The sequence below is a fragment of the Pleurodeles waltl genome, chromosome 5 (genome assembly GCF_031143425.1).
Source record: "Pleurodeles waltl isolate 20211129_DDA chromosome 5, aPleWal1.hap1.20221129, whole genome shotgun sequence".
NCBI lineage: Eukaryota > Metazoa > Chordata > Amphibia > Caudata > Salamandridae > Pleurodeles > Pleurodeles waltl.
Genome location: NC_090444.1, coordinates 58,591,182 through 58,832,935, shown reverse-complemented (window position 1 = coordinate 58,832,935; position 241,754 = coordinate 58,591,182). Strand labels below are relative to the sequence as shown.

At 45.6% G+C, this 241,754-nt stretch overlaps 1 protein-coding gene across 1 annotated transcript; it reads right to left on the bottom strand.

Annotated features, from left to right (window-relative positions):
• Window positions 1-53,824: 53,824 nt before the first annotated feature.
• LOC138296983 (extracellular calcium-sensing receptor-like) lies at window positions 53,825-175,290 on the bottom strand. The gene is made up of 6 exons (XM_069236500.1): window positions 175,172-175,290; window positions 172,734-173,025; window positions 169,294-170,133; window positions 120,347-120,571; window positions 100,815-100,938; window positions 53,825-54,750 (listed from the first exon to the last, which is right to left on the bottom strand). Exons 1-6 carry the CDS (start codon window positions 175,288-175,290, stop codon window positions 53,825-53,827), a joined length of 2,526 nt encoding a protein of 841 aa, XP_069092601.1.
• Between the last annotated feature and the right edge of the window lie 66,464 nt (window positions 175,291-241,754).

The following is a 241,754-nucleotide window of genomic DNA, read 5'->3' as shown; positions in this document are numbered from 1 at the left end:
GACCAAGGGGTCTCTTCAGCGATGCAGGCAGGCAAGGGGGGGGGCTCCTTGGGGTAGCCACCACCTGGGCAAGGGAGAGGGCCTCCTGGGGGTCACTCCTGCACTGGAGTCCGGATCCTTCAGGTCCTGGGGGCTGCGGGTGCAGAGTCTTTTCCAGGCGTCGGGATCTGAGGAACAGGAAGTCGCGGTCAGGGGGAGCCTCGGGATTCCCTCTGCAGGCGTCACTGTGGGGACTCGGGGGGGGGGGGGGGGGCAACTCTGGCTACTCATGGTCTCGCTGTCGCTGGGGAGTCCTCCCTGAAGTGTTGTTTCTCCACAAGTCGAGCCGGGGGCGTCGGGTGCAGAGTAGCAAGTCTCACGCTTCCGGCGGGAGATGCAGTTGTTTTAAAGTTGCTCCTTTGGAAACAAAGTTGCAGTCTTGGGTGAACAGGGCCGCTGTCCTCTGGAGTTTCTTGGTCCTTCTAGAGCAGGGCAGTCCTCTGAGGATTCAGAGGTCGCTTGTCCCTGGGGAAAGCGTCGCTGGAGCAGTGTCTTTAGAAGTGGGGAGACAGGCCGGTAGAGCTGGGGCCAAAGCAGTTGGTGTCTCCGTCTTCTCTGCAGGGTTTTTCAGCTTAGCAGTCCTCTTCTTCTTAGGTTGCAGGAATCTGAGTTCCTAGGTTCTGGGGAGCCCTTAAATACTAAATTTAAGGGCGTGTTTAGGTCTGGGGGGTTAGTAGCCAATGGCTACTAGCCCTGAGGGGGGGTACACCCTCTTTGTGCCTCCTCCCAAGGGGAGGGGGTCACATTCCTATCCCTATTGGGGGAATCCTCCATCTGCAAAATTGAGGATTTCTAAAAGTCAGTCTCACCTCAGCTCAGGTTGCCTTACGGGCTGTCCTGACTGGCCAGTGACTCCTCCTTGTTTTTATCATTATCTCCTCCGGCCTTGCTGCCAAAAGTGGGTCCGTGGCCGGAGGGGGCGGGCAACTCCACTAGCTGGAATGCCCTGGGGTGCTGTAACAAAGGGGGTGAGCCTTTGAGGCTCACCGCCAGGTGTTACAGTTCCTGCAAGGGGGAGGTGATAAGCATCTCCACCCAGTACAGGCTTTGTTACTAGCCACAGAGTGACAAAGGCACTCTCCCCATGTGGCCAGCAACATGTCTCGAGTGTGGCAGGCTGCTAAAACCAGTCAGCCTACACAGGTAGTTGGTTAAGGTTTCAGGGGGCACCTCTAAGGTGCCCTCTGGGGTGTATGTTACAATACAATGTACACTGGCATCAGTGTGCATTTATTGTGCTGAGAAGTTTGATACCAAACTTCCCAGTTTTCAGTGTAGCCATTATGGTGCTGTGAAGTTCGTGTCTGACAGACTCCCAGACCATATACTCTTATGGCTACCCTGCACTTACAATGTCTAAGGTTTTGCTTAGACACTGTAGGGGCACAGTGCTCGTGCACTGGTGCCCTCACCTATGGTATAGTGCACCCTGCCTTAGGGCTGTAAGGCCTGCTAGAGGGGTGACTTATCTATACTGCATAGGCAGTGTGAGGTTGGCATGGCACCCTGAGGGGAGTGCCATGTCGACTTACTCGTTTTGTCCTCACCAGCACACACAAGCTGGCAAGCAGTGTGTCTGTGCTGAGTGAGGGGTCCCCAGGGTGGCATAAGATATGCTGCAGCCCTTAGAGACCTTCCCTGGCATCAGAGCCCTTGGTACCAGGGGTACTAGTTACAAGGGACTTACCTGGATGCCAGGGTGTGCCAATTGTGAAAACAAAAGTACAGGTTAGGGAAAGAGTACTGGTGCTGGGGCCTGGTTAGCAGGCCTCAGCACACTTTCAAATCAAAACTTAGCATCAGCAAAGGCAAAAAGTCAGGGGGGTAACCATTCCAAGGAGGCATTTCCTTACAGGGAGGGTTCCAGAACGTTGACCGAGGCACTTTGGGACATGGCAGGCTGGAGAATGGAGCCAATGGCAGGGCGCTTCCACCCTCATCCCTGCTATAGCTCTGACCCGGGCCCGGTCAGAGCTTCTTCACCCGTCCAAGCAGAAGAGGTCTCTCGAGCCTACAGACCATTTCCTTGGCTGGGGAAGGGATCCCAGGGGCAGGGGCTCCCAGTCCTGCCGGAGCTCTAACCTGGAATCTTTTCAGAGCTTCTTCATCCAAGCAGGCAGGAGTGGTGTTCCAAGGGCCTGCAGGACCCTGACCTCATCACTTTGCGACATGGCAGGCCCAGGAAGGGACCCCATGGACAGAGGCTTACGGTCCCTGGGACTGCCGGAGCTCTGCTTTGGACCTGGTCAGAGCTTCTGAACCTGGGCAAGCTGTGGTGGACTTCCCAGGCCTGCCGAAACCCATCCTGGGCACTTTTTAACATGGCAGGCTGGAGGATTGAGCCTAGCACCAGTGGCTTCCATCCCTGGACCTGTTGGAGTGCAGACGCAGGTCCCTTTCAGAGCTTCTTCTTCCAGGCAAGCAGGGGAGCCTTCCCCAGGCCTGAGGGACCCCCGTCCTGGAGTCTTTGTGACACAGCCAGCTGGCTGCCGTTTGGACCTCAGATCCCGGGGTCCTCACACTTCGCCCGCCAGAACACTACATTCTTGTAATCTGTTCACACTGAGGGAAATGTTCAAGACAATGTATACGGCCTCCTGGTGCCCCGAATGGGCTTGGAACTTAAAATTAGCCATCATTCGCCAGTGCAGCATGACATTTTGAACACAGTGACATTTTTTGTTTTAAGTACAAAACATCTACTTTGATGTTGGCATAACACATTTTGCACCACTCATTTCAGTGTCATAAATGACCCCTTGATTATAATTTCCCACAGTTCTAGAAAAAAATCCTGAAGCTCCCTATCGTAGGACAGGAAAGTCTACAAAGCAGGCATGTAACACATCTTGTGAACTTGTCAAAAACCAGAGTATCCAAATGATCATTTGTGCTTTCTCCTAGTCAAAAGCCTGTTTGCTTTTTCGTACTTAGTACATTTATATGAGACGACTCCTGTAATGACTGAATGTATCGTTTTACACTGGATTTTAATTGTATTTATACAGTGTCATACCCCATTGCAAAAGCAGGAGAGCTAAAGTGCATTATCTTACAAATTGCATGCTTCACTATGGGTTTACTGCTTGATTGGAAGGGTGTTGTACTTACATTAAGGTCTTTATGGGGAAGTATTTTGGAGTTGTAAGTGACTTCAGTGGTACTCTTGTCTTGGGTCTCAGTGCTAAACAGTTTGGAGTAAAGTAGAGAAAGAGTGAAAGCAATTTATATTAGTGGATGCTTCGCTTTTTGCTGCAGAGCTCCAATATACTTTTTAGTTCTGAGCCTTCAACACGTGTCCTTCATTTTTAGGTCTCGGCTCTGGACAGTACGAATTTGCTGTCTCGGACTGAGACCTGCTGTATCTACATTGTGGGGTCCAGCCCGCCCATAGGCTTGCATTTGGCTGGCTCCATCGTTGCTCTCCCACTGTTTCTCACCATTTGCCCCTGGCATGCTTTGGCCATGCCCTTTCCTGTCTTTACCCTTCCCCGAAAGCAGGGACCAAGTACATTATCCCTCCAATATCCCTCATGTTATGCCCAATTTAGGAACTTTTTTTCCTCGTTTCCATGTCCTCCTCAGGAGCGCTGGTGTTTTCATTCACTTCGAGGAACGAGCAGCATTTGTTTTATTTTACCTCGTGCCAATGCTGCTCTTCATTTCTAAGCTCTCCCCAAGGGTGCTGGTGTTTTCATGCGTTCGGAGGATGACCACAGTTTGTTTTTTTTAGTTTACCCAGTGCCCATGCTGCTGCCAGGCTCCTTTCCTTTTGCCCCAATGGTGGAACTGGGCTGGGCTGGACATGTAGGCACTGCAGCCCTAATGTTCAGGTGTTCTCATTGTGCTTCCTGTTAGACCCCAACCAGGTCAATGGGCAGCTGCCTCATTCTCCTGCAAGGGAAGTTTGCATGTAGGATAAGGCTCCCCACTCCCTCCCATAAGAGTAGCAAGCGGAGGGCTATCTTAGAATGGAGTAACTACCATTTAACTGGTCGACAAGCAAGTAAAGAATGCAATAAAATCACTTACAATGGCTGTAAAGTACACATTGACTCAAAACTGAACTCCTTCTGGATTTTCACGCTGATGACGTTAAATAAAAAGCATGATACAAGTACTAAATGTAACCAGTGTTTTACATTTTAAGACTTTCAGTGTTTGCTGTTTTTCTCCACTTGGTCCCGCTCTCCATACACGCCTCGCACATTTGAACCCTCACAGAACCTACTTCTTGGCCAGTCCTCCTCCAAGTTCTATCCGTGGTGCATTGCAAGACCCTCCCCCGCCTATAAACGCCGTCCTTATGGGCCCATTTCTGAGGTTTTATAACTTTCAAATGTTTGTATCTGTCTTTACCTCAGTTTAATTACATTTGCATTACCTTGTTTCCGATTTATTTTCTAACTTAAAGTGAGAACTCGTGGTATTTATGTAGCGGGCTCTGCAGCGCTCCTCAGGCCAGTGCGGCCGGGTCGGCACTCATACTCAAGTGCTTTGTTGATAATGGTAAGTGGGACTTGACTGAGCTAAGTAAAAGACATTTGTTTATAAATGAAGACATGAGCTGTGACTTTTTGAATACGGCTCCTCAGCCCTGGATGAGTACAGCGGACTATAATTTATGAAGATAGGCAGCTGAGAACCGTGTACAGGGGCCTCTCACATCCTGTTACTCTACCTGGGTGACCTGCGGTCCCAGGTGGGATGACGGCCTGGGGTTCAGTGATGCTCCTTTCACAGTACGATTAGGTTACAAGTGCTTTCGTTTGTTGCAGCAATTTTAAGATTTTAGGATTTTGCGTTGCTCAACTGGGTGTAATTTCTGATATTTATATGCTTTCCTCGTCTTCATCGCTTGATTTGGCTTGCGAGAAAGAGTCAGTCGTTGAAAGGTCACTCATAATTACACTGAAACTATGAAAATGTTGTACATAGCAATCTGCAACCTTGGCACCTATGCACATGCCACCTACATCTTTCTTCAATGTTGGTATTTTCTCTCCAAGTTTGGGACATGCGCTACTTTCCATGTCGGGTGTCACCTGCGTTTGTCTCCTCCATCCCTGGGTGACACTCTAGATGCCTGTAAATGCGTGTTTTGTACATTGCCGGAGTAGCTTGGAAATTGAAGCTTGGTAATTGCATATGTTTCTCACTTTATTATATTTCAGTTTCCTATGACGTTGCTGGCCTTACAAGCCCAAATAATTATTTGATTTTGTTTAAAAAATGTGTAATATTTATATTTTCCTTTTTGGTTTTCTGTTTTTTCTTTTTTCATTATACAGACTTGTACCTTTGAATAAACTCAGTAGTAAGAGTGAATAATCTGTTGCATTTTCCCTTGATTCTTCCAAATGCCAAATGGAAACAGCATACCCATAGATGTTTCTGATCCACTTGTGTCCAAAATTGGATTGAACACTGTCGTTTGCTATTAATATAATACGTTCCACAACATTGTATTAACACATTGTTTCATACAGTATGTCTCTTTATATACACTGGGCCTGGACCCAGTGTTTTATTCCAAATTGAGCGCCCTGGCCTCAGAGTCTGCTGATTAAATGGAGAGTTATCTGCCTTTTCACCTGCTGAAGCCGCAGCCATGCATCTGGCCTAAAAGCTAAAAATAAGGAAGTATGCATACATTAACATACCTAATGGATGGCCCTCTCGAATTAAAATGCAAATCCACTGCAATTATCCTTGGCCCCACTTAATGTATGTCTTTCGCATAAAGCCAGAAAGTCAAAAGTTCTCTGAAATCTGGGAGCTATAGGCATTCGCAATGTTAATGCATTTGTATATATTAATAAAAACAGCCCCATTGCCGTACACAAATACATTTACATTGCCAAGACCTGTTGGCTTTGCCAATGCTTGTTTGGTCATGTGACTGCCCCGGTGCTCACTGAGTAATGCTCAGACTTCAAGAAAGTGGAGCAACGGGTAAGATAGAGACAGAAGCTACAGGCATCTAAACGAGCAAAACACAAAAGGTGTGAGCGAAAACCTGGCCAGAGCAATCAAGCAAAAAAATATGTGAGAATCAGATAAAATCAACTTCCTTTCTTAGGGTCGAGCCTGCCTAGCATGCGCTTGCCCATGCGTATCGCTTGCGAGACGCTGTAGTAGTTAGAAAAGGGCTCGGAGCCCCCACCCATGTCACGTCAGTGTCTTTCATTGGTTCGTGGGCTTGCCTTTTAAAATCTTCTTGCTTTCATTAGTGGAAGGCATGCATACGTCATGCCTTTTCCAGTGGTTAGCCCTCCTCGAGTGCAGCGACCAAGTACTGAAAACATAAGACGCTCGCTGTTTTCCGTCTGGTTTGTGGACTACTTTTTCTCTTTGTTCGCAGCACGATCTCGCTTGTTTAGCAGCGCAATCGTTTTTTTTCCACTTAATGAGGCAAGAAAAGTCCAGTTGGGAGTTTACAACTGCTAATAGCTCTAACTCAGAGAAATGCGAGACCCGTTGCATTGCAAATGCTTGTTTTTAGGTGTCACTATAAACATCTTAAGCTTTCTGAAATGAACTTTTGTTACCACTATTCATCCCACTTCCTACACAAGACAGAACATACACATGCTGAAAGGGGCTTTCGGTCAGCCCCCTTCACCAATTAGCTTGTTTTGGCAATGCCCTTTCAGGAACTGATTTGCTAGGTTGCCCCACGTGATTTTTGACCAACTCACAGCATTTCACCAATGCTTATTTTTCTCTTTTACGGTTTCCATAAGCGAGGAGTTAAAGAAAGCTGATAATCAACATCCCTGCTTCTCTTGATATTTTGGGCCACATGTACAAAGCATTTTTCTTGTCGCAAACGGCCCGATTCGCAGAAGAAAGCATTTTGCGATGCACAAACCCAATTTTGCGATTCGTAATCTCTTTACCGAATCACAAAAAAGGGTTTGCGAGTCGCAATTAGGAAGGGGCATTCCCTTCCTAATTGCGAGTCGCAATATGATGTATGATTGTTTTGTGACCGTAAATGCGGTCGCAAAACAATAGCAGTTGGCCCTAATTTCAAATTGGTGCTAAACTATTCTCAAATGGGAAGGCGTCCCCACAGGACCCCTTCCCCTTTGTGAATGGATGCAAAATATTTTTTCAGAGCAGGCAGTTGTTCCCATGGAAAAATGAAAAGAGCATTTTTCATATATCTTTTTTTAATGCATCCCATTTTCCTTTAAGGATAACAGGCTGCATTTAAAAACAAATAAAAAATAAACTGCTTTATTTAAAAGCAGTCACCAACATGGTGGTCTGCTGTCCCCAGCAGGCCACCATCCCTGTGAGTGAGGCCATTCCCATTGGGGGGGTCGCAAATTGCGAACTACCTCATGTGTATTTATGAGGTAGGTCATTTGCAACCCCACTGGGAACCACAAACACTGTAGTTGACACTGTTGTACATCAGGTTTTGTGAGTCGCTGAGATTTGTAATTTTGCGAGTCGCAAAACCTGATATTTGTACGTGGCCCTTAGTCTCGTAAAGCACCCAAAGGCACACTAACTACTGATAAATATATTTAAAAAAATGTTGCAGTGTTATAAATAACTCAACAGACACTTCCAGGTTTGAAGTGTAACTTGTGTTTATCGCAGCCTCAGACACGTCAAAACAGCATGAAGCCCACAGACCAATGTCCTCCAGCAGCCACGCTTAGAGCCCCAAATAAACTCAAAATTCCATTCTGGAATCCATAGATCTTACATACCACGAGATAAGTCCTCTGTTGCATTATAACACATCTTCCCCCTTAAACATAAGGGAAATGAGAGCTAAATAAAATAACCACAGAACAAATTCTTTTTAAACAGGCCCTTCATACTAACTATAAAGAAACATAACCTTCGAGCCCTTTCATATCTTTCAGAAAAGTTCTAATGTTCACTATTCGGTTGACATTATCGACTGTTATCCATTGCAACTCCAGCTAGGAGTAAGTTATCCTTAACACCTCCCGGTACCAGCATTACCGTCTTCGTCATTGTCTGTCCAATCTTTGTTCTGATCATCCACTGTCCTCTCACCAGTCAAGCTTCTTCACTTAGATAACCTACTCATGTGCCACACTTTTCCATCACTCAACATCACAGAATTGCAGAATATTTTGCACATTTTCAAAGGTTCAGTAATTTTTTTTTATTCTTTATGTACTTTCTTTTCTTACTGTCACTCAATCACAAATCTCGAAAGATATAACTCTGGCTCTTAGCTTATTGTCATGTCAAGTTTTGTAAGCTTCCTCTGCTAATGTTCTTTCATCCTAACATAGACACTCCACTTGTTTAGTGGTGGGTATCCAACACAGGCCTTTACTGGTTCACAACCTCTCACCTCACCGGAATAAATAGAGTTTTATCAGTCACACTAGATGGAGTGATTCTATATGCCCAAATTAATTTCAAAATGTCACTTTCCATGGCAAACTGTGTAATGCCTTAAACAACTCTGTTAAAGCGTTCAACTAAACCATTACCTTTGGGATGGTAGATTGAAAAAGTTTTATTCACAATACCGTTTCCTTTAAAAACATTTTGAATCATCTCACAAACTGCAGTCTGTTGTTTGAAATAATGAGTCTTCCTGCATAAAAAGTCTGTCCAAACATATCATACAATTTTCTCACAATCAGCCTTCCTCACAATCTCTAGCACTGGCCTTTTAAAGAAATGATCTACTAAGACAATGACATAATACATTCTACATCCTCACAAGCCACAGGAGGACCTACAATATCAATAACGATTGTTTCCCAAGAACGTAGTGGGGCAAGCAATTGGAGACAACGGGGTAATGAAAGTTTTTTTTACCGTTATCTGAATGATTGCATTCTCAGCATTCTCCTATTTTAATCCCTAGCTCACCCTCCAGACTAGCTACCAACATACATTTTTTACTCTTTGTTTGGTTTTTGAAATAACTAAATGCCCCTCATGGCAAGGATCCAGAATTTTATGTCTTAAGGCTACAGGAGGTACAACCTTTGCACATCTAAACAACATATTTTCTTCACTTAACTTATTTCTCACTTCCCAGCTAAGTTACTCATTTGTATCCAAATCCCTTTGTTCTGGCTAACTCTTTCTTTTTTGTAGAGTCCTATCCTTGTTCACATACTCTGCCCACTCATTTGCCTCAATACATTTTTTTTCTTCAGCAAATAATCCAGCTACACATCCTTCATCAAATAACAATTCACCACTATTATTTATATGTAATAGCATTCTACTGAGAAAACCTGCAACTGTATTTTTCACCCCCAGGTAAACAACGCACTTCTTACTTCAAATCCAACAGTTTCACAGACATTCCTGCCAGTCTGGAGGACAGATTTTGTAAACCCACCGTTGTTAAAACCTTTGCGAAAGGTTTGTGATCTGACCTTAATTGTTTCGGAAATACCCACATAAACTGGCGAAAATGAATCAAAGCCCCTGCATAATAGAAATCCTCTTTCAATTACTGAATACTTTTCTTCAGCCGGGGGTAATGCATGTGATGCAAAAGCTACCACCCATTCATTACACTGTTCATCACTCTGAGATAGAACCGCATCCAGACCTTTGTTACTCACATCTGTTGTCACAATTTTACAATAAGGATCAAACCCTTTAAGAAAAGGTGCCTTGCTAATTTCATTCTTAAAATTTATAAACGTTTTTTGACCATCCTCAGACCAGGCAAATTTAGCAATTGAAGAATGATATGTTTTTTCAGACACATTTATTGCAAATGTTGAGTAGAATTCAGTTAAACCCATGAAAAGCTCTAACATCCTCCTTTCTTGAGGGGGGCGAAGCATTCTGAATGGCTTTTACCAACTCCTGCTTGAGTTTGATTCCCTTCTAACTAATGATGTGACCTAGATATGTGACTTCCTCTTTGGGAAATTCATATTTTCTGAATTCTACTATTAACCTCTTGTACTAATTTTTCCTATCACAAGGATATCATCCAAGAAGAACATCACCCCAGACATTCGTCTAAAAATGTTACTCATGAGTCTTTGAAAAATTGCCACAGGGGAAGCCAGACCAAACAAAACTCTTGTGAATTGGAAACATCAAAAAGGTATAATGAATGTTGTTAGAATTTTGCAATCAGGGTGTGATATTATCTAGTGGTATGCCGATTTTTGATCAACAGTGGAAAGCCAACATACATCCTTTGTGGAAGCAAACATTTAAATATTCCTAGGCAGGGAATACTAATCAATTGATTTTTTTTTTTTTTTCTCTAAGATCTACACATAACCTCACTTTACCATTGGGACGTTGTATCATCTCTAAAGGAGAAACACACTCAGGAGACTCTACGTGGTCAATTATCTTTCACCACTTTGAACAATTCTTGTGACACTTCCTCTTTAATGGTGATCAGAATGTGTCTAACTTTAAGCACACAGGGTTTAGCTGCAGACTTCAATTCAGTTTTATGGATAAAGTCATTAAGCAAAATGAAAATCCCTCAGGAAATTTTCTGAGTAGTTTCTCTCCAAAATCCTCATCTTCCTTTACTGTTAAAACAGGATCTGGACTATTGTGATTAAAAATTAATCCCAGGTCCTCCTGAAATGCCCATGCTAAAACAGAGGGTACCTTCTTTGACACATACAATTCACAATTAGTTTTTCTATCCTTAAACTGAAATTCTAATTCTCTAAAGCTGACACACTCAATATTGTCTCCAGTGTAGCTTTTTGCTACAACATTAGGTTGTTCTAAATGTGTTCCCAACTTTTCAATAAACAAATCTTTCCATACTTCCTCACTCACTATGGAAAATGGTGACCCAGAATATGCTACAACCTTTACCATTATACCACCAACTCTTAATTAACACATGGGCTTCTTTCTTTTGATTTGTTTCGCACCCAAAACATCAAATAATACAGAAAGCATAGTTCACATCAGCATTTTGTTGGTCAACAGAATCTGATGCCTCATCCTCTTGAATGCATCTGACATTTGATTTATCTTTTTTTCTACATACTCTCAGGAAGTGACCTACTATTCTACACATGGGACACTTTTGGTTTCTTGCAGAGCATTTTTTATAAAATGCCAAGTGACCCAAACTACCACACCTATAGCATCTTCTAACACCTGTGGTCACTTGTTAATTCTTCAAAACATCCTTAGTTTTTTCTCCCCTTATAATAATGTGTCATCTTTTTAAAATCTTCACCCTTCTTACTCGTAGAAGCTGAGACTTTATTAACTAATTTGACCACCTGCATTTCATCTATCACAGCTTTCCCACACACTCTTACTCTAGAGCCACAATCTCCTTCAGTGGTGCTTCATTAAACCACAACTTGTCTCGTAAATTAGTATTAATTGTATGCATAATTATTTGGTCACTTATTAGCTCATTGTGTAATGTACCAAATCAGCTTTCACATACACTACTGGTAAAAAATGCATATCAAGGTCTTCCAATGCATGTGAAAATACATCCCCCACGCTTTCCTGTCTTATTTTTTTCTCAGTTTGCTTGTATGTTTCACCAGGACAGCAGATTTTTCTTTTCAGGTGTCAAACGATGCAATATCATTTCATAAATACTTCTTTGTCTTGCCGTTGCATTGTAGGTTCACTATTAGCCAGTACAAATGCTTGAGGAGCTGACAAATGTAAAGAATTCTAGACACATTTTGTGAAAGTTAGTGTAACTCATACAGTTGCAATACGTGCCACTGCTGAACAATGAAAATATACAAATCAAAAAGGTACCCTGTTCCACTTTCGGGAATGCAGCCACGGGGTAGGTCACTGGGTTTGGACCATCGCTTCAAATAAAGCAACGATAGTCCATTGGTACTCATTTTCCCACGGAGCCCGTCCCTAACAGAGGAGGGCCCTCATCTGTCTAGATTGTTAGATGCACAGGTCTTTGAGTAAATTAGCTCTAAATTTCTTTCATAACCCCCCCTACACAATTTGGTATGTAGTGTAGCTTAGGAGTGGTTCATTTCTTTTGGTCCTGATGAAACGCCATTTGATCCGTAGGGGCTTCTTAGGCATGATATATGTTGACCTATCCTAGTGGTTGAAGGAAGACTTTTCTTTCACCTTTTTGTGTGTTGGTAGAGTGGCGGAACATTATCTCCATTCCACTCCCTACTGTCTTTAACCTTGACCGAGATCCTTTATGATCAATGAAATATACGTTTTTTAGGTTCTCGAGCCAATTCTAGCTTCTCTTCCTCCAGCTCCTCTCTGACTGTAGGTTTAAATTTACTTCTACACTATTTCACCATGGCACACACTATGAGTTAAGATATCCGGCAAAGAGCCCTCTTGTGGGGCCCGTCAGATATTGCAGCACCAGTCTGACAAGGATCAATGTCATGATGAATCATGACATCGAATGGATGTGTGAGGGCTGTTGCTTCTATTTTTAGAAGTGCTTAGTGGATCCTAGCCTTTTCGTGTGGAACAGTATACCTTTTTGATTTACATTACTAGTAGGGAGGCCGTACACTGGACCACATAATCTCCATGTCCCTCTTGTGGTTAGAGACAATGAAAATATACTACTGTGCCTACTAATGTGCGTGACAATGACATGTCGTAATAATCAAAACGAAGATTCACTCCGTTTGCAATGCCAAACTCATTTAACATTTGAATTAAAGCCAACCAGGGCAAATGGTCCCATATAAAAAGCTCACTTGTCCAAAACATCACTGTCTGCATTAAACGTTGAGTTACACACGTAACCATAGTATCACTGCACACTGTTGCTCGACAACTCCTCTGTACAATATGGCGGCCTGCTATGTGTCCTCGCGGTCAAATACGTGCAGTCAAGAGTTGCAGCGTTACCTCCTGCGCTTACTACACTGTGCAATGATGTCACTGACTCGCAAGTCAAGCAGTGTTAAAATGCAGAAAGGAGCGTGAGTATGTTGGGATTCCGGTGGCAGTTACCGGTAACGGACTAAATCTGAATCCAATTTCTTGCTCACCTGGTTCTGTAAAAATGCACCAAGGTGCGCAATGACTCAAATGTGCAGTGCATCCAACCCGCAGCCAACGGTTCAATCACAAAAAGCTCTCCTCGCTGAACTTCACCAGTATGGCGGTCAGCCAATAACGCGCAGTGGAATGTAACACTTCATTGTACGATTACGCATCTACGACTGCTCCTGCTGATCCTATCCTCGTCGCCAATTCTGTTGTAAATAATTCCAAAGACACTTCCAGGGTGAAGTGTAACTTGCATTTATTGCAGCTCCAGACACACCCAAAAAGCATGAAACCCACAGACCAATGTCCTCGAAATGCTACCCTTATAATCCCACATAAACCCTGAACTCCATTCTGGAATCCATAGATATTATTGATCCTGTGAGAGATATCCTGTGTTGCATTACAACACAGTGGTTGTGTCCTTGGCATTGCATTACTTTGCATTGCTTGATGTCTGTACTATTCTATTCCTTTTTGAGTGCATTCCGATGCTCAGCACAATGTGGAATCTGTAGTCGCCAAAACTCACACACATTACAAGAGTCTCCAGTTCCGTGGCACTTTGCTTTGGCTGTGTATGATGTGGAAGTGCATGTGGGCTTCAAGCAGAGGCTCCGAAGGACAGTCCTTGTCCGACACATGAAGCTATATGTTCGATGGCATCTGTCGCTGTAGATACGCATGTTTTGCAATAGCTCGCCATCTGGTGTTGGGCCGGAGTGTTACAAGTTGTTTTTCTTCTAAGAAGTCTTTCGAGTCACGGGACCGAGTGACTCCTCCTTTTGTCTCCATTGCGCATGGGCGTCGACTCCATCTTCGATTGTTTTTTTTCCGCCATCGGGTTCGGACGTGTTCCTGTCGCTACGAGTTTCGGAACGGAAAGATAGCTAATTTCGGAAGATTTTCGTTGGTATTGTTGCGTTCGGGATCGGCGTAGTTAGATTCAACACCGCGTCGAAGGATCGAAGAGCTCCGGTGCCCTTCGGGGGTAGTTTTTTCGATCCCCCGTCGGGGCCTGGTCGGCCCGACCGCGTGCTGAAGAACGCCGATGGAACGGACCCCGTTCCGTTTCTGCCCCAAATGCCACAATAAATACCCCTATACAGACCAACACTTGGTCTGTAACATGTGCCTGTCACCTGAGCACAGTGAAGACACCTGCGAGGCCTGTCGTGCGTTCCGGTCCCGAAAAACACTCCGAGACCGTCGAGCCAGAAGACTTCAGATGGCGTCCGCGCCGACAGCCCACCGAGAGTTCGAGGAACAAGAAGAGGAAGGTACCTTCTCGATCCAAGACTCAGACTCCGAAGGATTCGACGATACACAAACCGTGAGTAAGACGTCGAAAACCACTCAGAGGAAGATTTACAAGGCCCAGGGGACGCCACTGCCACCAGGCCATGGCTCCACCCATAAATTCGGTGACCGACCGTCGGCACCGAAAAAGGCCCAAACAGTGCCGAGATCGTCCGACTCCGGTCGAGACACCGGCACGCAGCCTTCTCGGGACCGAGAAAGTGCTGGAGACAAGCATCGACACCGAGATGCCGGTGTAGACACGGCTCGATGCCGAGACAGCGGCCCCGAAGAAGATCGGCGCCGACAGGTTTCGGCCCCGAAAATGAAAAAAGTCACCTCGGAGCCGAAAAAGGACGCAGACAGGGTTTCGGTCCCGAAACAAACTGCAACCGACCCAGCTTCAGGCTCTTATACAGAAGAGCACTCGCTAACCTCCCAAATGCAAAAGCATAGGTTTGAGGAAGAGCTACAATCAACTGATGTGGACCATACGCCAAAGTGTATTTTCATACAGCAGGGGACAGGAAAAATAAGCACCCTTCCCCCTATTAGAAGAAAGAGAAGGTTGGAGTTCCAAACTGAACAGACACCACAACCAAAAGTGGTGAAAAGAGTTACCCCACCACCCTCTCCTCCGCCCGTGATTAACGTCTCACCAGCACAAACTCCATCACACTCCCCAGCTCACACCACCATAAGCCAGGGTGACCAAGATCAAGACGCATGGGACCTATACGACGCCCCAGTGTCAGATAACAGTCTGGAGGCATACCCTACGAAGCCATCTCCACCAGAGGCCAGCACCGCGTATTCTCAAGTGGTGGCTAGAGCAGCACAATTTCACAACGTAAGCCTCCACTCAGAACAGGTCGAGGATGATTTTTTATTCAACACACTCTCCTCCACCCACAGCTCATACCAAAGCCTGCCTATGCTCCCTGGTATGCTCCGGCACGCAAAAAATCTTTAAGGAGCCGGTCAAAAGTAGGGCAATCACACCAAGGGTGGAAAAAAAGTATAAGGCGCCTCCTACAGACCCGGTTTTCATCACTACACAGCTGCCACCAGACTCTGTCGTTGTAGGAGCAGCTAGGAAAAGGGCCAACTCCCACACATCTGGAGATGCACCACCCCCAGATAAAGAAAGCCGCAAGTTCGATGCAGCTGGTAAGAGAGTCGCAGCACAAGCTGCAAACCAGTGGCGCATCGCGAACTCCCAGGCACTACTTGCGCGCTATGACAGAGCCCATTGGGACGAGATGCAACATCTCATTGAACATCTGCCCAAGGACTTACAAAATAGGGCAAAACAAGTGGTTGAGGAGGGACAGACCATTTCCAACAACCAGATCCGCTCCTCCATGGACGCTGCAGATACAGCTGCACGGACAATTAATACATCTGTAACTATCAGAAGGCATGCATGGCTCCGAACGTCTGGATTTAAACCAGAGATTCAACAAGCAGTTCTCAATATGCCTTTTAACGAAAAAGAACTGTTCGGTCCAGAAGTGGACACAGCGATTGAGAAACTCAAAAAAGATACGGACACTGCCAAAGCCATGGGCGCACTCTACTCCCCGCAGAGCAGAGGGAATTACAGCACATTCCGTAAAACACCCTTTAGAGGGGGGTTTCGGGGTCAGAGCACACAAGCCAGCACCTCACAAGCAACACCGTCCAGTTACCAGGGACTGTATAGAGGAGATTTTCGGGGACAATATAGAGGAGGGCAATTCCCTAGGAATAGAGGAAGATTTCAGAGCCCCAAAACCCCTACTACTAAACAGTGACTCACATGTCACTCACCCCCTCCACACAACACCAGTGGGGGGAAGAATAAGTCATTATTACAAAGCATGGGAGGAAATCACTACAGACACTTGGGTTCTAGCAATTATTCAACATGGTTATTGCATAGAATTTCTACAATTCCCTCCAAACATACCACCAAAAGCACAAAATTTGACAAAACATCATTCCAATCTCCTGGAGATAGAAGTGCAGGCACTATTGCAAAAGAATGCAATCGAATTAGTGCCAAACACACAAATAAACACAGGAGTTTACTCACTGTACTTTCTGATACCAAAGAAGGACAAAACGCTGAGACCAATCCTAGACCTCAGAGTAGTGAACACTTTCATCAAATCAGACCACTTTCACATGGTCACACTACAAGAAGTATTGCCATTGCTAAAACTACACGACTACATGGCAACTTTAGACCTCAAGGATGCTTATTTCCATATACCAATACACCCATCGCACAGGAAATACCTAAGGTTTGTATTCAAGGGAATACATTACCAATTCAAGGTACTGCCTTTCGGATTAACAACCGCACCAAGAGTCTTTACCAAATGTCTAGCGGTAGTCGCTGCACACATAAGAAGGCAGCAAATACATGTGTTCCCATATCTAGACGACTGGCTAATCAAGGCCCATTCGTTAATAGAGTGCTCAAATCACACAAATCATATCATACAAACCCTCTTCAAACTAGGGTTCACCGTCAACTTCACAAAATCCAAAATTCTGCCGCGCAAGGTACAACAATACCTAGGAGCCATAATAGACACATCAAAAGGAGTAGCCACTCCAAGTCCACAAAGAATTCAAAATTTCAACACCATCATACAACGCATGTATCCAACACAAAGGATACAAGCAAAGATGGTACTACAACTCCTAGGCATGATGTCTTCATGCATAGCCATTGTCCCAAACGCAAGACTGCACATGAGGCCCTTACAACAGTGCCTAGCATCACAATGGTCACAAGCACAGGGTCACCTTCTAGATCTGGTGTTAATAGACCGCCAAACTTACCTCTCGCTTCTGTGGTGGAACAACATAAATTTAAACAAAGGGCGGCCTTTCCAAGACCCTGTGCCACAATACGTAATAACAACAGATGCTTCCATGACAGGGTGGGGAGCACACCTCGATCAACACAGCATACAAGGACAATGGAACGTACATCAAACAAAACTGCATATAAATCACCTAGAACTTCTAGCAGTTTTTCAAGCACTAAAAGCTTTCCAACCAATAATAGTTCACAAATACATTGTTGTCATGTTGTCTGTTTTGACGAGAATGTATTATCTAAACAAGCAAGGGGGGACGCACTCCACGCAGTTAAGCCTGCTAGCACAAAAGATTTGGCGTTGGTCAATTCACAACCAATTTATACCAGGGATCCAAAATCAACTCGCAGACAATCTCTCTCGAGATCACCAACAGGTCCACGAATGGGAAATTCACCCCCAAATTCTGAACACTTATTTCAAACTCTGGGGAACACCTCAGATAGACTTGTTTGCGACAAAGGAGAACGCAAAATGCCAAAACTTCGCATCCAGATACCCACACAAACAGTCCCAAGGCAATGCCCTATGGATGAACTGGTCAGGGATATTTGCTTACGCTTTTCCTCCTCTCCCTCTCCTTCCTTACCTAGTAAACAAACTCAGTCAAAACAAACTCAAACTCATATTAATAGCACCAACTTGGGCAAGGCAACCCTGGTACACAACGCTGCTAGACCTATCAGTAGTACCCTGCATCAAATTGCCCAACAGGCCAGATCTGTTGACACAGCACAACCAAAAGATCAGACACCCAGATCCAGCATCGCTGAATCTAGCAATCTGGCTCCTGAAATCCTAGAATTCGGGCACTTACAACTTACCCAAGAATGTATGGAAGTCATAAAACAAGCCAGAAGGCCATCCACCAGGCACTGCTATGCAAGTAAATGGAAGAGGTTTGTTTGCTACTGCCATATTAATCAAATACAACCATTACACACAACTCCAGAACATGTAGTGGGTTACTTGCTTCACTTACAAAAATCTAACCTGGCTTTCTCTTCCATTAAAATACACCTTGCAGCAATATCTGCATACCTGCAGACTACCTATTCAACTTCCCTATATAAGATACCAGTCATTAAAGCATTCATGGAGGGCCTTAGGAGAATTATACCACTAAGAACACCACCTGTTCCTTCATGGAACCTAAATGTTGTCCTAACTAGACTTATGGGTCCACCTTTTGAACCCATGCACTCCTGCGAAATACAGTTCCTAACCTGGAAGGTGGCGTTTCTCATCGCCATTACTTCCCTAAGAAGAGTAAGCGAGATTCAGGCGTTTACAATACAGGAACCTTTTATACAACTACACAACAATAAGGTCGTCCTAAGGACCAATCCTAAATTTTTGCCAAAGGTTATTTCACCGTTCCATCTAAATCAAACAGTGGAACTTCCAGTGTTCTTTCCACAGCCAGATACCGTAGCTGAAAGGGCACTACATACATTAGATGTCAAAAGAGCATTGATGTATTACATTGACAGAACAAAGAACATCAGAAAGACTAAACAACTATTTATTGCATTTCAAAAACCTCATGCAGGAAACCCAATATCAAAACAAGGTATAGCCAGATGGATAGTTAAATGCATCCAAATCTGCTACCTTAAAGCTAAACGACAGCTGCCCATTACACCAAGGGCACACTCAACCAGAAAGAAAGGTGCTACCATGGCCTTTCTAGGAAACATCCCAATGCAAGAAATATGTAAGGCAGCCACATGGTCTACGCCTCACACATTCACCAAGCACTACTGTGTAGACGTGTTATCCGCACAACAAGCCACAGTAGGTCAAGCCGTATTAAGAACATTATTTCAAACTACTTCCACTCCTACAGGCTGAGCCACCGCTTTTGGGGAGATAACTGCTTACTAGTCTATGCAAAACATGCGTATCTACAGCGACAGATGCCATCGAACTGAAAATGTCACTTACCCAGTGTACATCTGTTCGTGGCATCAGTCGCTGTAGATTCGCATGTGCCCACCCGCCTCCCCGGGAGCCTGTAGCAGTTTGGAAGTTACCTTCAACTATTTGTATATGTATCATCTCAACCTTAAATAGGTACATACTTAGTCACTCCATTGCATGGGCACTATTACTACAATTCAACTCCTACCTCACCCTCTGCGGGGAAAAACAATCGAAGATGGAGTCGACGCCCATGCGCAATGGAGACAAAAGGAGGAGTCACTCGGTCCCGTGACTCGAAAGACTTCTTCGAAGAAAAACAACTTGTAACACTCCGGCCCAACACCAGATGGCGAGCTATTGCAAAACATGCGAATCTACTGCGACTGATGCCACGAACAGATGTACACTGGGTAAGTGACATTTTCATTATGGCGCTCTGCTCCACAGCGGCACCTAGGGTGCATTCCTGCACCGAGCTACATCCGGCCCATGCTGATGTCACAGTCAGCCCTCCACATTCAACATGGAGTCCCAGAGCCGCTCCAGTATGACTTTGATCACTCTTTAGCCCTTGCAAATGCACAGCAAACCCACATATGTAACACCACCTGTGAAGTCTTGGTGCACAGGCTAAATGTGATTGAGCTATTTCAGATCTTCAGGTGGAAGAAGGTCAGTGTCATGGTACAGAAGTTTCATCGATTAAAGGGCTTGGCCAAGTCCAGAGCTGACACAGACTAGAAGAAGCAATAGAACATACCACCTGGCATCCATGGTGTGGCTTTAGGTTTTTTGTGAGAGCGGGTGCAGCAGGTGCTGCCCTTAACACCGGTGTTCGGCATCATGGACGTACAGCATGCCCTTAGATGGCTGGTAGCAGCTGTCGCTGGTGATCCCCTCCCAATATAGAAGAACTTCATGGTTGCCCAAGTTCTCCATCGTCTATGCCAACTTCCAGCTACGCACTGCCTAGTACGACATGTAAGAAAGAAAGTTGCACTCACTGCTGTGGTCATCCTGCAGGCTGGGCTAGCCAGTACACACGCCTCCCTCTCTGGGGGCTTAGGGTATTGGGGAGGGCCAGCAGAGGCAGCAAATTTACTCTGCAATCGATGTGGGAAGTCCTGCTGAGTTCGAAGCTCGATTGGACAGATTGGATTAAAATTTTGAATAATTTGTAAAGAAAATTTAGGAATTGGGACATGTTTCAGATTTAGAGGATCATCAAAGTAAAATTCAAGAACAGACTTAATTTTGTTGATAACGATTTAATCCAGTTAAAAAAAATAAATAGGAAGAACTTGAAAATTATTCTCTTCATTGGAGTTCTTGATAATATGAAAAATAAGGAACCCTTTTCAAAAGTTATATTTTGCCAGAATATTTTCCCAATCGTGCTATTTTGCATGCCCTTCAACTCTTGTTTATCTTGTGTTTCAGTTTAATGTCCTACAACAATATCAGTTATTGCTTCAGATTACAGGATAAAAGAACAGAGACTAATCCAAGGTAGATAGATAGATAGATTCACCAGTAGGTAAAGTTAGGACATAGTTTCCATAGGAAGAGCGTTTTTTGCTGTGACAATAACTTTGGCGCCTCTTGACGAATCTTTATGAAATTTTCAAAACATACTTTAGTTGGTTCAACTGCTGTCTTGAAAGTTTTGGGGTGATCTGCTAAGCAGGGGCTGAGAACAGGCGGGGTCCCAAAACACGTTTCCCCATCTATCTTCCCATAGGGATTTTGAACATGACTGTAGCCGATCCGCTAGACAGAAATACACCAGATTTGGCACAAAGCTAGCTCTTGGTCCCAAAAACATACTTTTTATGATGGTGTAAATCCATTCAGTAGTTTTTGATATTTTAGAGTTTATAAAAATATAGACATCTAGGGACACAGATCCAACTGTTCCTGTGCTGTCTGATTGGCTGCCAACACTTCAACAATGAAGTGTTGGCAGCCATCTTGCGAATCAACTTCAGCCGAGTCCCACAAAATAAAGATACAAAAAAGAAAATGGGCCAGGGTAGGGTCACCATGAATCCCTAGCCTTGGTCTAGGGGTCCCCAGGGATCCCACCAGGGTTAAAAAAAAAAAAAAAAAATGGGGGGGGGGGGGGGGGGGGGGTAGCGTGCACCTCCACAACGCCAGGGACCACCACTTCACCAGGGCTGAAGTAAAATAATGAAGGGGGTCCATCGCCTCCCCGGGGCTAAGTTAAAGGTTGGAGGGGGGGAAGCCTCCCTCGTGAAGCCAATAATGGCCCTGGGAAGTACCAACCCCCAAAGGCTGGCTACTGCCATATCCTGGGGTGCCGACCCCTGGGACATAGCTGTTTGATCTGACTTGGCGGGAGCTTAGACAGCTTCTGCCAAGTCACAGCAAACACTCTTGTTCCAGCGGGTGAGAGCTGTCAAAGAGCTCTCACCAACTGCAAGCGGAGGTTTCATCTCTTTCCCTGTCCACGGAGATGCAGGCAGGCAAAGAGATTAAATGATTGCTATTGCGCACAGGGAGCTGCATGTTTATCAGTTCCCTGTGTGCAAGAGTAATGCTGGCTCCCGTAGGAGACAGAGAGCCTGCTGGGCCAGTGTGGGCCTTGAGGCTCCGCTGAAGTTCCATTACACACTGGGTGCCCTGGGGGGCACCCAGGAGACATGACTGGGCCCCCAGAGATGGGGTTTCCCGGATTCCAAAACTGACCTGTGGGGGGAGGGGGCGCGTGGCCCTCCTCCCCTATTGAATGAAGGCTGGGCCCCGGGGGATGGGGTCCCCGGACCAAAATCGGCCCAGGGAGGGGGGACTGCACGGCCCCCCTCCTCGATTTGTTTATGGCTGGGCCCCAGGGGATGGGGGCTGAAATCGGCCCTGGGAGAGGGGCCCTTTCGCCCCCCTCCCCTAAAGTCCATGGTTCTCCTTTTAAATTGCTATGACTATGCAAATGTGCAAATCACCTACAAGCTAGGCCCGCTTGGCTCTGCACTGTCCACCTTAGTATTATGAATGTCTTCCTGTCCTTTTGCCAGGATGATGGACAGCTTACCAAAGGACCCCCCCCCAAATGCGTTTTAAACTGATTTTAGTGACGCAGTCTTGATGCCGAGGAATTTGAGGACATTTCCACAAAACAAAGAAGCAATTACATCATATAGGGATGAGGAAGGACCCTAGTTTGATGGAGATTTAGGTCTTTGTAGATTTGTTGGCCTCTCTATAGGAAGATTCATGTTATCACAAAATTCTAGATAAAGACTGCGGAAGGGTCATTAAAAAAAAAAACTCCTCTTGGATAGATATTTTGTGGACTCTTGTTGGATAAAAGGGCAGGTGAGGTTCCTTTGAGGCCGAGTTACTCACACAGCTACTGACACACCCTCAGACACTCACATGCCCAGTCACAGATGCACTCAGACACTCATGCGCTCACTAACACACCCACTCAGACATGCATGGACCCAATCACAGACCCACTCAGACACTCAAGCACCCACTCACTGACCCACTCACATACCCTCTGAGACATTCATGTACCCACTCAGGTTCACACACCCACTCACAGACTGACTTAGAGACTCCGGCACTCATTCACAGGTCCACTCAGACATTCATGCACCCACTCACAGACCCTCTCAGACATCCATGCACCCACTCACAGACCCACACAGGCTCATGCACCGACTCACAGACACACTCACACACCCACCCAGACACTTATGCACCCACTCACAGTTCCACTCAGACATTCTGGCACCCACTGAGGTTCATACACCCACTCACAGACTGACTTAGAGACTCATGCACTCATTCACAGATCCACTCAGACATTCATGCACCCACTCAGAGACACTCCCATGACATTCATGCACCAACTCACCAGGCTCACAGATCCACTCAGAAACTCATGCACTCACTCACAAACGCACAGACCCAGGTTCCCACTCACAGACCTACTTCCTGATGCACCCACTCATAGTAGCACTTAGATACTCACACACCCACTCAAAGACTAACTCACAGACCCACTCAAAGACTAATGCACCTACTCAAAGACACACTCAGAGACTCATGCACTCATTCACTCAAAGATCCACTCATAGACTCACACACCCACTCAGACACTCACTCAAAATCCCACTCAGAGACTTACTTACTCACTTACAGACCTACTTAGACATTCATGCACCCACTCACAGACCCACTCAGACATTCACACAGCCACTCACAGACCCACTCAGACTCTCACATATACACTAACAGACCCCATCTCACACCCAGACAGACACTCTTACACCCACTCTCACTTCCACATAGACCCTCTCACTTCCACATGCAGACAGAATAAAAAAAACCCATAGGAATTCATTTAAAAAATCCAAAGGTTACAGGGATGTTATAGTTATGTTCTGAATTTACTCGCATAAAACCAGAGAAATTCAGCAGTTATATTTAGTTATTTCAAGTAACTATAACTCGTGCCCTCGCCATGCACTGCTAATTACCCCAGATATTACAGCACTTATGACAACTTTCATAACAGCAATAAAAATATCAATGAAACATTAGCAGTCAAATTATAGAAGATAAAACTGTGCATGACGGGCGCAAGTAAAAGCCTTTCTTCCCTCTATCACAGGAAAGATGGTGCAGGTATTCACGGACAACACCTCCACCATGTGGTACTGCAAGAAGCAGGGCCGGGTGGACCCTTTGTCAAGAGGCTCTTCCCACCTGAACATGGCTGAAACAGCAGGGGATACCCCAAGTGGCCCAACATCTGGTGGGCTCTCTGGACGCCAGACCGGACAAATTCAGCTAAAAATGCCTAGCGGATCACAAATGGCATTTCCATCCAGATGTGGTGCAAGGTCTGTTTTAGAGGTGAGGAGAGCCTTCGTTAGATTTGTTGCCTTTGCCGATAACACGCAATATCAGCAGTTTTGAGCACTGGAGTTTCCAATGCGGCACTCGCTTGGAGACACTTTCTGTCTTGAGTGAAACTCAGGCCTCCTGTACGCCTTTCCGCCCATACCACTCCTGTCCAGAGTTATCAAGAAGATCAGGATTGATGGGGCCCAAGTAACCAGTGTGGCTCTGAGCTGTGCATGCAGAGTCTGGTATCCTGAACTGCTGAGCATCTCCATTGATCCTCTGATCAGACTGCCCTTTCGGGGATGATCTTCTGTTGCAGCAGCATGGGAGGGTTCTTCACTCAACCTGTACACTCTCTGTCTTCTTGCGTGGAGATAGAGCAGTGACAGCTGACATCTTTGGACCTTCCTCCCAAAGTCATCTTGGCAGGCAAGCATCCTTCCACCAAGAGGGTAGTGTCCTGTCATTGGAAGAAATGTGTGGCATGGTGCACAGACAAGTCTGTTGACCCCCTTTCTGCCCCTCTTTCTGGGGTTCTGCTGTTCATTCTTTCTCTTGCCTAGGAGGGCACTCTTTATCTACCATTTCTGCCTTCTTACGGTTGTCTTTCAACCTTCTTTGTTCAAGTCCCCTATTGTACATAGGTTCCTGAAAGGTCTTACCCATCTCTTCCCTCCATCCTCATTCATTATGTCCCAGTGGGATCTTAATTTGGCTCTGACCTTTTTTGATGTGCGCTCCCTTTGAGCCTCTTCATAACTGTCTCCTCAGGCTTCTCACATTGAAAACATCCTTCCTGGTGGCAATGGCATCTGTCCGCAGAGTGAGCAAGCTGCAAGTCTTATCATCTAAGCCACCTTACCTCTCTATCCTGACAAAGTGGTGCTTATCACTAGGGACTCTTTTGTGCCGAAAGTGGTCACACCTTTTCATGTAGGCCAATCCATCACCTTGCCTACCTTTTACGCCCCCCCACATCCTTCTAAGGAAGAGGAGAAACTCCACTGCCTGGACCCAAAAAGAGCGCTGGTGTTCTACATTCATCAAACATTAAGAGTTCTGGGTGGATGACCAACTCTTTGTCAGGTATGTGGGTGCAAAGAAAATTCGGGCAGTGTAGAAGTTTACTATCTTCAGATGGGTTGCACTCTGCATTAAGATCTGATAATCGCTGGCCAAAAAGCAACCTCCTGAGGGTTTGACTGCCCATTCTACCAGAGCTAAAGTTGTGACCACTGTGTTAGCATGTGGAGTTCCAGGCCTGGACATCTGCCAGGCAGCAACGTGGGCAGCTCTGCACACGTTCACTAAACCCTACTGCCTGGGCAGTCAAGTCTGTAGGGACAGGCACTTTGCCCATTCAGTACTGCAAGAGTTTCTTGTTTGAAATTTGTTCGCAGAACCACCTTAAGGGATGGTATTGCTTGGGTTTCTATTCAAAGGTAAGGAATATGCAGTTACAAGTCTCTATCAGATGGACAGGTTACTTACCTCGGTAATGCCTTATCTGGTATAGACTATTTCTAGCTTTAGATTCCTTTCTAACCCACCCATCTTCCCTGCTGTGCAAACAGATTTCCAGGGGCCGGGACTTCCTTTCATTGCCCTAGTTTTGACGCACCAGTAGTTACTGTTCTTCATGTCTCCGCGCTTTCTGGCATGGAAAGTTGTGAAAAGAAACTGACATCAGTGCGCCTGGGTGGTGCCTATATAGGAACCCCAAGTCATTTCATGTGGAGCCAATCGGCACCTCCTACCTGTGTGCAAGGGTACTGCTCACGAAAATCTTCTGTATCCAGTCTGGCGCCTGCGGAGAATTTAAGGATAAGAAATCTGCAGCTAGATATAATCTCTGCCAGATACGATGTTTCCTAAGGCCCATTCATTGTGTTACACTCGCTGCACTTCAATGACAAATATCAAATGTCAGGCTAGAGGATGACATTTTTTCCTAACAAATGACAAAATGTAAATACCTGTAAAGAAACCGTACACATTCAACAGTTAGGAAAACAAAATGAAGCACGTTTCTTTGGTAATTCTGTAGTGTGATGGAAACAAAGATGTTAGTGGGATCAGAACTAATATTAACAATTCTCTGAAACGCGATCTGCACACAATATCATTTGTGTACACTATAGTTTTATATATAAAACTATGTCTGTGCAATTTTATTGAACATTTAATTGGAAAATGTGCTGTCTGCAAATAACAACGCCCTACCACAGAATGCGTCATTATATCAAAAAATCGCCCTCCTCATGTCTGTTAAAGCTAGTCAGGTCGCAAACGTTTGTCGCACTAAAAAGTGGGTCATGCTCCTAAACAGTTCGGGAAGCACCGCTTTGGATAGTTTAGAGAATGGGAAGGTGAGTAGTAATGGTGGTCTTCCTAGGTGGTCTTCCTATTAAACTTTATGTATTATTTTCCACAGAATTAAAATGTATCTTACTAACAATTTGTAATGAAATTGGGAAAGTTGTTGTTAGACCTGACAGCCTTAGGGTGGTCACCCCTAACTTTTGCCTGCCTCCCTCCACTTTTTGGACACTGTTTTGCTGGTTTTAAGACTCTGCACACTTTGCCACTGCTAACCAGTGCTAAAGTGCATATGCTCTCTCCCATTAAACATGATGACATTGGATCATACCTAATTGGATTATTTAATTTACCTATATGTCCCTAGTAAAGTGTGCCCAGGGCCTGTAGATTAAATGCTACTAGTGGGCCTGCAGCACTGATTGTGCCACCCACTTAAGTAGCCCCTTAACCATGTCTCAGGCCTGCCATTACAAGGCCTGTGTGTGCAGTTTCGCTGCCACTTCGACAAGGCATTTAAAAGTACTTGCCAAGCCTAAAACTCCAATTTTTCTACATATAAGTCACCCCTAAGGTAGGCCCTAGGTAACCCATAGGGCAGGGTGCTGTGTAGACAAAAGGCAGGACATGTACCTGTGTAGTTTACATGCCCTGGTAGTGTAAAACTTCTAAATTCGTTTTTGCACTGCTGTGAGGCCTGCTCCTTTTATAGACTAACATTAGGGCTACCCTCATATCCTGTTTGAGTGGTAGCTGCTGATCTGAAAGGAGTAGGAAGGTCATATTAAGTATGGCCAAAATGGTACTACAAAATCCTGCTGACTATGAAGTTGGATTTAATATTACTATTTTAGAAATGCCACTTTTAGAAAGTGAGCATTTCTCTGCACTTAAATCCTTCTCTGCCTTACAATCCACGTCGGGCTAGCTTCAGTTGACAGCTCCCTTGTGCATTCACTCAGACACACCCCAAACACAGGATGCTCAGCCTCACTTGCATACATCTGGATTTTGAATGGGTCTTCCTGGGATGGGAGGGTGGAGGGCCTGACACTTACATGTCAAAGGACAGTAGCCTGCCCTCACTCAAAGGACTGCCACACCCTCTACTGGGGCCCTGACAGACAGGATTGAACGGAAAGGGGACTTTGTGCACTTCTAAGCCACTCTTTAAAGTCTCCCCCACTTCACAGGCACCTGTGGGAATTTAAAAAGCGCCTCTGTCCCTACCAACTCAGACACTTCCTGGAGAAGAGAACCTGAACCAGAACCTGCAACCTGCCAAGAAGAACTGCCTGGCTGCCCAAAGGACTTACCTGACTGCTTTCTGTGAAGGACGGCTGCCTTGCTGTTGCCTGCTGCCTTGCTGCTCTCCGGTTGTGCTAAGAAGTGCTCTCCAAGGGCTTGGATACAGCTTGCCTCCTGTCAACTTTTTGACGCACCATCGGCGCAAACCCTGGCCCATATTTATACTTTGACGTCCGACCCCGCGGGCGTCAAAATTCCACCATGTGCGGCATTTTTTGGAAGGGGGAACCAGCCTTGCGTTAATTATATGCAAGGTAGGCGTTCCCTTCCAAAAAATGACTTTAAGGCCTGTGCCCCTTATTTATACTCTGGCGTCATTTTGACGTACAGGAGGGGGTGGGCCTTAAAAAACGGCGCACAGCCTGATGTGCGCTGTTTTTTAACGCCTGGGTCAGGGCAGGCGTTAAGGGACCTGTGGGCTCGGAAGGAGCCCAGAGGTGCCCTCCCCTGCCCCCAGGGACACCCCCTGCCACCCTTGCCCACCCCAGGAGGACACCCAAGGATGGAGGGACCCATCCCAGGGAAGTAAAGGTAAGTTCGGGTAAGTATTTTTTTCAGATTTTTTTTTGTGGCATAGGGGGGCCTGATTTGGGCCCCCCTACATGCCACTATGCCCAATGACCATGCCCAGGGGACATAAGTCCCCTGGGCATGGCCATTGGGCAAGGGGGCATGACTCCTGTCTTTGCTAAGACAGGAGTCATGTCAATGGAGGTTGGGCGTAAAAAAAAATGGCGCAAATCCGGTTTGAGGCCTGAATTTTGCCTCAGACCTGACATGCACCATTTTTTGACGCACAACCCCCATTTTCCCATACGCCGGCACTCCCTGGTGTGAGTCATTTTTTTTGACGCACACCAGTCCACAACGCCGGCTAACGTCATTCCATTAATAAGGCGCCCGCATGGTGCGTTGGAATGGCGTTAGCCGGCGGTAACATTTTTGACGCACAACTGCGTTGGCGCAATTGTGCGTCAAAAAGTATAAATATGGGCCTTCATCTCTACAAGAAATCCCTGTGTGGTGAAAATCGACGCACAGCCTGCATGGCGGTGAACAATTCACACCACGCCGAACTGGATTGATGCAGCCCAACTTCGCAGCGAGAAAATCAACGCAGCACCAATGTAGTGACCGCAAATTTGACGCACGGCCCACTGGATTGACGCACAGCTGAGCCGGAACAACGCAACCCGACTTCCTGAGAGGAATCGATGCAGTGCCTGCCGTGCAGTAAACATTTCCACGCAATGCCCACCGGATCGACGCAGACCCTGTGACTTCATCCTGTCAGCACCGGATTTCAACGCATCATCCTGAAGAGGATCCAAGACCAAGCACCGGAATTAGACGCAAAGCCTTCCCTGCGTGAAAAATAAATGACGCATTGCCATGTGCGGCCCGAGAAATCGACACACACCTCCCTGTTTTCCACGCATCTCCTCCTCTGCGGTTCTTTGCGGAGATTTTTAACGCAAACCAGGTACTTTGTGCTTGCAAGAGACATTTATTGCTTTTAAGAGACTAAAGACACTTTATATAATTTTACAGTGATATCTCAAAATATACTTATTGCATTTTTATTGTTTTGACCTTCATCTTTTCAGATAAATGTTATATATTTTTCTAAACTCTGTGCGGTGTATGTTTGTGGTGTTCTACTGTGTTATTGCATGATTTATTGCACAAATCCTTTACAGATTGCCTTCTAAATTAAGCCTGACTGCTCAGTGCCAAGCTACCAGAAGGATGGGCACAGGATAATTTGGATTGTGTGTGACTTACCCTGACTAGAGTGAGGGTCCTTGCTTGGACAGGGGGTAACCTGACTGCCAATCAAAGACCCCATTTCTAACAGTTGTCATAACCCCAGAGTCCTTTTTTGAAGTTGTAGTTAATAGCTTTCTTAGAATAGAGAAAAAACAGAAGTGCCTGGGTTGTATAGCCCGATAAATTGATTAGCGATAATATTAGTGAAAAATGTATAGTTTAATGTCTCTGCTACTGCGTTAGAAATAATAGACAAGGACCAGTGAGGCTTTTACCTGGCAAACAGATCACGGCTAATACTAATTTTGGAGTTGAAAACAGTTTATTTTCCTACAAAGTCAGATAAGGCAGCTTTTGTAATAGTCGATGCAGAAAAAGTATTTTAAATTTAATAAATTGGGACACGCTATAATAGATCTTGGAAAAATGTGGCTTTCCAGACCAGTTTACTCAGGTCTTAGAAACCTTTACCCTAGAGACACTGCCAGTCTTATAATTTATACTTAAGAGGCTGGTAAAGTTCAGATTACTAGAGGTACCAGTCAAGGGGGCCCCCTGTCTCTGTGCGCGCTTTAGAAAATCAGTTGTAATCCCCAGACTACAGAATCAAACCCCCAATTCCTCAAATGACCAAATTGAAACTTTGTACCACTTTTATCATTTGTATATTTGAAGACAGATTTAGACAGTATCACATAAACATTAAATAAAATCCCAAACTTCAGAAATATATGAGGTTATGAAATTAATCGTCATAAAACTGAAACAACCGCTCTGTTTGAGAGAGAGTTATGCCCCTAGCAATGCAATACGATAGCTAGGCAATGACACTACTATCGATCATGCCAATACTTTCGATTGAATTGTGCACCTTTAATCGTGAAAATTAAAATAGTATTTGAAAGGTGCCAATCTTTACCAATCTCAGACATTCAGGGACATCTTAAGGATTCTGGGGGCACTGTTGGACAATTTTGAATTTATGATCCAGTTTTAGCTTTTTTAAGCCCTCTTAGGGCAGGTCACTGACAGATCACAGACACACTCGTCGAAATTCTAAATGGGTTTACATGTAATATTTAGGGATAGTGGCATGTTTTTAATATTGTAACACAGCAGCAGCTCATTAATATTATTGTAATTAATCCCTGTGAGGTCCTGTTTTATCTAAAAGAAACTTATTTTATGGATGTTTTATAAAAGACACACAACATTTCTCTGCGAAATGTCTCTAATATGCTCTCACACATTAAAATAAATTCAAAGAAAATAGTATTTTTAACCAATCTGTTTAAGTATTATTCAAGGCAATCAGGGCAAGACTTTGCAGAACAGAACTGGCTCTTTCAGCCCCCCATCCCCTGAATAGCTGGATCCCTGGGCCTTAAAACGTCTCTGGAGTTATTGGCTGGATATCGATAATAAAAATAGTCTGTTCTTTCTCCTCAACTTTGTATTTAAGAATCTTCCATGTAAATTATAAGCAAAGTCTTTCACTAAAATAGAACAGTTACGTTAACATTTTATTTGAACTGTTTAGAGCCCACACATCAAATCATTAAGGCTACAAGATCTACAAAGATTAAGGACGATTAGCCTTACCCAATTTTTGGGTTTATTACATGGCCCCCTTTCCAAATATACTAACTTTTTGCGATAGTAAATATGGAACAGGATGTTATGATAATTCTGTAATTAAGTTTAATGCTCCGCGATCAGATCCTTGATTTGCCAGCATTCATAAAAAATTAGAGAAGTTTTAAAAAAATGACATGGAAGAAAACAGATTTTGTTTTAGATTTTTTAACATACCAGGGGTTCACGAATGTACTACTTTGAAAGACTCCATAAACTTCTGGCATGCTCTTGACTGAGGGACAACTTAAGAACAATGTGAAGAAATGGGATTCAAACTAGTGTTTGTTTTTGTTATTGATCAGAAATGTAAACTATGGGAGCAAATATAGGACAGGTGTGCTAAAAATGAGTTATGTCATTGGTTGTCTTTCAAGCAATCAATTTTTTAAAATGCCTATCAAAATTGTATTATACCTTACTCCAATGACGCTGTTACAGAGCTATTTGATATGTCTATTAAAGGTTTGGGCTGTTGATACAGAAGTCTTAAGCAGGACAGGCATGAAAAACGTTTTATTCAAATGATTGATAAAAGGAACATAGATTGCTGTAAAAGGTTGCATAAAATTTGACAAGAAATATTCCTTTTTAGTTATGAATCATCCATAGGTGCTAATTTTACGTGCATGGAGTTTTAAGCAATGCGGCTCTTGTACCATACCCCAAGCCTGAGATTTATTCAAGCTTATCACACATGTGCTTTCGGTCTCAAAATGGCACAATCTGCAATTGGTGGCACATGGTTGGGGTGCGTCCAAAACTTTCTGTTTTCTGGGACGATATTTGTCATTTTTGTCAAATAATCTGAATACACTGATGCTTTACATACTGGCAGGGCTTAATGTGGGCCGGTAGTATCGGGTGCAAGGCACCAGAATTTATTTTCGAGGGCTGGCAAATATTCTTTTGTCTCAAACATTTACTGCAATCTAAAGACACATATGGGAAAAACGGAGGAAAAGGAAAAAAAAGCGTCACAAAGGGAAAAAGCAGAAAGCTGCAAGAATGAGCAGAAGGGGCAGGGAGTGGCTGTAAATGGATTAAAGAGGCCCAAGATGGCTTCAGGATTCGGTGCTCGCACATTTAATTGCAGCAGCTGCGTGATTCAGCGAAGAGCTTTGGGCACCAGCACATTTTTATTTACAAATTAAGCACTGCATACTGGGGTAACTTTTACTGAACGTACATGTGGTTAATGGTGCTTGATGTAGTTGAGCACTGTGAACACTGGCACAGCTGTGATACTTTATACAATGGTGCAATGACTCGAAGAACCTCTAGTAATCCCTTAAGGCACTGCCGACTGCTTCAGGAAAGTTCCAAGTGAAGCTTTTCTAGGACATGTGAATGTCAATGACAGTCCTTCAGTAAAACAACCATTGGCAAAGCCAATAGGTTTTGACTTTGGAAAGAGTGAGGTGACTTTTTGGCTTGGCCAATGCTTGTTGTAGATTAGAGGTGAGTGAGATAAATAATTAATAGACAGTGCCAAACCGAGGGTCCTGCTTGGCTCCCTGAACCCATGCATGTGTCGAGCAATGAAAATATTTAGCATATAATCATACAACAAAAGTAAAAATATGATAAAGTCTCTAAATTTCTAAAAAATGTATTTCTCTAATATGCAGTGCTGTTTACCCTTGTTCATCAGATTATATCACTAAATTAAGTGGCATTTATTAAAAGTGATTGTTTTTAAACACAAACTTAGAAACATTCATGCCTCCCTCAGCCCTGATGACAAAGCCTTTAGTCAACCTTCAGTTAGACCCTATATGTGGCCTAGATTATTTTTATGAAACAATATCATGGTACATCCAGTGGAATGCAAAACAGGTGTTTGTATTGGTCACAACCTAAACTCACGTATATCACGGTATTCATAAACAACAATGAAGAAAAAAGAGGTTTGGTGAAATAAAATATTCGCCTTGGCCAAATTGGGAAGACAGAATTGCATCCAGGTTTTCTGGTTTCACAATATGCAATGCAGCCAACACACTGGTACCTCCACCCCCCTCCCATGTTACTTCAAAGGTTAATGCTCGGCCTTTACTTCTTGGAGCACAAGGTTAGAGTGGGGATGGCCGGAAGTAGCCGCAGGAAAGCTTGTCTTGTTTTGAGCTCAATGATCAAGGAAGACCTTGAGCTGAGCTGGAGCCAGGCATCTGTCTCAAGCATTCAGTGGCTCCCCCACCTCAATTGCAAACGCTAAACAGCCAGGGATTGGCCCCATCATGTAGCTGGATGCACCAAGGTGCCCCGGTTGCATTGACCCAAAATGGCAGATACTTGCGTGGAGCAGTGAACTAAAAAAACAGGAAAAAAGGGTGTGTGCATTATCTGGAAGTGGATGATCCAGTGGCAAACTGAGCTTCCAAGCCCTTCAAAAAAGGCAAAAGAGACAGTGGAGGGCAGGGGAGGGTGAAGCAAGGCAACAGTGCCAAGTGATGGTAAGAGCAGGAAGGGGGTGGATAGAGGAGCCGAGGGGGCGAACGACATGGACAAAGCGTGAGTGTTGCGATGGGGAAGCAGCACGTGGGCAAGAGAGAGACAACACATGCACTTGCATGGATGCTGGATGTCAGCCATGAAAGAATGAAGCTTTGAAAAGGTTTGAATATACTCCAAAGAGGGTCAAACTCAAGACGAGGATGGAAAGCTGTTAAAAAGCAAGTGTATGAGACTGACAAAAAGAAAAAAACAATGATGAGTGTTGGTTGCACCCAAAGCCCACTCTAAGTATTGGTATTGTACACACTATGTTTTCAGCAACGCCTGTTGAGTTTGCCAGTGTTTGTTGTACAGGGGTTTGACCGACAAGATGCAGACGTGCCCCCAGACTTCACAGTGTACGTCATCAGCCCTCGGCCTGTGCTCCAAATAAAGGACGAAACACGTAGGTTGGCCTTAAGGATGTACAAAAGAAGCAACAATAGATGGTTGGAAAAGATACCAGTCTGTGTTGGTGTTATAATGTCTGTTGTCTACCTTGGAGCAGAATGAATGTGTGCCAGTATGCCAGTTTCTAATTCTGGAGTGCTGCATTCAAAACTCCAGCCATGCCAAATCCTTTTCCATGGGTCAGTGGGTCCTGCTCACAATATAAATGCCATCATGCATCTCCCTAACCTCTGACCTTCTGGTCAGGTGAGTTGGAGTGGTTTATGGGTGGTAGGACCGGTCTCTTCTCACCAGAGGTGCCACAACTTGCCTGTACTAAGCACACTGGAGACAGCCTTTAATGCAGGGTCTGCAGGCTCCCACCTGTCATATTCTAATAACAGTTTCTGAATAATCACGTTTCTGGATTGTAGGAGGCTGGACTGGCTTGTAGTGAGTACCAAGGGGTACTTGCACCTTGCACCAGGCCCAGTTATCCCTTATTAGTGTATAGGGTGTCTAGCAGCTTAGGCTGATAGATAATGGTAGCTTAGCAGAGCAGCTTAGGCTGAACTAGGAGACGTGTGAAGCTACTACAGTACCACTTAGTGTCATATGCACAATATCATAAGAAAACACAATGCACAGTTATACTAAAAATAAAGGTACTTTATTTTTATGACAATATGCCAAAGTATCTTAGAGTGTACCCTCAGTGAGAGGATAGGAAATATACACAAGATATATATACACAATAGCAAAAATATGCAGTATAGTCTTAGAAAACAGTGCAAACAATGTATAGTTACAATAGGATGCAATGGGGAAACATAGGGATAGGGGCAACACAAACCATATACTCCAAAAGTGGAATGTGAACCACGAATGGACCCCAAACCTATGTGACCTTGTAGAGGGTCGCTGGGACTATTAGAAAATAGTGAGAGTTAGAAAAATAACCCTCCCCAAGACCCTGAAAAGTGAGTGCAAAGTGCACTAAAGTTCCCCTAAGGACAAAGAAGTCGTGTTAGAGGAATAATGCAGGAAAGACACAAACCAGCAATGCAACAACTGTGGATTTCCAATCTAGGGTACCTGTGGAACAAGGGGACCAAGTCCAAAAGTCACAAGCAAGTCGGAGATGGGCAGATGCCCAGGAAATGCCAGCTGCGGGTGCAAAGAAGCTTCGACTGGACAGAAGAAGCTGAGGTTTCTGCAGGAACGAAAAGGGCTAGAGACTTCCCCTTTGGTGGACGGATCCCTCTCGCCGTGGAGAGTCGTGCAGAAGTGTTTTCCCGCCGGAAGAACGCCAACAAGCCTTGCTACACGCAAATCGTGCGTTTGGCGTTTTTGGACGCTGCTGGGGCCCAGGAGGGACCAGGAGGTCGCAAATTGGACCTGCAGAGAGAGGGGACGTCGAGCAAGACAAAGAGCCCTCACTGAAGCAGGTAGCACCCGGAGAAGTGCCAGAAACAGGCACTACGAGGATGCGTGAAACGGTGCTCGCCGAAGTTGCACAAAGGAGTCCCACGTCGCCGGAGACCAACTTAGAAAGTCGTGCAATGCAGGTTAGAGTGCCGTGGACCCAGGCTTGGCTGTGCACGAAGGATTTCCGCCGGAAGTACACAGGGGCCGGAGTAGCTTGCAAAGTCGCGGTTCCCAGCAATGCAGCCCAGCGAGGTGAGGCAAGGACTTACCTCCACCAAACTTGGGCTGAAGAGTCACTGGACTGTGGGGTTCACTTGGACAGCATCGCTGGATTCGAGGGACCTCGCTCGTCATGCTGAGAGGAGACCCAAGGGACCGGTAATGCAGCTTTTTGGTGCCTGCGGTTGCAGGGGGAAGATTCCGTCGACCCACGGGAGATTTCTTCGGAGCTTCTGGTGCAGAGAGGAGGCAGACTACCCCCACAGCATGCACAAGCAGGAAAACAGTCGAGAAGGCGGCAGGATCAGCGTTACAGAGTTGCAGTAGTCGTCTTTGCTACTATGTTGCAGGTTTGCAGGCTTCCAGCGCGGTCAGCGGTCGATTCCTTATCAGAAGGTGAAGAGGGAGATGCAGAGGAACTCGGCTGAGCTCGTGCATTCGTTATCTAAAGTTTCCCCAGAGACAGAGACCCTAAATAGCCAGAAAAGAGGGTTTGGCTACCTAGGAGAGAGGAAAGGCTACTAACACCTGAAGGAGCCTATCAGCAGGAGTCTCTGACGTCACCTGGTGGCACTGGCCACTCAGAGCAGTCCAGTGTGCCAGCAGCACCTCTGTTTCCAAGATGGCAGAGGTCTGGAGCACACTGGAGGAGCTCTGGACACCTCCCAGGGGAGGTGCAGGTCAGGGGAGTGGTCACTCCCCTTTCCTTTGTCCAGTTTCGCGCCAGAGCAGGGGCTAAGGGGTCCCTGAACCGGTGTAGACTGGCTTATGCAGAATTGGGCACATCTGTGCCCAACAAAGCATTTCCAGAGGCTGGGGGAGGCTACTCCTCCCCTGCCTTCACACCATTTTCCAAAGGGAGAGGGTGTCACACCCTCTCTCAGAGGAAGTTCTTTGTTCTGCCATCCTGGGCCAGGCCTGGCTGGACCCCAGGAGGGCAGCTGCCTGTCTGAGGGGTTGGCAGCAGCAGCAGCTGCAGTGAAACCCCAGGAAGGGCAGTCTGGCAGTACCAGGGTCTGTGCTACAGACCACTGGGATCATGGAATTGTACCAACAATGCCAGGATGGCATAGAGGGGGCAATTCCATGATCATAGACATGTTACATGGCCATATTCGGAGTTACCATGGTGAAGCTACATATAGGTAGTGACCTATATGTAGTGCACGCGTGTAATGGTGTCCCCGCACTCACAAAGTTCAGTGAATTGGCTCTGAACAATGTGGGGGCACCTTGGCTAGTGCCAGGGTGCCCTCACACTAAGTAACTTTGCACCTAACCTTTACCAGGTAAAGGTTAGACATATAGGTGACTTATAAGTTACTTAAGTGCAGTGTAAAATGGCTGTGAAATAACGTGGACGTTATTTCACTCAGGCTGCAGTGGCAGGCCTGTGTAAGAATTGTCAGAGCTCCCTATGGGTGGCAAAAGAAATGCTGCAGCCCATAGGGATCTCCTGGAACCCCAATACCCTGGGTACCTCAGTACCATATACTAGGGAATTATAAGGGTGTTCCAGTAAGCCAATGTAAATTGGTAAAAATGGTCACTAGCCTGTCAGTGACAATTTGGAAGTAATGAGAGAGCATAACCACTGAGGTTCTGGTTAGCAGAGCCTCAGTGAGACAGTTAGGCACCACACAGGGAACATATACATGCACACCTATGAGCACTGGGGCCCTGTGTGACAGGGTCCCAGTGACACATACATATAGGCCACAAACTTATGAGCACTGGGGTCCTGACCAGCAGGATCCCAGTGACACATAACAAACATACTGAAAACATAGTGTTTTCACTATGAGCACTGAGGCCTGGCTATCAGGATCCCAGTGAGACAGTGAAAACAGTGACAAACACCCTGACATACACTCACAAACAGGCCAAAAGTGGGGGTAACAAGGCTAGAAAGAGGCTACCTTCTCACACAACCCCCCCCCAAACGAAGGACAATAAGGCTAACCTTGGCCAGTTGAGACTTTATTGTCTAAGTGGTGATAAGTAGAGAGTAGCTCTGCAATAGACTGGTTACTCCCTTTATCATCCACTATATGGTTACTTCCCTGTGGGGATGTAAACCACCCTGTTTGAAGTTTTTTAGCTAGGCAACAATGTGAAGATGTATTTTCAGAGTTTCTATCAGTAAGTTTTAGTTTAGAGCAGTGGGAATTGTCCACTGAACCTATTTGTAGTGATGGAAATGCCAGACAGGGATGCTGTCTCAGTAAAGCCATAGCTGGGCAAAAACTTTGTCCATATGGCTGGAAGAGAGAACAGGGATGCTGTTTCTCTTGGGTTGGAGCAGGGCAGGGATGCTGTCCTATCAGCTCCACACTAGGGCAGGGATGCTGTCCTAAGTGTTGTGTTATACTAAAAATAAAGGTACTTTATTTTTATGACAATATGCCAAAGTATCTTAGAGTGTACCCTCAGTGAGAGGATAGGAAATATACACAAGATATATATACACAATAGCAAAAATATGCAGTATAGTCTTAGAAAACAGTGCAAACAATGTATAGTTACAATAGGATGCAATGGGGAAACATAGGGATAGGGGCAACACAAACCATATACTCCAAAAGTGGAATGTGAACCACGAATGGACCCCAAACCTATGTGACCTTGTAGAGGGTCGCTGGGACTATTAGAAAATAGTGAGAGTTAGAAAAATAACCCTCCCCAAGACCCTGAAAAGTGAGTGCAAAGTGCACTAAAGTTCCCCTAAGGACAAAATAGTCGTGTTAGAGGGAAAATGCAAGGAAAACACAAATCAGCAATGCAACAACGATGGATTCCTGACTGAGGGTACCTGTGGAACAAGGGGACCAAGTCCAAAAGCCACAAGCAGCTCGGAGATGGGCAGATGCCCAAGAAATGCCAGCGGTTGGTGCAAAGAAGCTCTTACTAGGCTGAAGAACTGTGAATACTGCAGGAACGACAAGGGCTAGAGACTTCCCCTTTGGAGGATGGATCCCCCACGCCTTGGAGAGTCGTGCAGAAGTGTTTTCCCGACGGATGGACGCCAACAAGGCTTGCTACACGCAAATCGTGCGTTTGGCGTTTTTGGACGCTGCTGGGGCCCAGGAGGGACCAGGAGGTCGCAAATTGGACCTGCAGAGAGAGGGGACGTCGAGCAAGACAAAGAGCCCTCACTGAAGCAGGTAGCACCCGGAGAAGTGCCAGAAACAGGCACTACGAGGATGCGTGAAACGGTGCTCGCCGAAGTTGCACAAAGGAGTCCCACGTCGCCGGAGACCAACTTAGAAAGTCGTGCAATGCAGGTTAGAGTGCCGTGGACCCAGGCTTGGCTGTGCACGAAGGATTTCCGCCGGAAGTGCACAGGGGCCGGAGTAGCTTGCAAAGTCGCGGTTCCCAGCAATGCAGCCCAGCGAGGTGAGGCAAGGACTTACCTCCACCAAACTTGGGCTGAAGAGTCACTGGACTGTGGGGGTCACTTGGACGGTGTCGCTGGATTCGAGGGACCTCGCTCGTCGTGCTGAGAGGAGACCCAAGGGACCGGTAATGCAGCTTTTTGGTGCCTGCGGTTGCAGGGGGAAGATTCCGTCGACCCACGGGAGATTTCTTCGGAGCTTCTGGTGCAGAGAGGAGGCAGGCTACCCCCACAGCATGCACAAGCAGGAAAACAGTCGAGAAGGCGGCAGGATCAGCGTTACAGAGTTGCAGTAGTCGTCTTTGCTACTATGTTGCAGGTTTGCAGGCTTCCAGCGCGGTCAGCGGTCGATTCCTTATCAGAAGGTGAAGAGAGAGATGCAGAGGAACTCGGCTGAGCTCATGCATTCGTTATCTAAAGTTTCCCCAGAGACAGAGACCCTAAATAGCCAGAAAAGAGGGTTTGGCTACCTAGGAGAGAGGAAAGGCTACTAACACCTGAAGGAGCCTATCACAAGGAGTCTCTGACGTCACCTGGTGGCACTGGCCACTCAGAGCAGTCCAGTGTGCCAGCAGCACCTCTGTTTCCAAGATGGCAGAGGTCTGGAGCACACTGGAGGAGCTCTGGACACCTCCCAGGGGAGGTGCAGGTCAGGGGAGTGGTCACTCCCCTTTCCTTTGTCCAGTTTCGCGCCAGAGCAGGGGCTAAGGGGTCCCTGAACCGGTGTAGACTGGCTTATGCAGAATTGGGCACATCTGTGCCCAACAAAGCATTTCCAGAGGCTGGGGGAGGCTACTCCTCCCCTGCCTTCACACCATTTTCCAAAGGGAGAGGGTGTCACACCCTCTCTCAGAGGAAGTTCTTTGTTCTGCCATCCTGGGCCAGGCCTGGCTGGACCCCAGGAGGGCAGCTGCCTGTCTGAGGGGTTGGCAGCAGCAGCAGCTGCAGTGAAACCCCAGGAAGGGCAGTCTGGCAGTACCAGGGTCTGTGCTACAGACCACTGGGATCATGGAATTGTACCAACAATGCCAGGATGGCATAGAGGGGGCAATTCCATGATCATAGACATGTTACATGGCCATATTCGGAGTTACCATGGTGAAGCTACATATAGGTAGTGACCTATATGTAGTGCACGCATGTAATGGTGTCCCCGCACTCACAAAGTTCAGGGAATTGGCTCTGAACAATGTGGGGGCACCTTGGCTAGTGCCAGGGTGCCCTCACACTAAGTAACTTTGCACCTAACCTTTACCAGGTAAAGGTTAGACATATAGGTGACTTATAAGTTACTTAAGTGTAGTGTAAAATGGCTGTGAAATAACGTGGACGTTATTTCACTCAGGCTGCAGTGGCAGGCCTGTGTAAGAATTGTCAGAGCTCCCTATGGGTGGCAAAAGAAATGCTGCAGCCCATAGGGATCTCCTGGAACCCCAATACCCTGGGTACCTCAGTACCATATACTAGGGAATTATAAGGGTGTTCCAGTAAGCCAATGTAAATTGGTAAAATTGGTCACTAGCCTGTTAGTGACAATTTGAAAGTAATGAGAGAGCATAACCACTGAGGTTCTGGTTAGCAGAGCCTCAGTGAGACAGTTAGGCCCCACACAGGGAACATATACATGCACACCTATGAGCACTGGGGCCCTGTGTGACAGGGTCCCAGTGACACATACATATAGGCCACAAACTTATGAGCACTGGGGTCCTTACCAGCAGGATCCCAGTGACACATAACAAACATACTGAAAACATAGTGTTTTCACTATGAGCACTGAGGCCTGGCTATCAGGGTAGTGAGTACCAAGGGGTACTTGCACCTTGCACCAGGCCCAGTTATCCCTTATTAGTGTATAGGGTGTCTAGCAGCTTAGGCTGATAGATAATGGTAGCTTAGCAGAGCAGCTTAGGCTGAACTAGGAGACGTGTGAAGCTACTACAGTACCACTTAGTGTCATATGCACAATATCATAAGAAAACACAATACACAGTTATACTAAAAATAAAGGTACTTTATTTTTATGACAATATGCCAAAGTATCTTAGAGTGTACCCTCAGTGAGAGGATAGGAAATATACACAAGATATATATACACAATAGCAAAAATATGCAGTATAGTCTTAGAAAACAGTGCAAACAATGTATAGTTACAATAGGATGCAATGGGGAAACATAGGGATAGGGGCAACACAAACCATATACTCCAAAAGTGGAATGTGAACCACGAATGGACCCCAAACCTATGTGACCTTGTAGAGGGTCGCTGGGACTATTAGAAAATAGTGAGAGTTAGAAAAATAACCCTCCCCAAGACCCTGAAAAGTGAGTGCAAAGTGCACTAAAGTTCCCCTAAGGACAAAGAAGTCGTGTTAGAGGAATAATGCAGGAAAGACACAAACCAGCAATGCAACAACTGTGGATTTCCAATCTAGGGTACCTGTGGAACAAGGGGACCAAGTCCAAAAGTCACAAGCAAGTCGGAGATGGGCAGATGCCCAGGAAATGCCAGCTGCGGGTGCAAAGAAGCTTCGACTGGACAGAAGAAGCTGAGGTTTCTGCAGGAACGAAAAGGGCTAGAGACTTCCCCTTTGGTGGACGGATCCCTCTCGCCGTGGAGAGTCGTGCAGAAGTGTTTTCCCGCCGGAAGAACGCCAACAAGCCTTGCTACACGCAAATCGTGCGTTTGGCGTTTTTGGACGCTGCTGGGGCCCAGGAGGGACCAGGAGATCGCAAATTGGACCTGCAGAGAGAGGGGACGTCGAGCAAGACAAAGAGCCCTCACTGAAGCAGGTAGCACCCGGAGAAGTGCCAGAAACAGGCACTACGAGGATGCGTGAAACGGTGCTCGCCGAAGTTGCACAAAGGAGTCCCACGTCGCCGGAGACCAACTTAGAAAGTCGTGCAATGCAGGTTAGAGTGCCGTGGACCCAGGCTTGGCTGTGCACGAAGGATTTCCGCCGGAAGTACACAGGGGCCGGAGTAGCTTGCAAAGTCGCGGTTCCCAGCAATGCAGCCCAGCGAGGTGAGGCAAGGACTTACCTCCACCAAACTTGGGCTGAAGAGTCACTGGACTGTGGGGTTCACTTGGACAGCATCGCTGGATTCGAGGGACCTCGCTCGTCATGCTGAGAGGAGACCCAAGGGACCGGTAATGCAGCTTTTTGGTGCCTGCGGTTGCAGGGGGAAGATTCCGTCGACCCACGGGAGATTTCTTCGGAGCTTCTGGTGCAGAGAGGAGGCAGACTACCCCCACAGCATGCACAAGCAGGAAAACAGTCGAGAAGGCGGCAGGATCAGCGTTACAGAGTTGCAGTAGTCGTCTTTGCTACTATGTTGCAGGTTTGCAGGCTTCCAGCGCGGTCAGCGGTCGATTCCTTATCAGAAGGTGAAGAGGGAGATGCAGAGGAACTCGGCTGAGCTCGTGCATTCGTTATCTAAAGTTTCCCCAGAGACAGAGACCCTAAATAGCCAGAAAAGAGGGTTTGGCTACCTAGGAGAGAGGAAAGGCTACTAACACCTGAAGGAGCCTATCAGCAGGAGTCTCTGACGTCACCTGGTGGCACTGGCCACTCAGAGCAGTCCAGTGTGCCAGCAGCACCTCTGTTTCCAAGATGGCAGAGGTCTGGAGCACACTGGAGGAGCTCTGGACACCTCCCAGGGGAGGTGCAGGTCAGGGGAGTGGTCACTCCCCTTTCCTTTGTCCAGTTTCGCGCCAGAGCAGGGGCTAAGGGGTCCCTGAACCGGTGTAGACTGGCTTATGCAGAATTGGGCACATCTGTGCCCAACAAAGCATTTCCAGAGGCTGGGGGAGGCTACTCCTCCCCTGCCTTCACACCATTTTCCAAAGGGAGAGGGTGTCACACCCTCTCTCAGAGGAAGTTCTTTGTTCTGCCATCCTGGGCCAGGCCTGGCTGGACCCCAGGAGGGCAGCTGCCTGTCTGAGGGGTTGGCAGCAGCAGCAGCTGCAGTGAAACCCCAGGAAGGGCAGTCTGGCAGTACCAGGGTCTGTGCTACAGACCACTGGGATCATGGAATTGTACCAACAATGCCAGGATGGCATAGAGGGGGCAATTCCATGATCATAGACATGTTACATGGCCATATTCGGAGTTACCATGGTGAAGCTACATATAGGTAGTGACCTATATGTAGTGCACGCGTGTAATGGTGTCCCCGCACTCACAAAGTTCAGTGAATTGGCTCTGAACAATGTGGGGGCACCTTGGCTAGTGCCAGGGTGCCCTCACACTAAGTAACTTTGCACCTAACCTTTACCAGGTAAAGGTTAGACATATAGGTGACTTATAAGTTACTTAAGTGCAGTGTAAAATGGCTGTGAAATAACGTGGACGTTATTTCACTCAGGCTGCAGTGGCAGGCCTGTGTAAGAATTGTCAGAGCTCCCTATGGGTGGCAAAAGAAATGCTGCAGCCCATAGGGATCTCCTGGAACCCCAATACCCTGGGTACCTCAGTACCATATACTAGGGAATTATAAGGGTGTTCCAGTAAGCCAATGTAAATTGGTAAAAATGGTCACTAGCCTGTCAGTGACAATTTGGAAGTAATGAGAGAGCATAACCACTGAGGTTCTGGTTAGCAGAGCCTCAGTGAGACAGTTAGGCACCACACAGGGAACATATACATGCACACCTATGAGCACTGGGGCCCTGTGTGACAGGGTCCCAGTGACACATACATATAGGCCACAAACTTATGAGCACTGGGGTCCTGACCAGCAGGATCCCAGTGACACATAACAAACATACTGAAAACATAGTGTTTTCACTATGAGCACTGAGGCCTGGCTATCAGGATCCCAGTGAGACAGTGAAAACAGTGACAAACACCCTGACATACACTCACAAACAGGCCAAAAGTGGGGGTAACAAGGCTAGAAAGAGGCTACCTTCTCACACAACCCCCCCCCCAAACGAAGGACAATAAGGCTAACCTTGGCCAGTTGAGACTTTATTGTCTAAGTGGTGATAAGTAGAGAGTAGCTCTGCAATAGACTGGTTACTCCCTTTATCATCCACTATATGGTTACTTCCCTGTGGGGATGTAAACCACCCTGTTTGAAGTTTTTTAGCTAGGCAACAATGTGAAGATGTATTTTCAGAGTTTCTATCAGTAAGTTTTAGTTTAGAGCAGTGGGAATTGTCCACTGAACCTATTTGTAGTGATGGAAATGCCAGACAGGGATGCTGTCTCAGTAAAGCCATAGCTGGGCAAAAACTTTGTCCATATGGCTGGAAGAGAGAACAGGGATGCTGTTTCTCTTGGGTTGGAGCAGGGCAGGGATGCTGTCCTATCAGCTCCACACTAGGGCAGGGATGCTGTCCTAAGTGTTGTGTTATACTAAAAATAAAGGTACTTTATTTTTATGACAATATGCCAAAGTATCTTAGAGTGTACCCTCAGTGAGAGGATAGGAAATATACACAAGATATATATACACAATAGCAAAAATATGCAGTATAGTCTTAGAAAACAGTGCAAACAATGTATAGTTACAATAGGATGCAATGGGGAAACATAGGGATAGGGGCAACACAAACCATATACTCCAAAAGTGGAATGTGAACCACGAATGGACCCCAAACCTATGTGACCTTGTAGAGGGTCGCTGGGACTATTAGAAAATAGTGAGAGTTAGAAAAATAACCCTCCCCAAGACCCTGAAAAGTGAGTGCAAAGTGCACTAAAGTTCCCCTAAGGACAAAATAGTCGTGTTAGAGGGAAAATGCAAGGAAAACACAAATCAGCAATGCAACAACGATGGATTCCTGACTGAGGGTACCTGTGGAACAAGGGGACCAAGTCCAAAAGTCACAAGCAGCTCGGAGATGGGCAGATGCCCAAGAAATGCCAGCGGTTGGTGCAAAGAAGCTCTTACTAGGCTGAAGAACTGTGAATACTGCAGGAACAACAAGGGCTAGAGACTTCCCCTTTGGAGGATGGATCCCCCACGCCTTGGAGAGTCGTGCAGAAGTGTTTTTCCGCCGGATGGACGCCAACAAGCCTTGCTACACCCAAATCGTGCGTTTGGCGTTTTTGGACGCTGCTGGGGCCCAGGAGGGACCAGGAGGTCACAAATTGGACCTGCAGAGAGAGGGGACGTCGAGCAAGACAAAGAGCCCTCACTGAAGCAGGTAGCACCCGGAGAAGTGCCAGAAACAGGCACTACGAGGATGCGTGAAACGGTGCTCGCCGAAGTTGCACAAAGGAGTCCCACGTCGCCGGAGACCAACTTAGAAAGTCGTGCAATGCAGGTTAGAGTGCCGTGGACCCAGGCTTGGCTGTGCACAAAGGATTTCCGCCGGAAGTGCACAGGGGCCGGAGTAGCTTGCAAAGTCGCGGTTCCCAGCAATGCAGCCCAGCGAGGTGAGGCAAGGACTTACCTCCACCAAACTTGGGCTGAAGAGTCACTGGACTGTGGGGGTCACTTGGACGGTGTCGCTGGATTCGAGGGACCTCGCTCGTCGTGCTGAGAGGAGACCCAAGGGACCGGTAATGCAGCTTTTTGGTGCCTGCGGTTGCAGGGGGAAGATTCCGTCGACCCACGGGAGATTTCTTCGGAGCTTCTGGTGCAGAGAGGAGGCAGGCTACCCCCACAGCATGCACAAGCAGGAAAACAGTCGAGAAGGCGGCAGGATCAGCGTTACAGAGTTGCAGTAGTCGTCTTTGCTACTATGTTGCAGGTTTGCAGGCTTCCAGCGCGGTCAGCGGTCGATTCCTTATCAGAAGGTGAAGAGAGAGATGCAGAGGAACTCGGCTGAGCTCATGCATTCGTTATCTAAAGTTTCCCCAGAGACAGAGACCCTAAATAGCCAGAAAAGAGGGTTTGGCTACCTAGGAGAGAGGAAAGGCTACTAACACCTGAAGGAGCCTATCACAAGGAGTCTCTGACGTCACCTGGTGGCACTGGCCACTCAGAGCAGTCCAGTGTGCCAGCAGCACCTCTGTTTCCAAGATGGCAGAGGTCTGGAGCACACTGGAGGAGCTCTGGACACCTCCCAGGGGAGGTGCAGGTCAGGGGAGTGGTCACTCCCCTTTCCTTTGTCCAGTTTCGCGCTAGAGCAGGGGCTAAGGGGTCCCTGAACCGGTGTAGACTGGCTTATGCAGAATTGGGCAAATCTGTGCCCAACAAAGCATTTCCAGAGGCTGGGGGAGGCTACTCCTCCCCTGCCTTCACACCATTTTCCAAAGGGAGAGGGTGTCACACCCTCTCTCAGAGGAAGTTCTTTGTTCTGCCATCCTGGGCCAGGCCTGGCTGGACCCCAGGAGGGCAGCTGCCTGTCTGAGGGGTTGGCAGCAGCAGCAGCTGCAGTGAAACCCCAGGAAGGGCAGTCTGGCAGTACCAGGGTCTGTGCTACAGACCACTGGGATCATGGAATTGTACCAACAATGCCAGGATGGCATAGAGGGGGCAATTCCATGATCATAGACATGTTACATGGCCATATTCGGAGTTACCATGGTGAAGCTACATATAGGTAGTGACCTATATGTAGTGCACGCGTGTAATGGTGTCCCCGCACTCACAAAGTTCAGTGAATTGGCTCTGAACAATGTGGGGGCACCTTGGCTAGTGCCAGGGTGCCCTCACACTAAGTAACTTTGCACCTAACCTTTACCAGGTAAAGGTTAGACATATAGGTGACTTATAAGTTACTTAAGTGCAGTGTAAAATGGCTGTGAAATAACGTGGACGTTATTTCACTCAGGCTGCAGTGGCAGGCCTGTGTAAGAATTGTCAGAGCTCCCTATGGGTGGCAAAAGAAATGCTGCAGCCCATAGGGATCTCCTGGAACCCCAATACCCTGGGTACCTCAGTACCATATACTAGGGAATTATAAGGGTGTTCCAGTAAGCCAATGTAAATTGGTAAAAATGGTCACTAGCCTGTCAGTGACAATTTGGAAGTAATGAGAGAGCATAACCACTGAGGTTCTGGTTAGCAGAGCCTCAGTGAGACAGTTAGGCACCACACAGGGAACATATACATGCACACCTATGAGCACTGGGGCCCTGTGTGACAGGGTCCCAGTGACACATACATATAGGCCACAAACTTATGAGCACTGGGGTCCTGACCAGCAGGATCCCAGTGACACATAACAAACATACTGAAAACATAGTGTTTTCACTATGAGCACTGAGGCCTGGCTATCAGGATCCCAGTGAGACAGTGAAAACAGTGACAAACACCCTGACATACACTCACAAACAGGCCAAAAGTGGGGGTAACAAGGCTAGAAAGAGGCTACCTTCTCACACAACCCCCCCCCCAAACGAAGGACAATAAGGCTAACCTTGGCCAGTTGAGACTTTATTGTCTAAGTGGTGATAAGTAGAGAGTAGCTCTGCAATAGACTGGTTACTCCCTTTATCATCCACTATATGGTTACTTCCCTGTGGGGATGTAAACCACCCTGTTTGAAGTTTTTTAGCTAGGCAACAATGTGAAGATGTATTTTCAGAGTTTCTATCAGTAAGTTTTAGTTTAGAGCAGTGGGAATTGTCCACTGAACCTATTTGTAGTGATGGAAATGCCAGACAGGGATGCTGTCTCAGTAAAGCCATAGCTGGGCAAAAACTTTGTCCATATGGCTGGAAGAGAGAACAGGGATGCTGTTTCTCTTGGGTTGGAGCAGGGCAGGGATGCTGTCCTATCAGCTCCACACTAGGGCAGGGATGCTGTCCTAAGTGTTGTGTTATACTAAAAATAAAGGTACTTTATTTTTATGACAATATGCCAAAGTATCTTAGAGTGTACCCTCAGTGAGAGGATAGGAAATATACACAAGATATATATACACAATAGCAAAAATATGCAGTATAGTCTTAGAAAACAGTGCAAACAATGTATAGTTACAATAGGATGCAATGGGGAAACATAGGGATAGGGGCAACACAAACCATATACTCCAAAAGTGGAATGTGAACCACGAATGGACCCCAAACCTATGTGACCTTGTAGAGGGTCGCTGGGACTATTAGAAAATAGTGAGAGTTAGAAAAATAACCCTCCCCAAGACCCTGAAAAGTGAGTGCAAAGTGCACTAAAGTTCCCCTAAGGACAAAATAGTCGTGTTAGAGGGAAAATGCAAGGAAAACACAAATCAGCAATGCAACAACGATGGATTCCTGACTGAGGGTACCTGTGGAACAAGGGGACCAAGTCCAAAAGTCACAAGCAGCTCGGAGATGGGCAGATGCCCAAGAAATGCCAGCGGTTGGTGCAAAGAAGCTCTTACTAGGCTGAAGAACTGTGAATACTGCAGGAACAACAAGGGCTAGAGACTTCCCCTTTGGAGGATGGATCCCCCACGCCTTGGAGAGTCGTGCAGAAGTGTTTTTCCGCCGGATGGACGCCAACAAGCCTTGCTACACCCAAATCGTGCGTTTGGCGTTTTTGGACGCTGCTGGGGCCCAGGAGGGACCAGGAGGTCACAAATTGGACCTGCAGAGAGAGGGGACGTCGAGCAAGACAAAGAGCCCTCACTGAAGCAGGTAGCACCCGGAGAAGTGCCAGAAACAGGCACTACGAGGATGCGTGAAACGGTGCTCGCCGAAGTTGCACAAAGGAGTCCCACGTCGCCGGAGACCAACTTAGAAAGTCGTGCAATGCAGGTTAGAGTGCCGTGGACCCAGGCTTGGCTGTGCACAAAGGATTTCCGCCGGAAGTGCACAGGGGCCGGAGTAGCTTGCAAAGTCGCGGTTCCCAGCAATGCAGCCCAGCGAGGTGAGGCAAGGACTTACCTCCACCAAACTTGGGCTGAAGAGTCACTGGACTGTGGGGGTCACTTGGACGGTGTCGCTGGATTCGAGGGACCTCGCTCGTCGTGCTGAGAGGAGACCCAAGGGACCGGTAATGCAGCTTTTTGGTGCCTGCGGTTGCAGGGGGAAGATTCCGTCGACCCACGGGAGATTTCTTCGGAGCTTCTGGTGCAGAGAGGAGGCAGGCTACCCCCACAGCATGCACAAGCAGGAAAACAGTCGAGAAGGCGGCAGGATCAGCGTTACAGAGTTGCAGTAGTCGTCTTTGCTACTATGTTGCAGGTTTGCAGGCTTCCAGCGCGGTCAGCGGTCGATTCCTTATCAGAAGGTGAAGAGAGAGATGCAGAGGAACTCGGCTGAGCTCATGCATTCGTTATCTAAAGTTTCCCCAGAGACAGAGACCCTAAATAGCCAGAAAAGAGGGTTTGGCTACCTAGGAGAGAGGAAAGGCTACTAACACCTGAAGGAGCCTATCACAAGGAGTCTCTGACGTCACCTGGTGGCACTGGCCACTCAGAGCAGTCCAGTGTGCCAGCAGCACCTCTGTTTCCAAGATGGCAGAGGTCTGGAGCACACTGGAGGAGCTCTGGACACCTCCCAGGGGAGGTGCAGGTCAGGGGAGTGGTCACTCCCCTTTCCTTTGTCCAGTTTCGCGCTAGAGCAGGGGCTAAGGGGTCCCTGAACCGGTGTAGACTGGCTTATGCAGAATTGGGCAAATCTGTGCCCAACAAAGCATTTCCAGAGGCTGGGGGAGGCTACTCCTCCCCTGCCTTCACACCATTTTCCAAAGGGAGAGGGTGTCACACCCTCTCTCAGAGGAAGTTCTTTGTTCTGCCATCCTGGGCCAGGCCTGGCTGGACCCCAGGAGGGCAGCTGCCTGTCTGAGGGGTTGGCAGCAGCAGCAGCTGCAGTGAAACCCCAGGAAGGGCAGTCTGGCAGTACCAGGGTCTGTGCTACAGACCACTGGGATCATGGAATTGTACCAACAATGCCAGGATGGTATAGAGGGGGCAATTCCATGATCATAGACATGTTACATGGCCATATTCGGAGTTACCATGGTGAAGCTACATATAGGTAGTGACCTATATGTAGTGCACGCGTGTAATGGTGTCCCCGCACTCACAAAGTTCAGGGAATTGGCTCTGAACAATGTGGGGGCACCTTGGCTAGTGCCAGGGTGCCCTCACACTAAGTAACTTTGCACCTAACCTTTACCAGGTAAAGGTTAGACATATAGGTGACTTATAAGTTACTTAAGTGTAGTGTAAAATGGCTGTGAAATAACGTGGACGTTATTTCACTCAGGCTGCAGTGGCAGGCCTGTGTAAGAATTGTCAGAGCTCCCTATGGGTGGCAAAAGAAATGCTGCAGCCCATAGGGATCTCCTGGAACCCCAATACCCTGGGTACCTCAGTACCATATAGTAGGGAATTATAAGGGTGTTCCAGTAAGCCAATGTAAATTGGTAAAATTGGTCACTAGCCTGTTAGTGACAATTTGAAAGTAATGAGAGAGCATAACCACTGAGGTTCTGGTTAGCAGAGCCCCAGTGAGACAGTTAGGCCCCACACAGGGAACATATACATGCACACCTATGAGCACTGGGGCCCTGTGTGACAGGGTCCCAGTGACACATACATATAGGCCACAAACTTATGAGCACTGGGGTCCTGACCAGCAGGATCCCAGTGACACATAACAAACATACTGAAAACATAGTGTTTTCACTATGAGCACTGACGCCTGGCTATCAGGATCCCAGTGAGACAGTGAAAACAGTGACAAACACCCTGACATACACTCACAAACAGGCCAAAAGTGGGGGTAACAAGGCTAGAAAGAGGCTACCTTCTCACATGGATGAAATAAATCTTTGGTACCTTTGGAGAGTGATCAGAGAGGGGATGGGAGCTGTGAGAGGAGACACGTGTAGGCAGGATCAAACATCTGCCACTCTCCGAGTTTTGTCTGAAAACCGCATGCCTTACAATCATTTTATACAACCAGGCATCATTAAAATTAATTCTTTTAATTATTGTGAACAATCGTCAGTATTTCTCATGTAAGATCGTGTATTTTAAATATTATTTGTTTTATCGGATGTGGTTGTGGTTTGCAGGGATTTTATGACTGGAGCAGCAGGGTAAATTGTGAACCGTCTCCTGGAACCTGACATTGTGTTCTGTATTTTCCCTGCATTCAGCCCCACCTGTGTGACCACAAAGACGAAGTGAGGAATTCATGCAGGACTTGTGGATATACAGAGATAGAAACAGTAACAAAGATGTTTTACAGAACGGTGTTAATTAATTGGGGTTGTAGAGCTGTGTTAAATGCCAGTCATTTTGTAAATGCAACGCTGTTAAGGCGCTCGTGGCACTGAGATGCAAAATCACTACACACTGCAACGAATCTCAATCAATATGTATCATTTTGACAAAACTACTAAAATGGACATTTGTTTTTCAAGGTGTAACCAACTGCTTGTGAATACTTCTGCCAGTGTGTCGTTTCTCGAAGCATCCTTCCGACAGAAACAGCTGGATATTCAATGTAATCAGAAGTCCTTCCTTGCACTGCCTGGAAAGCAGCCACCCAGAGTTCATTTGCATACCCAGGATGCCCTGCAGGTGGCTCACACAATGGTGTTATTATCTTAATTCCATTGCAAACCTCACAAGTGCAGTATTTAATAATGTGGCTGGAGGGGACACAAGGCAGTCAGAGCAGCTCCTTTTTTTTTTTTCCTCCTCAATGCCACCCTCAGTTTTAAGTGCTTTGAGAATAGTGCTTTGAATTGTAGCGCGTCCAATTGCTGCCTAGCTTCAGTTTGAACTGTAGATGCAATGTTGGGTGTGAATTAGTTTTCCAGGTAAAACTGACAGACATGTTCTAATGATTTTCTGCGGGTGTTAGGTTGTTTCATTTCAAGGGAAATCCTTTCTTTTTACCTGCTGTACTTTGCAGGTGGTAAAGCTGCAGATGGTGAGGATAAGAAAACGCGGAGCTGGCACCCCTTCTGTGAGGCCAGGTGTACACCACGTGACTGTTGTCCTGAGCAGAAGCATGGCAACAGCGAGCCAATGAATAACTGGGAAGCGTGCCCCCAGCCAATCATAAGACACCTTACAATCTATGAGGCCCAACATCCAGGAACAATCGGAACCCCTCCAGCAAGACCCACCCAGCCAAAGGTGTCCTGCATCCCTACGAGATGTCTTCCCTTTTCAGATTGGCTGTGGGCACCTGTGAGCCCAATGGCTTGATCTCTTGCCGCAGTGATAGGACAGAAGACTTCTGTTAGTGAAGAATACAAATACAATTAAACCGAAATAAATAAAAACTTCATGGGAGTTCTGGGCAAAGTTGGTACCGTTGTGCACGACACACACAAAGCCATACCTTAAAGCAACGGAAGACCTCAAAGTATCAGAAAGCAGTATTGTAATCACTATTATAACCGTCTAGCCTTTTAAATAATTTTTTGTGTGTTTTATGTAGTGTTTTTCAAATTAAAAATAAATAATCCTACTGAAAATGATTACAAGAGAAATACTGTGATACATTTAGATACTTCTGTACACATCATGGCCCATATTTATACTTTTTGACGCTAAACTGCGCTAACGCATTTTAGCGTCAAAAAATTTAGCGCCGTCTAACGCCATTCTGAAGCGCCATGCGGGCGCCGTATTTATGGAATGGCGTTAGCCGGCGCTAGCAGACCGGCGCTGCCTGGTGTGCGTGGAAAAAAAACACGTAGACCAGGCAGCGCCGGCGTAGGGGGAAAATGGCGTTAGGGCGTCTTAAAATGGGGCAAGTCAGGTTGAGGCAAAAAAACCGCCTCAACCCGATTTGCGCCATTATTTTCGACGCCCAGACGCCATTTAAATGACTGCTGTCTTAGTAAAGACAGGAGTCATGCCCCCTTGCCCAATGGCCATGCCCAGGAGACTTATGTCCCCTGGGCATGGTCATTGGGCATAGTGGCATGTAGGGGGGCACAAATAAGGCCCCCCTATGCCACCCAAAAAAAATTAAAAAATATAAAAAATTATACTTACCTGAACTTACCTGAATGTCCCTGGGGTGGGTCCCTCCATCCTTGGGTGTCCTCCTGGGGTGGGCAGGGGTGGCAGGGGGGGTCCCTGGGGGCAGGGGAGGGCACCTGTGGGCTCATTTTGAGCCCACAGGCCCCTTAACGCCTACCCTGACCCAGGCGTTAAATAGTGGCGCAAATGCGGGTTTTTTTGACCCGCCACCTCCCGGGCGTGATTTTTGCCCGGGAGTATAAATACGACGCATTTGCGTCGCCGTCATTTTTTTAGACGGGAACGCCTTCCTTGCATCTCATTAACGCAAGGAAGGCGTTCACGCAAAGAAATGACGCTATTTGCCCATACTTTGGCGCTAGACGCGTCTAACGCCAAAGTATAAATATGGCGTTAGTTTTGCGCCGAATTTGCGTCGAAAAAAACGACGCTAATTCGGCGCAAACGGAGTATAAATACGGGCCCATATTTGCAGTAAGCATCTGGTTACCCTGCAGAATGAGTTGTTGTTAGTGTTGAAAGCCTTGGTTTCAAAATGGCTTCTTTGTTTGCCCAATACCTGCCAGATGCTGAAAACAGCTGGCCGTATGTACTGTAATTGAAACACTTTCTAGAAAGCTTATCAAGGAAGTAAGAGCCAATAGCATGGCTTGATTCACAATGTGATTGGCACTGCCTCAAAGCAATAGCTGACCCAAAGCTTTTTCTCTGTGTACTAGTTCAAAGGATAGGCCTTATGAAAGACCTAAAAACTGGACATTAACATTCTATCTATCTATCTATCTATCTATCTATCTATCTATCTATCTATCTATCTATCTATCTATCTATCTATCTATCTATCTATCTATATGTATATATACACTCCCTTAATACATGATACACAAATTGCATCTGAAGCTTTTATATTTAAAATATTTTCACTTTTATTCTGTTTGGTTACACAACCAAAACATTTGTGCAATGAATTAGCTCAGAAATTTTCAAGACTTCAAGGGAAATCCTGAATCTTTTTCAAGATTTTATCATTTTATTGCCATAATTAGCTTTCTCTATTAAATGTCTTCTAGTGTTGAACTTGGGTTTTAGCACGATAATGAAACATTTAGGAAAGAAAATGCAGCCCAGTAGCCCAGCACTGGAGGACTGGATGGTGAACACCTCCACGGCCACCATGTACTTGCCTTGGGTGCTGGTGTATGCTGGGATGAAGGACAACCACACACTGACAAACACAAGCATGCTAAAAGTAATTAGTTTTGTCTCGTTGAAACTGCCAGGCAAGGTCCTTGCTAGAAAGGCCACGATAAAGCTAACTGCGGCGAGAAACGCCATGTATCCCATCATGCAGTAGAAGAAAATCAGATGTCCTTCATTGCACTGGAAAATGATCTTCCCTTCTTTAGCATCCATGTTCATTTCTGGGAACGGAGGGGACTTCAGTATCCAAACAGTACATATGATGATCTGGAAGGCTGAGCAGAGACAGACAACTCTGTTTGCTGTGTTGGGCCCCAGCCACCGTCTCCAAGGGCTGTGGTGGCTGGTTGCCTTGAAGGCCATGATCACCAGGATGGTTTTGGCTAGGACAGAGGAGATACTGACGGAGAAAATGACTCCAAAGAACGTTTGTCGGACCATGCAGCTGAGGCTCGTGGGCCGGCCGATAAATACCAAGGAGCAAAGGAAGCATAGCATGAGGGCCAGGAGCAGGAGGTAGCTGAGCCCGAGGTTGTTGGCTCTGACGATGGGCGTCTCCCGGTACCAGAGGAAGATGCACAAAATAGCAGCAGCAAGGATTGTGAGGAAGGTGGCCGTAGTGGTCAACATCAGGCCCAGAGGCTCTTCGTAGGAGAGGAATTCGATTACTTTGGGGACACACATATCTCTCCTGTCGTTGGGCCATTGATCGTCCGGGCATCGCTGACACTCGGCTGCATCTGAACAAGCAAAAGACATGATATCCTTAGTCAGTTTGAAATGTGTGACTCTATAGTGTAGAATGAAAAGCTAACACATTGCTAAAACACTGTTCAGGTGCCTGAAATATTCTTCATCTTCCATATGACATGATCTCGTGTCCGGGATGAATCTTTGAGATTCAGATGTAGTGCTCCAAGCAGCTTTTTACAACTCTCCCAAGGGAGCAACACAGGCTTATTAAGGGGAAATGGGTAATCAGAAGGGAGGGTTGATAAGGAAATTGTTCCTTATTCCTCAGCAAAGATCACTTAAATCCTAAAGAGGACCTTGTACTTTGAAAAGAAGCCTGATCCACATAAAATGTATTTTGAGATGGGCAGCAGCCATGTTGCCTCTGGTGGCTAGGGTACCGCCCCCCCCTCATATCTAGTGCTGTCATTTGAGAGGGTGAAGACTCACCTATTTCATGTCTGGTATTTACATTAATTAACCTCTTTCATGTTAATGTTGATTGGTCTCTGTAAGAAATTGGACAAGCTGCAGCTCAAGAGGGCTTCACGAAGCTGGATACCACTATTCAGAAGTCCTGGTGAACATGGCTTGGCTGCTGCAGAGAATAATGTACCGCAAAGTTAGGCCAACCGATGATGCACCTTGGGTTGATCAGCTGTGTTGCTGGGCTGGAGAGAGCCTACTACGCATGTGTATTTGGCCGGCCTGAGACAGCCGGCCAAACATACATGTGCAGCGAGGGGGAGTGCATTGCTTGTCACCCCCGTGGCCCCACCCCTTTAACAAACAAAACAATAATAATAAAGGTTTTGCAGCTTCTGGTCCTTGGTAAACTCAAATTCTGCCAGCAGGTCTCCTATTAGCATCACTGTCGGCGGCTGTCACCTAGCAGCATCACTGTAGGCGGCTGTCACCTAGCAGCATCACTGTCTGTCACCTAGCAGCATCACTGTCAGCGGCTGTCACCTAGCAGCATCACTGTAAGCGGCTGTCACCTAGCAGCATCACTGTCTGTCACCTAGCAGCATCACTGTCAGCGGCTGTCACCTAGCAGCATCACTGTCTGTCACCTAGCAGCATCACTGTCGGCGGCTGCTTACAGTAATGTTAGGTTCCCAGGTTTTTACACTTTTGTTGTTCTCAGAGACATAAATGTAACAAAACATGTATTGTCAAAGCGTTTCTCGCCTTTGTGTGTGTGTGAGTGACAAGGTAATGGATGAATGTGTCAGTGGATGAATGGGTGAGGAAGGGTGTGAATGGATCAGTGAGAGAGATCTTGGATAGTTAAATGGATGAGGCTAAGTAAATGTGCGGACAAACGCAAATTAGTGGAAGGATGGATAGATGGATGGTTGCATGCATGGTTGGGTGGATGATTGAACGGATTGGTGGGTGGTTATTTGAATGTATGATTTTATAGTAAGATGGATGAATGAATGATCAAGTGTATGAATGAGTGAGTGAGTTTGTGGATGGATTAATGATTGAATGACTGCAGGTTCTTAGGAGTCCCAACTCCTGCTGCATTCCATAGTGTCACAGGATTCCCTGCTCCCTCAGCCTCCCACTCAAAGCACTGCCACAGGGAACCCTGCACTCTTAAACAAATGTTCCCTTCCCAGCACCAAAGCCTGGTCTAAAGCATGAACAAAACCCTTCAGCATCCGAGTGCAGTACATGGAGCCTGAAGGGCTGTAAACCATGGGCTCCACCATCTCACCTGTGCTCCTGTGCTGCCTGCCACAGGCTGGTGAAAGTAGACACCTCCCAACAGTATCATGATAGCTCGCAGGCTGCTGCTGGGCCCTTTACCCTAACTATGGCATAGAGGGGCTGCCCCACTATATCAGGCACCCACCTGACCCATCACAGTTATTATTATATCACGTGGGATTCTGTAATCCCAGTATGTGTGGCAGTAATTCATTTTTTTATAATCCTTGACTTGTGTCACATCAAGTAGCCGATTGTAAAGAAAAGATGCCAGAACTCGACTATTATAAGTTATTACAGTTGAGTTCTCAGGTCACAATGCCCACTTCCAGAGCCAGCAGCCGAGGCGAAAGGCAGGCAAATCATGGAGCACAAATGAAACAGCTGTTTAAAGCAACGAAAAACCAGTGCGTTGCTCTTCTTTCTGCTGCTCTCTGTTTTAGCTTACAATGTCAAGCAGAGAGAACATGCTTATTTTTGCACTCCTTAGAGAGAAAAAACCTAGAACCTTTCTGCATGTTTCTACACGTTCCAAGATACTGCAGCCTTTTTTTGCATTAAACTATTTCTAGTATCTGGTTGCAACAAAAATCGAACAGGTTTTTGATGTGTTTAGGTTTGTACTAGAGATTTTATTTGTATTCTTCATATTTGCAAGCATGCACGCCCTTTCATACGAAAGAACTATACTCCAGATTTGTACGTGGTATGTGGGAAAGGTGATGGTGTGACCATGTATTATATGGGATAAAGTACCTCCTGACGTACATTCTGAGGATATTGCAAGACAACAGGAGTTCCATAACTATATAGAAGAAAGAGGCCAAAGGCCGAGTTTCTTTATAAGGTTATGGAACTGTGAGATGACTTGCAATATTCTTACCATGTACAGGAGGGGGTACTTTATCCCATATACTACACGGTCACCCCGTCACCCTTCCCACAAACCACTTAAAACCTTGGTGTGTAACTCTTTCATATGAAAGAGAGAACATGTTGGAAACAAGAAGAATAAAAAAAACGTTTTTACTGCGATACTAAACACATCAAAAACCTGCTAGATATTTGTTGCGAAAATATATTAGAAACAGTTCAATACAAGTCAGTTTAAAAAAGAACAAAACTGCAGTTGCTCCAATTTGTAGAAAAATGCTAAAAAAAGTCTAGCTTTGACTTTTCTATAATTATCCAAGGAGCACAAAAATAAACATTTTCTTTTTGCTCGTCACTGAAATAGAGCAGAAGAAAGAAAAGCACCATTCTGGTTGTTGCTTTAAACAGCTGCTTTAATTATTGTTGTGACCTGACCTGCCTTTCACCCTGGCTGCTGGCAGCATGCATTGATGGACATTTTTGCAGCTGTCCCCCAACTTTTTGCCCCCCTTTGAACTGCTAGATGCTGGTTTTTGACTCTGACAGTGCACTGAAGCCTGCGAAACAGGGTCCACTGCCAGCGTTCTTACCCCTTAAAATGAAATACCCACCTGGCAATCACTTTAGCACCCCTATAAGTCCCTAGTAAATGGTAAACCTAGTTCCCAGGGAATAACCACTAGTAAAGGGGGTCGCTAACGGCTGTGGAATGTATTATGCCACCCTAAGTGACCCCGATACAACTTACATGCACACTGCCATTGCAGGCTGCGTCTCATGATGCTATCTGTGAACGAAAACACGACATGGCACACTCATTGTGTGTCATGCCAAAATAACTGAATATAATATATGTAAGTCACCCATTCAGAAGGCCTTGAAGCCCCAAGGTGGGGTGCATTATATTTTATGTGAGTACATATCTGCATGAGAAGATATGACCCTGTGATGTCTAATTCGATTACTAGATATTGCAGGTGAACAGGAAAGCCATCTTAAGGTAAGTAGTGGGCATTGGTCATTATGAGCTACCCAGTTACATAATGTCCCCACTTGCAGCCCGTTTCTTCCAGGTCCAATTTGTTTATTCTTTTCCTGTTCCGTCCTTTCTCCTTCTCTTTCTCTTCTTTCTTTCCTTTATTCCTCCTTTCAGCAGTACTTCCATTTGTTAATTCTTTCTGTTTTTTCCTTTCATTGCCCTTCCTTCTGTCCCTCATTTCTCCTTACCATTATTTTACTCTATTTTCCTGCGGCCCATATTTCTTCCCCTCCTTCCATTTCCCATTTGATTTATTTGTTCCTTCCATATTTTCTTCTTGCTGCCCTTTTTGACAGTCTTCATTTTATTTCTCTCCTCGTTTTTATTTATTTCCTCTGTCTTTCTTCTCTTATGCTTTTTCCATCCTCCATTCTTTTTGCTTTGGATCTTTTTCTCCTAAATTGCATTTTATTCTCCTTCCCTCCTTGTCACTCCATGTCCTTCTCGCTTATTTTTCTTTAGCATTTACATAATTTCTCTTTCTGTCGCTCATCTCTGTGGCCCCCTTCGGGATCCATCCCACAGCTTTGTCATGTATTATTGCTGCAGCCCTGTGAGCCCCAGATCAGCTGGGAAGGGCCCAGTGCTTAAATTGTAAATAAAAAGGTTCTGGTGCCCAAAGCCCTCATCTTAAACACGCTGCTGCTGCAATTAAATGTGCGAGCACGGAATACTGAGGCAGCGTAATCCTGAAGCCATCTCGGGCCTCTTCAATCCATTTACAGCCACTCCCTGCCCCTTCAGCTCACTCTTGCAGCTTTCTGCTTTCTCCCTTTGTGACGCTTTTTTGTTTTTCCCTTCCTCCGTCTTTCCCATATGTGTCTTTTGTGCGCAGTAAATGCTTGAGGCAGAAGAATAAGCCCCGACCCTCAAAAATAAGTGCCGGTGCTCAGCACCGGGAACAACAAGCACAAATTAAGCATAAGGGCCACAATTCCACCCTAGTAGCACCCCGCTTCAGCTGACAGAGCGGGGGCTTCACCACCCCTTCTTTGTCCACACGATCTTGAAGTTGTTTAGTTATAAGAGTTGAAATATATTTACAGCGCCTACTGTTCTGACGGAACGCGACGTAAATGTATTTTAAATGACAAACATGTAAACACATCGTACATGTCAAATTATACTGAGGAATAACATCACTTCCGCTTGAGTTCTTTTATTTCAATGCAAAATGGCGATCGATATTTATAAAAAATCAAGCTGTTTATAATATCAAAAATAACCTTATTGTTTTTTTTTAACAATTCATATTAATATTAAATTGAATAAATATCTACGGCAAATATTTAACTGTAGTTTGCCAATTCAAAAATGAAATTTTCTAACGTGAAAACGACTGTCGTTATTGTTAAAACCTTTAAAATACTAATTATTTATTTGCAACTTTAAATATTATTTGTTCTAAACTTAAAACTATCTAGAATCACAAATGGTTTCGTCATAAATTAACGTTTATGAACATTCTGAACTCTGTGGCTGCGTTCGGAAACAGCAGGCTCAGCGCTGTGGGCAGGTTTTTGAGCCAACACTGACCCCTGCTGTTCGTTCGTAATTTACAGAAAAGGAGGCAGGACCCGGAACGCGAGGGGGTGTAAAGCGGCGACACGCGGGGACCGCGCGGGTGAAGAGACCCTGCGGGGGTGGGATGGAGGGATGTGAAGTGCAAAGAGAAAAGGCAGAGAAGAGGAGGCAGCCTTGTTTGTTGTTGGAAATTCTAGGTTTCTAAGAAAAGCTTTGGGCACCGGCTCTTATGATTTCACAAAATAAGCACTGAAAATACCTAATTTAAATTGCTTCCCACTCTTTGCCCATAAAACTTTCAAAAGCCGTTCCTACTTCATGATCATCAGTTCACCAAAATGCCAGGGGTAGCGGAAGTGACATCACATGCCCTTTGACCTTTACTCTCACTCTCACACACACATGCTTAAACACACACTCTCACATAAACACACACTCACTCACAGGCATGCAAACAACATACATAAAAAAATATATTTTTTTTTACTTAGCAGCCAGGGTGAGTCACATTCCAGCTAATTGTACTCCGTTCGTATATATAGCATAACATAACATAACTTAGCATAGGACAGCATGACATGACATAACATAACATAGCATAGCACAGCATAACATGACATGACATAACACGACATAACACAAAATAACATAACTTTAGCATATCATAACATAACATGACAAAACACAACATGACACAACATAACATAACATAGCATAACATGACACGACATAGCATAACATAGCATAACACGACACAACATAACATAACATAAAACAACATAACATAACATGACATAACACGACATGACATAACATACCCATGACATAACATACTCATGACATTACATGACATAACATAACACGACATGACATATAACATAACATAGCATAGCATAACATGACATGACATGACATAACATAGCATAACATAACATGACATAACACAACACGACATAACATAACATAACATAACATAACATGACATGACATAACACAACACGACATAACATAACATGACATAACATAACATAACATGACATGACATAACACAACATAACATAACATAGGATTACATAACACAACATAACATAATATAATATAATATAATATGATATCATATAATTCGCTATTAGAGCAATAAAGAATTGCCAGATATCAAGGACACTGGAGCCCCAACCAACGTCCATAAGGACGAGTTTCCCCTGCCTTCCTGGCACTGATTTTGCCACCTCTGAGGCCAGGGGTCACAAAGGCAGTGCCAGGGGTCGCAAGGGGCCAGCCAGTGGTCACAGCTGCTAACCCTTATGACTCCTAAATAATGTCCATTTACTACTCTACATCTTGAGTTCTAGAGTAAACCAGTTGTTAGTGTGAGTCTCTCTTTACTCAGGATTAATCCAGTAAGCTTGTCGTACACGTGGTGGTTAGATCTCTCATCTGATTTTACAGTCTATGTTCTTAAGTTTGCAATTTGGTTCTAGCGCTACAACTATAGGGCCACCTGACAGCTTAGAGACTTCTGCAGCGCGCCTACTGTACCCTTTGTTACTTTAACGTCTGGTTGTCATATTTATAAAGTGCGCTATCTCCAAGGATGGTATTCTGGTGCCCAAACATGTGCAAATCTAGCCTGGCATATGGCTGGCAAATGGGTCTATTTGATGAACCAGGTGTTCAGCTTCTTGCAGAACTTAAGGATGGAAGAGGAGACGCTGATGTGTAGTGGCAGGTTGTTGCAGGCCAGTGGCAGCTGGTAATTTGAGCCAGACACACAGGCACACTCACTCACACCCATGCATTCACACCCATGCACACATACAAACACCCCATCCCCTCCCCACACATGCATTCACATTCCGGTCGAACGTATGTACCTGGTGGGTTTGTAGTAGGATATTTGGTTCTTGATGTAGGCTAGGGCCATGTTATGCAGGACTTTCAATGTGTTTGGGAAATTGAACTGGGTATGTTTGTGTTTTGGGAGAGTGGAGCTCTTTTAGGTACCGTGTGCAGCGTGGTAGGTTGAGTGTGACTCTCGCTACGGAGGTCTGACTGGTTTGAAGTCGACTGGTGATTTGTTTGCTGGTTGTGGCATAGAAGGTGGTCCTGTAGTCAAGCTTGCATGCGACAAGGGTGTAGGTGACGATTTTGCATGAGCTGGTAGGGAACAATTTGAAGGTTTTCCTCGACATGTTCAGGGTGTGGAAGCAGAAAGCAGCCATGTTCAGCTGGCTGTCGATGATGAGCCTGACGTCCTTGGTGTGCAGTAGCGTGGGTCGGAGTTTGTTCGGCCACCAGGTGTAGTCCCATAGTGTTGGATTCTTCCCCTCCATCACATTTTGTGTGTATGATGTAACACCCTAAGTGTATATCCAGACGTGGGTCCTGTGTTCACGGTGCCACCGTAACTTAAAGCTACACCTGACTGACAAGCCTCAATCAGGGCAAAATTGGTCTGGGGTTGTTGTGTTCCAGTTCAGGGCGGCCCTTCCAATTCAGACTGGGGCAAGGTCAAGACTGATTTGCGTATGGCTGGGTCCAAGCTGAGGTGGCATAGAGGGTAAAAGAATGATGGGTTGGGTTACTACCCCTAGTGATTGCCAACTTGTTGTAAGCATTCCTCCTATTGTAGTGAATCCTAGTTTATTTTATTAGGGTAACAGGAGTTAGCTTAGCCATAGGCTTGTAAACTCGTGCCCCCGTCACCCAGTGACTTTTAACCTACTTAGCTTGCTCCATTTAATTATTTATTTCTGTTAAAGATGGCGGCCTTGTTTATAGTTAGGCCACTTATTATGAGTTCCATTATCAGTGTCACTGCGCCAAGGCGTCAAAATCAAGTGCGAAAGACAAACAAACAGTAGATGTTCACACTTAGGGATTTTCCCTCTCTATACTTTCGAGGGATTGTTGATATTAATTGCCGTCCCAAGCATGCCTGTTATCTATTGTTATGAATAACACTTATGTCAGGGGACCTTGTAGATCTGTATAAATACATCACACTTTAGACAGATAATCAGAGGGATTCCGACCAGAGGGCATCGCCACCATCGCTGATACCGATGCTGCAGTCATCTTGACGCAGATCCAGTCTTCGTGTCCCTACGGAGTCTGAGATAGAGACCTCATTCCAAGGTAACGAGGGTTGGGGGCTCCTCTCATGGACACGGCTTTGGCAGATTAGGTTTAACGAACCCAGCTCTCCTTTTCTAGATAGGAGGTTAGACTTACTATAATCAGGGTATTAGGGCTTATTCCATTTTTATACATATACATATATTTCTTTCATACATTGCATAATGGTGGGGGTCTTTATAACAATGACTCTCCTCTTTACAATATTACTACTTGGTATATTCATTATCCTAATCATTGCAGTTCATGCAACTTATCGCAAATTGCAGTTATGTTGAATAAAAACTATTTTAACTTCACTGCATCTGTGTTTTCGCCTTTGTTTGTATGAGACATACTAAATCTGTGAGAAAAGGGTAATTCCCGTTTAACCACGACAACCCTGAGAGATCTTATTTGAGTCCATGCGTAAGCGACTGCTACATATCACCTTTTACTATTGTGTTTCTGGTGAGGTACTGCTAGTAAGCCGATAAGGTTTGGACAACAGTTACAACTAGTTGTAGGAAGAGACTTAGGCGGTCATTCGCCGTCCGCCAAGGTACCGCCGTCAGAACACCGCACCGCGGTCGAAAGACCGCGGCGGTGATTCTGACATTTGCCCTGGGCTGGCGGGCGGCCGCCAAAAGGCCGCCCGCCAGCCCAGGGCAAATCAACCTTCCCACTAGGATGCCGGCTCAGAATTGAGCCGGCGGAGTGGGAAGGTGCGACGGGTGCAGTTGCACCCGTCGCGTATTTCAGTGTCTGCTGAGCAGACACTGAAATACTTTTTGGGGCCCTCTTACGAGGGCCCCTGCCGTGCCCATGCCACTGGCATGGGCACGGCAGGGGCCCCCAGGGGCCCAGCAGCACCCCCTACCGCCATCCTGTTCATGGCGGGAGAGCCGCCATGAACAGGATGGCGGTAGGGGGTGTCTGAATCCCCATGCCATGGAGGATTCAGACGGGCAGCGGAAAGTCGGCGGTAGCCCGCCGGCTTTCCGCTTCTGGCCGCGGCTGTACCGCCGCGGTCAGAATGCCTGGCGGAGCACCGCCAGCCTGTTGGCGGTGCTACCGCCGACCTCCGCCCTGGCGGTAATTATCGCCAGGGTGAGAATGAGGCCCTTAGTCACCTACATACGAAAGTACTGTCATCCTGAGACCAGCAGTCTTGCTCAGAGCAAGAGTCCAAAACTACGACATGGCGCCACCAACGATGGTGTTTAGGCACTAATTTACGGGTACCCTGACTATCACAGTCTCACAGACAACAGGTACCCTCAGTACCGTTATACGGAGACGTCCGTGGTCTTTGGGAAAAATCCTCCTCAGCCGAACAGGTGACCCCTAATTAGGCTGTAGGTTGTTCGAGCTCGGACTTACAAAAGGAAAACTTCCCCTGTTTTGGTGTTCCGTTTCTCTGAACAAAATACGACATGGCTGATGCCATAGATATTCCTGCAAATGCTAGACATGCACTTACACAACATTTATTATCGCATGGTCTTACAGAAGAGGGCGGGGAGGTTACTTTAATTATTGAAGCAGCAGAAGCGTACCAAACAGAAACATTTTACTGTTGGGTTGCCTTTCCTGAGGCTGACCAACGGACGCACACATTTCACACATATGAGATTGCGGAAGCTCCGGTACGATACGAAGCATACCAGTATCATGAAATACCGCTCACGTATCAAGAGCATCAGAACTGGTTTGAAGGCGCCCTACCACATATACAACGACGGGTGAGGCTGGGACCTTTAAGTAATGAAGGGCCTACATGGCCCATGTTTGCCACATATACACCTCACCCGGGCATAATGAATATGCCCATCGCAGATTTAAGACTACTGTATAATGAATTAGTGGCATTATATAGACGATTGGTTCAGTTCGTAATGCGAACATTGAACACGACACCAGCGCGCCCAGCGCCACCAGTTGCTGGTGGATATCAATTGGCTACTGGCATTAATCCTCAAACAGTACATACTATTATGGGTAAAGTGCCACCGGAACGAGAAAAAATACCGTTCTGGATTGCTCAGAAAACGAATCAGCTGGAAGCTGTGTTCCCCCATACGGGGCCACAGGAAAAACATAGGCTGCTCACTATGTGCTTGCCATTCGGGATGGTTCCCTCGGTGGATGAATGTGCCACTTGGGGTACAGTCTTCGCTGCCGTATATACTACCACACATGGTACCCCTACACTTGCCAATTTACCGGAAGTGTTAAAACATATACAAAACGAACATGGGGCTGCACCAGCCCTAGATCTGGGGATGAAATTAATGCGTAATTTGACGCCGTCTCCTCGATAATACTAAGTAATATTAAAGGGGAAGCGGTGGCACTGGCAATACGCCAGCGTCTCCGAGAAACTCCAAATGGGGACCAAGAGAGACAGCTACCAAAAATAATATCAGATACCTATACCAGTATAGGACGGGATGGGCTGGGAGCCAAACCAAAAAAGTTGGACGTACCAAGTACCACCCATAAGGAAGGTACAAAGCAAGCACAAGAGGGCTCTAAAAAGCGCTGGGACAAACAAAAAGATTTCAAAGATAGGAGAAATAAAAGAGCAGATTCTCCACATCCAGAATACTTCGAAAGGAGATATAATCTCAGGAATAGGGATAACATTAGAACCCCAGACAGATATACTGATTCACGTCCTTCTCGTTCCTTTCAGGACGCACCGGATAGACGTAGCGAGAGAGGGGGCCGTCAAGATCGACGTCCGGAATACGTGAAAGAAAAAAAAGACTCGCCGCAGTCTACCATTAAAAAAGAAGAAAAGACTGCTCAGCAAAAGCCACAATTTAAAAAGAAGAAAGTGGCGGCACTGACCATTAAAAATGCCAATAGTATTGAGAACACTGTTGAGGAACAAGACGGGGGCAGTGACTCTGTTGGACAGCGCTGCAGAGGTCACGATATGTCGCCAGAGTCTGAAAGATCATCTGGTTGTGACAGCAACTAGCGATTACATCGCAGTTGAAACGGCGGATGGCCGCGTACTCCCACCCGATCGGGTTTATGATTTGACGATTCAGATTGAGGGAGACGTGGAACGTATTATTAGTGTAATATTCTGGGATGAACTCGCTAGTGATATCTTGTTGGCCGAGAGAGATTGGCCGCCTGAACATGTCCGCAAGCTCCCGCATGGGGAAGATGTCATTTTGCCTTCTTTCTCCAATCTTGTTCCAGACGCAGACAAACAAGCCTATGCTGCTGAATGGGCTTTAGCGCAGGCACCTGCACTATACCGTAATCATGTAGGTTGGGACAAGGACTCTCCTTGTCATATTATTCCCATATGATCTACGCCACAACCACAGCCACAATACCCTGTTAAACATGAGGCGAAAACTCCAGTGATGGAGATACTGTCACAACTTGAGTATCAGGGAGTAATAGAGCCCTGTACATCAGCAATGAATAATCCACTATTTCCCGTTGCCAAACCTGATCATTCATTTAGAATAGTGGTTGATTACAGACATTTGAATAGTCATACACGCACATATGCTATACAAAATTCACACAGCACAGCGCTGGTCAATAATATAGTGCGTAAAAAGTATAAAACTACATTGGATATATCTAATGGGTTTTTCTGCCAGAATTTAGCACATGAAAGTAGGGAAGTGCATTCTCTTTTGGCTCTCAAAAACGCTTTTGTCGTTTATCCCAAGGCTATAAAAACAGTCCAGGACTTTTCTCGGCACGTGTAACTTCGATCTTGCACGAGCTTGATTCCGATGCATTATCCTATGTGGATGACATTTATCTCACAGACGACACCCTTGACGTTCATCTTGCAAGGGTCGATCGAATAATATTGGGGTTTGCAGCTTTTGGTTATAAATTTAATTTTAAGAAAAGTAAGATAGCTTTTCTTAGTGTATTGTTCCTGGGATATGAGCTGTCAAACGAGGGAAAGAGCCTGGCCCCGCACTTCCTTGAAAAGTGTGCTCAACTACAGCCTCCAAATACACTTAAAAAGTTACAGTCATTACTGGGTTTCTTTAATTTTGGCAGAACATACATTCCGGATTATGCTGAACGCATAAAACCACTTTATGACTTAATTAGACCTAATTTTTCTGGCAGGCAATGGACAATTGAACACACACACATCCTTAGGGATTTACAACAAGACTTACTGGAAGCTAGACACTTATATACACGAGACAATAAAACAAATTTGGTCATCAGAATAATAGCTGGTGTCCTTGGATTTACCTATGTCACCTTTAATGAGGGTGACACGGTGCCAATAGCATACAAATCACATTTGTACTCCAATGCTGAAAAACGTTTTGCTCCTACTGAAAAAATTCTGACAGCAGTTCAGATGGCCGTCATAAAAGAGAGGTCACTTGCCCAGGGGAAGCGCATTATAGTTGTCTCCCCAGTACCGGCCTTAGAGGCTGTCACTAAAGCGAGCGTTCCAAACGCTAAAGCATTACATCCACGCTGGATTCAATTGGCAACATCTCTGACCGCCTCTGATGTTGACTATGTGTTTGACCCAAGACTTCAGACGCAAGAATTTCTCCAGTATGAGCAGGAGTACCCCACTCCCATACACATATTGCCAATAGACAGTTATGATTCCATCATATATACAGATGGCTCGGCACAACCGGCGGTAGGTACTAAACATCAATACTCGGCGGCTTGCGCAGCCGTATGTGGGGTCATGAAAGACGGAATTTTTCATCCTCATAATACCTATACGCAGACCTTAGGGGACTGCACAGCCCAGTTGGCCGAGCTTAAGGCTCTTCTTCTAGCGCTTGAACATTCAGACCCAGGAACACAGACTTTGATCGTCTGTGATTCGTACTACTGCGTCCAGTCATACAATGAATACCTCAATCATTGGAAGCTGAACGGGTTCAGAGATTCTAAAGGGAACACCATTAAACACAGAATATTGTGGGGAAGGGTGGCTGATCTTAAAGATAAGCTGCCTTGTGTCCATGTAATTCATACATTGGGACACCAACGTGTAGGAATACATGTTGCAGGTAATACATTGGCTGATGAAGCAGCCAAAGCATCAGTAGCTACGGCTACTGTGGCTGCGGTGACTCGTTCACGTACGAGATTGGATAATGAAATACTGATTGCAGTTAAAGCTTCGGCTGCGGGTAAAACTCTTCCGAAAGGATATCCTGTTAATTATACCTATCATATCAGTGCACAGAATGTTGCTTTTGCAACGATTCCTGATGTTGGTGATCGAGTGATCCCAAATGAAGATCAAAGATTAGGACTGATTACAGCAGCACATGAGGGGGTAGCTTCTGCACAGGTGTCTCTTCACGGTCTTTGCAATGCGGGGGTCGCAAATTTGGCCTGTTTTCTAAAGGGTACTCCCGTCCCTTTGATTCGTTCAGTGTTTCATGTACTTTCTAATGGAAGTTATGTTCTACTGAGCGATGACAGCTGTTGCGGCTTGCGACCTGGAATTGCCTACGCGATCTCAGTCACGAAGGTTGTTACGTGTTGTGGCCATGTTCTGTTTCCCCCCACACGAGAGATTCAAGTATCTGAAATGTGGCCCCACATAGATACTATTAATGTGAATTATGACAAGTTGAGCAGACTGAAGGTGCTATTGTTTCAAAAACAGGTCGCCTTGACATCCGCTAAAGAGACGTATGCTCTCCAGATAGCGAGATCATCAGCCGAGATACAATCCCTTTTAAATACCGATTTCCCCAAACATTTTGGAGAGTTGGTGTCCAGAATATTCAATGCTTCGAGCACTACTGGGATTGTTAATTTCTTTAAGGCTGTCGGGTCTGGTTTTGTGTCCATCTTCCAGACTGTCTTCGGAGTCATCCCATCAGCCATCCATTCTATCTTTTCAAGTGTGTTTGGTGGCTTTCCTATTATTTTGGCTTTAATTGGCGGACTTCTACTGCTATTTTTTCTGATTCGCGGTGGTTGTTTCTTTCCAGCAGTACAGAGCAATGGAGCCACTCCCGTCAACACTACTGTGCCGTGAACGCATGGTTCGGATCTTCGGTACACCTTTGCTGGTGGAACTGGAATATGATTGGTCATTGTCATTTCGACCTCTACTATGGTGTGTACGACCGGTGTTCCGCTGCATCTGGTGCCTCTTTGAACATCTTCCGATGGTCTGTCTTGCTGTTGCACCGACATCTCCTGTGGACCACGCACTGCTGATGTCCCCGATGAGGGTTCATACATGGTCATGCCCCTTGAGACTGAGGTTGCTCCGCGAGGCTACCTATGAGCCTTCTGTTATACAATCTAACATGGATGAGGACGCTGCAGCGAGTGTCGATACACCGATGAATGTGGCTCACTTCTGCTCTGTGGATCCGTTTGTCCGTCCAGCTCTCGATCTCACTTCGGACGATGTTAGTTCATTTTTGAGATCATTGAATGGTGACTTCGATGACATTCTTCAAGATCCCGCATATAGCACATAATTTGATGAATTTTATTGCGAGTTCCTGGTTCTAAAAAATGCCGATTATATTAAAAAGTTTGCTACACTTGTCATGATTGATATTGACATCTCTGATTTTTTATTATTAACGACTTGTTAGATTTTTTAGTAGTTTTTTTGCATTGTTTAGCTTAGTAGCAGCTTTTAGTGATTGGGTTTCTTTATCCTTATCTTTATCTTTATCATGCCTGTTACGGCAATGGGGAGGGTGTAGTGAATCCTAGTTTATTTTATTAGGGTAACAGGAGTTAGCTTAGCCATAGGCTTGTAAACTCGTGCCCCCGTCACCCAGTGACTTTTAACCTACTTAGCTTGCTCCATTTAATTATTTATTTCTGTTAAAGATGGCGGCCTTGTTTATAGTTAGGCCACTTATTATGAGTTCCATTATCAGTGTCACTGCGCCAAGGCGTCAAAATCAAGTGCGAAAGACAAACATACAGTAGGCATTCACACTTAGGGATTTTCCCTCTCTATACTTTCGAGGGAATTGTTGATATTAATTGCCGTCCCAAGCATGCCTGTTATCTATTGTTATGAATAACACTTATGTCAGGGGACCTTGTAGATCTGTATAAATACAACACACTTTTAGACAGATAATCAGAGGGATTCCGACCAGAGGGCATCGCCACCATCGCTGATACCGATGCTGCAGTCATCTTGACGCTGACCCAGTCTTCGTGTCCCTGCGGAGTCTGAGATAGAGACCTCATTCCAAGGTAACGAGGGTTGGGGGCTCCTCTCATGGACACGGTTTTGGCAGATGAGGTTTAACGAACCCAGCTCTCCTTTTATAGATAGGAGGTTAGACTTACTCTCCTTAGGGTATTAGGGCTTATTCCATCTTTTACATATATATATATATTTTTATCTTATATTGCATAATGGTGGGGGTCTTTATAACAATGACTCTCCTCTTCACAATACTGTTGCTTGGTATATTCATTATCCTAATCATTGCAGTTCATGCAACTTATCGCAAATTGCAGTTATGTTGAATAAAAACTATTTTAACTTCACTGCATCTGTGTTTTCGCCTTTGTTTGTATGAGACATACTAAATCTGTGAGAAAAGGGTAATTCCCGTTTAACCACGAAAACCCTGAGAGATCTTATTTGAGTCCATGCGTAAGCGACTGCTACAAATCACCTTTTACTATTGTGTTTCTGGTGAGGTACTGCTAGTAAGCCGATAAGGTTTGGACAACAGTTACAACTAGTTGTAGGAAGAGACTTAGTCACCTACATACGAAAGTACTGTCATCCTGAGACCAGCAGTCTTGCTCAGAGCAAGAGTCCAAAACTACGACACTATCACTTTTTGTGTGTTTGGTGTACTGCCCTAAGTTGCAAGGGTATGTCAAGAAATGGACCCAGTGCTCCCTGTGCCACTCTACCCAAGCTATACCCACCTGATGAGCTCCACTCAGGGCATAAGAGGTCTTGGGTTGCTTACGGTCCGGTTCAGGGAGGACCTGGCCTAGCAGTTTGACTGGGCTGTTCCTACTGACGCAGGGTCAAGACTGGTTTTCATATAGCTGGGTCCAAGCTGAGGTGGTGTGGTGGGTAAAAGATTGATGGGCTGGAATGCTACACTGAGCGATTGCTAGTGATTAGACTTATAGCAAGCATTCCTTCCATCACCTTTTGTGCATTGGATTCTTCCTAAAGATCATGACTTTTTTCTTTGTTTAGTTTGAGGCAGTCCATCCAGTAGCAAAACAGGTGGCAAACATGGTCCTGGTGCTGTGGGTCTTGTCCAAGAGGGAGAATATGAGCTGAATTTCACCAGTGTAGGAGAGGAAGTGAAAATCGTGGGAGTGGATGATGCTAGTGTGCAGGATCATGTATACATTGAAGAGGGTTGGGCTGAGGGTGGGTCTTTGTGGTACTTCACAGATGTGGTTGTGAGCATCCGAACAGGAGGGGGTCAGACTGGCTCCCTGAGTTCTTCCCATCGGGAAGGAGCATATCCTGCTGAGAGTGGGCTCTTGGATTCCAATCTCATGCAAGCATGAAGATGGGATGGGATACTCTATTGAATACAACGGAGATGTCCAGGAGGGTGATGGTTGCTGTGCCTCCTTTGTACAGGATCATACCAATGTCACCTGTGGCAGCAATGAGGGTTGTTTCTGTTTTGTGGTTGAGCATGGAGCCAGATTCAGTGACATCAAGTTGGTCTGTGTTGATATGGCTAATTAGGCTTTTACTGATTAGCTTCTCTAGGGCTTTGGCTGCATATGGAAGTAAGGAGATGGGTTTGTAGTTGGCAAGCATTGTTGGGTCTGCAGAAGGTTTCTGCACATACTGTGGCATGGTTCCTTGTATCCGGGCAGGTGACTGTAGAGATGGAGGCATTCCGGATCGGGGTGAGCACTCAGGTGATGAGTTGAAATCCATTGGTAACTATTTGGTGGGAGCAAGGATCCAGTCGGGCCCTGGAGTGGATGGACCGCATGGTGGAGGCGATTTTGCCTATGTCCATACAGTTAGTATAATTTCCTTGGATGGGATTGGTAGTTGTGAAGGGAGGTCTGTCGGGTCCAGTCGGGGTTGAAGTTGTCATATAAGTTGGTTGTCTTTCTGCTGAAGAACTGGCAGAGCTTGGTGCAGAGGTCTGTGAGGGTGATGATTCTAGTGAAATCTTTCACAGTAGCAAAGATCTTCTTGCTGATGTTGCTGATTAATGCCGTCGAGTGAGGAACATTTGATGGTCCAGACCTGCAGATGGTAGTGTGTGAGGGCAGATTTGAAGGTGATATTGTCCACGTTGTCTTGGCTCCTTCTCCATCTGCACTCCAGTTGTTTGCAGTGGAGCTTTGCCACCCTGAGTTCCTCAATGTACAAGTTGGCTTGCAGCCTGGATCTTGTGGGTTTGGGGGGAGATAGGGTATCACCGCAGGTGGTGATCCAGTTGTTGATGTTTGTGATGATGTTGTATTGGCTGCTTCTGTGTTTGGGCTGGTGTCCCATGAGTTCTCTTAAAAATTATCCCAAGACCTTTACTGACATACGAATGTATTCTTCTTACATGTGACTCACAGGTTGCTCCTTAGGGCTTGCTGGGACTCATGCCTTAAGCCTTACATTGACCCAACACATTCACAATTCTGCCTGAGGCCAGCTCATATGTTGCTGCTGAAACCCCTGCTGTCTTTCCCCGTTCACCTGCAGGAGGTGGTCCCATCGCATTGACTCTGCCACCTCCTGCAGGCTCGCAAGCTGCTGCTGAGGTCTTTTGTGATGTGCTCCCCCATCATGGCACTACGAGGTAGACATACTGGGGCATATTTCTTGTGCCCTTTACACGCCCTACCGCCACCACGTGTGCGCCGCATTTAAAAGACAGTGCACCATGGCGCAGGGTAGGAGGCAATAGCGTCATTTTTCATGACGCTATTGATGCACTCTGCAGGAGTGGTGCCAAAATATTGGCGCAACTCCTGCAGAGTACATAGGTGCCCATTATAAATAATGGAAGCCCCCTTTTAACGCCTGCTCTGAGCAGGCATTAAAAGTGCCGTAACAAATTATTCCTTGTGCTATTTTTTCAGCCCCCCACCTAACGGAGGAACGCCCCCTTTGCATACATTATGTCTGGGGCAGGCATAATGTAGCAGGAAGGGTTACAAAGTGGGGCAATGTATGCATTGCACCACTTTGTAAATGTGGCACGAGGATTTTGGCCTTAGTGGGCCACATTACCATAAAAAATAAATGAAGCTAATGTGGCACGTGGTGGCGCAAGAGGCTTATAAACATGCCCCACTGTTTCTTGAAAATGACTGCACTCTGTCCCCCTGCACTCACACTGAGAACCTAACATTAACCTGACTCTGAACCCTCTTTTCACTGCTTTTTTAACACAATCTTTATTGCATGTTCATGTGTTTACATGTAACAATGGATGTTGACATAAGAAGGTTGCAATCGATAATGTTTGGGTCCTTAATTCGAGGGCAATGACAACAAATAGTGTGCTGTTCTAAATATGTGCCTTGTCGTTTGCACGCAGCTTCTTGATCCTGGGTCACACCGCACAAAGCTATATGACAAGGATGTTAACTTGTGACCTGCAGGCAAAGCAATGATTTCTGCAACAAAGAGTAACTAACTGAGCTGTTTACATGAAAAACTCAAACCTGTGATCTGCATGCTGCATGTTGTGCTTTCTGGCAGGCACATTGATCCTCTCTGCAGTTTTATGGTGAGTTGAACCTCTGATTAGGATGCACACAGATGTTTCCAGCAACTGCATTAACCACCAGAATTATTAAAATGCCATAATACCCAGGAACCTGCTGGGCACACAACGACCTCTGTACAATGTAATATTTTGAAACACAGCCTGTGTAGCCGGAACAGTGTTACTATCAATGTTTCTTGTCATATTTTTTGTGGCAGAGTTTTAAAAAACATAAATGTCTGAGTTCAGACTTTGCTCTTTGTGATTGCATCCACTTTCTGCTGCTAACCCTTGGCAGTAGCCTTTCCCTTTCCCGATTAATAAAACTGAAGTTGAACTCATGGGTAACCATTTAAAACATATATTTGTCTCTACAAAGGTAAGCATGCTACATCATTTGTATATAAAACTGTTTTAAAGAAAGTGTCATCACAAAATTCCCAAACAGTCAATGTAATGTCCTCAGCCAGAGAATGGAACAGTGCTTCGTGCAGCCTGGCTCAAAGTTTCTGTAATCTGAAGTACTGAAGCATCTAGGGCCAGATGTAGCAAGGCATTAGCGCCTCGCAAACGACAAAAAACGCCGTTTGCGAGGCGCTAATGCCCGCACGCGATGCAGAAACACATTTTGCGAGTCGGAACCGACTCGCAAAAAGTGTTTCCGACTCGCAAATAGGAAGGGGTGCTCCCTTCCTATTTGCGACTCGCACCGCAATGTAAATTGATTTGCGACCGCAAAAGCAGTCGCAAATCAACTCACAGTTACTTGAAGTGGATGGTAACTCATTCCCAAACGGGAAGGGGTCCCCGTGGGACCCCGTCCCCTTTGTGAATGATCACAAAACTGTTTTTTCAGAGCAGGCAGTGGTCTTATGGCCCACTGTCTACTCTGAAGAAAAGCGAAACAAAAGGTTTTTAAGGAAAGCGGGCTGCAGATGGGAAAGAAAGTCTCCAGCAGGCACCATCCCCGCGAGTGCCCAGACTCAGTCGCAGACGGCGTCTGAGACGCCTTTATGCATAGCAAATTGCGAGTTGTAAATTGCGAGTCGGAAGGACTCGCAATTTGCTTTCTACCTCCATCTGGCCCCTGATGTGTAACCCTCACTGCGGAGGTAGGAGGCGCGGCCACGTCCAAGAACACATCCAGACTGTGACCTGGCTACTCTGTGAATGAAGGAGATGGACTCTTAACACATGCATACTCCACACACAAACACGTGTAAATGCATTGCCCCATGCACACACACATGCTCAAACACAGTCACACCCTCACACACTTAAACACCCGTTCCTCGCCTCTGAAACACAGAAACACACATGCACCACTTTTCATTCTAGCAGTCATTCCCACACTTGCAAGCTCACTCACTTTTTGCTTTTAATTTACATCTCTCACACAAACTCATACACCCACTACTAGATAGTGGCAGCTCCCAACCATTTTAACAGCTGCAATATCAAGGCTGGGGTGCATTTTCCAAGGCATGCATGTTGGCACTTGAAACATGTTTAGACCTTGGAGGGATGTGCCTCATTGGAGCTCAGTTACTTAGTTGGTGATTTGTCTGCTCCAAATCAGCCATTAGGTTTACAGTTGTAAAGAAGCATTTATTTCTAAATGACACACTAAGGAATCAATGCTAGACCTGCTGCTTATGAAATAATTCATGCATGGATGTAAGTGTAGATTCCTTGTTGATATTTGTTTCTATGCATGATGTGTGTATGGACCCCCATAACATGTATGTTCGGGGGCTTGGGAGCTCCCATGTGGCTCCATTCTATGAGACATGTTCAACCAGTCCATGATTTTTGCCATCAACGCTTTGTTTCCTGAAATTTTTAAAATCCCTTATAATGAGAAAAGGAAACTACAAGCCCCAAAATACAAAAGCATTGCCAGCTGAAATCCAGAACTGTATGAAAATGCCACACATTCCATGGAGTCCCTGTCACATTTGGTTTATGTTTGCTTTTCCATGCGAAACAAGAGGTTATGGGGATCAACGCAGTCGTCTCTGCCTAGTTTCACACACTTTGCATGTTATAAACTCATCAAATGGCTCCCCCTGAATACCAGACGTACCATTACTCATGCCCTAAGTACCAACGATTAGACTGTGGCAACACACTTTATGCTGGAATCACCACACACCTTCTGCAAAGACTCCAGACCATACAAAACTCCGCCGCCAGACTCATCCTCAACCTCCCCAGAAGGACCCACATCCCCCACCTCAGAAAACTCCACTGGCTCCCCACACAGAAGAGATGCCAATTCAAGCTGATGATCCACACCTACGAAGCACTGAGCAACCAAGGAGTAGTCTACATAAACCTCCGCTGGAACTTCACCATCCTACCAGACAACTACACTCCACCTCCCTCTCTCCTGCCCACACCCCCAGCATCTACCGAGCAACAACGGAGGGCGCTCCTTCTCCTACCTAGCGGCGAAAACCTGGAATGAGCTCCATCTGCAGCTATGGACCTCCACCTCTCTACTGGAACTCCAGACATCACTCAGCACCTTGTTGTTCACAGAGTCACCTGAACTCTCCTGACCCTCGAGCGTCTGGATACCCTCTCGGGTGATTAGTTGCGCTACATAAATCTGCCTGATTAACTGATTGGGGTTGAAATGCACCAAACCACTGTGTGAAAAGTAATAAAAAACACAAACATTTGTTTTACTTTGCATGTTTTTTTCCTGTGAGGTTAATCCGAAAATTGGTGGAGATGGTGGGGATTTGCTGCCAACCTCAGTAAATATGCTTAATTTACATTGCTAATTTGGGTACCAGCCCATTTAAAGCTGCCTTCAGCTTTTGGCTCGTCAGGCAAAGGTCTCTGGCTTGCCTCGCCTGCCCGACCCCACGCCACAGGCAATAGTGCAGCCCTTGGCACGACAAGCTCACAGATTGGGACACTGGTGGCTCGCCAGAGCTGCTAGCCCACCAGAGCACCTGGGTCCTCCCTTAGAGCTGACAGAAAGGATCTTTTGTGCATAGACTGGTGTGCTGCTGACCCATGTGAGGATGGCCAATCACTTCTTGGTCAGGCTGCAGCAGGGTGGGTGATATTGTTGGGTCACCTTCAGGGATAGACATCTATGGAACCGCTCACAGGGTTTAAGGCAGTGCTTAATTTGAGCTGGTGGTTTCTGGTGCAGGGCACCTGCACTTACTTTTGGGGGGCAGCACTTATTTGTTCTGCTTCAAGCATTTATTGCGAGCAAAAGACACATATGGAAAAAACAGAGGAAGGGAAAAACAAAAAAGTGTCACAGAGAGAGAAAGCTACAAGGGTGAGCTGAAGAAGCAGAAAGTCGCTGTAAATGGATTAAAGAGGCCCGAGATGGCTTCAGGATTATGATGCCTCAGTATTCCGAGCTCGCATACAGGAGCGGCTCGTGTGGAGAATGCTGGGTGGAGGTGAGGGGGGTGCGTGGGGGCGCGGAGGGCGGCGAAAAAAAATAATAAATAAATAAAAACGTACCTGCTTTGCTCCCGCGCTCCCCTCCCGTCGCTGATGCATGCACAGGCACCTAGCGTGCCCTGCCCCAATTCTGACGCTGCTCAGAGCAGCGTCAGGATTGGCTGGGAGCGCCCAGCCAGGGCGCTCCCTGGCAGACTGGGAGCCTGTGCAGGCTCTCTCCAGTCCAGCAACTGTGCTGCTGGACTGGAGAGAGCCCTGTGCGCATGTGTGTTTGGACAGCTCGAGACGGGCAACCAAACACACATGCGCTCTGAGGGGAGTGCACAGTGCACTCCCCCCAGCTCGTCCCCCCCAATGCCCCGCCCCGTTCAGAAGGAAATAATAATAAACAGAGTTTATTATCCTTTCCATGTGAAAGGATTTGCAGCGGTTGCTGCTGGCGGGGGCCGAGGCTCCTAATTTACAAACTAGGCGCTGGTTGAAGGGGCACGTGTGCAGCCGCCGAGCTCTTCCTAGCACCGCGCTTCAGCATGTCAGCATTGCATGGATCTTACAACTTCTTTCTCATGGAGCAGCGACGGTGTAAGTTCATTTCAGGCTGTGACCGAGCAGCGCCTAAGCTTCTGTGTCTGGGAACCACGGGGTGGCTGGGAGCCCCCTGCGTGCGAGGGGCAAGGCGCGGTCACCAATGTCCCACAAGGACTGATGAACAGATGAACACCTGAGGATTTGTTGCAGGTATTTACCATGGGGTGGGGGCGGAAATAAGGTGCTGACAGCGGAGCTCAACGTGTCCTCCTAAAATAATTTATTTACCCAAATAGGGTTTTAAGGTTTTTTTTTGGCCCCCGACTTCTTCATTTCTTATGGTATACTGACATCTAGTGGCGAAGTGCTATAATGAGCAGATGGGAGGCATAATCCCCGGTGATGCGCTTGCACTGTCATCACATGAGAATCTCGAACTCTGGACCACGGACCCGCTGGCTGGAGGAACACAAACCACGCAGGCTTATTTCCCACTTCCAGAACTGTGTTGTAAGTTTCCTGCTTTTTGATGTTGCCGACCTCGGGCTTTAACTCTGTAGCACACCCCTGTGTAAGATAAAGCTTCCGCTCAGGGACGTAACGAAACGCGAAGGACACCCCAGCCCCCCCTACAAAAAACATGAAGGGGCCCCCCCTTGCAGGGCCCGCAGTGGCGTCTGACCTCATTCTGTATGAATTCCCTCACTACACTCTCCAACAGTGTCCCCATCTCTCCACCGACCTCTCTGACACCCATTTCTTTTTAATTTTTGAAGCGCTACTCACAGTTCACTCACAGTTCTGTGATCTGCATGGCGCACGTTCTTTGCAGCAGGCACATTATCCCTCCGTGCTACTTTATAAAGAGTTTTCTTGACATTTTTATTGTAGCCTGAAAACTGCTGAGGCACAAACAAGTTCAGTGCTTCTAAATCCATCAGTTATATTTAAACACAGAGCCCACACCATACTCAGTGCACTGGTCGCCCTGTCCCTGTTCCATGCCAGGCCTGCCAAGTGTCACGCATGTCACGTTGGGCTAACACAATTTAAGTTCCCTCATTACCGCAGGATCTGTCACGCAAAGACGAAGAAGAGAAAGCTAAGAGGGATTTCTCCTATTCCCTGTCTTGCTGTGAATGGCTCTGCTCTTTTCAATTAGCTGCCAGACAGTGACACCTAGTGGCAGCCAGCTATGTTACTCAAAACAGCAGTTTGACACAAGTGCAAGCTTACAGAAGCACTTGAGAGGAGGCGCTCTTCTTAGCCGACCAGGTCTGAGCGTGTACCAGAACTATGTTCCAGCTGCTGGTAAGAGTTTTAGGGCCAATTAGGCGGAGCGGCGTAACACTTCCGTGCTGTAGTGCATGGGTGGCAAAATAAATCCAAGACCTTCTCCCTGCGCTGCTCGCTACAGACTAGTAAATGCCACTAGTACCTCTTACAATCCTTATTTAATTTACTTTTAGCATGTCATATTCATGGGCCTCCCACTTCTGGTGCTTTGCAGCCATTTTAAGATCTTCTTAGAGTTTCTCGTTGCTCGATTGGATGTAATTTCTGATATTTTAATGTTTCCTTCATCTTCATTGCTTGATTTTGCTTGTGAGAAAGTGTCACTCATAGCCATTGAATGTCACTCATACTTACAATTAAATTATGAAAATGTCACACATAAGCAATCTGAAACCCAGGATTTTCAGGCTCGCCTCCTTGGGTAGGTGAAGAAAGGACTATGGGAAGAGATCATTGCATTCTCCTTTGGTCTGAGGTTTACGCGTCCCTAAGATGCCTGATTTCCACATGGGATGGGCGACCTACTGTCTGACTGACTTTTGACGATTAGTCTACACATAGGAAGTGACCTTTTAGCACTTACTATATCTTTTTGTAGGAGAAGTTATCAATCACAGTCCTGATGAAGCGCCACTGGATCATTTTTTGACCACAAAGGCGCGAAACATGTCGACCCCTGAGTGTTAGGATAGAATATTTTTCTTCCTTATCCTTGATGTAGGAGTATCGGTGACCATTATGTCCTCCAAGTACTCCTCTTTGTTTTTAATCTTGGCCTGACCACTACTTTGAGTAATTAAATTCAGATACTGAGTGTCTTGAGCCAATTTTAACCCACTACTTACTCTCCTCTCTTTTCACTGTCAGCACGTACTGCAGATACCATTGGATCTGTGTTACCATCTTCGGCTTAGTGCCACCACCAGATGTGTGGTGACCTGTCAGATATTGCAGTGCCGTTCTGACGAGGAGTTAGCCCGATGATGATGCTTCGCGTCTCCATTGACGCTTGAGGGCACTCCTATCAAAAGACCGATGCTTGTCGTTTCTTTAGATAGAACTTTTTTGGAACAGTGTACTCTTTTCATTTACTAGTTCATGCTTAGGGAGAACGTATACTGGACCATTATTCTCCCAGTCCCTCCTTTTGTTTGATGATACTCTGGATCCAGTCAGGAGCTCTCAGGCCAGGGCCTGTCAACAATGGCTGGGGAGGGCCCCTCGAGCTCAGCCCCCCGCACAACAGGAACTGCGCGGACTTTTGTTATGCCACTGCTTCCGCTATACCAGGGACATCTTAAAGATTTTGGGGGCACTGGGCCAAACATATTTTTGTGGGCCCTGATCTGAACAGCTTTGAATTTATGATCCATTTTGAGCTCTTTCATGCCCTCTTTGACCAGGTCACTGACACTGCCCAGGCACACAAGTCCACATTTTAAATGTGTTTAGATAGTGATGTGTTTTCAATATTGTAACACAGCAGCAGCTCACTAATATCACTACAAATATTCTCTATAACACCCTCCAACTTCTCATATGTGAAGTCCTGTTTTAATCTAAAAGAAAAACAATGTATGGATCTTGTGTGAAACACAACATTTACCTGCAAAATGTCTGTAATTGACTCTCACACATTACTCACATAAAAGAAATACAGGTAAATTGTACTTAAAACAATCTGTTAAGAATTATTTAAGATCAGTAGGCCAAGACTCTCTGCAGGGCAGATATGGCTCTCTCAGGGGCCCTCTGAAAGGCTGGGGTCCTGGTCCTGAGCCCACTTTTCCCATGCCTTAAAACCTCTCTGTGCTATACACAGTCTAGACCGAAGTTCTTTTTCTTACTCACCCCTCTCCAACTTGTAGCAGTCTCATAGACTTTTCTATGTCCTTTCTGCTGATTCTTTGTCTCTATCCAAAGATGGAGAGTAGGGTTCCATTCCCAGCGTTGGCATTTTGGCAACTCGAGTGATTCAGATCAAATCATCTTACTGTGTAAGTATAGTGGTGTAAATATATACACCAACTGTACACTGTGTTGTCTAGAACTGTCCCAAGTACGTCAGTGGTTCACTTGTCCAATACGTCAATGTTAATGGTTGTTGTACCACGGCAGGGGGTTACAATAGGTGTCATTTTTTACTTATTTATTTTACATTTCTAGTGCAACTTCTCAGTTACATTATTTGTAATCTAATTCTGAAAGGGCATGCTCCTTAGACTACATTATTTTGGAGTCCCAACATGCTCTGCTGATCCACAATCTATATAGGGATATATTTCCCGATCTTTCATGCAGCTCAGCGCAGCAGACCACATTGCTGCGCTGTGTGAAAGGGAACGGGCAGGAGTACGCCATATTTAACATGATGCAACACATTCCTGTACATTCTCTGTGCTGGTGCACAATGCGCTGTCTTGCGCCAATGCAGACAAAAAGTGCATTACTTGATTATATTGTGGGTTCAATTTTAGGCCATAGATGAACCCTCTTAAGAGCCCTCCTGTCCTCACTGACTTCCAGTATTAGCCTAATTGTTAACCTTCTGTAATAGCCAAGGTAGCACATGTCTCTCTTACTAATGACATAAGACTTCTCTAGTCGAGCCTCTCTCCTTCTTTTTGGTTCTCAATATACAGAATTATGCCATATAAATGTTCATTTTACCCCAACTTCCTTGCTCCTGTTCTATTTTTATTTCAGCATAACTTGATACTGATGTTATTCGGTGTCTACCCTGTGCTTTGTGTCTTTGCTATTCGTGCTGTCCCACTGTTCTCTGACTGATCCTCCACCTTCTGTCTTCCACTTTACTCTGCCATTCTCTGCGTCTCTGTTTCTTTATTATTGCGCTTTCCCATTGATCCTGCACTTTCTGTCTCTCGCTTTATTCTGCTATTCTCTGCGTCTCTGTGCCTTTATTACTGCACTTTCCCATTGATCCTGTTTTTTCTGTCTCCCGCTTTACTCTGCTATTCTCTGCGCCTCTGTGTTGTTGTGACTGTGCCCTCCCACTGTCTCTGATCAGATCCTCTTACCTTCTATCTCCCGCTGTTCTCGACTACTCGGTGCAGTGTGCTCTCTGATAGTGCCTTCCCACTGTTTCTGACTTTATCCTTCTACCTTCCTGTATCCTTTTACCTTCCGTTGCTCTTTTGTGCATTGTTTTTGTACTTTTTGCCTCCCCGGAAGGATACAAACTCCAACCTAAAGACCGCCTCAACAAACCAGGAGGCGGCATCGCCATCCTTCACAGAGACACCATCAAGGTCATCACCAACACCCTCGACACCCTTAACAACGCAGAACACATGCACTTCCTCATCCACGTCAATAACACCACCACCCTCAGAGGCACACTCATATACAGACCCCCGGGACCACGCCCCCCATTCTGTGACACCATCGCTGACACAATCAGCACGCACGCTCTCACCTCGAGAGACTACATACTACTCGGAGACTTCAACTTCCACCTGGAAAACCCTCACGACCACAACTCCTCTTCCCTCCTAGACAACCTCTCCAACCTAGGACTCAAACAACTGGTCACAGCCCCCACCCACTCAGCTGGACACACACTCGACGCAATTTTCACCTCAAGCCAACACGTCACCTACACCCACACCACCAAACTCCAATGGACGGATCACCAATGCGTCCACTTCTCCTACAACAAACCTCCCACACACCACCACCATCACACCACCCCCTACCGCATGTGGGACAAGATCCCCAAGGAGCGCCTGATCTCTCAACTGACACAAACTCCCCCCCCAACATAACCGACCCCAACACCGCCACACACAACCTCAACGAATGGATCACCACCTGTGCCGACAATCTTGCGCCCCTCAGAAAAAACATCACCACCCGCAATATCAAGAACGCCCCATGGTTCACCACTGAACTCCACAAATCCAAACGCAAATGCCGCAAAGCAGAAAAAACCTGGAGACAAGAACCCACCACCACTAACTTCGCCACCCTCAAAACCACCACACGCATCCACCACCAACTCATACGCACCGCCAAAAGAGCACACTACAAGGAACGCATTGACAACAACTCCCAAAGTAGCAAGGAACCCTTTATCATCATCAAAGAGCTCTCCAAACCCAAGGCCAGCAACCAAGACCCCACGCACACACAAACCCTCTGCGACTCCCTCTCAGATCACTTCCACTGCAAAATCCTGGACATACCCAACAGCTTCACACCACACACATCCTCCACACACACCACGCACCCACCAAACACAAAACCACCACACACACACCCCCAACCTACTCACCACCTGGGCTCCCACCACTGACGAAGAAACTGGAACCACTATGAACTCCATTCACTCTGGCTCCCCCTCCGACCCAGGCCCCCACCGTATATACAACAGAGCCAGCCCCGCCATCACCCCCATACTCCGAGCCACAATCAACAGCTCATTCGAAACTGCCACCTTCCCAGACCTCTGGAAACATGCGGAAGTCACTGCGCTCCTAAAAAAAACCAAAGCCGACCCAGATGACCTCTCCAACTACCGCCCCATCTCCCTCCTCCCATTCCCAGCCAAGGTCACGGAAAAAATAGTCAACTCCCGCCTTTCCCACTTCGTCGAGACAAACCACACACTCGACCCTTCCCAATCAGGGTTCCGCAAGAACCACAGCACAGAAACCGCTCTCATAGCATGCACCGACGAAATCAGATCCAGAGTCGACATGGGCGAAACCGTAGCACTCATACTCCTGGATCTCTCCGCAGCCTTTGACACTGTCTGCCACCACACACTCAGCACACGCCTTCATGACGCCGGGATAAAACACAAAGCCCTGGACTGGCTCACCTCCTTCCTCACCGACAGAACCCAAAAAGTCTGTCCCCCCCCTTCCAGTCCCCTGCCACCAAAATCACCTGCAGAGTCCCCCAAGGCTCCTCCCTCAGCTCCACACTATTTAACATCTACATGACCCAACTAGCCAACATCTTCAAACCCCACGGAATCACCATCCTCTCATACGCTGATGACACTCAACTCATCCTCTCCCTCACCCGCAACCCCAACACCGCCAAATCCAACCTACACAATGCACTCCTCGACACCGCCACATGGATGACAGCCAATCACCTTAAACTCAACTCCAACAAAACCGAAATAATCCTCTTTGGCCCACACAAAAACACTTGGGACCCCTCATGGTGGCCCACCACGCTAGGCCCCGCACCCACCCCCGCAAACCACGCACGCAACCTCGGCATCATCCTGGACTCCTCCCTCTCGATGACTCAACAAATTTACGCCCTCGCCTCCTCATGTTTCAACACACTCCGCATACTGAAAAAACATTCACTTGGATTCCCACAGAGACCAGAAAGACTGTCACTTATGCACTCATCAGCAGCAAGCTTGACTACGGAAACGCCCTCTACGCCGGCACCACACTAAAACTCAAGCGCAAACTACAGCAAATCCAGAACTCAGCAGCACGACTCATCCTCGACCTCCCCCGACACGAACACATCTCACCACACCTCAGATCCCTCCACTGGCTCCCCATAGACAAAAGGATCACCTTTAAGATTCTCATCCTCGCACACAAATCGCTCCACAACACCGGCCCTGCCTACCTTAACGAACGAGTGAGCTTCCACACGCCCACATGCCACCTCCGCTCCGCTGACCTCTCTCTCGCCTCTGTCCCTCGCATCAAACACACCACCACCGGAGGCAGATCCTTCTCCTACCTAGCCCTCAAGGCCTGGAACTCCCTCCCCACCCACCTCCGCAAGACCCAGGACCTACTACATTTCAGGAAGAGCCTCAAGACCTGGCTTTTCGAACAGTGACCCCCCAGACCCCCTACTCCTTTCCCACCACCCCAGCGCCTTGAGACCCTCACGGGTGAGTAGCGCGCTCTATAAATCTCTTTGATTGATTAATTGATTGAAGGCTTTGCCCCACCGTCTTGATTTAGCTCAGTGGTATTTCGCTTGATTTACAACTGGTGATGGTGCAGGGTTCAATCCCTTACGTGGGACCACACATTTTCTCCAGGAAACGTTGCATTAATTGTTATTTAATTAAAATGTATCTCCCTTTTTCGTTTTTGTAAAATTCCCTATCGGCAGGAGTCCTGGGAACCATTGCAAATGTAAAGCGCGTCATCCGAGCGCTGGAAGCTTTTTCCTATCATTTATGTCTTCATCCAAATTGCCATCGGGAAAACGCGTCTATTTCGCTTTTCTAAACCAATAATTATTTATTTGCTAATTATTTCTTACCTTCTATCGATATGTTGTGAGGTTTTTATCAAAACGTAAAGCTCCATTCTAGCGCTGGAAGCTATCGTCCTCTCAGCTGTAATTGAATTGGAATTGCCCCCGGGCGAGCCCGATCCTTGCGCTCGCTCACGCTAGGATCTACTTACGGTGAGAGCCTCGAGCTCATTCCCCTTCATCCTCGGTGATGGGGAGACACTTTAGGCACAGCGTCCCTCACTGTGGGAACTGCTTCAAGTCACCTAAGCTGTAATTCCTATTAAAGGTCAACTCTGCTCTTCAGACAGCAACTTTTACTAAACTGGAGCATTGGCTTACATCTGGATTTTGGTCTTTGCAGGGTCTATAATCACCAATTTACTGGATATATTCATTCATCTATGGGTAAGCAGCACCCCAGTGGGGAATGATCTCTCTCTCTCTCTGCATATAGTATGTAGATACATTTATATTTCTTCTGAAACTAGCTAGTTTCATTGCAGAAATCTATGTATAAAGCCAAGATGCCGTTTTCACAACCAGTGCGTATTAATTTCTTTATGGTATCTAACACTTTTGTCACATTCATGGCATCTAATTAATAATAGTTCTTTCCTCATTAGTCCCCCAGGTTACTGCTTGTCCTGATGAGACCCGGGTATCCTTCTTTAGGGTCGAAACGTCGTTGACAGTTTAAAAGACAGATCTCTTTGGTTATGATTTGAATGAGAAATAAGCTATTGTATGGATAAATATATTTAAACTGTTTAGACTGTCTTCATGAGATACACCAAAAATTAGAAAAATACCAGTAATTTCTTGATTGTTTTTCATGTGTTTTTTTTTTGTCACTTGGGTGCACTTCTTTCACTATTTTGTTTTTTTATTGTGATCGTAAAACAAACATCTTATGCCATGATCATGGTTTTCAGCAGTAATAAATGTCTATGTTGTCATATAAATTTGGGTACTGGTTGTGGTGGACCAAAATAGGATGCTTATTATAGATGATTTACTGTCTATATTCAAAAAATGATTTTGGATGATTAAGTCAGTAGCAAAGGATTTTTCCTAAGTGAGCTTCACGTGAATGTGTGCTTTGTTATAATTGTACCCAGGTCCACGTGAACATTCTGGGCTTCTCTTGCAATTGTTGTTGCCCTTTGTTGTAAAGTCAAGGAGTTACTTTCCTGGCAGACCTGGTCAGAATCCTGGACAAGTCCCGAGAAGTGATGCCAGAGGCCTGGGCAGCGAGCACAGACCCTGCTCCCTCACATCCTCTATCAGTCCCTATTCATTCTGTCCATCCTCACTTTACTGCCACTAGAAGGAAACCCTAACATTTCTATTGGAGGTGGGCTGTAGAACAGGGCTTATTTTATGCATCTTGTCCGCTCTCCCCCCTTTGGGGAAGTGTTTCCACTGATCTGCATCAAGCCAGAGAGCACATTAGTGCAAGTGTGGAGCACTGATCCTGTTTATTCACAATGTTAATTAAGAAAAGATGGAAACCTTTGTTCATTCTCATTTGTAGAGAAAAAAATAAGCTTTCAAGGAGAGGAGTGACTGCTTATTTCAGGCGTTCTATCCCACTACACGGAAGTATTCAAGCAAATTACACCTGTTTTTGTGAAAGTAGAAAACAAACAGACAAAGTATGATTAATGCCCCCCTTACAAGGATGGCACAGTCACTTCCATTTTTGTGTACTCCTTCCTGAATGTTGCTGTGATGTCATGATTGCAGTGTTTGTATGAAGTCACACTCACTATTCTTTCCCAGTTTTCCTGTTTTTTTCACTTTTCAGTTAATTTCCAGATTTGCACTTGTGTTCTTTGGCAGGCGAGTCTAAGGTGCAGGCAGACATTCGTGGAAGGCAGGCGCGGTGTCAGAGACTGTCTGGCCTTTAGCAGGGCTAAAGCCTTATACACATGTGATTGGAATGGAAGAGAACTCTTGCATGCATTGCATTGATAGCTTTGGAAATGGAAGCACAGGGTGATGGCCTCTACCCAGGTAGGGTTCACTCTACTGAGCAGTGATAGTGAACGTGATGTCACACTCTCAGCAGTGGTACTGAGTGTGCAACTGGCCTTAAGACAAGCATGGGAAATGTGCTCCCCTACCCTCCCTCTGTTATCTCTGTTTCTATTTGTCTTCGTCAGTCATTTCCTCACAATCCTGGTTTGGTCCTGGGCTTCTTTACCCTCAGTTTTCTTCTCTTTCCACCCTCTAATTATCTTGCTTTCCCCAGATATTTTCTCTCTTTCTTGACACTGCACCCTCTCTTCTTTGTTCCACCAATTTACACATGTCCCTGATCTCTTTAATGCTCTTCTCACATCTGTGCTTCCTGGCTTTACTCCGCTCCCTCACCTTCCTTACACCTTATCTTCTCATTCTCCCCTTCTCGCCCTCCTCTCCTTGTATCATCTGATCCTCACTTCTATGTCCTACTCACTGCTTTTTACTCTATCAGCCGAGCACTGAATGTCTGCACTGCACACCCCTCCCTTGAGGCCACTGACACCCAAACTTCAAAAGAGTTTCCCTAACACTTGGTCATGAAACATAAATCAAACAAGGAAAAATAAACAGAGGCAAAGAGATCTTTGGGAGAATATATTCAATTTTCTAACCCTAACAAAAGTAAAAGGCACATAATAATGAATACTAAATCAAGCAAACATAAATTGGAGTACAAAGACAAGTAATATATTAATCGGGGTACAAATACAAACATTATTTACAGCCCTATCACAAGCAGCTCCAAGATGGGCAAGGCCTGGTTACCACGAGGAAGCACAAAAAACATCCTTACCCCTCCAGATAAGAACTCAGGGCCAAGATAGCCTCCCATGCCTTGTGTTCTGGTGATACTCCCTGGGAAATACACCCACATCCCTCAGTAACACCTTTCTGAGGAAGTTCCTACACCATAACACTGTGGTGGCCCAAGGGAATAGTGAGTGGGTTAAGAGCTGTGATTATGGTTCTGGGGGATCTGAGAAGGTAAAACACACCTTTTCTAGGTTCAGGGTTCTGGGCATGCTCAATGTAGAGATAATTCCTGGGCAGGAACTCACCTATCTAAGACTGAGCATGTCTGGACATGTCTGCGCATCCCCCTTCTACATGGAATACATTTTGTTACCTCAGTGGAGAAGGGATTTTGAAGATTTAAAATGGAACACAAAACAGCCTCAACTAACCCCAGTCATCATCAATTCATACATAATTGCTAAAGTGTTTCAAAAGTATGAAAAATTAATGCAATAGCATGCATAACTAATATTTCGGCCTTAGACAAAAAAGAATGTTTTACATTTGAAGAAATGTATTGGCCTGTCATATGTTTACATATTATTCTTGAATAGCTGAAGTATCCTTTTCTTACAAAGCTGACCTAGGTTATGAATGTGCAATGTTAATTCCAGACAAGCTGACATGCTGTGAAATCAATGACTTAATGTAAAAGAAGTTAGTTTTGACCTTCCCATAGGCATATTTAATATATAAAGTATAGTAACTATATTAGGATGTTTAGTTTAACTCTGCAAGATGTTTCTAATAACACACAGATTTAGTACATTACATGAATAAGTAATTGTATTTTAGTGGAGTGATGTAAAAGTTTAAACTTGATATTTCTGTTTTCTTAAGGAAAGGAAATGATGAGAACCCTCATTGATTTACACAAAGAAGTTAATAAAAAGGATTCACTTAAACATTGTTGCCTATGGTCTATTGTTCTTCTGGTGAGATGATGATGGAGTGTTCCTGTTCCCATGAAGACATCGAAAGCTGATTGGCTAACTGAAGAAAGAAGAATAAAGATATTGCAAAAACTTAAGTTGTATTTTCCATGTTAATGCTCGTTCCTAGAGTATGTTACTCTTTCATTGCCTCCTTGCTTTAGATGGCACATTCCCTGGCCGAATCTATGCTGCTCTTAGAATCTACGGAGTTTCTTGAACCTCTCTTTATAGGAAGTCTGCTTTTATTGATAATTGATACTTGACTCTCTATTCGAAGCTCTTTATGGGTTCTGACTGAGACCTTTTTCTTATTTTTCCAATCCTGGCCTTACTATTAGAATAGGGATTCTTTCCTTTATGGAAAGCAGTTAAAGCATTTATGCTGTTGTATATTGGTTACTTATGCTGATATATATTGATTAATAATTAATACTAATGACATCATATGCTGATTTCAATAAAGATGCAATATTAGAAAAAATGATAAATAAAGTTTTTAAAGTCACCTGAACTCTCATTATTGACTGAAAACAATACGTGAAATTGTGACAATTATTTAATTGATGTACAGCTCCTGGTTAATCTCATCACACGTCAGAAGTCCACTGACCTGAGACACGGGGATTCCTCCCTGACGACATGGTAAGTCTTTCCATGTAAACCAATATTTAACAGAGGTCCCCGCTCCCATAACCTACGCAATCCCATCACATACAATATCACAGAACACAGAACATCACATCCACAATAAAATTCACAATAACATTAATACCCAAAATCACCTTCACATCCATAATCAAATTCACACTCACCTCCAAAAGCCACAATCACGCTGCCATTCCCATTCATGTTCACATCCACAATCACATTCACATCCAAAATCCACAATCACACTCCAGTTCACATTCACATTGACATCCACAATCACATTCCCAGTCACACTTGCATCCACATCCATAAATAATCCATGTTCACAGTCACCTTGATAATGACATCCACATTCACATCCATATCCACAATCACACCCACCACCACATTCCAAATCACATTCACACAGTTGGATCTATCTCCACATTCACATCTTTTGAAAGATGACAAAGGCCCTGATGAACAATAGCACCAAGTGGCCCTACCCTGGGATGCTCAGTGGTACTGCTTATCTGTTCCACATTTATTTTTCCAAACTTCATTGACTGTTTTAAGGGGCTGGTCTCACTCACAAGGTGCACACCTGCCTGCGTTACTTGCATCTTGGAGTAAGGCCTGGGTCGCACACAATGACATTCGCTTATCAAGAAGCATTGCACAGCTTCTGTTAAAGGGTTTAGGACCTAAAGGTAGCTGTGACACACAGGGGGCTAGAGTGATGAAACACTCTGCAGACCACACAGAGGCATTCAAAATTCATCTTTTTCTCACTGGAAACTGTGGAGGACAACCAAGGGAGGTCTGATTAAACAACAGCAAGACTTATAGGAGAGTCTGTGCTGCAGAATGTTCCATGACCTCTAAACTTGAGATGAGGTAGAGCCAGTGGTGCAGTGCGGGTGGGGCCCGAGCTCCAGGACGGTCCCTTTGGCACCGCGCACGAGTGGTGGGCACCTGGCCTGAGAACTCCTGACTGGGCTCAGAGCGTTCCATGAATTTTACAGGGAGGCCCTCTCAGATTTCGTTACGCTACTGGGTAGAGCTGCATATGCAGCATTAGAACAACTTAATTTAGCAGTCACAATAACACATATTTTTCCGTCAAAAATGAGGAAAGAAGGCATTTAGAAGAAAATAGGGAAATGCTTCCTTAATGTCTTGCGGGTACAGTGAAGACAGCCATGAAGTATCTGACCATGCAACAGGGTGCACCCTGACTATCAACTCCTGAATATCGATGGGACACATACTCAGGGTTGATACTGAGGGCCATATTTACAAACTTTTGACGCAGGGCAGCGGCGCAAGCCTCTTGCTGCACTGCCCAGTATTAAATGAAAAGGGCAGGAATGCACTGTGTCTACAAGATACAGCTCATTCCTGTCATTTTCCCCTGCACTGGCATGCAATGGACTGCCATGTGCCAAAGCAGGCACCCTTGCACCATGGTGAAAGGGTGCCTGCATTGCAGGGATGATTGTCTTTGTGCAGGAAGAGACACCTTCCTGCACAAAAACAATTATGAGAGGCATTTTCCTCCTTCTATGTGTGCTGCAGAATACAGCACACATAGAAAGAGGAAAAACGAGAAGAAATAATGTTATTTCTCCTCGTTGAGCCCACCTTAAACCTTCTCTGGTGGGATGCAGGCTTTTGATGCATTCCCAGGTTTACAAAATCTTGTAAATCTGGGAATGCATCAAAATCCATGTGTCTTAAGTGGGAACACCCCCCGCAACACCCATGGAACACCTCTGTGATGCAAAGTAAGGCAACGCAGCATTGCCTTACTCCATATCTACAAGGCCATGTAAAGCCATGCAAAATGGCTGTGCATGGCCTTGTAGATATGGCCCGGCAGTCTGTGCTGCTGGTGTATCACAGGAAGTGATGCACCGGCAGTGCAGGACGCTTGTAAATACGGCCCAGATTTTGAGCTTGGTCAACAATAGAGGAACCATCAAGATGTAAAGAGAGCTCTGAGCTCACAGCTTTTCCAGAATTTTTGTAGTGATGGATAATAGCAATATTGGGAGATAGCTGCTAATAACTCAAGGGTTTTTTGCAAGCGGCATCATAAGCATATACTCCAGACAACTTGTGACAGTGGCAGGGAAGGAAGAGAGAATGAGGTAGTGATATATATTAGAGGGAGTAATAGGGGCTTTTTTTTTCAAGTTGAGGCACCGGGCAAGGGTAGAGCAGATGACCACATTTAATGGAGGACAGGCTCAAAATAAGAGCTTCACAGTGAGTCATGAAAGAGACTCAAGGGCATAGTTACAATGAATTTGCATAGGGCAGCGTCGCAAGCCTTTTTGCTGTGCTGCCCTACGCCCATTTGAAAGTGCAGAAATGCGCTGTATTTACAAGATACAGCATGTCTGCACTTTCCCCCTGCCCTTGTGCCCAATTTGCTGCCTCGGACCAAAGCAGGCACCCTTGCACCAAGGTACAAGGGTGCCTGCATTGCATGCAGGATTGTTTTTGTGCAGGAAGGGACACCTTCCTGCATTAAAATAATCCATGGAGGCTTTTTCCTCCGTTATGTATGCTACAGAACAAACAAGAAGAAATAAAGATACTTCTCTTTACGCCTCACTGTAGGTATTTGGTACATCTCCAGGTCTTCTACTTCTGGTAAATCTGGAAACGTGTCAAACTCCATGGACATTGCACGGAAACACCCATACAACACCTGTGGAATGCCTCCCTGGCACAGAGTAGCACAATGCAGCAATTTGCACTGCGTTGCCTTACTCCAGATTTATGAATCCACTCAGGGCCATGTAAGGTGTCCTTGCATGGCTTCATAAAACTCAATTTGGGCTTGCATCACTCTTGCACAATGCAACCTGGTGCAAGAGTGATGCAACCCCACTTGTAAATATGCTCCATGGCATTTTCACGAATTAAGGCCGGGGAGTTTGCACTATTTTGCCCGATGAGCTCTGTTGTACTTTAGTGTATGATTGGTCAGGGTGGAATGGGCTATTTTGAACACAGTGAAAGCTGACTTCTGTTTGAAAGGTGCAAGGAGCTCTATCGAATATGGTCTGTTGGAGGTCTTTGTGTTTGTTACACTTGCTCTGCAGAATTAATTACTGCTTGGTGGCAGGGGTTGTTCTTGTTAGATACTTCTAGGCATCTACACGATGTAGTCCTTGTGAGGGAGCATCACAGAGCTGTGTGTTTACAACAAAGGAGCATCATTGCTGCAGTCTCAGAAATCCAGATGGTGACATGAGGCAAAAGGCCCCTACTTCTGGATACTCACAGTAAATGGGTGCGATAGGAAGCAGCAGGTGGTCTCCAGGGTCTACCACCAGAGCCCTTGCAGTTGTACAGGGTATTTTTGTAGTTTTGTTTATTCAGACTTGTTGGAGGCTGGCCCTCTATGCAGTGTACCAAATCAAGAACACTCTGCAAAGGGTTCAAGCAACCACATGTTGGTTTCCAGAGGTAAAAATCAGACCACCTAATGCTCTCATTTTTAAGGTAGCTGGTCGAGCAGTTAGGCTAGTCCAGGAGATGTGCTAAGTATTTGCCGAACTCACAAATTCAATCATGCACCACACACACTCAATGAATAACTCGAGACCAGAATTTATAAAAATACTTCAGACTTTTATGTAATTTTTAAGACCAACATCTTTATAATACATTAGGTACTTTACTTGTTATGACTTTTTAAAGTTTTAGCACAGTTAGCATAAGTACGCACCATAGGAATCAATAGGCAGTCACTTTAAAAAATGCATTACCAGTCTCTTCTTTTTCAGGGTGGTCGCAGCAGTCAGCGGGCACACTGTGCCAGCTGGAGAGTCCCAGGCAGCTCCCGGTTCCGGCGGGAGTAGCGTGGGAGAGGTTCTTGGCACAGGCACAGGGCCACTTGGAGGCCACATGGGGAAGGAGCTGGTTTGCAGATATAAAGTCGGTGCCTGGGGGCCCCTTGGGCTGATGAGGTCACAAGGGGTTGGGTATCCCTTATGCTGTGCGTAATGGAGTCCGCTGGAGGTGAGGCTCTTTGTGGGTGACTTACAGGACGACGGGGGCACTCTGGTTGGAGGTCTGGGGTGTTCCTGAAGTCCCTCAACTGGGGCTTCCTCCTGATCCTTTTTCAGCTCTAGGGGAGCTGGTTTTCCACTGGCCTGATGTCAGCTGACCAGTACCAAGGGTATTGCTGTATCTTGGCCACTAGGGGGCACAGCACCACCAAACGTGGCACAGTTGTGGGGCACTTCCGGGCGGTCATCGGTGTGTCATTGAGTCCAGCTGTGACCTCTGGTTTGGAGATATTAGTGATTCAGTGAAGTGACCCTCACTTATTTGTTGGTCCTTTGCAGGTTTCTTGCTTTTTTTTAGTGGTGCCTTCAATCAGGAGGGTGATTCTTGAAGCCTGGAGGTCCCCTGGGTTTCTTGGGGTTGGTCCAGTGTTCAGCTCTTCCACAGTCACGATTGTCGGGACTCTGGTGCAGCAAGCAGGGGTCTTGGTACCTCGTCTGGTGCAGCAGGTCCTCTGTTCTCGTCCTGGTGGGTTCTTTGGGGCTGGTCTGCCTTTCTTCTTGGGATCCTTTTCAAATCTAAAATCTTGGTCTAGGGGAGCCCACTAAATACTGAATTTAGTGGGTGTTTTTAGGGGGAACCTGGTAGTGTTCAATGGGACTCTTACCCTTGGGTGGCTACACCCACTACAGTGACCACTTCCTGTGGGAAGGGTCACTTCCTTAATCCTCAGTGCTGTTTTTCTCCATTCCAAGATGGAGAAAACTGAATCAGTGAGGCCACTCCTCCTACCCTTTGTCTGGTTTCCCACCCAAAATGGGGGCTTGCAAGGGGGGAAGCCCTCTGCTGCTACCAGCAGGTCTGGGGGCTCGAGTTTCAGGGGCTGTAGCCCTTTGAAGCTCACCGCCAGGGTGTCGCACATTCCTGCGGGAGGGGGTGTTAGTTCCTCCACCCAGGAAGGGCATTGTCTTACAAACCAGAGAGCCATGGCTCTCCCAAAGGTTGTAGATTGGCTGTCTGGAGTGGCAGGCTGGATGAAACCGGTCAGCAATTCTGCCAGTTAGGGTTAGTTTTTGCAAGGGGCACCTCTAAGTTGACCCTTGGGTACATTTAGGGATAAATCCAATACTGGCACCAGTTTGGATTTATCATTCTGAGTTGTTTGATACCAAACAACCCAGGGTGCAGAGTAACCATCATGTAGTTGGATAAACACATGTTTGACCATTGTCCAGTAAATGCATTTAAAATATCTGTTCTGTTCACTCACTATGTCCTAGGTTTGACAAGGACACAGTGGGGGCATACTGCTCCTGCAGCTATGCCCCAACATACAGTATGGTGCACCCTGCCTTAGGGCTGGAAGGCCTGCCAGAGGGTTGTCTTACCCATAATAAATGCAGTGTAGGGTGGACAGGGCACACAGAGCGTGTGCCATGTCAAGTTTGTCGTTTTAGGTTTGCCCCAATACACTCAGCCTGCAATGGCAGTGCTGGGTGCATCTGGTTGCAGGATCCTTGAAGGTGGCACAATCATTGCTGCCGCCCTCAGGGGTCTATTCTTAATATCTCTTGCCCTGTGTACTGGGGTACCAATTTACTAGGGACTTATAGGGGTCTTTAAGAGTGTATCCAACTTTGCCAAGCATCACAAAGGATTTAATGAAAGAGCTCATGAAACCTGTTTACCAGGGTCCCTGGGCACTATCACCTTCTCGAACACATCAACATCAGGCAGAAAGTGGGGGCTAATCATGCAAAAAGAGGCCTCCTTTCACCTGGCTCTCAGTATTCAGTAAAAGAGATTCCTCTGTGTTTGCAGCATCTGATGTAGCTACAGTGCTTTGAGGCGCTCCAACATGCTGAAAACAGACTTGCATGCAATCACTTACTGTGTGCAAACAGTTTCTTATAGAAGGTGGAATGTAGTGTGATGAATGCATTCAACCAGTTATGCAGGGTGAAACTGTAGTGTCAAAGATGTGCATGCAATATATCATACAAGTTGGAATGTAGTGTCACAGGTGTCAATGGTATTTGCAATGCAGTGGAAGACCATACATGGAATCCCTTATGGAATGCTAAAGTGCAGTCTCAAGGCTATACATGTAACCTCCTATGCAAGATTACAATGTAATATCAAGGGTACGTGAAGTCTTGTCTGCACAATTGAATGGTAGTATCAAAGGAGGGTATGCATGTACGATGAAACTGTAGAGACAAGGTTATGCATGAAAGATGAAAATGTAGAGTCAAGGGTATGCATGTAAGATAAAACTCTACAGTCAAGGGTATGCATGCAAGATAAAACTCTACAGTCAAGGGTATGCATGCAAGATGAAACTGTACCATCAAGGATTTGCATGCAAGATAAAACTGTACAGTAAAGGGTATGCATGCAAGATAAAACCGTACAGTCAAGGGTATGCATGCAAGATGAAACTGCACAGTCAATGGTACGCATGCAAGATGAAACTGCACAGTCAATGGTACGCATGCAAGATGAAACTGTAGAATCAAGGGCATGCATGCAAGATGCAACCGTACAGTCAAGGGTATGCATGCAAGATGAAACTGTACAGTCAAGGGTACGCATGCAAGATTAAACTGTAGAGTCAAGGGTATGCATGCAAGATAAAACTGTACAGACAGGGGTACACATGCAAGTTGAAACTATAGAGTCAAGGGTATGCATCCAAGATGAAACTGTAGAGTCAAGGGTACACGTGCAAGATGAAACTGTAGAGTCAAGGTTATGCTTGCAAGAAGAAACTGTAGAGTCAAGGTACACAGGCAAGATGAAACTGTACAGTCAAGGGTATGTATGTAAGATGAAATTGTAGAGTCAAGGGTATGCATGTAAGATGAAATTGTAGAGTCAAGGGTATGCATGTAAGATTAAACTGTACAGTCAAGGATGTGAATGCAAGATGAAACTGTAGAGTCAAGGGATCTGCTAAAACATAGGTAAGGGTTCTTCAGAATAGACAATGTCTATGCACTTTATAAGGCTTGTGTGATTCTCAGCATTGATCTCCAAACAGATTTGTATCTGGATATCACTGAGGCACATCTTTAATTTGACCTGATGTGGCGAACAGCTTACATCAAGGGAAACAGTTAGATACTGAAGAGAAGTGAGCACAGCAGATCCACGATGGACTCTGCTGGAGGGGATGAACTTATATGTATTTGTGGAATGTGGTTGTGACAAAAGGGGTGAATTCAATCAAGTGTTACGCGTGAGACTCCCGCATACACCTTAAGCCTGCACAGTAGTATGATGTGGTCAGCCAGGTCATAAGCAGCTGAGAGGTGGAAGGTGATCAAAGCTGCTTGCTGCCACCATTAAGGGGAATGACAAGTTCTTCTCTAAAAGGTCTGAAACCAGAATGAAGATCGGTACAAATGTGGTGCTGTCCCACATACTCTTGCAATTGCGTGGTGACTTCTTTTTCCAAGATTCTGCTTATGTAAGAAATGTTTGTGATAAGGAAGTAGTAGGCAAGCACATATGGATCTTTTTTTAAGCTTTTTAAGGAAGTACAGAGATCATTGAATGTTTCAAAGAGTTAGGAACTGTAGCTCTTGGAGCTGGTACACTAGCTATGAGTAATGGGAGAAATATCTTCATGAAAGTAGCTGTCCACAATTCCACTTGGGGTTTAGAGGCTTTGGTTTACTTGGCCAGTAATGGGACTCCCTCTTTGGACATGGATTTAAAGCCTGGGTAGGGCAACTGGAGTTAGGGGTGAAATGTGGTTATAAGGAGATCAGGCAGAATTGTGAATGATGGCTTCCTAGACATTAGTGATATTGCCCCCCAAAGAAGTCCCTCAAATATATGTAATGCTACAAGGAGATTTTTCACACTGCACCTTTGGACATTTCTTCATTATTTTATTAGTGAAATTTATTTCCATATAATATTAAAAACATCATATTTAAAAGAAGATAATGTCAATACAGCACATCCTTTAAATTACCAAAAGCTAAAACAATTTCTAGATTTTCTACAGATATTATAAAAACTGTTGCCGTTTGTCATACATTAATGTCATACTTATTTAACAACAATGTTATACAAAATGTTAAATGTCTCTTGTGTTTGGTTCAGAGGCTTATTCATATGAATTGTGAGACAGGAACTATTTACTCACTTTATGGCATTGCAATAACCCCATCTCTGCAGGCAAGTTTCTCAGATTCAGAAAAAGTGGTTCACAATTTGGAGTCCAGGCGTTTTCCTTTCATCCAAGCGATTGGAATGTAGTTCAAATGGTAGACGTGCAATCTCTTATATACATTGGAGAGTCGTGAGACGTGTCAATGGTATAGTTTCAATTTGTAATGTAAGGTGAAACTGTTGCACTATTGAAATATGTTGTTAGCAGTACGCATGTTGTGGGCACTCTGTACCTGTTATATATTACACCTCAAAAGCACGCCCACAGGGTGGGTGGATCAGAGACAGTGTTAACCTCAATTTCATGAGAAAATATGTCCCACGATAAGGTACTACAAATCAGCTTATAAAAAACAACAGTCAATGAAAGGAGGACTGACTGAATAAGTGAGTTCTAGGATGGAATTAGAAAAATTATGAAGTTTTATTACAACAATCTCAAGGGTACAGTGCAGGAATAATAAACTGCAAATGCACAAAATCTCGAATAATATCTTTGCTGTGAAGGCTGTATGTAATAGAACAAATGAATATTTGGACATATCAATAATATGTTTTATCTCAAATGTGCAGCAAAATCAGTAAGAATTTGGACAGCATCCTTAGAGGATCAGGAAAGTCAGAAGTTCTCGATCACCCCCATATTAAAGGGTTTATATATAGTTTTCTTGCATCGAAAAGTAGAATTTCTGCAAAGACACTGGGGTATGATCACTGTTCAAAAAATCATTTCACTGCTGTACAAGATGGTACATAGCTCAGACTCTAACCCCACTGCACATCTATTGATTTGGAACTTCTGACCTAATGTCATCCGAGGTGTCAGAAAAAACTAGTTACAAAAACAACAATGAACCGCGCAAGCAGAAGATTCTCGGGAACCCAGTGAGCCCATGGTAGATACCCTTTCTTCGAGAAGAGTGTCATTTGGAATAAACAAACCTATGCGATTGGCTATGGGAAGTAGAGAAATACTGTTGTGTCTATGTGGAACACGATAGCTTCGAGGTCTAACTGAGCCTCGCTTAACCGAAGCTACAGGAATGCACTTTAAAACATCATAGCAAGCATGACAGCCTCATGTCAGTGTACACATGTGAAATCAAAAGTGGATGATCATTCTGCACACTCTTAATAAATGCACTTACTTATTAGACGCTCCCACAATGTGATCCTTCATGTAAAACTAAAATGTGGTATGAAGATCATGCATAGAGTCCTTTATGCAAGACTGAACTGTGGAGTCCAGGGGTTGATTGTAATTTGTACTGTAATATTGACATGTAGGGCCTGCGTATATCCAGGCAGAGGAAGTATTATCCATTGGTATAGTGGAGTACTTTACAGCCGCCATGCTGAGAGTACTAAGCCCCTCGTATTTAGGTATGTCAGTCTGGCTAGCAAACAGTCATTGTGGTTCCTGGAAATGCATTGAAGGTTTGACAGACAGCTCTGCAAACCAGACAGAGGCATCTGTCAAACTTTCAAGTTTTTCTTATTTTAAAAAACAAAACCCTAAAGTGGGATTTTGTTTTTGAAATTAAAAAAACAATGCCCCCCCCACCCCTGGGAGCTATTTTTCATGGTAAATGGAGGGTCATTTTTTAGTTTTTCACTGTCCCTTGCGGCCAGGGTTTGCCTGGTGGTGACGGGCAATAGAAAACGGCGATATGTCCACCCATCTAAATTAGGTAACGGACAAATGCCCACTTCTGAGACTACTGGTACTCTGTTTCACTGTCTGAGAAGTTTGGCCACAGCAGAGATGGAGTAGTCTTTGGTGTGGCTAAAATATACGCCACCGTATTTAAATCAGATTTAATTTGCGACGTAGTATCCCTTCCGCCAATATATAAATCAGTGTTCAGAGCATGCATTTAACCACTTATGCGTGATGGATTGAATGCATTGCAGAGGTATACTCGCAATACCTTATGCAAAAATGAAAAGTTACTTCAAGGCTGTGCATGCAATGTCTTATAAATATTTACACTGTACTAACAAAGAGATGCCTGCAATCTTCCATTCAATGTGCTAGACCGAAAATGAGTACCCAGGGTATACATACTATCACTAATGCTATGGTAAAAACGGTACTTCTAAGGGTATATGATGCAAGATTAATTGATGTGTAATGTCAGTGATATGAAATCAATCTCGTTTGCAATGTTGCTTCATAGGTGCACACCCTGTGCAAAAGTACACTGAAAAATAAATGGTGAGCATGCAATTTTTCCTACAAGACAGATATTTAGTGCAACTAGTACACATTAAATCAGTTCTACAAAATATAACTGGATTGTTAAATCCATGCATGCAAACTCTTAGGGAATACTGAAAAGTACTGCTAATAGTACCACACAACCTCTTATTCCTGGCTGAGAAGTAGCATCAAGACAGAAATGTAGTTTCTTTGGTCTTCATGCAGCATCTCATCCTGGGGTGAAATACAGAACCTTTCATATAATCTGAATATAATATCAAGAGAATCCATTCACATCATGTTAATAATATCAAAGGTTAGTGGCAGGGGATTGCATAAAACCACTTATGTCTAATCAGTATGTAGTGCCATGGAACACATTTACTCTCTTACGCAAGATACAAATGTGGTACCAATGATATGTATGCAATCACCTATGAAAGATCAAATTGTAGTGTTAAGTGTGTGAATGATGAGGGTATACATGTGGTCCTTTGTGCAGGACTTGGTCTGGTATTTCTGTCTTCATTGCTTTCCAGATGGTATTCATATGACATTACTTTGCAATAGCTTTTAAAGTCCTAGGGGTGAAACCCCAGTGACCCAAGAAACAGTTTTTATATGTTTTACACAATATACATTTATCTGGATTCAAGTTTACTTTTGCTATCACAGGGTGTGGGATCCCAATCTCCTCTCTGCCAAGGACACATAAGCTAATCAGAAACACTGGTCAGGTGGAGCCACACATCCTCAGTGCCACCTGCTCTGTGCCACCCACCAGTCTCATTGGCAATTTCCCCTGAGGAACATGGAAGACAGTCGTAGCAGCACACAGGCTGGCCCTCCCGAGGCGCTTTTCGGTACCCAGGCTGGCAGTGCTCACTGCAGACCGCTTGCGGGACCTGCATGCAAGTGGGACACAGAAGGCATAGTTAAATAATATGAAACTGCTGTATGGACCGTGAAATAGAACAAAGCGCTACTTTACGCATAAATGCCAACATCACCCAGAAGTGCAGTGTTATAATATCTGTCTGATGATTAATCCAGGTTGAGGTTAGAAGAATTGAACATCTCATAAGCTGATTGGCCACTTGATCTGAATTCTGAAGACATGGCTTTTCATTTGCACTTCCTTAATGCCTACTGGTTATGAAGTGTGCTGTACTTGCTTAGATATTAATTAACAACAGGGAAATTAATCTGTTACAAAGTTTCCATTTAATCAAGAGCTTAAAGACATCACTGGTTAAAGTGACCTTCGGGAAAAAGTTCTGTCTCACCGCCAAATTCGGGGGGTTATATGCAGTTTTCTTGCATAGGAATGTATAATTTCTGAAAAGTCACTGTAGTATTATCATTGTTCAACAAATCATTTTATTACATTATAGAACGTCACATGACCCAGATTCTAGTCCCACTACATGATTATTGATTTGGACCTTTTGACCTAGGGACCCGATTTAGATATTGGCGGATTAGTTATTGCATCACAACGGTGACGGATAACCCGCCCACCAAAAGATAAATCCTATTATATCCTATGGGATCTTGATTTCAGCAGATGGGAAATCCATCACAGTTGCGACGGCGTAACTCATCCGCCAATATCTAAACCAGGCCCCTAATGTCATCCGAGGTGTCAGAACAAACAATGACCCATAGACAAGCAGAAGGTCCTTGGGAAGATGTTACATTAGTGAACCCATCGCAGATATCCTTTCTTCGAGAACAGTGTCATTCAGAAATAAATATCTATGATTTTGTTGTCTTTCCTAAATCAGTTTCCACAATTTAGCTTGCACTATTGTTATCCAGAGTAAAAAACACAGTGCAGCAGTGGTGGGCGGTGACCCTCAATAGTGGAAGGTCATTGAGCCCAGTGTCAAACCCAGTCACAGGCACTGTAATAAATCACAACGACTTTAGGCTCACATTCCAAATCTCTCAATCATAGCTCGTTAACAGATTTTGTAACGGGCTGTGCCTTGGAATTAAGGCTGAAGGCAATGTGAGTTTCTCGCAGTGCCTGTCAGTGGGCCATAAAATAAAAAATAAAAATGAAAACATACTTACCCACACTTCCTCGCAGTGAGCTCGAATCCTCCTGGAGCCTCAGCCAACCCTTTCCAAATCCCGATGCTACTTTCATGCTGCAGATGAGCATCATGAGAGCAGCACCAGGATTGGCTGGAGCGGACTGCCTTGATGCTCCAGCAGGCACAGGAAGCCTGTGCCTGCTCTCCACTCAGCTGTCTGAGACAGCTAGGTGAAGAGGTTTACACTGCGCATGTCAGGCTGGCCGTTGCAACACAGCTGGGCAAACTGACATGCGCAGTGTAAACTGGTGGAGTGAACCACCACACCCCTGCTGCCAGTCAGCAGCAATGGCCTGCCCCCAAACACTGCTTGAACTGGGAGCAGAGAAAAATAAAATGGTAATTTATTTTATTACCATTTTATTTTTCACTTTTACTGCACTGTCACCAGAAGGGACAATGCTCCTCTGCCCTATTAGGGGGGCCTATTAGGTGGGTTCGCTGCTCAAGTGTAGAAAGGTAACAAATTGTCAGAAATAAAAATAGAGATTTCCAATTTGAGCCCAGAGTACAGATTTGTTTACAACAAATGCCTCAGCTCTAGTAAATTGGGTGTAGGGGATCGCAGGAAATATTGGGGCTGATTTAAGAAAAGTTCTTGCACCCCATAGTGCCCCCTAGCACCCCCATGTTTGCACTGTATTTAACATCCCGTGCACCATGGTGGAAGTTAGGAAACTAGAGTCAACATTTTTGATGCTAGTTTGATGCTTTGCAGGATTAGCATCAAAACCTTTGATGCTAATCCTGCAAAGTACATTGAGACCCATTAAAATTAATGGTGAGCCTCCTTTTAAAGCCTGCTCTGAGCAGGCATTAAAAGTGCAGAAACAAATGACGCAAAGGAATCTTTTAGATTTCTTTGTGCCATTTTTTCGGCCTCCCCTTATGGGGGAATGCCCCCTTTGCATACATTATGCCTGGCACAGGCATAATGAAGCGCAAAGGGTTACAAAGTGGTGCAATGCATGAATTGTGCCAATTTGTAAATATGACGTGGCGATTTTGGCCTTGTTGGGCCACATTAGCATAAAAAAAATGACGTTAATGTGGCGCAAGGTGCTCTTAAATCTGCCCCATTGTTGACAGAGTTTGAGCAGAAGAGGGTTGTTACTAAATTTTATATTTATCACAGTCCAGAGAGCTGTTATAGAGAAGGCCATATTAGTATGGTAATAGTACAAGCCACATGTTAAGGTGGTGTCAAAAAGGCCAAAACTGGTTTGAGGTTGCTTGTGTTTCTGTTCACAGGGGCCAAGTCCTAGCAATTTGGGCTGCACTGTGCCTTTTGGGGAGGGACCAAGGCTGTTTGCTTATATTGGTCCCTGTCTATAGGGGAAGTGTGAGCATAAAATACACTGGAATACAGTACAGAGCAATTACCTGTCACTAAGAATACAACTGTTTCAAACAATACATTTATTTTAGTTGTTCTCAGTGAAATGAGCTTAGTGCAACAAGTTTGCCCATACTTAGGTGCTGTACCTCACTGTGCCATACACCTCAACCTGCCTCGCATGAGGCCCATGAAGGAAGAAGCATGTCGGGGTGGGTGTGATCTCGTTCAGAGGAATTTGGCATAGGATTTCAGGCTGCACTTGAGCAAGAATAAGAGTGGTTTGTATAAGGCTGGTCCCTGCCTATAAACTCACTTGCAAAAAACAGTAGATTGGAATGTGGCCAAGAGTTACCAAGCTTCATTTTAAACACTTCACCTGTTGTGATTCCTTTGTCTAGGTCTAGTTCTTGTGTTGTGTGCAGCCAGGTACCCCAGGGGTGCTGGCTCAATCATGTTACATTAAATAATAAAGCGGTTAACTGCATTGAATTGCCATTACTGGGTTTAATCAAGGCTTGTTACTTGTTGCTGTTACTGTGCACAGTTGCCATTGGTTGTTTATTCTGCTTTATTTTGCTCCCAGGAGGCCTGTTTGTAAACACCTGACCCTCTGCACATTTCTAGACAGCTGCTGTCCTGGTTGCTAGGCAACAGCCTTCTGCTCTTCTGTGTGCCATGTGCTACACCTGACTTCCAAGGGAGACTATAAATAGCCTCACACAGGTCAGGCAGTGCTTGGCTTTGTTTCCTGTTTCTGCTGAGCTGAGGTCAAGAGGGTCAGCCAACTCTTCCAAGCTTCTTCACTGTTGCCAGGCAACCAGGGAAAGGACTAAGCTGAGTTTGAGAGCCAGCCCAGCAGAGAATTCCCCAAGGCTTTCTTACTGTTTCTTGGCAACCAGGATCCAGGACTTCTTCCAGTAAAGCTCAGTGGCAAAATAAAAGGCACTCACAGTAGTTTGAATGATTTTGAATGCTTCTGAACTAATCCTTTGTGCATTTAAAAAATACTTTGGTGACTTTCATTTCAGAAAGAGAGACATTCAAGGTAGTTAGCAAGAAAGTCTGAAAGACTGTTTAGCCATGATTATTTGTATTTTTACTTTTATCCAATCACTTGTTGTCTTTAACTTGTGACCTGTGAAAGAAAGCGACACACCTAAAACCGTGTTCTAAGAATATAACCCTCATTAATGTTTGTGTGCCGCCTGTTGCTAACAGAAGCACAAATTCCTACAAATCATTTTCAGCGTTGATCCATACTCAATGTCAGTGATTGTCACAAAAATGAACATGGGGCAATCATGTTATGAAAATCTTCTGAGCTTTATTGTTCAACCAGTGCTTATGCATATTTGCTTGTGGGAAGAAAATATTCCTGTTTTGTGTGTTTTAGTTAGGTTACATGTTTAGTGTGTGCAACAACGTCAAGAGTGATTACTTAACAAGGACAGAGAGAAGTCCCAGGCAATAGTTGCACATTCCTGCCAGCCCTATGGAGTGGAGAGAAAGTACAAGGAAGCAGGTTGAGTGACAGGTGATCATCTGGGGGTCTGAGTGAGTGCGTGAGCGTTAGTTGCTTAGTGGGCAGCACGTCACTCATACCTGTTCCTTTCCCGTATAGAACCTGACTCCTCAACAATGCAGTGACACTGACCACCTGCACCCTCAAGAGTAGGGGCCTGGCTGGACCAGGCAGCAGTGGCATTCTCTCTCTTTCTCTCTGTCATCCAAATCCCTCTCCCTTTGGGGACAACTACCTGGACTCCCGTGTTAAGATTGACGGTGCAAGAGGTGTCCTGGGAGGACGGGGAAACCGTAATCACCCCTGCAGATGACCTCCTTTTCAGGTGAGTAGTTGAGCTCTCACACCACCAACCAAATATTCTGTGTTTTCCTCAGTTCTTCCAGACACAACAATGTTATTGTAGCCAACATACCAGAAGCATTTTACTTGAAAACTTAAGGAGAAATGCAAGCAGTGAAATTAAGGGGTGTCAGTCTGTGAGTGTGACCGTTTCTGAGGGGAAACTATATGACCATAACTGGACTTTCCTATTGTGGCACTGATAGATTGCATCTTTGTACCTGAGGACCAGATTGCCTTCCTAACCTTGACATCAGGAAACCTGGTTGTGGTTATTGGTGCAGCCCTGCCAAGTGTCACACATCTTGCGTTAGAATAACGCATTTCCGGTCATTTTCCTGCATTACCGCAATGTCTGAGGTTGTCACGCAACCCCTGAAGTGCGGTAAAAACTTCTTGTTCCAAGTTCTCACTTTAATAGGTAAGCTCTGAGTAGTGTTTATCAGAGGCCACAAAGTGCCGCTGGTGTACAAGGGAAGGTATAGGCTCATGATATATTATGGTACTTATGTGGTTTCCTCATCTTCATCACTTGATTTTGCTTGCAAGAAAGTGTCTCTCATACTCATTGAATTGTCACTCATAATTACACTGAAATTATGAAAATGTCACATATAGCTATCTGAAACCTTGGCAGCTGTGTTGGTGCAGACCCCAGCATGCATCATTCCTCCCCCCAGCCAAGGCAGGGGTGAGTAGAGCTGAGTCATCTGCTCACTGTACTGATTAAGGTCTGTGCAGACGTTTCTGTTCTAGGACTGATACACAGAGGCCACAGAACCTCTATGGAAAGAGTAAATCACTGCATGGGAGATAGTTTTAAGAAAGGCCCTGGCTGCACGGAGGACACAAGATCAGCTAGGCCACCTCCTCTAGCTGTGCATGGACAGAGCGTTAAGACTGTCTGCTCAGACTGGCCTCTGGAGTCAGATGACCTAGAGTGGTTCCCAACCTTTGATTTCTGTGGACTCCCACTATTTCAGTACTGGAACCCGGGGACCCCCACTGAATCATTATTGGAATCTGGGGACCCTCCCAATGAGTCATTACTGAAAGGTGGGAATCTAGTCTGTTAATATTATTACATTTTCTAAGCAGTCACAGACAACCTGAGGAGGCTTCTCGGACCCCCAGGGGTCCCCGGACCACAGGTTGGAAACCACTGACCTAGATACTCACAGAATAGTCCCAGAATACAAGATAATCACCTCATCCAGGAGTTAGGGCATCTGTGTTCATCGCTATATTTTTAATGTAGCTAATTGGCTCATCTGGTAGTTTTAATGGAAAATATGTTTTAATCTGTTCGATTAATTGGATATGTATGTTTATGCTATCAACACGCCACCTTTTGAGATAGACTTCAATAGAAATTCAAACTAATCCATTCATATGCTTGTTAAAAACTCAGACTGTTGTTATTAGATCAAATATATATTATTCAGTCCGTTTGAAATAGAAATGTGCAAGGTGGGTGGCAAGGGCTCAGAAGTACTTGAGCACGAGGGACACAGAAAAAAGTCCTGTACAAGTGCTGAGACACATTTATATGTAGCTCCTATTGTTTTTAGAGTGTGTAGAGCACCTTCAATCTGCACACCTTGGAGATAAGTCACTATGTTTTCCGATTAGCTCCATTTCCCATTATGCTATTGTCACAGATATGCTGTAGCTGAACTCAGAAAGTTCCCAGGAGCTCCCTGTGAGCCAAGAAGGAAGAGGATGGTGTCACACTGCTGCACAGCATGCATCAGAGTGTCACGTCTGGTGGTGTCACACTGCTGTACAGCATGCATGAGAGTGTTGCATCAGGTGGCGTCACACTGATGCACAGCATGTATGAGATTGTTGTGTCTGGTGGCTTCACACTGTTGTACTGCATGCATGAGAGGGTTGCATCAGGTGACATCACACTGATGCGCAGCATGCATCAGAGTGCTGCGTTTGGTAGTGTCACGCTGCTGCATATCATGCATGAGAGTGTTGTGTCTGCTGGCATCACACTTCTGTACAGCATGCATGAGAGTGTTGTGCCTGGTGGCATCAAACTGATGTGCAGCATGTATGTGTAGGAGGCTGGCCTGGTATTTGTTGGTTACCTATGGTACTTACACCTTATACCAGGTCCAGTTATCCCTTACTAGTGTAGTGTAGTCAGTGTCTAGAAGCCAAGCTCTATATAGGTAGGTATAGATGAGCAGCAAAGGCTTATGTAGGAGACATGCAAAGCTCATGCAATACCACTGCAGTATCACAGTACTCACACACATGAAAGAAAACACTCAGTGTTACAAAAATAAAGGTACTTTATTTTGGTGACACAAATACCAAAAATACCATAGAGACTATACTCCCTTAGGAGGCAAGTAATACACAAGCTATATACACTAGTATGCAGAAATAGCCATAAAAACAGTTAGAAAACAGTGCAATTAGTGAAAATCACAATAGTTAGAAATGGGCCTGGGGGAGCACAAACCATATACTAAGAAGGTGGAATGCGAAAGTCAGTCCCCCACCTAGGCCAGTGTAGTGTGTAGAGGGAAGCTGGGAGCACTTATAAAGCCCAAAGGTAAGTACCACAACCCACCCCAGTGACCAGAAAAGCAAGAGTAAATCACAGTAAGTTTCCTAGAACACACACAAAGAAGAACAGAAGAATATTGCAAAACCCAGAAGAGACTGCAAGACACCAACAGTGGATTCCTGGGCCAAAGGACCAGTGGAAAGAGGGGACCAATTCCAAGAAGCACAGAAGAGTCCAGGAAGTGCAGGAGCCCCAACCCACCAGGAGGGAGGTGCAAGAAGTGAACCACTGGTGAGGAAGAAGAGTCAGCACTACACCCAAGAACACAGAGTCGGGTTCCTGGAGAGTGCAGGTGATGTCCCACTCCAGAAGGAGGATTGCACTTTGGTTTGCGTCGTCGGAGTCTGCCAACAAGCCTTGGCCCACGCAAAGCTCCCGGTTAGCGGAAAAGTGCACTGCCGGGGACCAGGAATGACCAGGTGGACTATACCCAGGAAGGGGAGTCAGAGGGGGCCCTCAGCAACACAGAGAGCCCACAGAAGACGTGGCAGCACCCACAGGAGTCTCACAGGACGGGGACAGGAGAGTCTTAGAAGAGGCCCACGCAGCACTACGAGAAAGGCTCCCACACCGCCGGAGAACCACTCCGGGAGCTGTGCGTCGGTGGTAGGAGTGCTGGGGGCTGGACCTGCAAGATGCACAAAGATCTTGGAGGAAGGATGCCAACAAGCCGTGGCAGCTGCGCGGAGGTACTGTTCTGCGTGGGCAGGCAAGGGCTTTACTTCACCCACATTAGACAGTTGGAAGAGAGGACGGTCGGGACCACTTCAGTCCACCACCTGTGATGCAGGATCCACACAGCTCATCAGGAGAGGGGATCCACGCAGCCAGTCATCATCGCAGTTGCTGCCTGCAGAAGCAGGGGAGTGACTCCTTCACCACAAGGGAGATTACTTCTTCCTTCTGATGCAGGTTGAAGACGGGCTGTCCTCAGAGGAAGCATGACCGGGGAAATGTTGCAGTTGCTGAAACGAGCCAGAATTCCAATGTTGCAGAAGGCGTCTTGCTTCTTTGTTGCAGCTTGTGGGGTCCTGAAGAGTCCAGATGCAGTTTCTGCAGTCGGAAGTCAAAGTGGAGGGTGCAAAATATACCTGCTGTAGTCTTGTAATCCGAATCTGAGGAACCACCCAAAGGAGAGACCCTAAATAGCCCTGAAAGGGGGATTGGTCACCTAGCTGGGTGACCACCTATCAGGAGGGGGCTCTGACATCACCTGCAGGCACTGGCCACTCAGATGCTCACAGAGTTCGCTGCCAACATGGAATCCAAGATGACAAAACCCAGGGACCCTCTGGAGGAGCTTTCAGCACAACCCCTGGGGTGGTGATGGACAAGGAAGTGGTCACTCCCCTTTCCTTTGTCCAGTTTCATGCCAGAGCAGGGACTGGGGGGCCCTGAGCAGGTGTAGACTGGTTTATGCAAGGAGGGCACCAGATGTGCCCTTCAAAGCATTGCCAGTAGCTTGGGGAGGCTACCCCTCCCCAGCCTGTTACACCTATTTCCAAATGGAGAGGAAATCCTTTGTTCTGCCTTCCTGGGCTTGAGCTTCTCAAGCAACAGGAGGGCAGAAACCTGTATGGGAGGTGGCAGCAGCTTGGGCTCCCTGGAAACCTTCAGAAGACTGAAATGGCAATACTGGTGGTCCTCTAAGGAGCCCCCAGAGGGCATGGAATCATACAGCCAATGCTTGCAAAAGCCTTGGGGTATGATTCCAACATGTTTGATACCAAACATGCCTATGTTCGGAGTTACCATTATGTAGCTGGACATAGGTAGACACCTATGTCCAGTGCACACGTAAAATGGCATCCCCGCACTCACGAAGTCTGGAAAAATGGGCCTGGAGTTTGTGGGGGCACCTCTGCTACTGCCCTCACACACAGGTACTTTGCACCCTGCCCTCTGGGCTAAAAGGCCTACCATAGGGGTGACTTATAAGTGCAAGAAAAACGAGTTCACAGTTCCACAAAAAATAAATGATGGATCTACCCCAGTCCAGGAGAGGTCAAAAACCGTCCATGTGGGTTTCCTGAATCAGGAAAAGGATGATGAAGCATATCTCATTTCCTGTTGGATGCCAGAAAACAGTGGTATGCGCATTAACTGACTTTGAGACTCCCGCACCCGTTTTCTACTTCTCAACATCATAAACATTTGCACTGGTTGATGGTGCAGAAGAGCATTCAGTTTAAAACTTGTCCAGGCACACAGATGATATAATGACACCGGACCAAAATATGTAAGAGAAGGATTTCAACATTATAAAGTAGGGAGCTATGACCTAGTATGGCCATGCTCTTTAAGCTGCCAAGTGGTAAACTGAAGAGAAAGGGAGGTAGATCCTTCTCTTTTTTAGCAGCAAAGACCAGGGCAATAGCCACAGGGGGAAAAAAAGGACTTGGCCAGCCTACATTAATTGTCGGTGCCCCCAAATGACCCAGGCTCAGGATTTATGGAAAACGTGATTTATCTAAACAAACTGCATTCACATTTGAGCACATACAATATAATTGAAAAATGATAGGCATTGGAACTCAAGGTGCAGCACCCTCAAAATAACCATGCTGAAGTTCAGAAGGTGAATGTGTAATAAACGTTCTTTAGATTTTGTTTTTAGTTTGTCACATTTGTGTATTCAAAGACAGGAGTCAAATGGCAGGCTTTGTCTTCTGACAAATTACTTATTCTTTTAACATGACAATTTCACTGGGGTACGGGAAATGCAAAAAGAAAGACGGTAAGATGGCATTTTTTTCTGATACACAACTAAATTTAAAGACCTGTAAACAACCCGTGCAAATATTGCAAAATATGTCAGCAGTTATGAAAGCACTTTAGAAGCACATTTTGTTTTGTTATTTTAAAGTGTAATGGAAACAAATATTTCAATAGGACCAAAACAAATCTTAGTGATTTAGAAGTTATAAATATTTGTTGTATTGTGTTTTATTCTATTCTATTGTATTGTATTGAAGCATTTATATAGCGCTACTATCCGTTTGAGGGGCACTGACGCGCTCACCTGCATGAGCAGTAAGCTATGCTATATCGAGTGTGGTTTGAAGGGTGTTGTGTTTGTTTTGTGATACTATGTTGGAAGTGTTTCATGTCATGAGTGATAACCACTGAGATGTGATTATCGTCTTATTGGACGGAGTGTGTAGCACTGTGGTGAATGATAAGGAGTGGCAGACACACAGTATATGGTTTTTCAGTACAACAGCAGTTTTTGTGGGTCCCTTTATAGTAATTGTTTAATGATTATAATCGCCCTACAAGGTTGCTCTGCTGGATTGTTCAATCAGAAAATGTGTGTATAGTTGTGGGCCCGAGTTGGCATGGGTGGAGTGAGGGAGAAGTGGAAAGATCTGCTTAGATGGTTATTGTTAGTATTGTCCCATATCCAAATGTCATTGTGAAATGTAAATAAGCAGCCAAACATATTTGGGACCTGCAGTTTTGGACTAGATTAAAGTCCTCTGATTCACCAGCAGTGTGTGACAAATCTCTTCAATTATTCCATGCCTGTTCATTTGGTGATGGCTGCTTTATAGGCTGCAAAATACTGGTGATGGACAACCCTCATAGCAGACAAGTCTTATGTGACTGTAAGATGTGTAAGTTACAGTGGGCTGCCAACCACTGAGTATTGTGGTATTAGTATTAGTGTGGGGACAAAATGTTATATTTGAAATTACATAACTATATTTTGGCCCAGTGAACTATAGGTCAGCCCTTCTTAACTTGCCTGCCTATCAAAGGTAGATTGCTGGTTGAGCTGTTTCTAATCTGTGGAGTGTTAACTGAGATTGAGTTTGAGGGTGCGACTGTCTTTCCGGGTTCTGTGATTGGGATGTGGAGTGGTGTAGTTGTCTTGGAAACAGTCATGATATCAACTGTCTTTTGAGGCGCATGTGCTGCCAAACCCTTCAAATGCCGGCTGGTAGTGGTTACCAGAGCTTTGCAGCTTGGACTGAGAAAACAGTGCCACCTACGGATTTCTTATGGCAAGGTGATATGATGATAAGTGGTGCAAGCCTAAAGGTAGTGTCCTTTTTTTTTGTATTGCTTGACTTTTGCCCTTATCTTTCAGAGGCTCTGTGGACAATTCAAAGTGCCTTGAACATTGCCCTTCTTGGTATAGCTAACCAAGGGAATGATTGCAAAGCTGAAGTCATGTTTTCCCTTTGATGAAGGCAGAGAAGAAGTCCTGCATCAGCATTTTGGGTGAGTTGCATTTTGTAAATTATGAATGACAGTGTTTGAAGGTATAGTCTGTTGACATAGTCAAGCTTGGATATTTTGAGTGTGAAGATGGTTTGCAGTTTCTGGTGGTATCCAAGGTATGGGAAGATGCAACACAGGCCCTCATTATGACTTTGGTGGTCTTTTTCTCAGACCGCCGAAGTAATGCCCACCACATGACCGCCAGAGTTGGCGGTCTTCAGACCGCTATATTATGGCTGCTGTCTGCTCTCCGCCACTATTTGGCAGGGACGCCACCAGCAGCCATACTGCTCCATTGCCACCGCCACATACCGCAACACCTCCCGCCGTATTACTACATTGTGGATGGCGTGGCACTGTTTTTTGGTGGGGCAATGGCGGCAGGGCAGGCTCCATGGACCCCGTTCCCTCCCGGATGACCACCGGGTAAGGTGATCAACCAACAGGGGAGAGGGGGGTGTTGAGTGGTGTATGCATGAATGGGGGTGTTTGTATGAATGGAGGGGGGTGGGGAGTGGATTGGTGTTGGGTGTGTGCCTGTGTGACTGCATGTATGCGGGTAGGAAGTGTTGTGGCCATGTGTTCATGTGTGTGTGAATGAGTGAGCATGGATGTGTGCGTGTATGTATGTGCGGTGTGTGCATATGTGAATGGGGGAAGAGTGGGTCCAGTACAGGGATGGATGAGGGGGGCGTCGCTGCTTGGGGGTGGGGGGCTTCTGATGGGGTCAGGGGTGGTGGGGGACCAGCATGGAGGGGGGGTGTTGGGGAGTCCTGTAGTGGCGACAGGACTGAGTATTCCTGTCGGCAGTAACCCTTGTCATAATTTACCGGTCCTGCACCGCCACGCTGTCGGCGGTCGGGCTGCCACCGCTGGTGTGGCGGGGCAGACCGCCAGGGTCATAATGACCACCATAGTCTTTTCTTTGTGTAGAAGGCACTCTGTGTGACGTTGTTAAAATGTGGTACCAAGTATAGGTCTGAATCCATAGGTACCCTTGTATTGCTGACCTCTCTTGATAGTGTTGAAGGGGCCTCAGTTTCCTTAGGCCATATGATGATAGTTTGGTACTTTTGCCATTTTGCACAGGCCATAATCTCTGTCATTGTGATATTGAGCTTTAGATTATTATTAATCATCAAATGTGTTTATGGCCTGAATGCAATCATCAAGATTTAAATAGTATGAGTCTTCCAGACCATCCATTTTTAAAATGATTTTGGTATCATTTGCATAATTGTAACAGGTGAGGTTGAATGCTTTAATCGTATTTGCTAAGGGAATTAGGTAGATGCTGGATGTTCACAGTCACAGCAGAGAGGCCAAGAATTCAATGGGCATTAGCTTAACTCCCTTCTTGCCTTTCACATACTGTAGGTCAGGCAAGACCTCGAGCAGGGTGAAAAGATTGCACACTTGTGGCAGACTTCGAGTCATGTTGTTCTTAAACCAGCAACTTTCATGACCTTTCCCATTCCTGATACATACGTGGTTGTCATTACATAAACCTGCCAACTATTCAGAAGGAATGTCTAATCAGGTAATCTCCAGTTTCCAGAATGGCCTAGTGCTTTGAAAAGTCTGTTGGGCTGGGGCAGGGTTACCACAAGACAGGTGCAACTTACATTTGAATGACAATGGTCCAGCCTACAGTTCTTCTAGGGGGCACTGTTGTGAAATATAGCCCAGTGAGAACTTAGATCTGCTCCAGAGATGCTTATTTTGTTTGCAGGAGCCAGATAGTTTGTTAGGTTAATGTGCCTGCTGCAGAATGCTGCAAATACCTTACTAGCAGTTGTGTGGATCTGAAATGACGCCACATAGCCTGCAATGTCACATAGGGCTGGTATAACGGACTATCAATCTTTGAAAAATGGTTTAATATCTAGATAACCCTCAAAGAGTCAATGCACTGAGGATTCATTTTCTTAAACCAAATATTGTGGAAACCATAATCAGGGCTTCAGAGACTGAAAATGTTGTATTATAATTGACCTCTCCAGACATTGCTTCTCAACATCCACTAACATTTTCTGATTTCTATATATTGTAATCTAAGATCTGTGTAGTATGAATTTGATTTTTTAAATACATTGACTCATTCAAAATTCTGCTTCATCTTTATGTAATGTTTGCTCATAGTGAAAAAACACTCCTTGTAGAAGTAAAAGTAGATTTATTAGGAAGATCTTCTGGAAGATGCAGAAGTAGAACAGTGCTTTACTCCAGCCGCCCCGTCTCCACTCCAGTAATAACATTCCAATGCAGAATTACTCCACCATATTCTACTGTTAAAGTGGCATTACTATTTAAAGAGAAATCAACACATCTTCCTTACATAAAAACATTATGAAATTGTATTTGGATATAACTCTACTGAAATGTAATGAGCATAATCCTTCAGCTAAGTAGGGCACCTTATTTCTCTTTGAGGATATATTTTTTAATTTCTTCACCAGTTGTATTAACATGGACATTGGCAAATTGAACTCTAGTACAACTGACACAATAACTACTTTCATTTACACTGTGATCATGAACAAGTCTTCTTGCATTCCATCTCTCCCCACCTTCTAATAACACACTGTTTCCCCAGCACCAGTGTACCCTCCCAGGTGATAATGTGCTGTACAAATCTGCATAACATACCTTACTTATTTTTTTTTATCAGAAAATTTAGACCCACCCTGAATGCACAACTTCACAGGCACCCGATCTCCCACATTAAATTGGCATATCTTTAATTCACTGTACTATTCTACATCTGCTCATACATAACCTGCTTGTCTTTGACTCTCTCACTCATCGTTTAAGCATCATATCCATTCCTTTATTACCTTCCTCACTCACCAAGGCCAAGCAATTGTTACAGGCTCTGTCTCACATTGAACCATAAAATGTGATTTATATGTAAATGAATGAGTGGATCTATAAATCCATAACATAGTCCTCAACTCTTGTTTCTGGTTCAAACTCTTCTAGTATTTACCTGCAAGCACTCTACCACGTCTCGGCCAAACTGATTTTTCTTTGGGTGATACAACATGATCTTATGATGTTGTATGTTGTAAAATCTGAAAAAATCAGACATCTTTTTTTAACCAAACTAGCGACCATTATCTGTAACCATCTCCTAAGGAAACCCTTCTCTCATGAACATATCTCTGCAAAAAAGCAATTTCTCACATATCTTTTTTATGTCCCTAACCAAAAATTCACATGTGCCTTACGTTTCACGTGTGACATGCCATCATGCCCTTCATGCAACATTTTATTCAATGGACTCTGGTACCGCCTGTTTCTTTTCTCTGCACAAAATCCCATCTACCATTGCCAGCTTTGAACAAACCAATTTGTGCTTTCCACGTCATTTTTCACTAGTTCATTCCTTTTGCCAGCTGCCTGCCAAATTTTGTTTTACCCTCAACAGACTTTCATCACTTCCCAAAGTTGCCTGCCTTTCGTGTGCAGCAATTGCACAACTCAATAACAGTTCTAAATTAACTACTATCCATTCATCAGTTTCACAATCATCCACCAAAGGTAACTGTAAATGTGATAGACTATCAGCTTTGATGTTTCCCATCCCTGGTACATATTTCATCTCAAAAGAATATTCCTGGATTCTAAACAACCAGGTAGCCAAACCGGAAGATGACTTCACTCCACCTTCAGTTGGGAAAATATCTAAATGACTTGTGCTTGGTTCTTAGTTGATGTCTTGTTCCCCATAAATAGGTTTTAAAATATTGCATCCCCCACCAACATGCCAACACCTATTTCTCAATCACAGAGTTCTGTTCTATTCTATTCACCAAGTTTGTAAAGCACTCAGCTACCTGACACTGGTTTTCCCAGCGCTAGTAGGGATGGCTAAGCGAGGAAAGGAACTAGCATTAGGGAAAAGTTTACTAAAGCTATTGAAGTTGTTTTCCCTTCTCAGGTTAACAGGCAAGGAGTTCCAGAGTTTGGGTGCAAGGTAGGTGAATGAATGGCCACCACTTCTAGGTCTGTGAATCCCAGTAACAGCCAAGAGTTCTAGGTTATTCAACCTGAGGGCCCTGTTGGATTGAAAGAGTGTGATCAGCTGATATAAAGCATTTGGGCCTATTTTAGTTTTGGCTGGTGTACATAATGGCTTGAATTGTACTCTGCAGCTTATAGGGAACCAGTGGAGGGTTTTTAATGTTGCCTGAGCTAATATGCGGGCAGCAGTATTCTGAATGGTTTGGACTTATTAGTGATTGAATTAGGACCGCCCAGTCCTCGGCTCACTATCCTCCAAAGCTATAGTAGGAGCTGTTTCAGATTTTTTCTAAGGACTCTCACGAGGTCAAGGCAGCTGCCGGCTGTCCTTTTGACTTGAAATACCATAGAAAGATGCTTGTCCAAGATGACTCCCAGGCTTTTCACTTCCAGCTTGGGGGTTGGACGTTCCCCTGAACAGAGGGCCTGCTGATCTGTTGCCAGGGGGATGGATTATTTCCCACTACGATATCCTCCGTTTTCTCCCCATTTAATTTAAGACACCTGGCTGCCTGTGGTGGCTGGTGACTGAAAACAGTGGTGGGGCACAAATACAAGACGGAATTGCACCTTGTGAGAGCCTCACTACCCATGTATTTCCATTCACCTACTCACCCACTGCCTTTGGTCACCTACCCATTTACTCATCCACATTGTCATCCACTGCCATTCACACCACTCTTATACACAGACACCCACATTTTCTCAGCCACTCTGTCAAGCCCTGCAAACACATTCAAACAAACACACATTGCCTCAACCATCCAGTATCCAGCAGTTTCAGTGATAAAAGGTACACATTTATTTGAGCTGCAGATTACATGTTTAATATGACATATCATGTCATTAGTCTGCAGAAGAAATAAAACAATAACTAGCCATGATAAATTACTGGAACCATTACTGCCTTTGAGAGACGAAATCACCTACAGAGGCAGTGAAAGGAGAGAAGAGCTGAGAGAACAGATTTTTTTCTTATTGTCTCTAAAAAAGATAGAGCTCCAACTTACTTGTGTGCAGGGTTGTCTTTGGCATATTTATGACTTGAGGTATTCAGGTCACACTCCTGTCTCCCAGAGAGCCCTGGATGGAGTTATTTATTGTATTTATTCAATTTCTCTGCCACAGACTGCTTGTAATGCAGGAAAAGGGGATTTTCTTTGCGCAATGCCACATTCTTTTAATAAAATGTGACCTCTGGTACGTAGACCCTTCTGATCACACCCCACCATTTGAGTAAATAGGAAAGGGTGGAGAATAAAATCGGAGTGACATGAAGTTTTCAGAAACCCGGGATGAAAAAAAAACGCTCCAGGCTGTTTACTATCAGGATTTCTGGTGGAGGAGGAGATAAGCCAGGGACGTCACTGCGTTCTGAGAAAACGTAAGGGCTTTGCGTGGGCAATCCCTGTCAGCCCTACTGTGCAGCTTTCAGCCACATACTGACGCAGGCGCAGTTGGGCTTTTCAAAGTGCACAACTTTCACTCGGAAAATGTTGTGCAGAAAATGTTTTACTTTCATCATGTAATTAAATATATGATTCACTAGAGAGGCCAGAAAAGGCTAGGGGCGCAGCCCCTTACCCCTTGAACACCAGCCGCCCCTGCTGGCTGCCATCCATTCAATCGCCTTGTGTAGGCAACTATTCAATCTCATGGAGGTGGTGTCGACTGACGGTGAGACAAATAGCTGTATATCATCAGCATACAACACCATCGTAAAGCCAAAGGAGCAGATGATTTCAGACAATGAACATATGTATATTTTGCAAAGTGTGGGACTCAGTGAGGAGCCCTGTGGGACCCCACATTTTAACTTATGACTTGTTAAGTGGAATCATCCCTCACTAAATAACTACTTTCAGCAACTCTCAATGTTCTCGATTCAAACACTATAAGTTGTTCTCTTCCCTCATCTATTTGCATCAAAACCACACCCAGACGATATCCACTTGCATCCTTCACAAAGCTGTGTTGTAACTCAGATTATACAGACTTACAATAGGAGCTTTAGCCATGCATTCTTTAACACAGGTGAAACACCTCTTGCATTCTTCATTCCACTCATATTTCTCACCCTTTCTCAGGTGTTATCTCATTGGTTTAGTAATGTCAGTGAAACGATTCACATACGCATCATAATATTGCATTTTTCCACACAAAATGTCAGTCTAGCATTTATCAATTTTTACAGAACTGATCTTAAAATAGTTAAAGTTCCATCTTATTCTTACCATAAATCAGTATGTCATCTTGGGATACAGTAACAACTTTTACACCAGATAACAAATTCAGCATCACCCTCTGAAAAATGGCAGAGGCTGATGCCAAGCCAAAGGGCAAATGTAGGTATCTAAATGCTCCTTGCAGTGTTTGCAAATAATGCCAAGTGTCTGCTATCAGGCTCTAACACAATCTTATGGGATGCTTTGGACAGGTCTAACATTGAAAAACATCTGCACTCTCCTAGAATACTTAGCATCTGGTTCATATCCTATAATGGGTGCTCGTCTAACCAAGTACAGCTGTTTAAATCATGTGAATCGGCACAAGTGCGGACATTTCCTTTTTTTCCTTCAAATTAAAACAACTGGTCTAAGCCATTTCTAGGCTTCGATAGGCTCGATGACACCCTCAACACAAAGTTTCTCCAGTTCAGATATCAGTGCTTCTCTCATGGACAAAATAATCGATCCCACATTATGGAGCGTAGGTCTAACTCTTTGCTTCAAGAATAATTCATTGTCAAAACCCTTTTAATTTTCCTAACATATTCTGGAATACTTCAGGGAATTCAACTCTCCAGATGTCAATTTCGTCTATACTCATAACCACAACCTGATCTGGGTGATTAGAATGTAAAGTAATACCAAACTTCTCTTGCTCTTTTCACCCCAACAATAGCTTATCCATTTCCACTACCTATAGTTTTCCAACAGTTGATTCCTGTGAACTTAGTGGGATTATTAAAACACAAAAAATAGGCGATGTGCAGCTAAAATATACCAATGGATTTCCAGTGGTGTTTTCCAAATTAATTCCTGAAAAACGCATGTAAGTATTCCAATTAGTGTATATAGGGAACAGGAATCCACCTACATAGCAACATCATATCCTGCTATGTTTACCTTGCACTTTGTATTAGACATAGCTATAATAAAATGGCTGAATGGAATGACACCAAATTGTGTGCTTTTTGTGATTTGGTGTAATTCTGTTTAGTAGTTTTCGAGCGATAAAGTTAAAAGAAATATAGAAAAATACAGAATTATATAGATAGATATTTCATGCCACACAGGATCCGATGAGTTGACAGCTCTAGAAATAAGACCTGATTGGCTGCCACCACTTCTACATTTTAGCCATTTTAGGCCTGAGTCCCCTGTCCTGGAAATAAGTTTAAAAAAAGATATGAAGGGGCAGAGTAGTGGTACCCTGCCGACTAAGGCCTGGTGGAGGGGTCCTACAGGGATGACCCGAGACAAAAATGTGTGAATCTTTCAGGGACCATTCTGAAATGAATCTATTAACTACTCTTTTGAAGGTGTTTTGGAATGGTGAGGGGCGAGATGGGAATAAGGATGCTGGGATGTTGCTGGTGGAAGGTGGTGGTTGTGTGTGGGCACAGCCAGTGTTCCAAGGGTGTGGGGAAGGTTGACGTAAATTTTTGAGGATGCGATTTTGGTGTAGGGGAGGAAAGATAGTAGGTGGTCGAGCTGTGATATTAAGGTGGCCTACACTATGATTTCTGACAAGCCATATACCCAACCATTGGAGTATGTCTTCTCACGAGGATGATATTGTGCTCTGCTTCTAGTCTCTGGCTTATACGACACTGAGTTTTTACTCTTATTACTCATGTTTACAAAATACTTTACATTTAAAGTTACATTACACTTACATATACATTAAGGTGACCAGAAGCCATGTACCAGGTCATCAGCCCACACAAACTGAGTCTCTTACTGAGTCCCCTCTGAGTATCCGCCTCTATACTATTGAGGTGCTTCATTTTATTGCATAGATCTGTCTATTACCATCATATCACCTGAAAACCCTTGTACCAGGGCTGTAAGTACCTCATCAGCAAGAACATTAAGATGCAGATGCGGCAAAAGACACAACAATACATTAACTATTAAAAATACATTTAATTTGTGGGTCACACCTGGGAGTCTCTTGTGTTCCACACAATGGCGCCAGCATTGATGACAACCTTTTGACTCTCTGGAGCGCTATGATCCAAGCTGCCCACGATCACAAAGCCGAAGGTGTCATTCTGCACCTGCACATTTATAATGCTATACGCAGCCGGGAGGTCACCATTCTCATCAAACAATATATTGTCACCAGTTGTAGTTGTAAAGTTGACGCGTTTCACGTAATGAAGAACCTGAATATGTGAAGAGCACAGAGACAGAAGTGCAATGGGAAAATATTACCATCAGCTTAATTCCCCAAGTCCATACTCTGCCCCAATGACAAATGACCTGGGAAATCAGTAGCAGAAAATAGGATCGATTTAAGGTTATCGGATTACTTCAGAGCATTGGTACACCTTTTTTTCACCTCACCCCCACCTTACCTATCTCCAAACACATTCCTCTTGTCTCTCTCTCTCTCTCTCTCTCTCTCTCTCTCCATCTCAACTCCTGTACATTTCTTTTTTCTGTTGGTCATACAAAAGATATCTAGGATGTAATTGGCCTGAAAATTCATTTTGGGATCCACTCTACATTTCCTAAATTACCTGGGTCTCGCGTTAAATACCTTGAGAATTCACCACATTATTCAATTGATTTGTTTCCCAATTTATGTTTTTGTTCATCACGTTCATCTATTCACATATGATTGTATCAACTTGTTTCATGACTTCTAGCTTGTTTCGTAGGGGCTCTAATCTTAATCAATGAATAGCCGCCATGTTATTTTTGACATTTTAGAAAGTAGTTTTTCTGTAAAGTTTAAGTTTAATAAAAAAAAATATCATCTGTAATAGTGGTGCACAATTCTAGAATTTCCATATACTAACGAAGGAAGTGACTTTTTTAATTGCCGCTGGTTGAGAAATGTATTATTTCTTTCACTGGGGTTTTTTGTAAATTGCTGCATGGCCTGGTGCTGTAGCATCAAGTGAGGGTGTTTGGCCAAAATATTGATTTTAAAATATCGGGAGACAGAAATATCTAAAATTGTATATCGTGACACACAAATATTGTGATGCAGAAAAATGTATCATTATTACGGGGCTGTCGGACTATAGCGGCTGTAGCGGTCCGACCACCACATTACGAGGTTGGCGAGCAGACCCGGCAACCTACCGTTGTCCCTGGGAGGATCACTGATCCCAACGGGTTGGTTGCGGTCCTGGTTCTAATCAGCCAGGGCAGCACTGAACTCAGCACCGCCTTGCTGAATACAGCCTTGTTCTCCGCCAGCCTTTTAGTGGCACAGAATGACTCCTCACCACGGAACTGGCAGTCGGCCAAACTCATAATCAGGCCCATTGTTAGCAAGAATTTTGTTTTTTGAGGCAGGTAGTGTTGTTGTAAATAATATTAATGTTTTTGATATAGTTTTCACTAATATAGTGGCTAAAGTATTGTTTTTTAATTGTGTGAATGTTTTAGTTTATATATTAAAAATATGTGTTTCTGTTGTATATTTTAAGGTTATTTATTGTTTTTAAAATATAGCTTGTAATTTGAAGCTATTTTGAAATTTTGATTCATTTTTAACAGTCATTTATAGCGTCATAATGGGGAGTTGGGTTTGAAGGGGGATAGGGCAGTAAGTTAATTGAGTATGAAATATTTAAGAATTATTTACAATGTATTTAATTGTATGATTGATAATTATTATTTAATTTATGTAATGCTTATTTATTTTTGTTATAAGTTATTTGTGGGCTATTAGGTATGTAGGGCTATAGGGTGATAAGTGAAGTAAGTAATTATTAATTAATAGTTACATATTAATTGTTAATTAATTATTTGATTGATTATTAGTTACGTAATTTATAGAATGCTTATTTATTTCACCCATATTTTAGTTGCAGGCTGCCAGGTTTGTAGGGATGTATGGTGGGAAGGTAATTAAGTAATAAGTCATTCATAATTTAATATTCATTTTAAATTATTTATTTAAGTGATTTTTAATTTGTAAATTTGAAATACTGATTTATTTTACAGGATGCTAAATTTGTAGGGGTATAGAGTGGGAAGTTAAGTTATATATAATTAACTGTTAATTATGACTGCTAAATTATTTATTTGAACTTTACAAATTTAACTTGTGGAATACTTATTCAATTTCATTTTAATTTAGTTGTGTGGTGTTAGGTTTGTAGAGGCTGGGGGAAGCTAATTAAATAATAATAAATTCACAATTAATCATTAGATGTGAATTCATTATTTAATTTATTGTAAATATGGAAGTTATGGTATCGTTTTATACAGCTAATAGGGGAAGAGGAAGTCAGCCCTCTTGGAGAGATGTGAAGTTAGTAGGCTCATTTTAACTTTGGAGAGTTCTGTATTGAGGATAAAGCTCATAATGTTAACCCTGGGAGGTAATAGCAAATGTCACTCCTCCGAAATCCATCGCTTTCCCTCCAGTTGCACACATTGGAGTGGGAACAGTACATTTTACACCTCCAAAATACAACACTTTCACTTCTTATGCTTTGCTTGGAGTTGGAATAGTAAATTTACCCCGTTAAAAGTCCAACACGTTCCCTACTGTTATGTATACTGGAGAGGGAATAATAAATGTCACCCTTCTGAAATCCAGTGCTTTCCCTACTGGTGCTTAGACTGGAGTAAAACTAGTACATTTAACTCCTCAGAAGTTCATTGCTTTCCCTACCCTTGCACTGGCTGGAGGAGAAATAGCAAATCTAACCCCTACAAAGTCAAACACTTTCCCTAATGTTGCATAAACTAGAGTGGAAATGGTATGTTTAATATTCTTAGACTCCAATATTTTTTAATATTGGTTAAATAGATCTTTGGCATTAATTGATTATTTTTTTATATTTTACATGAATTATTTTTATTTGTAAATTTGTTTTAATGTTTTTTTCATTTTTAATATTTTTTTTGCTGTCTACATTAATATTTTTCTTATTTAATTGTTTATATTTTTATGGTTTTATTGTGCATCTATCCTTTTTTATGTATAATATTTATACTTATTACATAATTGATAAAATAAATATTTTACATCATATATTAATTTTATCCATATTTTATATTCATTACTATATATGTATATATATATATATATATATATATATATATATATATATATATAAATATATATATATATATATCTCCAACAATTGCCAAACAATTGATTTGTTTGCACTCCAGAAGAGTTTTCTTGCCTCTGTTCAAGAAAAGTGTAAAAAGAAACCACCAACGCAATTCAACCTCTCGGTCTTGATCAAAACAAATCAATTGTTTGGCAATTGTTGGTGTTGGAGATTGTGGAGGAATGGTCCTTTCCTCACGTTTGCACCCGTGAAATCTGCGTGCCACAAGGTGGACCTTTGGATGGTGTAATATATATATATAGTCATAAAAACGTGATATGATATAAAATACATATTTTATTAATTATATTGTATATGTTCATAGTACTACATTTAAAATATATACAAATAATATAAAGTAAAGTAAATATTTGTATTGACTATATTACAAAATATATATGTGTATATAAAAACAAACACGCACACATATATAGATGTTTTTGTGTGTTTATTTGAGTATATATTTATATATAATATTAAATATTAGTGGAACATATTTACTTTTCTTAATGTTACATTTGTATTTTAAAATATTTAACATACTACTTTAAACTTTATTTATGTGAAAATAACAATATGTGTGTCTACTTTTAGATGATATTAGTGTCAGCAATATTTTGTATCTACTATTATAAGTATAGGAGAATAATATGATGGTAAATGATACATTTGACACAATACTTTTGTCAACAGTATTGTTTACCACAGTATTGTGTCAGTGATCCCAAATTACTTGGGATTAGGGTGTATTAAGAAAGGATAGTTTAAATAATCAGCCAGGGAAAGATGGCTTCTGCTGGTGCTAACTATAGTCTACGTAGGTTAAACTTCAATGGTACACCCGTAAATAATCAACAATGTCAAGAAGGATTGGCAGGAGTAAATGCATTAGCAGCTGCTACCTACATGTTTTTACTTCAACTACTTTTCTGTCTGTCTATTGGATTAATTCCCTTAATTTCATCCCATCCTTTGCTTCCTTTGTCTTCAGTTTACTTTCTAATACCTCCCTAGCTGCTAATCTTCTCCATACACTTCTCACTTTGACTTCCCTTCTGTACCCAGTCAGCTTTCATGTCCAGCTCCCTGTCTGATCAACACTGTTGACTCTACTAAGGCCCTCATCAGAAGTTCCCCACTACCTCTGAGGTGACATAACAGACTGGAGTAATTGACAATGACCGGTATCTCCCTGTGCGATAACAGGGGATATAAGTTTTTCCTCCCAGAATTAGAAATAACATGTTGACCAGGTAATACCAGGCCAAATTCCACCTGTTTTCCCCCTTCCAGGGGAGAAAATAGGCTCAAATCCCCTCCTGGCTGGAGGGCAGAGATCCTTCAGGTGGGGCAAGCTTTTCCTAAAGTAGGAGGGCCAGTTGAAGCAGCTGTTCCTCAAAGGTCTCCTAGAATAGTGTTTCACATTTTAGGAAACTGCCACCTTTTGTGTGGTGTGCCTCAGATTCTTGCTCTGTCTGTTCTTGCTGTTTGCTAGGGCCTGGAAGTTAAATGCCATTGGTAGACTGCAGCATCTATTGTACCATCCGCTACAGTGGCAGTGCACACATGGCCTCAGGCTCACCAGTGTACCCTTGTATGTAGGATGTATAGCCCACAAGGCAAGATGCATGATATTTAATAATAGGACATGGAGAAATGTAATAATAATGTTGGGATGGAAAAGTCCTCTGCATGGCACTAGATGGCCACCCCTGCCCTGAGTGCCCAACTGTACTGATGCCTGGATCCCTAATGCTGATTTTTGTTGTCAATAGCCAAACATGGATCATGCATGTACGCATGACATCGGCCTGTCTCATGGATTTGGTCTTGTTGGAAGGGGAGGGTTGCCCAATCTGCTATCCTCATAGTGGTGAAAGCCTACTGCCTTCATCAGAAGTTAAGCAACACATGCAAGTTGGTGGCAGCATACCACACAGTAATCAGTAGTACTGAACAGGTCCGTTTTAATCTGTGTCACTGGAGTGAGGCCTACTGGCTCACATGTTTTAAAGTTCTGATGCAGTGACCCTTGGTCAAAAAAATAAGTTTTTGCATGTAATGTTGTGCAGACAATGGGTGGTGGATCTGCGCTGGGTGTATGTGTGCCTGTGAGTGGCACAAAACAGGAAAAATGCAGTACTATGCAGCGGGTGCATGGTGGATGCATGTGCTGGGTGTATGTGTGCCTGTGAGGTGTACAATACATGAAGAATACAGTGCTGTGCAGTGTGTGCATGGTAAATGCATGTACTGGATGTATGTGTGCCTATGAGTTGTATAGTACACGGATGATACTGTGTTGTGCAGTGTATGTAGGTTATATATTTAAGTGCATGTGTGGATGGTACAATACATGGAGGGCCCTAAGTTCAATTTTGGGATACCCAAGTCTGCATGGTAAAACTTGGAGGGGAGATAGAAAAATCCACCTAGACAGGTTTGTGTATTGCTGCATTCCTGTGACCTGGGCGGGCCCTACACTAGAGAGGGGACAGCCAGGCTTTCCTTGCACATTTCAAAGGGTGTTCTTTTATTCAGTGAGAGGTCACAAAGAAGAGGCCTGGGCACATCTCAGGAAGGAGATGGGGCTGATAAGAGAATCATAAAGAGTGGCTGGGGCCCTGGACTAATCTTCTGATAGACATATCACTGTGGCTCACATCTAGGTCTACACTCTAGTCACTCCCATAAACTGTATTGTGTGACTATCAGCTTTAGAGTCACTCCTGCTGTGACAAACAGGAATGAACCATGTTTAACATTATAAGGCTCAATCCTGTCTTTTTCCAGAACTGGCACACAATGTGCTGCCTTGCACCAATGCAGGCACCCTTGCACCATTGTTACACCATCCTGCACAAAAACAATCCCCTGAGGAATTTTCTCTTTCCATGTATGCTGCAGAATGCAGCACACATAAAAAGAGGAAATAACGAGGAGAAATAAAGATATTTCTCCTCGTTATGCCTCACCTGGGAATGTGTAGCGGTTCTGGAGGATTTGCAGGTCTTCCTCTTAAGATAAACATGGGAATGTGTCAGAATCCATGGGTTTAACGTGGGAAGTCTCACAAACCACCCATGGAATTCCTCCCTGGGGCAAAGAAATGCAGTGCAGTGATTTACACTGCATTTATTCTGGATGTATCAAGCCACACTGGACCACACATGGTGGACCTGCGTGGCTCGATAAATCACATTTTAAGGATTGTGTAAATTGTTCACCCCATTGTGTGGCATAGAAGCGACACAACTGTTTGATAAATCTGCCTCCTCATTCATAAATGCTATAAAACACGTTGTTGAAGTAATCAAAGAGTAAGAGCAGAGAAAGAGCTGGGAAATTGTAGCAGTATTCCTGATTGAGAAGGTGGTACCACACCCGGCAACTACAATTTTTCCAGTATCTCTGGGACAGGAATCTTCAGATCCTTAAATTTTGGCCTGATCATTCGAGACTGGGTATAAGAAATTGGGTTTATAGCCAAGGTGGGTTACTAATCACCTTGAGAAATAATCACAATCCTTGGGAGGGTGAACCCTCAAAGTCTTTAAATTAACCTGAGCTCCATTCCTAGGTAGCTGTGGCACAGAGCAGGCAGGCTTCACTTCACATTTATGCAGTGCCAAAACAGTAATAAAGTCAAAATGCATCCCAATAAAAATCACAAACTGAATTACAAAAATAGAGGAAATTCCAATAAATAACATGACACCAAAACAACAAATATCCACTAAGGAGAATCGAAGATATGAATTTTGTACGTTTTAAATAAAAGTAGCACCAAAAAGCATTAAGCACCAACCACAGTCAACTAGTTGCAGTAGACTGGGACTTAGGTGTAGTTGGAGACTTACCATATTTGAGCATGGATTGGATACAGAAACCAGGTTTGACCCAGTCATGCAGCAGGACGTAGCCGAAGAGGGCTCCACGAGGTTGGATGGCCGTTGGACATGGTCCTACTGAAGCCATTGATTTTGGCTGGGAGAAATACAAATTTTGCACCCAGGCATTCCCTCTCATTGGCTGAAAACCTTTAGGCCCTGATTTATACTTTTTGGTGCAAAATTGCACTAACGACGTTTGGCACCAAAATGTTTAGCACCGGCTTGCACCATTTCTGTGCACCAGCCGGGCACCATATTTATGGAATGGTACAAGCCGGTGCAAAGGGTAGGCAAGCATAAAAAAAATGTTATTTGGGTGGGGTTGGTGGTCTGCAAGAAGGGGATTTTGCACCAAAAAATGACGTTAGGCAGGTTAGAGTAAAAAAAAAAGACTCTAACCTGCCTAGAGTCATTTTCTGATGCAAAAACATCCATACCATATGACTCCTGTCTTAGAAAAGACAGGAGACATGCCACCACCCCAATGGCCAGCATAGGGGACAAGGGTCCCCTGGGCATGGCCATTGCACCCAGTGCCATGTAGGGGGGCCCATTTCAGGGCCCCAATGGCACTTTAAAAATAAAATACTTACCTGTACTTACCTATGCTTACCTGGGATGGGGTTCCCCATCCTCCGCTGTCCCTCTGGTGTGGGAGGGGGCATCCCTGGGGAGGGCACCTGCGGGCTTATTCCATGGTGTTCCACCATAGAAATAGGCCCACAGGTCCCCTAACGCCTGCCCTTACCCAGGTGTTTTTTTACCCCCTCCTCCATAAAGATGGCGCTAAGGCCATAGTCATTTTTTGCACAGGAATGCCTACTTTGCATCTGATTGAAGCAAAGTAGGATTCCATGTCCAAAAAATGACTTTAACTCCATATATTTGGCGCTAGACAGGTCTAGCGCCAAAGTATAAATATGCAGTTACTTTTGCACTGAATTTGTATAAAACAAATGATGGAAATTCAGTGCAAAACAAGTATAAATATGCCCCTCAGTGTCTTCAAACAATCAAGATTTCTATGTTCGCATTTAGTCACATTTTTGTGCTCGAAATACTTCAGCAGGGCAAGGCTGCAAGCTGTAGCCAAAGAGAGTTCCACAAGGCCGGAGACCTTCTCGTGAGATCCCACTGAATTGGATTTGGTGATGTGGAGAAGCTTCAAGTGGGAGAAACCTGAATCTTAAACACATCTTGGGTGGGTCGGCATGGCCGGCTGGTCCTGATCCTCAGAAAGTTTTGAAGATTAAAAAGTTTCTAAGTCCCAGGTTTTCAGGGATGTTAGAATAAGTCCAGCCAGTCACAGCCAAGGATTCTAGGACCTCAGGAACAGCAATTAGGGTCAGGACTCACTCCAGCAGGGGCCAACAGCAGGTCCAGGGCAGGCCCAGTTAGAACTGGTCAGTGTGGCATTTGATGGGAAGGCCTCTTGTTTCTTGCTGTGTTCCAGTAGCTTGAAAAGGAAGTCAGCTTTATGACCCATGGAGCCCAATTCTTTGTCCTGGATTTAAGAGGGAGCAAGTGCAGTCCTTCAGGGCACCTCTCCGGCCATATACAGCAAGTTCAGTCGTCTTCTACCTCAGGTCCAGTAGCATTCTGAGAAGGGTGCAAGGGGATGCCTCATTTATACCTAGCAACAGCAGTTCCAGTCTGCCTTACTGCAAACAATCCAACAGTGCTCCTCACTCCTACAATGCAAAAAGGTGAACCCCTTCTCTCCTCTTGTGCAGAGCTTGTGGGTACATCCAAAGGTTTGGTCAGGGTAATGAGCAGCTCCTCCAATATGATAACTCAAACCTGTTCCGGGGTAACTCTCCCCCTACTAGTATTCATGCCCTACTGACTGGGAAGGCAAAAGTAGGGGCCTGGCCAAATTTTATCTGACATCTGCCTGTGACAGGAAGGCCCCTTTGAAGCATATTAAGTTCCTGGACACAGCTTGTATGGTCACTCTGTGAGAGGGACAAAAACACTTCCCCACACTCAGGCCTTTGCCTCTGCTCTGGTAGCAGTTTTCACAGCACATTCAGGGCCATTCACCAGCTGGGTGACAGTTGGAAGGTTTATGTAAATGATCCTTGTAGGAAAGTACCATCTTTTGCCATGGTTACCCCCATTTTCTGCCTGATGACAGTGTGGTTGACTGTGTTCACTGGGATCCTGCTAGCCAGGACCTCAGTGATTTTGTTCTCTCTCCTCTAAATGTTGTCACTACATACTGGTAACCCAGTATTTCAGCCAAAACTGGCATACTGGTGCCCCCTTATAAGTCCCTACTATATAGTACCTAGGTACCAGGGCATTGGGGTTCTCAGACTTTGTGAGTGCGGGGATTCCATTTTACGCGTGTACTGGACATAGGTCACTACCTACATAATGGTAACTCCAAGCATAGGCATGTTTTGCAAGCATGGTGGTATGATGCCATGCACTTTGGGGGCTCCTTAGAGGACCCCCAGTATTGCCATTTCAGCCTTCTGAAGTTTTCTAGGCAGCCCCAGCTTCTGGTACCTCTCAGACAGGTTTCTGCCCTACTGTTGCTTGAGCAGCTCAAGCCCAAGAAGGCAGAACAAAGGATTTCCTTCGGTAGAGGGCTGGTACACCCTCTTCCTTTGGAAAGAGGTGTTACAGGCTTGGGAGGGGTAGCTTCCCCAAGCCTCTGGAAATGCTTCGAAGGGCACAGATGGTGCCCTCCTTGCATAATCCAGTCTACACCAGTTTAGGGACCCCCAGTTCCCGCTCTGGCGCAAGACTGGACAAAGGAAAGGGGAGTGACCACTCCGCTGTCCATCAACACCTCACGGGTGGTGCTCAGAGCTCCTCCAGAGGGTCTCTGGGTTTTGCCATCTTGGATTCCAAGTTATCAGGGAACTCTGGGAGCATCTGAGTGGCAAGTGACAGCAGGTGATATCAGAGCCCTCCCCGATAGGTGCTTACCTGTTTAACTGACCAATCCCCCTTTCAGGGCTATTTAGGGTCTCTCTCTTGGATGGGTGTTCAGATTCGGATTGCAGGGCTCCAGCAGGAATCCTCGGCATCCTTTACTTCACCTTCTTACCAAAGACACTGCATCTGGACCCTCCAGGAACTCTACAAACTACAACAAAGAAGCAAAGACGACTTCTGCAACATTGTATCTTCAGCTCCTGCCAGCAACTGCAACTGTTTCCTGATTGTGCATCCTCAGAGGACAGCCTGTCTTCAGCCTTCACAAGAAGAACAAAGGAATCTCCCTTGGAGTGAAGGAGCCACTCCCCTGCTTCAGCAGACACCTCTGTGCATCAACGACCGGCTGTGTGGGTCCCCTCTCCAGTCGAGTTGCGTGGATCCTGCATCACGGGTGGTGGACTGAAGTGGTCCTGATGGTCCTGACGTCCAACTGTCCAACTTTGGTGGAGATAAGAGCTTGCCTCCCCACGCAAGGGAGTACCCTTGTGCACCACTGGTATTGCAGCTGCCAAGGCTGGTTGGCATCCTTCCATGAAGTTCTTCGTGCACCATGCAGCTCTGGCCCCCAGCACTCCTTCCTGTGATGCACAGCTTCCTGCGTGGTTCTCTGTCATTGTGGGACCCTTTGTGTTAGTGCTGCATGGGCCTCCTTTTGTACCTTCTTTGTCCCCATGCTGTGGGACTCCTGTGTGCGCTGCCTGGTCTTCTGAGGGCTCTCTGAGTTGCTGAGAGCCCCCTCTGACTCCTCCTCCAGGGTAGAGTCCACCTGGTCCCTCCTGGTCCCAGGCAACGCCATTTTCCGCTAACCATGAGCTTTGCGTGTGCCAAAGCTTTTTGGCAGAATCCAGCGACGCAAACCAGAGTACAATCATCCATTCGGTGTGAGACATCTTCTGCACCAACCAGGACCCCGCATCCATCTTCTTGGATGCAGTACTGAATGGAACCCCGGCGGCCGTATAAAGAACATTCCTGTGGGCCGGCGGGTGGAAACATTGTGCCTGGCCGGGACATTGACATGGAGCCGCCGCCAATGCCTCTGTGCGGCAGGTGCAGCTGCACCCGTCACCCAGATCACTGCTCTTAATCGGGCAGTGACCTGCGCGATGGGGCACTGCACAGGGGCCCCTGCACTGCCCATGCCAAGTGCATGGGCAGTGCAGGGGCCCCCAGGGGTGCCCAGGTGCACCCCTTCCGCCAGCCTTTCCCTGGCGGGGAAACCCACCAGGAAAAGGCTGGTGCTTGAGGGATCATTATTCGAGGGACAGCACCGCGCCCTGTCGGATGATGATGCCGACCATCGCCAGGCTGCCTGACGGAGGCAGCCTGGCGGTGAGTGAGGGCCGCCTATGGCGGCCCTCCATCGGTTCATTATGTGGCGGTGTGGGCCGCCATGCCGGCTGGCTGAATTTCCCGCCACCGCCGGCATGGCGTGCCACACCGCCATGTTCATAATGACCACCATAGTCTCTATGGTATTTTTGGCATTTGTGTCACTAAAATAAAGTATCTTTATTTTTGTAACACTGAGTACTTTTTTTCATGTGTGAGTACTGTGTGACAACAGTGGTATTGCATCAGCTTTGCATGTCTCCTAGATAAGCCTTGGCTGCTCGGCTACAGTTACCCCTAGAGAGTTGGCTTCTAGACACTGCCTCCATTTCACTAATAAGGTGTGCAGATGCTGAACGCTGGTCGGATCACTCACACGGAACCGGAAAAAACGAGATGCGGAGATGCGGGACTCGGAAACGCGACTTGGAAATGCCTTAGGAGCTCCTTGCGGCTCGCGGCTCCTCTTGTGGACCCCTGCGGAGGCAGCCCGTTTGACCGGGTGCGGCTTGAGGGGGGGCGAGGAGGGCGGTTGCCACTGCTCCAGTTTAGCTGCAGCTCAGCAGTTTCAGCAATTGTAGCCGCTAACGGACAGCAACGGACATCCCAGTATACCGGCACATCGGGATACCGGTGAGAGGCGCTCTCTGTCCTCCTGGCCCCCCCGCCTTGGACCAGGGGGATCTTGGGTGCTGGTTGAAGGTCGTGGGGTGCGTGGTGGTTGAGGGAGGAGGCAGGGGGCGGCAGGAGGTGGCGGCAGGTGGTGGTGGCAGTACAGGAAGGGCTGGGAACTGTTAGGTGTGGGGTGTGAGTGCTACACACCCCCCGCCGGTGGTGCCTCTTCAGCTTCCCAGTTTCTTTTTGGCCTGCCTACTACTTACCCACCTAGCTCCCCCTTTGCATTCCCTTTGCTCCCCCTTTGCTCCCCTTTTGCACCCCCCACCACACTGCAGACGGATTATCACTCCAGTACATCAGTGTTTTGGTGTTTTGGCATTTCAGGCGCACTCATGCCCCTCCACCGCCACATCACTCATCTAGTGCTGGTCAATTGTCTACAGTCTTGAGGCGTGGAGGAGAGGTGGCGTGATTATTAAGCTGCCTGGCTGACTTTATCAAGTGTTCTTAATCCTCCAGTTGGTGTGCTCGTGCCCCTCCAATGCCTCAACCATTCATTCATTGCTAGCCTAGTGCTAGTTACAACATATATGCATGGAGGAGAGGTGGCACCCTGAACACACAGCTAGACCGGGCAAATAGTCTGGTCCACCAGGAACCTATTTATTGTATTATTCAAGACTAACCCGAATAAATTCCATCACAGGTGGCTGTTCCTTCAGGGTCAGCAAGCGTTAGTAAGTAAGCTGGCATAATGCGTTCTGGCAAGCTTTGGGTCGATCCCGACGGGGGGGAGGACGAGACCTCCAAAAAGAACAAAACATTTCCATCCAGTGAACTCTCCAGTAGTATGTTCAAGCCCCTCTGGAACTTAAGGGACACAGGCCACTGAACAGAGGGAATCGAACTTGGAACCATCCTCAATGCCATCAGCAGGAAAAGTGGAGTATAAAATCACAGACTTCTTTTCCATTTAGCATTCACGCTCGTAGGAAAATAAAGTGCCAATAGATCTAGCCGATGCTGTGACCGGGATAAACTCTGATAAGGATCTCCATCTGGGAAGTCATTCTTCCACACAGCAAGAGCCTGAGAGGTTGGCCTTTGGTAAGGAGAGCTCAAAGGTTGACACCGACAGACCAGATTGTTCAGGGTCAATTCTAGACCTAGATTTCAGCTTCTGGGAGGATTCACTTCTAAGCTTTCAAGCAAGGTGGGAGCCGGATCTACCGGATTTGAGTGGGACTCCTGACCATCCCTTGATAGAACTCAGTGATACAGACTCCATTGAGGGTGACACAAGCACAGAACAAGGAAAAACCATTAATTCCCATGAAGCTAGTCAAAAGCACGAAGCAGATTTGTTGCGTACCAGCATGTCCCTTAGCCCGTCTCAGGATAGTACCCACAATTCCCAGTTCCAGTTGGATGTTCCACCAACACGTGGGGGACACTTCTGTCAACAGTGGATGTCATGGCAACCGCAATAAATCACCAGGCAGATAAGAAAGATATTCAAGTTGATTTACTTAATATCATGGCTAAATATATCGTGGGCAGTGATTCAAAACTACAAGCCCTTAATGATTTGATTCAGAGAGCCCAAAAACAGAATTATATCCAACAAGTGGCGTGTGACTGTGCGATCTCAGGGGATAATCCCCAGACCATTGTTCCCATACTAAATGATATACTAGCGGAGGCCAGAGCACAGGCCTTGGGTACAAGGGAAAGACTCCATGTTTTAGAATTTGAAGAATCAGGAAAAGGTGAAAAAGAAAATAATATCATGGAAAATTTGTCAAGAGAACCCTTTAATGTATCGCCCCTACAAGTTATGACATTTCACATGAAGGGGCCCATCAATTAGGGAACCATTGTAAGAATCCAAGTATCCTTAGAGTAATTGAGGTGAATACTCCCCATAATGCCTCACAAAGTCCAGTACACTCAAGGTCAAAAAGGGAAAAGAAGAAGCAAAGGAAAGCAAGGAAAAAAAAACAAAACTAGTTAAACAGAAAAATATATGTCAATTTTTTACACATTACAAACAGCCAGTTGTTAGTAATGTTAATACTTTGCCATCTGATATTAAGTTATCCGCAGCGGTCAAGGAATGTCCCAGTTCAGGTCTAAGTTCTCAAGGTGTTTTCGTATCTTTAGCAACAGAGGGCCAAAGACACAAGGAACAAAGCCATCTTTTTGTTCAATCAATGGCTGAGGAAAATACGGCCTAAGTGTCATATACTACCAGTAAAGCGATTAATAAAAGCCCAGTTCCCAGGGTATGCACACCAGTAAATTCTCAAATAAATACAGAGTCTAATGAAATAATAGACCACCAGCATTTAACATCAGGGGGTATCAATCAGGAACTGGTGGGAAAGGCCCAAAGACTGAATGAAAGGAGTCCATCCAGTTCCAGCACATCGTCAAAATATCTGTTGCAGCATCAATCGGATACAGGTTATAAACATTCGATCCAGAACAATGAAGCTTCCACAAATGCCTCATTGATGGCAGCGCCCACAGAGACACATAAACTACTTCTTATTCCCCATTTTAAACCAGAGGGAAATTTAGATACCCTAAATACAGGAAACATTCTTAAATTAATTGGGGAAATAAGAAGCCTATCTCACATCTCAGTGGATCTGCTCTCTGTTGAGTTTAAACCCCACCCACTTGGGAACGATCAAGAAGCCACACTCACAACATGGTCCACAGTAGGCCATGTAGATCAATTAATATGATATACTGATGTTTTTTTGTTATGGGGCATCGAATTACGTCAAATAGACCGCCCTCAATACCCAGGTCCACTGCGGGCCCCCAGGAACTGTAACAAATCAGCGTTAAGAGGGGCAACAGAGGCAGATATAATCCCTTTGGCAAAGGGAAACTTATCAGTTGTGAAGCATGATGGTGAAACAAGAATAGGCCACATATTTTGGGCCTCCAAAGAATCTCAGCCTTTTATTCTACAAAAAAATCCCTGACAGTAGTCAAAAAATCAGGAAACAGGGTGTAGTTAATCCATACGTTAAAATTTGCTCATGGAACGTCCATGGTATCCAAACACTTCGATATGATCAAGAAGTCCAAGCCTTTCTTCAGGAATATGATATCATTTTACTTCAAGAAACCTGGTGCACAGAGCTTATTGCTGTGTCTGGGTACGACACCTCATGCATTTCAGCAAGGTCTACCAGCAAACATGGCCATGAAAAAGGAGGCCTGGCGACCTTGATTTCCACGGCCCTCATATGCCATAAAATCCCAATTGATAAAGAATCAAATTGGATTCAAGCAACCAAGATCACATTAGGCAGACCACAGTTCAGCCAATTAGATCTAATCCTTATAAATGTATACATTCACCCAAAAAAAGCTCGTAAGGGGGGGAAACTGGAAACCCTGAGTGAATTTATTAAAACCATATTGAGACAATTTCAGGAGTCCATACCGATCATTAGTGGTGATTTCAATTGTAATTTATTGTCCCCAAAAGGGGGAAACGCAAAACAACAAGGGGTTTGCGCCCAAAGATATCAGCTTGAAAAACTAGGTCTAACCTTACTAAATGGAAACAGCAAAAAGGATTCACCGGCATCTCTTACCTTTGTAAGTGGGAAAAGAAGTTCAACCATCGATTACACCTTTATAAATTCCCCTGCAAAGGTATTGGTAAGGAACTTTCAAATCAAATGCAGAATGGAGAGTAATCATCTCCCACAATTATTGGAACTAGTATATAAACACGAGTTGCTACAGTCCTCGAATGATTTAATAAATCCCCCAGAGTTGTTTATCTTAAGAGATTGAAATGGTGTGAGAAGGAAACGGCATCAGTGATGAAGGAGGTATTCCAGATGGCTGTTGCCCTGGGTGAAAAAAAAACACTTGCAGATATACAACAACAGGAGTCGATCCTCAATGTAGATTGGAATAAAGACTGGGCTGTGCTATGTCGCGACCTGCTGGCAAAATTCCCAACCACCTCCAACTCTAATCTGCTGGGGCCACACCACGTACACAAAAGGGACCGTGTTAATCAACCTTGGACCAATAAAGCTTTACGCAATCAGAAATCACACATTGTGCGTCAAACCTGGAAAATGGTAAAAGCAATCCAACGAGGAAGAGAGGAAGAAAACTGTATTTTGTGGTCTCTAAAAAAAAGGATCATCTTGATTGTTGGATCACAAAAGGAACCTATCAGGAACATGCATGGTCCAAATTATCATGGGCAAGCCGACAGTCAAATAGTAAGCTCTTTTGGGGGCTGGTGAACGATTTGGTAATGGGGAAAAGCAGACATCATAATTGTGGGATATCACAAGCAGCCTGGGTGAGTCATGTCAGTAGTCTGTACGGGCTGGCAACCAAGCTGTCAAAAGGCGGAGCCAGACCTCTTCCCACAGTGATGGGGTGTGAACTATCAAGAAGTAATCAGCCACTAAATCCCCAAGTTAAGGCTGCAGCATCTTCAAGCCTGGGTAGAGGAAAATAAGTTACTCCCAAGGTTTCAAACAGACTTCAGGGCAGGCATGGGAACGTAATCAAATCTAATCGCACTCTCTTAAATCAGCCTTTGGCCGGGTTCCACAGGAAAGATTGTGGGCTAAGCTGGCTAAATGGGGCATCCCCAATACCCTACTGAGGGCTATAATGGATCTCTATACTGATATCTGGGTCCAGATTAAAATCGGAGACGGTTCAAGATTAACAAATAGAATACCTACAAAATCAGGCTTAAAGCAAAGTTGTGTTCTGGCACCAATTCTTTTTTATTTATACCTGTCAGACCTCGCTGGCATGTTAACACAAGTGAATAGTCTCCCCCCGACATTGGGTGCTGAGAAAATTGGGTGCTTACAATATGCAGACGGCATCGTTCTGCTGAGCCATACTCCCCAAGGACTGCAACAAATCCTATCAGCGCTCAACATCTTCATGGCCGAGCAAGGCCAGGAAATGAATCTAGACAAAACTAAACTGATAAGGTTCCTAGGGGCAAATTATAAACAATTCAATTGGTACCTGGCAGATAAAAAAGTGGAGTTGGTGCAGTCGTACAAATATTTAGGTGTTCACCTTGAACCAAGCCTGAAATGGAAACGCCAATTACAGTCGATTAAGGGAAAGGCCAATTCATTAACATATAGCTTTAACCTGCTCAAAAAGAATCTGGACTGCTCAAACTGGTCCCATTTATTAAAAAATATGTCGGCTCAGCTGCTTCCAGCCATCTCCTATGGGTCAGAAATATTGAAAGGCCGTGAGATCATGACTCTGAACACCAGTCAGATAAAACATATAAGGCCGTTTTTAACATTCCGAAAAGTGCCTCCCCGGCGCAGGTCAGACTGGAGATGGGCCTAAAAAATCAAAGTTTCCAGCAACAGGGCGCCTTCCTTAAATCATCGTGGAGGTTACGTGGGGCAGAGGATTCCTCCATTCTCTACTCCTGCTGGCAAGACGTGCAGGCGCAGCAGATTGGTAAAGTGAAAGGAACATGAGGAAGCTACCTAACCCAGGTTATTATTAGCCTGGGAATGGAAGAAGCTTGGATATGTAATATTGGGAAGGCTGAATTTAACAGATTAGTAAATAAGATGGTTTGCTTACTTTCGCTTATCACAGACAAAGCCATCCTGGCCAAAAGACGGCATGCCTGGGCCGTCCTGGGGTCCTATTCGCAATTGTCCCCACAGGGTACTTGGCCGACCACTTTTCTGTTCACATCAAACATCAATTCCTGTTATACCGTATGGGTTTCTTTGCCACTAAAGAAGATCGCCCTTCCTGGAAAGGCCAGTACATCGATCAAAATTGCCTCCCATAAGAAACTGAATGAAGCAGACTTGGGAAACCTGCTGTAGGTTAGTTCTCGAAGGTTGACCTTATAAGTTTATTCTGGTTAGAAATGTTTTTAGCTATCAATATCTTTAAAAAATGTATTTTATTTTAAATAGTGTTATTTTTACTGCGTAATGTGTTTGTTTTATATTGCAATGGTTTTTATTAATCGAGCAATACATTTAAATCTTGAATCACTAATAAGGGATAACTGGATCTAGCATAAGCTGTAAGTACCACTACAAACCAAGCCAGCCTCCTACAATCCTTTTGGAATTTCAGGCAGAGAAAATGTAACTTTCTAAAAGTTACTTTTTAAAAATATTTATCAGAAACCTGACTTCACCATTAATTTGGGCATTTAATAAATACTAAAAAAAGTTCATGAATCATGTTTGTAGCTGTCCTGTACATCATGAGAGCAGAATTAATATTTAATATTGCTTACCAGTGTTTCTCTATGGGCAAGTCAGCCTTCCAACAGTGAAAATAGCTTTAGTGTGCTAGTCACTCTCAGGACATAATAACTGTCAGAACCCTGCCCAGAGGTCAACAGAGCTAGCAGGGGTTACTGGGCCCAACTATGAGAGTTGAGGCCTTTTGCTGCTTTTAGGCCTGACCTACTATGAATTCTGAGCAACTGGGCCAAGTATCCCTTCAGCACTTGACCTACAGGGTTAGCATTGTCAGAGTAGTCCAAGGTTACCTCAGGGGTGAGATGTGGATAGGGGGAGTGACACATGCTCACAACTCAAAATGCACGCAGCCACAGCAATAAATCAATGTCCACCCAAATACCCACTGTTATGAAAAAAGAGAAGTATTTTGTTTCAATGGTTGCCAACATAAATGAAATATACAACATCACTAACAAGTACACAATACCCCCTGAGGTTGGGGCTCTAGTGTTTCCCTTAGGGTTCTGTGTCAAAGTTCCTCCTCATTGTAGTGATAGTGGTTGCTCCCCATTCAATGTTGGCAACATCCAGGGCATGCCCCACTAGAAGTCCAAGTCTCAAGAGTCCACTCCAACTCTGTTCTAAAGTCAAAAGATGTGCTATCTAGGCAGCAGGTTCCCCCAGGGCCGACTGACGAGAATTCAGTTTTACCTGCAGGCTCAAAGGGTTTGGAGTTCCTGAGTGCACCCCCTCTGTGGTAAAAAGATTAGTAGCAGCTGGTCTAGGTGAGGTCACTTCACACAGCCCAAGTAGCATCGGACAGGCTGTACTTGCTGATCCTCAATCTCTTTCACAGGTGGTCATGCTCAGACGGCGACGGGAAGTCCCTTGCAGCTCTTCCCTGGAGGTAAGGCTTTTCAGTCTCTTCTACAATGGGAAAAGGATGACAAGAAGTTTCCGGCGCTGATCCCTTGTTAGGGGGTAGTGGCGCAGTTCCCATGGCAGTCTTACTCTTATGACGATGCTCTGGGAGAACACACACTTCTGGCTGTGTGCAATGATCTCCTCTGGCATACTGGATCACTGTGTCCCTACTGTATACAGGTACCAGCTCGCTCAGTACTGTAGGTATCTGCACAGCAGCCCCTCCTGGCACACAGGGTAGCAGATCCTCAGCTGCACACGTGCTCCAGCCCAATTAACACAGCATTTCATAAAGTTCATATGCGGCAGCCCCTCTTGGCTAACTGTGTCGCTGATTCTTAATTGCATACAGGCTCTGGCCCAAACAGTACAGCATTCACCATGGCTCACTTCACACCAGCCCTCTCCTAGCATATGAAGTCACCAAGGGCCTTATTACGAGTGTGGTAGTCCACGGATTGCCACACTTGAGGTGTCAGTCAGACCGCCACAACTTTGGTGGTCTAACCGCCACATTACGACCCTGGCAGTGGGACAACCAGGGGCCCGCTATGCTCTCTGAGAACATGGTTCCCCATGGCATGACAGTTGTTTGAGCTGTACTCATCCAGGGCGGTGCTGAACTCAGCCGCCCGGCTGATTACAACTCCCTTTACTGCCAGCCTTTAAATGGTGGTCTGACTGCCATGAAAAGGCTGGCAGTAAGGATGTGCTGGAGGCCAAAGAAGGGGCCATGCACTGCCCATGCTCATGGCATGGCCAGTGCAGGGGCCACTCCTGCCTAGCACCCTCAGAATGTGCACTGTCTGCTTTTCAGACAGTGCAAATTCCAAGGGTACTGGTCGGCCTCATCTGTGGGGTGCATTGTTGCCAATGGACTGACTGGTGGGAATGCTCTATTACAATGTTCCTGCCGGTTAATCCGGTGGGAACATTGTGATGGGGTAAACGCCACTGGTATGATGATGGCATCCTCCCAGTAGCATTGGCGGTCAGCTGGTTTGACTGCCAGTGTTGTAATGAGGCCCTAACTTTGTATTGCACACCGACAATGATGCGATCAGTGCATCGGCTTGGTAGAGGGCAGGAAAAGGTGCTCTAGGTTCCAGAGCATGTAGCCTTGGATTTCCTGTATGATGTACCCTCGTCCAGCAGAGATACTAGCAAGTCTTGGCCCCAATACCTGGTCAAAGGCAGAAGTCTTGCAGAACTTCCCCTCCTCACACATCCTTATGTTTCTGTTGAGTTTCCGCGGACAAGTCGTATCGATTGGCTAAATGTTGTACGGTCACATATCTGCTGAAACATGCTGAATACGCCTGTTGTGTTAGTTACCTTAAACTCTTTGAATGTGTATTGGCCTTTATCCTACTGGTTTGAATAAGAGGGTTTCTGGATACCTGAAGTATGAGTGACTGCAAAAGTGTAGTGTCCTAGTAATGTACCCAGAGATAACATGCACAGGTTGAATCCAGGCTGAACTGTCAAAGCCTCTTGGGTTCTAATTGGTTGTACACCTTCAAGGCAGTGCCTGTGCATGGATAATATAAGAATGTAAAGAGTAGTGGAGAGGTGACCGGCTGAGCTGATGTTTTCAGTAAGTGAGGAGATTTGCCCTAAAACCTGCTCTGGCAGATAGGGTGGAAAGTCATAGTTTCACTTGGAAATATGGACCCTCTGGGCCCCAATGGCCGGATGGACCAGTGAGCTCCTTTCCAGAAATGTTCTTAGCCTCCAATGAATTCTACATCCCTCTGAAGTAGAAAGGGTGTGATGAAAATTGTGACCTTCTGAACTCCTGTTTTGCAGTAAATAGTAGACTTTGCACAGATCAACCCAAAGAATTCATATATATATATATATTTTTATTTATTCGGTCTAAAATTAGACCATTAAAATACATAAAAACGACCATACATAAAAAATGGAACGGATATCATGACCATCACAAAAAAAAAAATAGAATTAATACACTCCTTATCTAACAGGATAAATGTTAAATGATACTCCTAAATTGGTGCCTCCTTGCTTAATGGATACCATTTACCAAGACAATAAAAAAAAAAAACGAATTGTATACTAAATCTTTTCTAATATTGCCTATAAAAACTTCAGAATGCCATATATTTTGATCTAGATATACATAAATTTACATATTTTAAAAAGAGACTGTTCTTATATAGATTATTCATAAAAAAAATAGTTCATAATACTTCATAAAATACTTCATGCTGCGACAATTATAGACCAAACATTGAAAGGGTACCATAGAGTAAAACTAATTTCTCAAATAAATTATTCATAGGAGTAAAATCTTATTATTTGCAAAGTGCTATGTGCTACGGTGCTATAAATCAATTAGGTAAAAAATCCGATAAAAAACACAAACAAGAATAAAACCTAATATCTTTGAAGTTAATCCATAGATAAAACAACACAAGTAATCGTATTTGAATTTCATAGCCATTTAAAATCCACGTCCATTAGCTGCTAGACCTCTCTTCAACCAATAGACTAGAGTCTAAAGTAATCCTGCTACGATTGGTCCAAGCTTCTGACAAATATTTAGAGAGTGATCGAACCCAATATAAGAGTGGTCTTAAACTCGCTGTATCTTTAATACTATTTATACCCAGATCTAATCTGAGAGGGATCATAGGCGTGCCCTTCCCTAGCCTAGATATGTGTCTGAGAAAATTATTTTCTTTAATTTGAAGGGTATCCAATTGTCTGTAAGAACCCGAGAGTTCCGCTCCGTACAGGGCAGCAGCACGGATTTGGACTTTATAAATTTCGGAAATGGGAATCAGATGGGGGCTTGCTACGGCTTTAGCCTTTTGTTCTAGCACTCCACCTCTTTGGCTAATAATAAGTGCCCCTTTTCTAATGGCTGCATCCCAACTGCCCCTATCCGATAATCTAATGCCCAGATAATCATACTCCGTTACCCTCTCCAAAAGGAGTCCATCACTATATTTGCTTTTATTTTCTTATTCGGGGCGCTATTTATCATAAGTTTTGTTTTCTTAACATTGACATCCAGCCGATAGTCTCTACAAAATACACAAAATTGATTGACCAGATTTTGAATTCCCATAGATGTTTTGGCCAACAGAATGGTGTCATCTGCATAGAGCAGGCATGGCACTTTATTCCCGGCCAACTTAGGCGAGTCGTTGGTACAATTTGCTAGATAATTAATGCAATTGTTTATATATAGGAGGAAAAGGGTAGGGGCTAGAACACAACCTTGTCTGACTCCTCTTCCAATGGCCACTGGATCTGTTAGATCGCCCTCCTTACCACTCTTGATTTGTGCATAAGTGTTCTCATGCAGTCGAACCATAAGTTTCAGAAGACCTTTGGGGATGCCCATATTGGCTAATGTCAACCATAACAGGTTCCTGGGGACCAGATCAAATGCGGCTCTGAGGTCAATAAAAACCACATACGAGTTTCCCCCTCCTACTTCCACGGTCTTCCATTTGATTGCTAGGAATCTTAGGACTTGGTCCATGGTACTAACTGCAGGTCTAAACCCTGCTTGCAAATTAGAGATGGCTTTGGTTTCTAAGATCCATTCTTCAAGATGGAAAAGGACTTGCTTTGCAAAACTTTTTTGAGAGTTGTCGAGTAAGGATATTGGACGATAATTAGCGGGGTCAGAGGGACTGCCTTTTGTGAAGATAGGAACTATCTCCGCTCCCTTCCAGGAGCTCAGGACAGGCGCTCCTGCAGCAACTGCATTAGAAACCAAGTTCAGGTATGGGGCCCATATGTCCAGTCTTGTCTTATAAAGGTCGCCTGGGATTTTATCAAGGCCTGGGGCCTTTCCCCAATTCAGTGAAACAATCGCAGCCTTGGTTTCTGCCAGAGTAAATTTGATTGAGGGGGCCTCAAAGGTCATAATATCATTCAATTACCTAGTAGTAGCTTCTGTAGGCCCTGAATATAATCGGCCAAAATGATCAGCCCACTCTATGGGAAGAATTGAAGCACCAGGCAGAGGACTGGGTTCCCCACTAGCTTCGGCAACCAGATTCCAGAACCTCGAAGTATTATTAACTTTTGCAGACTCCAGAAAGCTAGCCCATCTTGACTCATCCCATCTCCTGCGGGCCCTGCTAAGTTCCTGTTTATAGTCTTTCCTTGATTGCCTTATATGCTCTGTCTGGCCCCCTCTCAGAGCTCTCAATAGTTTATGCTGTGCTTCCCTGCATGCAGTGCTAAACCACCTTGCGTTCCACTTCTTTTTTGCTTTACTAACAATCTCTTTGGTGAAAAAGTGTTTTAAAGAGTTAAATAGTTCTGTATGGGCTACTATAAGCCCTTCACCATCCTCTAAAAGCAGGGACATACGCTCCATTTGGTCAGCCAATAAGTTATATAAAGATGTAATAGAACCTAAGTCAGTGTTCACAGATTCCCATTTGACATTACGTCTGTTATTTGTCAGTAGAAGTTGTTGATCGTAAGTCTAAGGACAAGGGGCTTCAAGTAAAGGTAGCATCCCCCTAACCGATACAATCAGTGGCTCATGATCACTTTCCTCATGTTCTAGAACCTTCATATCAGTCATGTGACCCCACAACCGAATGTCAAGCAAAATATAATCTATCTGACTGGGCTCCACGCCTGAAGGTAGAATGGAGATTAACATCTGAGCTGGAGCGACCGTTACAGGCCCGAAGACCATGTGCCAGTGTGATATCCACGACTTGGTATGTTATCTGTTCATTCTCGGTCTTTTGCTCGACACCAATTGTGGGATACCCCAATATGCATCCCCTTCTTTATATAGTCCCTGAGCCAGCGAGTAGGGCTCGAAGGTAACATTAAAATCCCCTGCAATAAGAATGAAGTAGGTGGAAGTTTTACAGGAAAGAAAACTATCCAAAATAGTCAAAGCGTCTGACTCATATTTACTACCCGGGCTCCTGTTATAGATGTTTATTATTAGGAACGGTTTCTCCTTAAGGGTTGGTATTATTAAACCCATAAGATCGGGACAACCCATATATACTACTTCAACCCGACACTTGAGGGAGCAGCTGAGCCATATGAGCAGTCCGTCTGAAGGTCTCCCGGAGGTCGCCTTGCGTGCTAAGAACCAATAGCTTTTAAACCCAATTCTATATTTGGGCTCCAGTGCCCACGTTTCTTGAAAGAGGCATATCTTATGTTCATCTATAAATTTACCCCATTCAGGGATGCCCATTTTATTCTCCAGCCCTGCAATGCTCCAACTAAGAACTGTATCAAACACATCTGCTCTACCTTGGAGAGTTTTAGCCGGGGGCTGCCCTCTAGCAAGTGGAGTGCCATAAGAAGGCTTAGTACCCCTTGCAGTCGTAGCTAGACTAGTCTCGGTTACACATTCCGCTGCTTTATCACCCAAAGGATTGCTCACCCCAATTAGATCGAAGCCTGGCATGGTCGGTTCAAGTACCCGGGCAGATGGGATAGTCCCACAATTGTTGGGACCTATTGATTCCGGAGCTGGGTTGCTCACAAGAGCCTTGCCCTCCTCACTAGCTCCCCAAGTAATGATCTCCCCACTCTGACCGCAAAGAAAAGGAGGCTGGCTGTTTTCCATCTTACAAAAATCTATCTGGGCAGGTGGAAGGGTTAGTATAGAGCCTCTGATGTCTGCAATAAGAGTCTGATCAGCCTCAGGGCTACCTATTCCTGTTACTTGTATTCCAATAGTTCTAGATACAAGATAATTCTTGTCCAGATATCTAGTTCCTAGTAACTTAGGTGGGCCATGCGCGGGGCTAACTTTTAGTCAATCAACTTCAGAAAGAGAGGGTGAAAGGGAGCTACATCCTAACTGGGGGGCAAGCTGCATCTGAGAGCTAGTAGAGCCTCCAAGTGGCATTGACGCCCCCTTAATAGCTGGTATAACTAGTTGAGGATAAAAAGCTTGGAGTCTGCACAGAGATACTTCTCCCCCTAGAGGATTAGATTTACACACATTTGAAGAGAGCTGCTGGACAAGGGCGGGTGAATCAAAATTGATAACAATACAATCCCCGTGCCAGGCTTCTTAAGTGGACCCACCCAACCCACCCTCCTCACCATTAATATTGAGGGTACCATATGAAATGCAAATCTGGCGTTGATATGTAACCAATGTATAGCCTTGTTTTTCAGTTCAATAAATGATTCAGAGGTATTGGTTTTAAGTTTAGGAACACTCGTAATGACAAGAACGTATGGGCAGGATTCCGGCGGAAGATGTAAGGTTCTCAACTTAATTCCTCCATCCATGTGCACCAGGTCCATTTGTAGGTAATTCTGATCAGGAGTAGCTTTATAGGATTTCTTTCTCATATCATTGGAAGAAACTGTTCCTCCATTCCCCCTCGAAAAGGAGGCGGATACCTTAGAACACTTGTCCTTTGAAGCAGTGGCCAGCCTGCCATTTGAAACCCTCTCTGGTTGATACAGAGGATCAGAGCAATTCATTGAAAGCCTGTGATCCATACCCAGTGGTAAAAGGAGACTACTGGCGCTGTTGCCCGGTGGGCTCGGAGGAAGAGTTTGGCAGGGAAGTTGCGAGATCGTTAAGGGGGGAGTAACCATCTGCTGGGACTTGATAAGGCCTCCCAGTTTCTCCTCAATGGCTTGTAGGCGAGTTACTATAGGGTGTAGCCTCTCAGAAAGCTCTTCTTTTATATGTTCTATTATATAATCAATTGCTGAACGATCATCAATACATGCTTGAGCTGGTATATGGTCCTTATTCCAAGTTGGTGCGCCACGATTGGGGGAGCTCAAAATACGGGCCCGTTTGTTCCTTAGATTTACCTCACCTCGTTTTCTTTTACCTTTTGTATTGCACTCTGGATTGGGTGCGGACCTGCCTAGGATCAGCTGTGCCAGTTCTGGTAGCTGAATGGCATCATCCTGAATCACCACAATAGGCTCCTGGGTAGTTGGAGGTGGGATAGCAGGAGCGGGCTGTAAATCATGTGAGTGAAGGGGTTGTATTGAAATTTGCGGTGGGGATGAGGATAGGCGATTAGCTGCCATCAGTGGAGGGGCAGTTAGACGGCGCTCAACCATTTCAATTTCCTTTTCTAAGGCTCCAACCGCTTTTTGAAGAAATCCATCTAAGGTCTTGTTATTACCGGCCTTTTCCAAGGGTGCCCCCCCCTTCCGTCTGCCCATCTTATCTCTTCTAGTTTTCCTTTGATCAGCAGACGTGCTTTAGGCTCCTTGGTCAGCCTCTTACTATTCGCACTTGCCTCCTCTATTCCCACCCTATTTCCACCCCACTGGGGCCTTACTGAGAAGATTGAAATAATGCAGCTTACCAGCAGCAGTTTGTAATCCTCAGGTCTGCGGTGGGTTCAACCGCTGGTCGCCAACCCCAAATACTGAGAAGAAAATAATGTGGCCCAGCCCAGCCTCCTCCGGGGGCTGACGGGCGCAGGACCGGCCCGCCCTTAGCCCGGGCTTCACCCGGGCACGTCCCGCGAGAGAAGCAGACGCGCAAAAGATTTCAAAGGGGCCTCTGTCCCGCCCCTGCAGCTCCAGCAGCGCGTCCCGCGAGAGAAGCGGGCGCGCGAGAGTTTTCAAAGGGGCCTCTGTCCCGCCCCTGCAGCTCCAGCAGCGCGTCCCGCGAGAGAAGCGGACACGCAAAAGTTTTCAAAGGGGCCTCTGTCCCGCCCCTGCAGCTCCAGCAGCGCGCCCCCATTCATATTTAAATTGGCAGGTAACAACAGAGTCTTTGATTGCACTCTGATTTATGTGTCAAATGTTCATTTATATTCAACATTTCAAATGATTAAAAGGTCTAAGAGTGACCATGAACCTCATCTAATTCTCCAGCCTTGGATATTAGTCTGTATTATAATGGGTGACAATTTGAAGATAATACTGGGATATGACATTGAAGAATAATTTGGAGTGACAATTTCTCAGATCATTTAATGGAAATTTGGGTGAAAACGCACTTCATGAATGTAGGAGGCTGGCCTGGTTTGTAGTGGGTACCTTGGGTACGTACACCTTATACCAGGTCCAGTTATCCCTTATTAGTGAAGTAGTAGTGTTCTAGCAGCTTAGGCTGATAGAGGTAGCTATAGCAGAGCAGCTAAGGCTGAACTAGGAGACATGCAAAGCTCATGCAATACCACTTATAGTTACACAGTACTTATACACAAGTAGAGACAATACTCAGTGTTGCCAAAAATAAAGGTATTTATTTGGATGACACAGTACCAAAAATATTGTAGAGACAATGCTCCTTCTGGCGGTAAGTATTATACACAATATATACACTAGACACCAAAATTAGACAAGTAAATAGTCATAGAACAATGCAAACATTAGGAAATCCTATAGAATGCCATAGGAGAAAATAGGTCTAGGGGCAACACAAACCATATACTAATAAAGTGGAATGTGAATCACAAATTCCCCCCTAGACAAGTGTAGTGTGTGCAGAATCGCTGGGAGAGTAAGAATACAGTAAAGGTAAGTAAATTACCCCACCCCAGAGCCCAGAAAAGCAGGAGAAAGTTTCCTTAGGACACACTACACCTCGTTTTGGGGATTTTGCAGCAGCCAACCAAGTCTTCAAAGAACAACTGCTGGATTATTGGACCTGAAGACCTGCAAAGGAAGGGGACTAAGAGGGTCATTCTGACCCTGGCGGCCGGTGGCCGCCAGGGCCACCGACCACGGGAGCACCGCCGACAGGCTGGCGGTGCTCCAATGAGCATTCTGACCGCGGCGGTTCAGCCGCGGTCAGAAGCGGAAAGTCAGCGGTCTCCCGCTGACTTTCCGCTGCTCATTGGAATCCTCCATGGCTGCGGAGCGCGCTCCGCAGCCATGAGGATTCTGACCCCCCCTACCGCCATCCAGTTCATGGCGGGAAAGCCGCCATGAACAGGATGGCGGTAGGGGGGGTCGCGGGGCCCCTGGGGGCCCCTGCCATGCCCATGCCAATGGCATGGGCACGGCAGGGGCCCCCGTAAGAGGGCCCCAAAATGTATTTCACTGTCTGCCTTGCAGACAGTGAAATACGCGACGGGTGCAGTAGCACCCGTCGCACCTTCCCACTCCGCCGGCTCGATTACGAGCCGGCATCCTCGTGGGAAGGTCGTTTTCCCCTGGGCTGGCGGGCGGTTTAACTGGAACCGCCCGCCAGCCCAGGGGAAAACTCGTAATACCCGCCGCGGTCTTTTGACCGCGGCGCGGTAATTTGGAGGGCGGGATCCTGGCGGGCGGCCTCCGCCGCCCGCCAGGGTCATAATGAGGCCCTAAGTCCAGAAGTCGAAAGAAGTTCCAGGAAGGACAGGAGCCCCTGCCAACACATAAGAGGGTGCAAAAGAAGAGTCCCCAGTTAGTTGAAGACCACAGAAATGCACCCTAGGAAGATGCCAGCAGGTTCCTGCATGATGCAAAAGATGTCCCACGGCATGAAGATCGTTGCAGGTGACATTTCGTGTTGGAAGGCGCCAACAAGCCTTGGCTACGGCAAAGTGCATTTTTCATCAAAATGGCACTGGATGGACCCAGGAGAGACCTGGGGGCCTCAACTCTGTGTGAGGAGGAAAAGGGGGCTCCCAGCCCCTTAGAGAGCCCTCAGGATGCCAGCCAGCACCTCCAGAAGCCACAGGATCTGGGTTCAAAGGAGGTGCAAAACACATTTGATGCAGCACAACAAAAGAAGGTCCCATGGCGCCGGAGAACAACTCAGCGAGTTGAGTGTTGCAGGTTGGAGTGCTAGGAACCTGGGCCAGGCTGTGCATGAAGGAATTTTGCAAAGAGTACACTGAGGCCTCAGGAGGCGAAGAAGACACAATACAAAGGGGTACCATCGTTCTCGGGGAAGGCAAGGTCTTACCTCCTCCAAATTGCATCAGCAGGACCTCAGGACAGTCTATGTCGATAATGTCCACCCTCTGTGTCCTTAGGAGCAAGCTCGTTGCTGTGAGAGGAGTCCCAGGGTACCGGTCATCGCCTTCGACGGTGCCTGCTTGGAGCAGGGGAGTGACTCCGTCACTCCACAGTAGATTTCTTCGGTCCATCTGGTGCAGGATGAAGACAGGGAGTGCCCAGAGCATGCACACAGTAGAAACTGTTGCAGGAGCTGAGTTTTCTGAAGAAAAGTGTCTCTTGTAGACACTTTGTTGCAGTTACAGCGTTTCTTGGAGCAGGCTGCGGTTGATCCGAGGTCAGAAGAGTCTGAAGTTGTTGCAGAGGATTCCTGAAGGAAACATGCAAGCAGAATCTGAAAAGAACCCACAGGACAGACCCTAAATAGCCCTGAGGAGGGGATTGGTTACCTTAACAGGTATGGACCTATCAGGAGGGGTCTCTGACATCACCTGCTGGCACTGGGTACTCAGAGCCCTCCAGAGTGCCCCCACACCATGCAAAGCAAGATGGCTGAAGTCTGGGACACACTAGAGGAGCTCTGGCCACCACCCCTAGGGTGGTGATGGACAGGGGATTGGTCACTCCCCTTTCCTTGTCCAGTTTCCCGCCAGAGCAGGGGAGAAGGGGTCCCTGAACCGGTGTAGACTGGTTTATGCAAGGAGTGTAGGAGGCTGGCCTGGCTTATAGTAGGTATCTGATGGTACTTACACCTTGTGCCAGGTCCAGTTATCCCTTATTAGTAGATTAGTAGTGTTCTAGCAGCTTAGACTGATAGAGGTAGCTATAGCAGAGCAGCTTAGGCTGAACTAGGATACATGCAAAGCTCCTACTATACCACTTATATCATATAGGTACTATATCATAAGAAACACAATACTCAGAGTTACTAAAAATAAAGGTACTTTATTTTAGTGACAATGTGCCAAAAATATCTCAGAGGATATACTCCCTTAGGAGGTAAGTAAAATACACAAACTATACACACAAACCAAAATCAGGTAAGTAAAACAGTCAGAAAGTACTGCAAACACTGTAGAATACAATTGGATGCAATAGGCCTAGGGGCAACACAAACCATATACTAAGAAAGTGAAATGCGGACCACAAATGGACCCCTAGGCTAGTGTACTGTGTAGAGGGTGTGTAAGAAAACACAGGGTGTCCAAGATACCCCACCCCAAGACCCTGAAAAGTAGGAGCAAAGTGCTACTACTTTCCCAGAAACACACTAAACTTGTGATAGAGGATTCTGCAAATACCACAACAGACTGCAAAGCATGGAATATGGATTCCAGGACCTGAGGACCTACAAAGGAAGCAGACCAAATCCAAGAGTCACGAAAGTGTCCACGGGGGACAGGAGCCCACTAAACCCTGGATGAAGGCGCAAAATGGCTGCCTCCAGATGGAAGAAGCTGAAGATTCTGCAACAACGAAAGGTGCTAGGAACTTCTCTTTTGTGCAGAAGATGTTTCACGGAGTGCTGGAGAAAGACTGCAAACAAGCCTTGCTAGCTGCAAAGGTCGCAGTTGAAGAAAAAGGGTGCTGCCCAGACACAGGAAGGACCAGGATGTCGCCACTTGAGAGAGGAGACAGAGGGGGCCCTCAGCAACACAGAGAGCCCACACACAAGAAGACAGTACCCGCAGAAGTCCTTGAACACTGGTTCAAGAAGACTGAGCATGACGGTCGTCTCAACACTACAAAAGTGAGTCCCACGAATCCAGAGGTCAACTCAGTGAGTTGAGCAATGCAGGACGGAGTGCTGGGGACCTGGGCTAGACTGTGCATGAAGGATTCCTTGCAAAAGTGCACAGAAGCCCTAGCAGCTGCAGTTCACGTGGTGCACAGTATTACTGTCTGGAGAGGGGAGGCAAAGACTTACCTCCTCCAAATTTGGACAGTTGGACCATTGGACAGTCTGGGTCACTTGGGTCCACCACCTGTTTTCCAGGGGCCATGCTCTTCAGGATGAGAGTGGTCCCAGAGTACAAGTGACACTGACGTTTGGTGCCTGCTGGCTCAGGTGGAAGATTCCGTCCACCCACGGGAAATTTCTTTGTGGCTTCCAGTGCAGGGTGAAGGCAGACAGCCCTCAGAGCATGCACCACCAGGAAACAGTCGAGAAAGCCGGCAGGATTAGGCACTACAATGTCGCTGGTAGTCTTCTTGCTACTTTGTTGAAGTTTTGCAGGCATCCTGGAGCAGTCAGCGGTCGATCCTTGGCAAAAGTCGAAGAGAGAGGTGCAGAGGAACTCTGGTGAATTCTTGCAATTCGTTATCTGAGGAAAAGCCCACAGGAGAGACCCTAAATAGCCCTCAGAGGAGGATTGGCCACCTAGTGAGGTAAGCACCTATCAGGAGGGGTCTCTGATGTCACCTGCTGGCACTGGCCACTCAGAGGCCTCCATTGTGCCCTCACACCTCTGGATTCTGGGATACACTGGGGGAGCTCTGGGCACCACCCCTGGGGTGGTGATGGACAGGGGAGTGGTCACTCCCCTGTCCTTTGTCCAGTTTCGCGCCAGAGCAGGGACTAGGGGTTCCCTGAACCAGTGTAAACTGGCTTACGCAAGGAGGGCACCTTCTGTGCCCTTTAAAGCATTTCCAGAGGCTGGAGGAGGAGGCTACTCCTCCCCAGCCCTTAACACCTATTTCCAAAGGGAGAAGGTGTAACACACACACAGCACCGAGACCGCCCTCATCGCAGCCACCGACGACATCTGAGCCCTGCTCGACAACGGGGAAACAGCGGCACTCATCCTCCTGGACCTCTCTGCAGTGTTCAACACTGACTGCCACCACACCCTAGTCCAACGCCTCCGCAACACCGGCATCCAAGAGAAGGCACTGGAGTGGATCATCTCGTTCCTCGCCGGAAGAACACAGAGAGTCCGCCTCCCCCCGTTTCGATCCGAGGCCACCGAAGTCATCTGCGGCGTCCCGCAAGGTTCATCACTAAGCCCCACCCTCTTCAACGTCTACATGAGACCTCTTGCTGCCATCGCACGCCAACACAACCTCAACATCATCTCCTACGCTGACGACACCCAACTGATCCTCTCCCTCACCAGAGACCCCGACACCCCCAGAACCAGCCTACACGAAGGGATGAAAGACGTCGCCGAGTGGATGAAGAACAGCCACCTGAAACTGAACTCAGACAAGACGGAAGTCCTCATCCTAGGACCATCGCCCGCCGCCTGGGACGACTCCTGGTGGCCCCCAGCCCTGGGCACCGCTCCCAAGCCAACAGACCACGCACACAACCTGGGCTTCATCCTGGACTCCTCCCTCTCGATGACCAGATAAGTCAACGCCGTCTCCTCATCATGCTTTCACACCCTTCGCATGCTCCGCAAGATCTTCCGATGGATCCCGACCAAAACCAGGAAGACGGTCACCCAGGCCCTCGTCACCAGCCGACTGGACTACGGAAACACCCTCTACGCCGGAACCACAGCCAAGCTACAGAAAAGACTCCAACGCATCCAGAACGCCTCCGCCCGACTCATCCTGGACATCCCCCGACGCAGCCACATCTCCGGCCACCTGAGGGACCTGCACTGGCTCCCTGTCAACAAGAGGATCACGTTCAGGCTCCTCACCCACGCACACAAGTCTCTCCATGACCTGGGCCCCAAGTACCTCAACCACCGCCTGACCTTCTACACACCCACCCGCCAGCTACGGTCTACCAGCCTCACCCTCGCATCCGAAGAGCCACCGCCGGAGGCAGATCCTTCTCCTACCAGGCAGCCAAGACATGGAACGCCCTACCCATCCACCTTCGGCTGACCCAGGACCACCTCGCCTTCAGGAGACAACTCAAGACCTGGCTATTCGAGCAATAGCGGACCCCTTCCCCCTAGCGCCTTGAGACCCTTCCGGGTGAGTAGTGCGCTATACAAATGTTATGATTGATTGATTGATTAACACCCTCTCTCAGAGGTAATCCTTTGCTCTGCCTTCCTGGGACTGGACTGCCCAGACCCCAGGAGGGCAGAACCCTGTCTGTGGGGTGGCAGCAGCGGTAGCTGCAGAGAAAACCCTAGAGAGCTGGTTTGGCAGTACCCAGGGTCCATAGTGGAGCCCTGGGGATGCATGGGATTGGCACCCCAATACAATATTTGGCATGGGGGGACAATTCCATGATCTTAGACATGTTACATGCCCATATTCGGAGTTACCATTGTTAAGCTACATATAGGTGTTGACCTATATGTAGTGCACGCGTGTAATGGTGTCCCCGCAATCACAAAGCCCGGGGAAATTGCCCTGAACTATGTGGGGGCACCTTGGCTAGTGCCAGGGTGCCATCACACTTAGTAACTTTGCACCTATCCTTCACTAAATGAAGGTTAGACATATAGGTGACTTATAAGTTACTTAAGTGCAGTGTAAAATGGCTATGAAATAATGTGTGTGTTATTTCACCCAGGCTATAGTGGCAGTCCTGTGTAAGATTTGTCTGAGCTCCCTATGGGAGGCAAAAGAAATGCTGCAGCCCATAGGGATCTCCTGGAGCCCCAAATACCCTGGGTACTTAGGTACCATATACTATGGAATTATAAGGGTGTTCCAGTGTGCCAATTAGAATTGGTAATAATGGTCACTAGCCTATAGTGTCAATTTTAAAGGCAGAGAAAGCATAAGCCCTGAGGTTCTGATTAGAAGAGCCTCAGTGACACAGTTAGTCAATACACAGGTATACACATTCAGGCCACAAAGTATGAGCACTGGGGTCCTGGCTAGCAGGATCCCAGTGAGACGGGCAAAAACAAACTGACTTACATGTAAAAATGGGGGTAACATGCCAGGCAAGATGGTACTTTCCTACAAGGAGGGCACCATCAGTGCCCTTCAAAGCATTTCCAGAGGCTGGGGGAAGCTACCACTGCCCAGCCTGTAACACCTATTTCCAAAGGGAGAAGGTGTAACACCCTGCTCTCAGAGGAAATGCTTTGTTCTGCCTTCCTGGGACTGGTCTGCCCAGACCAAAGGAGGACAGAACCCTGTCTGTGAGGTGGCAGCAGCTGCAGCTGCAGTGCAAGCCTCAGAGAGCTGGTTTGGCAGTACTGGGTGTCCATGGTGGAGCCCCAGGATGCATGGAATTGGCTCCCCAATGCCAGATTTGGAATGGGGGGGAGATTTCCATGATCTTAGACATGTTACATGACCATATTCAGAGTTATCATTGTGAAGCTCCATATAGGTATTGACCTATATGTATTGCACACGTGTAATGGCATCCCCACACTTACAAAGTCCGGGGAAATGGCCCTGAACTATGTGGGGGCACCTTTGCTAGTGCAAGGGTGCCCTCACACTTAGGGCCATATTTATACTTTTTGACGCAAAACTGCGATAACGCAGTTTTGCGTCCAAAAAATTAGCGCCGGCTAACGCCATTCTGAAGCGCCATGCGGGCGCCGTATTTATTCAATGACGTTAGCCGGCGTTAGCCGCCGGCGCTGCCTGGTGTGCGTGAAAAAAAATTACGTACACCAGGCAGCGCCGGCGTAGGGGAATATGGAGCTTGGGCGCCAAAAAATGGGGCAAGTCAGGCTGAGGCAAATTTTTCGCCTTAACCCGATTTGCACCATTTTTTTCGACTCCCAACCCCCATTGAAATGACTCCTGTCTTAGCAAAGACAGGAGTCATGCCCCCTTGCCCAATGGCCATGCCCAGGGGACTTATGTCCCCTGGGCATGGTCATTGAGCATAGTGGCATGTAGGGGGGCACAAATCAGGCCCCCCTATGCCACAAAAAAAAAAACCAAATACTTACCTGAACTTACCTTAATGTCCCTGGGGTGGGTCCCTCCATCCTTGGGCGTCCTCCTGGGGTGGGCAAGGGTGGCAGGGGGTGTCCATGGGGGCATGGGAGGGCACCTGTGGGCTCATTCCGAGCCCACAGTTCCCTTAACGCCTGCCCTGAGCAGGCGTTAAAAAATGACGCTAACGCGGGTAGACGTCATTTTTTTTGACCCGCCCACTCCTGTGCGCCATTTTTGCACGGGAGTGTAAATACGGCGCACAGGCCTGGGAGTCATTTTTTTAGACGGGAACGCCTACCTTGCATCTCATTAACGCAAGGTAGGTGTCCACGCAAAAAAATTACGCAAACTCCATGAACTTTGGCGCTAGACGCGTCTAACGCCAAAGTATAAATATGGAGTTAGTTTTGTGTCGAATTTGCGTAAAAAAAATATACGCAAATTCGGCGCAAACGGAGTATAAATATGCCCCTTAGTAACTTTGCACCTAACCTTCAGCAAGTGAAGGTTAGACATATCGGTGACTTATAGGTTACTTAAGTGCAGTGAAAATGGCTGTGAAATAGTGTGCGCACTATTTCACACAGGCTGCAGTGGCAGTCCTGTGTAATGGTTTGCCTGAGCTCCCTATGGGTGGCAAAAGAAATGCTGCCGCCTATATGGATCTTCTGGAACCCCAATGCCCTGGGTACCTCAGTACCATATACTAGGTGGGGGTCCAGTATGCCAATTGAAATTGGTAAATGAAGTCACTGGCATACAGTGACAAATTTAAAAGCAGAGAAAGCATAAGCACATAGGTTCTGGTTAGCAGAGCCCCAGTGACACAGTTAGGCACTACATAGGCATACACATTAGGCCATAAATTATAAGCACTGGGGTCCTGACTAGCAGGATCCCAGTGAGACAGGCAAAACACACTGACATATATGTTTTTATCTATGAGCACTGGGGTCCTGGCTAGCAGGATCCCAGTGAGACAGGCAAAACACACTGACATATATGTTTTTATCTATGAGCACTGGGGTCCTGGCTAGCAGGATCCCAGTGACACAGTAAAAACACACTGACACACACTCACAAACAGGCCAAAGTAGGGGTAACCATGCTAGAAAGAGGCTACTTTCTCACAATAAAGCAATGATAGAGATTCTCTTTACATCTCTGCAAGGTGAATACTGGTGTGCCAAATGGGATTTACTGTGATCTACCATTTGTTTTTCTTTTTTATTGACAATGGTCAAGTATAAAAGAAGGGTTCAAAGATGCAATCTCATTGATTGGCTGGTTTTTAATGGAAAGAGGGCATTCCGGAAAAGACTACACACTATGTAGAAGTTGAAGTTTAGCTCTGAACTTCTCCAAAGATTAAAAAGAGAGTACAAAAAGAGCATCTGCCAAATAAGAGCAAAATATCAGGTGGACTGTTGAGTAGCATTATACATGGCAATTAAAACCAGGAATAATCACAAATTCTGGTCACTAATAGCATCTGGCCTACAGCAAGGAAGTCGCAACCCTGAGAGTCTTATACCCTGTCATAAATGGGATTTTTTAATTCAATCTCTTTACAGGAGAATTTTTGAAACATTGTGGACCTCATCTGGAAAGAAGGATTTTGAGCCTTTTAATCTTTCTGTGAAAGATGTAGATTTACTTATAAGGAACAGCCGAGACTCTTTGGGTGCCGACCTTAACAGTAAACCAATAACTTTCATAAAGTCAGGCCCAAAAATGTAGAGCCATATCCTGGGGCTGCTTTTTAACCAAACATTTTAAATGGCCATTTTCCAGCATCCTGGAAAGGCTCGTACGTACAAACCATATAAAAAGAAGGTTCAAGATCTGAGTCTAGCGGTTATTGCTTATTGCCTTGTTGGATGCTGATAGCCAGTTATTAACCAAACGTCTCCACTACTTTTTACTTGCTTCTGTTGAGGGAGGTTATCACATCCTGACCAATCAAACGGGCGTTAGACCCAATTGTTCCACTCCAGACAATTGATGTGCTTTAACTACTATTATCAATTGAACACCAAAATTAAAAAGAGCTAACTTATTTGTCGGTTTTGGGGACTTTTCTACTGTTTTTTTATGAGGTTCTATGGAAGCGACAATGGCAAAAATTGTCTCATAGAGGAATCAACAGTCCCCTCCTACAATTATTGCTTGACCTCCATACTGACACCTGGATCCAAGGGAAGTTATCAGAGTGACTGTGACTAACTCCAAATGCCTAAACCTACAAGGGTCTCCAATAAGGCTGTAAATTGGCACCTTTGATATTTGCACTTTACATTGCTGATCTAACCTCAGTCCTCAGTTATGATGGCAGGGATCCTTCTAAATTTAGCAACAAGAAAATTTCACATTTAATTTATGCAAATGATCTTGTTTTCATCTCGACGATCCCAGATTGGCCTCCACAGCAGCTAAAACAATAGGACAGTGAAGTGCAGAGAATGGTTTGCTAATTAACTTTACCAAAACAACAATAATGTAATTTGGAAACCCTAAGTTAAGATTTGTCTGGATAAATTAATTGAACAGGTCAAGGAGTATACGTATCTAGGTGTGACCTTTGACCTTAACAATGCATGGTCGTTACATTTAGAACGAATCAGAAACACACTTAAATCCACTGCTTTAGCCATTGCATATTTTGTGCATCTGCATGCAGGGGAGGTGCGGATATGGGTCCAACGTTAAAAATGTTAACAATTCTATAAGGGGGAATTGAATTAAATAAACAAGTCATGGAGGTTTTTAAAACTATTTTTATTCAAATTTTAAGGAATCTTTTTAACCCATCATCTTCTATCCTTCACACAATTTATTATATTAGAATTTTACTTCACTTGGCTTACTATTTTAAATTATAGAAACATAGTTAATTATTTATGTGACTGTCAAAATCCAACAATGCACCTTTTAAAGGGTCTAACCAGAGAAGCCAACTGCAATGCATGTGGAGGTAAGATTCCTACCAGGAAATGACCAGCTTCCAACAATAAAAACCTTAGGAGCAATTCCCAAGATTACCCAGATATTACTCATCAAAAAGAAGATGAAAGGAATATCATATGAAAGTGATATTCTAGCCCTAACAAAGTTTGAGGGTTTGTATTATACATTTGCAACTTTCAAGAGGCAATCCTATTTAGACTCTAATTGAAATACATGGGCAAAAAAAGCCTTTTTAGATTTTAGACTTCTAAATATTTCTCTTTTGCAGTTTGAGGGATCTTGGAACAAGGTTGCAGACAATTTGACAATGTCGCTTGTGTAATTTGTTTCTAGAAACAGTAGAATATGTCCTTTGTGTATGCCCCTCAGTATTGGACTTGAGGAATTACATTCTGAAACCAGTATTAATTCAGGTGGGTATAAGTACACTTAAAGACACTACGCAATACTGTTTTATTGGGAGTTCCAAGAAATCTATTGGGTGCTTAACCAACTTTCTCTCAGTGGTGGAGTTGCACAATAACACCCAACTTAAATAAACTGTTCGAGGTGCTGTGTACGTAATGTTAGTACCGGACATTTATGATGAATTATTGATAACATCATTTATACTTCTGAGATCAATTGTTATTATATTATTCATGATATTGTATTGCTTTTTAATATAAATTATGCAATGAAAGTGTACCTACCTACCTCCCTGTTTTGCAGTAAACTGGCAACATTCGGGATCTTGAATGTCTGAAGATATGGTGGCCAGGGACATCTTAAGGATTTTGGGGCTCTGGTGCAAATGTATTTTGGGGGTCCTGTTCGCGACGGCTTTGAATTTTTGACCCAATGTCAGTTCTTTCATGCCCTCTTTGGCCAGGTCACTGAAGCATGACTACTTCCTGGGTTTGTGTTGTTTACAGTGGAAGCAGGAAAGGCATCAATGAAAAAGACGCATGAAGTCGTTCTTCTCCGGAGGAGAGGGATGCAGGTCCACCAAAGGTGCAGCACAGCACAATATCCTCAGCCACTGTACAAAAGATGAATGAGAACAAGGTGGAAGCAGCATTTGTTTGCCAGGGAAGGGGCTCCTTCTCCAAAAATGCCCAACGTTTCTACAGACGCTAACGTGGAAGCCCAGGACTGCATTGAACGTGGCGATATTAAAGAGGGTTATGTTCCCGGACAGGAGTTTTTAGAACTATTTCAACATCAGAGCGAAAAACTGACCCTACTAGAAGCCCCAGAGTTGTCCACTGAGGAAGACTTTTTCAGTCCCTCTCTATTGAGAAAACCTGAATCATTGCCTATTCATGCGGCAATAAAGAAAGTGTTGTCAACACAGTAGAAGGACTTTATCTTCAGTCGTTTCCCAGATTCTTGGCTCGCAGTTATCCCTTACAGAACTTTGCGGCAGAGTTCCTGTCCACAGTAAAAGTGGACTCCCTCAAGGCTGGTCTCTCCTCCTTAAGAGTTATACATTCAGAGAAGGTAAAAGTCCCTTTGGTGGTAGATAAGAGGATGGAAGAGGCAATTAAAAAGCCATATGTGGCACTTACACAAGCTACATGATCCAGTCTTTGCTAATAGATTTTCAAGGGTTAGTGTAACAAATTAAAAATGGTCTGTGTTAAACTTGCCATCCTTGGCGTGGTCTCCCCTAACTTTTTGCCTCTGTTTTCCAGGTTGTTGATGTGTGCTGGACTCTGTTTTTGCTGTTTTTGTTACTCTGTGCACTTTACCACTGCTATCCAGTGATAAAGTGCAAGTGCTCCTATGTAAAATGTATGTGTAATTGGCTTTCCATGATTGGCATATTTGATCTACCGGATAAGTCCCTAGCACAGTGCACTAGAGGTGCCCAGGGCCTGTAAATCAAATCCGACTAATGGGCCTACCCTCATTAGTAGCTCTGTAAACATGGCTCACACCTGCCACTGCAGTGTCTGTGAGTGCAGTTTTAACTGCCAATTCGACTGGGCAAGTGTACCCACTTGCCAGGCCTAAACCTTCCCTTTTCTTACATGTAAAACACCCCTAAGGTAGGCCCTAGGTAGCCCTATGGGCAGGGTGCAGTGTATGTTTAAGGTGGGACAAATACTAATGTGTTTTATATGTCCTGACAGTGAGATACTGCCAAATTCGGTTTTCTCTGTTGCAAGGCCTATCTCTCTCCTAGGTTAACATGGGGGCTGCCTTTAAATATGATTAAAGTGTAGATTCCCTTTGGGAACAAATAGACATGTGGAGTTTGGGGTCTCTGAACTCACAATTCAAAAATACATATTTTAGTGAAGTTGGTTTTGAGATTGTGTGTTTGAAAATGCTACTTTTAGAAAGTAGGCATTTTCTTGCTTAAACCATTCTGTGACCCTGCCTGTTTGTGAATTCCCTGCCTGGGTTAGTTTAACATTTGGGCTGTTTGCACCTCTCTCTAGACAGTGACAGAAAGGAAGCTGGGGTGTAGCCTGCATATCCTGATAAACCGTGTGTGATTGAAGAGAAAGGAGGAGTGGTCACTCACACCTGAAAGGGCTGTGCATGCCCTCACACAATGCAGACTCCAACCCCCTGGTATGTGTCTGGGGCCTGGCCTGGGCAAAGCAGGATCTCACAAACAAGAGCAACTTTCCTTTGAAGTAGGCCTACTTCAAAGGCAGAAAGGGGTATAAGACGAGCACCCAAAACCCCTGAAAATTAGATCACTTCTGGAATCAAGAGGAACCTTTGCGAAGGAGAAGAGCTGAAGAGCTGAGGAGAAGTGCTGCCCTGCCTGTGACTGTGCTTTGTGGAGCTATCCTGCAGTTGCTGCTTCTGCCTGTGAAAGGGGACAAAGACTGGACTTTGTTGTGCATTCCCGCTTGTGAAGAATCTCCCTGGGCTTGAACTGAGCTTGCCTCCTGTTATTGAAGTCTCAGGGCCAACAAAGACTTCCCCTGCCAGCACCTGGACTCTCTGCTGAGACACCTGACCTGCCAAGTGGTGCCCTATCCAGTTCCTGGACCCTTGAAAGGTGAAGCTGCCAGACAAAGACTGCAAATCCATGCACAGACTGCCTTGCCGGGAAATTTTCAATGCACCTTCTGTGACGTGGCTGATAAACGACGCGCCGCCGGCTTCATGGCTGAAATCAACGCTCCCCCTGCATCGCGGCTGGAAGATGGAAGCAATGTGACTGGAGAAATGACGTGCAACACCCGCTAATGGAGGCTGACAATGACGCAAACCCCATGCAGCGTGGTTTTGTGATGCCATGCGACCAGATTTTCAACTCAACCTTGCTGGGCGCGGAAAAACAAAGCTAAGCCTGCCCGGACCCGAGGTGCCTGTCCGGATCGACGCATCGCTCTCTTGCGGGAGAGGAGAAACGGCACACAAGGACCCGACCGGAGGAGAAATGACACACAGTCTCGCTTGCGAGTGAGAAATCGACACATTGCTGGCCTTTTCCGAAGCACACTCGCCCGTGCTGTGTTATTTTGACGCTACCCAAGTACTTATGTACACTGTTTTCTAAAGGATTTAAGACTCCTATTCTTTGAAAATTCATAACTTGACTTGTGTATGTTGGATTTTTGTCGTTTTGGTCTTGTTTTGTTTAGATAAATATTCTCTATTCTTCTAAACCTGTGTGGTGTCATTTTGTACTGTTTGCACTGAATTACTGTGTGTGTTGGTACAAATACTTTACACATTGCTTCTGAAGTTAAGCCTGCCTGCTCGTGCCAAGCTACCAAGGGGGTGAGCAGGGGTTAACTGAGGGTGATTCTCCTGTACCCTGACTAGAGTGAGGGTCCTTGCTTTGGCAGGGGGTAGCCTGACTGCCAACCAAAGACCCTATTTCTAACAGTTTGTATTTGCCATCAACTCTCTCCTTCATTGAGCAACAAAGTAAGATTTATCTTGGATGTTTCCTTCAACCTGCTGGCTGCAGCAGCATTATGTTCTGGTACAGCAATAGCTAGCAGAAGGCACTTACGGATGCATGCACGGAAAGCGGGCACCTTCCAGAAATCATTGTTGATGCATCTACCCTTTACAGGAGCCAGGCTTTTCGGTCCTCAAGTAGAAGGACTCATCAGCAGAGAATCATAAATTGTTGCAGCCAGTGCGTTCAGCCTTCAGGGGTGGAGGAATTACTTACTAAAGGGCTTTTAGACATGTTTCTACATCCAGAGGGGTCTCACAGTGCTTTCAAGGAAGGGGTTGAAGCCAGGGGACCCATGTCTCAGATAAATCCTGGTTCCAGTTAACCCCGCCTGCGATTCCTCAAGCTCTGCTAAAAGCCTGACTAAGCCAAGAAAGTCCACAGACTAGTTGAGGGTCGGCTAAAGTTTTGTGAGAGCAGCTGGGAATAACACATTTCAGACAAATGTTCCTTGGAGGTTGTCTCTTCAAGATATTAGGTGAAATTTGCCCAAGATCCTCAGAAGATGTTTCTTTGTACCCCACTGGCTCGTGACTTGGTATGATGATTAGCATTATTCAGAGTTCGAGTCCTCTTGAGCAAGGCAGCTCAAACAGTACCAGAAAATCAGAATGGGACTGGTTGTTATTGAATATTCTTTGTGGTGCAGAAGTTGTCAAGTGGGATTAGACTACTTATAGACTTGAAAAGCATCAATGCATTTATTCCATACCAGTCATTTAAAATGGCAACTTGAACAAGTATCTTTCCTTTCCTAAGGTAATTATACTTTATGGCATCAATAGACCTGTTAGATGCCTATCTGCTTGTGTCAATGCCAAATGATCTTAAAAGTTGCTCAGATTCTGTATTCTAGACACCTATTACCAATTCCAGGTCCTTCTATTTGGTTTGGCAATGTCACCAAGTATATCCACAAAACTCTTGACCCCAGTGGTAGGTAGATTACATTCTTTAGAAATTTCACTCTTCCCTTATCTCAACAATTAGTTGATTGTCTCCTTTTTCTAAGGCATTGAAGGATGTGGCAATAGTGACCAAGATCCTGGAAGAACTCAGATTTCTGATTAACCTGATGAATAAGTCCAAATCACACCTCATCTTGATACGATAAATGTAGTTCATTGTAGCTCTATTCAGTTCAGAAGTGGGAAGAGCATTCTTACCAGAGTTAAACTTCGTCCCAATCTGCAGGGTCTCCTATTCAAGCAAAGGGCAACATCCAGTGAATGCTTAACAGTACAGGAGCACATGGCTTCCATAGTATCCTTGGTCTTGTTGGCTTGTTTACACATGTATCCCTTGATAAGACACCTGCAAGAGCATTGGAACCCCTTGTCACATGTGAGTATCTGGTTCCAGTAAATCATCAAATTTCAACCTCTCTCCAGTGGTGGCTCATTATAGAAAATATGACCAGAGGTTGTCCCTTCCAGCCTCTGCTTCACAATATAGTAGCCAAAGATGCAAGAGGGATAAGATAGAGGGGTAACCTTAGAGTAATTGGAGATCCAGGAAAAAATGTCTCCCACAAGAGATATCCAGGCCTTCAAACAGGAAGGAATTAAGGGCAGTACTACTAGCTCAGACATATGTCTCACATATCTTAAAGGGCATGCAGGTCAGAACAGACAGTATGGTAGCTAAATTGTGGATAGATCAACAAGGAGCAACAGGATCCCTGGAGTTGTGCATGGTGACACAGGAGATAGAAAGCTCGGCAGAGGGCAATCTATCTCATTCAGGGCAGTCTATCTTTAAGGGAAACTCAACTGTTGGATGGATCAGCTGAGCCAGTCTATCCCATACTCAATATTCTAGTGTCTTCATCAGAGGTTTTCAAGATGATGACTTAAAAATGAAGAGTACTTTGGTTAGACCTTTTGTGCAGGAAAATAATTATCTTTTCCCACAATTATGTTCCCTAGAAACTTCCAATTAACTTAGACAAGGGATGCCCTTGCAATAGTCTGGCCTTGAGGAATGTTGCATGCCTTCCCTCTGAATCGTTTCATCCCAAGAGTCATTCAGAAGATTCAGGGTCATCTTGTATGGGTGGTAGCCCCTTGCTGGCCTGGCAGGAATTGACTCCCTTATCTCTGCAGGCTATTGATATCCCCTCCTTAGTTGTTCCCAACTTAGTCCTCTCCATTGAGAGTTTCATCACCTGAACAAGCAACATTGGAAAGCTTATACTTGGGAGTTTGGAACTTGAGAGGTTAAACAGCAGATCTCAAGCTTGTTTGGTGGAGGTAGTACTCGAGATTCAGAACTCCAGCTGTCCATCAGAAACGTTTGCAACCAGCATTGGACGTCCTTTCTCGAAATGGTGCAATCTTACAGGTCTTCTTCCTGGCTCTTGTGACCCACCAAAAGTGCTAAATGTTTTAAGGGATGATTTCCTCCTGGGTTTAACGGTGTCCATACTTAAAAGCCGCAATCAGAGCCTTCAGAGGTGTGTGTATATGGACAATTTGGTAGAACGATTTCTTGAAAGTCATTCAATATAAACACCTGTTTCTCACTCTCCTGTACTGTCTTGAGATGTCCCCTTAGTTTTAAGAGCTCTTCATTTTCCTCCTTTTGAACCCCTAGAGACAGAGGACCTTAAGATGTTGGTTTCTAAGATATTTTTTCTGATAGCTATCTGTTTGGGATGTTGGATTGGAGAGTTATGTGCCTTATTACACACATATCATTTTTTTGGTTTGTTTTCAGATAAGATGATTCTTAGACCAAGTCCATCTTTCCTTTAACTAAAATCTAGTTTTTATTTCATGTCTATCACAATCTTTTTTCATCCCCTTGATGTACCTCTGGAGGAGATAAAAATCCATACACTGGATGTACATCGCACACTCTCCATTAATATTGAGCAAACAGCTTCATTCAAGAAAGTGGACTCATTTAGCCAGATTTACACTTTTAGTGACCCTCCGGTGGCACTATGCACCGTGCCATATTTACAAGGTAGCGTTAGGCTACTTTTTTGGCTTAACGCTACCTTGTATACGGCCCCTTCACATGCAGCACTTTGTGTGGAAGCGGCGTGCAATAAGTGTTGCTGTAGGCGTGCTACAGCAACACCCATTGCATTTCGATGCTACCCCAGATTTACGAGTTTTAGTAAATCTGTGGCAGCACCAAAACCTAACGCCACCCCATGGGTGGCAATAACATGGCGCAACGAGGAGAAATGTTTTCATTTCTCCTCATATTTTGCTCTTTCTATGTGTGCCTCATTTTGCAGCACAACTGGAAAGTGCAAATCATCATTGAAGATTGTTTTTGTGCAGGAAGGGACACCTTCCTGTACAAAAACAATCTCCCCCTCAACACAGCCATCGTTGCACTATGGCACAAGGGTAGCTGTGTTGGTGCTTGGCATACGGCGCATCCCTGTGTTTTTAAAATGATGGAAGGCGGTGCTGTCAACTTTGGTGCAGCGTCATGCTCTGTCATTTTCTTATAAATCTGGGCCATTGTTTGTTACCTTTGGGCAGTCTGGGCAAGGTTTAAAGCAGTCCACTTAAACGCTGAGTAAATAGTTGAAAGCAACCATTTTCTTGGCTCATGGGTAAGAAGTGAAAGATCTCTCAGAAGCGATTCAAGGAAGATCCACTTGCGGAGTATCTACTTCATGGGGCCTTCTCAAAGGGGCATTAAGACATTTGTGCAGGGCGGGACTGGGACAAAGATTATCCCTGAGCTTTAAACTAAAGTGGAACTCATTAGTGAACCATATGTCTAAAAAACTGAACCACATTTACAAACCAGGCCAGTTTTTGAACTTGTAAAGACAGGTACTATGGTTAATTTGCAAGGTATGGTAGACTTGTGCACTTGTGTTTGCATCCAATGTTGGTGGTAATATTAGGGAAATCAACAGAAAAACTGGCCCACCTGGCCATAAAATAGGCCCACAACCTGCTAAAACATGACCCACACACTGATCTGTCACACCAGCCCGTTAGGCACTGCTTGACTTCAGTGTAGGTCAGTCTAACCCTGCATTTGTGCAGCAGCCACCGTTTTCTACGTGCACACATTTATGACTCACTACACACTTCAAATGGGAGGTGACTTAAGACTTTGGGGTTAAAGTACTGGAATCAGTAAACGCAGAGTAAATTCACCAGTTATTGAAACTTATGAGCCCCTAGCCCCACCGGAGCATCACCTTGGTGGCGCTAAGTACTGCGCTGTATTTACAAGGTGGCTTTAAGCTATTTTTTGTGGATTAACGCCACCTTGTAAATACGGCTCCTTCACACGCAGCCCTTTGCGAGGAAGGGGCGTTGTTGCTGTGGACGTGCCATAGCAACACCCAGTGCATTTTGACGCTGACTCAGATTTCCGAGTTTTCATAGACCTGAGGCAATGCCAAAATCTAATGCCTCCCCAGTAGTGGCATTAGCAAGGCGCAATGAGGAGAAATACTTTTATTCCTTCTAGTTTTTTGCTTTTTCTATGTGTGCTGCATTCTCCAGCACACATAGAAAGAGCAAAATGCCAGACATGATTGTTAATGTCTGGGAAGGTGACCCTTCCCACACTTAAACAATCATTTCAAAATGATGCTTTTGCACTTCTGTTGTGATGCATTCTGCAGTACAAACAGAAGTGCCAAATCACCATCAGTGATTGTTTATGTGCAGGAAGGGACGCGTTCCCGCACATAATCAAACCCCTCAATGGAGACATCCTTGCACGATGGTGCAAGGATGCCTGCGTTGGCGCTAGGCAGCTCAATTTAGCACCAGCGCAGGGGACAACACAGCGGTGCGCCGTATTCAATTAAATACGGCGCATCCCTACGAGGAGAAAATAACGAAGTGTGGCGCTGTTAATTTTGGTGCAGCGTCGCGCTCTGTCATTTTCAGTTAAATATGGGCCTAAATTCACTAGCACCTAGGTTCACAAAGGTGTCACGCAATGCAGAGAAGCATGCAAAGAGGCTATGCTGCGTTGCGTGACAGGGAGAGAGCAAGAGAGTGCCATATTCACAGAGATATGGCACTCTCCTCCCCTCTCCCTAGAGCCAAAGCTGATTTGTGCTGCCATGTGCTAGGCACAAACCTTAGTGCCATAGTGCTAGATTGCGTGCATGAGTCTACCACAGGTTTTGTACAGGAAGGGTACCCTTCCGTACAAAATACTATGGCTAGACAAGATTAAAACCTTTTCCTACTTTGTATGTGTGGTATACAGTGCAGCACGAATGCAAAGTCTGAAAAGCAAGGAGAAATGAAACCATTTCTCCTTTTAGCGCCTGCTTTTCAGCGGAGTTAATTTTTGGCACTAATCTCTCTACTAATGTTAGTAGATTGGATTTAGCATCAATAAGCATTGGTGATTGCATGGGAACACCCATGTACCACCCATGTAATGCCCCATTGATGCAAAGTAAGTCAAAGCGGTGTTCACACTGCTTTGCATCACTTTTCCTTACAAACCAACGCAAATACCAACTTGCGTGGTTTTTTAATCCCACAAATCCTACAAATTAAAACGTCGGTTTAGCATTAAAAATATGATACTAACCAGTGCTAAACATTTGTTAACCTGGGCCTAGGTGTTGCAGAAGTAATTTGTGTGTCTTGGCTGTTTGACATGTGCTTGGCTATGCACTCAAGCAGTAAGGAATGGGATGAGGAAGACAAGATGCAAGGTAATGGCCCGCTTACATTCCAGTAATCTTCATTACTCAGACTCCAGGTCTTCCTCTTCACAGTCCTAGTCCCCCTCCCCCTAAGTCTCCCTCCCAAGAGCTGTAGGGCAGCTGTTTCCAACCTGTGGTCCGTGGACCCCATAGGGGTCTGTGACATATTCCCAGGGGGGTCGCAGACCTGGACCGGCAGGAAGGCCCTTCTCCAGCTTGAGCCTCTTGACAGAAACACGTGGGTTTTTATACTTATCACTTCATTTGTGCAGCAGTTTTGAAAGCACTGCAAAGTTCCTTGTACATCCAGCAGCTTTCAGGCAAAAAAAGCGGCAAGATTACTCTGGTGATTAATGTACCTGCTGGAGAAAGATGGGAGTTTTGTCTAGTGGCAGTTTAACTCATCTAAGGCAGCACAGATGGTTAAAATACCTGCTGCAAAGAACGTAAATCATGCAAAGAACAGTATTTTATATGCATAGAACAGCGGGTTACTGCTTTTGTCACAGATTATCTTTTTTTACTGTGCAGTTCATAAGTTACAATCAGAATTCAGCACAGTGAGCTATGAACTGCCATCAAAAAGCTGCATGCTATCTGCAAGGAACAAATTAGAAAGCTATTTTGTTTTCCAGTCTTTCATTATCCTTATGCTGCTAAAAACAGTTGGCTTGCATAGAAATACATTCTTATTATTAAAGTCAATGCTCACCTCTGGGTTATGTTCTGAATCTTGAGTTTGTGCGGCTCCAGACCAAGCACTTTTAGAAAATGCTTACCAGCTTTGATGACATGTGAATCCTACACCTTGTAGTCCCCTGTAAAGTGCTCTGACACCCTACACTGGTATGACAGGTGGTACAAAACAAATTAAATATATGTGACAGAGAAGCTACGGAGAGATGAGGCTCTTATGGTTTTGCTTCCTTTCCCCACCATATATGTGAAAAATCTTTCTCAGATCTTATGTACCTAAAAAATAAAAACAAAAATAGCTTGGGAAATGTAGGCCCATATTTATACTTTTTAGCGCCGCATTTGCGTCATTTTTTTATGCAACAGCAGCGCAAACTTCCAAAATTCAATTGTATTTTGGAAGTTTGCGCTGATTTTGCGTCAAAAAACGACTCAAATGCGGTACTAAAAAAGTATAAATATGGGCCTTAGAATCTTAACCGAGGATTCAGGTTTCCTGAATAAAGCCAAACATTGAAAAGTTAGTTGCCGAGATGCAGCGCCAACCTTTCCATGAAAATCATTCGATTTTTGCATATTTTTCAATATAAAATAATTATATCTTTAGCAATTTGAGTATTTGTTTGGTGCATACTTGTTTGTGTATTTTTTTGCGAATTACTGTTTTAATATTTGAAATTTAAATCATATAAATTTCTTGGGGGTCTGCGGCTTCCAAAAGAGATTCAGTGGGGATCCTCAGGAGTCAAAAGGCTGGGAACCACTGATTTACGGTTCAGATAGCAGCACTGTGTTGGTTTCCTGGAGTCAGAGTAATGAAGATGACTGATAAGTAACCAGGTCATTCCATGGAGTTTTGTTGAATGCCAATAAGTTTCAGGAAGCGGTTTCATACTTACCTGCCATGGCTGAATGTTACTGGAGTTGGCACATGTTCTATTCACAAAAGGCCCATTGCCTGGCTTGCATAACATTAGTTTATTCAGTGCATGTGCATAGACCTGAATTGCAAGGTATGCATGCTGAGTATAACTCAGATCATTTAGTTCAAATAGATCTCTGGCCACTGTTTCTAATGCCTCTTTACCAGAGCAAGGTCTTCCATCAGGACGTATATCCCCTGATGTAGTGTAATTTTCTTGGGATTGCTCCCATTTGCAGTGAAATGCCTTTTCCCAAAATAGCTTCATAAATGTTTCCCCTGAAGATGTGGATGGGTGAAGGTGGCTGAGGAAGTCCCAGAAACCTGCCATTTGGCCTGTGTTGGGCACCAGGCCTACTGTCCCATTCAACAGTTCCCATGCTTGCCTGGTGAACAGTCCTGGAGTGATCCCGAATGAAGCAGAAGCAACAAACACCTTCCCTGTGATGTGCTGTTCATAAAGAGCATCCATTAAAGCTGTGACGTGCACCTCTGGGCTGTGGAGGACAATTACATTGACTGAATGCTGCTTGATCACTTCCACTACCTGGAGGACCTTTTTCTTGGTGTAACCCAAGTGGATCTTAACCACATATGTCACACATCCCCCATTCTTCTCGATTCCTTGCCGTATCACGTGCCCGCCCTGCTCTCCCACATCATTGTCCACCACCACCATCCCTACCCAAGACCATTGAAAATGCCTGATCAGCTGGGGCAGAGCAATGTTTTGGAATTTGTTGCTTGGCACTGTGCGTAAAAATGACGGAAATTGAAGCTTGTTACTCAGAGCGGAAAGCGTGGCTCCATGGCTGACCTATAGAAGAGATGACAAATTAGGGCAATTCTTGAGAAAACATTATTTTTCCAAGGAAGCCCACAGTGTCAATCATTTTTCAGCTGTGGGTTTCCACATGTTTTCATACCTTGAAAGCCCCCAGAAGTCTTCACATGAGCAACATTGTCATCAATACAACACAAGTCAACACTTTGTTTGGATAAAACAACTTCCAGCAGAGTTAAAGCTTTTTGATTCTTTTCTAAGGGCCAGGTGTACAAAGCTTTTACACAGTCACAAACTGTCTGATTCGCAGAATCAGGCCCTTTGCTACCACTAAAAAGCTTTTTGGCATGTACCAATACAAATTACGATTTGAACACCTGCTACTGAATCGTGATTTGGCTTTGCGATTCGGTATTAGGAAGGGGCGATTTAGAGCATCCCTTCCTAGTACCAAGTTGCAGTGGTATGTTCAAATGTTTTACAACCGGAATGCAGTCGCAAAACATTCTCAGGTGACCTCCAATTTCAAATTGGTGGTAACCCATTCACAAAGGGGAACAAGGGTCCCTATAGGACCCCTGTTCCCCTTTGTGAATTTCTGTAAAAGCATTTTTTAAGAGCAGCCAGTGTTCCTACAGACCACTGCCTATTCTTAAAAAATGAAAACAAAACTTTAATTTTCTTTTTTAAACACATCCCATTTTCCTTTAAGGAAAACAGGCTGCATTAAAAAAAAATATTGCTGGGGTCAGCAGGCCACCATACCTGTGATTTTAACGATTCCCAGTGGGTCGCGAAGCGAGGCCTACCTCATGAATAATAATGAGGTAGGTGTATTGGTGACCCACTAAGAATGGCAAATGAAACTCAATAGAGTTTCATACATTTGAAATTGCAATTTCCTAATTGTGATTCTCATGGAATCGAAATTAGGAACTCACAATTTTTTAATTTTTAAAGTACGTACAAGTGGCCCTTTGTTTTTAAATTCATGAAAATCTCTCCATCTCGTACCATTTACACATTTTCACATTCGATTTTTAGCTTTCAATTTTCCTATGTTTGTACAATGTTTAATGAGTTTATGTGACAGATACTGAGGATTTGGGACTATAATTTATAAATAGACGATGTTCATCATTCCTAGTATGTTACCCAGGTGCTTTCATTGTTTTTACCAAAAGCTGATGATTGTAAATAAAGTATATATGTACACTTTCTTTATGAATTCCTACAATGTCCAAGTTTATGTGTTGCTGTAAAAAAGGTAACTTTGCATGGACATGCTTTCATTGACGTAACACCATGGATGCAAAACATCAACAATTTGGAAATGCAGTAAACATTTTATGAACCATACTTAAGAATGAAAATCATCTCTATGCAGCACACATATATAATGAAGTTGAGAATGTACAAAAAAGTAAAAGTAAAATGCAATAACCAAATGCTGTAAATGAAAAGAGCAAATAAAAATTACAAAGGACAATATTGTTCTAATGCATAGATTATTTGCTTGAGCAAGAAGCATGCAGATTGACATTTTTAATGCCAAACACCAGAGAAATAGGAAGTAGCTAAGAGAAACATAAATCCTTAACAAAAAGTTAAAGAAGTAACTTAAGGAAACAACCCATGGCTCCCCCACTCCCAGTAATCAGTATTTTGAGTTTTCTTACTTTGATATTTTAACAAAGAATTAATAAGTGTATCAATAAGTTGATCTAAAATTTGGAACAGATAGTGGACACATTGTTTATGGTATGATATACATGTGTTTTTGTGTGTTATACAATTGATAGCTATCAATTTATTGTTGAGAATGTGGGATGTAGAAGTTTGGGATCAGTCTACATTTGGTGGAGCAACATCTTTGCTACAATAAAGCTTTTCATGGATTCTTGGTATAATCTCACCTTTTAATTAAACCCCTCTTCTTCATTGTAGGTCACAAAAGTCTGACTTCACTTGCATAATCCCATAAAAATTTGGACTAATAGTCCACAGACACAGAAACTACTGAAGCTAAATACGGTCTTCTGGCTCATTGGCATTCTTTACAGCCTTTACAAGATAAATGTTTGTATTGAATCTCTACACTCCTAATGACATCACAAAATATGTCAGTGGTATTTATGCCTGATTCAGTTCTACCTGATCATTTGTAAAAACAAAATTCATATAAGCCTTCCCTTGAGTGGACACAGTTATGTGATGTTCGGGAGAATGTGCCTATCAGTCTAGAATTTGTGGCGGAGATATATAAGGTTTACGCACATTCAGAGCATCTCTCTTGTCTTTTTGTCTACAAGCTCTGAAGGTAGCCAATCCAAGCAATGTATAAGTCAATAACTCCCTCCCTTACTAACCTGTCCAATCCCTATTTTAAGGGTTTATTCAACACGTATGTACATCACACTTTGTGTATCACTTGCACCACACTTTTGTATAGGTATTTATACATGGAAAATACTGAACAGAGGTAATTGCAGATATATCAAGACAGCTCCTAAATTTTTAAAGCAAAGCATTCATGAACTAGGGCTATGTATAAAGTGATCAATGAGAGGGTCAATTAAGTTGATATTCCATATAATACTGTAAACTACTGTAAACAAATTGTGCCAAGTTACCTGAGGTACATGAAAAATTCCCAGCATCCGGGCCATCGGAAGAGATAAAGCTGATACAAGATCTCCCACAATCCCAGCAAGTAACTGATGTGGCCAGCAGTTGTAAGCAGGCACTGTACTGTTCACCCCTGAGAGTAAACCCAATGTTCCCATGATGGCTCTGGCCTCTGACATGCAGGAATCATATACCCTGAACCCCAGAGTCACGTTGGGTAGCAAGTTTGGAGTCTGATTAATTTCTTCTATTGCAAACATCATTCCTAATACATCCCTGTAGTACCTGATCTGGAACCTGTAAAAACAGAGAAATTAGTAAAACATACACTGTCAAGCATAATAATGCACAGGAACAATATATACCATATGCACAGAAAAGCTGTGTTCAATGTGAACACCATAGGATGTAATATTCAAAGTGTCCCAGGGCACAATAGCCTGGTGGCCTGCTTGTGCACCCCAGGAAACTATGGTATTACAGAAGGGACCGTGGATGCTTGTGCAGTCCCTTCTATAATACTGATGGTGCACAGAAATGGGGAACACTGTCAGTATGGCCCGTTAGGTCAGCCCTCTGAGGAGGGAAAGGGGTTCCCAAGGACCCCCAGTTATTCCCCAGCTGGTGAGTGCATTCACTCACTCCACCTGCCTGCAGAGGGATCAATCTGCCTGCACAGTGAAGCACTGAGCGGCTGTGAGGCAGTAGCTCCACATTTCACAAGCGCGCGGCTGCCCTTGGTTCCATGCATTCATTATAATAGGGTGCACTGTCCCTCTTTGTGTCCAGCGCACCTGTTTAAAGGTACTCTGTGATGAAGAGGGACACTGAGCCTTATATGTAATAAGGGACCATGTTGGTATGGGAGTGATCTAATAACTGCACATGCGTTATCTTGGAGATTGTTTTCTTTGACAGTATTGATTTGCAGGCCAGTAACATAAGAAGAGGAAAGATAATTTCTATTTGAAAGGAGACGTCAGGACAACTTAATGTCCTTATGTAGTTTTCAAGTACACATGAACAAGCCAGGTGAGTTAAATTCACTTTTATTGATGAAGTGACTCAAGAGCAGCTGTCCTGAGGCCAGTCAGATCCAATTGGAGATTTCACTGGGACAAGGAAACAGAACATTGAGCACAAAATCACACAGGGTCCCAGTACTACTGAAACTCCCACAGTGCAATACTCTACTCATAGAAAGAGGCCTGACAAATTCAAGGGATATAAGTTAAGAAACTGGGACACAAGACAATCCTCCTTTAGTTTAAATCACAAGCGAAAAAGCAAGAGTGCAGAAACTATGCCTTAGGATCAGTCTTGTGAAGTCCAGGCAGGCCAGAGCTTTAGTGGGGATTCTAACTAGGATGGTCACTTGGAAGAGCTTGATGGTAGACAATTGAGACTGCTCATTAATGGATGGGAGAAGGAGCATTAAGCACATTTCACCAATGAGATTCTCTCTGTTCTGAAAAAAAAAGTGAGCACCTTCCTGCCACCTCAGTACTGAGTAAAAAAAAACTAAATAAACTTGCTTTGACTGCTATCCTTGACATAGCAGCAAGGCATAATGTATAATGCAATACATTGCAAGTAGGAGCACCAGGTGTGTCACTATGTGTAAAGTACTGGAATAAAGACCCTTTGGATAACCACAAAGCACTCTAGCTCAGCCACTGGAAGAATGTAGTGGTGCTTGAAACGTATTAACCTTGATACTTAGACAGTTGTAGCACTGTCAATGAACACTGCTAAAGTCCATGGAACAATATGTATGTCCTGACTCTCAGGCCCTATTGTGTCCTCACTCATGGCACTGTACTCGCCCTAAACTCACTTACATCAAAAGACAAACAAACTGCGCAAATGCAAAGATAAAGTACATCCCAATTCAAGACAGAATTCCTAAACCAGAAACAAAGGCTATTCCATGCTGAAATAAAACACGTTTAATCCCACTGCAAGATTACAACATACAGAATTGCAGAAAGGTAGAATTTTGTTCTACTTCATGTTTTAAGTTGGCTCATTTCACAGTGAAGAATATTTTAAGTATCATTGGGTCGGAAGGCCAGCCCAAGAGATAGTTAGAAGGAACACCTTGTATGCACCAACAGGTCAAGGTAGTACTGAGCTCTCACCAATTAAAAGCCTTTCCAGTGCTCAATTTTGCATGTGAGTTCGCCCCTACAACTTTTTTGTATTCCTACCCTAGGTCTTGTTTAGGAAATACACAGTGGAAATACCAGTCCAATGTAAAATGTTAACTGCCCCTTGAGATCAGCGACACAGATTATAGATTTAATAAATAGTTTCTTACCCCTCTCAGGAGAGCAGCTTTGTCTCTGTCTTTCTGAGCTTCTGGCCTCCACATGCTTAGCACTAGATGCTTATGGCTTCCTACCCTTGAATACACTTTACAGCAGGTACAACTGTCTCTCACCCCTCACAGGAGATCCTTCCTGGGACATCTTGGAAGGAAGGTTGTAGAAAGCGAAAGCTGGAGTGAATGACAAATGAGCCTCCGATAATAATGTCACCGTCCCTAGAGAGCCCTTCCATGATCTCGCTGTGCAGGGCACACCCCAGGTGAAGTGATGCCCCTCCGACTGCTGAGGTAAGGAGAAGGATCACCGAGCAGGTCAGCCTCATCCTTGGACATGGAAAGTCACTCCCCTCTGCGGGCCACCTGTGGGTGAAAGAGGAGGACATGTCAAGCAGGTCAGTGCTGCAGAAAGCATAGACTTGCAACCCTACCAATGCCTTCTTTTGATTGATGGACAATTTAATTTACCCCTGTCTCTCACAAAAGAAATCAAACTTTTGCTGCACTGACAACAGCTCACTGCACTGAAACCAGTTTCAATGTACAGAGGCCAGCCTCTCACTGTACAGAAGCCAGCCTCTCACTGCACTGAACCAGCTTAACTGCACAGAGACCAGCCTCTTACTGTATACGTCCTCCCTCACTGCAATGAAGCCAGCCTCCTGCTAAGAACAGTCTCTAGGTGCCCACATGCAGCTCCCTCTTCACAGGAGCCCCTACCTCACTTTATGCTCCCTTTCACTGTGAGCAGCCAACCTCTCACTGTACAGAAACAAGCATGTCCCTCAAAAGAGGCAAGTCCCTCACTGTAAAGATGTCAGCCTCTCACTGTAGAGGACCCAGCATCTCGCTGTACAGAAGCCAGGCTCTCATTGCATCAGAACCAGCCCCTCAGTGCAGAATGCAGTCTCTTCCTGTATAGAGGTCAGCCTCACACTGTAAAGATATCAGCTGCTTCTGAACAGAAGACATCCTCTCACTCTACAGAAGCTAGCTTTGAGCCGAGCCTCACCGCACCAAGACCAGCCTCTCACTGTGCAGGAGCCAGCTCCATTTGCACAAAGCCAGCCTCTCACCGAACAAAATCATGTCTGTAGCTGTACAGCGGCCAGCCTCTCTGGACAGAAGCCAGCATCTTACTACATCTGAGCCCGGCCCTCTGCATGGGGGATACCCTATTACTCTATAGAAGCTATCCTCTCACTGTTCAGAAGCCAGCCTATCCCTGCATCAAAGCCAGCACCATTGTAGAGGAGCCAGCCTCTCTCTTTATAGACGTCCGTGTGCCACTGTACAGAACATATCATCTCACTGTTTAGAAGTCAGACCTTCACTGTGCAGATATTGACCTTTCAGTATTATGTGGATGGGGAGCCTCACCCTATCAGATGCTTAGTGCGCTATCCACACTGCCTATACAACTGAGAACAGAAATAGGCTAAACTACCTTCCGGGGCGATCCTCAGGCCTCTTGCAGCAGAGCTCTCTTACTACACTAAATTTTGGACAACAGTATCATAATTAACTTATTGAAGCAGCTGGGGCCATATTATATAAAGGGCACACTGTCCTACTCTAGGTCACAGTGCTTGTCTAGGAGGGTGCTCTGGACACAGAGCAGAACATGGATTCCTTATGTTCAAAGCGTGCTTGTTAGAAATTGGGTTGTTGTTTGACTGGGGTGTGAGCCCTGGTCAAGCAACACCCACAATCCCTTTCAGGATGAGTCACAAAAAGTCACTAAATTAATCTGTGCTTAATCCTGGGTAGCTTGGTACGAAAATCAGTCAGCCTTAACTTAGAGGCCATGTGTAAAGTATTTATGTAGCACACACACAATAATAAAGGGAAAACACAACACAAGAAAAATTGCAAACCTATTTAGTAAAATGATAAAAATCCAATTGGTAGAATAGGCGTTATGAATTTTTCAGGTTTTTAGGAAAAACTAGCTCCAACTGCAGACATCTAGTTGTGCAAGTCAAAGTTGAAAAATATGGCCAACCACGATGAAGTGGGGTTTGAATACCAGAAGTGGATTGGGCCCATTCAGTGCCTACCTTCGAACTTCTGAGAAAATGTTTCTGGGAAGGTGAAGTTCCTTGGGGCAAGGAGGCAGGCAGGGTCCAAGGAGGGAGCTTTGCCGTTGGATGGCCTTGGGTCATAGCCATGGTGAAGATTTCTACTTTTGGACTTAGTCAACAAAATGTAAGTTAAAAATCTCCAGCAGGACAAGGCAGAGGGTTGTAGCCAAAGACAGTTCCATGAGGTCAGATACCCCTTTGGTGAAGGACACTGAAAAGGATTTGCTGCTGTGGAGAAGAAGGTACCCGGAGATGGCGCAATTCAACTGGTGATGCACTTTGCGTGGTTCTCAGAGCACTTTTGAGCCAAGATTTGTCTTAAGTCTTTAATTCAGCCAAGATTTGTCTTGTCTTTAGTTCTGTTTTTTGGCCATGTGGGCACCTTTAGCACCACAACCACAGGTTCCGGGACTGGTGGGACACCTCTTGGGGCTCAGGACTCACTCAGGCTGGATCCAGGTGTGGGTTTAATTTGGTGGAAGCCTTTTATGTCCCTGTGGTTCTGAGCAGGAGGCCAGCAAACTAGCCCTAAAGTCACTGTGGTAGTCTTGGTTGCAGGTAAAGATGTAGGTTCAAAAGCAGGGCTGGACTCTGAAGGTTTAAATCAGGTTCCAGGCAGCAAAGAGGTCCTTACAGGTACAGTAGCAGTCTGGCAGAGTGCACAGCAGGTCTTAGCAGGCAGCCCTTCTGAGAGTCCTTCTGCGGTCCAATAGTGAACTGAAGAGTTTGGGCCCAATTCACAAAGGTAAACTTAGACTTTTGGTCCAAGTTTAGACTAAAAGTCTAAATTTACGACTTTTCGGTATTCACAAAGGAAAGTTACAAGTAGTAACTTTACGTCTGCACTCGGGGCAAAATCTCCGCACTCGAGCTGGAATTTCTGCCTCGAATGCAAAGATTCTACTCTGCACCCGGAGTGTAATCTCCGCACCTGGAGTGTTCTCTCTGCACCCAGAGTGGAACCTACGCACTCGGGGTGAAGATACTACTCGTAACTTACCTGTGTGAATACCGAAAAGTCATACACTTGGACTTTGGTGAATCAAGACCTTTGTGTCTGAGGTCGTCTTTTTATTGCCTGGTGCCCTGGTTCTAGAAGGTGGGAGGCACATCTAGCTTTGAAGTGCAAGGGATTCCCTGCCTCCCTTGCCTTGGCTCTAAACTGGCTGCGGTAACAATGTGGGGTTGTCAGGGTCTTTGTGTTAAGGCAGGGCATGGGCTATTCAGTTACAAGTGGGGCTGTGCTCAGCCCCCCACCCACATCCTGCCAGCAGAGGGCCCATTCAGGCACACCTGATCTCTTTGTTGTGCGAATGTGGAAATAATTCACAAAGTATGACTGCCAGTTGCTCCCAGTCATGTGATCCAGGGCAGACAACAAGCCCAAAAGGGATAAGGGCAGGAAAATGGCAACGTTCTAACAGTGGCATTTTCAAAAATGCATTGAAAAATCCACCTTTACCATTAAGGAGGGCTTATCATTACAATTTACAAATTACAAATTACACCAAACATGATATTTCTACCTGCTCACAACTGGGAATTACAGCATATTTAATGTAATAAGGGATCCCTGGTGTTATCGTATGGGAGGGATAGTCCTCACAGGAGTGACAAATTAATGTAAGGGGTTTTCATTACACTTAGAAGTACACGATCAACCTTTTAATTACACTGCACCTTGCCCTATGGGCTACCAAGGCCCTACCTTAAGGGTGGACTATGTGTAATAAAGGGGGTGGTTCAGGATTAGCAAAAGGATTTTAAATCTAAGTGGACGTGACAGTTACAAACTGCATTCAGGTTTCAGTTGAAGGCCTGGGACATGTTTAAGACGGTACTTAAGTGAGTGTCACTATAAGTGCTGTAGGCCCAAGTAGCATTTAATTTACTGGCCCTGGGTATATGATATACCACTACACAACAGACTTACAAGTAAATTAAATATGGCAAGTGGCTGTAAGCCAATATAACCATTGTTTGGGAAAAGACCAAAAGTACTTTAGCAGTGGTTAGCCGAAGTAAAGTGCACAGAGTCCTATGACCAAAAAAAATGTATTCAGCAAAAAGTGGAGGGTAAAAAGCAAAAAGTTTGGGGGTGACCCTGCAGAAAAAGCCAGGTCCAACAACAGTTCACAGTATTGGAACCTACTTGTGCCTGCTCTGTGAATAGTGAACTAGAGAAAAATAGCTTGGCTTTCTGAAGCTTACAGTCTACCTCTCACTTCTGGCAGAGACTCAGCCATATATTTAGAAAGGGGGCAGTGATTCCAAGCAGACTGGTGAAGTGAGTTTCTAGGATTCTCCTTACTGCCACCAAATAGGAGCCCTGCGGGGGCCCACTGACTATGCACCATCTCTATCTTGTGTGCAACCAGTGCTCCTCCTGACGGCTCCTATGTACTAGTGTGCATCTCTGTAATGTGGGACACGCACAATGACAAAGAGCTTCTGTAATAAATTGGATCATTAATTGAGGGGATGAGAATCCATTTAAAATAATAATCACAGTCCTTGTCAGGGTGAACCACAATAGTCATTAAATAAACCAGTGGCTTACCCTTGTGGTAGCTTGCCACAAAGCAGTCAGGCTTAACCTAGAACAGAGGTCTTCAAACTGGGGGGCCTCAAGTGATCCCAGGGGGGGCGCCAGATTCTGGCCAAAAGAAATATTAGACAGAATAGACTTTGTTTTAAGCAGAAGCATGTTACTGTAGTTTTAAAAAGGTAACAGTACTGTGTAGCAATGTTTAAATAGGTTTAAACATATCTAGACATTGGCATCTTTATAAAATAATTGCGAAAAATTCTGAGGGATGGGCCCAATGATTTTTATTTTTCAACTGGGGGGGCGCGGCATTAAAAAGTTTGGAGACCACTGACCTAGAGGCTATATGGAAAGCATTTGTGCAGCACTCAAACAGCAATGATGTGAAACCACAACACAAGAAACATTCCAAAAGTATTTAGCAAAATTAAGAATATAAAATGACAACAATACAACCACAGACCAATCAGAAGAACCAGAGACAGGAATTTTAAAGGTTTAAATTGAAAAAAGTACCTAAGTGAGCAAAGCACCAACGTGGTTATCTGGTTGCGCGGGCAGTGTGAAAGTCAAAAGTTAAGGCCGACCAAGTTCGAGCATGGGTCAGTTACAGGGACAAGGTTTCACATCAAGGACCACGCACCCGAATTCAGAGAGAGAGAGAGAGAGAGAGAGAGTGATGGTTCTTGTGTACCCGGAGCTCAGATGAAAAGGATGGTGAGTGGGTGTTAATCCTCCTAAGAAAGGCCCTTCAACTTCTAGAGGAAAGACGCAATCCATCAGTCAGAATAGGTACTCTACAATTAGAACAAAACTACTTCAGATAAACTTGCATTAATGTTTACAACAAGCCTGAGATGTGATTCCTTAATGAAACAAATTGAACATGAATTACTTTGAGAAATTCGAGTCCATGTGAAGGACCCTTGAGCAGACACCCCTGCACTGAATCTTGAGTACATATTTTTTAGTCTCTGCTCAGATAATTCCAGAATCGTTATCTGACCTAATCGTGTTACTTCACACAACTAGTTATTTTCCTTTAGCAAAGGCTTCCTTATTCAAAATCAAAATGATCATCTGTTCTTGATGTAGAAGGACATACCAAAACTAGAAGTGCCCATTAGTGCCCTGACCTGATGTCTATGTAATGGTCTGAAATAGCTGGAGCATTAAACTGCAAAAAGATAGTCAAAGTCAAAGTGAAGGGGGCACAGTAGCATGGAGTGACCAACCAGGTTCCAGTGTTCAAGATTGTTTGAAGATGTTTTTAAGGGACGGAGTTCTAAGAGAGGTTCCTGATCCCTACCTTCCAGGCAAAGATGTCCAAGTTATTCTTGTTGCAAGCAGCAGGGCTCAGAACCCAAGGACTGCATTGGTGGGAGACACAGCTCTCACTCAAAATAGATCAATGTGTTGAAGCCATTTTGGGCCAGATTTACTAGAAACTGGGGCAGTGCGGTGCTGAGTCAAAATTAGCTGCACCAGTTTTGAAATGCAGGGATTTGCTGTATTAACAAGAATATGGTGCACCCCTTCATTTCCCCTCTCGTCGGCACTAAATAAAGAAGAAGGCGCCAATACAGGCATCCTTGCACCATAGTGCAAGGGTGTCTGCATTGAGGGGTGTGATTCATCCATGGCATTTTGCTTCTTCTATGTGTGCTGCAAAATGCACCACACATAGAAAAAGCAAAAAATGAGGAGGGCTAAAAGTATTCCTCCTGGTTGCGCCATACTAATGCCACCCCTGGGGAGGCGTTAGATTTTGTTGCTTCCTCATATTTACAAATTCTTGTAAATCTGGGGCAGGGTCAAAAGCAATGGTGGTTGTGGTGGAACGCCCACTGCAACATCCATTACACGCCCATCTGACACAGAAAACTGCATTAGATGGGCCCATATTTACAAGGAGGTGTAAAGCCACAAACTGTGGTGTTACGCCTCCTTGTAAATATGGAGAAGTGGTTAGCACCACAGGAGCGTAGCAAAAAGAGATGCTCCAGTGGCGCTATGGCCTTGCAAATCTGACCCTTTGTTTTTTGGCCTCCATTTTTGACACTTAATATGAAGGTTGCAAAACTTCCAATGTCTTGGTGACCTGTGCTGAGCTTGCTGTAACCACAAGACCTTGACGAGTGATAGAAATCATGAGTTATGTGTGTATGTGCCATTCTGCTACTTTGCTACATTTGCACTATTTATAACGTCATCACCAAATATAGTTTCCTGGCTGTAGTCAATTATTGATTGCATTTAATGCTTGGAAACCCCATCACCTTCTCCAGGGTATGCCTCATGATCGGCTGTGCTACTCCATCAAGATATACTAACTGGTATAAACACTCCTGTGACTTGTTATAGTGCAGGTCATATGTGCTTCCAGTCTCTGCTCCTTGTCCTGCAACTGTCTTCTTTCTCTAATCTCCTCAGACCGACATTCTATTCGGACTTCTCCTCACCATTCTAAATGGCTTTGGGTACAGAATATATTACTAAGTCAAAGGAAAGGGGGGACAAGGAGGGAAATCTACTACATGAACAGAGCATTTCAACAGTTACATAAAGTATTCTACGTTGACTCTATGTTTGTTCACCAGATGAAGCTAAGCAGAGGGCTGTGTTTGAAAACTGTATTTATAGCCTGTCATATGTGTTCATGAGGAGCCTTTCAGAAGATTACTGAGTGTTTCCTGGCAATGAGAGGACTGCCACCCAGACTGAGGCTGGAAATTGAAGGTCGAGCAAACAACACATTTAGCACTGGAGCCTTCCTAAAGGTTATTGATTGTCTCAGTTCAGTATGAAGGCTGTCTCGGCAGGACATTGAGTTAGAGAATGGCAGGGCAGTTGAACAAATGAACAACAAACAAACATAACAGGCAACATTGAGGTCAGCAGGAAACAGAAACTTTTAACTAATCAGCAGCACCTTGTTAGGGCTTTTGTACAAATACACATCAGACAAGCATCAAGTGGCCTTGAGGTCAGAAGGAAACAGAGGGTTTTAACTAATCAGTACCACCTGTTAGCATTAGCACTCACCTAAATAGATCTTGAAACAGCGCTAATAAATTTAAAGTACATAGCATTCCTAAATAAAGTACACAGCAGAGTACATTGCACCTTCCCAACTAGAAAATAATCAAAAATGCATAAAAGTGTACATGGCACCTGTCCAACTAGAAGACAGTGGAAATGCATAGCAGAGTATGTGGCACCTTCCCAGTCAGAAAACAGTGACACCAGTGGGGAACAAATACCACAGGCAGACAGGGTTCATCAAGTTTTCCTTCAGACATTGAAATTCTTCTGGAGAAAAGTGATTGTCACTGAGTTATCGGAGGAGTAGGCTGAAAGCTGGAGCAGGGTTTTGCTAAAAAGCGTGGTCCCGGAGTGGTCATCAACGAAGCTGGGAAAGTCAGAGCGAGCGAAGTCTGAAGTCTATGTCCCAAAGTCTGTGCCCAGGAAGTTGAATCTGACTGGCGATTTGACATCGACGGACTTGGCTCTATGGTAGTATTAGTCTCACGTCGGTTATCTGGAGGGAAAGCTGGCAAAATATTTCTACTTTCAGATTTTGCAATTTGGGCAGGAGGAGTACAAGGGTCCAGGAACTTGGGGGGCACCACTTACGGTTTAGGACTCACTCCAACAGAGGCCAGCAGCAGGGTCCAGTGCAGGTCCAGATAGAACTGGTCAGCTGAGCAAGTATAGGGGAGAGGCCTCTGAAAGCCTGTCGAGCCACTCAAACAGAAGTTCAGCCAAATTACCCTTTGAGACACTTCTGAGGGCCTGAGTTCAAGGCAAGCAGGTCCAGTCTTTCTTTGGGTTCCTCAGACAACAGGGCAGTCCTTCTGATTCTCTATACGCCCAGGAGTGTTATGATGAGAGACCTGCTGGGTCTACCCTTTAATGGTCAGTGCCAGCCTGTGGGTGTTAGAAAAGGCTTTGTCCATCCCCTAAACCAGTTCTGGTCAGTTCCTTTTTCACCACTGTGTTTGGTGGCAGGCTGACTAGAGAGGCAAAGAGGAGGCAGGCCTAGGTGCAAGGTTCAACTGCAAGTAACAGAGTAGACATCTTTTGAAGTCAGGAAAGAGCTGGGTACACCCCCAGGCTATCTTTTGAAACTCTGGAAGGGATTGGGCAAAGCCCTTCAGGCCATTCTTCCTAAGCAAAGAACACCTCTCCTGACACCCAAGGCCTTTTGTCCACTGTCTGGGAGCAACCCACAACATCACAGGAGAACTATTAACAGTCAGGTGACCCTGGACACTTGCAGAAATGCACAATTAGCTTAGGCAGGAAATTAGCAACTTTCTAAAAGTACCATATCCAAGATTGTAATATAAAATCTGACTTCACTTTTAGGTTGCACTTTAAATTACCATTAAATGAGCCCTTGAAGCATTTTCCTAGCTCTTCCTAAAGTGACTGAAGTTAAGTATTATAAGGTGTCATAATGTAACCAAGTGTGTTCTTGGTGGACGGCCAGCCTTGCTGCAGTGAAAAATCAGGTTTTCCAACGCTAGCACACGTAAAGCTTTACACATACACATCCTAATTTTTAAATGCCATGCACCCTGTCCTATAGGTAGTTAGGTAAATTTTGGAAGGTCAAAATGGCTGGTGAAAACCGCACACACAGGCTTCAGGAGCAGGCCTGTAGACATGTTTTGTAGTGCTACATTAGTGGGTGGCATAATACGTGCTGCAGCCCACTTGTAGCATTTAATGTACCTGCCGTGGATGCATCTAGTACCATACGCTAGGGACTTATAAGTACATTGAAAGTGCCAATTAAGTATATGACAATGTTATCATGTTTAGAGGACAGCACTTTACCACTGGTAAGCAGAAGTAAAGTGCACTGAGTCCTAAACCTGAAATGACTCTGCAGAAAGGGTACATTTCCAACAGTTTCCTTATTTGCATGGAGCCATGTCACAATGCAAATGAAGGAACTTCCCCTTGTCATTGCAGCGCACAAGACGTGCAGTCTCGTCTGTAATACCAAAGTGCCCCGGCGACACAAGCAACAAACGCACACAGATGTTGTGCCACCAGGACTGTTTGCATAACATGGCTCCCAAGTTCAATGCTTCCTAGAGAATTTGATATTGAGGATAGTAGGCAGCTGATTCCAAGGCAAACAATTTACACTCCAGGATACTCACATTTGCAAGGACATGCAAGCAAACCCAAGCGAATGCCGGTGATGTGGACTCCGAGAGTCCTTAGAGAAACGTCAATGCTCAGAGAAGACAAGGACAGATCTCCCCTTCCAGAACTATACTTCTCCTACTGACAATCAAAGTGCTTTAGAGATTTAACATGGATGGACGTTTATGTTACAGAAAAAAAACACATTTTGCCGTGAAGCGCCACGTTCATATTTTGATATATATTATTATTGCCCTTTTTCAGCTGCTAGCCTAGAATATCTTTTACATTTAATTGTAAATGCATCATAACTTCTTGTAACACCCATGTCAAATATAGGTTGTAAATATCATGGGATTGTGTCACACTCAGAGATCAATAGGGTTATAATATGCATGTTAGCTCATTGGGGGCTGCTTTTAATTTATATGCATTGATATTCTTTAGTATCAGCAGAACTGAATGAAATTTTAAAGCCTAAGAAATTAGAGATCAGTGCCCACTGCCCATCAGCACGCACCAGGACAACCCTGGGGGTAAGAGTCAGGGAGAACTGATGCACGCTCCCCTCAGCATAGGAGAGGACTACCATGGTGAGGGGAGCATTTTCTCCTATATTTTCATAAAGGAAATCCTTGGAAATTTATTTTTGAAAATAAAAAGTAAAACAATTTGGTGCAGGGCTCTGATATGTTGTTGGAGCCCTGCACCACACAGTAAACAGCATTGGCAGAAACCATCATTACAGCATTAGGCAGGTGCAGTCCTCTGCTAGGCTAATGGAGATTAGTCCACCCATCAAAGTAGAAACTGGCCCTAGAGCATCTTTATTTTAGCTACATGTTAATTTCCTTTTATCATGTTAATGCTCTTCTGCATAAAGTTATAAAACTCTACACCACAGGTTAGGTTGTTAACCAGGATTTTGAGCACTGGATTATCCTTGACGAAGATGTAACACCTGTTAGGCATGGGTTGAGAAATATAGCTTTGACATATGGGGGAAACGTGTCCTGAGGATGTACCAAGGATGTGATTGAGCCAGTCAAATTGTCTCCTTGAGTTGCTGCAATAGTTATATCCTTTAGGAGCCTTGGGGATTCCAGGATGTTTATAGACCCTCACAGTTTCAGTGAGACAATGTGGACTGATCAGTATCCATTGCCAAATATCCATGAGATGAGGTTGACTCCAGATGGAGCAGCTGTGTTTTCTACTCTGGAGTAGACAAGCCCCTACCATCAGATAGTACTAGAATGGAGTTCAAGGCATCTGACTGCATTTGTTACCCCAAGAGGGCCTGTATTGGTTCAAAAGGATGCCTTTAGGGTTGTTGGGTGCTGCTGTGGTGTGCTAGTGACATATGAAGGAGACACTAGATAGGTTAGGATGAGCAACAACATTCCATAGTGATATTGTGATATTTAGGATGGATGAGGAGCAACATAACATGAGATTGAGGAGAGTGTTCTGAGCTTTGATGGAGAAAGTTTGGGCTTTAAAGCTTGCAAGGTGTCACTTTAGGTGTGTAAGTGTGGAATACATGAGCCACACTATCTCCAAAGAAGGGACGCAACAGAAGGGATCACAAGCAATATTGAGGCTCCACACACTAAAATGAAATAATATTCCTGCTTAGGGGCTGACGGAATTTTGTTGTAAATTTATGCATAATTATTCAACCACAGGGTAGCAGTTGCGATCCCTTCTCACAGAAAATAGTTTACTTAGGGGAACACCAGATGAAAGCCTTTTCAGGGTTTAAGAGAGACAAAACCCAGGCCCTTCCCAAAGTGCTTCATCTCAGGTGGAGAAGTGTATGGTGCCAGGGGATGCAAGTGGTTCTAGGTTGGCTGCTGTTTTGTAAAAAGTGGGTTGTGGAATTTAGGTCTCGGAGTTTATGTGAATCAGAGAAAAAATATTCAGTGTTTGAAAGGCAGCTGTTGATGTATATCTGGGTCGCAGAGTACTTCTCAATGTTTCTCGGGGGGAAACAAGAACTGATCACAAGCTGCTTGCGAGTATGTTAGCGTCTGGACGAAGAAGAGTCATGACTGCTATGTTAACCAGACTCATCACTTAACTTCAAACTTATCAGCTCAAGATAAAGCACATTTTGGAAAAGAAAGAAATGAACATCCAAATTGTAAATGTCACCTGTCATTGCCAGTAGCAGATTCAGCAGAAAATGAGGATGTAAGGATGTGTTTGGCGTCAGGTATGTATGTGCGGATGGATATATGATGGGGTGTGAGATGAGGAGGAACGGGTGGGGTGAGTGAGAATCCAATTCTTGGGAAGTTAAGCATTGCTTAGAAGTACGTATGTATGTATTTGTGTATATATATTTTATTTCTGTTGGGGGAACTTAGACAAAAGGCTAAGCATAGCTGTACATGGTCAAGGACAAGCATAAAGTCCACCAGAGATCATTTGTCTGTAAGATAAGCAGGGATGCTAGTCATGTTAGCTTTGTAATTGATACAGCTGGTCTTGAAGATGGTATGGGTCGGCAAAGGGAATCAATGGAGTTCCATCCGGATGGGGGTGAAGTGATCATATTATTTCATGCCATGGATGAGACATGCTGCAGGATGTAGAATGCCACAAAGGGGTGCCAGTTTGGAGTCTGGAAGGAGGGCATTACCATCATCCAGAAACCAAAGTATGAGGGATTGAACAGATGTACTGAAGTTGCTGTCTGCAAGAAAAGGTTTGACTTTCTTTAGAAGAGGGACCTGGAGCCAGGTGGTCTCTATTTTTTCAACATTATGTTCCTTGTGAGTGATGTTGGTGTCCAGGTGAATCCAAATGGCTTAGCATTTGGGTGAAAGTTGGAGTTCAAAGCCATCTATTTTCATGTGATTAAACATGCCACCTCACAGAAAGTATAGTTTGAAGATGACAGGAGAAAGTATGGATCTCCAGGGAACTCCACAGATGATAGGGATCTTTTCTGGCCTGGCCATGTGAACAAACTGGGGTTGGTTGGAAAGGTAAGAGGAGAACCAGTGATGGAAATTGCCTGTGAATCCCATTGAATCCCATTGAAGTCTCCAGGGTGCACATGAGAGTGGGATGGGTGACTGTATTAAAGGCAGCTGAGAGAGCTAGAAACAACAGTCTTTTTTAGTAACATCTGCAGATTATGTGGCAGATGATGGATTATGTGGCAACTGTGGCAAATCTATAATTATTTGAAAATCATCACAGCCACACAATCGTATAATTCCAGTGGCCCTGGTTATGTCATGTTACATTATGAGGATTTGCACAGTATGCTAATGACCTGTGAGGGTATCCAGGTGCTTGAGCAGGTTTGTAAGCGCTAGATCCCACAGAGTTAGTTGAAGAGCCAGGTTTTCAGCTTCTTTCTAAATTGAAGAAGCGAGGAGGAGGTTCTGATGTGTTGCGGCAAGTGGTTCCAGATTTTGGATGCAATGTAGGAAAATAGGCGACCTTCATTTCTGCTTTTGTGGATACAGGGTGTTTGCAAGTGAGAGAGTGTGGCCTACCATAGATTTCTGGTCAGCTAGTGAAAGTGTATGCGGTTGTTCAGGTCTGCAGGTCCAATGTTGTGGAGTGCTTTGTATACATGCATGAGGAGTTTGAATTGGCTGCGTTTGTGTATGAGGACCCAGTGGAGCTCTCTGAGGAGTGGTGAGATGTGAGTGCAATGTGGGAGGTTGAAGATGAGCTTTGCTGCAGTATTGCGGATGGTCTGTATATGAGCTTTTGGAGATCCATGCGTATAGTGCTTTGCCGTAGTCGAGTCTAGTTGTGATGAGTGCTTGTGTGACAGTACATCTGGTGTTCAGGACAGCTGTTTGAAGATCTTGCGTAGCATGCATAGGAATTGGAAGCCAGGGGCGCTAACTGCGTTGACTTGTGCTGTCCTGTTGAGATTATTGTCCAGGATGATTCCCAGGTTTCTGGCATGGTTGGTGGGTTTGGTTGTGGGTCCTAGCTCTGTCGGCCACCAGGCAGAGTCCCAGAGAGAGTCCTTGTGTCCAGAGACCAATACTTCCGTCTTGTCAGAGTTGAGCTTCAAGCAGTTGGTTCTCATCCATTCTTCTACCTTCATCAGGCAATTGGTGAAGTTGGTTCTAGTGGTTGTTGCCTTGTTGTCAGGGATAGGATGAATTGGGTGATGTAGGATATGATGGTTATCCCTTGGGATTAGATGATGTTAGCGAAATACGCCAAAGGGGAACACAAACCATATACTAAGAAACTGGAATGCGAACGTCGGTTTCCCACCTAGGCAAGTGTACTGTGTAGAGGGGCGCTGGGAGTACTAGAAAACCCCACAGGTAAGTACTAGAACCTACCCCAAAGCCCAGGAAAGCAGGAGTAAAACACAGTCACTTTCCCAGAAAACACCGAAATACGAGAAAGAAGATTATGCGAGAACCAGAAGAGACTGCAAGACACCAACAGTGGATTCCTGGACCTGAAGACCTGTGGAAGAAGGGGACCAGGTCCAAGAAGGACAGAAGAGCCCAGGGAGAACAGGAGTCCCTGCTAACCCGAATGAAGGTGCAAAAGAAGAACCACCTGTGAACAAGAACAGTCAGTACTGCACCCAAGAAGACAGATTAGGGTTCCTGGTTGGTGCTGATGATGTCCCATGCAGGATGGAGGATTGCAGTCTGGTTTGCATCACTGGAGTCCCCCAACAAGCCTTGGCACACGCAAAGCTCGCGGTTAGCGGAAAATGGCAGTGCCCGGGACCAGGAAGGACCAGGTGAACTCTACCCAGCAGGGGGAGTTGAAGGGGGCTCTCAGAAACTCAGAGAGCCCACAGAAGACCAGGTAGTGTGCACAGGAGTCCCACTCCACGGGGACAAAGAAGGTGCAAAAGAGGCCCACACAGCACTACAACAAAGGCTCCTACGTCGCCGGAGAACCACTCAGGAAGCTGTGCGTCACAGGATGGAGTGCTAGGGGCCAGAACTGCAAGATGCATAAAGGACTTTGTGGAAGGATGCGAACATGCCTTGGCAAGTGCAAAACACGCAGTACAAGGGGGTACTGTCTTGTGTGGGAAGGCAAGCCCTTACCTCTACCAAAGTTGGATAGTAGGACGTCAGGACCGTCAAGACCACTTCAATCCACCACCTGTGATGCAGCTCAGCAGGATAGGGGATCCACGCAGCTGGGTGTCATTACAGTAGGTGTCTGCTATAGCAGGGGAGTGACTCCTTCACCCCAAGGGAAATTCCTTCGCTCTTCTGGTGTAGGATGAAGACAGGCTGTTCTCAGAGGATGCACGATGGGGAAAACTTTGAGGTTGCTGGCAGGAGCTGAAGATACAATATTGCAGAAGGCGTCTTGCTTCTTTGTTGCAGTTTGAAGACTTCCTGGAGGGTCCAGATGCAGTTTCTTTGGTGAGAAGTTGAAGTGAAGGATGCAGAGGATTCCTACTGGAATCTTGCAATGCGAATCTGAAGAACCACCCAAGAGAGAGACCCTAAATAGTCCTGAAAGTGGAATTGGTCACTTACCCAGGTAAGCACCTATCAGGTGAGGGTTCTGACATCACCTGCTGGCACTGGCGATTAAGATGCTCCCAGAGTTCCTTGCCAACCTTGAATCTAAGATGGCAAAACCCTGGGACCTTCTGGAGGAGCTCTGTGCACCACCCCTGGGGTGGTGATGGACAGGGGAGTGGTCACTCCCCTTTCCTTTGTCCAGTTTTGCACCAGAGCAGGGACTGAGGGTCCCTGAGCCGGTGTAGACTGGATTATTCAAGGAGGGCACCAAATGTGCCCTTCAAAACATTTCTAGTAGCTTGGGGAGGCTACCCATCCCAAGCCTGTAACACCTATTTCCATAGAGAGAGGGTGTAACACCCCTCTCTCAAAGGAAATCTTTTGTTCTGCCTTCCTGGGCTCTCGCTGCTCAAGCAAGAGGAGGGCAGAAGCCTGTCTGTGAGGTGGCAGCAGCTGGGGCTGTCTGGAAAACCTCAGAAGGCAGGAATGGCAGTACTGGGGGTCCTCTAAGGAGCCTCCAGAGTGCATGGGATCATACAACCAATGCTTGCAAAAGCATGGGGGTTGATTCCTACATTTTTGATACCTAACATGCCTATGTTCGGAGTTACCATTATGTAGCTGGAGATAGGTAATGACCTATGTATGTATGTCCAGTACAAGCGTAAAATGGCGTCCCGCACTCATGATGTCTGGGAAAATGGTCCTCCTTTGCATGGGCTCCCTATGGGTGGCAAAATAAATGCTGCAGCCTATAGGGTTCCCCTGGAACCCCAATGCCCTGGGTACCTAGGTACCATATACTATGCACTTATAAGGGGGCACCAGTATGCCAATTGTAGGTGAAATACTGTATGAACAGTATGTACCAACCAAATTCAAGGGAAAGAGCATAACTAGTGGGGTCCTGATTAGCAGGATCCCAGTAGACACAGTCAAAGACACTGACAAACAGGCCAAAAGTGGGGGTAATTAAGCTAGAAAGAGGCTACTTTCCTATACCGGACCCCTATGTTGAGGGTGGCGGTCGAACCGCTAATGGCCCGATGGTGAAAACCGCCAAATTATGATCATGGCGGTCTTGCAAACAGTTTAGAGCCAATACACCACCAGTACTGCCAGTGCGGTTAGTTCATCGCGGACAGCGGTAGGCACCTTCCTTCAGACTGGAAGAAACCATGTTTCCGCCAGACACATTATGAGGCTGCACACTGCCAGGGTTTCCGCCGCGGTCGCACTGCCACTAAAACCCTGGTGGAAACCAACTCAATAAAAGGAAACACTCACCTTTTAGAACACAGACACTTTCGGAGCCGCCATAGAACCAGAACTCGAAGTCCTCCCACTGCTCCTCTTTGCACTACGATTCCAGAACCAGCAACAACAAAGACAACCGTAAGTACACCCACCTAGCACACACTGAAGGGAAAGCCATTAGAACACATGTACACACAACACACACAACCAGGATGGTCAGCGACGGCCACACACACACGCAACCACACACCCATACCAACACACATACACAGCTACATAGACACACAACCACACACACGCACACCAAAAATACACACACCACGAAATGCCAACCACATACCACCCCGCACACACACACACACATCCCCGCCACTGGCTAACACAACCAAACACACCACCACCGAGTCACGCAACGACATCACAATCGCAACTACACAAACGTGGTGACAAACCAATGCACTGCACACCTACACCTGACAACACATATTGACAACAATACGGAATGACAACTCATACCCAATCAACACAATCAGACACCTATACAATGTACCAAATGTCACACCATGCCCACACAACGCATATGACATAGCCATCACCCACACACGGATGTATTACAACAGCCACACAATGGCACACAATACCACCACAACACATTGCACCAGGAACATTATACAATATAGCTACTCACATGCATGTAACTACACAATCATATCCCACACACAATACACACCCATCACAGCGGGGCTGATGGCAGGGCCTCACACACACACATGCAGGCCATGCACAACAGCACACACAACCAACACACACATGTCATACACACACAATATAAGGGTCAACCATAAATCCAACATGAAGAAAGAAAGGTAGGACAAGTAGTGTTCGATGAATGCCAACAACTTTTTGGCCCAGATGTACAAGATTTTGTAAATTAAGAAAAAAATATGAACTATATACAAAATAGGCCATAGGCCAGTCCAATGTCTGATGTGCCAAAGGCACATTAGGCACCTCACTTTGTCCCTATTCGACTCCTGGCTGCAAAGTGACCTCCCCAGGGTAGGGGCATCAAGGGGGAAGGCAGGCACCTCAGTGGTAAGTGGTGGGGGTTGGAGCGGGGGTTTGGGCTTGGGAGGGGGGTCCTTGCATTTGGGTTTTGGCTTGGGAGGATCGTCCTTGGGTTTGGGCTTGGGCTTGGGAGGGGGGTCCTTGGGTCCGGCCTTGGGAGGGAGGTCCTTGGTCTTGGGGGGTTTATCTTTTTGGCAGGGGGAGGGGCATGGGTACTAGCAGGGGTGGCAGGGAGGTGGAAGGGCTGGACTTGGGAGGGGCCTCACTGGGTGGGAGAGGGGTAGGGAACAGGGAAAACTCATACAGGAAACATTTCTTTGGCACACAAGGGTGGTCATGGCAAAATGTTTTGGGAGTGGAGGGAGAGGTACTGGTGGTAAGATGTGGCTTTGTGGGTGTCTTGGGTGCAGGTGTGTGCCTGGGATGCTTGTGTGTGCTGGGTGTCTGTTGCAGGGGTTTATGTTTTTTAAGAGGAGGTGCTGGGAGATGCCATGCTGGATGGGTGACTGTTGGGTGGTGTCTGCAGGTATGGTACATGTGCCTTATATGGGGGTGTCGGTGGTTGTGGTGAGTGTAGATGTGGTGATTGGGGTGGATGTCTGAGGGTCTGATATTGTGGTGACTGTGGGTAAGATGGGACTGGTGGCTGGATCTGCAAATGATGATGTGCTGGCTGTAGGAGTGTCAGGTGTGGTGTCTGTGAAGGAGAGGGTAGGGGGAGTCTGTGCATGCCGGTGGTGGGTATTGTGGTGCTTGTGTTTGTCATTGCCAACCGTGCCTGTTGAGGTGGATTCATGCCTGTGTGAATGTGTGCTCTGGATGGGTGTGCGAGAGGGCTTTGGGATTGGGAAGAGGTAGGTGGAGGGTGGATGGTAGACAAAGGGACACTGGCTGCCATCAGTGAGGAGGCAAGAGCCTGAAAGGATCTCCGGAGGCCAGCTATGGCACAGTGAATGCCCTCCATGAACACATTGCACTTGAGCTGAAAGTCCCTGGATGGCATTTACGATGGTTGACTGACCCACAGTGATGGACCTCAGGAGGTCAATAGCCTCCTCACTGAGGGCAACAGGGCCGACAGGGGCAGGGGCAGAGGTGCCTGCAGTGAAGGAGACACCCACCCTCCTGGGTGAGCGGGCACAGGCAACTGGGTGGGGAGTCACAGGGAGGGCGGTGCTAGTAAGGAGGGTGGTGGACAAAGATGGTGTTGGGGTGGTCCCCGTTGGGTCTGTTGGGTCTGCCACCACCAGGGAGGGTCCACTGGAGGAGGATTCCGAAGATGAGGTGTTGAATCCGGTCTCCCCCATGGCACTCCCCTTGCCCTCCGTCCCACTGGATTCCTCGGTGTCAGTGGTGCCACCTTTTCTGGGTCCTGTGGGCCGCTGCATCCCCACTCGCCTGTGCCCCTTCTCCTCTGCCAGACGATGCTGATGCACACAATAAGAGAGAGAGGAGGGAGAGAGAGAGATAGGGGGCAAAATGGTTAACATACATCTCCCATTGACACAGTTGCACATGTACATCTGTCACAATACATATCATGGATAGGCAATCTCATTTGCAAGGACACATTACCTACAGCAAAACCTATGTTGGACTGCACTACTAGACTCATCCCCATAATGCCAACTAATGCCCTCTTAAGCTGCCACAACATGCACTGAAGACACTATCAATACTATGCCTGAACACACATCTTACCTCTCCATTCACCTATCACCCATTGGATGTCGAGCTGACACAACAGTAAACTGCAGGCCTCTACAGTTACAACACCTGATTAGTATATGTCCTTTGGAATATGTCCATGACAGTGAAGACAACTCCACTCACTGAGCACACACCACCTACCTCTCCTTACACATGGATGGCCACTCAGTACGGTGCTGCCATTATGGAGGACAATGCTGATATTGCCAGTGCCAGTCAGACAACCAAACACTTCACATCAGATGTGTAGTATGTGATTCTGTGGTTTAACCACATGAGTAATCAGACCCCATCACAGAGCCAGAGCTGCTGGCACAAAACACATATATCCTCACTCAGCAAACTGCTAAGTTCATCCACAATGGGCCATTGACCACATGTAAAACAAACTATCACATCCACTGAGTGCAGTGTCACAACAGATGTACCTCTGGAACACACATACCACATCATGGACAACTTCCCATGCCACCACACATGCAGTTAAACTATTTGGACTATGCACCATAACAACTCCAACCTCACACACCATACAACCATTGGCAAACCCTGTCACTGAGGCCAGATGACACACATATCAGGTGGCAATTCTTTTGCAGGCATGAGTGTAGGAAAGCACCCTCTTTTTGGCATGGTTACCCCATTTTCTGTCTGACGTCGGTGTCCTTGACAGTGTTCACTGGGATCCTGCTAACCAGGACCCCAGCGATTATGCTCTCTAAATTTTGTCACTGCATACTGCATACTGGTAACCCAGTATTTCTCCCACATTTGGCATACTGGTGCCCCCTTATAAGTCCCTAGTATATGGTAACCAGGTACCCAGGCCATTGGGGTTCCAGGGGATCCCTATGGGCTGCAGCATTTCTTTTGCCACCCTTAGGGAGCCCATGCAAAGGCTTCTACAGGACTGGCATTGCAGCCTGAGTGAAAAGGTGCATGCACCCTTTCACTGCCATTTACACTGCACCAGGTCACTTAGAATTCACCCCTATAGCAGGCCCTTCAGCCCCGAGGGCAGGGTGCAGAGTACCTGTGTCTGAGGGCACCCCTGCACTAGAAGAGGTGCCCCCACTACCACTAGGACCATTTTCCCGGACTTCGTGAGTGCGGGGATACCATTTTACAAATACACTGGACACAGGTCACTACCTATGTCCAGCTCCACAATGGTAACCCCGAATATGGCCATGTTTGGTATCAAACATGTTGGAATCATGCTGTAAGGCTTTTGCAAGCCTTGGTTGTATGATTCCATGCACTCTGCCATTATAGCCTTCTGAGGTTTTCCAGGCAGCCCCAGCTGCTGCCACCTCTCAGACAGGTTTCTGCCCTCCTGTTGCTCAAGCAGCTCAAGCCCAGGAAGGCAGAACAAAGCATTTCCTCTGGGAGAGGAGTGCTACATTCCCTCCCTTTGGAAATAGGTGTTAGAGGCTTGCGAGGGGTAGCCTCCTAGAGCCTCTGGAAATGCTTTGAAGGGCACAGATGGTGTCCTTCTTGCATAATCCAGTCTACACTGGTTCAGGGCCCCTAGTCCCTGCTCTGGCGTGAAACTGGACAAAGGAAAGGGGGGTGACCACTCCCCTGTCCATCCCCACCCCAGGGGTGGTGCCCAGAGCTCCTTCACAGTGTCCCTGGCTTTTGCCATATTGGATTCAAAGTTGGCAGGTAACTCTGGGAGCATCTGAGTGGCCAGTGCCAGCAAATGACGTCAGAGCCCTCCCCTGATAGGTGCTTACCTGTGTAGCTGACCAATACGCCTTTCATGGCTATTTAGGGCCTCTCTCTCAAGTGGTTCTTCAGATTCGGATTGCAAGACACCAGCAGGAATCCTCTGCATCCTTTACTTCACCTTACTACCAAAGAAACTGCATCTGGACCCTCCAGGAACTCTACAAACTGCAACAAAGAAGCAAAGACGACTTCTGCAACATTGTATTTTCAGCTCCTGCCAGCAACTGCAACTGTTTCCAGGTCGTGCATCCTCCGAGGACAGCCTGTTTTCAGCATGCACCGAAGAACAAAAGAATCTCCCTTGGAGTGATGGAGCCATTTCCCTGTCTACCTTTGGTGAAGGTAAGAGCTTGCCTCCCCACGCACGACAGTACCCCTGTGCCCCGCATGTTTTGCTGTTGCCAAGGCTTGTTGGCATCCTTCCATGAGGTTCTTCATTCATCTTGCAGCTCCAGCCCCCAACACTGCTTCCTGCAATGCACAGCTTCCTGCGTTGTTCTCCAGCGGCGTGGGACCCTTTGCTGTAGTGCTGGACGGGCCTCCTTTTGCATCTTCTTTATCCCTATGCTGTGGAACTCCTGCCCATGCTGCCTGGTCTTCTGAGGGCTCTCTGAGTTGCTGAGAGCACTCTCTGACTCCCCCTCCTGGGTAGAGTCCACCAGGTCCCTCCTGGTCACAGGCAGCGGCAGTTTCCACTAACCGTGATCTTTGCATGTGCCAAGGCTTGTTGGCGCATCCAGCGACGCAAACCAGACTGCAATCATCCATCCAGTGTGGGACATCATCTGCACCAACCAGGAACCCTCATTGAACTGTTGTTCTTCACCGGTGGTTCTCCTCTTGTACCTTCATCCGGGTTAGCAGGGGCTCCTGTTCTCCCTGGATTCTTCAGTGCTTCTTGGACCTGGTCCCCTTCTTCCACAGGTCTTCAGGTCCAGGAATCCATTGTTGGTATCTTGCGGTCTCTTCTGATTCTTACATAATTTTCTTTCTCATGATTTTTGTGTGTTCTATGAAAGTTACTGTGATTTACTCCTGCTTTCCTGGGCTCTGGAGTGGGTTCTATTACTTACCTTTGGTGTTTTCTAATACTCCCAGCACCCCTCTACACACTATACTTGCCTAGGTGGGAAACTGACTTTCACATTCCACTTTCTTAGTATATAGTTTGTGTTCCCCTTAGGCCATTTCTAACTTTTGTGATATTCACTATTTGCACTGTTTTCTAACTGGTTTTACAGCTAATTCTGCATATTAGTGTATATCATGTGTGTATTACGTACTTCCTAAGGGAGTAGTGTCTATGGTATTTTTGGCATTTGTGTCACCAAAATAATATACCATTAGCTTTGCAACACTGAGTATTTTTTGTAATGTGTGTGAGCACTGTGTGACTACAGTGGTAATGCATGAGCTTTGGATGTCTCCTAGTTAGGCCTTGGCTGCTCATCCACGCTACCCCTAGAGAGCCTGGCTTCTAGACAGACTACATTTCACTAATAATCAATCAATCAATTGTAGAGCGTGCTACTCACCTGTGAGGGTCTCAAGGTGCTGGGGGGGTGGGGGGCAGGGGAGATGCTACTGCTCGAACAGCCAGGTCTTGAGGTGTTTCCTGAAGGTCAGCAGGTCCCAGGTCTGTTGTTGGTGGATGGATAGGGTGTGCCAGGTCTTGGCGGCGAGGTGGAAGAACAATCTGCCGACGGCTGTAGTCCTGTGGATGCGAGGAACGGTGGCGAGGGCGAGGTTGGCAGAGCGGAGTTGACGGTTGGGGGTGTAGAAGGTGAGTCGTTCGTTGAGGTAAGCTGGGCCGGCGTTGTGGAGTGCTTTGTGGGCGTGGGTGAGGAGCTTAAAGGTGATCCTCTTGTTGACGGGGAGCCAGTGTAGGTCTCTCAGGTGGGCTGAGATGTGGTTACTGGACCTGGTCTAAGGTGTAAGTACATTTGGTACCCACTACAAACCAGGCCAGCTTCGTACACCAAAGCAAATGTTTCTATGGCATCTTGAAGCGTTATGAATCTCTTGTCCAGATACAGATATGACACTGGCAGACAGCCAGCTTCATGCCACCTCGCCGCTGACATAAATTGCATTATATGTGCAAAGGGATGTATGATCCAGATGTCCAGTTTGGGGGCATAGGGAGCTGTCTCCACTATCGTCCGCACCATCATATCACATATCTTGGTGATTAGTTGGACAAGGTGTGGATATGTGTGGAGAAGGCCCCTGCGATGCATCATAAGCATCCCCAGTTGTTGACCTTCACATGTGTGTAGGGTTCTCTCCCAGCTATGGTCTGTATCTAACCAGTGTATTGCATGCTGGAGTTGTGAAGCCAGGTAGCATAGTTCCAGGTTTGGGATCTCTAATCCTAGGCTTCGCTCTCATTCCCCATGCAGGGTGGCAGGTCCAACCCTGCAACGCCTACCATTCGTCAAAAAGCTCCATCAGGAGTGAGTCTAATTCTCTGAAAGTTTTCCTTGATACTTCATAGAACGATCCCTGGATGACATAGAGGCATCTAGGCAATACCAGCATTTTAATTAGGGTGATCCTGCCCACCAAAGGTAATTTCAATGTGTTCCAGAATTGGATCGAATGGAGTAATCCCTCCATTACCCGTCCCATATTCATATCATTGTACTTGATTTCCTTGTGGGTAACCTATATCCTGAGATATCTTATTTTGTCTCCTGTCAAGGGCAGTTCGACCTGCAGGGGCTGCTCCAATGGGGTCCTGCTTAGTCTACCCAACAGGAATAAAAGAGATTTTGTTTTATTCACCCAGAGCCCAGAGATCATCACAAACTCCAACAGCTCTTATATCAACAGTGGCAATGAGGCAGCTGGCCTTCACAGATACAGCAATCCAACATCTGCATAGAGGGATATTATCACTCTTACCGGCATTCCCCATCCTGTAAGTACCTGTCTGATGTGACATGCCATGGGCTCTATAACTAAGGCAAAAATCAGAGGTGATAAGGGGCAACTCTGTCGGGTGCCACGCTGTAGCTCTATAATGGCTGAGACGGTACGTCCCGTCTGCACCCTTGCCTGTGGGTCTGTGTATAACAATTTAATCCATTTGATATATGGCGAGCCCAGACCCAGTCCCAGTTTACAGATTACCAGCCAAATATATTCCCAGCACACTGTATCAAATGCCTGCTGTATGTCGAGGAAGGCCAGTGCGTATTCATCAGCTGCCAACGTTGGTGATTGGATCACATGGTCAAGCTGATGAATGTTACAGAGGGTGTTTCTACACGGTATAAATCCTGACTCGTCCTCATGTATTGATTGAGGGAGAAAAGGCAACAGTCAGCTGACAGTATATATCTGAAGAGCTTGAAGTCCACGCTTAGCATAGATAAGGGTGTATATCAGCCGGGTTCAGTGGGGTGTTTACCAGGCTTAGGGACCACCATTATAAGAGTCTCCCTCATAGACCTTGGCACAACGTCAGGTTTAGGGCCTCTGCATACACATCCAATAATCTATCTGCCTGGACTTCTGGGAATTGATGATAAAATTCCACCAGAAGGCAATCTGCTCCAGGGGATTTAGCTGGCTTCAAGGCCTTCATCGCGCATTTTCCATCCCATTGTGCTTAATGGGGCAGGCAGTATTTCATGGCCCTCGGGTTTAGGCATGGGGGTGCAATCCCTCCTAATATGTTAATTTGCCCTGGGACTCCATTGCACTCTGGTTCAGTGTATACCTCTCTCAAAGGCGCTGCGGACATGTCATTAATTGCCTTCTGTGTAAGTACCCAAGTTCCACTCGCACCTCACACCTCCAATACTGGGAGTAGTTGGTTCTCTGCTCTAATGAGGTGTGCCAGTAAGCTCCCAGATTTATCACCCACTAAGTACCACTGCCTTTGGTTAGCAGAGCTCACCTATCTATCCCTCGCCTCCCCTACTTTCTGTCATTGAGCATTCCACTTTACATCAGGATTCCCTACAGTGAGAGTTAGCTCAAGAGATAATAATTATCTTTCCTGTGTGGATAGGTCTTCTAGTGTATGATGTATCCCCTTCACAGCTGACATTCATGCTCCCCTGACAATCACTTTCATGCTGTCCCATTCCGTGGCCCTTCTATTAGTGGACCCCCAGTTGTGCTCAAAGTAATTTGTTAGGGTCTGTGAAATTGTTTCTCCAAACAATGGATCTGTAAGTGCTTCTGTGTTGAGGCACCACAATGGGACCCTATGTATTGGTCTATGCAGTGTTTATGTGACGAGCAATGGGGAGTGGTCAGATAAATAACATGCCAGGATCTGGGCGTCAATGATTCTATGAGTCACTGACACTTGTACAAACACGTAGTCCAAGTGACTGTAGGTGTCTGTCGCCGGAGAATGGCAGGAATATACTTGTGCTGTCGGGTTTTGTCACCTCCATATGTCTATCAGGCCTAGACTACTCTGCACTTGTTGTACGGCTGCTACTGCCTTGGGGTTAGTACCCATGTGGGTAGGGGATCTATCTAGTGTGCCATCTAGTACACAGTTGAAGTTTCCTGCCATTAAGATCTCAGCGTCAAGGGAGAGTTGTATCTTTCCCAACATTGCGGCCAGGAAATTCCCATCATCTGCATTCGGGGCGCATACCTTCAGTAGCCATACAGCATGTGCATCAAGTGTTCCCTTTACCATCACATTTCGGTCCTCAGCATCAATACATGTTCTAGTGTGCTTGAAGAGAACTGTGGGGGCTACCCGGATTGATGCACCTCACGCCTACCCCAAGTAGGAGGTAACAAATATCTTTTCTTAGCATACTTATTACAGTCACCCATAAATGAGGTTCTTGGAGGAATGCAATCATTACCCAATATCTCCTCAAGTAAGCATAAATTGGTTACGTTTGACAAAATTATTTCGGCCACGTACATTCCACGTTATGATTTTGTGATCATTCCCCGCCCCTTTCATGTTTCATTGTTAGAAAAGCAATCATATAGCTTGCAGTGGAAATATATAAAGTCCTCTAGTATTGAAGTCCCTCCCTCCTTTGAACAATACCCAATCAAGTAAGCCCAATGATGAATAATTCATAACTATCAAAAATAACAGGTTGTATCATCTCCCATTAGGCAGTGGTCGCCCATCTCTCCCACCTCAGCAGTAAGCCAGAGGACAGCAAACCCCGTCCTACAGTTCACTTTCCTTACCCCGTAAATCTAAACTGAAATCTCAAAGTTAACTCTTACAAGCAAAAATCTAATATCAGAGTTTAGCGTGAATCCTTGATGTAGTCACAGTGCCGTGCTCAGACGAGGAGACCGGACTATTATGCTCTATATACTTTAACGGGACCAGTGGCATTTCCCTGTTAGTCCCCGTAATACTTACTAATCAGTTTTGGCTCCATGTCTCGACAGCCCTCACCCTCCTAGTTTACCTGCGTTCAGCAGCAGGCCCCCCCACCCCCCAATCCTAGTTATGTTCTTCTTTTGTTAGACCATTGATGTTTCCTTGCCTTCCTCGGTGTCGGACATTTGGTTCAAAGGCAAAAATGAATTTCTGGTCTCTGGGGGACAGCCTCCACCCTCAAAGTACTATCCTTACCAACCATTATATGTCCCGTGGATTGTTTCTCTGTGGTAGGCTCCACACTCGGCGAAGGTGCCCTCCTGCGAGCCGGCCTTCGTCTCCTTTCGCGCTCACTCCATTCCTGATTGTGGCCTGTCTATTTGAGTCCCTCTGTGTCCATCCAGTCCATTGCGTCATGAGGGGACTAATAAAATGTGCCTTAGTACCATGTTGGACCCTGAGTCTCGCTGGGAATACCAGGCTATATTTGATGTTGTGTTCCCGTAGTCTACGTTTGGCCGCTAGGAAGCCATTATGGAGGTCTTTTTGTTGTGTAGCCATTTTAGTTATAGCTCCATGCACAGTATTTGAACATACTAGGCCTGCTGTTGTGCACTTTAACCTAGATATATTTTATTCGGCTCCGCTTTGTTATTAGTACAATAGCCACTTTTACGGTCTTGTTTTATTTATCTCTATCTAACTGTTTTTGCCTAGACTAGTACTCTGTTCTCAAACAAGACATTCTTGCTCACTCTGTGCTTTTCCAAGGCTGCAGTAACATATGTTGCCGGTGAACGTGGTGTAGTTTTGTCTCTGACATTCATAGAAAATACACATCCTTACGTAGGGACATTTTCTCAGGACATCAGCTGTTGCGTTATAATAACACGTCCCTGTCTCTTACGCGTTAGAGGGAGATTCCAGCCAGAGAACCACAACTGTATGCTGATTGCTGAACGCTTCTCTACAGCTGCTTATGCAGACTTCAGGCCTTTGCTCAGGTATGGGGGATGTCTTCCCAGGGGAACCTGAAGGGCAGAATTAGAGCTTAACACGCTGTGCTCCATTATAGCCTGGGTAGGAATTAGTTCATTGACTCTATTGACAATATGGTAGCATTATTTTTATGCTTTACTCTTCTTGTCACAATTTAAATCTTGTCATGCTGTATCGTCCTGGTTATTGCAGCCTATGCTTTGATATCTAAGATGCAGTCGCTTTATTAAAACATTATTGAAACATATACTGCCTCTGTATGTCATTGTGTATGTGAGACCAATGTAATCGAGAGAAACGTATGAGACCTGAGTGACCACGATTTCCCTGAGAAATCAAGTATGTCATGCGCTTGGCTGCCCAATCATCCCTGCCTTTGGGTAGAGATGAGGCACTGCTAGTTGGCCGGAGCAAAACCCGGATTGGAGCGACAGGCGTCACCTGTAGTATATCAGACTCAGTATCCCACACCGCAGGCGATCCTGCAGCTCTAAATTCAGTAGTCTCATTAGAAGAGCCTACGCCACATGGCGCTGCCAATGTGTGGTCAGACTCTAATGTTCGGGTCCTCCTGAGTATCTCTGTCTTACTATATAAAAAGACACCTCAGTACTATATACGGAAACGTCCGTGGTATTGAGGGTTTCCTCCTCAGCTAAATAGGGAACACCTATCTGATGCTGGAGGTTGTTCAAGCTTGAACCCTAAAAGGAAAATCACCATTTGGTGTGTTAATCTCTGAACAAATCTACCATCTAATATCGTGAATCCACAACAGGTAGCAATTGCAGTTAATATGAGACAGCCCCTGAGTGCACATTTATTGGCAAATGGCCTAACTGCCCAGGGGGGTCCAGTCACATTTGTTGTTGATGCACATGCAGCTTATACAACAGAACTTTTTTTATTCTTGGGTCACATTTCCAGCAGTTGAATGGAACACAAACACATTTCATCACTATACACTTGCAAACGTACCTGGACAATACAGAGCATATGCATATTTAGAAATACCTTTATCTTATCAAGAACATATTAATTGGCTTGATGGCGCCCTACCCCACACACTGCTACTAGTTAGATTAGGTCCTCTAAGTAATGATGGTCCTACCTGGCCTTTATTGGCCACTTATACACCACATCCTGCAGTAGCAAACTTAGCAGTAGCTGAAGTCCGTCGCTTATGTACTGAGCTGACGGCAATATACAGACGTCCAGTACAATTTGTAATGAAAACATTGAATACAAACCCAGCACATGCTGCACCAGCGCAACCACATGCAGTAACGCCAGGCATTAATCCTGCGACTGTACATTCGATCATGGGTAAGGTACCCGCCAAACAAGAAGATATTCAGTTTTGGCTCGCTCACAAAATAAATGCACTGGAAGCAGTATTTCCCCATACGGGACCTCAGGATAAACATAGAATTCTGACAATGTGCTTGCCATTTTGGATGGCCCCACAGTAGATAACTGTAATACCTGGGGCACGGTATTTGCCGCGCTCTATACTACCGCACACGGTACACCGACACTTGCAAACTTACCGGAAGTGTTGAAACAAATTCATGATGAATACGGGGCTGCCCTGGCCCTAGACTTGGGAATGCAATTAATGGGCAACTTTGCCACAATATCCTCAAATATTTTAAGTAACCTTAAAGGGGAAGCGGTCGCACTAGCGGTACACATGCGGCTCCGGGATGTTCCTCAACAGGATCAAGAACGTGAGTTGCCAAAGATTATCGCAGAGACCTACTCTATTATTGGTCGTGATAGTCTAGGGGCCAGACCAACTAAACCACAATTTCAGGGCAAATCTAATAAAGATTTTTCCAAGCAGGCTCCTGAGGTTAATAAGAAATGCTGGGATAAAAAACAACAAACTCCTCCACAAAAGAAAGGGGAGAATCTCCACGTACGGAGACCCTACAGAATAGATATAATCTCAGAAATAGAGATAATATAAAAACACCTGACAGATATCAATATACTGATACACACCAATCTCGTTCCTTTCAGGACTCATTGGAAAAGCGCAGTGAGAGAGGTGGGCGGTCAGAGAGAAGAACAGAGAATGTGAAACCGAGACAAGAATCACAACGCTCAACACAGGTTTCTGATAGGGTGTATAAAGTAACGCTACAGTTAGAAGACACATTGAACCCACAATAGATGCGATCTTTTGGGTTGCGTAGTGAATATTTATGATGTTTTGTTGGCAAAACAAGATTGGCAACCTGATTTTGTCTGTACTTGCCCATATGGGGAAGATGTTATTAAACTTTCTTTCTGGCCCCTTGTTCCGGAGGAACTCCCAGAATCCTGCGTCATTGATTGGGCATTGGCACGGGCACCCGCGTAATATCGTAACCACATAGGATGGGATAAAGATTCCCCTTACCGTGTAATTCCTATTAAAAATCAACCTCAACCTCAACCTCAGTATCCAATAATACATGATGCAAAAGCACCCATGAGAGAATTCATGGAGTACCAGGGCGTAATTGAACCCTCTGTCTCCCCAATGAATAATCCTTTATTCCCTGTAGCTAAACCGGACCATTCATACAGAATAGTCTTAGACTACAGACACCTAAACAGTCATACACGCATATATGCTATACAAAACTCACATAGCAAAGCTCTAATGAACAACATAGTGTGCAAAAAATACAGACATTTCCAATGGTTTCTTCTGCCAGAATATAGCGCCTGAGAGTAGAGACTTAACAAGCTTCAACGCACTAGGCTCCCAGAAAAAATTCTGTTGTTTACCCAAGGGGTACAAGAACAGTCCAGGACTGTTCGCAGCTCGTGTGACTGCAATTCGACACGACATTGACCCTGAAGCATTGTCCTATGTAGATGAAATCTATCTCACGGACGATGAATTGCTACAACATTTAAGACGGGTAGCCTGCATATTTGTGGGATTTGCTGAATTTGGATACAAATTCAACTTTAAAAAAACTAAAATCACCTTCCTCAGCGTCCTGTTTCTGGGATATGAGCTATCAAGTGAAGGAAAGAGCCTACTGCCACAATTCTTAGAAAAATGCACACAATTACAACCTCCATATATGATTAAAAAACTCCAATCTTTATTAGGTTTCCTAAATTTTGGCAGAACTTACATTCCAGATTATGCAACATCATAAAACCTTTATATGACTTAATATGTCCTGACTTTTCAAGTCAATTTTGGACAGTCGAACACACGCATTCTCAGAGACCTGCAGACAGACATGCTTGCAGCGCAACATCTACACACAAGAGACAATAAAACACACTTGGTTATCAGGGTGATTGCTGGTGCCATTGGTTTCACCTATGTAACCTTTAATGAGGGTGAGACCGTCCCGGTTGCATACAAATCACATTTGTACTCAGTAGCAGAACAACGCTTTGCTCCCACTGAGAAAATTCTCACTGCTGTACAGATGGCTGTCATTAAAGAAAGACCTCTAGCCCATGGCAAATGCATTAAAGTAGTTTCTCCCATCCCAGCCCTTGAGGCTGTCACGAAAGCCAGTGTTCATAACGTGAAAGCATTACATCCACGTTGGATACAATGGGCCACGTCTTTGACAGCCACTGATGTAGACTACATTTTTTACCCAAAATTACAAACTCAAGAATTTTTGCAATATGATCTAGAATACCCAGTTCCTGCAAACACACTGCCTATTGATCAGTATCAAAGAGTCATGTATACCAATGGCTCTGCACAACCTGCAATTGGCACAAAGCATCAATACTCTGCTGCTTGCGCAGTCGTAAGTGGCTACATGGAGGATAATACATTTTGTCCGCAACATACATTCACGCAAACCCTAGGGGATTGCACAGCGCAACTAGCAGAGCTAAAAGCTCTGGTGATGGCACTGGAACATATGGATCCTGTAGAGCTAATGCTGATTGTTTGTGATTCGTACTATTGTGTCCAGTCCTTCAATGAATACCTGCATTACTGGCGCCAGAATGTGTTCAGAGATTCTAAAGGAAACACCATCAAACACAGACTTCTGTGGGGGAAGGTAGTAGATCTGAAGGAAATGCTACCAAACGTCCATGTTGTACGTACACTTGGACACCAGCGCATCAGAGTACACGTTGCTGGGAATACACTGGCTGATGAGGCCGCAAAGTCAGCAGTTGCTATGGCCACTGTGGCTGCAGTAACCCACTTAAGTGCAAAACTGGACGAAGACATATGGGCTGCCGTGAAAGCTACTGGTGATGGTACGCCCTATCCAAAAGCATTTCCTGCTAAATATTCCTACCGAATGGGAGGCTGCCTAAACGCTAAGGTTAAGATTCCAGGCACAGGGGTGCGAGATATTCCCAACAAAGATGTAAGATCAGAGTTGATTGAAGCAGCGCATGAGGGGGTAGCATCTGCCCATGCTGGTGTGGCGGCTACAATATCATTGCTACAAGCCTGTTATTGGTGGCAGGCCTATACAAGGAGGCCAAGCAGTATGTCCTTTGTTGTGACATCTGCCAACAAATTAAAGTTTCCACTGCTAAGCACTCACTTCAGACACCCCTCCTAATTTCAAAGAAACCTTTACAAAGTGTGTACTTGGACCATTGCGGTCCCCTGACACCGGATTGTGCATACAAATACATTCTAGTCACTGTTGACTCTTGCTCCAGATTTCTATGGGTGTGGCCACAACGCTCGGCTGACACTCAGACTGTTTTTAAAGAGATAGTCTTTTTCGGTACATATGCAGTTGCGGCGTTCCACTCAGACCAGGGCCCTGCTTTCTCCTCAAGGGCATTCTGGGACGCCATGGCTTTGTTGGGGGTCCAACTCCAGTACTCGTCTCCATTTCATCCCAAGGGAAATAGTGTAGTGGAGCGATTAAACAGTGATTTAAAGCAATCCCTAACAGCCAGAGTCTTAGGTACGGGTAGTAGTTGGCTTAACCCCCTGTATGGGGTCCAGAGAGCACTTAATAATCTGCCTAGAAGCTCCCTGAAGGGTCATACTTAATATGAGTGCCTGTTCGGAACTCAAATGTATGTTCCAGATCTTGATGGTCCTGGCGTGGAGGTGGCAGAAACACCTTTTGACATAAATGATCATGTCACTGTCTTACAGAAATTACAACAGTTCCGTGACAACAACGCTTCTGCAAGTGCTGCCTCCATAGGAATTAAGGATGTAACTGTAACACCTACTGGCTGGATTCCTAGAGTGGGGGATCTAGTACGTGAAAAGGTTGCTGAAAATGATCTTGCATTAGTTCCACTGACATGAAATAATACAGAAATAATTGATCGATTTGACACAATATCAACACAGACGGATGGTGCCATTTATTCAGTGCCACCGCGGGAAACACCAACACCACCTACTAACACGGCTCCAGTTTTTGCACAAACTGCTTCTGGATACTTTGCCAATGTCGAGACAGGGCAACTCACCTGAAAAGCAGGATGTCTGCAGGGGTGATGGTATGCCCCTGACCTCCTGTAACACCTCTTTGCACTTCCTGGTGGACACAGAAACCCCGGCAGGTGTCCCAAAAGGAAAGGGGGAGTGGAAGCGAAAGAGACAAAACACTGCCACGTCTTGCGGTCCAGACAGGCACCCTGTATCTTTGGGGGGCAGGTCGTTGTTGACAGAGTGATAGTAGATTCTGTGCACTCAAATTCCTTGAAACTGATTCTCTCTTTCTGATATGGGCACGGGAGCGGTAGAAGAACACCGGGATGCTCCAGCACTTTTCTTGGATAATAATAACTGCTGGCACAACTACAAACACTGCATTACCAAAAACCCAAACTGAGTACCACAACAATAAGTACTGCGACACTAGGGCTGGCTTCACAGAGATTGACTGTTGCACACTACAACTAGAACTGTGGTTGCACTTATCATGCACAAGAAAGACAAACAAGGGCATTAATTATATCACGTCAAACTTTCCTGCATGAATAGGGTTAAACTAAAAGGAACAAAAACACTCCAAGAAATACAAATGTCCACTCTGGGTTTAAACAGTTAGGGTGGCACAGTTTGGTTTGGTGTCACTGGGTGTGTGAAAAACCCTTCAAAAGCAAATTCCTCAAACCTGAAACACAGGCATGAATGACACAATTTAATTCCAAGAGTTATGCTATTGGAGAAATAAAAGTCACGTAAATGCTCTTTTAAAATTGTACTGTCACTTTTTGTAGTACTTGAGCTCAAGCAGATTTCCTGAAGCACATTTAGGCAAGTAACTACAATAATAATGTAGAATGTTCAGAAATGGATTTGTCTCTTCAAGATAAGCACTCTGCCAAAATATGAGGTCTGAAATACAACAGCTGTTCTAGGAAAGCGCGGTGCTCAAAGAACAAACTCCCTGGAGAATACTAGTCACTTAGCTGCAGTCTTTTCTGGAGTTCTGGAGGAATGCCTGGTGTCAGCTGGTACAGGAATAAAGAAAACAATTGCCTCAAAAGTCCTGAATACGAGGATGACATCAGGGGCTGGACTGCCAAATCAGATGCTGAGATCAGGAAGCAAAACAAAGCCAAGCAGGGAGGTATGCTTCACTCTGCTATTTATAGCCAACCAGGAAAGCAGTTGAGTTTCCACATGTGGATGAGTCACCCCACCCAATTAGAAGCACATGTCTACACCACACCCAATTAGAAGCACATGTCTACACCTGCTCACATTAGCAAACAAGCATTGGTAAAACAAGCATTGATAAAATCAATTGTGGAACACAGCACATTGGGGGTCATTACAACATTGGCGGTAAAAGCCGGTGCCCGCCGTGCAGAAGACCGCCAATACACTGCGGCGGCGGCAGGAGACCGCCACAGCTATTATGACACACATCACGGATTCCACCGAAATTCAGACACCCACAGAAGTCCGCCACACCAAAGGTCAGCGATAAATATGCGGAAACAAATCCTCCACCTCCACGCCAACAGAAACACACCCATGCTATTACGACCCACGAATCCACGCGGCGGTCTTTCAACCGCGGGATTCCATTGGCGGTACACACCGCCGCGCTCAAAATACACACACACCTCCAAAACACCGCCACATTGGACAATTACAAATACACACGCCTGATACACATACACACACCACTCCCACACACCCAACACAATATAAAACACACACCCACATCACCCACAAACCCCTACGACCACAAATTAGAGACGAAGGCCAGAGAGAGACAGCACAGAATAGATACCACCATTACACAGAGGCACATAACACCATCACCCACACAACATCCGGCACAAAACACCACATACCACTACACTCACCACACTCATCAACACATACACCACCCCACACATCACACACACCACCCCATGTCACGCCAAAGACAACCCCGCTTCTCCGAGGAGGAGCTCAGGGTCATGGTCGAGGAAATCATCAGGGTAGAGCCACAGCTATTTGGCTCACAGGTACAGTACACATCCATAGCCAGGAAGATGGAGCTATGGCAAAGAATAGTCGACAGGGTCAACGCTGTGGGACAGCACCCAAGAAATAGGGAGGACATCAGGAAGAGGTGGAACGACCTACGGGGGAAGGTGCGTTCCACGGTATCCAGGCACCACATCGTGGTACAGCGGACTGGCGGCGGACCCCCACCTCCTCCCCCACAACTAACAACATGGTGTAGGAGGCTGGACTGGCTTGTAGTGAGTACCAAGGGGTACTTACACCTTGCACCAGGCCCAGGTATCCCTTATTAGTGTATAGGGTGTCTAGCGGCTTAGGCTGATAGATAATGGTAGCTTAGCAGAGCAGCTTAGGCTGAACTAGGAGACGAGTGAAGCTCCTACAGTACCACTAGTGTCACTTGCACAATATCATAAGAAAACACAATACACAGATGTACTAAAAATAAAGGTACTTTATTTTTATGACAATATGCCAAAGTATCTCAGTGAGTACCCTCAGTATGAGGATAGCAAATATACACAAGATATATATACACAATACCAAAAATATGCAGTATAGTCTTAGAAAACAGTGCAAACAATGTATAGTTACAATAGGATGCAATGGGGACACATAGGGACAGGGGCAACACAAACCATATATATTCCAAAAGTGGAATGCGAACCACGAATGGACCCCAAACCTATGTGACCTTGTAGAGGGTCGCTGGGACTATTAGAAAATAGTAAGGGTTAGAAAAATAGCCCACCCCAAGACCCTGAAAAGTGAGTGCAAAGTGCACTAAAGTTCCCCAAAGGACAAAGAAGTCGTGATAGGGGAATTCTGCAGGAAAGACACAAACCAGCAATGCAACAACAATGGATTTCCAAAACGAGGGTAACTGTGGAACAAGGGGACCAAATCCAAAATTCACAAGCAAGTCGGAGATGGGCAGATGCCCAAGAAATGCCAACGGTGGGTGCAAAGAAGCTGCTACTGGACAGTAGAAGCTGAGGATTCTGCAGGAACGACAAGGGATAGAGACTTCCCCTTTGGAGGATAGATCCCCCATGCCGTGGAAAGTCACGCAGAAGTGTTTTCCTGTGGAAATACAGCCAACAAGCCTTGCTAGCTGCAAATTGTGCGGTAAGGATTTTTGCGTGCTGCTGTGGCCCAGGAGGGACCAGGATGTCGCCAATTACGTCTGGGGACAGAGGGGGCATCGAGCAAGACAAGAAGCCCTCTCAGAAGCAGGCAGCACCCGCAGAAGTGCCGGAACAGGCACGACGAAGAGGAGTGAAACAGTGCTCACCCGAAGTTGCACAAAGGAGTCCCACGCCGCCGGAGGACAACTTAGAAAGTCGTGCAATGCAGGTTAGAGTGCTGTGGACCCAGGCTTGGCTGTGCACAAAGGATTTCCGCCGGAAGTGCACAGAGGCCGGAGTAGCTGCAAAAGACGCGGTTCCCAGCAATGCAGTCTGGCGTGGGGAGGCAAGGACTTACCTCCACCAAACTTGGACTGAAGAGTCACTGGACTGTGGGAGTCACTTGGACAGAGTTGCTGGTATCAAGGGACCTCGCTCGTTGTGCTGAGAGGAGACCCAGAGTACCGGTAATGCAGTTCTTTGGTGCCTGCGGTTGCAGGGGGAAGATTCCTTTGACCCACGAGAGATTTCTTCGGAGCTTCTAGTGCAGAGAGGATGCAGACTACCCCCACAGCATGCACCACCAGGAAAACAGTCGAGAAGGCGGCAGGATCAGCGTTACAGAGTTGCAGTAGTCGTCTTTGCTACTTTGTTGCAGTTTTGCAGGCTTCCAGCGCGGTCAGCAGTCGATTCCTTGGCAGAAGGTGGAGAGAGATGCAGAGGAACTCTGATGAGCTCTTGCATTCGTTATCTAAGGAATTCCCCAAAGCAGAGACCCTAAATAGCCAGAAAAGAGGGTTTGGCTACTTAGGAGAGAAGATAGGCTAGCAACACCTGAAGGAGCCTATCAGAAGGAGTCTCTGACGTCACCTGCTGGCACTGGCCACTCAGAGCAGTCCAGTGTGCCAGCAGCACCTCTGTTTCCAAGATGGCAGAGGTCTAGAGCACACTGGAGGAGCTCTGGACACCTCCCAGGGGAGGTGCAGGTCAGGGGAGTGGTCACTCCTCTTTCCTTTGTCCAGTTTCGCGCCAGAGCAGGGCTAAGGGGTCCCTGAACCGGTGTAGACTGGCTTATGCAGAAATGGGCACCATCTGTGCCCATGAAAGCATTTCCAGAGGCTGGGGGAGGCTACTCTTCCCCTGCCTTCACACCTTTTTCCAAAGGGAGAGGGTGTAACACCATCTCTCTGAGGAAGTCCTTTGTTCTGCCTTCCTGGGCCAGGCCTGGCTGGACCACAGGAGGGCAGAAACCTGTCTGAGGGGTTGGCAGCAGCAGCAGCTGCAGTGAAACCCCTGAAAAGGCAGTTTGGCAGTACCCGGGTCTGAGCTACAGACCCGTGGGATCATGGGATTGTACCAACAATGCCAGGATGGCATAGAGGCGGCAATTCCATGATCTTGGACATGTTACATGGCCATATTCGAAGTTACCATTGTGAAGCTACACATAGGTAGTGACCTATGTGTAGTGCACGCGTGTAATGGTGTCCCCGCACTCACAAAGTCCGGGGAATTTGCCCTGAACGATGTGGGGGCACCTTGGCTAGTGCCAGGGTGCCCACACACTAGGTAACTTAGCACCCAACCTTTACCAGGTAAAGGTTAGACATATAGGTGACTTATAAGTTACCTAAGTGCAGTGGTAAATGGCTGTGAAATAACGTCGACGTTATTTCACTCAGGCTGCAGTGGCAGGCCTGTGTAAGAATTGTCAGAGCTCCCTATGGGTGGCAAAAGAATTGCTGCAGCCCATAGGGATCTCCTGGAACCCCAATACCCTGGGTACCTCAGTACCATATACTAGGGAATTATAAGGGTGTTCCAGTATGCCAATGTGAATTGGTAAAATTGGTCACTAGCCTGTTAGTGACAATTTGGAAAGAAATGAGAGAGCATAACCACTGAGGTTCTGGATAGCAGAGCCTCAGTGAGACAGTTAGTCATATACACAGGTAACACAGTCAGGCACACTTATGAGCACTGGGGCCCTGGCTGTCAGGGTCCCAGTGACACATACAACTAAAACATCATATATACAGTAAAACATGGGGGTAACATGCCAGGCAAGATGGTACTTTCCTACACATGGGAGGAGCAAGTCTTGTCCATCCTGCATCCTGAGGGCCTCGCAGGAGTCAGTGGAGGAACGGACAATGGTAAGTCAAATCTTCACTATCATATCCCCCACCCTACCTGCCTGCTATCACACACCCCCACCTTCACACCCTCCCCTATCACCCTAACTCCTCACTAATCTACCCATAACACCAACCACCCATCCCAACCCCAAGACCTGCATGACACAACTAAGCATGGACACCCATCACTAAAGCATGCCCACTGCACATACCCACAACACCCCCCAAACATCACCACACAAGCTCCCACACAGGAATGCCTGCACTGGGGTTCACGCACACCCAACCATTGCACACCATGAAACACACACATGCAATAATCATGTACTTATACCCCCGCAGGAACCCGAAGGAACGTCACCACACCAGAGGGTCCAGACAACACCACTCCACCCCCAGAAGAGGCCCACAGTAACGACAGCAGCTCTGCCCTACTGGATCTTGATGACCAGCCCGGACCATCGTGGGCCTCAGGACAGTCGGTTCCCCTTGCCCAGCCACAGCCCAACACCGATCTTACACCGTCTGGTAACCCCAGCACAGCACCCAGCCAGCGGGCCCATACCTCCCTACCCAGGACAGGTCAATCAGCAGTGTGTCCACCACTATAGGGCACCCAGGCTAACCCACCACCCCAACAACAACAGGGACCTGGGGGCAGTGGTAGTGGGCACAAGGTCCAGGGGACGGAGGCACAGGAACACCGGGGAACTGGGAGGGCTGCTGTGCGACAGAGGGAGGACAGGCCAAGGGAACCTACTCTCAACGAGGCCCTATCCTCCATCATGGGAGCATACCACCACTCCCAGGAGACGATGGCAACGGTCCTGGACAAGTTGCAGGAGACCCTGCATCTGCAGGAGGAGCAGTATTTGGGGTTCAGGGAGGAGCTCAGGACCATCGGCTCCGCCCTGGGCACCATCGTAGGGGTGCTGACGGACATTCAAAAGACCTTGAGGGACACCGTGGCACTCCAAGGGGCCCCTGACACTAGCCAGGACGATGAACTGCCCACCACCTTCGCCGGCGCTAGTGGACAGGACGCCCCGCCACAGGACCAACACACCAGCACCCCACCCCCTGCAGATGGACAACCACCACAAAAGCGGGCCCTGAGATCCAGGAACAGGACAGAGCAAGATGGCAAGACCCCCGCCAGGAAATAAGACCACCCTGATTGTCCCCCCACTGTCCCACTTTGTTACCCTGTCCAGCTTGGAACTGCCCCAGCTCCACTTCCAATGGCCAGATGTGCAATGTACCTGTGAGACTAATAGACTGGACTCTGCCGTGGACATTCTTCCACCATGACCTCTCCCCATTTCACAACCCCCCTACATTTTTATGCACTTCAATAAACACCCTTGAAACCTCAATAATATTGGAGTCAGTCAATGATTGTGAACTTTGTATTGTCAATTACAGTGTTAAAAAAGGTTACCCATTTGAAGGTCAACATACCAATGTCACACATCACAAGCCTTTTAAGGGTGCAAGCTGTTGACACGTAGGTTACCACATTACTGAAACTGAAATGGAAGGGGACAACTCAGTTACCAAATAGGGAGTGAAATGTAGGTACAGGATAGAGGTAGACGTGTGAAAGGTAATATAATGTGAAACATGAAATTGTACTCACCTGTGTCTCATTGAAAATATTACTGTATGACTGACTCCTTGTTGTCGTTTTCATCTTCATCAGCTTCATCCTCATCACTGTCCACAGGCTCAACCGCTGCAACAACACCGTCATCTGGATCATCCTCCTGCAGAAAAGGCACCTGGCGTCGCAATGCCAAGTTATGGAGCATAGAGCAGGCGATGATGATGTCGCACACCTTCTTCGGTGAGTAGAATAGGGACCCACCTATCATATGGAGGCACCTGAACCTGGTCTTCAGGAGGCCGAAGGTCCGCTCGATCACCCTCCTAGTCCGCCCATGGGCCTCATTGTACCGTTCCTCTGCCCTGGTCCTGGGATTCCTCACTGGGGTCAGTAGCCAGGACAGGTTGGTGTAACCAGAGTCCCCCAATAGCCATACATGGTGCCTCTGGAGTTCACCCATCATATCAGGGATGCTGCTATTCCGCAGGATGTAGGCGTCATGCACTGAGCCAGGGAACATTGCATTTACCTGCGAGATGTACTGGTCTGCCAAACAGACCATCTGGACATTAATGGAATAGTAACTCTTCCTGTTCCTGTACACCTGTTCATTCCTGCGGAGGGGACCAGAGCTACATGGGTCCCATCAATGGCACCTATGACGTTGGGGATATGTCCAAGGGCATAGAAGTCACCTTTCACTGTAGGCAAATCCGCCACCTCAGGGAAAATGATGTATCTCCTTACATGTTTCAGCAGGGCAGACAACACTCTGGACAACACGTTGGAAAACATAGGCTGGGACATCCCTGATGCCATGGCCACTGTTGTCTGAAAAGACCCACTTGCAAGGAAATGGACCACTGACAGCACCTGCACGTCAGGGGGGATTCCAGTCGGATGGCGGATTGGTGACATCAGGTCTGGCTCCAACTGGGTACATAGTTCCTGGATTGTGGCACGGTCAACAGGTAGGTCACGATGACATGTCGCTCTTCCATTGTCAACAGGTCCACCAGCGGTCGGTACACCGGCGGATTCCGCCATCTTCCAATATGTTCCAACTGACGGTGCCTAAGAAGGACAACAGCGAAGAAACTGTCAGCATTCCTCCAGGTATGTACCCACAGTCACACACAAGACTACAACAGACAATTAACCCATCCGGGAAAGGTTTTGAGTGTAGGCCTCGGTATGTGTGACGCAGTAGTAATTGAGCCATGTGGGCCCCTGAAATGGCGGCTGCCTGACCTCTAAACTGGGACATTGGAATTGTGGGGTAACTGCGCTGGCGTTGGACACCGTCGCGGTAGGCGATCGTAGAGCGCAGCGCAATGCTGCATTGGTTAACATTGGACCCTATGGGTCTCAGGAGCCAATGAACAGGTGTGCTGGCGGTGATGATGCGCACCGCCGCGGACGTCACTGCCGCGGACGTCAGCACCATTTTCTATCTCTTCAATCATTAGATACCTGAACTTCGACAGGAGAGGACCTACACTGCTAGTGCTGCTGTGACCTCGGTCTGGAAGCGACGATGGCTGCTGCGTCTGGGGAAAGGGCCCCTGCCTTCACTACACAGGAGCTGGAGAAACTTGTGGATGGGGTCCTCCCCCAGTATACGCTACTCTATGGTCCTCCAGACCAACAGGTTAGTACACAGGGAGCACGTTGTGTGGGCTAGGCCTGGATGGAGAGGGCTGGGAGGATGAGGGAAGGGGGCAGAGTACATAGAACAGTCATGCATGGGGATGAATGGGCCACAGGGATAGAGTTGGGAGGGGGCCAATTACAACGATGGTGCTGTAGGTAATGACTGTTCCTCTTTCCTTGTGCATGTCATGTAGGTCAGCGCCCACCGGAAGAGGGACATTTGGCGTGCCATCGCCAAGGAAGTCCGGACCCTGGGGGCCCACCAGAGACAGTGCACCCACTGCCGGAGGAGATGGGAGGAAATTCGACGCTGCAGCAAGAAGACGGCGGAGGCTCAGCTGGGGATGGCCTCCCAATGTGGGAGGGGTGCCCATCGCACCATGACCCCCCTGATGTTCCTGATCCTGGTGGTGGCCTACCCGGAGTTGGATGGGCGCTTAAGGACATCACAGCAGACACAAGGGGGTGAGTACAACCTCTTCCTATGGACTTTGCGTGCAGTGGAGCTGTCTGGGTGGGGGTGGTGGGCTGTGGGTGTCCCTAGGCCAGGGCGAGTTAGGTAGGCAAGGCCCCTCCGTTATGTAGGCCATGTGGCACTCTACCCCAGCTCAAAAAAATGGCAAATTGATGTATAGTTGCCCCTTTGCCATCCATGTGGGCAGATTTCTACCATTGCCATGTAGGCCATATCCCAGAAATTGCATGTGCAGAGGGCAGGAGCACGGCGTAATGCAGGGGGGTGCTGCGTTTGACTTGTCCGCCAACGGTAGCGGTATGCCATGCACTAAAACTCTCTTTCTTCTGTCTCCACCCTTTTTCTGCTCTCCCTGTCCTTCTGTACATCAGCATCAACAGGCGGAGGTACAGTGGCACCGGAGCACAAGGGAGCTGCATCCCACATGGCCATGGAGAGCCACACCACAGACTCTGAGTCCACCAGTGGGACGGAGGGCGAGGGGAGCTTCACGTCGGCATCAGGATCACCAAGCAGCGACACGGAGTCGTCCGCTGATGGGAGCTCCCCTGTGGTGGCGGCACCATCTGTGCGCCCCACTTCTACAGGTACAGCCGCCACCTCCCCTACCAGCACCGCCCTCCCAGCAGCCCCTCAGCGTTCACCCCGTGCCCGCTCACCCAGGAGGGTGGGCATCACCTTCGCCCCAGGCACCTCAGGCCCTGCCCCAGTCACCCCAGCTGCCCTCAGTGAGGAGGCCATTGACCTCCTCAGGTCACTCACTGTTGGGCCATACAGGGTGTAGAATGAGAGTTGAAACACGGTAAAGCATTCCTGGAAGGAATTCTTTCTGGTCAGGCTGTCCTTCAGCAAACCCTGCAATCTGTGGCCTCAGCACTGATGGCAGCCATTGTCCCTGTGTCCAGCCTCCCCCCTCCAACTTCCTCCACCCAGACCCAATCCCCTGTACCCCAGCCCATCCCAAGCACACCTACAGACCAGCATGCACACAAGTCAACACACACAAGTAGCTCAAGCAAACATAGGCACCACACACACCACAGGCACTCACACAAGCATCAGACCCATACAGACACAGCAACATCCACTGTCTCCACTGCGTCCCCCTCCTCCTCTTCTCCCTCCCTCCCAGTCTCGTCTACACACACACCTGCATGCACCACATCTACAGGCACTAGGACTCGCACCAGGACACCCAGCACCACAAGCCGCTCACCTGCACTCACCACCTCCACTGCCATATACACGTCCCCTGTGTCCTCTCCCAGTGTGTCTGTGACGCCCCCTCCCAAAGTACACAAACGCCAGCAATCACTCACCCAACATCCATCCACCTCACGACAGCCTCCAGTACCTGCACCTGCACCCAAAACAGCTAAAGTGACACCTCCTACAACCACCTCATCTTCCTCCACTCCCAGAGCCCATCCAGCTACCCATACCAGTGTACGTCAGAAACTGTCCCTATGTCAAATTGACCTATTTGACCCCACCCCCCCTCCAATTCATCAGTCCCATCGTAGCGCCTCAGCCAAAAAGCCTCCAGTACCAGTGGTGCGTGTACCAGGTTTTTGGAGTGCCCCGTCCACCAGGGCAGGCAGTAGGACCCAGAGCCAAGGCACTGTCAGCCCTCCCCCTGTAAATGCTCCGAAATTGGAGAGTGGACGACGGGACCGTGTCAAGACTCCTGGTGGGACAAACAGTGAAATGGGATCCAAGGCTATTGGTGAGTCATCTGTAACTCAAAAGAAGGTGGGGAAGGTCCCGAGGAAGTCTCCCCAACCTGTTGTGAGTGTCACGGCGGAGAAGTGCGCCATCATTTCCGGCGGTCCAGACACAACCGCCAGCACCGTCGTTACTGGTCCAGAGACCACCGCCAGAGTCACAGCCCAGGAAGGCTCAAGTATCGTAACTGGTCCGGAGACCACCACCAGAGTCATAGCCCAGGAGGGCCCAAGTATCGTTATTGGTCAGGAGACCACCGCCACCGCCGGAGTCACAGCCCAGGAGGGCTCAAGTATCGTAACTGGTCCGGAGACCACCGCCAGAGTCGTAGCCCAGGAGGGCTCAAGTATCGTAACTGGTCCGGAGACCACCGCCAGAGTCATAGCCCAGGAGGGCCCAAGTATTGGTACTGGTCAGGAGACCACCGCCACCGCCGGAGTCACAGCCCAGGAGGGCTCAAGTATTGTAACTGGTCCGGAGACCACCGCCAGAGTCATAGCCCAGGAGGGCTCAAGTATCGTAACTGGTTCGGAGGCCACCACCAGAGTCATAGCCCAGGAGGGCTCAAGTATTGTAACTGGTCCAGAGACCACCGCCAGAGTCATAGCCCAGGAGGGCCCAAGTATCGTTACTGGTCAGGAGACCACCGCCACCGCTGGAGTCACAGCCCAGGAGGGCTCAAGTATCGTAACTGGTCAGGAGACCACCGCCAGAGTCATAGCCCAGGAGGGCCCAAGTATCGTTACTGGTCAGAGACCACCGAACAGGGCAAAGACCGCCATGGCTAAGCACCGCTGAACAAGGCCAAGACTGCCATGGTGAAGACCGCTGAACAGGGCAAAGACCGCCATGGTGAAGACCGCTGAACAGGGCAAAGACCGCCATGGCTAAGCACCGCTGAACAAGGCCAAGACTGCCATGGTGAAGACCGCTGAACAGGGCAAAGACCGCCATGGTGAAGACCGCTGAACAGGGCAAAGACCGCCATGGCTAAGCACCGCTGAACAGGGCAAAGACCGCCATGGCTAAGCACCGCTGAACAAGGCCAAGACTGCCATGGTGAAGACCGCTGAACAGGGCAAAGACCGCCATGGTGAAGACCGCTGAACAGGGCAAAGACCGCCATGGCTAAGCACCGCTGAACAGGGCAAAGACCGTGTGGGTATGAGTAGTCCGGCACATCAGGCATCGTTCTCCCATGTGCAGCTGGGACTGTGACAGGACATGTACTTTCACGGGGAGACTCATCCAGTCTGGGCACCAGTCCCACCCAGTACCAATAGAGAACTGCATCTACTTGCGAAGATGTGTCTTTGCACTCCCCAGGATGTAACAGTGGGCAAGCCACCCACTGTAGAGACTTGAGAGACTGTGGCTTTGCACTCCCCAGGATGGCACAGTGGGCAACCCACCCACTGAAGTGACTTGAGAGACTGTGGCTTTGCACTCCCCAGGATAAAGCAGTGGGCAAACAACCCACTGGAGAGACTTGAGAGACTGTGGCTTTGCACTCCCCAGGATAAGGCAGTGGGCAAGCCACCCACTGTAGAGACTTGAGAGACTGTGGCTTTGCACTCCCCAGGATTGAACAGTGGGCAAACCACCCACTGTAGAGACTTGAGAGACTGTGGCTTTGCACTCCCCAGGATTGAACAGTGGGCAAACCACCCACTGTAGAGACGTGAGAGACTGTGGCTTTGCACTCCCCAGGATACATCAATGGGCATGGAGCCCCGTTGTGGATCTGGCTTCGCATTCATCTGGCTGAGGTGCCCCCCCTTCCCTTCCCCCTGAGGTGCCTGTATTGTTTCTATCTGATGCCCCGGCAGTGTTCTCTCGGATTTTGGTCAGGTATCTATTGTGGGCGTCGCCCATGCATGTTTGGACTGTTGGTGCACGGACATTGTTGTGTACATCTCTGCACTACTTCTTGTATTGTACATTTATTTTTGACAGATTTCGTGATATATATATCCGTATATTTTTTAATGAGTAGTATATTGGCACAATACAAAGTTTGACCGCTATTCGCTTTGTCTTTGCATTCTTCCGGGGGGATTGTGGGTTGTTACTGTGATTTTTGTGAATGCATTGGTGTGTATGTTGTAATATGCGAGGGTGGGGGTGGGGATGTTTGGTGGGTGTCCCCGTAACTTTTGCCTCCCCCCTCCCCCGTGTCGTAGGTGCTGTACTCACCGGTATGTTCTGCGCCTATGTCGCTGTTGGTCGTAGATGAGCAGGAATGCAAGGGCAGGTAAGATTTGTAGTTCCGGCTCCATGGTGTCCTCGTGCCTCGTGGGATGTGTTGAGGTGAGCGTTTTCCCATAGCAAAAGCTGTTTCCGCCGTGCTTTTATCCACGGTGAATCCGCCCCAGAAAAGGTGGCGGATTGGTGTGTTGTGATAGTGTGGGTGGTACATTGTCTTCCGCCTGTCTGTTGGGGGTGACCGCCGTGCTGTTTGTCTGTACCGCCGTGGCGGGCGATGTGTTAAATTGGCTGTCTTAGTTGGCGGTTCCAGCCAGGGTCGTAATTCCCTTTTTTTGTCCGCCGGCCTGTTTGCGGTATTACCGCAGCTTTAACACCGTCCGCCAGGGTTGTAATGACCACCATTATGTCTACTTAGAAACATGAAGGTTTAACCAAGAACAGAGATATGATTTACCCTAATCCCTGGGGATACTGACAGATAATGCAGGAGGCACCTTGGGGATTCCTGACAGTCGACATTAACGATGATGTTCCGGATTCATTCGCCTCTTCGACACCTGAACTGTCAAAAACATGTGAGCTGATAAATTGGCTTAAAACAACTTATGTTATCCTTCCATGGAACTGTCCTTGGCTTTCCTTGACTGTACTGGCTTTCCTGCTTTGGATTGGGTTTGTTATAACATTCTTTTTATTAATACATGGTAATTTTCTTCCTGAAAGATCAACAGTTGGACTGGTGGATGAGTTCCTAAAACCCCATTTTTCTTCTCACAAGGTCCGCAGAGACTTGTCTTTTATGAACATTTCGGCCATACCAATTCCTGATGGGATTATTTGGGATAAAGTAACATTCGATATATATGGCCCTACAGAGGTCATTTAAATACCATATGTGTTTAAACTTTCTATGAACGATAATAATAATACCCGGTGTTGTTTCTGATGATTGGGATGTGAAAACAGTTGATTCTATGACGACTGAATTATAGCATTATACTGTATTTGAAAATGAAGATGTTTATCAATCTAAAGAGAATTATGGTGATATGTTTTGCTATAATTATTAGGGGCACTATTTTGACCACAGAGCAAGAACCCAAAGATCGTTTACAATTACACACAATGGGAACATTGTCCAACTCTACCACAAAGGAGTTCTAAAACTTATTCTGAAAAGTTCACATATTTTTCTGGGCACGATGTTAAAAATGCTGAGTCGTATTATTTTGAATTGCCACCAACACAAAATGTACGCATATTATCAACAAATACGAAATGTATTTATTCGGATGCCTTTGTTTCCCGGTTGACTATAGAGGGCTATGAGTATTGGCTGAAGTCGATTGACTTAAAAAGTGTGTGGGGAACTAGACATTGGCAAATACAGGAAAAGAAAGCTTTATTTAGAGCATGCCTGATACCTGTACAAATTATGGCCCTCATTCTGACCTTGGCGGGCGGCGGAGGCCGCCCGCCAAAGTCCCGCCGTCAGGTTACCGTTCCGCGGTCGAAAGACCGCGGCGGTAATTCTGACTTTCCCGCTGGGCTGGCGGGCGGTCGCCTTCAGACCGCCAGCCAGCCCAGCGGGAAAGAGGCTTCCACGATGAAGCCGGCTCGGAATCGAGCCGGCGGAGTGGAAGCTGTGCGACGGGTGCAGTTGCACCCGTCGCGTATTTCACTGTCTGCGCAGCAGACAGTGAAATACATGTAGGGGCCCTCTTACGGGGGCCCCTGCAATGCCCATGCCAGTGGCATGGGCACTGCAGGGGCCCCCAGGGGCCCCGCGACCCCCCCTACCGCCATCCGGATCTCGGCGGTCCGACCGCCGGGATCTGGATGGCGGTAGGGGGGGTCGGAATCCCCGCGGCGGTGCAGCAAGCTGCGCCGCCGCGGAGGATTCAATGGGGCCGCGGTACACTGGCGGGACCCCGCCAGTGGTGCCGGTCCGACCGCGGCTTTACCACCGCGGTCGGAATCCCCATTGGAGCACCGCCGGCCTGTCGGCGGTGCTCCCGCGGTCCTCCGCCCTGGCGGTCAAAGACCGCCAGGGTCAGAATGACCACCTATATTTTTAAATTAAACTGTACAACAAACAAGTTGTTTAGGCATAGCAAAGATTAAGGAATTGAACATGCCCAGTATTCCTACACCTGCAAAATGTTATAAATGGTAAAAATATATAAATGTAACTGAAGATCAGCTCGATGAACGGTTCTAGAATGTCACATTTAATGTCTCACTGTCACGCCCTGGCAGGTGGTTATTGTGGCCAATAGACACCAATGAGTGTCATAAACGTTTTATAAATTCCTCTGGGGGTTTTAGAACTAGTAGGCCGGACCCTCGCTATATATCTTCCGAACATGCGGGTATATTAACAACATACAGTGTAGGTAAACTATGCCAGCAATGGTTGAAGAGTTCCTCACTAGATGCAGTTAGAGATCACGTCTCCTGTCTAATAATACTGACTTACAGGACTTCCTGTTAGGCTCCAGAAAACAACGCAGAAAGCGCTTCTTATAAGAAGTATACAATGAAATATGGAAGCTTTCACAACAAGAAGCTGCTGCCCGGTTAAGGCAAATAGATCAGGAAAACTTACAGAAGGCATTAGCTGTTGTAGATAACGGGATTAATACCCTGTCCGACCGGATATACACCTTAAATAACATTGTCTCATCTGCTATAGACATCATACAAACCAATATGTCTTCATTACACCACGGACAGAGTCAACTAAGGTCCATTATGCAGTTGGGTTGGACACTCCAAACACTGAAGGCGGGTCGCGTTCCCTGGCAACATGTCAGCCCAAGGGAAATATTTTATACTTTTAAGTTAATACGACAACAACAACTTACGGCTAAGAAACAAGCAACTTATGTAATGCTAAACATCGAAAAGTTTGAAAAATTGCCTTTTACTGTGGCTGAAATACCATCTGCTGAGTGGTTAATACACGGGGTCATTGATCTGCCTATTTCTACACTTCAATTCACCTCCTGTTTAAAACACATTCCAGTAGGCAGATATGAAAGGCTGGGAGATAGTTACATCCATGAGGTGTGGGAGCTACCCATCTCGTACAAATGTCTCAGTGGCATGAAAGAAGTCTTTCTTAGCAGTAGTAGATGTGAGACTTCTGTCAGCCATTCAATGGTTTGTAAACAGCTGTCCTTGCATGGGGCGTGTAACGCGTCTGTAGCTAATTTGGCTTGTTATCAGAAGGGAGTTCCAGTCCCCTTGATTAGACCTACGTTCCAGGTGCTTTCAAACAGCAGTTATGTTTTCCTCAATGGTGAAGACTGTTGTGAGATGCGAGCCAGAATAGTTTATCTTGTTTCAGTCTCTAAGATTGTTACTTGCTGCGGGAACGTACTTTTTCCTCCCACTAAAATAAAAGACGCAACTGACATTTGGCCTCGTATTGGTACTTCTAATGTGAATTTTGACAAGTTGAGCAGACTCAAGGCTTTACTGTTTCAAAAACATGTGGTTCTCACATCTGCACAAGACCTACGCACTTCAGGTGGCAAGGCCGTCAGCAGAGATACAGGGGGTCATTCCGACCCTGGTGGTCATGGACCGCCAGGGCCGGGGACCGCGGAAGCACCGCCAACAGGCTGGCGGTGCTTCCTGGGACATTCTGACCACGGCGGTAAAGCCGCGGTCAGAAAAGGGCAACCAGCGGTTTTCCGCCGGTTTACCCCTGGCCCAGTGAATCCTCCATGGCGGCGCTGCTCGCAGCACCGCCATGTGGATTCCGACCCCCTTCCCGCCATCCTGGTCCTGGCGGTAAAAACCGCCAGGAACAGGATGGCGGGAACGGGCGTCGGGGGGTCCCTGGGGGCCCCATAATGATTTTCAGTGTCTGCTTGGCACTGCACTCGTCGCACCATCTCAACTCCGCCGGCTCCATTCGGAGCCGTCTTCATTGTTGAGGGGGTTTTCCCGCTGGGTCGGCGGGCGGCCTTTTGGCGGTCGCCCGCCGGCCCAGCGGGAAAGCCAGAATGACCGCGCGGTCTTTTGACCGCGGTGCGGTCATATGCCGGTAACCGCATGGCGGGCGGCAACCGCCGCCCGCCGCGGTCAGAATGACCGCCACAACAGTCCCTTTTAAGTACCAACTTTCAAGACACTTTAGTGAACTCGTGGGACGGATATTTAATGCGTCCAGTACTTTTGAAATCGCAAATTTCTTTAAGGCTGTTGGTTCTGGTTTAGTTCACATCTTCTCCTCCATATTCGGTTTAATACTATCAGCCATCCACTCAATATTCTCCAGTATTTTCGGGGGATTTCCAATAACTTTGGCTATAATAGTTGGTGTTTTGCTGTTGTTATTTTTTTGCGCAATGGCTGTCCCACCGCAACAAGGAGGAATGAAAGCGTTCCCATCAGTGCAGCGCAGCTGTATCGTGAACGCATGATGCAGTATTTTGGAGCAACACTCCAGGAGCAATTGGAGTGTGACTGGTCTCTGTCATTCAGACCGGTCTTGCAGTGTGTACAGCCTGTGTTTCGGTGTCTCTGGTGCTCTTACGAACATGCACTGGAAGTTTGTCTTTCTACGCAGCGCTTGCTTTCATTGGACGCTGATCTGTTCATGTTCTCGCTGAGGGCTCATTACCAGTCATGCGCATTGAGGGTTTGTTTGCTTCGGGAAGCTGCTTATGAGTTGCCCTTCCTGGAGGATGTGGCTCTTAACTCATTATTGGGCACACCACGTAATGCATCCTTGGCTGAGGCTCAGGCTATGGAACACAACTGCTCCTTGGTCTTTCTCGCGATGCCTTCCCAACTTTAACACCTGTTGAAGTGGAAGATTTCCTGTCCTCTATTGTTCCAGAATCGATTGGAAATTTAAAACAATAACCCTGACTCTTGAAATTCAGTCCTTTTTAAGCCACATGTTAACATTTTAAATTGTCCTTTTATATATGCTCATGTGTCCTTTTAACTTGTCACTATTGACATTTTTTATATATATCTTAGGTTGAGTTTAGAAGCTTTTATATATTTTTAGGCTTTAAACCACCTTCAACTGACAAGGGGAGGGTGTTGTGTAGCCATTTTAGTTATAGCTCCATGCATGTTATTTTAACATACTAGGCCTGCCGTTGTGCACCTTAACCTAGATATATTTTATTTGGCTTCGCTTTATTAGTAGTACAATAGCCTCTTTTACGGTCTATCTAACTGTTTTGCCTAGATCAGCACTCTGTTCTCAAACAAGACATTCTAGCTCACTCTGTGCTTTTCCAAGGCTGCAGTAAGATAGGTTGCCGGTGAACGTGCTGCAGTGTTTTGTCTCTGACATTCATAGAAAATACACATCCTTACGTAGGGACATTTTGTCAGAACATCAGCTGTTGTGTTATAAAAACACTTCCCTGTCCCTTAAACGTTAGAGGGAGATTCCAGCCAGAGAACCACAACTGTATGCTGATTCCTGAACGCTTCGCTACAGCTGCTTATGCAGACTTCAGGCCTTTGCTCAGGTATGGGGGATGATGTCTTCCCAGGGGAACCTGAAGGGCAGAATAGGAGCTTAACACGCTGTGCTCCATTATAGCCTAGGTAGGAATCAGTCCATTGACTCTAGTGACAATATGGTAGCGTTATTTCTATGCTTTACTCTCCTTGTCAAAATTTTAATCTTGTCATGATGTATCATCCTGGTTATTGCAGCCTATGCTTTGCTATCTAAGATGCAGTTGCTTTTTAAAACATTATTGAAACATATACTGCCTCTATTTGTCATTGTGTATGTGATACCAATGTAATTGAGAGAAAAGGATGAGACCTGAGAGACAACGATTTCCCTGAGAAATCAAGTATGTCATACGCTCGGCTGCCCAATCATCCCTGCCTTTGGGTAGATATGAGGCACTGCTAGTTAGCCGGAGCAAAACCCGGATTGGAGCGACCGGCGTCACATGTCGTGGGTCAGACTCAGTCTCTCACACCGCAGGAAATCCAGTAGTCTCATTAGAATAATGAGAGCATACGCAACATTTTACATTTTTGGTATTGTCAGGGTATATCTGAACCTGTTTATCCTCGTATCAAGGTGTGCCATGAGCTCGGACATGTTGTAGGATTGCGCCTGGATCTCCGTGATTAAACAGTCATGACCAGCTGGCTTGTTTGTTCTTCTTTGTCTGTCAGTTTTGATGGGTGTGAGGGTGTCTTAGAAGTTCTTGAACAATTTGTTGAAGTTGGGGGATGCTCTTGTTGAGGTTGTTAGTGCTGCTGGGTTGGTCCATGTTGAGGGTCTTGAGCCAGTTTGCTTCTGAGATTTATCCACAGCTGATGCTTGATAGGCTGATGTTGGCTTGGTGTCATGATTTGGAAGTGTGTGATAGAGTGGTCGGTCCATGTGAGTGGTGAGGTAGAGTCATTTATGATCCTGTTGCAGATGGTGAAGATTGGGTTGAGTTTGTGTCCTACAATATGTATCGGGATGAGCTGGGTGAGTCCATTGTATTCCAGCCTTTAGAGAAGATCTGTGGAGCAGGGGTCCATTTGGTCCTCTATGTGGAAACTGAGACGCTGAGAATTATGAGTAGTCTGAAGTCCCTGGAGATGATGGTGAAGTGGGCAATGAAGTCCCTGATGAGGCTGCTGAAGTTGGTATGCGGTCCAGGTGGTTGGTTTGGTCAGTGTTCCCTTTAGGGTGAGTCTGTCACCGATTTGCAGTTTGAAGTGCATGTGTTCCATGAAGGTGGTATTGTTCTCCCTGGATGTAGAGCATTTGATGGTGTCCATGTGGTGAGTTCTCCTCCTGGCTTGTGAAGGCAGTTCTGTTGTGTGACCTTATAGCCCGTTGGGATAGCCATGGAGATGCTGGGTGCCAATGTTGGGCTCAGCCAGGTTCCCGTGAGAAAAATTAGGTATGGCGTGTTGTTGCTGAGTAGGTCCCAGATCTTTGTAGCGTGTTTGCTGGGAGATCGTGTGTTGAGAAGCATGAATGCGGGTGGCTAATGGGTTGTGGATTTGGTGTGTTTAGTGGTGTTAAGTTGAGGGGTTAGTGGTGTTGCTGGTACTTGTGGAGTGTGTGTGCTGTTACAGGAGAACCTGAAGTGGATGTATGTGAAAGCTCCTATTGTGTTGTGCAGTGTGGTACATCAGCAGTGGACAGCGTGGTGTTGAGGGTCAGGTGAGCAGAGAAGCACTGCTGAGTAGTGCTGAGGGGTGAACTGTGTAGCCGCTTACTAATAGTCTTCTGTCTACTCAGACCCCGTACTCTGAGTACTTACTAAAGAGTGTCACACATCTAAATTCTAGCCCTGAGAAAGATCGTTATAAAAAAAGGCCCCTTTTGAAGGCAGAAACGCACTGGCGTGTATAAGTGGGTTGATGGAGACTAGTCCCACACTGACTATGAGCTGAGTATAATTTTTGAGTACTCTGAAGCAGAAAGGGGCAAAAACAGCAAATAAATGGCCTACTGATTTCTTCAACTTAAATGATGGAACGAGGGAAGTTGCGAATTTGCCAAACGGCATGAGATTTGTTAGACGCTTTTATATGTTGCGTTTTCTCTGTAATAGCTTTCATTTCTTGAGGCAATAAACGGACACTTTTTATGTGAATGTCGTGATATTGTGATGAATTTGGTTTATGACTGGTGTTTATGATTTCTAAAAAAAAATTATTTATTTAAGTCATTATACATTTTTGTCTTGTAAGTGTTGTCAGTTCATGTATATTGTACACAGATAAGTTAGTGCTTTGGTAAGTTTTATAAATACATATATGGTGTACATGAGCTATTTGATGCAAATACATTTAAACAGAGCAGCAGGTCACAATATGAAGTGGATAATTGATTTATCTTTCAAGAATTTAATGTAGCTGTGCTTTGGATTAAGAAAATGAAGGTATGAGTTAGTAGAGCAAAGTAGTTATGTGGTATATAAACAGGTTTGGTGAATCTATGGTTGTCAGGAGCATTGCCTGTTTTTTTACATTATTGGGAACCCAGCCCCCTAATCCGGAATTGGATCGAACCCGTGTTGTAACTGGGGTTATTAATATTTGACACCACCAGCCTTTACTGAGTAATCAGTGAAAATCTCAATCAGGCGCATATTAATTGTTTATACTGAGTATAAATGTGGTTATTAATTGGTGTGGATGTGAGTCCAACACAAGGAATAAGGCCACAAACTTGTCAGGGTAAAACAAGGCTTCATTCGTTTAAGCCTCAGCTGAACCTGCAGGTTGTTCTTGCACATGCCAGACAGGCTTAGCCTAAGAAAAACTATTGCAGTAACAAAACAGTTAGAAGAGCTAAACCACAGCACAATTAAAAGCCTACAACCAATTCCTAATAGTTGTGAGAAATAGAGAAAAATCAAAAGAGTAAAATTACACCAAAACAACAAAAGTCCAGTAACAGCAACCAAAGATATGAATTTTTACAGATTTAAGGCACTAATGTGTCAAGAAAAAGTAAATTGCATTGAGAAGTCACTGTTTGTGGTTGACTGGGACCTACAAACTACTTCAGGCTAAACGCAGTAGAGCACTAGATGGATAAACCAAGGAGGCCATCCCAGTCAAAGATTATACCTTCTGACTTGGTCTCTGAAATGGAAATTGAAATCCTTCAGCAGGGCACTTTTGTGGGATGTGTCTGATGAAGTCCTCTTGAAACAAGATAGCCATTGAATGAGGTCCCACTGATGCCTTTGGTCATGGCGAGAAAAGGTCTGAGCGGCAGAAATTCATATAGTGTAGCAGCAGAAGTCCTGGTGTCACCAGGATTCTTTTAGTCCCTTCGCCTGGTCAAGATGTCTACCTTCAGACTACAGAGAGCCCAGGAAACAAAATACTTCTAATTCCTAAGTATCCTTTTACCCATAATTATTAGTAGGCAGGCCTCAACTATTTCAGGTTCGTGATGTTCCTGAATCCTCCCAATATGCTCTTCCTGAGCTGATCCATCACACTCAAGTCTTCCTGCCAGAAAGCCTATGCCATTGTTTCTGCTCTTGGAGCAGCTTTCACAACTCGTTAAGGGGAAGCATTGACAGGAACCAGTTGCTGGTGGGCTAATACTAATTAGCTTACTGGAGGTTCAGGGAAAGACTAGCTTTTTAAAAGTAACTTTTCCTAATTTTTATTAAAACTGTCAACCGCTAAAATGGACTTTTAATAAAAATTACAAATAGTATTTGAATTATTCTAGTAGCTTGTCCCATACTAATGACAGCAGAGTGATGATTTTAAGCTGAACTTTAGTTTTTCTCATAGGACAGCTTCGGACCTGTCATACTATGTAAGGAAATGTCTCTTTTTGATTGATCACCCCCTATGTTTTGGACTGACACTGTTTGTTTTTCGATTCTGAGAGTGCTCTGACACCTGCTAACCAGACCTCAGTGCCAGTGTTCAAACCCACTGCAAAGGTAATGATGAATTGACTACCTCCAATTGGCATAAACTGACTTACTTATAAGTCCCTAGTAATGGTGACCAGGGTACCCAGAACAGGTAAAACAGAATGTCCACCCAGGACTACAGCACTGCTTATGCCACCTAGTGTGTGGCAAAATGGCTCTGAGCCTGCCATTGCAGCCTGGAAGAGCAGTTTTAAAACGGGTAGATCAACTTTGTCATTTAAAACAATGGCAAAACCACCACTTCCCTTAATAACAGGGTTACAGGCTGGCACTCAAGCCCTACTTACTTCCGAATGGGGCAACCCAATTTGGTACTTCAAGGTAATCTTTGATATTAAAACCAACTTGATGGCCAAGTTAAATTTAATGCCACTGCTGAGGAAAAGCAACATTTTAGAAAGTTGCCTCTCTGTTGCCCAATTTTTCTGTGGCCTTTGCAGATGCTGGCCAACAGACAGCCTTCTGCCCTCATGGGGAGACGTGTCAGTGACTCCCAGGCTTAGAAACAATAGAGTCCTTCCAACCCTGCTTTCAAGATTCATTGACTATTGCAATGATTATGGGCTTGAAATTAACCGATTAAAAACCAAGTGCATGGTGTTTGGCGATAGGAAAGGCAGAATGCGACGACCTATTTATTTAGAGGGTGCCGCGCTGGAAAGAGTCAGCGACTTTGATTATTTAGGCCTGAAATTAGAAGACTCGCACAAGTGGCAGCGCCACATCCAGAAGGCAACTTTACGATTGCAACAGCGAGCGAGTGGTATTGCAAGATTTGCAGCTATATCTCCTAGCTTTGCCATGACGCCCGCAGTAGAAATTTATAAACTACAAGCAACAGGGGGAGCAATTTATGGAGCTGAACTGTGGGGCCACTGTTGCCTAGATGATTTGATAAAAGTGGAGAACTCTTTTTTAAGGTCACTGCTAAGAGTTCCTCCCAGCACCCCACTGCTCCCAATACGCATGGACCTAAATCTCCCTTCTATCAACCAGATTGTTGCACTCAAGCCCCTGTTGTACTGGATTCGCTTATGGTCAACAGATTCTCTCGTCCATTATAGATGTGCACTAGTTAACTTGATGGCCAACAACACTAGCTCCAAAATCAAGTGGTGTGCATATGTAGAAAGGACCCTCTCGCTTCTTGGTTTGGGGTCCTATTGGAAGGAACCATTATCTATCCCTAAGAACGCAACCCAGACACTAAAGGATGCTTTCTGGCTCCACGCTCAACTTTCCCAATTGTCCGTTGTCTCGCCATCATCCATGACGGGAAACTTTCTATATTTTAAATGCCATTATGAATTTGCCCAATATATGGATATAGTATCTTCTCCGTTTGCTCGTTCATTATACATCAGATTCAGGGTGGGCTCCCTTCCTTTGCGTTCCCTCACATATAAATGGTCTAATTTTAGTTGTTCTTCTAAGATGTGTCCGATGGGCTGTGCCAGAGAAGAATCAGTAACTCATATTCTCTTCCAATGCCCCGCATACTCCAAACAAAGAGCCCGTTGGATTATTCCTCTGTGCAGAAGTAAGGGTTTTAAAAACTGCTCGCTAGCTTTGAGAATTTTTAAATCTGATTCATCGGTTTTAGTGGTTTGTTGTTTGTCAAAATATTTAGATTCAATCTGGCGTATCAGACTGAACACGCTTAAAAAAGCAGAGGGAAATTTAACAATGAATGTGGCAAGCAACAATTGATGGACTTATTATTGTATGCACATATTACTTTTATTGGTTCAGACGTATTCCCCACCTGCTGTTTTTATCTCGTTTTGTTCTTAGATACTTTTTAAATAGAAACGTCCTTTTTATCTGATATGGTTTGCCAGGCTTGTATTTTATTCTTTTACCCACAATGTGTTTTTACGTATAACTATAAGGTGCGATTTTCCAGTAGGGAACTGCTTATGTTTAAATATTTCTCTCTTCTTTTTTCTCTCCTTTTTAATCTTTTATGACTTAAATTGTTTATCATGTAGCTTGCCGTTCCTTTTTTATGTGATGTGCTTTTATGGTATTTATATTTACCGAAATAAAGCTAATGATGATGATGATGATGAATAGAGTCCTTCCACAGAGGGAGGTGTTACCTTCCTCTTGCAGGAAGCCACTCAGGATGTTAGCCCAAAAGTCGAGCTTCAAAGTGAGAAGCTGCCTTTGATGGGCAAGTGGCACACACACTTGGGGAGGGCTGCCCCTTTGTTCAGGTTGACAGGCTGGGGGCAGGAACAGAGAAGGGAAAACAATAGTAAAACCTGTTTCATCATGGGGGTGTGGCCCACAGATAGCCACACCTCTTGGATGGGCTTCCAGGCTCCTCAGGACCAAGGAATGATTCAGACTTCTTGAGAGTGGGCAGAATAGCACACTGTGGGATTGCTCGATGTCACACATAGCCAGAAGTCATCATTAGGCGGGAGAGTTCCTGGTAGCCCATTGTCTAGTGACCGCATCCTCCCCTCAGGGCACTTTCCGGGCATAAATATAGCACCACTGGCACTTCAAACCTCAGATCACATCTCTACTGGAGGGAAAATTAAGAAGAACTGCCCTACTGACCCCTAGACCTGGCAAGAGAGGCTGCACCAAACGCTGTGCCTGTGGTTCCTGGCTCATGGAAAAGTTGATCCTAAGACCCCGACTGAAGTCTTGACTCCAAGGGTCAATCTACTGACCTCCTGTCCCAGCACTAAGGATACAAACGCTGGAAGTAGCCTATTTAGGTAGTAAGTCACCAACTTCAAGGAATGGCCACTGACCACCTACGTGCAGCCAAGAAGACCTCTATTCAAACTCAAAGGTTACACCCATACTTGCCAGACCCAGTATAGTTACCAGAATGTGGTTTGATCACCCAAGATGGACACTAACTCTCACCAAAGAAAACAGCTGGACCCTCTGTGTTGTGGTAGCTCAGCTGTAGCTGGCATTGTACTGCCTCAAAGAGGACTTCGAGGGGCCACAACCTCCGTGGCTGAAGTCACCCCACCTGACACGTGGACCGAGGAATAACAGCAAGGATATCTCTGTTGACCGCATAGCATGCAGAGCATCTTTAAGCATCCTCAGCATCCTGAATCCTCAGCATCAGGATCACTCTGTTAAAGTCTATGGTGATTCTGGTGTAACTTCTAGAACTGTACTTGAGATTGCGTTTGTCTGTCCAAAAAAAACTTGTTGGTGACCGTTGCTTGTTTGTGCTTTAGACTAAAACGCTAAGATTGATGTTTTCTTTGATAATCTATATCTCCAGAATTCGCTGGTAGATTTTGCATATGTTGGTTTTTAAAAATGTATATAAATATAACCTATGTTTATAAATTGCTGTCAGATTTTTTTCATGTTGTGTGACTTTCTTATTTCATTGTTGTTGCTTTTCAAATTCAAATTCAAATAAGCTTTATTTCAGCAACAAAGGCCATAAATGCACCACACATACTACCAATAAATACTCAAAAGATTTAGCTAAGTAAAAACAGCAATAAAAACACTACTAAACTTCATACATAATACTCTCTGCCATTGCCAGATAAAGAACCCTGGGCTCTGGACACAGAGGACAGAGACGCCATTAACATACCTCTAAGAGGTACCACTGTAAAAAAATATGAAAGGTGGAAACAGGACGATTCATACAAAAAACGAAATACAGTATTGAAGAGCCACCAGCAAAATACAAAATGAAACGGGGAATCAGCTACATCGTTTACAACTTAGGCAGCTGTGTCAGCTTACACAACACATGACTTCTCGGCCAGAGTATAGAAAACAAAGGCTTCTTTACACAAAGGCCCTTTTTAATAAATGAGCAACTCTATCAATTTACTGGCAGAGCAGCACAAGTAAAGGCAACAATACCCTGGTCCCGACACCCCTCCTGGAGCAGTGGGACAACACTATCACTCATTCAATTCCCATTGCTTAATCGCCTTTGCCTTGATGAACCAAGGAATTTTGAAACTGTACAGGCGTACAAAGGGATAGGGCCCGATTGTTAAATTCTTAAAGCATATTTGCTATTGCACGTCCCTAAAGCCCTAGCAACCGGTTTCATCCACTTCATGCACAGACCTTCATAGGCCCGGCAAGCAAATAAAAAAGACCAACTGATTCCTTGGCTGACCTTAAGCCAGGGCATAGAGATGATGCTACAGAATTTGACGCCCAGCTAATTGTGAAGGACCTCAGACGGAGGGAACAAATTCTGAATGGAATATAAAGCTTCCTATCACTTCACTCTGAAATAAAATCTTAATCCGATTCCAAAGCCCTAGCGGCCTTGAAGTCCAAACTTGATACGGGACTTCTGCCTCCAGAGGCTAAGTCCTCCTGATGGACCCAGGACCAATAACACCACTTCAGTTGAGCCTTTGAAGGGATTAATTCTAGTTGATTAAAATCCCAAGTAGCTTGCAAGTCTAAGGCAGTTGGCAGCTTCTTAATATTCTTGAGCCATGAGATATTATGTGACACATCGCTCCTTAATACCTCCTTAAATGCAACAGCATAATTGTCAAGCTCCCAAGTAGTCTTCAATCTTCTCCAATACAACAAGGGTCACAGCCTGGCCTTGTCCCCAATGGATTGCCAACCATATCCAATTTCAGTGGTAGGAATGGGGTACTAGCTGGCAGTTAAACTAGGGTTCTAATAAACTTATGCTCCAACCTGGTTAGCTCATTAACGCCAGAGTTCGGCCCCATACAATGCCAATGCCACCGCTTTTAACTCATAAATATGTTTAGAAGCTGCTACTTGCCTGGAAAAGGATGCTCTATGTTCCGGCAGAACAACACCAGCTATTTGCCTTCATTTGATTCCAATTTTATCAACATGGGGTTGCCATGTCATGTTATTTGACAGCTTAATGCCTAAGTAATCAAAAGTATTCACTCTCTCTAAGATGTCACGACCCAGTTTCAGGATCCCTCTAAAAGACCTATGCGGATTACTAACCATAAATTTAGTCTTGCTACTATTAATAGCAAGACTCCTATTTATACAAAATTCTTCAAATCTATTCAGCAAACGCTGGAGGCTAGCTTGAGTCTTAGCTACCACTGAGGTATCATCTCCAAATAGAAGGGTTGTTATTTTGTGCTTACCAATCGAGGGGGCGTCTGCCAGAGGGATAGACAAAAACTTGACTACCTCATTTAAAAACAGAGAGAATAGGATAGGGGTGAGAACACTCCCTTGTTTAACACCTTTATCAATACCCATCAGTTCAGTGATTTGTCCTTGGCCCCCCCACCGAATGACAGCTTGATTGTCCTTGTGCAAGCGAATAATTACAGGCAAAATGTCACTTGGCATGCCCATATCTGATAAAACAGACCACAGTTTTTTCTGCGGGACTGGTACATTAAAGTGCCCATACTGCCCAGGTTCGCTACTAAGTAACTCAGATAACCTTGACTGGTAGTTTACGCCTGACGGAAAGAAACTGAGTCTTGTGCTTAGAGTAGGTTTATAGAAGTAGCCCACTGACAAAAGCTCAATTTCCGGGCCCACCTCTCTACAATGGCTATCATCACTCATTAACCTGAATTCTATCTCAGGGTCTTTAAAATTCATAATCACACAATCCATCTGGTGGTCAGCTCGTCCTGGGCCTACCCACTTGACCATGTGTGTTGATAGTATCTTATATGCCAGTCTAGTAGGAAAGTTCTTATTTTTACCTAACCAAATGCAAGCATTTATTAGTTACTCCTGTGATTCAAACAGGCCCACCGTCAGCTTTGTGACTCCACATAGAATGACAACGTAGGGAGGCGATGATGGGGGCAGAATATTAACAGGGGGTGGTAGTTTGTATGTTACCACTATCCTCTTGAGGATAGTGGTAATCCTTCCATTGCCCCTCATTCCTACTGCAATGAGCCACACCAGATCCTCCTTCTGTAGGGTTAGGAGGCTCAGCCCTATGAGCTGTCAGGGATCTAGGCGCATAAGCTTGCTGGGTTGTTTCAGATTGCTCAGAGGATGGTAATGCAGGACCAGCTGAAACTCCAGGTCCGGGCCAGGATGAAACTGCACCACCCACCAACTGCCTAATCTGAGAGTGTGATTCAATCACAGATGTTGTTTGCCTTGCTAGATGCTCTCCAACATGATGCAAATGGCACCTTCCAATGATTATAACCATTCGGTGTGGCTAGTGAAGAACAACCTCAGTGGTGTGTCAAGGTACAACAAGCAGTGACATGTTTTCAAAGGCTACCTTAAGTGGATGGCACAATGAGTGCAGTAGACCCACTAGTATAATTTAATTTACATGTCCTGGGCACATATAGTACCATTTACTATGGGCTTACAAACAAATTAAATGTGCAGATTAGGTGTATGCCAGTTTTACCATTACTGGTGACAGCACAAGCACTTAAGCACTGGTTAGCAGTGGTAAAGTGCACAGGGTGCTAATACCAGCAGAAAAGAATTCTGTACAAGAGGAGGAATTAAGGCAAAAAGCTTGGGGGAATACCGCACCAAGAATGCCAGGTATGATAAGCCCTTTAAAGTTAATCTGCCATTTTGTGTCACAAAATACCTATCTATAGGATTTAATACAGAGAAATAACAATTCACCCTTAAATGCATGCTTTTCACAATCAATATGTCAAGCCTAATATGTTTATCATTACTTTCCATAACAAAGAGATCAGACCAATGGCAACAGAAAACGTTTTTCCTCATAAACCAATCAGACCAGTAGCTGTTATCAATGGCTTATCGCCAAAAATCAACAGCGACCTCCAGTAGCAAGCATAAGATTCCACACAAAACAACCATCAATCATGCAATACTGAAATTAAATATCAAGCAAAAATACTGTTGTCAAAACAAAATACTATCTCTCATAAGAGGGCCTAATAAGGATTCTAGTCACAGAGTTTGTCAGATTGGTTAACCAGCACCAACATATTTGCATACTATGAAATCTGAGAGTCCATGTAACAAAGTACCTATCCGCAGGCTTTAATACACAGTAATAATAATATATCCCTAAATGCCCATTGCCTTTAACATATGCTTTCACAATCAATAGGTCAGGCCTACTGCCTTTAATAACCTTTCACTATAAAAAATCTAGATGGTAATCTTTATCAATGGCTTGTCACCATAAGCAACTCAGGCCAACTGTGTTGGTTCACAAGCATTTCAACAAGGCAACCACCAGGTATACTGTAATAAAATGACAAATATGTACGGAAGAAGGTTGCCTAAAAAATACAAATTCCTTACTAATAAAGCCTAGAAAGGATTTAATCACTCAATCTATCAATGCTTGTAAAGCGCAACTACTCACCCGTTAGGGTCTTAAGGTGCGGGGGAGTGTAGTGTTCACCTTAAAAAAGCCATGTCTTCAGTTCCTTCGTGAAGATAAGGAGGGAAGTGGTTTGTCTGATGTGGAGAGGAAGGGTGTTCCAGGCAGTGGCTGCGAGGTAGGAAACGGATTGTCCTCCTGTTCTCGTTTTCCTGCCGCAGGGTACTTCTGCGAGAGAGAGCTGGGCTGAGCATAGGGTCCTGTGGGGTACGTGGAGGTTGAGTGGCTGGTTCAGGTAGGCTGGTCCTGTGTTGTGGAGGGCTTTGTGAGCGTGGGTGAGGATCTTGAGGGTGACTGTTTTCTCTATGGGAAGCCAGTGCAGTGTATGCAGGTGTTGCGAGATGTGGCAGTGTTGAGGTAGGTCGAAGACCAGTCTGGCGGCGGCGTTCTGGATGTTTTGTAGTTTGCGGATTAGTTTCTTGTTGATTCCGGCATAGAGTGTGTTGCCATAGTCCAGTGTGCTGGTGATGAGGGTGTGTGTGAAAGTCTTTCTATGTTCGAGGGGGATCCATTTGAAGGACTTGCGTAGGAGGCGGAGGGTGCGGAAGCAGGTGGAGGTGACTGAGCTGATTTGATGGCTCATGCTGAGATTGGAGTCCAGGATGATCCAGAGGTTTCAGGCTTGGCTGGTGGGGGTGGGCGGGTTTCCGAGGGTAGGTGGCCACCAGGAGTCGTTCCACGTGTTGGGTTGAGGGCCCATGATGAGTACTTCTGTTTTGGTTGCATTGAGTGGAAGGCAGCTGTTTCTCATCCAGTTGGCCACTGCATCCATGCCTTCGAGGAAGTTGTGTCTGGCTTTGTTGGGTTAGTTCTAGAGGGAGAGGATGGGTTGGATGTTGTCAGCGTAGGAGATGATGTTGATTCCGTAGCTTCTGACGATGGTGGCTAGCGGGTCCATGTAAACGTTAAACAGCGTGGGGCTGAGGGAGGATCCCTGGGGTACTCCGCAGGTGGTGGGTGTGGGGTCCGCGAGGAAGGGGGCGAGTCTCACTCGTTGAGTTCTGCCGGAGAGGAAGGATTGGATCCAGTCGAGGGCCTTGTTTCCGATGCTGGCTTTGGGGAGTCTTTAACTCATGCTTTTCACAATCAGCAGGTGTAAGAAATTAGGTTTTTGATTAAGGTGGGGGAAGACCCTTCTCAAGGAACAACCACAATCAACAACATAGACTTTTGCTTAACCTTCTGGTAGCTCAGACAAAAGCAGTCAGCCTTTACTTACAGGCACACGGTTAAGTGAATATGCAGTACACAAACTGCAATAAAGTGAAAACACAACACAAGAAAAATCCCATATCAATTGAGACAGATAGAGAAAAATGTAATAAATAATTTGACACAACAACATAGTAAATCCGTTCAGTAGAACCAGAGTTAGGTATTTTTAAAGTATTAAGTGAAAAATAGTGTTTAAAAGACTAAGGGCCAGATGTAGCAAAGACTTTGCGACTCGCAAACGGCGAAAATCGCCGCTTGCGAGTCGCAAATGCGTCTTTGCTATGTAGAAATGCATTTTGCGAGTCGGAACCGACTCGCAAAATGCATTTCCGAGTCGCAAATAGGAATGGGTGTTCCCTTCCTATTTGCGAGTCGCAGTGGTATGCAATTCCATTCGCGGTCGCAAATGGACTCGCAGTTACCATCCTCTTGAAGTAGATGGTAACCCAGTCGCAAACGGGAAGGGGTCCCCGTGGGACCCCTTCCCCTTTGTGACTGGACCAAAAAATAATTTTTCAGAGCAGGCAATGGTCCAATGGACCACTACGTGCCCTGAAAAATAGCGAAACAAAAGGTTTCGGTTTATTTTTCAAAGTGCAGCTCGTTTTCCTTTAAGGAAAACGGGTTGCACTTTGAAAAAAAAAAAACTGCTTTATTTAATAGCAGTCACAGACATGGAGGTCTGCTGTTCCCAGCAGGCCTCCATCCTCGTGAGTGCCCTGAGTCGCTATGGGGTCGCAAATTGCGACCCACCTCATTAATATTAATGAGGTGGATCTTTGCGACCCCATAGCGACTCGCAGAAGGTGTCTGAGACACCTTTCTGCATCCCAAATTGCGACTTGCAATTTGCGAGTCGCAGGGACTCGCAAATTGCAAGTCGCAACTTGGGACTTTCCTACATCTGGCACCAACCCTGGGAGATATGGCTGACAGTGATGGAACAAGTTTCAGATACACAAGGTGGATTGTGCCTGATCTCTGCTCACTGGCGAATTTAGAAGACATTTTGAAGAAAAGTTCCTGAGAAGGTAAACTTCAGTGGAGCAAGGCAGCCTGCAACACCCCAGGAAGAGGCTCGGGAATCGGGGGAGCAGTTGAACAAAGTCGCTGTGAAGATTTCTACATTTGGACTACGTTACTTTTTGGGAAGTTGAAAATCTCCAGCAGAGCAAAGCTTTAGCCTGTAGAGGATGAATGCTCCACGAGGCCAGATACCTTTCCTGAGAGGTCCCACTGACCGGGATTTGCTGCTGCAGAGAACGTAGCAGGAGCTATAGTGAAGTAAAGCTGACCGGCCTGCACGTAGGTGCCAATCTTTTGTTGGATTTACAGTCACTTTTTGGTGAACATTTTTCTAAGTCCCATATTTTGGAGTTTGGTTGAAGGAGCACCTTTAGTGTCCCTTCCAAGAATCTGTCCCTTCCAAGACTGGGTGGGCACCACTTGGGGGGGTCAGGAGTCTCACAGGCAGTGGGTAGATGTAGATGCAAGGTCTCTGGAGCTTTCTGTGTGCCTGTAGCTCACACAGAAGGTCAGCCAACTCGCCCTTGGAGTCCCTCTGATAGTCCTGGGATCAAGTAGCAAGGCAGGCCTCAAGCGTCAGGGCTGTCCTCTGAGGGTACAAGGCAGGCCTCAAGCAGCAGGGCATTCCAGTGGTACCAGCAGGGCAGTCCTCTTAGCTATACAACAGGCCTCAAGCAGTAGGGTAGCCTTCTAAAGTACAAGGCTGTCCTTCTGAGGGTCCTCCACAGGTCCAGGAGTGTAATGAAGTGTGGCTAAGGAGAACCAATAATTATACTTGATGCCATCCTTTAAAGTGGAGGGGGGGGGGACGTCTAGGCTACCCTCCATTCAGTTCTAAAAATGTCCTTCTTTCCCCTGCCCAGGCTCCAAGTGGTCTAGTCTGACAAAAGGCTTTTAAGTGTGCTGGAGGCAGCCCTTTGACATGGAAGTGGGAAAGGGAACAGCTCTATCCCACCCAATCTGACAGGTTAACCCATCCTGCCAACACCTATTTCCCCTTTATCTAACTGTCTGGGAAGAATACTCATAGGCCAATAACCATATTGACAGTCATGTGACTAGGACATAAAACTGCAGGCACCAAATGTTTAGGACAAAAAAATGGCAACTTTCTAAAAGTGGCATTTTCAGAGTTGTGACTTAAAATCTGACTTTGCTATTGAATAGAGTTTTAAATGACAACTCATTTGGGACCAAACATGATAGTTTTACCTCTTCCCAATCAAAAGTTAACACTTATTAAATAGAATAAGGTAACCAAATGCTATCCTGTGGGAGAGGTAGGTCTCACTACCAGGACATGTAAAGCTTGAAAGCACATGCCCAACTTTTCAAATACAATGCACCCTGCCCTAATGGCTGTCTAGGTCCTACTTTAGTGGTGACTTATATGTATTAAAAAGGGAGATTTAGGCCTGGCTGAAGGTTTATTTTGCCAGGTCGATTTGGCAATTTAAAACTGCATACAGGTTGCAATGCCAGACCTGAGTCATGTTTTAAAGAGCCACTTAAATGGGTGGTATACTTAGTGATGCCGGCCCACAAAATGCATTTTATTTACAGGCGCCGGTACATGCAGTACCACTTTACTAGGGACTTATAATTAAATTAAATGTGTCAATTGGATGTCAGCTAATTTTACCATCTTGAAAGGAAAGAGCACAAGCATGTTAGCACTGATTAGCAGTGGCAAAGTGTACAGAGTCCCAAAGCCAACAAAAACAAATTTCAGTAAACAGGAGAGGAGAAGCCAAAACATTTGTGGGCACTGATTAGCAGTGGCAAAGTGTACAGAGTCCCAAAGCCAACAAAAACAAAAACAAATTTCAGTAAACAGGAGAGGAGAAGCCAAAACATTTGTGGGAAAGCTACACCAAAGGCTGTCAGGTCTAACAGTAGGCCAGGCACACTGGCTTTGCCGTAATGTTTCATATT

Coding starts and splice junctions, on each gene's coding strand:
- LOC138296983 (XM_069236500.1), bottom strand. CDS start 175,290: ATGGAAGGGCTCTCTAGGGACGGTGACATTATTATCGGAGGCTCATTT. Junction 100,939..120,346: donor GGAACACAAGAGACTCCCAG/GTGTGACCCACA, acceptor ACTTGCATGCAG/GTCCCGCAAGCGGTCTGCAG. Junction 54,751..100,814: donor GGAAATTGCCAATGAGACTG/GTGGGTGGCACA, acceptor TTGCTTGTTCAG/ATGCAGCCGAGTGTCAGCGA.